This window comes from Macrotis lagotis, chromosome 4 (assembly GCF_037893015.1).
Source record: "Macrotis lagotis isolate mMagLag1 chromosome 4, bilby.v1.9.chrom.fasta, whole genome shotgun sequence".
Classification (NCBI taxonomy): Eukaryota; Metazoa; Chordata; class Mammalia; order Peramelemorphia; family Peramelidae; genus Macrotis; species Macrotis lagotis.
In genome coordinates, this window is record NC_133661.1 from 45,513,714 (window position 1) to 45,802,071 (window position 288,358).

Consider the following 288,358-nt stretch of genomic DNA (forward strand, 5'->3'; position numbering starts at 1 on the left):
CAAGAATGCGGGGTGGGGGGAGGTTAGGTGGAGTAATGTCCAATAAGGCTAAAAAGGTAGATTAAGGTCAGGTTGTGTCAAACTTTAAAAGATAAATAGAGACATTTATATTTTATTCTGGAGGCAATTGGAAGCTATTGGAGTTGGTTGAGTATTATTATGTGGTCAGATCTGTGCTTAAGCAAAATGACTTTGGCAGTATGAGAGCTTTGAGGCAAGAAGATCATTTAGGAAGCTACTTTAATAGCCTAGGAAGGACTGGCATTATATCTGCCAGGAGAATGAGTGCATGTGCCTGAGAGCATTAGACTCCAGCCTAGGATAGGAAGAGTGATATCTCATTTATAAATCTCCCACTTGCAAAGAGATAGGTTAGCAATACCATGTTATTGCAATATTGTCACCATGCTGGTGGTCTGTCCACCATGTTGAAGTGCTGTGGCGCCTTACTGACAAGAGAAGGAACCATAACCAAAAGACCAAGGACTCACAAACCATCTAGACCAGGGATGGGAAAATTTTTTTCTGCCAAGGACCATATGGGAATTTATAACATGCATTATTCTAGGGCTACATTTGGTCAAACATTTAATTAATCTATCCTAAAAAACAACTGTATTTGTTGAATTTCTAGTCCCATCTGCAGTTGCCTTGGCAACACCAGATCATTTCAGCCCGAAGGTCAAAGGGTCCCTACCCCTGATCTAGACCATCACTAGAAGTCCTGTTTCCTATCAGATCAGGTCATGAGGCAGTAAGAAGAATGTATTTGCACACGCCATTCCCCTCACTCTCTTCTAAAAGTGATGTCATCATTTATTTGATGTCATAGTCCGCTAAAATCAGTGGAGGAAAGGGAAGGTGGCCAGTTGTGTTGTATTATTAATGGATCCAATTAGTACAACTTGATGAAATTTAACTCTTTAGTGCCTGAGAGAGCTATTCTTTGCTTCAACTATATTTTCAAGTCTGAAGAGTTTAAGAGAAGATATATTTTGAGAGGAGAAAATCTGAGATTGAATCTTAGCTCTGCAACAAGAGAAGACAGTTAATTGGCTCAGCTTTAATTTTCCTATCTATAAAATGGGGGTGGGGGGAAGGGGAGGAAACTACACTAGCTTCTTCATGAAAAATCAAGTTAAAAAAAAGGAAATAAATGCTGTTAGCAAGAAGTACCATCTCTAGTCCTGGATTTCATAACTTAAAATTGTCATTCTGGAGGACTTCTAGAAGAGAGTGACTAGGAACAAGAAAAGACTCAAAAAGCATGTTGCATAAGTCATACTTCAACCTCTCTCCTGGAAGCTGGGGAAGGGAAGCCTTGGGCATCCAAGATGGGCATCTTCAAAGTTCATCTGTAGCTTACTTTTTGGATGTATTTGTTTGCCTGTTGTCTCCCCCATTAAACTATGAGCTCCCAAGAACAGAGACTATCTTTTGCCTTTTTTTATATTTCCAGAACTTATCACAGGCCTCAAAGAGACACTTAATAAATGATACTTAGTTAATTGATAAAATAAAGGGGTTGGATTAGATATAAATATATAAATACATGCTCATATGTATACACACACACAAAATATGTACAAAATGAATAAAAAGTGTTTAAGGAGGGACAGCACCAGCACCTGGGTAGACCAGGAAAGGTATCCTGGAGAAGGCAACTTTAAAGCTAAGCCTTAAAGAAATCAGAGATTATCAATTATTAGAGATAGGGAAGGAGAATATTCCAAGTATGTGAACAGCCAGAGATGATCAATGAATATGTGCAACATTGACTAGTATGGTAGATAGTAGAGAATAAGATGTAAGAAACCTGGGAATATAGGAAAGAGTCATGTTATGTAAACATTTAAAGGTCAGACAGAGTTTATATTTGATTCTAGAGGGAATAGGGAATCCACTGGAATTTACTGAGGTGACAGGATCAGACTAACTCTTCAACAAAATCACTTTGTTAGCAGTATGGTAGATTGTTTAAAATGAAAAGAAAGAGATAAAAATAAAATAGAAGGTCACAAAAAGTCAGGCATGACTGAAACAATTGAATAATAGCAACAAAGAGATGATGGATGAGAACTTTTTAAAAATAGTGAGCCCATCTTGCCTCTCCCCTCTTTGTTGACTCACTCCTCCAACTTGCACTCACTCTATTGAGTTGAGTTCTCAGGGGAGAAATTGATGCAACTATTACTCACAATGTTATAGAGAAGGTAATAAACATTTATATAATTCCTACTATGTTCCAGACATTGTATAAAGCACTTTCTACAAATAGGACTTCATTTAATCCTCAAGACAACCCCTCAAGGTAGGTACTTTTATTTTATAGCTCAGTGAACTTAAACAAAAAGTGGTTAAATGAATTGCCCAAGGTCACACAGTTAATAAGTGTCAGAGGCCAGATGTGAATTCCATTCTTTTTGATCGTAGACCCAATACTCTAGTTGCCTCTAAGCTTCTAGAGATCACTCTTTTTTTTTTAGATTTTTCAAGGCAATGGGGCTAAGTGGTTTGCCCAAGGCCACATGTCTAGGTAATTATTAAGTGTCTGAGGTCAGATTTGAACCCAAGTACTCCTGACTCCAAGGGGGGTGCTCTATTCACTGTGCCACCTAGCTGCCCTAGAGATCACTCTTAAAGATAGTTATTTAATCAATCAGCAAACATTTATTAATCCCCTGCTATATGCTAGGCACCTTGATAAGCTTTGGAAAAATGAAGAGAAGCAAAAGATAGTGCCTGCCCTAAAGGAGCTTATATTCTAATAGTTATTTTTACTATCACTATATCCCCATGGTTCTCACTGGTGGTCTTCCTACTTACATCTCAACCAAGATAACTCTTAACCAAAATCATTTACTGAAAAGGTAAAGCAAAAAATAATTATATAACATTCTACCCATAAACCTAAAGCATAATCTCCCATAAGTTCCCAGAGTGAATGTTAGGAAGAGTGGATACAAGCTTAAAATGAGGCAGAAGTGGAGAGAACATACATGGCCCAGACAGCTCACTACTCCGGAATTTCAGATCTCAAAGTTCTTTCTCTTTGTTAGAGCTTGACCTAACAGGGCTCCCTGAATGTCTAAGCACCTGGGATATATCCACGATGCTACTGCTGAGCTTGGCTAGCTTCCCGTAGAGCACAACATCAGAGCTGGTCACATCCACCTTATGGGCTGCTGTACCATTACTTGGCTCAGCTGAGTATGCTACTCATTGGTAGCTTCTTGCTTTGGGCTCACTTCATAAGTGTATCAGAGGCGAACACATTGCATTAAGCATTTTTAATAAAAGAACAAAAGACCTTTTGTTTAAGATTAGTGAAATCTTTTCCAGATCTGATTTTTTGGATAGATTCTGAATTCCAGAGATCTATCATAATTCTTTGCAGATATGTTTCCTTGGATAAGTTCTGAATTTCGTCACCTGTGTCATCTCCTCCCCCCCACCTTAGAATGTAAGCTCCTTGAGAACAGAGACTATCTTTCTGCTAGTTGTACTGCATATGTATTCCCAGCCCTTAACATAGTTCCTGAAACATAGTTAGGATTTGATAAATAGTTGCTGACTTTACTTGACTACAGTCCAGAGAGCAGTCAGCCATGCAGAAGCGCAACCTCTCATTTTCTTTTTCCATCTCCCAGCAGCAGGTAGAGGAATAGAAACTAATTATTTAACTAGCCAACTGTTCCGGGGAGCAGGTATTTTTTTAACACAGGCCTGAGATTCTTTCTTTTACTAATACTTTCTGGCTGAAAAAAAATGGATCCATATAAATAATAATAATAATAATAATAATGAAAACTTTCCCTTTAGCTATGGTAAATAACTAAATCTCCATCTTTGCTAGCTAAACCATGACCAGATAATGGACATTTTTACAATAGTCATAAAACATTTCTGGGTTTCAGAGATTCCCCAATTATTAACTCCAAAGCTTCCCAATCAGTCCTGTGTAAATGATAACTGTATCCATGAATATGGGAGCCAACTTAGCCCTAGGCAAATTCACTTTTTCTACAGCTGCTCTTTCAGTGCTTTTCATACCCAAGTTTCACAATATTGTTGTTGCTGGGGATGTTGTTAATGGTGATGGTGGTGAAAGTGGGAGTGATATTTGCCCTTTCCAAACATCATAATTGTAAAAAATCTGAAAGGGCCATATCTTACATAAAAATACTGGGAAAGGGGCAGCTAGGTGGCGCAGTGGATAAAGCACTGGCCCTGGAGTCAGGAGTACCTGAGTTCAAATCCGATCTCAGACACTTAATTACCTAGCTGCGTGGCCTTGGACAAACCACTTAACCCCATTGTCTTGCAAAAAAAAAAAAAAATACTGGGAAAGAGCCAGTAGGTAGAAAAAGACTGAAGATTAGTGACTTGCCATCAAGAGCAAGCTTCTAAAAAAGATGAGAGGGAATTGGAACAAAAGTATATAGAGAAATGCGACTAATCATCAGAGACTGGCATAAAGAAATGCATAGTGAAGGATGATTTTAAAGGGCTATAAAATGAAGAAAAGAAATTATGAGATGATAGGAAGAAAAGGAAATTCTCAGGCAACTTATCTATTTTTTTGGTCAAGTATGAGTCAAAGTTGAGGTAGTAAAGGATAAATTTGGAAAGAATGAAACTCAGAAAGATTATTGAGTGATCACAATCTGTAAAACAGGGAGAAAGTGCAACTAGTATTAACAAAGAAGACTTGGGACACAGTGCTATCTAAAGGGAACCAGGTCACAGTAAAAACAGGGAAATGGAAGAAATGTGAGGGGAAGAGGTCTAAAACTGAAGAAGTTTGTTAATTATAGAGCAGAATTTCAGAGACCATAGTATTAGTAGGCAGATATAGTGTAGGGGCATTGAGACCTAGGGTTGAGATACATGTGGATTAGAAATGAGGGTTTTAGGAGATAGAAAGGGGAATTTCTTCTTCATTAGTCTAGACTCTAATATCGCAGGGAGGGAAAAAATAAAAGGTGATAGGAGTTTGCAAACACTGGGAAATAAAGTTAAGACAAGTGTATCAGTTGTTGTTTGGAATTCCCTTGATAAAGGAAGGTGAAGTCTCAACTCAGAGTGCTCCAATTTTGATCCTGCTATAGTGGATCTAGCAGTCTGGGCTCCAGGCAGGTCCAGGAGATGCCCTAAACCCTCTTAGCAAAAAAGTGGTAGTAGATGGTCAGGGGAGTCTATAACCTTCTAGCAGGAACAGCAGAAAAGAAAGGAAAGATTTCAATCTGTTTCCCATGGAACAGGTGTGTAGTTCTGGATCTTTCCTGGGGGTACATGATTTAGTCCACCAACTTCCATCACTAAAACATCCTTAATTCTGTCTGATGGTTTCAATATTGCTCAAATACTTTGCATTTTTTGCTTTAAAAAAAAAAACTTGGTCACTTCATTGTTCATCTCAGATACTGTCCAATTCCTTTTGAAATCAAACAGAGTGATCACAGACACCCACACAAGATGTACAGCCTAACTTATCCCTCCTACACCTATCAGGTGCCAAAATTCTCTACTGCTCTCTACCCCACCCACAAAGTCTTAGCTCATCTCATTCTCATCTTCTTTGCTGTATCTCATTTCTCCTGTGACATCAAAACTCTGTTAATCAAAACCTCTGGTGACTCCAAGGTTACAATTTTCCCTTGTGGAATGTAAAATAATTTTAAGAGAATAAACATCCCCACATTCCAGTTAGTTTTAACATTAATGAAATCACATCCCAGAACATTACAACACTCACCCTCACATTCAAATCATTTACTAGTAAACACAGTTGAGAGGTGCCAGAGTGGCCATAAAAATGGCCCCACATTTCTTTGGTCATTGGAATAGAGTTTGACCTATCCCTCTAGATGATTTTTATCATTTAATACTACTCTTTTAATAAAAATTTTTATTGCTATCATTTCGGGGGGGGGGATTATATTACTGTTATTTCTCAATATCTTTTTCCCTCTCACTTCCAGAGAGAGAGAGAGAGAGAGAGAGAGAGAGAGAGAGAGAGATAACTAAAATCCAAAAAAGAGAAAAGTTCATCAAATCAGGTCTAAGATTATATTTAATGCTCCACACCCCTAATCCCCACCTCTGCAAAGGGAGGTTGGGTGGTATATCTTGATAAATCTTCTTAGATGTCACTCTTAGTCATTTGATTTCACAATATTCAGTTTCAGTGTGTGAAGTTTTGTCTCACACTTCCCATAAAGGCAAAGAATTCCCCAAAATAATTCTGAAATATGTAGAGTAGTAAGTAGCTCAGGTTTCCTTTTTCATTCCAAATTAACCTCAAAGCAGGAAAAAAATCATTAATTTACTCTAACATCCTTGACTCCCCGTTGTCCACAGCCATTGAAATAACATAAGAAAGGAAAGACAATCCAAAACAGATCACATAATTAAAATACCAATTGTATTTCAGTTATATTTTATTTATTTTGTAATATTTGGTTGAGCAGCTAAATAACACAGAAAATAGAGCACCATCCCTGGAGCCAAAAAGACATGAGTTTAAATCTGCTTTCAGACATTTAACTGTGTGACCCTGGGTAATTCACTTAACCCTGTTTGCAACCACAAAATGAGCTGGAGAAGAAAATGGCAAACCCTTCCTGTATTTTTGCCAAGAAAACCTCAAATGGGATCACAAAGAATCAGATATGATTGAAATGACTCAACAATAGAAGCAAAATATATTTGGATGCCTACATATATAATGGTATCTGGTGCATGCCCACATCTCATCTCTGATTCAACTAATGCAGCCTCTTCATTTGGAGGATGCTGAGATACTTGCTTTCAAAAGAATTGTGATAATAAATCAGAAAAGTGCCTTGGAGGTGGAGCAGGTGAAGACATTCTGGAACTCATTCTGTAACTATTGCTCTGGCACCTCTCAATTCTCTTTGATTTGAGGTATGAGGATGAGAGTGTTGTAATTGCCAGGTAGTAATTTGACAATGAGGATGAGAGCATAATGTATAATGTGTAATGTGACGATGAGGATGAGAGTGTAATATGCTGGGATGTGATGTCTGAGACCTATCTAGATGGTAAGGAGGAAGTGCCCAAATTGGCCTTGGAGGCATCAGTAATGACCTCTTTTTCTTATTCACTCATTTGTCTCCATTTGAAGACTCCTTCACTCTTGGTATTTAGTAAGAGATGTGAAAAATTGGATCTTTTCATTTATTTTTCTTTCTGGATAAAATGAGTACAGGCTCCAACCTTGAGAGGTTCAAAAGGTAAGAGGAAGGAGCCATAGGAATCCAACAACAGGAATACAGACCAAGTTGTTCAGTCAACACAGTGCGCATTCCCCAAGGAGTGATTTTTGGCATGGCACTCAAGGACCGGTAGGATTCATCTGTCAGTCAAGCCACATATTGTTAAATAAGAACTGAGTTAAGATTTGAGCTTGCTTACTCTAGAGACTGAGATGGTCTGTGGGAGTATATGTCTCCCAAGGTCTTTGGGGTTGAGTGGAGAGGAAGGAATGTTCACCTGTTTGTTCTTTCTATACCTTTGAAGTAACCATCTCTTTGAAAAAAGTATTTGAGTGACTAGGTGGCACAGTGGATAGAGCACTGGCCTTGGAGTCAGGAGTACCTGAGTTCAAATCTGACTTCAGACACTAATTACCCAGCCGTGTGGCCTTGGGCAAGCCACTTAACCCCATTGCCTTGAAAAATCTAAAAAAAAAAAAGTATTTGATGCAATGTGGCCAAATGGAAGAGGGGTGCTCTGTGCCAGCATCTCCCATGATCCACAATCAATTCTAAACTTCTTCAGAGAGAAATTGAGAATGTCCTTGTATCACTTCTAACTTCCCTGTGATTACTTGTCTTGTGTGAGTTTTCTATGAAATTTTAAGCAAATGCATGTTTGGCATTTGAATCAACATAGTCATTCATCAGAGTAACACTCTGAAGGAGAAATGTGAATGTTTAGCAGTTTAGTTTGAGAAAGGACCCCAGTGTCTGATATCTAATCCTGCCAGATGATCTTCAGAATCTTCGGAAGACAATTCAAATGGAAGTATTCCATTTCCTAGCAAGCTGCTGTCCAGGCATACAACAATGAGGTCAGCAAAAAGGGTCTGTAGACCATTAGTTTGGTAGGAAACCCAATGCTTTTAGGATAAAATACAAATTCCTCTGGCTGATTTTGTTACAATCTGATTATAGCCTCAACTTATCCTTCCTGAATGATTTGCATCATTCCCTTTAATACCTCTACATTTCTTTAAATGGAATTTCTCTTTCTATCTCTTGTTTTTGGGCTTTTGTTGTTCATATATAGAAATGCTAATGATTTATGTAGGTTTATTTTACATCCTGCTACTTGGAAGGATTTCTTCATTGCTTCAAGTTTTTTAGCTGATTTTCTTGAGTTCTCTAAGTATACCATCATATCACTTGCAAAGAATGAAAGCTTTGCTTCCTCACTGCCAATTCTGATTCCTTCAGTTTCTTTTTCTAATACTTCTACATTTCAATCTCTACATTTCAAAAATTCAGTATTCTATCTCCCACCAACAATCTCTCTGAGTCTTCCTGGAATGCTTCAGCTCTGCCTATCAGAATCTTTATGCTTTAAGAATTGGTTTCCAGCATGAATCCTTCTCTGATTCCCCCTGGTTCTCAGTGTTTTCTCTCTCTCTCTCTCTCTCTCTCTCTCTCTCTCTCTCTCTCTCTCTCTCTCTCTCTCTCTCTCTCTTTCTCTCTCTCTCTCCTCAAATTATCCTATGTTTCTTTATCCATATACAAGTTGTATCTTCTCCATTAAGGCAAAATTTTTTCAAAAAACAAGACCATTTTGATGTTGTCTTTGTGATACCAAAGCTTAGTTCATAATAGGTTCTTGAAATAAACTTAAGTGAATTTCTTCTTAAGAGAATTCTAGGGTCAGATAGGAGAAATATAGATGCCATACTACAGAAAGTATTCTTTATTCCTTATTACAAGAGACTTTCCCTATAGATGTACCTAGAGAAACTAAGGGCAGCTAAGTAGTGTAGTGGCTAGAGTACCAACCCTGGAGTCAGGAGGACCTGAGTTCAAATCTGTCCTCAGACCCTTGGCACTTCCCACCTGTGTGACCTTGGGCAAGTCACTTAACTCCAGTTATTCTGATTCATATCTGGCCACTGGAGCCAGTTGGCTCTGGAGGAGAAAGGGAGACTAGAAATAGCACAGCCCCACCTCATTCAAATCCAGTTCACATGCTTGTCATGGTATCACCTCCCTGATGTTGTGGTCTTCTTTGAGAACAAAGGACAAACAATATCCTTGGAAATTGTTCATATAAGTTAACCATTTATCCCCATCCCTTTCTGCCAATAGACCCCATCCATCCTTCAAGACACAGTCAAAGGGAACACACAGATTTAGAGCTGAAAGACACCTTAGAGCAGGGGAACTGAGAAGTGAATGACTTGCCCCAGGTCACACAACAAAAATCAGCATTTGGAATGCAGTAATTTTGTAATAAATATCAAATGCATAAATAAAGGAAGCAGAAGAACCCAGGTAGCAGAAGAGAGGCAAAAGTCAGAAAAATAAAAAAGAGGAAAAGTCTTGAAGAAAGCTGAGTGATCTCCTTAAGGGCAAAAACTGTTTTTTCATTTAGTAGCCAACATTTATACAGCTTGGTTATGTGCCAATGTGGTTAGTGCTTTATAATTATTATCTCATTTGGTCTTCCCAACAACCCTGGAAGTTCAATGCTGTTATTATTATCTTCATTGTACAGCCAAGGAAACTGAGGCAAACAGAAGTGAAGTGACTTATCCAGGGACACACAGATGTTCAGTCAGATCTTCCTGACTCTGGGCTATCCACTGCACTACCCAGCATAGGGCCTCCTATATTTTTGACTGATCAGAGTTTGATTGATTGTATCAGTAATGGAACTCTCAGAACATCATCTTGTATAGATCAGAACCTTCCTGTAACTTGTAGTATTAGAGAATGGCCCAAGACAATGGACAATGAGAGATCAGGTACCTTGTGCCGGGTCCCACAACCTTTCTGTAACAGGAGCAAAACTGGAACCCAGGTCTTCCGAACTAGGAAGTTAGCTTTCTCCTCACTGCCCCATGTTCCCTTGTGTGTAGTAGGAATTTAATCAATATTTATTGTATTGTATGAGATTAGATGTTATTTGAAGAATGTGTCTGGACGCTATTTTTCTTAATGTAAAAAGGCAGTACGGACAATTCAGGTCCCTGAGTAGATTTTTGCAGTCCTAGTTATTCAAATTGGCAGTTACTGTTGCTGTAATTGGCCACAGTATTGATCCAAATATAGACCACACTCTTCCCCGACATCTGGATTATATACTATAAAACTTGCCTTCAATCTATAATTGGTCTTATTTTTCAGTGTATATTTATATACATAGAAGAGGGCTGTAGCCTATAAAACAAGTGTGGGAATGGCTCAAAGGGGCCATTCCATAAAGCAAGTACCAAGTACCTTGGAAATTTCCAAGGACCCCTGGACATTTTGATAGTTATGTGGAAGGGCTTAGTACTTTGAGAGGACAAAGTAAGTCTCAGGAGGAATTGTTGCTCATTCAATATTTCTCTACAAGAAAGTGACCTTCTCTTCCTTTTCTTCCCATCTCCTGATTGTGTTGGGACCAATCAAACCTTTGCCCAGTTGCCACAAGGCAACTCCTAGCTAATGGCATCTAAAGGAACATGTCCTACCTGGACAAGTCTGAGATTGGATCTCAGAGTCCCAGCTACTTCTTCTGCTGTGATTCTGGTAACTAATCAACAATCATAAGCTTGACATTTCCAGTTGGGGCCACCTCCTAAGAGATGCAAAGATGCAGGGATTCTGGATCCTCAGTTGTACTAGCTGTACCTGTAGATGCCCTCTCTATATCCAATTTGGCAGTTTGGGGAAGGGACTACAACCACAATCAGGAGAATGAATCTAAGCCTTGGCTTGGCTTTTTAGAAGACATGGACCTGAAGGGAGCCAATTGGACAATGCAGAACCAAGAAGAAATATATAACACTCATTTAGCACTCCTGCAAACCCATCATATTTTGATATTTTAAATATCAACAACCTAGGAGAACATAATAATCATAAGCTGTAGCTTATCAAAGTTTTCTGCCAATTTGCCCTTGTAGCATTTCTTTATGTAGAGGAATTAAAAAACTGTCCTGTGCATGATCTACATTGTATTGGAAGTTACAATTTTCCACTTTAGAGACACCCTAGACTAAGGATTCTCAGGCTTAATCAATGAACTTGTTATATACATACATACATACATACATACATACATATATTTATATATGTATACATATAGATAGATTTAATTATATACATATATATATATATTATTCTGAGAAGGATCTCTTGGCTGTACCACATTGTCATTGGGTACACACACACACACACACACACACACACACACACACACACACGCAAAATTAAGCAGCCTAGACATAAGCCCAAACTTAAACTTTGAGTAATTTACCTGGTCTTCCAAGACAGAGATGTAAATAGTCAAAGAAATAAAATAATATAACTTGACCTTTCTTTTAAGTTGTCATTCTATAGAAGCCAGTCTTTCATCATGAGCTCAAGAGCTGAGGGGACCTTCTAGGAGCACCCCAGCCTCCATAGTTCAGCAGTGGTTTCTAGTATTACAATTATTTATATATAATTTCCCTTTCCAAATAGAGCTCATTTGAGAGATGTTGATGTTCCCCAAATTTGAGGATGGTCTCGTTAAAACACTTAGTCTTTAGATAGCACCTTTAGACATTTTAGTGTCTTTAGATACAAAATCTTAAAGACTTTAGATATCATCTTGTCCTCATTTTAAAAATGATTAACTCTAAGGCCAGAGGGAGGAAATAGTCTTGCCAAGGTCAAACAGCTGATATATAGCAGAGCCAGAACCAGAGTCCAACTCTCTTGACTCCCAGACCAGTGATTCATCTTAAGAAAAAATAATGTTATTAATCTCTTTCACCCATCTCATTACTATCAATCAATAAATATTTATTAAATACCTGCTTTGTGCTAGGCACTGAGGAGACAAAGATAAAAATTACTACTGTCATTACTACTACTACTACTACTACTACTACTACTACTACTACTACTACTACTACTACTACACCACCATCACCACCACCTCTACTATACTACAACTTTCACTGCACAGTCTTTTTTTTCAGATGTATAACAACTCTTCATGAACCCATTTGGGATTTTCCTGGCAAAGATACTGGAGTGGTTTTCCATGCCCATCTCTAGCTCATTTGATAGATGTGGAAACTGAGACAAACAGAGTTAAGTAATTTGTCCAAAGTCACACAACTAATAAGTGTCTGAAACCAGATTTGGACTCAGCACTAGGCCTATCACTGTATCCACTGAGCTGCCTAGTTTCCCCCTGCACTACTACTACTACTACTACTACTACTACTACTACTACTACTACTACTACTCACTACTCCTACTTCTCCTACTACTACTACTACTACTCACTACTACTACTACTACTGCTCACTACTACTGCTACTACTACTACTACTGCTACTGCTGCTGCTGCTGCTGCTTCATTGGTCCCTACACAGTCTGGAGATGGGAAGAAAAGGAAGAGAGGGCCACTTTCCCCCTCAGAGACTGCTAAGGGATTTACTTTGTCCTCTCAAAGTACAAAGCCTTTCCGCAAAGTCCCCCTACTATTACTACTACAATTCAAATTGCTTTATAATTTATGATAATAATTCCCACTTCTAAAATACATTAAGAACTTTCCTCATAACATAGATATGCTAGATAGTTCATGAATGATTATTCTAAAAGGGAAAATAATTTCAAAAAAATGCAAAGACATTAATGTCAGAGTCACAAATACATGATGACCAATATGGTAGTGGAATTCCAAACACAGCATTTACTGTATTCTGGAGAGTGTTAGCCAGGGAACAATGCTGGACAGTTGGTGACTTGCTGCTTCTTAAGAAAATAAAGGATTTGGAGGAGGATAGATTTCTTAGACTAGCTGGTTGAAAGGAGATGCAAATCACTTAATTGTACATAAATGGCAGAAGAACAATGAAGTCAAGGTTTCCAGAGAAAATCATTTCCATGCACATCATACTATGAAGTGTGCTCCCAACTATAGAAAAATAGAGAATTTTTTCCCTCCTTAATATGGGATCCTAAACACCTGGCAGGCTTCCTGACCAGAGAACCTTGCTCCTAATGTTCTTGGACTAAACCTCATATCCCAATCATTAGAGTACTCTGCTCCAGATGTTCATCTGGCTATACTCCTCCCCTCCAGCAGTGACTACATTCAATAAATGAAGCCATTTCCTTTGAAACCATCAATCCCAATTCTTTTTTTGGGCACCAAAGAAAGTAAGTTGCTCTAAATTCCAATTTTCCTATCCAGAACTAGAAATGAATCTGTCTTGAAGGGGATTCACAGACCTGAAAACTGGTAGCCTAAATGTATTGCAGGCTCTGACCTTCCCTTGATCCTTTCTGAGATCAGAAAATAACTTAGTGGATCCTTAGGGAATATAACTCTACCTCAAGAAGACACAGGGATAGGCATGTTTGCCTACCCATCCCCCCCTAAACATGTGGAAAGTCACTCGGCACCTACTTCGACTATTTTCCTGCACAGGTAAACGAACTCATATAAATCTATTCTCCACTGATTTATGATATATTTATGACATATTTACTTGTAGTATTTCCAGGTAGTTCAACAATTCAAGGATTTATTGAGCTCATTCCCTTTCCATCCAACCAATTCTAAAATTCTTTTCTATTGAGGACTTATCCATCTTTCCAGTCACCCAATTTCACAATCTCGGAGCCACCTACTTTTCCACCTCTCCATTGCAAATCAGTTGTGAAGTTTAACCAATTTTTTCCCATAATGTCTCATATTCATCGCCTTCTGTCCATTCGTAACTATCCAAGCTCAAGTCCTAACTGCCCTCTCATCTGATTAATGGAATAATCGCCTAAATGGTCTTCTTGCTTTCCATTTCTTCCCTTTCTTTTGTCAATCACCACACAGCTGTTAAGATAATTTTCCCAAAGTATTGATCTGACCATATCTTTTCCCAGTTCAAGAAACTCCAAGGGCTTGCTATTGCCTAAAACTTTTTGAATTTGGCATCTGAACTTTTTCCATTTCTTTTCACTCCCCTTCACCAACTCTATAGTTTAGCCAAAGTGATCTATTTGCTGTTCCCCAGACTTGACTTTCCTTCTAGATGCTTCATATTGACTGTTCCTTATGTTTAGAACATCCTCCCTCCTCAGCTCCACCTTATTGAATCCCTATCTTCCTTTAAGATTCACCTCGGGTGCCACATCCTAACTGCACCCTTTCTTGAGGTGTTTCCTAACTCCTCTAGTCATTAATGGTTATTCTCTTCTCCAATATGAGTATCTCTTTGCACATTGGTCCATATCACCCAATAAAATGAAAGTTTCTTGAGGATGGAAACCATTTTTGTCTTTGGATATCCAGAACTTGGTGTAGCATCTCAATTAAAGTACAAATACTGGTTAAACTGAATTGAATCTGATACCAACTATACTAGTCTTTCAATATGATCATTTAGTACATTTGCCATGCAAAGCCACCCTTATGATGTATTTCTCCTTAATCACTTTTCTACAGTGTGATAGTTAAGCTGTATACCACTAGACTAGTAGCTCGTTGAGGGCCAGGTCTACCTTTCACCTTTCTTTGTACCCCCAGAACTTTAGTACACAGTAAGCAGGAGCTTGTACATACCTCACCAATGTTTGTTCATCTGATGCTGAGTGAAGTGGGCAGAACCAAGAGAACATTATACACATTAAAAGCAGCATTGTGATATGATTAACTATGATGGATGCAGCTCCTCCCAGGAGTTCAGTGATGAAGGCTAATTCTGAGAAACCTATTATTGAAAATGTCATCCATATCGGGGTGGGGGGACCTATGGTGTCTTAATGCAAAGCAAAGCATACTGTGATCACTTTTTTAAATTTTCATTTGTGTTTTTTCTTTTTTCTCATGATTTTTCCCTTAGTTCTAATTCCTCTTTCACACCATGACTAATGGAAATATTAAATATGATTGTACATGTACAACCTATGTAAGATTGCTCATTGTCATGGGGAAGGAGGAAGGAAGGGAGAATGGTAGAAAAATGTGGAACTCAAAACCTTGCAAATGGATGAAGGTAGAAAACTACCTTTGCATGTAATTGGAAAAAAAAGATTTTAAATATTTGCCCATCAATCAGTAATGCTAGTTACTGGGGATGTAGGGCAAATGAATTCTCCTTAACTGTGTATCACAGAGAAATGAAAATGGGTAATCAACCAGCACTTATGTTTTGTTTAATATTATAACTATTTTTAAAAAATTAAAAATCCTTGGCAACTTCTAATAATTATCCTTTTTTAAGGAAAGAATAAATAATAAGAACTTATGACATTAACTGATGATGATGATGATGATGATGTTTTTGTCCTTCATTCTCAAAGAAGATCATAATATCAGAGAGGTGATGCCAAGACAAGGACATGAATTGAATTTGAGTGAGAGGCTATGCTAAGTCACTGACCTCACTTTCTCCTCCAGAGCCATCTGGATCCAGTGGCCAGATTTGAATCAGGATGACTGGAGATGGCCCTTGCATGCAAGACAATCAAAGTTAAGTGGCTTGCCCAAGGTCACACAGCTAATGAGTCTCAAGAGTTTGAGGCTGGATTCAAACCCCCATCCTCCTGACTCCAAGATCAATGCTCTATCCACTGCATCATCTAGCTGCCCTACAACATTAATTTTACATATATATGTATATATAATATATATACATTATTATATTAATTGACATGATGATTATTATATGTTTATTATTTTATATTTAATATATCATATAATTATATAATATGTGGTAATTGTTATATTTTTATAATTATATAATTAATTAGCTAGACTATTTATATCATTAGAATAGAAACTCCAGATAAGAAAACTCCTTCCAACAATGTACTTTTAGCTCTTCCCTGACTTGTAGGGTTAGAGAACTTGCTTAGGGTCCCCCTGCCAGTGTGGATCAGAAGAAAAACTTGAATCAAAGTCTTCCTGCCTACAAGGCTGCGCTATACCCTACAACCTCTCAAAATAGGAGCACACATAAATGTTTGCGAAATAAAAAAGCTCTAGACACTACAGAATTTGGAACACTGCATTATTTCATCATTCAGGACATCATATTTCTTTTAAAAATCAGAACTGTGTCTTCTCTGAATATTTGAAACCTATCTTAATAGAACAAAATCATTTTAAAATAAGTTGGACATAAGTAGGTGAGAGAATTTTCTGAGCTGAAGAGAATTTGAATGAGAGCAATAGAGGTTAAGAAGCATAAGATGACCATGAGAGTGCTAGACTTCAAACCAAGAAAGATGAGATCGGGGTGGCTAAGTGCTACAGTGGATAAAGCACCGGCCCTGGAGTCAGGGGTACCTGAGTTCAAATCTGACCTCCAACACTTAATAATTACCTAGCCATGTGGCCTTGGGCAAATCACTTTAACTCCATTGCCTTGCCAAAAAAACCTAGAAAAAGAAAAAGATGAGATCAAGAAAGTAGGCATGAGAAGAGAGTATGTGAAAGTTCCAGGAGAGATGGGAAGGTATTCTGCAGTGGAGAATAGAATGGGAAAAATACTCTAAAAGTAATAATTCAACTTTGTGAAGGACCAATGAGGAGACCAGGATGATTAGCTGGGTAAGTTATGTTAGGAAGTAGTGGAAGAAGAGCGAGCAGAAACAAGGTTGACCAAGGAATCAGACTGGGGCTGATTGTTTCTGATTATGGGGGCATTCTCATCATGACACAACTCCATTAGGGAACAGTTACTGTCTCCCTGGTTATATTTCGGTCTCATCCACACTCTGGTTCTGAATAAGTCTCCTTAAATGTCAGAATATTGAGTCCAAGAGTGATAAACAAGGTACTCTGAGCCTATCCTAGAACTCGGATATCCCAAAGATCACAATGAACCAGGGTGGCACAGCATCATCAGCAAAAATGATCATGTATTACCACATAAAAATCTCACCCAAAAATGCAGAAAAGCTTAAATATTAAACATATCCTTTACTGATCACAATACAATAAAAATTGTATTCAATAAAGGGTCATTGAATTAAGGACTACAAATTAATCAGAGATTAAACAACCTTAAAGAATTGGAAGGTTAAAGCACAAAACATGGAAACAATAATTTCATTAAAGATAATGACAATGAGACAACATACCAACATTTTGGGGATGTAGCCAAAGCAGTCCTTGGGAGAAAATGTATGTCTCTAAATACTTTAATCAAGAAAAGAGAAAAAGAACAGCTCAATGAAATTGGCATGAAATAAACATACAAAAAGCTGAAAATCCTACAAATTAAGTCCCCCTCCCATTAAATTCCAAAGAACCTATGTGGAAAACAGTGATGTAAAGGATCCAACTCAAAAATCATTCATTGTTGACTGCATCCCATAGATTCCATAAAGCCAGCAAAGGATGGCCTTTGAATGCACAAAAGAACAAAAAACTATCTTTTAACTGTGAGTAAAAAATGATGAATTAGACGCCTCCCCCTAAGTTTTAGAACAGCTTCTAGAGTGAGGTCTGGTTGTCCATTTGAATCATAAAGCTACTAACAATGACTCAAATGTTGAAAATTTAAAACTATCTTTGTGTAACACATACACACCCACATACACATATATACACAAATTTCATCTCAGAGAGAAAAATCATGTCACCTCTGGTACTGAGAGAAGAGTAAATTTCCCAGAGTGCTATTGTATAGAAGCAAGTCATCTGTCTAAATACTTGACAAAAGTGACCCTCGTGAGTATTATTCCTACTAACAGATACTCAGCAAGTATTTTGTAAGCCTCTAGTATGTGTTAAATATTATGCTAAGCACTGAGGATACAAATAGAAAGGAAATTATTCCTACTGTGACATCTCTCCAAGTATAGAAATTTTTTTTATTTTTATTTCTTATTTATTTAAGGCAATGGGGTTAAGTGACTTGCCCAAGGTCACATAGATAGGCCATTATTAAATGTCTGAAGATGGATTTGAACCTGACTTCAGGACCAGTGCTCTATCCACTGTGCCACCTAGCTTGACCCCAAGTACAGAAACTTTTGAGAGAATCATGGTGATGTGACTGATGCACATATTAGGGTTTATACTCAAGTTTTAGTGTTATTTCTCCACAAGAGAAGAATATCAACCTTAATCACGTTCACCCAGGTTATCTTGAAAACTGTGAATTTTTAGTTTGTTAAACACTTAAATATGGGTACTTTCTCAATTACTACATCTTTATTGACATTGAATCTAGGAGCAGCTAGGTGGCACAGTGGATAGAATACTGGCCCTGGAATCAAGAGGGCCCTGAGTTCAGATCCAACCTCAAACAGGTGAGAACTACTTAACTGCATGACTTTGGCCAAGTCACTTAACCCCCTTGCTTTGCAAAAAAAAAAAAAAGACTTGATATTGAATCTAATATGGAAAATATGTACAATAGTTTGTATCACCGATACTGATGACTAGGTGAGAAATGTTCACATTTTGCTTTTTTTTCATTTAAATATATTGCTTGCCTTATTATGAAATCCTAACACTTTGCAAATTCAGAGGGAAATGTTTGTTTTGTGAAGGTAGAAACCCCAGGCAAGTAATACATAGCAGTCAGTTATTTTTCTTAGGAGCTATTGACTCTTAACTTTATTTTTACCTTATTTTGACTATCTTTCTTACTGAATCCACTTATTTTATTTAAGCTTATTTAATCTGGGAATTCCATCTGAATTGTCCCTGAAGTGACAGGGATCCATTGGGGTCACTTAAACATATCAAATGTACTTTGTAATATAAACTCAAAGGAACTTAGCCCATACTTCTAAATGGATCCTCTGTGACATGGGGACAGACTATATTAAAAAGAATATTTAAAAATGTTTGTCCAGATCTCATTTGGATGACCTGATACATTGAGAGAATTATGGAAAAGTTTTCACAAAAGACAATTATTTTCTCACCAGACTGTGAAGGGCTGATTTCCAATCCACCTCAGGTCTCTTGTCCTTATAAAAGGAGTTCCACATGGTCTGGAAAGCTCAGTAGGGGCCAGGTTTCCTTTAGAAAAGGGCAACTAATTTTCTTTGTCTTCCTTTTTTTGTTTTTGAGTTGAGGAAGGCCATGAGAGAGGCAAGATGGATATTTGATGAATATTAAACAAACAATAATCTTCGTTAAACTTTGTGAAATATTCTTTGTGAAATCTGCATGACTTTGCAATTTGAGGACAATTGTGACTTTCTCCCATTTGTCCTCCATACATATTTGTGCAACATCAGCTATTTTGAGGGAAGCAAGTGAAAGGACAATGCTTATGCTTAACCAGAGACCCCAGAGAACTTTTCTTGGAAGGCCACTTCCAGGAGAATCAGGATAATATCTGAAGGAAATGAACCAGAGAGATTGTGATTCTCTGGTTTTGCTCTTATTTTTTTTTCTTCTTTTGGCATCAGCCAGTGACTCCTTAGCTCACAGTGTCTGGTGAGAGACCAAACCAATCTTGGAATTTTGAAAAGTCAAGAGAATGAGCCACAGGAATTTAGAGGTCATCTAAGCCATATTTCTTTTCCTTTTTTAATAAAATGGCCATTTATTTATTTGTTTGTTTGTTTGTTTGTTTGTTTGTTTATACTAGGGAATAAACATTGTCAGTGTTGATCATAGTCAGCACTCCAATTTATGACCATCAATTGGTCTAGAAAAAGAGAAAGCCATTTGCTAATCTGGAATAAGAGCAAAAGAAATTGAAGGATATCATCCAAAGAAGCAGACTGGGAAACTCCACCTTGTTCACTGTAGACCAAGGATTCTTAACCATCTTTATGAGCTAGACCCCTTTGGAGGTCCAGTGAAACCTGTAGACTTCTCAGAATCTTACTTCTAAGTGCATAAAAGACAGAGAATAAGAAAGAATCCCTGTTGTAAAGGAATAGTGTTTAAGCATTTATTACAAATTCATCATGCTGGGGGTGGATGATATAGCCAGTGGTAGTCTGGACTAGCCAAAAAAGCAAAAGTTCATCCCCACCGTGGCTGAAGGAGTAGGGTAAATTTTTCAGGGACATCTGCTCTCAAATTAAGCCATGAAGAGGCTATGAATTGGACTAAGGGAGGGAATGTCTACATCAAACAACCTCCAAGGTCTCAAGATAGTGAGATATAAGTGCTCTTGTTAGATGGGGAGGCAGGGAGGCAAGAATCAAAGACAGAATCGAGGATATCTAGCTAAGAAAACTGAGGTTGTGGTGGCCCCTTAACAGAATGAGGAAGTAGGGAAAGGTAGAGGAAAAGACAAGTTGAGTTTCAGGTGATTGTCAATTGATCCTGTATAAGCTACATTGTAGGGTTCTGATTCAAGTGTACATGATTTTTTTTTTCCATTGGGAGATGGGACACCTGGTAGAGCGGACCTAGAAATATCTCCATTAACCAGAAAGGATCTGAAAGTGTCCTCTCTCCTCTTGAGTGAAGGATTAAATTTCTTCCAAAAGTGCAACAAAAGCCTCAGGGTGGAAGGGTGGCTTTGGCTTTTTAGCTACTTTTGCTTCCTCTAAAGCTGGAACATATTGAAAATTCACATAGTGGTTGTGGGTTGGTCCTCCTCCAGGTTTTCTAATTGCTGCTCCTTAAGTTACAGGTACAATTTGCCCAGTTTCTGCCAGTCTTGCCCCTCCTAAATTGGCTAACTTCATCAACTTCTTTTCACTTACTACTGGCTCACCTAATACTATACAGGTGACTTTTCTGGTAGGGAAGTCGATGTTGTTCTCCTGTCCCTGAGTACCATATTCAATTCTCAACTTTCCAAGTTCTTCCAGTAAGTACAGAGCATGGACCTGGTCCAGATAGAGTCCTGGCTACATAGTCCAGACCCTGGGGCCACAAGATTTCACCCCCTGGAAGGTATTATCTTTCCAGAAGGCAATTGGAAGAGAACAAGCTGATGCTTCCACCTCTCCCTCAGATAGGACTTCCTTGATGCTCTGGAACTCTGCATCTTTCAAGTCCTGAAGCACCCCAAAGATCTGAACTTTCTGGGTCATGGGGCCAAGATATTTTCTTGATCTTATACTTTGGGCTGTTTAAGATGAGTAGATCTAAGCTAGCTGACTTTTTAGGTCATGTTTCAAAACTCTGAGGAACAAGGAACAGTTCTTGGCAGTGATCCTCAAGAATCCAATGTTCCAAAAGCTGAGATTCATGCCCATCTGGCCGTCATGCCACATCTGGACCTGAGTTTGGTGGGACCAATGCTGTGGAGGAACTAAGCCATGTTTTAAATCTACTACTTCAGAGACCAAAGTGGCATAGGAGAAGGTAGGACCCAGAGGTACTGGGAGGAAGGGGGTGGAAATGTTTGAATGTCTATTCTAGCTATATCTTTTTGTAAAAGCTAATTGGTGCTAAATGATTAAATAGCACCAGTTCTAGTCACATGTCCCTAGTAGTGGGGGGTGCAGGAACTCAGTTAGTGGGGGATTAAAGCAATGGCAATAGAAGAGAGAGAGACCCCTCTGGAACCCTGAGGGATAATATAGCAGCCAGGCTGAGAGAGGAAGCCAGAACATATGGAATATATATATATATATATATATATATATATATATATATATATATATATATATAAACATACACAGTCTAAAGTTTAGAAATACAAATATACACAAAATATTTTAGCACAAGGTATTTGGATAGGAAGACAACTAGTGGTTGGAGGGTGGAGTGGAGTCAGAAAAGACTTTATATAGAATATGATGCTTTAGTTTCATCTCAAATTAATCAAGAAACTCTAGGAGATGGAGGCAAGGAGGAAGTACAATACAGGCATTTGGCAAAAGGAACTGACTGGAATTGGTTGAACTGAGTGGGTCCTTTGCTCCTAAACTCCATGTCTGGGATACTCTTAGCTGTGGTTTGAATCTCTCCAAACCCTACCCATCTTTCAAAGTCTGGTCTAATTCTCTGAATCATCCTGGACCACATCAATTCAAATGAATATTCCACTCCCTGACTATCTTATAACCAATATCATGGAATTCTTCTCTGGTCAGACCATGGGCAAAATATTATATCCCATTCCAAGCTCTGCAATTTAGGAACGATTTTTGATAAATTGTAGAGGATTTAGAGGATGGTGAAGGGCCTTAGATGCAGATTAAAGGAACTGGGGATATTTAGACTGAAGAATTGAATACTCATAATAGCTAGTTTTTATATATCACTTTCAGTTTGCAGTCTTGCAAATATCTCCTTTTATCTTCACAACAACCCTGGGAGGGAGATGTTATTGTTATATTTATTTTACAGAAGATGAAATTTTAGCAGATAGAGATTGTGACTTGCCCAGGGTCACACAGCTAGTAAATATCCTAGCTTAAATTTGAGCTCCGGTCTTCCTAACTCAAGGTCCTGTGAGGTAATCTCTTTACCACCTAGATGTCTGAGGGAAAACTCAAAGGGGACATGATAAATGTCTTCAAGCATAGGAATGACTAACATACATAAATAGGGATCAAAATTGTTCTGTTCAGCCCCTAAAAGAGCAGAACCAGAATAATGTGAATATGATATGACAAGGCAAATTTAATCTTGGTATCATGAAAAAAAGAACCATTAGGGATAATAGTAGTTATTTATAAGTGAAATGGTCTATTTCAAGAGATATTTGGTTCTACCTAGTTGGAAGCCTTCAACCAAAAGTTGAAGGATCACTTATTAAGGATATGAAAGTAAGGATTCTTCTTCATCTATGAAATCATTGGACTTGGTGACCACAGAGGTCTCTTTCAATGCTAAAATTTTCTGTTATTCACAAAATTAAACATTTAACTACTTTTCATTTCAGTGTTAATCTTGTCTTACTTACAACTGTATGTGTCTGGTCATTTCAATTGAGTCCCACTCATTATGAACCCATTTAAGGTTTTCTTGACATCTTTCTTAAACATCCTTTATCTATCACATATAGTGCTAGGTGTGAACATACAAAGACAAAAAATTCTCCATTCCCAAGGAATTTACATATGAGGAGAGAGAGGAAGAAACACCACTGACACTGAGAAGTAAACAGAAGAAACAAAAAATAATGACAAAGACCAGAAAATAATTCTTGGAGTTAGGAAGCCCTGGGTTCAGATTCCACTTTGGAGGCATCCTGGCTTTGTATCCTTGGGAAAGTCCCAACCTCTTGTTACTCTCAAATTTTAAATTGCAGAGCGGGTGTCACACTGAACTAGTAGAGAAAGTTCTTCCCAGGACCTGCCTTAATCTTTGAAATCCTAGGTTCAGTCCCATAAGCAAGCAGAAAAAAACCTGAGAATGGGGAAAAAAGCTAACAAAGAAAACAAGGATTCTAAGAAGTAGAAGTACTAGGTGCTTAGTAGATGCTCAATAAATAAATTTCTTATTTCAAATAGTTGTTGGTTGGTTGATCTGATACTTTCCAAATTTAATGAAACTTATGGGAAGGCTGAGGCATACTCTCTTAGTTTGCTTTCTACCATCTTTCCCAGAAGCAAGGTTGGCACTATCACATCATTTGAATCATGATTCAGGGGATTTTTTTTTAAGTAACAAGTAGAAACATGGGTATTACTTTAGGTTTGGTCAATAATCCAGATCTGAGATGATAACGCTATGAATCATCCTGGACGCCTCTTCTTTTACCTTTTATCTATCTAAAAATATAACTCATTGAACTTATAATGTGTACTCCCACCTTCTTAGCTATGCCCCTTCCTTTACCTTGTCTTCTTGTCACATCATTTATCTACCTTTAATCAACATTTTTAGATATAATTTAATTAAATTATTAAAAGCATAACAAAGAAAGGTACATTAAATGCATGTAACACAAAATAGACATTCTCATCCATCCATCCCAAGTCCAATATCCTCTATACTCCAAGACAGGGAAAATCTTAGCCCAATTGGTGTCCATCCCTTCTCAACCACAGCCTCCCCAGACTAAGTTTGGAATACAGGACCATAGGAACTATGCTTCTGGTCATACTTGCTAGAGCAGTAAGAAGACCCGTTTTGTTCTAGTTAAGCTCTATCTGCTTGGTGGGCTTCCTTGCCCACTAGCTTCTTGAATTAGCTTTCCACTCATGTTGAAGAAAATTTGAGTTACTCACTTTTCCACGGCTCAAACACCCGACTCTCCTTGAAGTCCCATCCTCAGCCAGAAAAAGCCAATGTTTAAAATTTCTTTATTCTGATGTTATCTGCAATTCAGCAACTGGGAAACTAACAGGTCTATGGCACAGCAGCCACCACTTTCCCCCGTCCATCCCCTTTCTGAAGTCAGCTTCATTTATCTACCAGCCAAATGAATCCCCACCTATTGGTATGCATCTCAGGAACCAATCAGTCAATGAATATTTATTCCACATCTACTATGTGCTAAGTCAACACATATGAAGGGGATAATCTTGACAGGAGTCTAGATTACATCTAAAAAAGAATGATCCTTGTAAATCATATCCTTCATTTGGCAGATCAATTGCTAAAGATCACAATTTTTTTAACCTCCTGGCCTCCATCCAAGCAGGGTACCTTGACCTTCAGGATAAACTTTAGTTTGTTTTAGTCAGTTCATATTCACCAAATGGAGGGGTTCAGAAAGACCAAGGAAATTAGAGCTAATCTTAGTCCTAGAACATTGTAACGGCAAGAAAACCAGATCCCTGGTGTTTCTGGCAACCTTCTGATGCAGTACAGATCCATTCAGTATTTTATATGGGCCTCCTGTGAGCCAAATGATTCATACTTTAGAGGAACAGTTTAGAGGCAACAGTGTTTATACTGAAGGGTCAGCTGTCAGTTTTGCTAGAAACACTGGTTTCCAGTCAGAGCAAGAACAAGAACACTTGATAATGGATGCATTAATCTATGCATTGGACATCCAACAACTCACTTCCTTTTCCTCCTCTAAATTCCTTTATGAAATTTCTGGAAAACTCTTACTTGACTTTGAATGGATTGTTGAAAATTACTTTTAAAAAATCATTCTTCTTATTTAGGTGATTAGTAGGGAATGCACTGGGAATTGTTTTCCAATAGTGATGATGGACTGGCATTAATCTGTCCACACTCCTTTGCCTGTTCCCCCCCTCCCCTGCAAATAGAAGCTGTCATTCATAAGTTGTCCTATCAGAATGAGGAGTATTAGAAAGTTGTAGTTTGAGTCAGAGCATCATAGTACAATAGATAAAAAAAGCTGAAAGGGATCTCAGAGGGGAGGGAGAAGGGAGTAGCAGGGGAATGATCATTTCTATAGACCTACAATGGGCTGAGTATTTTTTCAAATATCTCATCTGATCCTCACAACAATCTTGGAAATTTAGTTCTATTGTGATCCCCATTTTACAGATGAGGAAACTGAGGCAGAGGTTAAGTGACCTCACCAGTAGTGTCACACAACTGGTAAATATCTGAGGCAGATGTGAATTCAGGTCTTCCCAAGCACTCTATTTGTACCACCATTCACCTCCAATCAGAAGTCACCTAATCTGATCACCTCACATTACAAATAAGTAAATTAAGTGACTTACCCAGGGTCACAGAAGTAGGGTCAGAGGTAGAATGGGTCTAAATTTAAGGTTGGTAAGATCATGCACAGTTCAGTGAGTTATTCAGATCCTACTTTCCTAATATTGAGCCAATATGACCCTGTGGAAGAGCATAAGATTGTGTCTAAAGAATCCTTTATTCTAGTCCCAGCTATGCCACAAACCATGTGTATGATCTTGAAAACACTTTTTAATCTTTAAGAACCACAGTTCTTAAAGTCTAAATCTGGTGATCCAACTTTCATCTTCTTTTCTCCTGCCAGCAAAGCCTAGTATTTGATTGCCAGCCATCCCTCCTGGTTTCCAGGTGCCACCAGCTCTTTCCTAAACTTGGGTCCCCTCGGCACCAAGTTACAACTTCAGGAGACCCAGAAGTCTTTCCCTCCCTACTTTCTTGTACTCCTATCGCTTACAAATACTTGTCATAGTGTCTGGCCTATAATAGGCACATAATACATGATTGTCAAATAATTGAATTTGAGAAGTTTTTTCAATGTAGAGTTATTGGAAACATGAAGAGGATTTCTAAAAAAATTAAGGAAACGGAAAGGAGAACTGACATTTACAATTAATTCTTGGTTCCTTTTTCCTCATATTAGCTGGCATGTTTTGCACTATATCTATTAAATCTCACCATCAACATCGACGAATCCATCACCAGCTTGGTTTTGGTTGTCTTTCTATAGCCTAGGAAGTTGGTTGGGTAAGGTTCTCCCTCTTCCATTTTTCTGGAATCCATTGGACCAACCTATCTAGATTCCATCAACAGAGGGCAACTCTTAGCCCCAGCAAATAACCTCTTTTTTGTTTTCTTCCCCTTACCTGCCCCTCATTCCAAGTAAACCTTTGTCCATTCTCTGATCATGGATGTATACAAAGGTTATATCTCCATCTCCAACTCCATGGGCAAAAAGTAGACTCTTCCCTTAGCCTCCTGGTTGGTTTGAAGTTATTCTATGTCTGTGCTGCCCTTTTCAGTTCAAGAATTACTCCCAACTGAAAAAATAGGAGCACAAAATATAAATATTAGTTTTGCCTGCTCCTCATCTTGCTTTATAACCAAACCCAAAGTCATAGCTCCAGGAGTTAGAAAGACTTGAGTTCAAATCCAGCTTCAGACACTTACTAGCTATGTGTCCCTGGTCAAGTGTCTTTTTTAAAAAGTTTATTTATTTAAGACAATGGGGTTAAGTGACTTGCTCAAGGTCACACACCTAGGTCATTATTAAATGTCTGAGGCTGGATTATGACTTTAGGTCCTTCTGATTCTAGGACTGGTGTTCTATCCACTGCACCACCTCGCTACCCCCTGGGCAAGTGTCTTAACACAGATTTACTTCAGTTTCCTCATCTGCAGAATGAACAGGAGAAGGAAATGACACTCTAGCATCTTTGCCAAGAAAACACCAAAAGAGGGCATGAGGAGTCAGACATCCCTGAAACAACTAAACAATGACAACAACTGAATACCTGTCAGACATGACTCTGGTGGAAGTTTGGAAATAGCAGGAATTTTTATTTGAAGACCTGGAATGTAAGTCACCTACTGCTCAGTAGATCCTCAGCAAAATTGTTTCATTTCTTTGATTATTAATTTCCTCATCCATTAAACGGACAGTTGTCCTCCTCTCCTGACAGTGTCATTATGAACATCAAGTAAATAAATGTCTGACAAGTATTTAATAGATCTTTTAGCACTCTGTATATATCATCTGCAATTATTATTTTTATTATAGGGTCTTCCACAAAACTACCTCTCTATCCCTTACCATAGGGAGATAGAGTAATATACTGGAAAGACCACTGTCTCTAGAGCCAGAGAACCTGACTCTGTGGACAGCTATCTAACTGATCTTGGAAAATTCACTTATATTTCCTGGGCCTCAGTTTCCTCATCTGTAACAGTGAGGAAGCTGAACTTCCTCAAAAGTCCCTACTAGCTCTACATCTATGATCTTAACCACCTATGCTAACTTTATCATTTGCTGTTCAGTTGTGTCCAACTCTTTGTGACCTTCTCCAGAGTATTCTCATTTTATAGGTAAGGAAATTGAGGAAAACAGAGATAAGTGACTTACCCAGAGTCACGTAGTTAGTGTCTGAGGCCACTGAGCCACCTAGCTCCTCTTTGTTCTCTGAAATAAAAAAAAAGACAATTGTAGATAAAACATAGATAAGAATCATAAACTTCATTATACTACAAAGCATAAGATGAAATCTCCAGGAACCTGACAGTCAACATTTCTACCTCCTGCATGTCCTGGTATTTTTTTTTAGGTCTTTTGGCAAGGCAATGGGGTTAAGTGGCTTACCCAAGGCCACACAGCTAAGTAATTATTAAGTGTCTGAGGCCAGATTTGAACTCAGGTACTCCTGACTCCAGGGCCGGTGCTCTATCCACTGCGCCACCTGGCTGCCCCGCTGGTAGTTTATAACTGCTAGGACCAGAACAAACAATGCATTTATTTAACCCCCTCCACAATGAGTAGCTCCAGTCTTACTAATAGATAATGTGATATTTTGGCAATGAGTGGGGCCTTAGATATTATTGTGCTTTTCTGTGGAGAGTTCATGTATTACCTTTATATTTCATTCTAATCTATAGGATAAAGTTTTCTAAAACCAAGTAAAATATTGAACTGTGGGTCAGATTTCCTTTGGAGGAAAAACTGACTCACAGAGGCCCTGTAATTAGGCAATATCAGATCTCATTAAATAAACCAGCAAGCTATAAGAAAAGTGAATCACCAAGTTGGGATTGTTTCCTTTTTTATTACAAGAAATTTAGAAGAGCTATAGGAAATTCAGTAAGTCATTTCAGATCCAGTTGATCCAAGATGGAGTCCTGTTAGTAAAAGGAAAAGTAAAGAGGGCAAATTTATGGAATATACAAAAATGGTCCATGGAGACTCTTCATCCTCCTTTCTTCATATCCTTCTCCATTTCAGGATCTCCCTAGTGCTCCCTCACTGCTTTTTGTGGCTGCTTCATCTCCCCCTCTGAAATAAATTCTTGGATCACACTCTCTGTTATGGTTGTTTAGTTGCTTCAATCATACCCAACTCTCTGTGACCCCATTTGGAGATTTTTTGGCAAAGATACTGGAACCATTTTTTTCTCCAGATCATGCCCTCTACTCCTGGAATATTTCTTTTCTTCCCCAATCCTTCCAACTCTATGCTCACTCACTCAGATCCCTACCAGGTGGCTGGTTAGTTAATTCTACAGCCAAGGGTATAATGCATTTACCCCTCCCTGGTAATATTTACATTATAATATAGTTCTCCAAAATCTTAACCAAAATGGTCGAATAATTGGTGGGAGCAATTGAGGCCAGTAGTTACCCTTGGGGCCAGGGTTAACCCTTTCACTCATATTACATTAGGTAACTGCCTAAGACTAGTCTTGTTGAGAAACATAGTTTTTTTATCATATATACTTCTCTATTCCACATGGCCACTTTGTTTAAGATTTCAATGACCATAATACTGAAATCAAATAAAAGCCAATACATGGGAAACCAATTAATATCCAATAATGTGACTTTTTAATCAATTAGATTAAGTTGAATCATCTATCTACAAGGCACAGTAGTTGCCTCAAGGAATACAAAAGAGCAAATTACAAGATTTTGTCTTCATGGAATGTGCTATGCCCACAATTTCCTTGCTATTTGGGAAGCTATTGCATAAACACATGAAAAGGTAGCTCATCTTTATATGGTACCTTACAATTTACACAGCATTCTCTTCACAAACACTGGATAAATAGCAGAAATACTAGTATCTCCATTTTGCAAATAATAGAACCAAGGCCTAAAGAGCTCAGTTTTCCCAGAGTCACATGGCCAATTGATGTCAAAGTCAGAATCCAAACCTAGATGTTCTGACTCCCTGTTCCGTGGTTTGTGTGTTCTTCCATTGTTCCATCTTAATAAATACGGAACTTCAGCTAAATTCAATAAATAATTCAAATAATAAATACAGAACTCCATTTAAATTCAATTACAAAAACACTTAGCAAAAATCTCCTGTGAGCAGAATAATGTTCTAGATGCAAAAAATCAGAGGAAATACTATTCCAGTCTTCATGAAGCTTATAATCTAACGGTATCTGAATCACAGAATCCCAGAACTAGAAGGAAGTGGAAAATCACTAGTCTAACAGTTCCTGAAAAGGAATCTCCCTCTATAATATCATTAACAAGGCTTCTCCAGTCTTTATTAGAAGACTTCTGGGGGGAAGAAAACCCACTATATACATCCATATATATGAGATATATATATATATATATATATATAATATATATATATTATATATATATATATAACTCTGAAAGTTTTATCTTTCCTTTCTTCTCTTTTTTCTTTTCTTTTTTCAGCAATTTTCTTCTCTCAAGGATTCAACTATTAGTTCCATCCAAATAAATTATTAAATCAGGATTATAGAAGAGACTCCAGAAGCCATTTAGTCTTTGCCCTCATTTTTATTGAAAAATAGAACTTAAGGAAGGTTGTGCTAATAGGTCACACAAGTTATATCAGAGATAGAATTTGAACCCAGATCTTCTGATTCAAGGTCCAGTAAACTTTCTGTTGTGCCAGGTTGTCTCCTTCCTCCAAATCACTATCTCCAATCCAGATTCAGTCTTTTTATCTTGAACCTTCTGTAATGTAAACTCACTTGGATGGTCCATCAGCACCTTGAACTCCACCTATGCAAAGCTGAGTTCATCTACTTTCTCCCAGACTTTCTTTACCTGATAACTACATTATTTCTATCCTCACTATTTCCAGCCCCGCCCTCAGTCTCATGTTCAAAGCCTTGAGATTACCTTTGACTCTTTCCTCTGTTTCACCTCTCACATGCAATGCCATACTAGGTTCTGTTGACTCCACTTCTGCAACATCTCTTATCTATGTTTGAAATATCCTGGTGCCAAAATACCCTTCTAAGTTTACTGCACATTCCTTTCCTCCACATGCCCTCCATTCCAGGTGAAGTAAAAGGAGGGGATTCTAAGATGGATAGAAGAATGAACACAGGAGTGATTTATCCTTAAGATAAATAGTGAAATAAATAGTGCAAATATCATTATTTTTAATTTCCAGGTGAGAAAACTGAGGAAAAAAGAAATTAAGTCCATTACCTGTGTCACAATCATAAGATTTAAAGCTGGAAGGAACCTTAAAATCCCCTTTATTTCATATGTGATGACCCTGAGATTCAAAGAAATAAAGAGATTTGTCCAAGGTCAGGTCTTCTGATTTCGGTGTACTACTGTATACTGACAGGACTCCCTCCTCATCCTCCTTTCCCACTGCCTCATCTGATCATTATGAACAAAATGCTAGATTAATAAGGAGAGGGAGGATGTGATTATAAAAAACCTAAAATACCAGTTAGAACAGTTTAAACTTGATTTTAAAAAACAGAAGAAAGAAAAAAAATTTTAAGACCCTAACGAGGGACAGGACAGTATAGTGGATAAGGTGTTGCACTTGGAGTTATGAAGACCCGAGTTCACACCTATTAGTAAGAGAAATCACTTACCCTCTCCCAGTCTCAGTTTACTCATCTGGAAAGTTAATGCTATCCTTCCTACCTATCCCGCAGGGCTATGGTGAGGAGCAAATTTCAAAATGAATATGGTGTTCTATAAACTTTAGAGCAGTTAGGTGGGATCTGAACTCAGGAAGATTCATCTTCCGGAGTTCAAATTCAGCCTCTGACAAGACGGGCAAGGTGCTTAGCTTCTGTTTGTTTAATCCACTGGAAAAGGAAAAGAAAAACACTCTAGTATCTTATCCAAGAAAACCCCAAAAGGGGTCAGGGAGAGTCAAAAAAGAACCGAACAATTCAACACAGAATTTTAGAACTATTTCTGCTGGGTTTTGTATCATTATGCAAATGACACTGATGGGATTGATGTGGTGGAAAGGACCATCAAGAAAAGCCTTCTAGAAACTCTGGCTTCATATATATGTTATGATAGCAAAGGGTTTCAGGAATAAGCCTTTGTGAATATGTGTCTTTTTAAAACTAGTTAGTCTTGCCAGGTTAAAGACTATTTTCCAGTCTAGGATATTAAAAGATTCATTAATGATATATGAAGCATATGGGATGAATCGCCTCAGTATCTGACAGTGAGTTATTTATGAACTCCAGCCAACCTTCCTAGTCATGATTGAACTGGCAAAATGTCTCCAACTCTATTAGCCTCATTTTCTGTAATCAGTGAAGGTCTAAAGCAATCTGGAAAGGCAGCATCTAAAGAAGGCTATGGACTAAAGATAACTCTGCTAGCAATGGACAAGGGTAGGAAAATCAGCCCCAAGATTTCTGTCCCCAAGACAAAGAAGCAGCTGATGGGAAAGAGGCTAAGAAAGATATCAAGGGTTTCCTCCTTCCTAACTGGGGATTTTGTTGTTTCTGTCAAAACAGTCTCAGAAATTTGAGATTGTTCCAGATTCTTTGGCAGAAACATTTTATCCCTTTCTCATTGGTGCCAGTCTGATTAGAATTATCATTGATTTATTGACTGTCCTTGAAAATCAATAGATTTAGGGGGAAAGAGATGGGGAGAGGGAGATAGAAAGACAGACATAGACTGAGAAACAGAGAAAGAGAGAGAGAGAGAGAGAGAGAGAGAGAGAAAGAAATACAGAGATAGAGACAGAAAAGGGTGGGGCAAGAAAGGAAAAAGAAGCAAAGGGAGACAAGGACAAAGACAGAAAGAGAAGATAAGAAGAGGAAGACATAGAGAGATGGAGGGAGGAAGGGAAAGAGGGAGGAAGAAGAAAGAGAGGGGGAGGGAGGGAAGGGGAGAGGAGAATAGAGACAAACACACAAAGAAACACACCCAGGGAGACATAGAGAGAATTGATTTTATCAGCAAGGACCCTCTCTTCATTTATGCAGACTGCAACCCATCTATAATTTTGCTAAGTTAGCATGAGGACTGTAGACATTAACTGACTTGTTCAAGATCACATATGTCTTAAGTGACAGGAAGATTTGAACCTAGATTTTCCTTACTTCAAGCTTAGAACTCTATCACTATACCACTATGCCTCTAAAAATATATTTGGATGTGCATTCTGTTGATGTTTAGTTGTTTCAGTCATGTCCAATTCTTTTTGACCCCACTTGGGGTTTTCTAGGTAAATATACTGAAGTAATTTGTTATTTCCTTTTCCAGATGAGAAAACTGAGGCAAACAGGGTGAAGTGACTTGCCCAGGATAATACAACTAGTAAGTGGCTGAAGCTGTGTTACCTTGGGCAAGTCACTTAACCCCATTGCCTTACAAGAACAACAAAGTTTTTTAAATATATAAGAAAAATAAAATTTTGACTGAGGTAAGCAGGGATACGCTTAAACTGTGACAAACACATTGAGTACAAACACAAGTTAGTCAAGTACCTATTAAGCACTTACTGTATGCTAGACAAGGAGTGCTGGGGTTACAAAGAAAGAAAAAAATGCATCCACTTACTTCAAGGAATTTCTACTGTAGTAGGAGGAAGCAATATGCAAATAATAATAATAATAATAATTATAAATGGGATAGCCAAGACACATGAAGTATAGGTAAATGTTTATCTCCTAAGGAAGCTGGCAGCTCATCCCTTTCTAGATGTTTAGAATGTCGATTAGAATGTCAAACAGAACTGCTTGCTGCTCCCCACTTTTATCTAGACAAAATAGTTTTTAAAGGGAAAGTCAGACAAAGTGAGCTAGTGATAAGACCAAGGAAGCAACTTTCTATTGTTAAAAAGGTTGGACCTCCTTTGTTCTAGATTTGTCTTTTAAGAAGAAAATATCTTCCCTCCAGCACTCAGATCTTGAGTAAAGACTGGAATGTAAACTGAACAATGCTTCCTCCAATACTCCAATACTTTGGACATTTGAGGAGCCAGCTATAGAGGTTCTATAGAGGAGAAAGATAATATATGTAACTTGAGGTATAGGAGTAGTAGGCAAAGATTTATGATGCAAAAAGTTTCTAAGGGTATCTCTCTTTTCTCATTGATTACAGGTAAAGGTTTGCTCTGCTCTCCTATAATTTTTTTTTTTGTGTGACCGACAAAGGAGCCCTTTTCTTCACACAAACTCTCCCTTAGAAGAAGCCTTAGCCCTTGTTTAAGGGTTGGGACTTGGCAGGGTGTTAAAATAGGGGAGAGGGGAACCCAATATCCATTAACTATTCAGTATGGAGTTGGTAAGTATGTGTGATCTCATGCCAAGAAGGTCCACCTGGACTAAGGAATCAAATTCCACTCTATTTAAAAGAATGCTGTTGTCTCTTTGGAGTTAAGAATTCTATCCTCAGTTCATAGAAGTAATATATTTTATATATTTGTCTGTTTCTATTGAGCTTTCATTTTACATTACCTTGTCGATCCTTTTATTTCTCTCTTCTTCTCTCTTAAGCAAAATTGTCTTTATTTCTTCAGTGGGTTTCCTATTGATGACTATTCCAGTGTCCACTGTGTGAAGCCATGAAGCATCCCGGAAGGATGTGGGGATTAGTTGTACCTCAAAATATTTCCTAGGAGGAGATTGTCTCCATACATGAATTTTTGCAAGATAATTGGATTTACCATATGTAGAAGAATTTTGTTTGTTTTTCTTGACCTCACAAAGCAAAACTTGGAACAATGGATAGAAGTTACAATGAGACATATTTTGGCCAATCCATAGCAGGAAAAACACTCTAACAAATTTAGTTATCCCAAAGTGGAATGGGCTGCTTTCATAATGAATAAATTCCCTGTCTTCAAATGGAGGCCATCTGTCAGGAATAATGTCAAGGAGGTTTATGTTTTAGGGATGTCCTGTGCTGGGTGATCAATTTTCAACTTTGACAATTTATGATTGGCTAAGTCTGTGAAAGAAAACAATCATATTACTGAATGAGGACACTCCCCTTATGTGTTATAATCAGTTAAAATGCAATAACACAATAGCAATAATCCTGCTCTGAGTTTTTGGTGTTGCTTAAGAGGGATAAGAGGATGAAAGATCAATTCTACTTTCTGTGCCTCTACAAGACTCTTACTGATTCTTTGGTTATTTTTGGAATGGTTGGAAATGTAAAAAAAAGTGTCAGTTCACTTAATTGGTGATTTTACCTGGAGGAAAAAAATATCTACAGATACTTCCTACAGAATGTTCGTTTTTACCGATAAATCTATAGATTTTTTTTTATGTACATTTTTTTTTCTACTGAAAGCTCCTTGGTGAAGAAAGTATGGTATAGTGGAAAGTATACTGATTCTGGCATCCGAGGACATAGGTTCAAACCTCACCTCTGTTAATTACCGCTTGGAATTTCTTTCCAAACATTCCCACAGGAAATGGGAAGAGATGTCACATAAACCTAGGATCATATATTTTAGAGTTGAAAGGGTCCCCAGAGGTCATCCAGTCCCAACCCCTCATTTCACAGATGAGGAAAGTGAAGCTCAGGGAAGTTAATTGATTCAGCCAATCACACAAGTAGTAGATTTAAGATTTCAATCTAGGACCATTGACTATTCTTTCCACTGTACCATGATGTCTCTGGAAGGAGGAAAACTATAAGAATAATTATGATTTCAGGGGCAGCTAGGTAGCGCAATAGATAGAGCACCGACCCTGGAGTCAGGAGTACCTGAATTCAAACCTGGCCTCAGACACTTAATGATTACCTAGCTGTGTGGCCTTGGGCAAGCTACTTAACCCCATTGCCTTGCAAAAAAAACCTAAAAAAAAATAATTATGATTTCAGTATAGATGTTGAAGTTAATAAGGATAATGATGAAAGCTACAGAAGAAGAGAAAACGTGTCATGTATTAAAATGGACTATTAAAAGAGAAATAAATTCTGAAATGGGGTAGGTAATAGCAGTAATGCTTTAACTAAGGGTGTAGGGAACTCTAGGAATTTCAAGTGAGATTTGGATCTCTTTTAGGGTGAGAAATTAGAGTGAAAAGGTTAAAAAAAATTGGCATAAAAGACCATTCATTTATAATAAAAAGGAATTTCCACAAGACACAACAGAAGAGAAGAGGGGCTATGGGGACAAGATGGGGATGATATGTATTTAATAGGTAGGAAATCTGGGATGGAGGCAACAGAAGAAGGAGCTTACCACAAGGCCTTGAGTATCTCAGAATTAGAAGTTCTCAGAGTCTGAAGGGTCTTCAGAAGCATCTATGTTAACTGATATCTGAAAAAGGATCATTTTTACAATATCCCAAATGAGGAGTCATGCAGCCTTCCTTTGAAAAATCTGTAATAAGGGAAAATCCACCCCCTCAAATCTAATCCCTCTTCTGCCTAAGAGTTCTTTAGATATAATAGTGCAGCTACTGTCTTCTGTCCCATCGCTTCATATGACCTGATTGCTCCATCATCTCATCATCCCAGACCACCTTCCTCTGACCATGGTCCAGGTAGCCAAAGTAACAGCCTTCCTAAAATCTGGCACCAAGAACTGAAGACAATACTCCAGTTGTGGTCTAGCTAGAGTAATCACTCAGTAAATGTTTGGTGATTGATTAGAATTCAAATACACTGCCTTCTGGTCCTGAAGTCTGACTACAACAAATGAAATACTCAAATTTCTCTAGATTGCAGGTTTGGGAGAAAGAGAATACTTTGGTATAAACATGACTGACGTCCTCATTTATTTTCTTGGTTTACCCTGTTTAGGCTCTTTGATGGAAGAAATGCCTGGTGATGCTCATTTGACTCCTCACGCCAATGGTCTCTCAGCTTTCATGTCTTGGGCTGATGACCATTGGATAAAACCAGACTAAAGGACAGGTCACCATGCATGCCACATCTATTTCCCCAAGCTTCTGTTTCAATTTAATATCATGAGCTGACTTACTTGCACACTTTTTGTAGAGATTTGAATTTCAGTTTCTAAGTCCAAAACATTTTGTTTCAATCCTTTGAAGAATGATTGAGATACTCCCCTCCTCTTTGGGGTTGGGGGGGGGGGTCTCCTGTGTTATTGATTGGGAGCAGTCCAAAGTATAAAGATTCTATCTACCTAAATGCCATTTCCCTTGCTTCAGTAATTGTTCACACAGGCACAGGGGCACTATCTGACCTTATTCTGAAATGGGTCATGGTATTCACTTGAAAAGTGATCCTGGTGTCATGATCAAATAGCCCAACCTTTGCTTATGGACTGGTAAAGCACATCATTAATCAGAACTTGCAAAACTGTCAGACTACCCATAGAAGTCAGAGGAAAGCTCATTAAATGACAATAACTTCTCAGAATAAGAGAATAACAGAATTTTCAAGCTGGAAGGAACTGAGAGATCATTGACTCCCTCAGTTTAGTGAGGTCCTTGGGAGGGGAAATGACACCCAATTATATAAGAATTTGGTGGCAGAATTGGGACCATGGGAGGCAGATGATAGTCTGACCACTATTTGACTGTTGAAGAAATTAAGGTAGACAGAAATTAAATGACTTGTCTAGGATCCCACAGTTGCTATGTCACAGATAGATTTAAAAGCGGGTCTTCCTTACTTCTAGCAGTCTATTCAGTGCACCACTTAACTGCCTCAAATATCCCATTTGATCCTCACAACAATTCTTGGAGGTAGACAATATTATTATTCCCTAGACAGTATTTTTATTATTATTATTATTATTCCCTTTTAACATATAAATAAATTGAGGAAGGAAGACTTGCCTAAGATCACACAGCTAAGTAACTTTCATGAGATTTGAACTTAGATCGTCTTGCTTCTGGGTTCGGCACTCCAGGCTACCTCTATGTAGGGGAAGGAATAAACAACTGAATCTTGTATTCTTTCTACTTCAAGAATACTTCTTGTATTCTTTCTACAGTCTTAATCACACCTAGGTCTTTTTGTTCTCTGGAGTAAAAAGAAAAATAATTGATTTGGAATTAAAATATTAGTCCTTTTCTTTCCACTCCTCTGGGAAGATCCTTCTCTAGGATTTGGATAAGGAAAGGAAATGTTACCTGCCTTCAATTGAGTATGCTCTCCCACCTAAAGGTGGTCCAGAGAAACAGTATGAATGTCCTCCACTGAGTTCCTTCCTTTAGCTCTTTAAGGGTGAGAAATAATGTGCTGAAAGTCCTCAAGCAATTGGAACCCTGGGGTCGGTGAATTGGGGTAGAGGTAATGAGTGATTTAACCCAAATTAGCAGAAGAGACAAGAGATTTTCATATATTCTAAAAAGAATTTAGACAATTATTCATAACAATTAGTTGTTTGCATCTTAATCAATCAACAAGCATTCATTATGTGACAATACCAAACACTCAATATGTGGACACAAATGTGTCACAATAGTTAAAGCGATGGGCCTTGAGTCAGAGTCAGACATGACTGAATTTTTTAGGCATTAACCTATTTAAGAACTAGAAACAAAGATACAAAGAAAAGCAAAAACATAGTATCTGGTCTCAAAGTTGAATTCTAATGAGAGAAGCATATAGATAAAAAGGGAAATGCAGAACAAAAGGAAGGTAACTTCAGGGGGGGAGGCTCTAATATTTGGAAAGAGAATTGGGGGGGGGAAAGAGAACAAATTCCTGCAAGTAATAACAGAGTCTTGAAGGAAATTAGATAGTCTAAGCAGAGCAGCTCTAGTATGAATATCAACCAGTACAAAAACATAAAGAAAGAAGAAGTAATATTGTATACATGGAGAAGCAGGTAGGCCAGTCTACCCAGATTATAGAAGAAGCCTGCAGAATCCTGATGGATTGTTCACACCTGAGTAACTAGACTCCAGCATTAGGGAAAGGAAAGCAAAAAAGGAAAGGAGAGTTTGCAATAGGTGATTTTAAACTAAGTACAAAAGACTGGGGGGGGTCCTGTTGGAGAACTTTAATCTTTGCCCTGAACATTTCATATTAGAGGTCTAGAAACTGAGGGACCATTCATGTGACTTCTGAGATGGTGGCATGGTTATCTCCCAGAGGAAAATAACAACTCTGTGTCTGCTCAAGCAGCTAAAGGAGGAGGCCAAAGAAATTCAGAAATGATTTCAGGATGAAGAGTTTCTAGGCAGAACGGGAAAAAGAAACCAGGAAGAAAATATTCTGGAGTGGCAAATAGCTACCAGAGCTGGTAACAAGAGTTTGATGAAAGAAAAGGTAAAACACAACATAAAGGATAAAGAAAACATGGTTGGGGGTAGGGAGTGCTCTTAGAATTAAATCATAGGTATGACAATCTTTTCCCAGAAGATGAGTTTGAAGCTTCTAAAGAAGAGGTAGCAGTCCATTTAACTTGGAACAACAAGCAAGATTCAGAAATCTCATAAGATGTGGAAAAAATAAATTATGGGTGTCATCCTTATGACACATTCATTGTAGTCAGTGCCTTTTTTACTGAGGGATGTAGAGATAGCACTGTGCAGAAAATATTTGAACATTTGAATCCAGAAATATGAGGACAGTGTATCAAGGATATTATAAAGGGTATGCCCAACTGGGCAAGTTTGGAAAAAGTTTAGGATTCGAGATTTTAGATCTCAGATTTTAAAGCTAGAAGACCAGTAGTGGAAGAGTGAGATAACTCACTGGTGAAAATCATAGGGATGAAGAGTGTGAACAATACTTATGTCTGGAAACTAAAGAGCTACCGAATCAGCATCTAGGTATCTAGATGGTGAAAGGTAGAATAATGGATTTGAAGTCAAGAAAATCTATGTTTGAATCTTCCCTCACATCTTAGGCAAGTCCTTTCACAGTATCAATTTTCTCATCTGTAAAGTGAGTATAAGAATCTCAACTGCTGATACAAGTAGGTAGCATAGTGAATAGAGTATTGGTCTGGAAGACAGGAGGTTCTGAATTCAAATGTAATCTCAGACACTTGAGACTAACAGTAGTGTAACCCAGGCAAGTCACTTAACCCTGATAGTTTCCTCAAAAAAAATTTTTTAAAAAGAATTTTACCTGCCCTCTAGGATTGTTGCGAAGATCAAATGACGTAGTATATGTAAAGCACTTTGCACACCTTAAAATATCTATATAAAAGTTAACTAGCAATGAAGATGATGATGACGAAAAACAACAGACACTTTCAGTCATCTTGTCCACCCATCCATTAGAATACAAAACATTAACTATACAAGAATATCTGCAGATTAGACAGCACTACAGCACCTCCAATTTGGATACAAATATAGCAAGTGTGTTGAAAAAATGTTACAAACATTTCTTTTTCTATTTCTAAGAACAGAATGAATGAGATAACAAAAAAAGGAGTCCAATATATCAAAAGTCTGGAATGTCAAACCAAAACCAACAAAATCAAAAATAATTGGAATAACTCTAAAAAGGTTCAAAATATTGACTATCAAACACAGGTTGTCAAGTCAAAGCTACATATTAGTTTATAGGAAGAAAAATTTCCCAAACAGATGAAGCTAGAGACTACTTTGGATTATGAAATGGATGGATGAAACCCAAAAATATAGGTTTGAGGGACCTCAAGTTTGTGAAACTCCCAGGGAAAATGGGGGAGGGGTGATGGTAGAAGAGGCAGATGCTATTAAAGCCGGGTAGTTATTGGCCTATCTACTTCTGATTCCTTTGATGTCACTGAGGGGCTTCCCCTTGGGGAGGGCTGCTAACACAAGATCTGAATGAAGTCTTATCTCTTTTTTTCATGTTCTGGATGTTCTTTGGTGTTCTTTAAAGGAAAGGTAGATGAAAAGGTACACTAGTGAATCCATTCAGGATGTTGTTATTAATTACGTCAGCTGTGAAGGTTTGATAGGAGAAAAGGTGAAAACTAATGGATGCTCTGTGACCCTGCCTTCCCCGTGGCCATTACTAACCCCCTCTGTCCTTGACTTGCGTGATCACAGAGTTAAAAGGAGAAATTTCAGGAGTCTATCATCTATCAGGGTTCGCAGAGGGATGTCAATATTTAGGGGGCCTTCTCCTTTTGAAGAAAGGCCAAATAAAGACCTGCTTATTTTCCTTCCTAGGATGTGAAGTCAAGCCGCAAGGAGAGCAGGGTGCCAAGCCAGCAAGCGCTGGAGAGCAATGATCAAGGACCAGTCAGCATGTGGAAGCCACAGGACACAGAGGCTCTCAGCCCAGGGCTGCCAGAGCCATCTGAACAAAGGAAACTTGCTTAACCCTAATGAAGGAGTTTTGCTTTTATTGGGCTTCCTTTTATCCTTGGACGAGAAGATGTCTTGGATTTGGTTCAAAACCCTAGAGGGGATGCTGAAAAAAAAAAGTCTAAACACCTGATAACACCACCACCTCCAAAAAAAAATTGTTCTAAAACCCAGCTGATGCAAATTTTTATAGCTGAACATTTCTGTGTGCAAAGGGTCTTTCTTAATTGATTCTCAAGCCCAGTCCTTTAGCAGCTTTTACAGATGTGAAATTTGAGTCAAGGCCTGTATCCTCAAAGGAACAATTCAGAAAACTCTGGACCTGGAGTCAGGAAGACCTAAGTTCAAATCTGCTCTCAGACACTTAGTAGTTGTGAGACCTTGGACAAGTCACATAGCCTCTAAGTTTCCTCATCTCTGAAATGGGAATAATCATTCCTCCTCTATTGTTGTTATGAGGACTAACTAAGATAATATTTGTATATATTTTAACATACTATATAAATTGCTAGCTATTATTACTGTTTCAGATTAGAGTAGGAACTGATTATAATAAGGACTGAGACAGAACCTAGAATTTCCTTGGTGTAGGAAATTCTCTTCTGAAGCCTGCTGGCAACTTCATTGCAATTCAGTAGTCTAAGAGAATTATTTAGAGAGCTGAGAGGTTAGTTGTGTGACTTTCTTAAGGTCCCACAGTCAAAGGCAAAAATTCAATCCAGGCCTTCATGTCTATGAGGCTCTCTCTTTCTACTGTCATAATGCCTTGTCACCCATCACCATCACCACTTCTCCCAATTCAACACTATTTTACAATGTATTTTCCCCCACACTATTCCTATGTTGGATGCAGTGCAAGTATTCTTAACTCCATTTTAAAGATGAGAAAACTGAGGTTCAGAGAGGTTTCCATATCCTGAACAAGATCACGCAAAACCAAAAGAACTCTTACCATTACAACATAATCCTCCCTATTTCCACAGATCTGTGAACTCAATAATGAGAGTGATCCCAAAATAGATCCCAGGGAAAAGAAGACTGGCTGTAAAATCAGGATTGGAATCTTGCCTCAGATGCTTATTGTCTGAGTGATCTTAGACAAGTCATTTCATCTTTCTAATTAGAAGACCTCTGAGGTCTACTTCAGTTCTATATCTGGGACTCTTCCACTATTAATTATCATAACCCCTCAATAACATCTCCTGTGTAACTGTTCTCCCTGGCTTCCCAAAGTGCCAGAGGTCTTGCTCTAAGTATAATACAATTACATGGGTCATCAAGGAAGCATATAGGCTATCTGGCCACCTGTTATAAGAATAATAATTAACATTAATCCTTTGCTAACTATGTGCCAGATACTTTACAACTGTTATCTCATTTTTCCTACCAATAATCCTGGGAGGTAGGTGCTACTATTATTCCCATTTTATAGATGAATAAACTGAGGCAAGCTGAGATCAAGCAATTCACCCATGGGTCCAACAGCTAGAAAACATCTGAGATCATATTTGAACTCAGGTCTTCCTAACTCCAGGCCAGACTCTATCCATTTCATCACCTAGAAAACTGTTATCCTTATTTTTATTGAAGAAGAGGAAGCAGCAGGAAAGTCAAACCACTTCCACCCCAACCTCAGAACCCAAACTACCTTCCTTTAGGGAAGGAGGAAATGGTATGAGAAGAGCTCACCTACCGACAACCAGAATACAAGTAACTAGTTTCCTATTTTAACTCATTATTCTTGCATACTGGGGCGCTAAGTTCGGTTGTTTTCTATATTACCAAATATTTCTTCCTTGTTCTTTCTACATCTAATGCTGTGAAAGTTCTCTAAATCTGGATGCTCTGGGCCAAAGCCCTATTTGCCTCCGCCCTAGTTGCAGTTTGAACTGAGGCTGAAATTCTTCCTATCACTGCTGCTAGAGAAGGGATTCCTGCATTAGAGAAAAAAGATAGAATGGCTGACTTCTGAATTCCCATGCAACTCTGGGATTCTGTGATCCTATGAGAGACATGTCTCCTCCAAGATAGAGTTTCAGGCAATAGTTATAGGCCATTGGGGAAGATACAGAAGTATACTTTGGGTATGGGAAGGAAAAGAAAGGAGCTCCCAACAAACCTTAAATCACATCAGTTTGGTGACTGTACTCCACCCGTATTTAAAGCTAATCCTGCCCTATCAACCAGCCACATTCCCTTATAATTCTATAGTCAGGAGCAAAGGCTTCTAGAATCATTCTCCAATAATTTCCAGTTGGCAAGTTAATCTTGAAGCAACAGAACAAGCCATTTTCTTCTCCCCTGACTATGAAGAACCATTTCAATCAAAGGGTTTCCCCTGGAGTTGGCTGTTAGTCTATTTAAGGTCCACGGGAAGATCAGAATAAACAAGTATTAATCCTGGGAACTTTCTGCAGAATTATGAAAACAGACTGTTATAAAGCACATCCAGATGTTAGCCAGGCAGAGGAAAAAATTGAAATAATAGCCTTGAAGTAAAATCAACAAAGCTCCCACCAAGTCCTACTGAGCAGCTTACCAGAGAACCCAATTCCATGAGGCCGGGGAGAATTATCCAGGGCCCCAAACTTTGATCGGGCTGGGCTAAGTCCAATTGTTTAGACATCTCTCTTACTTGAATTATAAGAATCATAAAGGATCAACATTGATCTGCAAAGATCAAATTGGTTTTTATGAGCTCAGTGGCAGGTTTTAAGAGAGTTTAAAAAAACAGCTATTTTGCAGTGAGCAAGAACATGAACTCCAGACAAATTAGGACATTTCTAAAACAGAGGTATTTTAAAATTCCACAGAGCCTGGAGAAAGAAGGATTACATCTTTTTGAAGATTTGCAGAGGGGATCACAGAAGAAAATAGAGGATTTGTCAAAATGAAAACTGTGGGTAACTCAAAGGCAATAACTTAGAAAACACCACATCCTGCTGATTATCTTCAGTTTTTCCTCTATATACTTTCTTTGTACAAATATGTTTACATATTGTCTCCCCTATTGGGCTGTGAGTGCCTTGAAGGAAAGAACTGTCTTTCTTTGAATTCTCAGGGTTCAACCTAGTAACCACCATAATAGGTGGTTACAAATGCTATTTGACTGATTAGGAAACTAACTATAAATGCTCCAAATTTAAATGGATAGTCCCCAAAGGGAAATCACCCGTTGTGTTTAAAGCTAGTCCAATAAATGGATCACTCCATTCAAGGCAATATTTTGTTCTTAGCATTTAGTGATTATGAAGATTTGGATGGTTTCTCTTATAAGAAACTGTGGTTGGGGCTGGGGGTGGGGGGAGACTCAGACTAAATATACTTTCCTACACAGCTGCTTTATTCTACAGGATCAATCCAAACATCAAAAAGAATTAAGTCCATTCAAGAGCTCATAGATTAGAGAATTTCACATCTAAAACTGGTACCTCAGAGGGCATCTAAGTCTTCATGTTACAAATGCGTTGAGACCTGGTTAAGTGGCTTACCCAACATCATACAGATAGTAAGTGCCCAAGATTGGATTTGAACTTATGTCCTCTGGCTCCAGAAACAGAACTCTTTCCACTCTCCTCTTAACTCATTGTGATTCATCTTGTTTTACTAATCTAATATTTGAATATGGCAGGAGTTCATACTCTAGGATCTACAGATCCTTGATAGATTGGGGGGGAGAGGTTAGTATATGAACTTAGGGAAAAATTATATTTTATTTCAATACAATTGGTTTCCTTTGCAGTCCTGCATATTTTATTTTATATATTTAAAAACATTTTTCTGAGAAGGGGTCCATAGACTTCCCCCACAACGCAAATGAGGTCAAGAACCCCTACATTGGAATGTTCTGTTTCTATTGCACAATTGCTAAAATAGTCTGAATGAATTACATAGGTATGAATAACTGATAGGATTGTTTGGAATCAGTCAAGACAATGTTCCTATCTCACTGAAATTCTAAACCAAATACACTCCACGTTTTATTCATTCCCTTTTCAGAACCAGTTATATCAAGGAATACATTCCATTTGGGAAACTAGTACCAGGAAGGGTAGATAGTGAGAAGGTCTGGAGGAGCTGCAGACAATTAACAAGAGATTTGCTTCATTGACAGGAAGTGAAGAAAAACTCAAAGATGTAGGGATCAGCTAAGCAACAGAAAAACAGGTTCACAGCAATTTAGAAACTTGAGGAAAGTATAAAGAACTGGCTGAAACTGAAGTTACTCTGAATGATACAAGGGGAGGAACCTATCGGATTGATATTGGTACAAATTTTTCAAACTGGACTTTAAGGTCCACCATCTTCCTTTCTGATCTTATTTCATTTTCCCCCACTTCACACATTCTCCATTCTAATCAAAATGTCCTGCTAGCACACAACATTCTATCCCCTACCCCTGTACCTTGGCCGAAGTAGTTGCCATGCCTTGAATGTACAACTTCTTCACCTCTTCCTTAAATAATCTTTAGCTTTCCTCCACATACCTTCTATAGTAGGCTTTTCCTTTTTCACACACATACACACATCAGTTTATGGCACACTTTATCACTAGTAATTACTTGATTATTTTTTGTTTTTGTGTTATTCTAGGAGTGTCCAACTCTTCATGACCCCATTTGGGTTTTCTTGGCAAAGATACTGGAGCGATTTGTCATTTCCTTCTCTGGTTCATTTTACAGATGAGGGACTAAGGCAGAGTTAAGTGACTTGCCTAGGGTCACAGAGCTAGTGTCTGAGGCTGGACCTAAATTCAGCTCTTCCTCAATTCAGGTTCAACCCGCTATTCATTGAACCATTTAGCTGGGCAAAATGACTTGGTCTAAGTTTGAACATACTTGGCCTGGCATTTAAAGTTCTTCACAACTTGAGTCCTCCTCAAACACGTCTCCTATTTCCCCTCCCAACCATGCTACAAATCAAACATAGTGACTCATTTTATTTTCATGTTATATATATTCTATATATGTTTATATCTATGTTGTCTTCCTCCTCAGAATGAAAGCTCCTCAAGGACAAAGACTCACTTATTTTCTTTACTCAGTACAATGTCTATCATAGAATAGATCTTTACTATTTTTCATTGCTATATTGCTATATTGACTTTTATTTGCTTACATCCCCTCCCCCAATAAAAAAGAAATTTCAAGAGGGCAGAAATTATTTGCCTTTTTTAGATGTTCCCCCATCACCTAGCACAGCCTCTTACTCAATGTGGGAGCTTAATGAATATTTTTTAATTGAATTGAATTAAATCAAGAGGCATCATGGCACCAGAGTTGAGTCAAAGGACCTGATTTCTATGACTTCCTACCTGGGTACCCTTGGAAAATTCACAGACTCTTCAGGCCTCAGTTTCTTTATCTGTGAAGATAATGACTTTGATGATACCTCCAATTTTATATCTATGATTTCTTTTGGCCTCAGTTTACTTGCATAATGAAGGGTTGAACTTTTCAGTCCTAAATCTATGATGTTTTTTATTTTTTGCATTGAATTGTGAAAAGTAAGAGACAGAACCATCAACAGAAATGTCTTTCAAACTGAAGCAAGAGGTTCTGCTATATCTCTCCAAAGCACATGCTTTGAAGCACTAGAAGTAGGAGGACATCAAAGCTCTCCTGATAGACACATTCTAGAGGGTTATTGAAGCTAAAAAATAAAAAGTTAAAAAGATGAAAAAAAAAACTTTAGAAATCATCTGGTCCCTTCCTCCCTGGATAGATACAAGTTTAAAGGAATTGCTCAGTTGTTATTTGGATGAGGACTCAGTCTGTCTTCTTTCCTTTGTGTAGTATCAGGAAAGGGTAGATAGTAAAAGGGTTTGGAGGAGCTCCAGACAATGAGCAATAGGCTTCTTTCTTTGACACAGAGTGATGAAAGAGTCAAAGACATAGAAATTGGTTAAGCAACAATGAAATTAGGTATAGCAATTTAAAACTTGAAGAAAGTATGACTTAAACTGCCTTCATTCTTAACTCCACTACTTCTGGAGGAAATTTAGAGTTTTCAGAAGGTTAGTCAGAAATATTTTTCAAGTGCCCATCAGATACATGGCATTCTCCCAGATATCTGAGGAAGGATGGAAGGGAAGACAATGAAGACAATGAAATTGGAAAAAAGAAAAAAATAAGTAAATATTAAATTCCCTCTATCTGCCAGATACCATACTGAGTGGTTAACAAATAATGATCCCATTTGATCCTCAAAATAATGTTTTTGGCATTTCCAAAGCTAAATCATTTTAATTTTATAAATAATTATAATATGTTTTTAATATTTTACATTTTTAATTATATAAATAAAATATAATACACAATAAATTTAATTTTAAAAGCATTTGTCAAAAACTGCATTTCAATATATACACTTTCCCACAAGTTTTGGGAGTAGAATTTCTGTTCCTCTAGGATCTGTCAGTCTTCAGAGTTCTTTGTCACTCTTCATGAGAATCTTAACACAGAGACTTGGGGAGAGGACATTATTAACACCAGTATACAAATGTATCCCTGTTCCCTTAAGCTTTTCTTAAAACATCAAGGCTCTTTTCCTTGAAAGAAGCTAAGTTTTTGAATTGAACCAAATATTTCCATTCCTTAAGATTTTTTCTCTGACCCATCAAGCAGTCAATTTGTGGTGGAGAGGTTTTTCTCTACACTCCATAGAGCAAACTCTGGGCAGGCATACCAAGCTGGAAGAACTATGAAGATGGGTCCTATGTTGGGCTTAATCTATGAAGGTTATCCAAACACTAGGCTAGCTAAATTTGGAAACATTCATTACTATATTTACTTCATGGTGATGACCTTTTTTTAAAACTCCAATAGCTTTAAAAGACTATTTATAACTTATTGAAAAGGAAGGAGTGAGCTACATCTGCAGAGGGAATCATCACAACAATTAAAATAAAAGTCCTTGAGATATCTAAATACTAGATTAGCCGAGTAGGGGAAAGTTGTAGACTGTATATCTGAACTTCATCAAAATATTGATGAAATTTTTCATATTATTTGTAACATAATAATAATAATAATAATAATAATAATAATAATAATGAACCCTTATATAGTACATCAAGATTTATAAAATACTTTATCATTACCTCATTTTATCTTCATAACTCTGGGATGGTTTCATTATCTCCATTTTACAAATGAGGAAAGTGAGGCAAGCAAAGGTTAAATGACTTGCTCAGGGTTAGACAAATAATAATTGTTTAAAGATAGAATTGTACTCATATCTTCCTTACTCGAGGTCCAATACTCTATCCATTTTGCCATCTAGCTGCCTTCAAAGTGATATGGACTAAATGTTAGATGGTTTGCAATTGATTAAGTGATCAAACAAAATAGAGTTGATAATAGGCCAAGGTCAACTTGAAGGTCTCCTAAAAGAGTATCAAAGAACCCCATTCTTGGATATATTCCATTAGACATTTTTATTGATGACTCAAAGGAAAACATAAGCATTGTCTTTATTAAATTTTTGGAGACAGGAATCTGGAAGATGTATCTAATATATTGGATGACAAAAAACAGAAACTAGATCCCAAAAGATCTCCATAGACTAGGCTGATGAGCTGAAGCTAACAGAATGAAATGTAATAGAGATAAATATAAGCTCCTTCCCATGTGTCAAAAGATGAATGGTATCTGTTAAAGGACATGGCTAGAAAGCAATTCATGAGAACAAGACCTAGAAGATATGGTAAACTATGATCTGCATTTGAATCAACAGTGTGACACAGAAGTCAAAAAAAATAAAAAGTTAATTGGATATTAGAGTATTATAATAACAGAAACATAGATTCTAAGGTGAAGGAGAATGGAACCATATTGTTTAGGTCTCTTCCACTATGGACTCCATACTACAGAAGGGACCTTGATATATTAAAGCAGTGGTATCAAATGCAAATAGAAATGATCCCTGGGGTCCATATATTGACTAAGAAAATCACAAATTAACATTATATTTGCTTCATACTTGCCCCAGGAATTTTGTAGAGACAGCAATGAGTTTGATACTCCCAAACTAGAGTATGTCAGATAGAAAATCGGGTAAGATGATGAAGGGGGCCTGAAACCATGCTGTTCCAAAGATCCTTTGAAAGAATTAAGGATAATCATTCCCAGTTTGAAGATGAAAACTATTCAGATCACTGTATTCAAAGGCACTATCAAGTGGAAGGAAGATAATTGCTCTGCTTATCTCCAGAGATCAGAATGAAACCCAGTGGACTGAAATTACTAGGAGGCATATTTTACTCAATATAAGGAAGAACTTCCTGACAGTTTTATTGCCCACAAGTGGAATAGGTTGCTTTAGAAGACTATGAGTTCCTGGCTATTGCAAAACTTTGAGCCGAGATTAGATCACCACTCATCAGTGGTTCATGTTTTAAGAGGAAAGATGCTGAACTAGATCACCTTTTCAATCCCTTTCAACCCTCGAATTATAAAATTCTGTGAGGTTGATTTTTATTTCTTTCACTTTCACTAATTTCTGACCATAAAGATGAAGGTTTGAGGTAGAATGTTTATATTGATGGTAAAGAAGAGCATTGGTAAAAATATGAATGAAATATGAAGTATTCCATATGAATGGACCAAAATATCACCATGGACTTAGGTACTCCATGAATTAAGTCCTGTTTCTTCTGAAGTTTTACTATTCTTTTCTTTCCTTTTATTAAACACTTAATAAGTCCAGGTACTTGTTAAGAGCTGAGAAAGTGGATACAACATTTTCTTCATTCGAGGAGTTTATATTCAGGGGAGAGGGGAGAGATGACAAATAAAAGGAAGCTGAAAATTTTGTGAGGGCAGTTTGGGGGAAGAGAGGTGGATGATATTGCTTGCTCTACCAACTTCATATTTTTGAGGATGAAATGATAGAAAATTTTTAGAAAACCATGGACATGGTAGAGAAAGATAATCAAGATCATGATTGCTTTGGGAATCTTCCTCAAAATGGATGTTCTGGGAGGAAGGAACAAATAAAAAGGAGAGGCCCAGGAGTGGAGAGACCACTCCATTTACAGAATGAGCTTCCAGTGTGAAGACTTTTTTATACTATATCATGGTAGAGAAAGGCCAGTGGAAAGTCATGAGTGCAACCTAGATGAGTTATCCATTTCAGCCTCTATTTGTCCAAAAATACTCTCTACAACATCTTCATCCACTACCTAAAAACTTCAAGTGAGAGAGAGCCTGGAATCTCCCAAAGCAGTCTGGGCTTCTTGTGAGCAGCAGCAATTATTAGGAAGTCTTTACTTATAGTTCTGCTAATGGGCAGATTACTCTCCAAAATGATCTACAAATCTATCAATACCTCAGAAAATAGTCATCCATCAATAAACATTTACAAGGGGCCCCTTCATTGTATGGCCCCATGCTAGGTGCTGCCTAAGTCTCTGATTACTGTTATTTGATAGCTTGTTATAGCCGACATACTAGACTGAAAGCAAACAGTCCTATAGAAACATCCTTTCCTCCACTCAACTGGTCTGCTTTTAATTCCTAGACATGAAATATTTGATGTCTTTTTCACACCCATCCCTAGCATGGAAACTTAAGTTTTGTTTTGTTTTTCAGGAACAAGTAACTTTAGAACCTAGATTCCTAGATAATTTAGTAGGGGGAAAATTGAAATTGAATAAATGAAGACTTCCATTTTCTTCCTTTAATTCTGTTCTCCCATGCATAGAATTCATTTTTAATATCAGCCTGTTTACTTAAGTGACAACATAAACATTAAAACTATTTTAAAAGAACAATAATTTTCATTCTATGATGTTATGAAATCTACAAAGTATTCGGCATGCATTATCTCAATTAAATTTCATAGCAATCCTGTTAGATATCACAGTAGATACCATTATCCCCATTTTACAAATGGGAAGATTGACTTGGAGAGGCAAATGTCCACCATCCCATTATTAACAACATAAGAGGCAGATTTAAAATCTTTAAATCTCCTAATTTTAAAACTACTGTACACTCTTTGCACTCAACCACCCTCTCTACTATTTGATTCTTATGGCAGGATATCTGCCAAAACTTTTTTCCCCTGTATTAAGAACAACTCCAAATTGCTTTTTTACTTCAGATTAGAATACCAGATCATGGTGCCCTTTTTATCAGATTTTTTTTTGCAAGGCAAATAGGGTTAAGTGGTTTTCCCAAGACCACACAGCTAGGTAATTATTAAGTGTCTGAGGCTGGATTTGAACTCAGGTACTCCTGACTCCAGGGCCAGTGCCCCATCTACTGTGTCACCTAGCCATCCCCATGATGCCCTTTTTTTTAAAGCAAGGACTCAGAGTCATTGAGCCATAAAATTTCATAGTTGGAATGAATATCAGAGGTCATCTAATCCAGCCTGTAGCTGATCAAGCATATCCTCCACAACATCCCCAATAAGTGATCATCTGACTTTGGCCTATGGACCTCTAGTGAGAAATTGTCCATCATCTCTTGGGACATCCCATTCCACTTGAGAACAGCCTTGGGTTTTGTTTTTCCTCTACACATCTATAGCTTGATAACTTACCCTCCTTCCTTCTTCTGCTAATTCATTTTTCAAATGATAGTCATTATCAGTATTTTAGAGAATCATCAGTGTGGGGGGATTCCTCTACTGGGGAGAAGAAATCTTCCATACCTTCTCACCCAGGGTAGTTGACTAAGGTGTTAGAAGTTTTGGTTTTCAGTGCTTATTATGATTGTGAATAGAGCACCTCTCTTGGACTGGGAAAATCTGAGTTCAAATCAGATATTTCACTCTTACTAGCTGAACCTAGCTGAATCAGCCCTGATTGCCTCATAGTGAGGTCCATCTCCAGTCATTCTAATTCATATCTGGCTCCTGGATTCAGAGGAGAAAGTAAGGCTGGTGACTTTTCCCTTCACTCAGACCCAATTTACATACATGTCATGACATCACCTCCCTGATGTCATGGTCTCCTTAGAGAATGAAGGACAAACATCATCATGACTCTAAATAGCCCTGTGCTTAGGGGAAAGGGAAGAACACAATTTTCTTCTCTCTAAAATGTAGATGATATTGTTTGCTCTACCAACTTCATATTTTTTTTATTTTTTTTAGGTTTTTACAAGGCAAATGGGGTTAAGTGGCTTGCCCAAGGCCACACAGCTAGGTAATTATTAAGTGTCTGAGACTGGATTTGAACCCAGGTACTCCTGACTCCAAGGCCAGTGCTTTATCCACTACACCACCTAGCCACCCCTCAACTTCATATTTTTGAGGAATGAAATGATAGAAAATTTTTGGAAAACAAAATGATTCTCCCCTCCTTTCCCCTCCTTTACCAATACCTTAGAGTTATAACTAACAATTCTCTTATCTCATATAAATTTGCTACCTATTAGATTTTAATTTGGACTATTCTTACTAACTCGGCTAGTTTCATTTGTTTCCATATTCCAAAGACACACAAATACTAGAACCTCCCTCTGAATGTTGGCAGCTTGAGGCAAATTTCCTATCACCACACCCTAGTTATTACTTTATACTCTTACCCCACCCCTATCCCCCCACCTCTACATTTCTTCCCTAATTTTTCAGTAATGACAAAGACTTAGGGCAGAAATTCTAAATTAATCCAAAATTCTTTCACTCCAACCATTCCATTTAGACCCTTCTTCCCCTTACACAATTAACATGCGACCAACTCATTCAGTTGTGGTTTCTTTTAATTTAATTCTTTTTTATCATAAATTTCCTTTTCTTTTCAGAGGATAAAAAGCTGTTTATAATTCTTCAGCAACCAGCTCTTCATTATACTCTGATCTAAATTTCCTGCTGGGAGAAAGAGGAAAGACTAAGTTGGGAATGGGGTGGGGTGGAACATCAGAGTTGCTAGAGAAGATCCTTTCTTTGGTCCCCTATGTGCTAATAGGAGAGCAAGGCCACTTAGCATCTCTCCCTTATAGCCTGGAAAACCAGGTCCAGAGGCCCAAAGTTGAAAAAAAAAAAAGGCAGTTTAAATTCAGTTGAGGAATTTCCTGAAGTAAATTTTGGCACAGCCAGAATAAGTGAGATGCAGTAAAAATGTTTTTGTATTATTTGCCCTTTGAAAGGATGTTTCTTGCTACTGGTCCCTTTTATCAGTTTCCTCTGAAATAAGAGTACAATACAACTCTATCATGCTATTCATTTTTTAAAAAAAAAATTATTCCTTCTCTAGTTATATAAATAATAGGTAAAAATTTTAAAGCTCAACATGGGGAGTCATTCATGATTCCATCATTGCTCCTACCCCAGAACCAGTATAAACAGCCTAGAAGTCCACTCTTCCACAGGGTGGAAGACTATTAGCCCTGGGAACAGGACTTTTAACCTGGCCTTCCTAAGTTAACTAAACCTCTTATGCCATTAAGAGCAACCTTGAACAGTGAAGATGAAGCCACAATTTGTAAACAAGGATTAGAACTCCAAAACAAAAGAGGGTTATCTACAGATGAGACTTTTCCTAAAGAAATAATCAGCAAAATCAAACCTGCAGATAATAAGACTTTAGCTACAGAAAAGGTCAGGGCTATAGAATTTTTATAGGGGCAATTTCAAAAACTAGAAATTATTTATGACAACATTAAGAACCATCCCTCACATTTATATAGCACTTTAAGGTTGGCAAAGTGTTTTATATTTGTACTGCAAGTGTTTGACTAGATTTAGTCTTTTGAATCTCTGGTATCCTTGAAGAACCAAGTTTTCTTTGTCTTTATAATCTAACATTCATCTCCTATATTTCTCATAAGCTTTGGCACAGAACAGACCACCCTGAGCCAGACTGTAGTACAGGTTAAACATGAGGAATGTAATGGGAAGTGACAATTCCCACAGACCTGTGTTCTTTGGCAGTAAACCCTGTAAATGGAGCATGCCAGCCTCGCCTTGGCTACCCCCAGGCTTTCTTGGGCAGGGAAGCTGCCAGAGATTAGGGACCAGCTAGAGATTCAACTATGACAAAGAACAGAGCATGATAGAAGGTGATTCCCCCTGGAAAATCGAACTAGGGCTCTGATCCTGTTCAATTCATGTGCAGAGTTATCCTAGAGAATCAACAGATATGTGAAGGACAGCAGATATGGTGAGTGTCTGACAAAGGCTGCAAGGCAGGTTTCTCTCTGATTCTTCAAAATGCTTCAATCTACTTCCAGTGTTTTCAAAAGTCTTTCTGCCCACCCTAATTGAGTACCATCCTAAGTTTGCATTGGTCCTAAGAATCCAGTTTTTTCTATAATTGTCCCAGGTAACTGAGCTCAGAAAAAAGTAAATAGAAGCCAAAGATAAAGAAAAAAGGAACCACCAGGAGATTTTCCCTTTTAGGGTGATATAGTCAAGCAAAGACATTCAGGCAATGTCTCTACAGGGCAGGAAGACGTCACAGTCCATTTCTCTTACGGGCATACGCAGAGCCCACAAACCCTATGTCCCTCTATTATCCCTCTCTGCCTATAAAGCTGGCCATTTCTAGTGTATATTTGTTCCCATCCCTTTTCTAAGTTCCCCCTTAGTATAATAGCAATTTGAAGGCAGTGACTGCCTTATTTAGGGGTATTTATATCTAGCACCCCACTGCTTGATCCAGTCTCTAAAATGTAATAAATTCTTATTATTCTTCATCCATAGACATTCATTCAAGACTCATTTAAATTGTGCAGAGATGCCTCCTTATCTAGACCCACCACCAGGTAACTGAATATCTAGAGCATGGGTCCTCTGTTTGGCATTCAAAGTCCTTCATGTCTGGCTCCAGCCTATCTTTCCAAATTGATTACACATTCTCTCCCCCCCCCCCCAACCCGCCCTCACCTCTTACAATGTATGCATTGGCCAAATTGGCTGAATTTCTGTTATCCATATACAACATTCCACCTCTGGCCTGAAACATTCTCTTCTTTCATCTCTATCTCAACTCCCTTCAAGGTTCAGCTCAAGCATTGCCTCTTTCAAGAGGCTTCCCCAAATCCTCTGTTATTTGCTCCCCCTTCCCAAATTTATTATCATTTTTATTTGTTTTGTATGTTATATATATTTATGTATTTACATGAATATATATCATACATATATATGAAACAGGCTCCATCTCCCAATAGAAAGTAAATTCCTTGAGTATGAGGTCAATCTCTTCATTGACTATAGCTCTAATAGATTCCTAGCAAATTCCCTGACAACATCCTAAACATTTATTGACTGATTCAAGTGATTAAAAAAATTGGAAGAACTGAAGACACAGGTGTCATTTACATGGCTTCTTCCTTTTAAAGATGAGAAAATGGAGGCAAAGTAACTTATAAGCACACAACTAATAAATACCTGAAGCTGGAATTGAATTCTGGTCTTCTTGTCTCCATGCTCAGCACCCTATTCACTGAGACACCTAAGTTACCCTTTGGAGAAGAACCAAAAAGGGACTTGCTCTCCAGCCAGGACCAATGAGAATGTGTCCAAAGATGTCAGAAAAATCTTCTCAACTTCACTTCCATTAAGAGGGGGTATAATATTTCAGTGAATACTAAATTTGGACTCAGAAGATCCCATAGGACAGCAAGCCCAGGGGACTCCGCTTCCTTAGTTTGCAGTATCAAAAATCCACATTTGTTAACCTCCTGGGAGATGCCCCAATTGACAGAACATCCCAAATTAAGTATATAAGTTCACTTGATCATTCCAAAGTGAACAAACAAATGTTCCTGTCAGGATAACAAGGGATCCTTCTTTTAGAGATGAGAAGTCAAAGGGCATCATAAACAAAATGTCAGGTAACATAACAATGGGGAAGAGACACCCTGGACTCAACTAGGAGATGCCAATCTGCTTTAGAAGAATGTGTGACAGTATGTGTGTGTGTGATGTTCAATGAACTTATATTTTCTCTAGAATTATTATTTTAGAATTAGAAAGCAACTGAACAGAATCTAGGACTGGTATGCAAAATTTCCTTGTGAAATTGTTTACGATTTTTCCTTTAAAAGATAAACATTTATTAAATACTTATTGTATTCAAATTTTTGAGTGGGGGGCACTGCAGGAAACTCAAAGATGAGAACGATATGAGCCCCAATTTGAAGGAGCTTTTGCTATCAGTGGGTAGAGTGGAAGGACCCCTTACCTATGAGTGAAGAAATTTGAATTCTGAACCTGGCTCTGCCACTAATTTATTTCAATGACTTTATTTCCATCCTTTGGGTTTTAGTTTCCTAGTCAGTCAAATGAGAACTGGACATTTTTAAGTTTCTTCTAACTCTGACATTTTATAAAATAGCCATAGAGTAGATCTCAAGGATTGGGTGGGCTATCTAAGAATTGTGGGAAGTTTGCAGGTATTCAAATGGGTCACTGTGGGGAAAGCCATTAGAATGAGATGATACAGGATCATCTTATACAGGATATAAGATCTCCTCAAGGAACAGTCCAGAGGATTAAGACTAAGGCTTTTCCTTTGATTCTAAGAAGGATCTTTAATACCAGATCCATGGAGTTGCAACCTTATCTGGTAAATGCTCAAGGGGGTGACATGATGAATAAAGTCTCAGTTGTTAGCTATCATCACCATCATTATTGCTATTAATTATTTTTAGTATTATTTTGTAAAGATCAGTCTAATGATGGTATGCAAAAAAAAACTAGAAGAAAGAAAACAAGCCTTTTAGGATCCTGTTATGTTCCAAGCACTCGGCTTTGGTGTTTTGTAAAATATGGTCCTCACGAGAACTCTGAGAAATAGGTGCTATTACTGTTATTCCCTTTTTACATTTGGGGAAATTGAGGCAAATAGAAAATAAGTGGTTTGCCCAGGGTCACACAGCTAGTGAGTGTCTTCCACTGGATTTGAACTCAAATCTAACCTGATTTCAGACTCAGTGCTATATCCTCTGGCCTGCCAGGTTAGGTAAAACAGGTTAAAAGTGAGGAGATGGTGGGTTCCTCCTCATTGGAGGGAGTCTTCAAACAGAGGGGATTCTTTTTATGTATGAATTGGACTAGAAGTGAACTCTCAGATTCTGTGAGTCTGCTATTATTCTGTTACCAGCCCTGCCCTTGAAGTCTTTCCAACATGGCAGAACCTATTTGACCAAGTGCCCCACTGGCATAGCTTTTCAGAATCACAAGAATCACAGAAAAGGATATTTTTTTAAAGAACTACCTATTAATACAATTCTCCTTTTGCTTGATGGAGTGGAGTACTGGACTTGGAGTCAGGAGAGCAAGGTTCCAGTTCTGACACCTCCTTAACTAAATATAGGAAAATTCCTTTATGTCTATAAACCTCTTTGCTTGGTTTGAAACAGATCTGATCTCTAACATCCCTTCCCTTTCAACCAGAGCAAGCAGAGTGGTACAACAGAAAGTAAGAGAACATGGTATCAAATCCCACCACTGGCACTTACTACTTGTGTGACCCTGGGCAAGTCACTTTACCTCTCTGAACCTCAGTTTCCTCAACTGTAAAATGAGAAGGTTGGAGATGATGGCTTCTAGCCTTTGATATTTGATCTTCTGATCCTAGTCATTAAAGTCCATTAACTTGGGACTATGAGTCACGATAACATCTTGAAAATGCATAGAGTTTGGGACTCAGGCAATTTGTAGTTATAAATATTCTACCTCTTCATTTCCAAAAATCTAAATTGTTATCCCCATGAACTTTAATAAATTCTTCCTTCCTCCCAGCCTTGTTTAGGACTCTAACGTTTTATAGTAGCTATAATTTTGGCCTGAAAGCCCTGGACTATTTTTAACTTGAGCCCTCTGTTGAAAAATGCTCTATTCTCAGCATGCATGTTGGGTTTGTAGACCACAGACATCCCTCAGTAGGGACGTTGAGGCTGATTCTTGAGGAAAGTTGATGAATTAATGCATAACACAGTGGGGGGGGGGGGAAGATCTTCAGGAGAGCACACAGGACTAAGGTTTGCTTTGCACTTTTGGAAGCAGCATGCTCCCCTGTGGCTCACTACCACAAAAGCTCATCTTTTAATACCAATATTCTCAAATTAATATTAGATGACCGCTAAATATGGACTTAGAATAAAAATGGCATTTCACTCAAAGGAGTAAAGCAATGTATAGTATGAGGAGGGCAAAATAAGGGGTGATTCTGTGGTGACCCACAGTGATTTATGCTCAAGAAAAATAGAAAGCTAATATCTGCATAGCATTTCAAGGTTTTCAAATCACTTCCAGTGAATATCAAACAATTAAACCTTTCTTAAACACCCACTTTGTGCTATGCATTTTACATCAATTATCTCATTTGATACTGTTATTATCCCCATTTTATAAATGAGGAAACTTAAAGAAATTGGGCATTTTGTCCAGGGTCCCATACTTCTAAGTGTCTGAGGCAGGATTCAAACTCAGATCTCCCTGGCTCCAAATCCTCTGTATTTAGCCATTGAACTACATAGAAGAGGACTAGACTGGAAAAAGAGGTAAAGCAACCCTCTATTAAAAAGGAAATCAGGGGGGACAATTCAGGGGTGCTCTAGAAGGAATAGAGGAGGCCTCATCCATATTAAAGAGGTTCTCTTTAGACAATTTATCAAAATAGACAAAAATGTCACAGGATTTAGCTCCCTCTTACAGACAAACCAGCTGTATGACCCCAGGTAAGTCACTTAATCTCTTGGCCTTAGTTGCCTTATCTGGAAAATGGAAATGATAAAACCTACCTCACACAAAAAGGCAATTCCAGTGATTGCACTGGAAGGGAGAGTTTCCTCTCCTCACTCAGAAAATCAAGATTAAATAATCCTGGATTCTAATATATAATTATATAATAATACTACTAAAATGGTACAACACAAAAGGGTCATTTTCTTTATTGGGCACCAGACTGTTTAATCAGTTCAATTTTGGTCTCAAAGCCTGAATTCTATGACCTTTCAAATTAAGAATAAGTAAAAGTGTTTAATAAATACTCATCTTTCTGTCCATCTGACTGAGCAGACTATCACAAATTAACCTATTTGGTTAGAACTTTTAATAAAAGCCAAGATTATAGATTAAATCCCACTGATAATGGAAAGAATATTAAATTTAAAAGTCAGAGGACCTGATTTTGAAGACCCTCTATGTTTGCTTACCTGTATGACCTTGCACAAGTCATTTCCACTTAGTTTTCTCATCAGTAAAATTAGGAGCTTGGATTCACTGATCTCTGAGATGCCTTTTGAGGTAGCTAGGCACTGTAGTAAATAGAACTCTGGGCCTGGAACCAAGAAGACCTGAGTTCAAATCCAGCCTCAGACACTTTCTAGCTTTGTCTCCCTGAGACTTGACCCATTTGACTCAGTGTCCTTGATTATAAAATGGAAATAATAATGACATATGCTCCAGGGCCATTAGTGACCATCAAATGAGATATTAATAAGGGTCTCAGTATTTAATAAATGCTTATCCCTTTCTCCCTCCCTCCCTCCTTTCCAGATCTACATCTTAGGTAAGCCATCCATCTGGCTCTCCTTCTCTATGATAACTGGTTATTTCCTGTATATATCCTACCAAAGGGTTACTTAGTCAGTTTTGGCAATTACTTTGGCAGTTAGTTCTCCCACATCTTGTCCTTCTGCATAGCAAACAGCTTATTCATCTTCTTATCAGGTTCCAGTAGTTTTCATTTATCACTTGGACTTCACTGCTTGGCTCCTTCCAGAGCCATAAGCCTCTTTCACCCTCAACCTCTAGGATTTATCTCAGCTTTTGCTGTCCTCACAATCCACATTTTACATTGCAGCCCATCTCCACTGTCACACTTCTCGATAAGGCCTCGTGGGAGGGAAAATTCTCTCCCCAAGAATATTTCCATCTGCACAAAGGATGAGAGGGTTTATTAAGTCTTTGGCAAGATTTAGTAGTCTCTTTAAAATAAATGAACTATCCCCTACCTAAAAAAATAATAATAATAAAAGTTAATTGCTCAGTAATGATATGATAATGGCATTGTCTGTCCAAAGATCAGATCATCCCTTTCCCTTATTCATTTTTCTGCCCCACATTTACAGGCCTGGACTCTGGACCTGTGCCTTACACCATAGGTTATATTTGCTATTTTAATGACTGGTGAACAACTTTTTTAAAAAGACTAAAAAAGAAGCTAGAATGTATTTTTCAGAAGCTCTCAGATGTAGATGTGAGAGAGGCCATATTATTTAGGAGACAACTTCTATTGGGAAAATGGGACGCTGATGGGATGCTGGGCATATATTCCAAGGACTGCAAAAATGGAAAGAAAAACACACACACACACACACACACACACACACACACACACACACATATATATATATATATATATATATATCATTATAATCATGGTAGAATAAACAAAATTCTGAAAACAAAGTAGGTACAATTAATTAGGAAATGGATGAAAAACATATGAATGTGGCAGAATATATACAAAACACCACAAAAAATAATGGATATGAGGGCCAAAAATTTCAAGCTGGAAGAGGCTTTAAAATTTCCTCATTTTACAGATAAAGTAAATGAGACCCAGAGAGCTTAAGGGACTCCCAAATTCATCAGTACAGTGATAGAGCAAGGATTTAGACCTTGGTCTTCTGTCTCAAAATCTAGTTCTTTTCATTGTAGAAGGAACAAAAAGAGACTTGTATTGGTAAAGCAGACTCAGGAAAACAACAGACTCAACATTTTCAGCATCCCTCAAACTGAATACACCTTTTCTACCAGCATAAGGTCAATTTTGCCCCAAATTAGTTGACAAGTTCTCATAAATGCCAGATGGAGGGAAGACAAAAGAGTCTCAGATTTTTAATATGCTCAATTAGAAATATCCAAAAGTGGAATCAGCTGTCTCCGAGCAAAGACTGAATGGTCTGGGGATGTCTTAGAGATTTAGGCTTCAGGAAAAGACTGGACTTGACAAGCCCTGAGGTATCTTCTTACTCTGGTATTCTATGATTCTAAGATTTCACAACCTCAGAGATGGACGGTTACAATTGATATTTGATCTGGTCATGGGTCAGGAAGATGCATAAATAACAAGAGATTAGTTCCTTCACAAAAAGTCACTGCTAAAAGATTGAATCGTTAGTATAAGGATTGAGCATTCCAGACTAGGAAGAGTAATTGTTCACCTCAGTAAAATGTAGCATGTATTCACATGCTTGGTGTATAATTCATTGTTTCTATATTAGAAATCAATTGGGAAGCACTGCCAAGATCCCCTGACCTTGGTTTCAAAGAGACGCTCCTAGGTCCTTCTCTGACAGGTTGTAGTAGCATAAATTTTTAAATGGGGGGGGGGGGGACAGCTAGGTGGCACAGAAGATAGAGCACCAGCCCTGGAATCAGGAGGACCTGAGTTCAAATCCAGCCTCAGAGTATCTGAGGCTGGATTTGAACTCAGGTCCTCCGATACTTAATAATTACCTATGTAACCTTGGGCAAGTCACTTAACCCCACTGCTTTGCAAAAACTAAAATAAATAAATAAATAAATGGAAGGGACTTCAAAGTTCATTTCATCCAACCATTTCATTTTATAAATGAAAAACTGAGGCCCAAAGGGATGAAGAGAGTGGCCCATAGTCACATGAGTAGTAAGTGGAAGAGCTAAGATTCCAATGCAAGTTTTTTGCCTTCATTGGTTCTTTACTCTTTTTACCTACCTTCCCATTTCTAAGGCAATAGGGGGTTAAGTGACTTGCCCAGGGTCATACATCTAGTAAACATCTGAGGCTGAATTTGAATTCAGGTCCTCCTGACTCTAAAGCTGTGCTTTAGACATTGCTCCACCGGCACAAGATGACACAGGATTGTCTTTGTTCCACTTGGTCCCAAAAAACGGAACCAGAAGCAATGGGTGTATATAGCAGAAAGGCTAATTCCCACTCCACATAAGGAAAACCTTCTTAGCAAATAGAACTACCCTCAGATGGAAAGGGTTGTCCTAGAAAATAATGAATGCCTCTTCCTCATCTATGTGCAAGACAGTGTGCTAGGTACTTGAGAAGCAAATACAAAAGAGATGCCATCCCTACCCTCAAGAAGTGTACGTTGTTCCACACAAATACTGGTTTATATGATGTCTGAAGTCATCTTATAGGACAGAATCATGATTCCAGTCCAGGGTCTCTGATTGCAAACCCAAGTCCTTTTTTTTTCATTTTTCCACAAAACTCTCTTTGTCGAGTTGTAAAGGCTTCAAAGACAAGTTCCATGATGGAATGGGTTTTTTTTTCTTATGGTGGAGTGGGGCAGCAGTGCACTCTATCATCCAAGAACAAGACTAAGCATATCAAGACTCATCACCACATTGGCGCCAGGATGGTGAATTTTTCAACCGAAGTAACTCACGAAGACATACTACAACAAAAAAGAATTATTCCCTGAATTAGTGAAAGGAAGACCTGCATATGTAAAATTATAGATTCCTAGAGTAATAATGCATTTTTATGCATCAACATTATATGATCCTATAAAAAAGTGAACACACTCTCCTGTCTCATAATTGCTTACTGTCAGATATGAGCAGAGCACCAAGGATATGATGAGTGGGGATTAGAATTTAGTGTTCGCTTCACTTAGAGACTCATATTTTCATGTCTTTTTTCCATATCACTTCTTGAACAAATCTGCTCACATGGAGCATCTGGTTTGGAGAAAGGTCTTGCTCTCTTTCAAAAGGAACAGCTGGTTTGACTAGAGAACACAACAGTTCAGTGACTAGTTCAAGATCACTTTAGAGTCAATTAATCAGGAAGGCCAAGGAACCGGAATTCTCCTGCTTGTCATTTTTTTTCCTCAGAGAAGTCACCCTCTAAAAGATTTGGCCCATTGCTAGACCCAAAGCCTCCATAAATGTTATGGAAAAGTACAAACCATGAAGTTCCTTTTACTGGGATCATTTCCTATTTTGTCTATTTTTTTCCAGCATCTTTCTCACAATGAAGGGACCAGTGTGAAGAAAGGGATTCTCAAAATGGCATTCAGCTTTTCTGTCCTAACTTGAAGAATTCATCTTTTTCAGCCAAAAAAAGATACTTTTTTTTTACTTTAAGATATAGTTCTCTTGGGGCAGCTAGGTGGTGCAGTGGATAGAGCACTGGCCCTGGAGTCAGGAGTACCTAAGTTCAAATCCAGCTCCAGACACTTAATAATTACCTAGCTGTGTGGCCTTGGGCAAGCCACTTAACCCCATTTTCCTTGAGAAAATCTAACCCCCCCCCAAAAAAAAGATATAGTTCTCTTATTTTAATTAAAAGGTGAAAGGGAGATACAAAGCTCATTGGGTTTTAAATATGCTTAGCCTGAAGAAGAGAACAGTCAGGGTGGAAACTAAATGTCTTCAATTACTTGAAGGGTTGTTAGGTGAAAAGGGAATTGCCCTTCAAGGCCCAAGAGAATAAAAGATGGAGCTATGGGTACAAGTAGCAGAAAAGTCAGTTCTTATTCCATGTAAAACGTTTCTTAACAAATGGAACAGAATGCCCCAGGAAGTAACGAACGCCCCTTCCTCACAAGAGTTCTCCAAGCAAAAGCTGCGTGACCGTGTATTGTGATTGTGGTCAAAAGGATTCCTACACAGGTATAAGTTGGACCAGATGGCTTTTGGCTTTGGGTACCTTCCAATTCTGAAAGTTTTTGATTCTGTTTTTCTTTCCTCTTTATCATATTCACAATCCCCAAGCAAGATCAACTTTAAATGAACAAGACAAGTAGTTCTAAAATTTCAGAGCCAGGAGAATCTGAAAGTTCTTCTTGAGATGATACCCCACAATCCATGTGTCTCATGAGGAATACAAATTCTTATATTTCTGATTCTTTAGGGGAGGAGAAGAGTGGTTAATTGTTGGGTTTAAGAGATGAAATGGTTCATGGATGTGAAGGAAAAGAACTTTGGAAAGCCCAAGGTGGGGTTAAATAATGATCAATCACATTTATGTATTGTTTTCAGTTTACATAACACTTTGCTCAACAGCTTTATAAGAAAGTGCAATACTAGTATCCCCTTTTAACCTTTGGGGAAACTGGAGAACAGTGAGTTATTCATCCAAGGTCACAGCCTCATAAGCAGCAGGGCTAAGACTGAAACCCAGATTCTTTCACTCCAAGGTCAATACTTTTTTATAGTCAATCAAAAAGCATTTGTTGAATAACTACTATGCACAAGATAGCATGTTGAGGTGCTTGAATTGCAAAGTAAGACAGCTCTTGCCTTCAAAAAGATACACCCAACCAAATCATTGATTTTGGCCTTCATTCTTGAAGAGGTTCGTGAGATCAGGGAGGTGATTCCATGAAAAGTACATAAATTGAATTTTTGAGTAAAGGGGGCTGTGCTAAGTCACCAGCCTCACTTTCTCTTCCAGAGCCATCTGGATCCAGTGACCAGATACAGATCAGGATGGCTGGAGATGGCTCTGGATGCTAGACAATCAGAGTTAAGTGACTTGCCCAAAGTCACACAGCTAGCAAATGTCAACTCTTCTGAGGTCAAATTTAAACTCAGGTCCTCCTGACTCCAAGGCCAGTGCTCTATCCACTGTGCCCACCTAGCTGCCCCAATATGGAGGGGCATTAGATGATCTCCAAATTTTGACCTTGACCAAAAACTTGGAAGTCATTCATCCAACTCATTTTACAGATGACTCAATCCATAGGAAATGAATATTAAAAGAGGACAAAATTACTTATCCAAAATGACATAAATAGCAATTAGTAGTTATGAACTTCTGATTTAAAATTCAGAATTCTGGATCATCATAGCAGTCTTCTCCTCTCTGACATTCATATTGTCTTTAAAGCATCACATATATAAACTAAGTTCCTATTAGTCCAAACAACAAATTCCCCCTGAAGTGGTCCCATTATTGGAATCTGCACTGCACATTTCCTCTGAGCTGGAATAAATCATTCTATTTTAAATAATTATTACATTGAATAGGAAAAATTCAAATACATACAACCATTTCAGGGGATTCATTCTTCATATTACTTGGGACCTAACTTTATATATTTACAAATATCAGCTATTGTTATTATTAAAGAAGCTAGAGGATTGTTCAAGAAAATGTTCCTGGTGTCTTACTATATTTTAATGGATTTAGCATTGGGGAGAGAATTTATACTTTAAAATACTTTAATACCATGGATTGTCAATTAAGACAAAATTCCTCTGAAAGGGAAGTAGGCACAGTCAGGATTAAGGGGAAGTAAGAAGGGAACAGATGAGAAAAGAGACTGAATGGAATGGAATCCTTCAGGAAATAGTGAGCTTCCCCTTATTAAAGCTATCCAAATGCTCTAGAGAGTATTCCTATTTAGGTAAGGATTAGTCTAGATGGTTGATGAGATTCCTTCTAGTTCTGAAATTCTGTCTGATTCTAATTTGAAAAAAAAAAACTAGAAGCCAAATTGAGTTAGATTCAAATTGGAGATACATTTCCAGGAATCTCCTCACTTTTCTCATTAAGTCTCATGTTCTCTATATTCCTATTGCTCTTTTCAGGTTGAATCCACATGCCAAATTCCTCTGCCTCCCTATTTTCTTTTCCTTCCCTTCTGCAAAGGAATAAAACTCTACAGGGGAGCTAATGGTATGCCAATAGTATTACTGACTGGGTATGCCAATAACCAAGGTAGCTTTTCATTTCAAATAGGAAATTCTGAATGTGATCAATCATAAGGTCCCATAGAATAACCATATTAGAATGTAACCAAAATATCTTACCCAACAAAACTAGTATAGCACTTTCTAGATTCATTGACCTGAAGCTCCTAGATATCATAGTGATAGGCTTTTTTTTTGCAAGGCAATGGGGTAAAGTTTCTTGAAGGGCACACAGCTAGGTAATAAGTGTCTGAGGTCAGAAAGAACTCAGGCCCTCCTGACTTCAGAGCAGGTGCTCTATTCACTGTACCACCTAGCTCCCCCATGGTGATATCTTTGGACTCTTACTTTTGTATCAATCTAAATCCTTTCTTCAGTAATTTGAGTGTCATTGAATCTGAGCATGAGCAGGGAGGATTCCATTAGAGCCCCCATTCTCATCCTATCACATCAAGCATAGCTGTGTTTTCATGGTTTGTAAACAAGGTATTCTGCCAATGAGAGGCTGGGGTTAGGCTTAGAAAGATAGATGAGAACAGAGGGAGAGCTAGATTGTTATTAAACTAGCCCAATGAACCCAATACTTGGGACTCAAATGTCATTCCTAGAGAAGCTTAATGGATTTCACAGGCTTTTGTTACAAGGCAAATTCTTTCCAACTTCTCTCTGACCCTGCAGATAAGACTATCTTTGGGAAGCCTACTGCCTTTGATTCCCGATTAACAGTCTCATTCTTTCTGATCCTTCTGCCACTTAATTAACTGATGGTAGAAGAATCTACAGAGAATAGGAATCACTTTCATCTGCCAAACAGTTAGAATGTCTGGTAATTTCCAGGACACCTGAGCCTCAGTGGGTGGCACTTATGGATGCCCACCACAGCATACAAGATAGTTTCTTTATTATTTCTAAATCAGAAAAATTCCATTTCCTACAAGATTCAAGCTAATGAGAAAGTCTTAGGAAACTTATGGCTTAAATAAGCACAGTTGGCTCACCACCAACCCAGTGGGCAACAACAGCTTCCCAGTGATATCATTTCATCTGCAAATGGAAGGAAGGTTCCCTTTGAGAAAGGGGCTGAACAAAAAAAAATAAAGAATGTGGCTCTCTGAACTTGAACTAAACCAGCAGAAAACTGGGCCATGGCCATTTCTTATAATCAGCAAAGTTTTTCCTTTATAGGGTATTCCAAGAGCCATAAATCATTTATAGTCATGTCCAGAGCATCCCTTTGAAAGAGGCAAGCCATTTTTTTGAAGACAACACTACCGCCTTCACTGTATTTAAGACATAGAACAGCTAAATAAAATCCTAATAATATGAGAATTAATATTTATTATAGATTATTCATATGTCTATATAATTAGGAGGAAAATAAAAATTCAATACTCTTTTTACCAGATTTACTATCTCTTCTACAGAGTCCCCTACATTCCTGAAGTAGTGATTCTGGTTTCAAAAGCTTGTGTTTATACTGACCTGTATGAACTCCATTTGCAATAGTAAAGAAAGATGGAAAATTAAAGAACATTCCGTCCACTCACTATGTCATGCCTTCCACAGAACAGACTGAATGAAGTCTCCCCAGAAAGACATTTTCTCTGAGGTGGAGAGAAAGGAAGGATATTTCAGAGCAAGATGGTAGACCTAGGAGGCAGGAGCAACTTAACAAAATTATATATCAGCATGGGATCAGTGGAAATTAAGAAGCATGAGAAGTGACAGGAGGTGAGAAAAGGATACTAAAAGGGAAGTAGGGGAGGCTGCAGAAAATTCTTTGCCTTACAATTTTACCTAAAGAATTTATGAAAGATCTTAGTGAAAGCTTAGGATCTCAGGTTACCCTAATTTAGCTTTCTTTCACTGGAAGAGGGAAAGAAAGGCAACCAGCAAGGTGGCAATAATGTTTGTCCTTCATTTTCGAAGATCATAATATCAGGGAGGTGATACCATGACAAGCATATGATTTAGATTTGACTACGGATGTGCTGTGTTAAGTCACCAGCTTCACTTTTTCTTTTGGAGTCATCTGGATCCAGTGATCAGATATGAATCAGAATGACTAAAAGAGGAGGAGGAGGAGGAGAAAGACTTACAGATCATCTGACCTGACCTTCCACCTAATGAAGAAGTCTCCAAAACAACATCCCTGATAAATAATTATCTGATCAATTATTCTATAATCTAATTTAATAATCTATTTAAATACACCTAGAAATAGAAAACTCTCTATATCAAAAAGTCAAAACATCTTGTCCAAATTTCTTGTCAAAAAATCAGGACAACTTCATTTTTTCAATGTACTTCTTTCTATTGAGTCAAAATTTTACTAAAATTAACTTCTAACATAGGTCCTAGTTTTATTCTCTAGAATTACACAGAACAAACATAATCCTTTCCAGATGGTAGCCCTTCAAATAGTTTTTTAAAAGTCTTCTCTGCTCTTTTGGAGGCTGACTATTTCTAGCCCCTTCAATAATTCTTCAGATAAAGTGGTTTGCAGATCATTCACTATCCCTCTCTTAAACACATTCCCTGGTCTCCTGAATTACTAAACTGTATTGTTCCCAGTTGTCTAGAATTGGATCCTAGAACTCCAGGTATCTTCTAACTTGTCCTAAAAACAAGATGAATGTTGCCATCTTTTACTTGGGCACTGAACTTCTACTAATCCTACCTAAAAAAGCACCAGCTTTGGGGATGCTCCTCACACAGATCATATTGAACATATAGAAACTCTAAGTCCTAGGGGAACTGCTATGGTCATATGTACTTCTACAGCCAATTTTTTTTTTTACTAAATGAAGTATTTTGCATTTATCTTGAGAAACTTTTTAAGATCCATCTGATGAACCAAGCAGTTAAATTTTCTTTAAATAATCTAACATGGTAGTCATCCCTCCAAGCTCCTTATTATCAATTTTGAAAAGCATCTTGGAATCATATTAAAGCATATTCATACTATTACTATATAATAATGTATTTACAGAGGGTTCTAAGTTTCTATGTTGTACCATCCAAGAAAGTTAATGTTATCCTCCTTCAGTAATTCTATAGATCCATGATTTTATTAACACAGACATTACTTTCACTGGAAGTGATTTCAGGTCCTTTCATACTGACCAATCCTTGGTCCAACTCTATCCTTTAAAAAGCTTAATTTTTGCTCTACTCAGTTTTTTGAATACTTTCCTCTATTTCTTATGCAATGTTGTAAATATCAGTACAATATTTGGACTGTCCATCTACTAACCTTCCTTCTTACCCATGACCTACTCACCTCTTCTTCCAGTTATGACTGTCATAAATATCATAAATGTATTCCACCTCTGTGCAAGTCATTTATTAATACTATAGCATATATCAGTCCCACCCAATGTAGGTCTTTGTCTTCTCCCATGGATGCCTCTCAGATACTGAAAAAAATGCTAACATGGGGGTGGCTAGGTGATGCAGTGGATAGAGCACTGGCCCTGGAGTCAGGAGTACCTGGGTTCAAATCCGGCCTCAGACACTTCATAATTACCTAGCTGTGTGGCCTTGGGCAAGCCACTGAACCCCATTGCCTTGTGAAAACCTAAAAAAAATGCTAACGTTCCCCTCACCCCTTATCTTTCTTATCATATGCTCCTCTAGTGTTCCTATATTTCTTCAACAGCACCCAGCTAGTCAGTGACAGGACCAGGACACTAAAGTGCCCTGGGCAAGAATTGGAGAAGAGAGGAAGATGGGAAAGATGAGTCAGATTTGAACTACATGAGAAAGGAGGGAGAATCATAGACATCATAGTTTGGCTGAGGCAGGTCCAGTCTAGCTGCCTCTTCAACACCCCCTTGAAGACTGTGAACTTCACTATCTATCTGCCACCTACTATAAATTTCATTATACATAATACATTATACATAATTATACATAATACATTATACATATACATTAGAAATTATTATATTCATGATATCATTATAAATTACCTTTAAGGTTTCTTCTCTTTCTCTCCCTATCCCTTCATGATCTAGAAAACTCTTTCTACCCACACCATCCTTCCATTCTCTAATCCCCATCCCCTTTACCCCTACTCCACCTGAGTCCCACTTAAACTCTACCCATTCCTTCCACAGTGCCCGCTAGAATTCCCTACGTAGTGAACAAACTGTTTCATCCTGCATTCCTTTCTCTCTCATTCCTGATATCTTTTAACTCTCATCGAATCCTAATTCTCTTCTGACAACACTGCATCCCCAGGTATCTTCTTCAACACTGACTTTCCTCCTGTTATACATCCCAGTCTCAGAGAGGAAGTTGCTATCAGACTTTTAGACTCTTTTCTTATCTCCATTCCAGAACTTTTCTTCCTTTCATGTCCACCCAATGCAAATTATGATATCTGTGATTTATCAAGTCTCCCTCCTTTCTCATGTAGTTCAGATCTGGCTGATCTTCCTCTCTTTTCCAATTCTTGCCCTTATACCAGGGGACTTCCTGGTCCTGTCACTAACTAGCTGGGTGACCTTTGGCAAAACATGAATGAGCATCAGTTTCTTCTCTCATAAAACAAGAGCCTTCACCTGGATGATCTCCAGTGTCCCTGTACTTCAGTATCTCAAGGAAATAGACTCATAAATGATTCAGTGACTTCCCATGGTTACTGACTGAGAAACAATGGGAGACAGGATTTGAACCCAATTTTCCTATTTCCAGGTCCATCCCTTTAGCTGTGAGACTACATTACCTTTCCAACTTTTACTTCAAATACTTTTGAAAACATCTAAAGATTATTACAATCTGTTTATGATTTTGTCTTCCATTATCACCACATTGTAATTATCTGCCACATATCAGAAATAAGATTATTCAACATCAGTGCAATAAAGGAGACTCCTGATTAGATACAGTTTAAACTCAATGCTTTCTGAGATCTTTCTCAACTCTGAGATACTATGATATCCAAGTGGTCCCAAGTTTGAACCTTTTTAGTCATCAGATCCGCTTATCAACATAAAGAGTTTTTCTCTATTCAGTTACATCTATAAAATGCAGAAGGTTTTCTCTTCCCTAAAAAGTCATTTCTCATGAGGACTTGGCACCCTTTTAAGGCTTCATTCCTTAAATGCCCTCTCCTATCTCCAATTATCAGCTAGAAAAGATCTCTAAGTACTCCCAGACTGCTTTACCTGTCAGAGCAATGTCGGAAAGCTTTCTCAGCTAAAGGGGAATGAACTCTTCTCCTCCATGCCTGATTATTCCACTCCAAAACACAGCATGATCTGGATAATAATGTAGATGGAGGTTTGCCAGGTCATATAATACAGTAAACACATTAACCAAGAGATACTGATAAATTACATAGACAGGACTATCTTTTAAAACTCTCAATTTTGGTCTGTGGCCAATTGAATGGACTTTATTAACCATAGGAGAAGGAAGAAAAGGAAAATTCACTCAATAATATAACTTAATGGAGGAGAATATAGATAGTAATGGAAAATCGTTGAACCCAGTAATCCTGGTCCTGTCAGTATCCCAAGGAGACAGGATGGCAGAAGTCATATGTTGGACAATTTTCCGCAGATGATTTTTACCAAGTTGTCACCCCAATGCACTTAAAATAATGTGTGGTTAATTCTTTTTTTTAACTTTATATAAGATTTTAGCTTCTCAGAGATTAGTCCTCCAAGGTGATAAACAGACACCAGATCAGGACTGGATTTTGTTAGCTATTTCAAGCTAAAGAGTACCCTTGAAAACGGCTCAGAATCTACTTATACCCAGACCTAAAGTTGGCAGTGTAACTTAGACAGAAGAAATATCTCAAATGATGGACACAGAGATAAAGATAGAGATGTTGTAGAAATCCAGCTCTCCACCCCAGTACTGCTTATATCTCACCACCTACTAATGGTGAAATGAAAGAAGGTATGTCCATGTGGCAATGTCATTGATCTACTATCCCTGAGTCTCTGATTAATGACTCTTGTAACACCCATTGATAAACCCTCCTCTCCTGGCTTTTTTCCTCTCCAGCCTGTCCCTGACCTCAGAAAGAAACCTATGACTATTGAAGTAGATGACAAGCAATCATCTCCATTAAATAGAATTAGAAATTCTCATGGGTTTTTATTTTTCTTTGTTATAAGGCTAGGAGAAAGTAGAACAGAAAATGACTGATTTTAAAAAGCAAAGGTATTAATAAAACTTTTTAAATTATTTTCAATGTCAAGGAAAGGGTTTTATCATTTACTGGTGCTCAATGCAATTAATGAAATTCTTATATTCAAAATTCAAATGAATTTGTGATCTCATTGATTTGAAAGTTCTCTCCAGTAATGCAGATTGTGAGTCATCTATGCCTGTTAAAATTCTTGTCCATGATTTCCCTAAAGCTGATAACAAAGGGGTCTGCTGGAAGCTTCTGAAAGCTTTCCTCTCTTTTGACACCAAGAAGGTTCCAGTGTAGTGTTTTGTCAGTCCACCTGTAATCCCTCATTATTGTTACATGACAATGCATCATTACTTTCTGTCACAAAATTATGTGACAATTTCATTTACTCTTGTTCTTTATTGGAATTCCTCATTGATCATATACTGCAGCTTGTTTCTACCCATCATGCACATCTCATTATTCTGTGTTTGATACTGATATTTAGAATTTCAGAGTTAATGGAGTTTTTCATCTAGCTGCCATATAAAAGGTTAATATTAAAAAGATTTTCTTTTGTTTTCATGGAATTATGACAATGGTAAAAAGATTTTGCAATTCCTTTAAAGCAGTCCAATCTACTCTATTAAGCTCCATCACCTCTGGGCCCATCTAAACCAGCTGTACTGTCTGTCCCAGATGTATAAAATGTTGGACAAACTCTGCAAGGTATGCAACCAAATATAGATCAAAATTTAAAAGTGGACATTTTTCATCCAGTTGGTTTTTTTTCCCTGTCTAGATGGACAGATCAAATTCCTTTGAATGATCACAGATCTCTCCCAGAAAATCCTACCTTGCTTTGGGGCTTGATCCACTATACACAATGTCCTCCACAAGTACTGGTATCTAGATCTTACTATCCACAAGGAACCCCTCCTTGATCATGGCTCTTTTTTGTATATACTTGCTCTAAATTGGTTGCTTTTCCTGACTTCATTCTTTTAAGACCATTTCACTCTCCTCTATAAGTACTTTAGGAACTGTGATATTAGAATCTAAGAATGGTAGTTTCACACTTCTTGATTTTTTAAAATAGGTTTTTGAAATGGCTTTTTACAAATATTTTTCATTTTTCCTCTCATTTTAGTCCTGGCATTTGTATTTTTTATTTCCTTGGGGTGACTTTGATTAGTTGTATATCTTAACAAATGTTTAAAATTTTTTCCTCTACTGCTTCTCTCCACTTTATGAGGTAATATTGCAAATCATCCATCATCCTTCTTCATAAGATTTTATTCATAGTTGATATTTTAACCCAGTACTGTCTTTGGCTTCCATTTCTCTCCATTTGACAAGTAGGTAAAATGTTTGCTAAGGCATTTTCTGTATAGTGTCAAGGGTTTAGCTTCTGAAAAAAAATTATTATAGTCAGTATCAATGTCATTTCTTTTCTCCATTTCCTATTTTTTGTTTTTGATGATTTATTTAAATAATTCAGAGTTCAGTCTTTCACTATATGTCATGTCTTTTTTCTCATTATTATTGTCTCTTCTTGTTTATTATAAATTCTTATCTGCCATGCATAGAGTGCTTTAAAGCTTGCAAAGCAAAAATGTTTTATATAAGTGACCCTATGTGAGCCTCACAAAAACCCTGGAAAATGGCACTATAGCAAATATTGCCTTCATTTAAAGATAAGAAAACTGAGTCTCAGAAAAGCTAATTCAATTGCCTAGGGTGGATTTCAAAAAGTCAGACTTAAATCCAGTCCTTACTGGCTCTAGGCCTAGGTAATACTTATATATTATCATTTGTGATTAAAAACGACTGAAGCATCTCAGCATCAAAAGGCAATTGGAATCCTATTTTGATTTTGGCCATGTTGTCTTCTGAGATACTAATGAATGAATCACAGAGATGGCAGTGGATATCTATATTTACATATATAAATATATTTATATTAATATGTATATACATGTGTCTACACCAATGCATGTTGTATACAATGGATATATGTATCAATGGATATATATGCATATATACATATTATCTCCTTGATATATCTCCCAGGGCTGAGAACAGTGACAGTCACTTCATTAGCAAATAATTAGCACTTTAAAATGGTTGTTGAGTCATGTAATAAATTAACAGATGAATGGGATACTTCAGTGGCAGAGAAGCTGATATAACAGTTTGTTCCTTCAGATTCCTAAGAATTGAGTACACAGAGGAAGTAGAATCATAGTTCTTCAATGAAAAGACAGCTCAGAGACTATTTATTTCAATTCCCTCATCTTAGGCTCAGGGAAACTAAGTGCACACAGGATTTTAACCTAGGTCCTCCAACTACAGAAAACTACAGAAACTGCACATTTTCCATAGTTCCACCTCTCTCTCTAGAGTAGAAGCCCAAGTCAGTCTTAGTGAATAGTAAAGAGTCAACAATAAACTATATTCAAGGATGTGTCTGGGTTCAGATAAGTCCCTCAGTATTGTTGTGGTTTGGGGGTATTTTTCCCCCATATGGACCTCCTATTGCACTGGTGCAGCATACTTTCAGTGAGAAAACTCCCTCAAACCAATGAGGATCAATGATGATCTGTAAACTAAAATCTTAGAGGCATGAGACTTCACCAGAGTCACTGAACTAGGAAGTGTCAGGGTCTAGACTTGAACAAGGATCCTCCTGACCTGGAATCCAGGTCTCTATTTACTATATACTGTACTACCCCACACTCCAGGCACCTCTGGGACAGCAACAAATCACCTCACAACTTAAAGTGATACTGATATATGAATTGCTTGGATCCATTTATTACTTATTTCCACAACAAAACTACCAGTTCAACCTTGATTTTCAGCTATCCCTTCTTTATCCCTTTCATTAAATACAGTGTATTATCACTCTGCTGGAATGTTGATTTAACATCTTTCTTTTAACAAAACCAAAATTATTTGTAACCTCTAAAATGACATTTTAAAATCTCAACTGGTTTCTTTTAATCTTTCATGAATTTTTCAAAGAGCCTTATTGGGCTTTGCCCCTCCTCCTCCTCCTCCAAGATCATGGTAACTTTTTCCAAGGACACCTTCAGAATCATTATTGGCACCTGTACTGGGTGGGTCTCCCATCCTAAGATAACCTCCCAAGAATGTCTTAGTTTAATTACGAGAAACTACCTTTTGAATGGGCTCCCATACAGATAACAGCCATCAGTGTCTAAGCTTCCTGAGGTATGAATGTGTGCCAAGCCAGCCTTGGCAAAGGGTCAATCATGAGTGAAGAAAAGGCTACCAGTTCAGCCACATATAGTCTGGCCAATCAGTGGTCCCCAGAATTTCAATCAGATCAAAAAGTGAAAGTTTATTAATAAGTGATTATATAAATGCATTTTTTCTACAGATATTCTACAAATTTTCTTCTGCTAAAGAGGCCCCATTCCTGAAAATCACTGCCACTAAGGGAGTCTGTGCTGACTTCTAAAGATGAAGGAGGGAATGAGATGGTTTGGGAAGATCACTGGCTTGGGAAGAATATTAGAGGCAATTACATTCCAATACTCTTCTCCGTATTTTGGGGACCTGGCTGGTCATGTCATGGTTTTCAATAAACCCTACTTCAAGTGAAGGCAGCTAGGTAGTGCAATGGATAGAGCAGTGGCCTTGGAGTCAAGACAGGAGTTCGAATTCAGTCTCAAATACTTGGTACTTGCCACCTGTGTGACCTTAGACAAATCAATTAACCCTGATTGCCTCCATCACAGCCAGGGCCATTTCCAGTCACCCTTATCCATCTCTATCACTAGACCCAGATGGCTCTGGAGGAGAAAATGAGGCTGGTGACTTAGTAAAACACCCCCTTCACTCAAATCCAATTCATGTGCTTTTCTTGGTATCACCTCCCTGATGTCATGGTCCTTTTTCAGAATGAAGGACAAACTTCAAGTGAAAAGGCATAAATTACACTCTGTTTTAATGAGATGGAGGTAACACTTATCATATAACTGAACATATCTGCTAAATGTTAAATGCTAAATGCTAAAACCAACTCCTCCAGCCTCTGAAATTATTTCCTCTTCTCCAAGAAACCCACCTCATTGGTTTCCTTGAGAGCAACTATTGTTTGTTCTTTTGTTTTGTTTTGTTTTGGTTTTTTGCAAGGCAATGGGATTAAGTGACTTTCCCAAGGTCATACAACTAGGAGATTTTTAAGTGTCTGAGGCTGGATTTGAATTCAGTACTCCTGACTCCAGGGCTGGTGCTCTATCTACTGTGCCACCTAGCTGCCCCAAGAGCAACTATTCCTTGTAATAGTTGATATGTGTATTCAGTCATTTCAGTGGTGTTTGATACTCCAAGACACAATTTAGGGTTTTCTTGGCAGAAACACAAGACTGGTTCGCCATTTCCTTCTCCAGTCCATTTTATAGATAAGGAAACTGAGGCAAACATATTTAAGTGTTTTACCTAGGGTCACATAACTAGTATGGGTCTGAGGTCAGATTTTTAACTCAGGTCTTCCTGACTCCAAATCTTTACTCTCTACCCCATGGCACCACAAAGCTGAACCCTATTGTATTATTTAACATCTTTGTAACCTGAACATCATAGGATCACCCTGAACATCATAGGTACTTAATCATTGAAATGAACTTAAGTGAACTGTTTAAAATGCTATATCTTACAAATGTAAAAACTATACACTTAGTTTTCCTTGACAATAATTAAAGGAGACAAGCATCCTTCCAACCTTCTTCACCTTTTCTAGGAAGGAGAGCAACTTATGCATACATTACTGTTATTTGTTACTCACAGGAATACAAAGATAATACTCTCTGAATATTAAAGCAAAGTCTTCTTGCCTTCATACTTGCTGGAAGCATCATTCTCTTCCCTAGGTCATTTTTGTTGGTAACTTTATTGGCTATTTCTAATTATGAATTGATTTGGGCAGATCAGCCTGCTTACTATGCCTGTTCAAAATATTGGGGATTCCATCCCCAAAGTCTCTATATCTACTTCTATCTACCTGGAAAGACTGTTCCAACTCAGAGGTAGGGGAGAAAACTACAAAAGGGGGACAGCCCAGATCCCAGGAGAAAAATAAAGCAAAGGATTAGTATCCTAAATCTTCTCTATTGCCTAACATTCAAGTAAGCAGTTGGATTAAGTTGGTCTTGCCTGCAGGCAGTTACATCCTAGACATTGAGAGAGGGACCTGGGCATCAGGATGTTGACCTGCAAGGTGTAATTTAGGGGAAACAATTCCACCTCTCTTCTTTCCTACCCACCTGTTGAATGAGAACTCTGGGATTATTACAAGGGTTTACTAATTATGTCTGCAGTGTAGTTGGAAAGGTGCTAAAGAAACACCTGGTACTCTAATTATAACCCACATGTTTGAGTCCCTCAGTTCCTCTTTTCAAAAAATCCTCAGTATAACTAAGTGGGCAATTGGATTAATTTTTATTTTTTATAATCCCCTATGTATGTTCTGGCACCATTTGTGTTTGGGAAAGTTCTGACTTCTCCTGCTAACAATAACTTTGCTTCCAATTAAATAATTACTGTTCCCTAAAGATGGTCCAAGTTCCACATTCTTTGTGAACATAGAGCTGTCTCCAGCTAATGTAACCCCATTCATAGTGACTTACACACACACACACACACACACACAAAGTCTGCCATATGCCATTCATAGACAGTGACTTACACATACAAACACACACACACATACACACACACACACACACACACACACACACAATCAAAGTCTGCCATATGATTCCCTTTGCTGATTTCTCTAATTTTATAACCATTTGACTTCAGCATTTCAGAAACAGTGAGTTTACCATAATCTTCTCTTTTTTAATCTTCACATCTTGGAGACTCTTCCAATGACTTTCCTTGTCTCTCTATTCAATTCCACACTGTAACATTTGAAGATAATTCATTGCACAAGTTTTTGAGTTTTAAAAATTATTCTTTAAATTAACATTTGTGCTCTCCCTCTCTTACAATCCCCCTCAATAAAAAAAAAAGAAAAAACTTTTATACAAAACATACATTTTCAAACAAAACAAATTTCCATATTGACCCTGTCCAAATTACATACCACTGAAGTGTTGCACAAACAAAAGCATTGCTACTAAAACTAAAAGGGAAACAGTTAACAGGAAGAAATCTTTTAACGGGGTGGCTAGGTGGCATAGTGGATAAAGCACTGGCCTTGGAGTCAGGAGTACCTGGGTTCAAATCTGGTCTCAGACACTTAATAATTACCTAGCTGTGTGGCCTTGGCCAAGCCACTTAACCCCATTTGCCTTGCAAAAAAAAAAAGAAATCTTTTAGAGAAATCATAACACTATATAAGAAATCAATGTAACATTGTAAGGAAATGCCATTTTTTAATTGATAGGATGTCAAAGGATATGAAAAGGTGATTCTCAAAGGAAGACATCTGAATGAACTATCACCAGCAAAATCCTTGATTTTGATTGACAATTATCATTCTACATACTGCTTCTTTCCACTTCTGTAGGATATATTATCTTGAGTATCTACTTTGAACATTATTGCATATAAACCATGAGCAATTAAACAGATTAGAATAAACATCAAATCTGGTTAAGCCCTTCAGAGATTATAGCATTTAAAGCTAGAAGAGAACTGAGATATCTAGTTCAAACCTCTGATTTTGTAGGAAAAAGAGCTGGAAAAATGACACCAAAATTCACAAAGATTTTAAGACACAGAGACAGGTTTATATTATTGCTATCATTTGAAAAGATAAGACTCTAGGAGGAAAAGGTAGATTTAGGATGTTAAGAACATGATGTTTGAAAATGGGTTTTGAATTTCTGGTTTATAGTTAAAATAGAGGAATAATGAAATCCTGGCCAGTGATGGAGTATCAATATCAATACTCTTTTTCTGGAGTCTTGTCAGTCTGAACAATAGGACTTGAAACTACAAGAGGGAAGAGGGAGAAGAGGGAAAAGCTTTCTCACATCTATTTTGGTAAGCCTCATGTCAAATGAGAGTAACAGGCACAAGCTGGGATAAAGAATTTAGTAGAGAAAAAATAGAGATGTACTGGAGATAATATCCAAGAAGAGAACTAAAAGGAAAATGAATGAACTCAGATGTCAATATGCAAAGACACAATTTGTAATTTTTTTAAAAAAAAAATATGAATTGAAGGTCCGAATACAAACTGTTTTGACATCTTAGTAGGATGGGATTCAAGATTTGAACATGGTTATGAAAAGGTATAGCATCCAAATGAATTCTATTCAACAAGCATTATTTAACACCTTTTATACCATTATAGATATTAATACAAAATGAAAAGACTCTCTGCATTCAAGGAGATAAGGAAATACAAAGTAATTTAAGTGTAGAGGTACCCATTTTAATAGAGATGAAAAAAGTCTCCTCTAGGACATGATAGCTTTCGACAGTAATAGGGATTCCAATAGATAAAGAAGGGGAAAGAGAGTATTTCAGGCATATGAGATATGTGAGCTAGTTTGGTGAGAAAAAAAAGAGAATAAGCAGGGGATGATAAGTCTAGAAAAGCAGGTTGGAGTCAGTACATGAAGGCCTTTAAATCAAACAGAAAAAAAATGTGTATTTTATAATAGAGGCAATAGGGAGCCACTGAAAGTTTTGAACATGATAGTGCTCAAAAGTAAGATCAGGTTTTATGAATATCAATTTGGCAACTGTATGAAGGATAGCAGACAGGGAGACCAATTAGAAAGCTTTGTAATAGTCCCAAAAAGAAGGCAATGAGGATTTCAACTGGGGTGGTGGCCATGTCAGTGAAGAAAAGAGACTGGATACAAGAGATGCTGTAGAGATGAACCTAATAGATGAAGAATAATTGATTTGAGCTGTGAATAAACAACATTTTCTATTTAAAGGTTATAAACATTTAAGACCCAAAGTGGAAAAGATTAGGATGGAAATCAGTAGATGGAGAAAGAGAAGCAAAGATGCCATGGGACTATACTATAGATATAGAAGAAGAGATAGGTTGTTGAGGAAATAGACAAGAACTGTTAAAAATGAGGCATAATGCAGAGAAGTCATAGGGAATTTGCCCCAGTCCTTGATCCAGCCTAGTACCAGTAAGGAATTCCTGGACCACTGATTCTATTAGAAAGTACAAGGGAGAAACCTGGGTCTGCCACGTCCTCTCAGAAGTTTTATAGCTCATCCTGACTTGGAGAACTCATGGGTACACTGGGACCACACAGAATTGCATAGAGGGAATATCCTTTCCCCCTCCCTTTACTTCTCCCAACTCCTGGATAGAATTATATACTGACTATGACACTACCCAGTCGTGCAGGACTAATTCTTCACCACCTGACCCACCACCCAGCTCCCAGCTGGGGCCTCTTGTATCAGGAAGGCAAGGAGGTAAGGAAACAAATCATTTGCTTTCCTTGGATATCTATTTCTCTGCATCTTGCCAAATATTACACTGCTGCAAAAATGTTCTACATTTCTACTTTCACCATCAGGATATTTCCATTTCTCAGTCCCTTAATTATAATTTAAGAAAAAAAAATAAGAGACCCAAACTAGCTCCAGTGAGTTCAAATATAGCCATCATTTACATCCAGGAAAATCAGATCAAATCAATTTAATTCCACAATCAGTAAGTCCCTAAGGCACGCATGATATTGTGCTTGGTCCAGGATACAAAGACAAAAATGAAAAACAGCCCCTCCTCTCAAAGAAGTTATAGTCAGAAAGGAATTACAACAAACAGAGAAGTAAATACAAGATACAGTAGTTTGGAGAGGGATCATGGGTCTAATGTTCCAAAGGACCGCAGAGACCAACTAATCCAACTCTGCAAAAATTTTACAGGTGAGACAAAGAACAACATGCCTAAAGTCACATAATTTGATCACATTTGGACCCACGTCCCTTGATACCAGAACCAAAGATCTTTCTACTATACCACAATAGAAAATACTAAGAATTAGGGGCATCCAAGAAGGCTTCCTCTGGGAACTGAGTCTTGAATAAGCTAGGACTTCTAAGAGACAGAGGTGATCATGCAGAGAAAGGTAATGAAACAAATCCAAGGAATAAAGAATTTCTGAAAGGGAAAACATATTTGACAAGCCACCCTCCCAGGTGGTATACTGGTATTAGACAAAGGGTAGCACAGATGGACCAGTATCCTCATGCAGCTATCATCCCACTGCCTATAATAGGATGGCAGAGAACTCAATGACCCTTACATATCGGATATGTTAACACATGCTTTCTGACTCCAAAATCATTCTGTGATCACTACGTTATACTCTGATACCTCCCATGGTCAGTCCCATAAACGCTCACTTTGCAGTTGAGATAAAGCCTTAACTTGCTCCATTGTTCTCTGTAATCTGTTTTTTCTTCATCTTGCCTACCTGTCAGAGTAACCACTAATAGCTAAAATACCATCATCCTCCCTGGGAGAAAAGTCTATAGGTAATTTAAAAAAAAGATGGACTATATTTTCTTCAGGTTCAATTCTGATTTCTGGAAGTCTTCCCTGGGTGGTAGGAGTTTTTAGTTGGAAACATTAGCTTCATTTGATTGAAGGCACTCTTGGATATGTGTCTAAAATCCTTTCCTGGTAGGTAGTGAAAAATAGAGATCTAGAAATCCCTCTTCTCAAGTTTAATAAAGGATTTCAGATGAGCACTACTGAGAAAATAAATACTGCAGCAGTCGTGCTTCCTATTCAGCCAAAAATAAAATCTTTTTAAATTGGATTCATACAAATGTTTAAATGGAAACACCTTTTGTTCAACATTGCAATGGCGAAGTTTAGCAAACAATTAAATACTTGAGCTGAATCAACATGAACATGGCAGAATCAGATTGATGGAGTGGTTGAGTATAATCTATCCCAAAACAGGAAAGGGGCAAGGAATAGGCAAAATCTAGCTACTCAAGGCACTGTGTCACAAACAGGGCTATATTGGTGAGTCACAGAACATCTATCAGAACGTCTAAAAATGGCATAACTGGAGATTGTTCACAATCCCTTCAACTTTGAGATTCTATAATTCTTTGTTTTTTACCATCATCAGTTTGGGAACAACTCCAGGTTCTGACAAATCAAGATGTAGCCTACATGAAATCTCAGACTACCTACATGGTCACAACTGCTAATAGGCCCTCATAGAGGGCCTCTATTTATACGAGAAAACTAAACAGAAGAATAACTGCCCACTTTGTTATTTAATCTACTCCAATAACACCATGTGACTAATTCAACAAGACTGAGATGACCTTGGAGATGGAGGTCTGGAGTCAGAAAACCAAGTCAACCTAAGAAGGATTGACTAAGGAATCATCTTCACAGAGGTAGTTACTGGTACTATATAGAAATGAATGAGATTATTAGGGGAGAAAAGATAGCAAGAGAGGAATACCATCAGTGGACCCTTGGGAACACCCACATTAAGAGGTTATGAGGCAGATAGGAAATGAACAAAAGATGTAGAGAAGGAACAGCTAGATGGTGCAATAGATAGCATACTGGACATGGAGTCAGAAAGATCTGGAATAAAAAGACCAGAGTTCAAATCTGGTCTCACATACCTACTAGCTATGTCAACCTAGGCATGTCATTTAACCCTGGTTGCTTCAGTTTCCTCATCTATAAAATGAGTCAAAGAAGGAAATGACAACTGTTTCAGTATCTCTGCCAAGCAAACCCCAAATAAGGTCATGAAGAGTCAAATTGATTGAAAAGACTGAACAACAACAGAGAAGGAATCATTAAGAGGTAGAAAAGAACCTGCTCTTTCTGAAACTGAGAAAGGAGAAAGTATAAAAAATGAAAGTCAACAGTGTCCAAGAGTGTAAAGAGGTTAAGGAGGATGAGGAATAGAAAAAAGTCACAGGAGGTTCCTGGTCACCTGAAAATAGTTTCAGCAGAGGAATAAGGATGGAAGTCACATCTCAAGAAGTTAAGGAAAGAGCAGAGAGTCTGAGAGTCAAGGCCCCTATGATTTTGTCTGGGAGAGGAGAGCCTGTGGACAAATCACTCTTCCTTCATTCCATTGCCAAGTCCACTTTTCTAGGCATTAGCAAACAATCCCCTAACCCAGGAAAATGAAACTCGTCTACACTGTATTTCACAATACAAATAGTTCTTGACCTGAAGCAGACGTGAAATCAGGGAATTATACATACATCCTTGATTTGTGTCAGTCACGTTTCCTTCCTTATTTGGAGGAAGAGAAATTCCGTGTGATAGAACTTCAGATCAAAGAGAATTGACCTCTATAGGGATAAGCATGAAGATAACAATAACAATAATACTAATGAATTAACACATATTCCTTCCTGAGGCTTGCAAAGCACCTATGTTATATCATTCAATCCTCATATCGACACTGTGAGGGTAATGTTAGCATTGTCCTTGTTTTAGAAACAGAAGCAACTATGTCAGGATTTTCAGATCTTTCTGCACTCTTAAAGTGTTCCCTTGGAGGTCCATGGGACCCCTTGCCTGCTCTTTTTTGAATGTTAGTCTCCTTGATATGCCAGCCTTAGCACCCCCCAAATCAATTTTGATAGCTGTTAAAGAATGCCTCTGAGCCTTGGAAATAGCAGTCTCTTATTCTCTCCCAGACCACCAATCCTTTCATCTAGCTCAGGTTCTTGCAGCTCTCACCAAGGGAAGCAACTTTCATAAAAGAAGGATCCACCACCCCAGTTACTACCAACACCACTTTGGCAGGCAATCCTAAGATCCCCAGATAAAAAAAGCACCCCTCCTCCAGACCACCAGTTCTGCTTCTAGCTTGGCACTGAGGTCATTATCCAGGGGAGCATCCCTGTGATCATATAGTCCCCTCTTCTGCCTTTCTATTTGTATTCCTATGACTTTAGCACCATTGTTTGTACATTTTAGGTAATTAATAGACATTTTTGCATGTATTCATTCATTCATTGTAAGGGACTGTTGTTTGTGGAAGTACTGTAAACCTTTATTACCTGGTGTCCTCCAGCACAAGAAAGTTGTTTCACTAAGTGCCACGGGAGTGGGAGTGGGCCAGGGACTGGGAAGGATATTTAAGCACTTGCTTTTGGTTTAATAAATGGGAATCTTGGAGATCTTGGAGAATGTGTCTCCCTTGTCTCCCACCCCTTCAACATTCGCCTGGGTAAGGACAGGCTAGCCTGCAGGAACCTAACATTTCCTGAGCAGCTAATCTGAAAGGAACTTAACAAACAGTGCCCGTACAGGGACACAAAGGCAGAGCTATCTGAGTGGAGTCCGATATAAGGACCAGTAGATGCAAGCAATATCCAGGCAACATCCTGGAGCAGAGGACTTCGGAGAGGTAATAGGCTGATTGTTACCAGGGGCTGATTTTAAGTGGCAACGAGGAGGTGTGAAGGAAAGAGAAAGTAAGAAGAAACAAATAAGTATTCAGAATTGAGGAGCCAGTGGGAAGTACAGTCTCTCCGTCATAGGGGATCCCCCATAGGAGATGGAGCTTCTTCCTCAGCAGCACTCTGTACTAGTACCATGAACAGGATGCAGTGTTCTGCTTGTGTTCTTTTTGGCCACTGCTGCTTGCCTGGCTGCACTAAGGGGGACCCAAACCCCTAAACCTACAGCCAATTTCAGAGACTTCTTGATGGTGCCACAGATCCTAAGGCCAATCCTGATGCTGATCCTGATGCCTATGACGAATTCCACTCCAGAAGCCACAACAAATTTCACTCTCCAGCCTACAACTAAGCATGCCATGATTCTTGCTCCGGAGCCAGAAAACTATGAAATACACACTAAGTGCACTTCCTTTGTTGAGAGCAAAAATGTCACATGCTCTTGGACAGTTTGTAATGGTGTTGAGTACTGTTCAGAAAATGCAACAACTCCAAATTGTACTGTTGTTAACAACTCAAGTAATTTCAAATGCTCTCTATCATTCTCTGCCACCCCCACCTTCTACAGAGGGAGGGGAGAGGGAGGAAGGGAAATCTTCCTTTTTAGAACTTTGAAATTCTGGGGTGGTTAGGTGGTGCAGTGGATAAAGCACCGGCCTTGGAGTCAGGAGTACTTGGGTTCAAATCCAATGGTCTCAGACATTTAATAATTACCTAGCTGTGTGGCCTTGGGCAAGCCACTTAATCCCATTTGCCTTGCAAAAAAAAATTTTTTTTTAAGTAAATAAAAAAGAACTTTGAAATTCAAACCTTTGTCTCAAAAAGCTTATTTTGGAAATCAAGGGACCCCATGCCTTCTTCCTGGTTTGGGGAGGAGGGGGGTTGGGCAATAACTGTTTTTCTTAGGCTATCCATTGGGAAGCTTCATGGTTAATTAGTTAAGAAAAAAGGGGAAGAAGACTTTTCTGAGATTGGGAAATTTAGATTTTGTCATTCAAATGAAGCCTGTGCCTATGGCTTATATTTCTGTTGACCAGTCTTAATTGGTGCATTATGTGTGTGTGTATGTGTATTTAATCATCAATAGGATGTTTCCACATTTCTCTACTGGCCTAGAGAAACAGTGAAATGTTTCTATATTCTGAGATTTGGTACTGGCCAGGGTATCAATCTCAGTTTGGTAAATATGTGTCAAGAGAGTTGTTTCTATTGTTCATGTCTGTGTGTGTGTGTGTGTGTAATTCAGAAGGAAATTATATTAGGATAAATTGTATTTCTAGAAATATGGGATTATTGAATCATATAATTTAATGATTTCTTTTGGGAAAGAAATATTTGTTCTATCTGATCTGTTTTGATATTAAATGGATGTAATTGTCAAACAGTTCCTTATGTTATATATTCTTTGTCTCATCTATCATCACATTTTATGGTAAGGGAAATATCACAAATCATGACCCCCTTTTGGGATAAATCTGTGGATTCATGTATAATATAAAGATGGAAATTTTATCTTGTAAAATGTAAAAACTCATGTTAATTGACTTGGATGCTTAGTTGTTTTTACTACTGTTTAATTGACATTTGTTTATACTATTTTTGAACTTTTGTTTGCAACTTATGTGGCATTCATATGCAATTGAAGTAAGGAATTTTGCTTCAAAAAAAAAAAAACCAAAAAGGGGGCTATGTAAGGGATTGTTGTGTGGGAGTACTATAAACCTTTATCACCTGGTATCCTTCCAGCACCAGAGAGTTGTTTTTAAGTGCCACAGGAGTGGGAGTGGACCAGGGACTAGGCTGTATATTTAAATACTTGCATTTGGTTTAATAAATGGAGATCTAGGAGATCTTGGAGAACGTGTCTCCCTTGTCTCCCACCCCTTCAACATTTGCCTAGGTAAGGATAGGCGAGCCTGCAGGAACCTAACACTTCCTGAGCAGATAGTCTAACAGGAACATAACAATTCATGTCACTCCTTTGCCTCTCTCTCTCTCTCTCTCTCTCTCTCTCTCTCTCTCTCTCTCTCTCTCTCTCCATATATATATATATATATATATATATATATATATATATATATATCCTTCTTTGATTCTATTTATTACTTCCATGCATTCTCATGAACTGCCCTACCCTTTCCTGACCCCAACCTAGCATGTGGTCCATCTTCATTTCAGACTCTCAGAAAAATTATCTTCCTTCAGTATAGTTTAGGCATTATTTCCTCCTTGAAGTACTCTCAGAGACTCACAATTACTAATGTTCATTCACTTCTCAATTCTTTTTTACTTCTTTGTGTATCCCAGTAGAATGTAAGTTTTGGCAGACGAGAAATGTTTAACTTTTAACTATTTATTTCCAGAGTCTAGTGTAGTGTTTAATAAATTATTGCTAATTTTATTTTAATTGAATTGATTTGCAGAATGGCTTGCCCATGCCTAGAAATCCTGCCATGCACCTTGACATCTTTCTCTATAACCCACATGGAGAAGATAGTCCATACAGATGGGTGCTCCATTTACTCTGATATTCCTCTACATTAACAGATTAGTAAACTTCCAAAAACATATCACTGCCAACACAAAACTTCATCCTCATGTTCATCAGTCCCTGTACTACCCTGATTCTCAAAGGGCTTGACCCAGACTGACACATAAAATGTTGATGATTAGCCTATTTCCCTTGATTGGCTGTTGAAGATTGCAGGCACATGTCCTTGAGTACAATGGGTCAACTCTTTGCCCTGGTCATATCCTAGATCTATCTATCACTGCCTCATCAAACTCATAAAAGTTGGGAAGTATATCCTCTCTTCAGGAAACATCAGATCCAATGGTCATTCGAGAGAATAAGATGGAGATTGAAAGGTAGAGACCTTCCTGGTACAAGGGCATTTTCACTCAACAGGATGCTTTCAAGCCAGACTGATCATTGATTTATGCAACAAAAATATAATTAGAAGCAGAGAAATAGCAAAGCAAATTGGCCTATCTATGAGATTCTCCCCAGAATGAGGATAATAGAAGGTGTTTATAGTAAAATTGGGAGGGTTTCTGGATGCAAGGAAGAATGAATAAAAAGTTTCATTTTCATTTGACAGTATCACAAAGAGAGGTCTCCTTCCAAAAAGAATCCTCTTGAGTCCTTTTCCATTTAACATTAAGAGAGAATTTTTCAGGACTAAGAAAAATTTGTTGGTATCCAAGGATAAAACTCTGGATTAACTTGTTAATTGCTTTTAGGCAAAGGGAAAGGAGTAGAGAAAGATTGCATCAGATTCCTCCAATGTCCCAGTGCCTCTCTGACATTAATCCTCTGGGTTACCAGAGAAATCATTAGCAAATCACCTTCCTAAATTTGCTAATCCGTAAAAGGTCAGTCTGGTGACCTTAAGATACATTACAGTACAGTGGAAAGAGGGGAAAAGATGCTATTACCCTCATTTTACATATGAGGAAACTGAGACATTCAGAATAGTATTTAGCACATAGTAAAGGCTTAACAATAAAGCTTCTCATTCATGCATTGAAATTTGGGGAAATTGTCATGATAAACCTACAGAGTGTTTCTCATTGTTGAAATTTTATTAAAATTTTATTTAATATTTATATTATTAAAATATTTATTCTAGCTCTAATTATAACTAGAAATATATGTTAACATTTCTGCAAACCTTGCTCTAAATTATATCTTTTTTTATTGTCATGAGCTTAGCTAGTTTAATACAATTTTAATTGACTTTTATAAATTATAATTAAATGGAAAAGTGTCCTATTCTTTCTGACTCAGTTACAAAGGAAAGAGTCTAGCTGTTTGGATTACTGTCTCTACTCATGCCAGCTCATATGAACAATCACCTGATGCCTAAAAGAAAATAAGGATTTCCCCTGCAGAGCTAGGAACTTGATAACTAGGGCAATTATTCCAAACTCCAAGGAAAGCAGCATTTAATGAATATTCATTGGAGGTTGAGACAGGCCAGAAAACACCAGGATGAGGCCACCATAGAAGGGGCAATTTAAGAGAAAACCTCAACAAAACTGTTTCCTATTTCAACTAAATCATTCCAACTACCTAGGAGACAACGTCTGCTGTTTTCATGCTGAGAGTTAAAGACTGAAAGTGTTGTCAATTCTCTCCAGATTCAGTAGCCTCTAAATGGGGCACCCTAAGGCAAAGTCCCCATTGCTCTGCCTTAGTTACAATTCTGCTCTAGAAGATTATATTACTGATGTATTTAAAAAACATCATGCTTTCAGGGGCAGCTAGGTGGGAAGTGGATAGAGCATCCCCCCCACCCCAGAAAAAAGGAGTACCTGAGTTCAAATACAGCCTGACACTTAATAATTACCTATGCGGCCTTGCAAAAACTAAAAAAAAAAAAAAAAAAAAAAAAGCAAAAAACCATCATGCTTTCATTTGTTAAGGAACTTGAATGGAAATGCTAAGTTTATGGTTAGTGGAAATTAGGAATGATGTTTTCTTAAGGAAGGTTAGTACCACCCAGAGAAAATACTGTCTAGTATCATGGCACCCAAGAATCATCAATGTTTCCATTGATTTTCCAATTTTCCATTGAATGCTTCTAGGAAGGTAATGTGGAATCTTCTATCACACCCCCTAACTTCAACTCAACTTTTGAACTAGGATCCCCATGGACAGTGACCAACTCTCCTTGTTTTCATATGAAACCATCACATCTTTCTTATACCAATGTATGTATAGTGGACACTCAGAAGTGATAGGGACCTACCTCAAAAATATTTCAGTTGATTGCCTTGATCCTAAGGGTTTCAATTTAAGAAAAATTCCTTTTTTTCCTGGCCTGCTCCATGGATTAACCTATAAAACTTTACGAAACTCAAAGGGGAAATTGAGAAAGGGAGCTTTAAGAAGGAAAACAAAATACTGATTACCACAGATGGGTACTTTGATCTTGCCAAACATCCTGGCTATAGAACTGTCCACTCTAAGAAACAGTTGCCCTCTCAAGATCCCATATTCCAAAGTTTACCATTTTCGACTTCATAAGACACCGATCAGTAAATTTCTGTTGCTATATTCAAAATGTGTTTCTTATTAGCTAGTTCTTCTGACCCGATGAGGGCCCTCAGTGTATTTTTGCTACAAATACACACACACACACACACACACACACACACAGACATGCGCAGATAACTGTTGGTTCATCTTGAAACCTGGCAGATCTGAGTGTATCAACAATTCTGGACATTTACAGAGTTTCAAGTTTATTCATCTCTAAATATTGGCAGACCCCCTCTGAGCTTTCAGGATAACACAGCTTGGTCCCCTGGAAAAGGAAGAAAAATGTTATACATGTAGCCAAGATTATATAACAGCAATCCAGACCTCATCAATGCAAGCAAACTAACAACGTGCAGATTTTATTAAATGTTTGGGGAAAAGTAAGACTAGGAAAGGATTTTCTCCCCACAATTGAAGGGTTTTAAGCCAAAAAGAAAACAACAGTCTGAACTTTCCCTCTGGCTATGGCTATAACCTATTTTTCCCATGATGCACTCTAGAGGATTATCTTTTTTCATTCAGCTTTTCTCTGAAGTCCCTGAAACATATCAGTTAAGAACATATTGAGCTGACCAAAGAAAACATTTTATTAAACAAGGATCAATTTTGCCAACTATTTTTTTTCCTCAACTAATTAAAAATCCTACCTCCTAATAACACACCACAGTGATGATCTTTCATGAAAGTTGAAGGCAAAAGGAGATGAATAGTGGGAATTCTGAACCAGATGCCTGTCTCCCTACTTAAGAAACATAATGAGAGAAGGTTGGTGACCCAGTGGATAAAGCACCTGGTTCTGGAATCAGTAGAACCTGAGTTCAAATCCAGTCTCAGATTCTTACTAATTTATGACCCTGGGCAAGGGAAGAAAGAGATAAAGAGAGAAAGAAAGAGAGAGAGAGAGAGAGAGAGAGAAGAAGGAAGGGAGGGGAGGAAGGAAGGAATGAAAGAAAGAAAGAAAAAAGAGAAAGAAAAGTTCCTGAGTTAGATCACATTATTTAAAACATGTTGTGCAGAGAAATTGTAAGATGAATTCAAACCAGACTTGACTTGGAGACCCAACTTTGCCACTTCCTGCCTCTGGGCAGGACAAATTGGTTAAAAATTCTGAGCCTCAGAGTCTGTTCCTCATCTGTAAAATGAGGATACTATTGTCCTCATCATCATCTTTTTAACAGCAACAGCCTTCCAGTCATGAAGATGACTGTTGAAGTTCATCCAAATAGCAAAGAACAAGAAGGGGCACTGTACTAAGAATAAATAATTTTTCATTTGATTCTCACAGCAACTCTGTGAGGTAGATGCTATTATTCCCATTTTACAATTGAGGAAACTGAGGCAAAAAGAGGTTAAGTGACTTACCTAGGGTCACATAGCTAGTAAGTGTCTGAGACCAAATTTGAACTCAGGTCCTCTTTATTCCAGACCCAACTCTCTATTCACCCTTTCATCTAAAAGCTGTCTCTATGAATGAAAAAGCACATGATGGCCCTGAGTAGGTAATTGCATTTTTAAAGAAGGAATCATTGTTGATGGAGCTGCAAACTCATCCAACCTTTCTGGAGAGAAATCTTGAATTATGCCCAAAAGGCAATAAAAATGTGCATACCCTTTGATCCAGCAATACCACTACTGGGTCTATACCCTGAAGAGATCATGCAAAAGGGTAAAAACATCACTTGTACAAAAATATTCATAGCAGCTCTATTTGTGGTAGCAAAAAATTGGAAATCAAGTGAATTTCCATCAATTGGGGAATGACTGAACAAATTGTGGTATATGTATCTTATGGAACACTATTGTGTTATGTTATGGAACACTATTACTCTATTAGAAACCAAGAGGGATAGGAATTCAGAAAAGCCTGGAAAGACTTGCATGAACTGATGATGAGGGAGATGAGTAGAACCAGAAGGACACTGTACACCCTAATGGCAACATGGGGGTGATGATCAACCTTGATGGACTTGCTCATTCCATCAATGCAATCAGGGACAATTTTAGAGCACCTGCAATGGAGAATACCATCTGTACCCAGAGAAAGAACTGTGGAGTTTAAATAAAAACCAAACCCTATTACCTTCAATTTTTTGTTATAAAAAAGTATCTTATGTACTACATAATTCTGCCATCTCTAATATATTATTTTCTCCTCAAGTATATGATTTCTCTCCCAACACATTCAATTTCTGTCCATGTATAGCATGGAAACAATGTAAAGATTACCAGACTGACTTCTGTGGGGGGTTGAGGGAGTGAAAGGAGGGTGGAGGAAAGATTGTAAAATTCAAAACCTTACAGAAAATGATGGGTGGAAACTATTATTGCATATAATTGGAAAATAAATAAAATATTAATTAAAAAAAAAGAAAGAATCATATGACAGGAGTGGTGTGAAGGCTATCATTGGAGACAAAATGCATGACCAGAAATAATGATAGTCCAAAGAATGAGAAACAACTGATGCACCATCCACATGTTCCATTGGTGTTCTTGCAATGTCAAAAGAACATGATAGAAGGACTATCTATGGATGATTTGTGTGACAAAACATCATAGGATGGGCAGGTATAAATAGGTTGGGATCTTCATTTTGGAAAGGAGAACCCACATTGGTGAGATTACCATTGGAGACCTGGAATATTTTTGTCCTTTTTGTTTTTATTTAATTTTCTGATCTATAGTCTTTCCTCTCCTTCCCCTCTTCCCCATACACAAATGAGAAGGGAATAAAAGCAAAATTCCTGTCACAAATTCATATAGTCAAACAAAAGAAAAAATCCCATATGGGTCATAGTCAAATAAATATATGTGTATTTTTATGTGTATATATGCATATCCGTGTGTATAGATGCATATGTATGTATATTTTACATATGTTTCAGTCTGTTCATTGAGTCCATCAGCTCTCCAACAGAAGGTGAGTAAACTGTTTCATCATAAGTCCTCCAGAATTATTATTTGTTCATTTGTATGCATGGATCAGCATTCCTAAGTCTTTCAAAGTGGCTTGTCTTTGCAACATTATTGTTACTATAATAAATTGTTCCCCTGGTTCTGCATCATTTCCTACAAGTCTTAACAACTTTCTCTGAAACCACTGGAGCATTATCGTTATTGTTGCTCCGAGGTTAGAAGTCTCGGTTTCTAACCTCTGGGATTAAGTCAAAATGATAAAGGATCCTTGGATCTGAGTGGTGCTGTTGAACATCAGAGAGGCAGCATGATGTACTCAGAGGGAGGAAGACACTGACAAGTCCCTTAAGCTCTCTGTGCCTCAGTATACTCATCTATAAAAATGGGGGTGATGGTTTTCTAAGTTGCTCCCAGTTCTAAATCTATCATCCTAGGTCCTCATAGAGATCTTCTACTTTTATCAAGGAGACAAAAAAAATCATGGTTTCCAAAGTCCAATCTTTATAAGTTCTTATTTGATGAAAAATTTATGATTTTAGGGAAAATTAAGGAAAGATTCTTTTAAATTATGAGAAATCTGTAGATGATCTTAGAATTGTGAGTTGATAAAATAGGGAGACAGACATTTTATTCTCTTTAGAAATTTACACCTTTGATCATCTGAGGCAGAAGAAGCTTAGGGGAAGACAGCTAAGTGATGTAATGAATGGGGGTTGGTCATGTAATTTGTAGGAACTGAGTTCAAATCCTACTTCAGGCTATTACTAGCTGTGTGACCCTGAACAAATTTTTACCTTCCCTCAATCTCAGTTATCACCTCTCTAAAATGGAAGGTGACACCTATTCACAGAGCTATTTTGAGGATCAAATGAAATAATGTATAATACTTTACAAACTGAAAACGCTATATAAATATTAACTATTATCATCAATGTGCAAGAAAGCACCCTTTTCATACTCTGATATGCAATTTGCTTTCAGCTATTCTAAGAAATCAGAATCAGTTATATCAAAGCTAATTTTTTTTTCCCTTCTCCCCTTCAGACACTTCAACATTTCAACAGACCCTAAGAATTTCCAACCAGATAATTAGCAGGTTTTTGATGCCAGTAAATGTCACTTTCTCTGGCTTGTAACCGTACCAAGCAATACCAAAGAATGTTAATGAAAAACCCTCGAGTACTATATCCGTCTACCCCTTTTTACTCAGGGAAGTAGTGGTCAGAAAGGTATGTCCCCAACACAGAGGCTAGGAGAAAAGGTTTGCATTGGCCAGTATCCCAGGGTATTTTTAATGAAGGCTGGATTTTTTTCTCTTTTTCAATATGCAATCATCTGTTGGTGGCCATTAAAAAGAGAAGCCTGGAAATGTCCCCCCACTTGGCATAAAAGAAGCAAAACAGGATAGTTGTGGGGAACTGGCACCTCTATGAATGCCAGCTACCCTCCTGGTCTTGACTCCTTTATATTATAACCACAAGTTTAGACTGCTAAGGAGAAGGGTGAAGGTGGGGAATCAAAATAAATATACTTAACATAATCAGAGTCGTTCTTCCTAGGTTCAAAGGTCTTCTATCATTCTCTGGAAGGTGTTGAGGAAATCTCAAGTTTTCATTACTGTGTCCAAACTTATTATAATAAAATAATAAAAATAATAAAAATGAAACATGGTTTTGGTATCTTATCAACCAGACAAATTCACAACTACCATTTCAACCCAAATTTACAAACATTATTAAATGGTTTCTGTGTATATGGAACAAAGACAGGGACTGAATATATGAAAATGGTTTATAAAATAAACCTTGTCCTCAGGGCATTTACAATATAAAAAAGATTATGTGTATATATATATATATATATATACACATACATGTGTGTGTGCATGTATGTATATGCATATATACACACCAATATCTGTAGGACAAGGACAAGTGAGATGATATCAAAGAAAAGAGTAAAAGTGAGGAGCTACACAGTCTTTGGTCAAGATGGGTGATAACTGAAGCCTTTAGGATAGATAATAACTAATAACTTTTTGTTTCCTCCCAGGTAGAGAACAAGCTCCTTGAGAGCAGGGACTGATTCATTTTCTGCTTTGTCTAACCAGGACTGGTCCATGCACAACTCTGCCACATGGAAACACTTGCTTTCCAGAGAAGTCAAGATAACATGTAATGAAAATTCATTGGATTATTTGGGTTTTTGGTTGATACTGGATTATTGCTCTTGGTTCTCTGGTGGTATCAAGGGAGTGATAATGCTGTAATGGAAAGCTAGGTGGATAGAGTACTGGCCTTGAATCCAGTCTCAGATATTTGACCCTAACTAGCTGTGTGACCTTGGGCAAGTCATTTAATCCTGATTGCCTCCATCATATCCAGGGGCATCTCCAGTCATCCTGATTCCTATCTGGCCATTGGATCCAGATGATTCTGGATTTAGCCTCCCTTCCCTCAAATCCAATTCATGTGCTTGTCATGACATGATGTCCCCTGATGCTATGGCCTTCTTTGAGAACAAAGGACAAACATCTTCATCATCATCATCATCATTGAGCCCTTCCCACTGAGATCAACATTTGGGCCCTTAAAATTTCTTTGTATTGTGTATTGGGCTCTTCTTTTGTTCTTTTTTATTCTAAGTGAAGGGATTAGAGACTGTGCAAGATTCAGAAGGTCAGGAAAGCAAACTTCCAGGAGGCCCAACTGGGCTTTTTTTCCCCCTTAAATCAAACCTCGAACTGCCTCCCTACAATTCCCACCCATTACTCCCAGTGTATGAGTTTTGTAGCCAACTCAGCATCAATGTGCCAGAAACAAGGAGTAACCTTCAGAAACAAGGAGTTACCAGTGGTAACTCAGACAAGAACCAGTGCTATATAGAGACTGAGCTAAATTTGTAGGTTATAATGTAGCTGCTGGCTACTTGGGTTCGATTCTGCCTATGAGGAATCATTATACAGACTGGGAAAGCATGGGTGGAAATAAAACAAAAATTTACTAAAAAGATTACAAGGGCGAGAGAGAGAGAGAGAGAGAGAGAGAGAGAGAGAGAGAGAGAGAGAGAGATAAAAGAACAGTCAAGCAGCAGCCTTGGCTGGGCCATGGTCAGAGAAGACTGAGCTGGCCCTGAACTGGAGTCCAGCTCAGGTTTTTATGTCTTGCCTCTCATCCAGAGGGCAAGAAGTGAATTCCCTTCCCCTATTCTCAACCAGGAATTAGGTAGAGGGTAAAGCCTTGGAGATCAGGATACAAATTTTACTTCAAACATTAGTACTTTAAGAATGGGGGCCCCACCCAAGATTACAATTATTTTTCTACTTCAAGTCAATTTACATCTCAAGAGTCAATTCCCATCTCCACCCAAATTCTTTGTTACATTCAAATTCTCTCCCTCTTCCCCGGCATCTGTAAGATCAAGCAAAAAGAGAAATTAAAAGGAAACAGCCTTGAGACAATGGCTGGGCTGAGATCAATAAAGATCCATCCACATGGAGCTGGGACCATATGGATCCAGCATGGAGAAGGGGTTGGCCAAACCTGTATAGGGAGCCTAGCTCACCTCCTGTGCAGGGAGCAGTTAGGGGAAAAGGGTCAAGAAGTTACCCACCTAAGCTGTGAAGGGAGTCAAGCACTCACCTTGGAAGTCTAGGAGCCAGGCAGGTGGAAGAGGGATAGGCGGAAGGGGCTGAGGTTTCTCTCTATTATCTTAGCTATTTTACATTTGAGTAGAGGGTTAAACTGAACAATGTAGAGGGAATGTTAGGCCCATAGAAAATGTCAGACAAGTATCCCTAATATTACAGGAAAGGCTAGACAAATATTTCTCCAATAGTTCTACTTCAAATTGGAGAAGGGAAGATGAATTTCAGTGGAAGGAGTAAGGAAAGTCTTCAAAGAATACCTGAGTTAGGCCTTTTTGACCTCAAGTCTCTCTTCATTTAGCTTCAAGCTATCAGTGGACTTTTTACATTGATTGTGGTAAATAAATGAGAAAACAAATCCATAGGCTCTCTTGCTTAGCTAATCACTCTGGACTCCAGATCTCCAAAGTGAGGATTAATAAAGATTTAAAGTCCCCCCATCTTTTCCCCTTGAATTCAACAAATCTTCCCTTTTCCCAACTGCTAACAGAGGGGTTATGGGTCAATAAGAATAATATATGAATGGAAAAGAAAAGAGACAAATATAGAAATCACAGAATCTCAGAGTGGGAAGGGACCTCAGAAGCTTTGTAATCCAGCCTTTACATGAAAAGGAATACCACTCAACAAATTGTCATCTTGTCTCCACATAAAGGTCCTAAGATTACCAACAGAGGTATTACTCCACTGTTGGACAGCTCTAATTGTAGAAAACTTTTTTTTTTCCTTAAATCAAATCTCAAACTGCCTCCCTACAGTTTCCACCCATTACTCCCAGTTCTACCATCTGGGGTCACCAGTCTGATCTCTCTTCCACATGATAGTTCTTCAAAAACTCCAAGTCAGTGGCCTTGTCTCTCCTAAATCTTCTCTTTTCCAAGTTAAACATAAAAGCTTCCAAGGCTGGAATTTAAAAGTCACAGGAGGATAGACCACACAGTTTATACATAAATCAGGAAGCAGTACACTTATGTCTTTCCTAAACATTTAATCAGTATATGACTTCAGGGATACTAATATGGTTTTCCAACTATTGGGGGTTGAGGGGGAGAAGGAGGAAGAAAAAGAATTACCTCCTTCCTTCCAGGTGAGCCAAAATTCTACCATTCGAGTTTGTTTTCATTAGTTTAAAACTGAATTAAAATTGCCAGCACTCCTGGGAGTGAAAAATGCATGAAGATTTATCATTCATTTTCACCTCAGTGCAAATTAGTTTATGAAATCCTTTCCAGACCTGGATTTGGGGGAAAGAAAAGAGAAAAAAAAAAAAAAAGAAGAGAGAAATAGTCTGAAACAGAAGAAGGAAGACTGCAACTGAAAAAGAGGAGACACTCTGCTGAGTTCATAATTTTGCCTGGGACTGTGGCATTTTTTTGGATATTGTTCTCAGGAAAATTAGAGTGTGAATCATTTGTCTAGAAGTCATAAAATGTCCTGTTTGGGAGTCAGTTGAGATTATGTCTCTGGGGTCACATGCAGGAAGCCCCTCCTCACCTCTATCTGAAGTTCCTTCTTTCCTTCAAGGCCTAACTCAGGTGGCTCCCTCTTCCAGGAAGACTTCCCTGTTATCTCCCCTCATCCCTCCCACTGAAAGTGATCTCCTCTAATTCAAATTTAGCATCTTTCTTTTCTATTTATCTGAGAAACATAGGTTGCAAAAATTGAAAGAGACCTATAAGATCATCAATCAGTGGGGTACAGTGGAAAGAATACCAGTCAGAAGTGAGCTAGAGTCAGTTGGAACCTTCCTCAAGAGCAGATTGTCAAATTTTCAATGTGAGTATTCACACCTCAGAAATTGGCAAATGCTACAAATCAGGGCCTAATTTGGTTGATTAGTTGGCTCGTGTTCTTGTCTTCAAAGATCAAAATGATATCACCACATTAGAAATGTTATAGTATATTCGACTCTGGGTGATCACCAATATGAGTTCAGGCACAAATTTTCCACGTGAACACCTAGGTGGGTACTTCAAATTTGGGTATCTCATGTTTCCTTTGAGTTGCTCCCATTCTGCCTTCCTCATAGAGTGCAGCACCCTCTCTGATGAGGGCAGCTATGCTGGTCAGTCCTGTGCCAGTGTCCCCCACGCTGTACAATCAATTCCAAAGTTTTTGAGAGATTTTCAGTGTCCCTGTATCGATTTTTCTGACCTCCTTGTGAGTGCTTTCCCTGTGTGAGTTCTCCATAAAATAGTCTTTTTGGCAAGTGTGTGGCTGGCATTTGAACAATGTAGTCAGCTCACTGCAGTATGTTCTCTGTTATAATGGTTGAATACCAGGCAGTTAAGCTAAAAAAGGACCTCAGTGTCTGGTATCTTCTCCTGCCAGATGATCTTCAAAATTTTCCTAGGACAATTTAAACAGAAGCAATTCAGTTTTCTGGCATGGTCCTTTTGTCCAGTTTTCACAGGCATAGAACAATGAGGTCACACAGCAGCTCTGTGGACCTTCAGTTTGGTAGTCAGTCTTCGCTCCCATATTTTCTTTCAGAACCTCTCAAAATACTGAGTTAGCTCTGGCAATGCATGTGTCAATCTTATTATCAATGTGCATCTCCCTGGAAACTACACTGCCAAGGTAAATTAACTTATCTAAAGTACAAAACTTCTCCATTTGCTGTAACAGGTAGTTCCATATAGGGATGGTGTGGTGCTTGCTGATGGAGCACCTGGGTTTTCTTAGTGTTAATTGTAAGGCCAAAATAAGCACAAGCAGCAGAGAATGAATCCATGTTTTGTTGTATCGAAGCTTCAGAGGCTGCATTGTGGGCACAATCATCTGTAAACAGAAGATCATTCATCAACATTCCCTCCACTTTGGTCTTGGCTTGTGGCCTTTTCAAGTTGAAGACTTTACCATTAGTGCTGTAGCTGACTTTGATACCGAGTTCATCCTCAGTGAAGGAATTTGATGGCATGCCTGAAAACATCAAACAAAAGCAGGGGAGCAAGGACACAGTGTTGTTTTACTCCTTCAGTGTCTGGGAAATCTCGAGAACATCATCCATTATCCAGAACCCCGGCAAGCACACCATCATGATCTGTCATACAATACTGATGAACTTCTCTGGGCAACCAAAATTTGACATAATTTTCCATAAACCTCAGTCAGATCTATAAATATATATGGACTCTGTTCTGGTTCCTGGCATTTTTCCTGGAGTTGTTGAGTAGCTGATACCATATTGACTGTTTCTCTACCCTTTCTGAAACCACACTGGCTCTCAGGGAGGTGACCATCTTCCAGGTGAAGGATCAACTTATTGAAGATTCTGGCAAGAATCTTACTAGCAATGACTAAAAGAAAAAACCCTGTGATGGACACAGGACAATCTATTCCTTTTACCTTTATAGAAGTGGATAATGAAGGTATCCTTGAATTTGGGGGGGATGACCTCCTCATGTCATATAACCTAGAAAATTTCAGTCAGCTTTTGGATGAGCAATGGACCTCGCCCCTTATAAATCTCAAATGGGATAGAATCAGCACCAGGTGATTGATGATAGTCTATTAAGAACACTATGGAAGTATTCAGTTCATCTCTCCAGGATCTTGTCCATATCACTAATCAATGTGGCTCCACAGCACTGAATATTTGAGATGTACCATATGTCTTTAACCCATAAATGGCTTTCAGGGCATCATAAATTGGATTATTGCTATCTGCATAAAATGAATTTAATTCACTTTCTTACTGAGCCAACAATTCTAACTCTCTAAGCCTCACTTGTACTTTAAGGACCTGACATTGTTTTATGACTTGTCTAGATTTAAGAAAGTGATGAAGAAGATGTTAATTCTGCAGGTTAAGCTTAAAAGTATGGGTTGGGGGTAACACGTAGGGAGCCAGCTGTTAAATATTTGCTAGCACCCTGGCCCTCAGTCCAAATATCACCTCTGCCATTTTTGACTGGCTATCTTAGGCAAGTCACAATTTATTTGAAACTTATTTGCCAAGATAATCTCTAAAGCCTCTTTCAGTCCTAAAGAAATGATCCTGTAACAGAGAGAAAGTGCCAGTCACTCACATTTGAAGTGAAGGCTGGTCTTCTTCAATGTAAGCTACCCTTGCTATCTACCCTGGGCTATTCTTCCTCAGGTAGGCTGAATGACTGATCTGTCTCACCTTTCATTGTCCCTGCTTATTTATTTCTTTGTTTGATATAGAGATAGACCTGGATATGGAGAATGACTATCCCCGTGCTTGTTTTTTTTCCTCTGCCCTCCACCTTGAAAATTCCTTCCATGTCCAGAAATCTCTCCCACTTTGCATAGTCGCTCAGCTGCAAAGTCTTTTAGAAGAGGCTGTCTAATGGATGAAAGTATTAAATGTTGAGTCATTTGGATTCAAATTCAAATTTGGGTTCAAATTAATTGAGAATTTGGGATCAAATTCCATCTCTATTGGAGCAACTGGAATTTTTTTCTGCTGGGAGAATTAGAGCAAGTGTTGAATTAAAATCTCAGAATATGTCCCCTATAACTATTGTACTGATATAAACATACTAAAGATGATAGTACCACTTAGAGCAAATAATTCTATAAAGTGTGACCTTGATAGAGTTGATTCAGTAAAGCACATCTGAAAGGAATAAATGAGTGGGGTTAAATAGTTAAGGAGTAATTAAACTAAGTAATTAAACTAAGCAATTCAATTACAATTCAATCACAAACTCAGTCCTAGGTAACAGAATCTGATATTCAGCAAGAGTCCCTGTGTGATTTTATTATTATTATTATTATTATTATTATTATTATTATCATTATTAAATTTTACAATTTCCCCCTAATCTCACTTCCCTCATCCCCACCCCCATAGAAGGTAGTCTGTTATAGTCTTTACATTGTTTCTATGCTATACATTGATCCCAATTGAATGTGTTGAAAGAGAAATAATATCCTTAAGGAAAAAATAAAGTATAAGAGATAGCAAAATTATATAAGATAATGTTTTTTTTTAATTAGAGGTAATAGTCTTTGGTCTTTGCTCAAAACTCCACAATTCTTTCTCTGGATACAGATGATATTCTCCATCACAGATACCCCAAAATTCTGCCTGCTTGTTGCACTGGTGAAATGAGCAAGTCCATTAAGATTGATCATCAACCCCAAGCAAGTGCCCCAAAATGTCTGCTACACAGATGAGAAAGTGGAGCCCTGAGCCTCAAAGATTTGTCAAAAGTGGTTGAGGCAGAATTCAAATCAATTCTCTTCAAATCACAATAAAGTGCTGTTTTGAAATTCCCAATCCCCCCTCCACCCCCAGTATCATAGTTAATTGTGTATATTTACCTTAGTCTGTGTCAAATCTCTCTTTGTATATCCTGTAGCACTGCATTTAGAAGGAGATTAATAAGTATTTTGAACTGAACTGAGCTGAACTGAATTGGAGAGAAAGGCAGAAATTACTATATATATATATATATATATATATATATAGAGAGAGAGAGAGAGAGAGAGAGAGAGAGAGAGAGAGAGAGAGAGAGAGATAGCATCCTTGTAGAATCTAGCTGATTAACCATAATCCAAAGTACCTAGAAGCAAATTGTTAACTGGGAAACACTGTGAATTCTCTAAGTAGAGGAATTTATTGTTATTATTATTATTATTATTATTAATTTCCATGACTTATCTATGTGATGAGAAAAGAATTTTTAAAATGCACAACTTTGACGGTCTATTTCTGATCTCCTTGTTATATTAGCACTGGGATTAGGGAAAACATATCGAACCAATTTGGAATACCAAGCACATTTTTTAAAAGAAATTGTAATTTCAAAGAGAATTTTGATACTCATGCAGAGTAAAAACAATGTTTCTCCATTTGTTACCTCATCAGTCATGGAAACTCTATACACCATTCAATAGAAATTGCTTTTTGGCGGTCAGCTTCTTGGACTCTCCTTACATACTGGACAGCAGTCAACATGACATCTAACAAAACTTTCTCATTCTTCATCTCTCCATGGGTGCACTCCCCCCTGCTTCTTTGGCTTCCCCTCCTGTCTCTTCCCTTCCTTTCCTCCTTTGCTTTTCTGTTTTTGGCTAGAGTTCTGCACAGGTGCTATTCCTAAGAAGAAAATAGACCAAAATGATGACTCACATGAAAAGGCAAAGGACCCAGAAACATTAAGAAATAATTCAAGAAATATTTACAGAGCACCTTGTCAATGGAAAGCATTGCTGGGCTGGGAATCCACATAATACTTGAGGTGATGACGGCCTGAACTATAGTGATACCAACAAGAGTGGGAGAGATGGATGATCTTAGTTTTTACAGTCAGTTTTACTGTGTGGAAGGGGATCACAAAGGGAGATTTTAGTCAGTTCTTGGCCCTTGGCCTTTGGAGGAATTATGGCATGTTTAGAGTTAAAAGGACAAATAATCTAATACAATTTGCTCAGTTTTACAGAGGAGGAAACTGAGGTCCACAGAGATTAGACTTAATTAAAATAACATAGCTAGTTTGTGCCATTGGAGTGTCAAGCCTGGTTTTTCTGATGCTCAAATCCATCTGAGTTTGAATCCTTCCTTAAACACTTATTAGTTTTGTGAACCAAAGCAAAATGGGACTAATAATTGTACCTGCCTACAGGGTTATTATGAGGATCAATGAGATAAAATATGTCATGTGCATGGAAAAACTTAAAGTACTATATAAATATGTTATCATTATTATTCCACATTTTATATTATCTAGTATTAACAAAATAAATAATTGAGTTACAAGACAGAATGCTTAAAAAAGAAAGAAAGAAAAGAAAAAATACCAACCAACTGCTCCAGAGATTTGGAGGAAGGAGAAAAAAATGTGTAGAAGAAACCAGGAAAGCCTTCATGAAAGGGAAGAGCACATTTCAAGTGGAAATAACCTTAAGCAAAAGCATGGAGGTAAGAAAATATAAGAACATATTCAGGAAACGGCTAATTGTTCACTTTGGCTAGATCATAGAGTATATTATAGAAGAGTTGAGAGAAAAGTGTTTTTGGTTTGGTTGGTTGGTGTTTTATTGTTGTTTAATTGTTAACTGGGAATTGGAAGAGTGGGGTGTTGCAGTGTAAAAAACATTGACTTTGGAATCAGAGGATCTGGTTCAAATTCTGCCTTTAGGTCTTGCTGCCTGTGAGACCTTTGGAAAATCACCTGGTCTCTCTGGGTCTTGGTGTCTCCATATGCTAAAAGAGGGTATTAGGCCAAACAATCCCTTGTGAAGTTTTTGTTATATTGATATTTCTTTTGCATGTGGGAATACCTGTCTCATATCTGATTTTCATGGCACATTTGAGTACATTCCTATTCTTAGGGGAATTAACTAATCAAGAGTCCAAACCTAAGATTTAAATAATTTCTCCCTAGTGGGCTAAGATGGGGGTTTAGTGAGCCAATATGAAAAAAGGGAATCTAGTCCTCTTGTCTCATTGGAGACCAGATTCCCTAAGGACTGTACACTAGGTACCGAGTAGAGGGCTCATTTAGGAGAAGGACTGCTGATTGGGCATTTCATATATCACTGGTTTTGCACTGTTTAAACAACTAGTTCCTAGTAGGTGCCTTTTGGTAAAATGAGTTAGGATTCAAATCTTATCCATTCTTTCTTTTTTTTTAGATTTTTCAAGGCAATGGGGTTAAGTGGCTTGCCCAAGGCCACACAGCTAAGTAATTATTAAGTGACTGGGGCCGGATTTGAACTCAGGTACTCCTGACTCCAAGGCTGGTGATGCTCTATCCACTGCACCACATTCTTAAAGAACAAGTATCCTTACTGTAAATCAGCTCTGACCCTTGGGATTCAGGACTTCTAAATCACTTGAATTCCTGAGATCATTTCTAGATTTAAAATTATGATTCTACAAGTTCAATTATTTTTCAGTCAGGTCTGATTCTTCATGATTTCATTTGTGATTTTCTTGGTAAAGATCCTGAGACAGTTTGCTATTTTCCTTTCCAGTTCATTTTTACAAATGGGAAAACTGAGGCAAGCAGGGTTAAGTGACTTAGTAAGTGTCCAAGATTGGATTTGAACTTGGTAGGATGAGTCTTCCTGATTCCAGGCTCAGTGCTCTATTATGTGTCTGCTAAAAAAATGTCAAGGCAAGAAACTAAGAAATAACTCTCTTAAATCCCACTTAAATTTTCCCTAAACTGAAAAAAAAAGTTTTCCTAGAAAATTTGATCTATATACTCCTTTCTACCCATGCACATTTAATTCATTCAAATCTATGTCTTAAGAGCAGATGTGAATTCCAAGTGAATTCCATTTATCTTACATGATCTGATTAGCCCTTGTGAGAATCAAATCAATGAAAATAACAAGCCCTAAGTTTTCCACCTACTCCCTCTCCCAAATATCTAGTCCATTCCATCCTGATTTAAGTGAAGTGAGGGCTCAACAATTGCTTCACTGACTGGTTTCTTGCTGAGTCCTACCTCCAAGACAGAAATAAGGAATTATTTGGTCTGGATCATCAAAAGTCAGCTAGCCTATCCTCTTCATTTTACAAATAAACTAAAGTCCAGGAAAGTTCAATGACTTGCCCAAGATCACATAACCAATAAGTAGCAGAGATAGGATTGAATCAAAGGTTCTTAACTCGAGTCACTGTACCATGCTGTCTCTCAGCATGTCACATTTATGTTCCACTTAGAAAATTTCCAAAACACTTTCCTCCCCACCCACTTTCCTGTAAAGTAAGGAAAGTGACCATCATTTAACCAGTTTTTTTCCATGTTCCATTTCCAACTGTTGTCCTTGTTTACTTATTTCCATCATGTCTGGTTCCCAGTGACCCCATTTGGCTTTTTTTGGACAAAGATTCTGGGGTGATTTGCTATTTCCTTCTCCAGCTCATTTCACAAATGAGGAAACTAAGGCAGAGTAAAGTGACTTGTCCAGGGTCACATGGCTAGTAAATGTCTGAGGCTGGATTTGAACTCATGAAGATGAGTCTTCCTAAATTCAAGCCCAGATGCACCCCTAACTGTCCCCACACTTTCAAGTATAAAAGAATAATGGTGCTACAGAATATTATAGCTCAATCTGTGACACAATAAGGGAATGCCTGCCTCTTGATTGCAGATACCAAGGCAAAGAACCTTCCAAAGATCCTGTAAAGAAGGTTGAGATTCTAGCCCTGAAGCTGACCCATTGTTCATCTAAGGTAAAAAGCTCAGCCCAAGAAACCAAGTCTTTAGTTGCAGCTCCTGGAGCTATTTTCGTTGCATTCCTGACCCTAAGAAAGATTTCCTGTTGGTGCTGTTTGTTTTAAATTGTTTAGGCCTGTCCAGCAGGAGACTGAATCCAGATCAAACATACAGGATCCTCCCACTGAAAAAAGAAGGGCTTCGAAGTCGACCCTTCTACTATTATTGGGGTGGGAAAATTAACTGGTGCGTTTTCTCTACTGTTACAGAAAACCAAGGAAACCCACAAGGAGAAGTCAGCCAGGCAGGAATCATCAAATAATGGTATATTCTGAAAGCATTTTTGAGGTACCATTGTCTTCTCCGCACCTTTGGAGCTATAGCCTGGTCATTCCCTTTCTTTCAGGAATACCTTACATGATACTAAAACTCTGGTAGAACCATATCCAAGACAAGTACAACAAAAATGGGCCATCAGATGAGATGGAGATGAAGGGGGGGCTGAAAATAACTCGTCTAAGGTGGTCCTGATGGAAGCACTATCTGGTAGGTTCCCATTTCAATAATTATTCTTATTAACTAGGAGACAAACTCAATTATTTCTAGCTCCAGAAGGAATCCAAGTATTTTCGGAGCCCCCAAGTCCTACTTGCATTATTTTATTCAGGGTCCTGACCTCTAAACTTGTACTTAAAAAATGGAAAGACTGAGAAATTGTCTCAAATCATACAAAAAGTAAGAGGCATTGGAAGGATTTAAGCTCATATTTTCTGACTTCCAATGCACTATGCCATTCTAACATTAGACCTCTCCCAAAGTTCATGACAGGCTGATCTCTTTATTTGGCCTATAAATTGGAGAGAAGTTTTGTTTTGTTTTGTTTTTTTGAACTTTCCACAAGGATCTCCAGTTCTATTTACAAAAAGACACAGATGCACCAGTCTATGGTTTAAAATCATCTAATATTGAAGTGTCTCCTAAAATATTTGGTTTCTGAAAGCCTCATGTATATTTTGCCAAGCATTTCCCCCTAAATATAATATAAAAATGCAACTTTGCTGAAAAATAAAATACTCTTTTCTAATATACATTTAAGTCATCAAAATCAAGGTTGGAAGAGCAGATGTGAAAGTCCCACTTCCTGCATTATAAACCTTTTAAAACCCATTGTCTCCAGCCTCAAAGTTGCTTGTTGCCAGCTATAAACAAACAGCCTCCCAAAGACTTAACACTCTGTTGTTTATTCTGAGCCCTGGAGGCCCAAGAATATTCTAAACTTGGCAAAAACTACCTTCTCTCATCCTACAGGACACACTTGGTATAAAGAGCTAACACTAAAGCAGAAGTTTCTTTTCACTGAAGTAAAATCCCTTTGTACCACCTCATTTGTTAAGCTAATGGAAAGCTATTTGTTAAAAAGTAAACTTTCCCTAACAAAGTAAGACCCTCTCACTTCTATTGTTGGTGTGAATGAAATTCCCACTGAGTCAGAAAGCAATGAAGCTAAAGAATATGGAGAGAAAGAAAAAAAAATAGCCAAAGATCCCATTACTACTGAGAAAATTTCTCTCCATGTGGCACACTGCCTGAATCATCAGGTTGCTAAATTACAATTACTTTCACGTGAAACTCTTGTGTAATTGGGGACTGTGAGTGATGGACTTGGGGGCAGACTTATCCAAATGATACTCTACTTGGCTTATGAAGACACAGTTTTAGGAGCAATATGGTGCCTCATAAATTGAATAATCAGGTCCCTAGTGGGGTACATAGGATCATAGATCTAGAAAGTGCCCTAGAGGCCCTGTAGACCAAATACCTCATTTTATAGACGAGGAAATTAAGGTGTAAGAAGTGAAATAGCTTGCTAAATTAATTGGGTCATGCAGATTTTAAATGTCAGAGGTAGGATTTCAACCTAAACGCTCTGACTCTAAAGAATGTGGTTTTCCACTGCATTAAGGTCCCCTTAGACAAAGGCTAAGACTATCTTAGGCTACAAAACTGACTGTGCTCAGACTTGTTCTTCAGTTGTTTCAATCAGCTCCAGCTCTCCATGTCCCCATCTGGGATTTTCCTTGCAAAGATAGTGGAGTGGTTTGCCATTTCCTTCTCTAATTCATTTTACAGATGAGGAAACTGAGGCAAACAGGGTTAAGTGACTTGCACAGGTTCAGAGTTGAGTCTGATGCTGGAATATTAGGTTCCACCTAGCTGCCACCTGGGCAGTTAACATGTGGAATATTAGGTTCCATTCTGTATGTAGCATTTTGGACTTCGGTTCTAGGCTGGGGATTCATTCTGAATGTTATAGTTTAGGCTTCTGTTATCTATTTTTAGACTTTCTGTTTTATTAGATAATATTACTCATAGTCTTCCACTATTCTCTGCTACAAAATTTTACAGATGAATTTTTATTTTAAATTGATGTTATCCTCTTCTTGGCAAAGGGGTCAAGATTTTCAGACAGAAGCAGTTTCTGAACTCATCTGATTTCTTTATTATGGTGATTGATTTATGTCAATTAAACTTCTTCAGGGACATAGTGCTAATCTGTGTTGATATCTGTTCTTTCATCAGCTTGCCATTTTTCACCATCTCTAGTTTGTTTGAATAGCTTAATCTGGAGTTGCCTCAATTGCATACCACTTCTCACTTTTATTTTTATAATTTGGTATTGATTTTAATCTTTCTTTAAAACAAAAATGGGCAGACAACTTCTTTGGAAATGATTCCTACATTCATAATCAACCATTTCCTTTCACTGAAATATAAGCAATCTCATTTTCATAAGTTATTTGGTACCCACAATATTCAGTTCATCTTGATTTCTCTTTTTGGAAAAAAAATATTCCTAATGTAAGGAAAAGTCAACAAAATTTAAGCCTATTTTATTTATTACTTCTCAACCAAGTTTTCTGACTTTTTTCATCCTTCTCAATACCTTCCTTTGAATTGAAATCATAAAATATTAAAGGATCCATTAATTTAATTTGGAAAGTCACATCAAGTTCATTGTAGAATTTTAAATCTTCTCATCATCTTCACCCAGTGTAGCAACAATTATCTTCAGGTAGTCTTTTTGGATATGCTTATTATATTTCAATATTGGATATATCTACTGAAAAGACACATTGGATTTAAACACTGAAGAGATATTGTGTATCTTTAGATACACAATAAAACCAATTCCATCAAGTCCTTTACCTCTCCAATGAAAATCTGTTGGCTTTCCATTTAGCTTCAATTTCTGTTTTGTTTATTGACTTCATCTATATGTAGTCTGCCAATGATATGATTCAATTCTTCCAATGATATTTCTACATAATGGTCAATGTTCGAGGATTCCACAGTTAATGTAGAATCAGATAAATTAATGATTTCAGGATAATTAAATCAACAAGCATTTATTAATGGTCTACCATGTGCCAGGTTCATGTTCTAGGAATACAAAGAAAAACAAAAATAGTCCCAGTTCTCGAAAAGGCCTGAGAAAGGTTGATTTGACAGCTAAGAGGAAAAAACACTGGAGTCGAAGAAACTTTAAGCAAGGAGATAAATCAGGAGCCTATTGCATCTATCCAAGAATGAGGTGATGGGGCCTGTGAGATTCCTAGTACTCTCTGAAGCAAAAGGCAACATCATAATTCTTGGAGCCATTTTGTATTTTTGTTTTATAGGTCATCTGGCCAAGGGATTTATTACCAAATGACTAAAGTACTCTTCTCTGCACTTAGCAAGGCGAAGTCTCACGCCATTGTTGGGACCATGTTCAAAGACTTTCCAAACTGGAACATTCTTCCAGCATCCAGATTCTTCTGCTAACACATGTTCTTCAAGAACCCAGAATTATCTCCATGCCATGGTGAAGAACTGGAGTAAGATTTCAAAGAAAAGTGTATTCATAGCAGGCTCAAAAACTCTCCCATAGAATCATTCAAAGTTACCATATAGTGTACTAACTTTTGAGAAGGCAATTTTCTTCTCTAATTCATTTTACAGATGAGGAAACTGAGGCCAACAGGGTTAAGGGAATTGCTGGGGTTACACCTGCTAACTCCCCATTAACAGGGGACCAACTTTCTCATATTAGGAACATACTACAGGAGTGAAACATTATGGGGAACATAGCAAGGGAAGTCTAGAATCTGGGGAGTAATACAGCCTAAGGAACTACTTCAATGGGTAGGGTTTTGGAGAAGAAGGGGCATTGAATACTGGTAACTTTGGGGTGGGAATGACCAAAGATTACTTTTGCCTACTTTATACTTTTTTCTAGTTTAGACAGTGATAATAATACTTTACATTTCTATGTCCCTTTGTGATTCACAAAACTATTTTAGCTGGTGTTCTTAAAAATATCCTGAGGTTGTATGGGGATGAGTTTCAAACATTTGCTAACCACAGGGATAATCTAGGATATCTCAGAATATCATGATAGCTCATCATCATCATTGCCATCATCATAGTATTTATATAGCTTATTAACACTTGAAAAGAACCTTAAAAACATTATTTTTTTTATCCTCACAACCACCCAGGGAGGTAGGTGCTATGATTATCCCCATTTTACAGATGAGGAAACTAAAGCAAATAGAGATTAAGTGACTTGTCCAGGTCACACCAATTCTCTAGTATCTAAAGCAGGATTTAAACTCAGGTCTTCCTGATTCAATGTGCCACACACTGTCCCATCTAACTAAATCTTGATGTTCACTTGGATATTGTTGTCTGCTTGGTGACAGTGGTTGGGAAGGGAAAATACTTACTGGTGACTTAGTTCATCATTACCACTCTCATAGAATATAATACTTTAACCCAGTTGAAATGTACAAGTCACTTAAAAAATCCTAAATATTGGCCTAATGGAAAGAATGGAGGAATGGATACATAGTTGGGGAATTTAGTCTTTTGAGGACCCATAATTAGAGTCAGTCTCAGCCATTAAACATTTAATATATGCTTATTAAGTTCCAATACCTATGCTAAGCTTTGGGGATTCAAAGAAAGGCAACAAGTATACGTTCTGATGAAGAAGACAACATGTTTTTAAAAAAAATTGGTGCAAATAAATTATATAAAAAATAAATTAGGAGAATTTAAATGGGGAAGGAATTAGCAGCTCAGGGATTGATCACACCCCTTAGGCAGCCTCCTATACCCTTTGCCAGTAAGTCTACATATGCCATTGTTCATCCCTTCATTTATTCCTTTATCAATTCATTTAATCAACTGTTCACATTGTATAAGGCACTGCATACAGTATTTTGAATGGAAGAAAAATAAATATACATTCAAGAAAACTTCTATCTAATTTATATCAGTAACAATAATAAGAAAAATGAGACTGTCAATTATTCACGACTCACCTCACTATCAAACCACTTGCCCAACTTTGTATGACTTTTTGAACCCATCTACAATATCATCACCACTATAAAGGAAAGTAATGTTAATAGTTACTGAAGATGATAGCCTTGAGTGAACCTTTGCACCCAACCCATGCCATGCCATCCCCAAGGAACAAGACAGGCATGATGAGCCTCCATTTTCCCAACGGATGCCTCTAAATATCTTGTCTGTTCACTTGCAGATGCAAGACAAAGCTCCATGCCAAAGCAGACCAAAGACTGTGAAGGCTGCCACTTCCCATGTTAACAAATGCCAAACCACTTCACACTTTTAGGGAAGACTGATGTTTTGCTGCCTTCCGGTAGCAACCACTCTTTTCTTGAATGCTCCAAGGGATATGGTGAGCAGCACTTCCTTCACTGACAAACTTACAGTACACCATGTCTTATAATCCAATCCTATACACTTCCATTAATCTGCTATATGAAAACAACCCATACTCACTGGAAGTCATCATCTTATTCTTTTAATAGGTCAAGATTATTGATTTACCTCCCCAAAAAATATCTTAGTAAATATCGGAGACATTCAGTACATCTGTATTTGTCATTGAGAGAATTACATCTCTCTTAGGGCAACATCCCCTATAGAAATTATGGTCATGGAATTCTACCTGTCTTTTCTCCATATTATCTGAAATCTCTCCCAGAGTCTATGGTAAATGTCAGACATTTTCTGACTTCTTTCTGCTTCTTCATCACATATAAAATGGAAAGGCAGTTCATTCTAAGGTTCTCATGAATCCACTTAAGCAGTTTTTCCTGTTTGGACGGAGACTTTGAATTTCAATTTCTCCATGAGTGAAATGGGGTGAGGGAGGGAGCAAACATCAACTCTGTAAAGTCTTCTATGTCTATAATCCAACTATGACAGGTTCTGCCTTTTGTATATGCACTAGATATTTTAACTATTCTATGATTTATTGCTAGGGTGACTCCCTCTATTTTGTTACTCAGTTTTTTTATAAAATGTTCATGACAAAGGATACCAGAGTAAGCAGAAAAGGCAATCTCTGGCTCAAAATCCTTTTGAATTCTGCATTTTGGGCAGCAAGAAATGAATTTATTCAGGGGTGGAAAAGGAGATACTTCTTTATCTTGGCATAATGTCTCTATGTGGAGCAGAAGGACCTAGCTCAACAGCAGTCCCAACTGCCTTTACCTCTGTTCTTTAGAAGGAAACTTGTGATCTGAAAGGTCCTCAGAAGTTGCTAACTGTTGGTAGAAGTAGCAACAGCTTTAGGAAAGTTTTCCAGGAAAGCATCAGTGATGGCTGACTGAAGGCCCATCAGATAGATAGAGAAACCTTTGGAAAGAAGGTTAGGCTAAGGGGGTTTGGTGTTGATCAGACTATGCTCATTGAAAATAAAATAATAGAAGTCAATCAACAGTCTTCCAAAGAAACTATTTCTGTCCCATAAGGTTTTGATATTAGTAACCACACATGCCCACTATTGTACAAGTAGTGATGTTACTGATTCTGTTTGAATCATTCCATGATTCTGTATTGCTTTATTCCTCTCTTCTGTAGGAAAATAAACTATCTATTCTATATCTCAATCTTGTTGGTACACCGATGTCTTTTACTGACTGCCTTCCTGAGTGAAACTCTAGACTTTATATCCTTAACTCCTTCTATAATTAACAACTCTCCAAGTAGGGATTTTACCCAGGAATCTAAGTAAAAGTTGGAATGAAGCATGGAGGAGTCTAATGATCTTTCTAGGAAGACTGACCACCCCAGATCAATGAACCCAGGGCAAATCACTAAAGCAAAGATAGGGATTAACCTCAGTCCTCACACCTATCTCAACACTCTGTTACATTATGATTCTCATTTGTTAAAGAGGAGAGGTGGAAGGTTAGAATACATGATCTTAGGGTGGCTAGGTGGTGGATAAAGCACCGGCCTTGGAGTCAGGAGTACCTGGGTTCAAATCTGGCCTCAGACACTTAATAATTCCCTAGCTGTGTGGCCTTGGGCAAGCCACTTAACCCCATTTGCCTTGCAAAAACCTAAAAAAAAAATACATGATCTTACTATTTTAAATCTATTGTCCTTTGCAGCAGAACATAGGGGAAAGAGAGTTAACTAGTGAAGAGTTGAATTCAAGTCCTGCTTTTGATACATCCTCATTGGGTGACTCTTAGAAAATCATTTAGTTCCTCAAAGCCTTGAAGCAAAGGTCCAAAATGGTAGCTGACAGCTATGATATGGATTTTCATTTTCTCATCAGGAGAGATCTTGAATTATGCTGATTCTCTGCCTTTTTCAAATGATATTTGTCCTTCGTTATGGAAGAAGAACATGACATCAGAGAGGTGATGCCATGCCAGGAATATGAATTAGATTTGAATGAGGATGTGCTGTGTTAAGTCACCAGCCTCACTTTCTCTTCTAGAACCATCTGGGTCTAGTGGTCAGATATGAATCAGGACGACTGGAAATGGCCCTATATGAAAGGCAATCAAGGTTAAGTGACTTGCCCAGTAAGCATCAAATGTTTGGGGCTTGATTTGAACTCCCATCCTCTTGATTTCAAGGTCAGTGCTCTATCCACAATGGACATAACCATAACACTGATTCTGTCACCACAACCTTCTAAATCAAGCTAAGCAATTTTCAGATGTGGGGCATCACCTCTACAACTTCCACTTCTCCATTCATCCCCTAGCTTCTATCTGGTATGGAATTCAACCCTCATTACTTGAGCAAGAACTTTTTGACATTTTCTAGTAGTCATTCTCTATATAACTAAAGATGTCATTCCCATGTTAATACACACCATTTCTAGGGTCACATACAAGCTCCCTTGCTTAGCCCTTCAAAACCAAATACATCAGGGGCAGCTAGGTGGCACAGTGGATAGAGCACCCGCCCTGGAATCAGGAGTACCAGCCTCAGACACAATAATTACCTAGCTGTGTGGCCTTGGGCAAGCCACTTAACTCCACTTGCCTTGCAAAAACCTTAAAAAAAAAAGAAAAGAAAAAAGTAAAAAAACCAAATACATCTTAAATTTCCAATTTCATTATATGGGGCCTCTCCCCCACCCAGGGTGCAATAGATAGAGCATTGGCCCTGGAGTCAAGAGGATCCAAGTTTGTATTCAACCTCAGACACATACTAGCTATGGGACCTTGGACAAGTCACTAAACCCTGATTGTCTCACATCCAGGGCCATCTCAAGTCTTCCTGATTCATATCTGACCACTGGACCCAGATGACTCCAGAGAAGAAAGTGACACTGGTGACTTTGCACAGCACCTCCTCACTCACATCCAATTCACAAGCATGCCATGGTCCCTCTGATGTTATGGTCTTCTTCAAGAATGAAGGGGCTGGGGCAAGCAACTAGATGGTGTAGTGGATAGAGCCCTGGCCCTGAGGTTGGGAGGACCTGAGTTCAAATTCGGCCTCAAACATTTAATGATTACTTAGCTTATGACATTGGACAAGTCATTTAACCACATTACTTTGTAAACCACCTCCCCCCAAAAAAGAATGAAGGACAAACAACATGTTATTCTGCTCCCCCATATTCTTCTATCCAGTCAAAATCACCTTCTTTTTGTTTCTCATACACACTGTATCATATTGCCATGCCCATGCTTGAAATACACTCCCTCCTCTCTTCTCCTTTGTAGAGTCCCTCTTTGCTTTTAAGTAAAGTACAATTCAAAAATTATCTTCTACATGAAGTTTTCTCTGATCTCTACTCCTCAAGTACTGGTGCCTTCCCTCTCAAGATCCCTTGTTTAATTTCTACAGACTTGCACCATTCAAAAGAGATTGCTTCATATCTTTGTATTATAAGAGGAGTAGAGAGCAAGAACAGTGAGGAAGGACAGAAATGGGTGAATCATAATTACCTGGCTATGTGGCCTTGGGCAAGCCACTTAAACCCCATTTACCATTTGCAAAAACCTAAAGAAAAAAAAAAGGAATGGGTGAATCATTTGTGCTTATTTAGACCATCTTCCAAGCGGAAAGAGTTGTTGGAGTTTTTCTGCCTCTCACTATCATGACAAGAACTCTATTAATTTATATCATAATTAGTGAAATTACATTTCCATTATTATTTCACCCAATTAAAGATTCCTAGGGTACATCCAAGAACAAATTTCTCTTCTCAAACAATTACACACTCAATTTCTTGCCATTAATAGTCTTCCAGATTCTGGTGGATGCCAACAGAACTTCTTTCATGTCCAGGATAACTAATTTAATAAGAGAATAAGTCTTTTATTTGGGGTCAAATCTCCCAAAGATTTGGTCAGTTTTCTTAGCTTTCTCTAGGCTGCTGTTGAGGTCACAAATGTTAATTTAATGCTCTATTTCATAAGTTAATTGCTGTTTTTAATCAACCCCCTCCCCTGTCATGACCTAATGATAGTCTCTGGCATTTCAGCAGGGAGTTAGTACTTATTGAAAACAGAAAAAAAAGAAAAAAAAACAAAGAGAGGAGGGATCTGGTTATATTAGTTTCGCATTCTTAAGGAATTTTTTTTGTAGGATTATAAATCTAAAGAAGGAAAGGAGTTTCATTTAGCATCATGGACCTAGAGCTGGATGAGACCACAGAGGTGGTAGTCTCATTCCATTTTTTTTTACAAATGAAAATATTGAGACCTAGAATGGATCAATGAACTTCCTGCGGTCATATAGGCATTGACTTACTAAGCCAAGATTCAAACTTAGGTCTTCTGACCCCAAATCCAGTACACATCACAAAACTATTCTATTGCTTAAGACTTGGTTAGCTACATAAATTTACCCAAATATACTATGATCAAGCACATACTTCAGTATCTCATTCAAACATACCAGAGACTCTGTCTAGTATCTTGTTGAAATCCATATGCCCAATGTCCTTGCATTTCCAAAAGATGAAATGAGATTGAATTGGCATGATTTTTTCTTAGTGAACCTATATTGCTTTCCAGTCATCACTGTACTTCCTTTTCTATATGTTCACAAACATCTACTTCATAATCCTTTCAGGAATTTTTCTAGGTTCAACTTCAAAAATCATTGCTCTTTATATGTTGTAGATAATCATTTTCCTTTTTTTGAAAATTGCCACATTTAGGGGCAGCTAGATGACTCAGTAGATAGAGCAGGAAGTCAGGAGTCAGGAAGACCTGTGTTCAAATCTGGCCTCAGACACTTAATAATTGCCTATCTGTGTGAACTTGAACAAGTCACTTAATCCCATTGCCTTGCAAAACCAAAAAAAAAAAATTGTCACAATTGATTGGAACCAGGTTCCTGTAACCTCCATGATCCCCAAGGATCATTAAATATGATAATGGCAGCTGCAAATTCTTTCCATGTCCTGGGTAATTTCATTCATTTCAAAAATATTAATTAAGCACAGGATGTGTGTTTCACTGTGGATGTGAAAAAAGTTCAAGGTAGTACCTGCCCTCTTAGAGTTTACATTTTACTTAATGGATCTGGGTTTCACAACTTAAAATTCATTTAAATTAACTATATATTAACTTCTCATCAAGCTTAGACTTGAACTATCTCTTAACTACATTTGTTCTGCTCTTTGTAGTTTGAAGATTACTCCCTCTGATTCCAATAGAGAAGGAAAGAAATAAGAGTTGAATAGCTTTGTTTCTCTCTGTCACTTGATAACTTTTTATCAATTCTCATTCCACTAAGCAATCAATCTATCCCTTCCTTATTCTATTTACAATTCTAAATATACATTTGAAAGTTCAGAGATTTTTGTAATTTCAATATGGTCACATAAGTTAAAGGGCTAGGATTAGAATCCAGTTTATGGAGTGCTTTTCATTCTACCCTATTGCCTCTATATTATGATTGAAGGTGGATGGAATGGAGAGAAAGGACAAATTGTGAATCAGAACCATAGAATCTCAAGAATGGAAGAGATCTCAATTAATTATCCAACCCAAACCTGATAAGGGATTCTCTCTACAACTGGCCTTCCCTTGAAGACTTTCTCAAGATCCCAAATCTACTGACATATTTTGCTTTTTAAACACCTCTCACTAGTCAAAAAAAATACATTTTTTTCCTTACAAGTCTTTATGACAAGGATTGCTGTCTAGTCACCTTTAAATTTGAGAAACTGATTTTTTGAACCCAAGAGCATGGTTTTATATTTGTCCCATTCAACTTCATCTTAGTGGCGTCCATCTTTTTAACCAGCTGCATATGGGTATTTCCAACCAGTCCACATTTCTCTGCATCAAGCATGTGTATAACATAAGAATTTCTGTCAAACATGATATTAAAATCCAAGTGTTGTTACAGTAAGTTTATAGCATTCCTCAGATGTGTATCTCTTAGCACAACTGTAAGAATAAAAAATTATTTTCCAGTACCTACTTACAATCAGTTCAGCCTACTGAAACTACCAAATCCTAACTGAATTTCTGGATTTCTCAGAAACCAATAGATTTGAGTTCAAATCATTCATTTTAAAGAAGGAAATTCTTCTGATAAATTGGGAAAGAAGAAAGAATGTGTAATAGTACTGTTTTCAGGTCTCTCAATCTCATCAATATCCAAATTATTTAGATTGTAATTAAAATACAAATGACTCCTTAGCAATGCAGTCAGGTTTACTCAATATAAATCATTTCTGTATTTCCAAGCCCAGGAAACCTACCTCATTAAGCTAATCTAGGTACTATTATTAGAAAAACCTGCAGGTGTGAACTTCTGTAAACTAGGAGATGGAAAAGGAATAAACATCCCAAAAGGAATTAGTATCAAAAATTTATCTAGGGGGTGGCTAGGTGGTACAGTGGATAAAGCACCGGCCCTGGAGTCAGGAGTCCCTGGGTTCAAATCCGGTCTCAGACACTTAATAATGACCTAGCTGTATGGCCTTGGGCAAGCCACCTAACCCTACTGCCTAAGCAAAAACTTAAAACAAAAAACAAAAAAAAAATGTATCTAAAATCCCAGAGATCAACACCCACAGAGTACCAATCAGAGAGTACACTCAGATACTATGGTCTCAAATTCTGTTATGAGACTTTCATCTTTCTAGAAATAAGGAGATGGACTATGATAATTTCTTAAAACTTCTGGTTCTAACATTCTGTAAGTCTAATAGATATTCAGGTCATGTCCTTTGGGAAAGGAAGCAGTTTGGGTATTAAAGAGGGATAGCAGATATAGCTCAAATATAGCCTTGGACTTTTAGTAACTCCCTTTGGGGCAGGAGAAGTCTTGGCAAATAACATGAAGAACATCACCCATGCTCAATGAGAATTGTCTTAGCCACTCCATGGGGAGCGCCCCTGTGGCACACACATCGGAGAATACCTGGAGTCAGGTGCTAAACCATTCCTCAAGTACCACTCACCTTGTCGCACTCACCTGAAAGGTGTTTGAGCAGACTTCTGCCTGATCCCTCACTGGCTCTTTCTCTGTGGGGTAGCTGCTAATTTCCTCTCCCTAACATAGACCCACATGGTCTGATCATGCTGCTGGAATACCATGACCCCAGCTCTATGCTGATCTAAGCTTCTTTTCTCTTCTCTTCTTCTCTCTTCTCCTGGGCTCTCCACTATCTCTTTCTCTCTTCTCTAGCTTTCTTCTCTTTTACCTTTCCTTTTTAAGTTGATTACTCCTTTCTCAGCTTGTAATTACCAGTATGGCCCCCAGGTCCATATGGCTAGATCTATGTGGATCTAAGCTTCCTTTCTTTCCTTTTTTTCTTTCTCAAGCACTTTAGGTTTTTTAACCTCAATTTCTGCTAATCAGCCTGTCCTTTAAGGAATTCACTATCTTGCTGCTTCTCTAAAGAACTTGTTTTCCTATAAAAGGATAATCTATCTTCTTTGGTTTTATGGACTTTTAGTTGTTTGTAGTCACCTATGAACTTTCTATAGTAACCTATGAATTTTCTGTAATAACCTGTGAACTTTGCAGTGACCTATGAATTAAAGTCTATGCCTTTTCTTACTCTCCTGAGTCTGAGATTGATGAGTTTTTCACCCCAAATGAACCCAATCTGTAAGCCCCTTTTCTGAACTCCATTTCTTTCTGTCTACAGTAGTTCTTATGCCTTGTGGAGAGGCATGGTCAAGAACTGTGAAGATATTCATTTAAAGGGGTAAAAGGGGGTGGGGCAGCTAGGTGACACTGGAAATGGAAAAGGAATCAAGAGGACCTTAGTTCAAATCCAACCTCAGACACTTAATAATTGTCTAGCTGTGTGACCTTGGGCAAGCCACTTAACCCCAATGCCTTAAATAAATAAAAGTTTTTTAAAAAGAATGGTGAAGGGGCAGATAGGTGGAACAGTGGATAGAGCACTGGCCTTGGAGTCAGGAGTACCTGAGTTCAAATCCAACCGATATCAGGGACATGGATTTTTAATCTCTTTCTCTTTAATTTTTTTCACTTTTTTTTTTGGTGATGCAATCAGGGTTAAGTGACTTGCCCAGGGTTACACAGCTAGTAAGTGCCAAGTATCTGAGGTTAGAATTCTAATCTTAATTTTGGTTACAAACTAGCTACATGATCTCAATCAACCTCAGTTGTATAAAATGGAGATATCTCACCTGCCTTAAGGCAAGTAACTGTTCTTTTTTTGGAAGAGTGGATGGGAGCATTTGGGCTTAAGTGACTGATTCAAGGTCACAAAGCTATTAAGTATCTGAAGCCCTATTTAAACTCAGGTCCTCCTGACTCCAAAGTCAGTTTTCTTTTCACTGTACCACCTAGCTGCCCCATGAGAGGCTGTTCTTGATGGTAACTTGATATTCTTTCAAGATTTAAAGTCAATAGTCTTTTCCTCATACTTTGTAAAAATTATATTTTCATCATAAGTAATAAATTCACAAGAACCACACCTCATTAGTCTCTCCCACTAATAAAGTCTTTTATTTTGAACTCAGGAAGGAAATAATCTGGGATATTTAGAAGTGAACTTGTCACAGTACCTAGAGAGAGCTAAGTTAGACTTGGAGTCAAGGTGACTTCTTTTTGAATACTTCCTCAAACAATCTGTGTCACCTGGGAAAATTGACCCCTCTCAGCCTCAGTTTCCCCATGTATAAAATAGGAATAATAATAGGAGTGCAGTGAGGATCAACTGAAATATAACATATGTCTGTATATGTGTTTTAAAGCCTTAAAGAACTATGTATTACTACCTCTTATTCTTAGAAGTTGATCTCACATAATTGGTATGCCCTGTTATAGAGTGGGGAAAAGAGGGTTTGGTTTTTTTTTTCATGTTGTGTTTGGTTTTTGCTTACAAAAAGATAATCTATCTTCCTTGGTTGCATGGAGTTTTAGAAATTCATTTGGCATAAGAGTAGACTTTTTGGATGGTTGATTGTTTGAATTGCTTATCTAGAGGTAGGAGTCTAGATAAGATGATCTTTTGACATGCATGAACTGATTTCCCAGCAACTTTGAGACTGTAATGAATTTCCATGAATTTTTTTTAGTCAAGATCTACATAGTGGCAAGGAAATTAGTAAAAGATAAAGAAGCCATCTATCCAATCCCATGCACTAAGGTCCATGATTTAATTAATGCTTTGTATCTGTTTAGAGTAGTAGGCATACTTCTCTGAATGGAAGCAGCGGAGGGCTTCTATGATCAATCTGTTTTAGATATTTTGTCAGGTATCCTCACTAGATTTAGATGAACTATTACATGAATTACAGAATTTCTGAGTCAGAAGAGGCCTCAATAATCTAATCCAGACAATGGACACCCTCCAAAAATACCTCACTTCTTAACTAAACAATCATTCAGCTTTTTCTTGAGAACCTCCAATGAAAGAGTCTGTACAATATCCTAAGGCATCCCCCAGATATATCAAAGGAGAGGAGAGAGACGGGAGTATGAAGGGAGGGAGATATGAAGAAAATTGGGAATTGGAAACATTTTTAAATGAATTAAAATTTGTCTTTACATGTAGGAAAAAATTAAAATATTTTTAAAAGTATTTGCTTCCAATTAGTTTCAGTTTGCCTCTCCATAACTTATACTCATCACTCCTAGTTCTTCTCTTCAAAGTCTTATTCCATTCTTACATGAAAGTCCTTCAAATATTTTGTCAGTTTGGGGATCTGTCCCTCTGCACACTATGAACTAATTCATTCTATTGATAAGTTTGAGGCATAAATAGGTTAAGTTCCCCAGGTTTGGGGTTCCAGGCTGAGCATCCTTGTCAGCTAGAGAGGAAAAATCTAAGTTGTGAAGTTGACTTTTCATTTCTCCAATTTCCCAACTTGGGGTCCTACATCATCCTGGTCCCCCTCCCCTCCTCCAAACACTCTCCAGTTTATTATCCATTGTCCTTTGTAAAATGGGGCACCTGGAACTGAATACAAGATTCTATTTATGTTCTAACAAGGGTAGAGCACCCCCAAATCACTACCTCCTTAAATCCAGAAGCTATGCCTCTCTTAAAGAAGTCAAAGATGGCATTACCTTTCTTGGCTGACACATGCTACTGCCAATCAATGCGCTCCAGGTTTCAAATGTAATAATTATAATAATTGCACTTATATATCACTTTAAAGTTTGCACAGTACTTTAAATGTTATCTCTTTTAATCTCCATAATAACCCTGTGATTCAAGCAATCGACCAACCAATATACATTTATTAAGTACCCACTACATACCAAATACATTTCTAAGACACCACAGTATTGAGATGATGCAATAGGAAGGCAACTAGTCTGGGAACCAGGACAACTGAGTCCCAGCCCTGACTCTTTAAGTCACTGACTGACCTTGGGGAAATTATATCCACTCTCTAGAACTCAGTTTCTTCAAAAAGAAAAGCTAGAGTTAGAATGGATCATCACAGAATCATAGAATTTAAGAGATGGTCAGCACTTCAGTAGCCTGTATCTATATCCATTTCTAAAAGAAGATTCCATGCTAAAAAAAAAGAAAAGAAAAGAAAAGAAAAGAAGAGAAGAGAAGAGAAGAGAAGAGAAGAGAAGAGAAGAGAAGAGAAGAGAAGAGAAGAGAAGAGAAGAGAAGAGAAGAGAAAAGAAAAGAAAAGAAAAAGAAAGATTCCATGCTAAAAATAAAAGAAAAAGAAAGATTCCATGCTGTAATGCATCAAACAAGTGGTCATCCAGTTTTTACTTGAGGACCATTAATGAGGAGCCTTCTTTGTTCCAAGGTAGCCTATTACTTTTGGATTACTTGAAAGGTTGAAAAGATTTTCCTTGACATCAAGCACAAAATTGCCCCTCTATAGCTCCCAAACTTTGCCCCTAGTTATTCATCTGGGACCAAATTAAGACAAGTAGAAACCATCTTCTAAGATGGTCACCATCTTTCACATTTTTGAAGAAGACTCTCTTACCCTCCCTGAGCCTTCTCTTCTCCAGGCTAAACATTCCCAGTTCTTTGATATGGATGACCTCTCCCAACTTCAACCCTCTTGGACTCTGATTCTCTGAGTGATGTGGTTCGTTGAAATGATTAGTTTTACTAAGCAAACAAATAGGGAGAAAGTAGGAAGAAAAATGAAGGAGCAGTGAAATCTCTCAAGAGGGCAATTCAACCTTTCCTATGCCAGGTCCATAATTGTTGCTTATTGCTATAGTCCTTGCCTTCCCACAAACTTACTCCATGCCTCCTATGCACTGGCTTATTCAAAGAACAAGGATCAAAAGAGATTTCTCCAATTATGTTTGTGTTTTCAAAAGTAGAAAAGAATTTCACACCTTTTTTAAGAGCTGGGACTGCAGAGAAAGAATGTGTTGAGGAGGCTGGGGGGGGGGGAAAGGGGGCCAGATGAAGGGGCTGGAACCTTCTGGCAAGAACACTGGCCTGGAGGCAGGTGCCAGATTGGGGCAGGGGGAAGATCTGGGGTCTCCTACTGCCACCCCTTCCCACAAGCAGGGAGTGATAAGAGGAACAGGGCAGTGAGCCCCAGATGTTTGCTTTTCCACATTCCCCCCCCCAACAATTGTATATATTTTACCATATAGAGACTCACAGAATCTCAGAATTGGAATAATCCACAGAAAGCATCTGGTTCAAATGATTATATGACCATTTAAGGTTTGCAAACATGTAAGTATGACAGGCACTTTCAGTTCCTTTTTATACATAAGAAAATTGACACTAGGAAGGGTAAGTGATTTATACAAAGTCCCACAGACAGTGTCAAAAGCAAAATTCCAACTTAGGATGTTCCAATCACAAGTTCTTTACATTTTCAACAGGGCCTAGAAACTTCTGTAGGACATCCCCAATAATGGCCATCCAGCCTTCTTTGGAAAACCTCCAGTGATGAGCAGCTCACTCCCTTCTAAGAGAGCTTATCTAATTTTGAAATGTTTTCATTCTTTGGAAGGTTCTTCTGCATTTTGAACTGAAATGTGATTCTCTGATATCCAGAGTTCCTAGTTCTTCTGGGATCAAAAAGAGTATAGACAATTTTTCCTCTTTATTGAAATGTTTTAAATTTCTTTTTTTATTTAATTTTTTTGCTATATTTTTGGTTCTGAACTGGCTCCTTCCCTCCCTCCCTTCCCACTCTGCATTAGAGAAGAGCACCATTTGACATAGATTTAGAAGTATATGTAAAACCATATTATGATTCCTTCTATTTATCAATTCTTTCTCTGGAAGTGGGGAACATCTTCCTTCATAGATTGTTTGAGCATCTATAATACTCAGAATAACTAGGTTGTTCACAATTATACTTCAAACAATATTGCTGTTACTGTCTACAGAGTGCTTCTAGTTCTGTTCATTTCATTTTTCATTATTTCATGTGTTTCTCCATGTTTTTTTTTCCCTAAAGTCAACCTGATCATCATTTTTACAGCATAATAGTATATCATCACAATCATATACTACAACGTGTTTAGTCATTACCCAAATGATAGGTATCTCCCCTCAGTTTCCAGTTTTTTGCCACTAGAAAGGCTTCAAATTTCTCAGATAGCTATCATGTCCCCTGTACCCTTCTAACTCTCTTTTAGCCAAACAGTTCCTGTTCCTTTAATTATTCCTCATAGGGAATGGTCTCAAAATTCCTCACTATTTTAATTTCCCTCATTTAGACATGTCTTTTCAGTGTCCCTTCTAAAATATAGTACTTAGAATTGAACCTACTTTGCCAACTGTTACCTAAGCAACAATGAATACTCAGAATTAACATGATATGTTGGAAAGGACATTGGTCTTAAGAGTCAAGTTTTGCATCCTGCCTCTGACACTTTACTAACCATGGTGACCGTTGGCAAGTCAAGCAAGCTTTCATAACCTCAGCCACTTCCGTTGTAAATTGAGGATATTCATTCATATAATATGTAGAATTGTTGTAGGGATCAAATGAGAAGATGCTTTGTGAACTTGAATGTTAGTTCTTATTACCCTTATTCTAGATATTACGTTCCTATTAATGCAACCTGACATCATATTAACTTCCTTTTTTATTCTGGTTTCTTCCACTCTCTGCCTAGATAGAGATAAAGATAGAGATAGAGATAGAGATAGAGATAGAGATAGAGATAGAGATAGAGATAGAGATAGAGATAGAGATAGAGATAGAGATAGAGATAGAGATAGAGATAGAGACAGAGACAGAGACAGAGATAGAGAGAGATAGAAAGATTATATATAGATACAGGTATAGATATAGATAGATTTAGATTATATTAGATATCTACCAATCCAGGTACCATATAATATAGGAAAATAGCAGTAGAGAGACCCAGAAATTTATAGAAGACAAGACTTTTGAAAGGAACCAGTAAATAAAACCTCAATGTATGCGATGAATACAAAAATGCACCAAGTATGGGTAAACTGAAGAACCAAATACAAGGAGGCAAAAATTAGTGTCACTGAGATTTGGTGGAATGGAATGTATTATTGGAATATGGTTCTGAGTGGGCTAAGGAAGAATAGGTTAAAAAGACATACTTATGTGAGGAAATTCAGAAAGTGAATCTGGGAAACATGATGGAGAGCATTTGGGCAAAAATCAGTGGAAGCAGAAACAGAAACATTATTGTCATTGGAGCAAACACTGCAGACCATCTGTACAGAAAAAAGAAATAGAAGGGGGTTCTGGAAACAGTTCACAAACCAGACATGGAGCCATTATGAGTAGAGAGAAAGGATTTCAAATCTCCAGATATTTGCTGAGGCTTGTGTTTACCTCCAAACTTTTGTATCTGCTCTCAAATGCTTCCTTGTATCTATGTAGTTAATAATTTGGGGGTTTAGTTTTATGATCATTTCATTATTTAAAAAAAACATAGGAAGCAATAAGAGGAACTAACATTCTGCCCTTGCCCAATCATCTTTTAATTGATCTGCTCAATAACCCTTTGAGACAAGGATTACAATGATTATTATCATCATTTTACGGATGAGTTCATCAGAATCACATGATTAATAGAGTAGTTATTTGAGCTATATTCTTTCTGGCTCTAGGACTTTCCATGATACCTCAAAGGATAGAATTGCTGCTCAAGGATGGGAAGTCAAGAGAGCCCTGGATTAAAATCCCACTTGAGGGCCTTAATGACTATATCATCATGGGTGAGTCATTTACCCTCTTTCTTTGATCTTCAGTTTCCCTATCAAGGAACATTAACACCTATACTTTATAGGGCTATCTTGTGATAATCAAAGAAAAAATGCATAGGTCATGGGAGAATTTTCTACCTCATACAAACTAGACTATTTTTTTTTAAATAAAGGGTAATAAAACTTTTCTCAAGACTTTTGGTCTCGGGGCAGCTAGGTGGCACAGTGGATAGAGCACCAGCCCTGGAGTCAGGAGTACCTGAGTTCAAATCTGGTCTCAGAAATTTAATAATTACCTAGCTGTGTGGCCTTGGGCAAGACACTTAACCCCATTGCCTTGCAAAAACCTGAAAAAAGAAAAAAAGAAAGACTTTTGGTCTCAGGAGCTAAAGCTTGAAGCAAGAATGGAACAATTCAATGGTCTTATTAAAAATTATTATACTATTTTTATGATGCTTTGAGGTTTACAAAGCACTTCACAAATATCTCATCTTATCCTTACAACCCTGGAAAGTAGGTGTTACAGATGAGGAAACTGAGGCTGAGGCTCTATCCAGTGCCCCACCTGTCTGCCATAGAACAAAAGCCAGAATGAAAGGAGTCAGGAGCTGTTCCCTCCAGCTTGATGCTCTGCCAGCTGCTCAGTCAAGATTATGTCCTTTCTGGGCTATAGCTAATTAAACTTCCTGTTGCTAATTGTTAGATGTTTTACAAGGGTTTTGCCTCATTCCAGTCCTGAACCTCAACCAGCAGACTGGCCTCAATCAGCCCCGGCCCACAGTGCAATGTAAAGGACTTCATGAACTACAAATACAAATGATATTATTATTATCCCAAATGAGGAGAGGACTATGAGCAAAGCATCTCAGAAACTCATTCACAGATGAACTCTAAGTATCTGTGCCTGCCTGGGGTATATGATGAAGGAGAAGGACCACTGAATGGTCCAGGTCCTGCCTCATTCCACAACTGGCTAGAGCCAGGCCAGAAGAATAAGTCTACAGACTGGTCCAGCTGCTTCCTCTCCTCCTGGAACATACAGAATTCTTTTCCATCAGTATTCAGAGCCCCTTTAGCCTCTCTTCCCCAAACAAAGCAGGTCAGGTTCCTTGGCTTTTTTTGCAGCTTATCTGGTCCAGGCTCCAAGATGTCTGACAACTATGTGAACTGTTTCCTACTTTTAGAAATTTTTGTTTACGTCTCATTCATTTTTCTGCCATAAGCCGCCTCCATCTCCTTGCCCTGATAATAGCAGATAGGAATCTGATAGAAGCCTCAGGAAGCTGGCTTTGAACTGGTCACAGGGTGATAGAAGCCTTCTGTTTTGGAGTGAAGGGCTTCATTAAGCTCTTTTGGCCAGCTCTGCCTCTGATGGATTCTGTAGCTAAACCGCTGACTCTATGGCCATGAAAGTCTATGACAAGGCATCTTCCTACCCTTTAGTACAATTCAAAGAGATGTTTTATCACAAAAATCACAAAATTAGAAGATACCAGAGAAGTCTTCTAATCTACCCTTACCCCAATCCCAAATCTCCCCAACAAGAGTTAGGCTTCCAAGTCAGCAGGATGCTAAATCGAGCTCTAGATTGGTTAAATCCAGTTTCACTCAGCTGCTTGGTCTCTCCATCCTTCTAGGAGCTCTTTTCCATTTCTGTAGGAGCAGAGACCCATCTTTACTTGCCATGCCTCCTTCCTGGACTCTAGACCCCTATATTGATCTTCTTTCTCCATCTCCAGTTTGGAGATATCAGTGGTATTCCTGATGGTTCTCTTTCTCTTTTGCTTGCCTTACTGGATTTTTCTAGAAGCAAACCCCAAAACAGGTGATTAAAAAGCTTTTTTTAGAGCCTATTGGGACCTCAGAAGTTATTCTGCTCCTCTTTGGCAAATGAGGCTAAGTGATATGCTGAAAGTAAAACAGGAGAGAAACTTTTAAAGATGAATGTAGCAAAATGCACAATCAAACTGGGGTCCTCTAAGTGTAGATTTAACACTTCCTCTTTCCATCATACTCCTTAACTTCCAGGGCAGCCTTCTGCATAAAACTTGGCCCTTCCACTGATTTCCCCAGACTGGCATGTGCTCCATTGCCAAAGACCCCTCTAAAAGCCTGTTTCCAGCCAGGGTCCTCACTGGTTAATTTCTTTTCCTGTTCAAAACCCTGTCCCCTGTCAGACCTCCCACCAAGTTTAAGGTCCCAGGAGCCTGGGGCTCCCAGTTCATTGGCAGAAACTGGATAATGGACATAGCCTGGGGCCAATGAACACTTCACACCTTTCCCTGGCCTAGGTGCTTAGCCACCCACTTTATGTTTTAGCAGAATGACTTCATCCTTCTGATGACCTTACCCCAATTCTCACCCACATTTCCACACAAGAGAGCTGTTTATTAAAAAATCAGGTTCATAATGTAGATCATAAGGTTTTTGCACATGCTGTAATGAATAACCAACAATTTCCCCCCATGAAAAGAGGCAGGGATAAGGTACCACAGCCGAAAGGTGGGAGCATTCCTCTCTATCTTGCTATGAAACAGGGAAGTATTCTGCTCATTTCTCCTTTATACAAAATGTTCCCTGCCAATTGGATATCTTTACCAGCATGAGGACAAATATCTAAGGTTCCAAAGAAGATAGGCTAGATGTTTTTAGATTCTGAAAACAATTATAAAACCGTACTTTCATGGAAAGAGGGCTGACTTTTTTTTTATCAGAGTACCAGAGATGGAATCTCATTTCTTACTTATTCCCCATGCCTTAAATAAATAATTTCTCTTGCTCTCTCTGAGTCTCAGTTTCTTCAGATTGTAAGATAAGGAACAGATGACTTAAGATTTCTCTTCAAGAGGGCAGCTGGGTGGTGCAGTGGATAGAGCACTGGTCCTAGAGTCAGAAGGACCTGAGTTCAAATCTTGGTCCCACACACTTAATAATTACCTAGCTGTGTGGCCTTAGGCAAGTCACAACACACTGCCTTGCAAAAAAAATCCCTTCTACCTGCAAATCTGTGTTTATATTACTATATAATTTATATGTGGCACCAATTAATTATATGTATATATACATATATGTATATATGAAATAGATCAATATATAGATAAATAAATAAATTCTAGATCAATATAAAATTTATATATGTGTATACATACAAGTGATATTTGTCTTTTGTTTTTGAAGAAGACCAAGGGATATAATGCCATGACAACATAAGAATTGGATTTAAGTGAGGGGATGCTGTGTTAAGTCACCAGCTTACTTTACACTCTGGAGCCATCTGGGTCCAGTGGGCAGATATGAATCAGGATGAATGGAGATGGTCCTGGATGTGAGGCAGTCAGGGTTAAGTGACTTGCTCAAGGTCACACAGCTAGAAATATGAGAGATTTGAACTCAGATCCTCCTGACTTCAGGGCTAGTGCTCTATCCACTCTACCACCTAGCCATACTAAGTGAATGTATATGTCTATATACACAAGGATCTATGTCTATGTACGTGCATAAGAAAATATATACATTTCTATGTGTTTACATACATAAATTCCATATTGATATGTATATATTGATTTGTAATAATGATCTATATAAAAGTGAATTTTATGTACATCTATACATATAAGTACATATATGAAATAATTTGTTTATATATATATGTGTGTGTGTGTGCGTGCATCCATATACATGTCCAGTACACATATAACATGAATTAATGGTAGCTAGGAGGATATATGTCTGGGTGACTTGGATGGGGGGAAAATGAATGAAATAAATTTGCCTATATCTATCTATATCTATATTTATATTTATATTTATATTTATATCTGTATCTGTATCTATATCTATATCTAATCTATATCTATATGAAGATATGTGTATGTATATATGTATAAATATATGTGCATATTTTTTTATTTCATGCATTTAAAAACCATATTCTGAGAAGAGGTCCATACAGGCTTTACTGGACCAAGGGGTCTGACACAAATATGGTTAAGGCAGGCACAATGTGAATGTCATAGCTCCCCCTGCTGGACATGTCCTTCTACAATGCACCCCTTGAAATACCTTGAAGGCATCTCTACCAAAGGGAAATTTGAAAATCCAGGGTCTCCAAGGCCCCCAATCTCTTCCTGTTGAAAGATATTTGTTCCCTTAGCACAGCAAATGCATTCCTGACTCATATTTAATCAGACTCGTCTTTAATTTGTGAAATACTTCATAAACAGAACTATCTTGTTGAGAGATCTGTATCTGACATCTGGTACTTTCATGGAGAAAGTTCATGAGCTCTCCATTTCATTCCATTTTAAATTAATTTGAAGGCTCTGGAGATTCTTCACATCATTCTTGGCCAAGGTTTCCATCACAAGAAGAATGAAGTTTTTTCAAAAATAGGAACAGAATTTTTTTTTCTTTTTTATACAAGAGTGATGTTGGAAGTCAAAGTGGGGTGAGGGGTGTTGATTTGCACCTCCATGAGCCTTCACCCCATTCAGTCATGACCTAATGTATCTGTAATCCCATACTCAATGAGCACATAAGAGCTAGCAATAAACAAGACAATATACCTATGACCATTTACTTAGTATTAAGACTGGACAACTTGAGGAAAATAGAATTCTCTTTTTCACCTTCCCACCAATTCTCTAGGTACAGGGGAGCTTAACACAAGTTAAATTCAGTAGAATTCACAAAGGACTTCCACTTTACCATTCTATATTATATTATACTATATTTTCTTATAGATAATTTATCCAATTCCATAAAAACATTCAAGAGCCCTGCTTATAAGGTTATGGTTTTTAGCTGCTTGAGAACTCATGATTTCTTTCTTCTAGGTGTAGTTGGCTCTGATTTAAAAACCAAACTGAGGGCAAGAAACATTTTCATACAAATAGCAAAATGAGAAATAAAACTGATAAAAAATGATCCCTATTTAGGGTAAGGAAAGCAGAAAAGGATGGACAGAAGAGCCTAGGTTAAATCAACAGTTTTCTTTCCTTTCGAAAATGTAGTTCTCATCAATGATCTCACCTTTCAAAAATAACTTAGAGTCAGATGGCACAGTGGATAGAATCCTGGACTTGGAGTCAGGATAGGTTTGAGCTCAAATCTTACCTTGGACTTTACAAGCTGTATGACCATGAACAAGTGGCCAATCCTCTCTTATCCTCAGGTTCCTCATCTTTAAAATGGGGATAATAGCATCTACCTCACAAGATTATTATGAAGCTCAAATGTGACATATGTATAGCTCTTTGTAAACATTAAAGTGTTCTGTTATAAAATGTTATCTTATTATTATCATCATTATCATCATGATCATCATTATTATTATCATATGACATGCTTAGTCCCAGACAAGAGTTAAGAAAATGTACCACTCTCCTTTCTTTACAGTGGTGGGGGAGTATGGGTGTGAAATCTTGCATACACTGTCAGATATGGTTGCTGTGTAGATTGTTGGAATAATATTTCTGTTTCATTTAAAATCACTATTACTAGAGATGGCTGTCTGAATAGGAGCAGAGGAATATTCAAAATGGGATGCATGAGTTCTATTTTTCTTCCTTTTTCAAGAGGAAAAGGGAGAGAATTTAGAAATGAAAATAAAATTGAAATTTTAAAATAAAGTTTATATATTGCAAAAAGAGAGAATGCATTATGATAAAGACACCAATAAAATTAAAAATAAATGAAATACAATTATATTGAGAAATCAAAAAACTAAATCCATTAAAGCAGATTACCACCATTCTGTTGAATGGGTAGTTAAGTCTTAGGGGATTTGAACTCAGGTTTTCCTGACTCCAGGTCCAACATGCAGGTCTTGTCACACCATACTCCCTCTCAGAAACATCTCACACTTAGGAGTTTCTGTCTGAGTCTCAACATTATGCTCTATAAGGCCACTTCGCTCTTGAGAAATGGGATGGGGAAGGACAACTGGAAGGCTTGTTCTGGTCCCACTGTAAAATATCATCAATCCTTATCTTTGGGCATCAGACCTCCCTGGACATCTGGTATTGTTGTGAAATGTATAGCATTTCTTGACTCCAATTGACTAAAAGAAATCTCTAGAACTGTATCTGATTTCTAAATTGTAATTTTAAAATGGTGGATTCAGATGTAGAGGAGAGATGTAACAATGGAGTAATCAACTATTGAAGAAACTCAACCATTTCATTGGAGTGGAAGCCTAGGTGGGGAACATTCATTTCCCTCTAGACCCATTCCAGCTCTCCTCTGGAGGATAATTCAGTTTCCCTTGGAGTTTATTCCTTTATCTCCTCACAAATATATCTTTGCTTTTTTTGGCAATACACACTTGTTTCTACATTGTCCTTGCCTCCCATTTTCTGATCAATAATAATTCACATTTCTATAATGTTTTAAAACCTACAATGTCTTCTATATACAATATCTCATCTGAGTCTCATAAATGGCTCTGCAAGGTAGGGATTAAATCATATTTTACAAATAAGAAAACTGAGGTACAGAGAGATTAGGTGATCTGTCCCTGATTCTATGGCTACTAAATTTCAGAAGTAAAATTGGAACTCAATTTTTCCTGATTTCTTGAGAGGCAATGTGTTATAATAGAAAAGGAGTTTGCCTCAAAGACAGGGAGAACTGGATTCAAGTCCATTTTCTGACCCACATGGAGAAGTAATTTCACCTCTTGGTCATTTAGACAGCTCTCTAGGACTAGAAGTTTCAGAGGTGGTGCCAATATGCATTGATAAATCAACTTTCCTCACCTAGGAATTTCCCTGTATCAATCAAAGTATAGGTCCATTCTCTTTTTCCTATCTTTCAAACTCCAAAATTCAGTAAGTCTAATCTTGATACACTGCTGACTCTCTAGAAAATCTGGAATGCATCCCTCATGCCTTTCTATCACTGGTGTCTTGAACCATCATCTCAAATCTGCATCCTCTGGTTTTCTTTCTTCTACCTGGGTTTTGACAGGGGAGCCAGATTTTCTCACTGATTATCCTTTGTTTCATCCATTTATAATCTCCATGTTAATAGTTTGCAGCTGCTCATGGAACCAATTCAATTGGAGGAGGGGTGTAGAAGAGGGAGAAGAGGACCACTAAGTCACAGGTTCAGTCACAAAACAGTTACCTAGAGAGTCTGACCTCACCTCCATAGGGATTGGTTGAGGTTAGTCCCTGGGAGGAGAACTTCACAGTGATTTGACCCTTAGTATATCACATGGAACAAAGAACCTATCAGAAATCATATGATTATATCAATAAATGCTGAAAAAGCTTTTGACAAAAAACAACACCCATTCCCACTAAAAATACTAGAGAGTGTAGGAATAAATGGATTGTTCCTTAAAATAATAAGCAGTATCTATCTGAAACCAAAAACAAGCATTATATGCAACAGGAATAGGCTAGAGGCATTCCCAATAAGATCAGGGGTGAAACAAGGATGTCCATTATCACCAGCACTATTCAATATTGTATTAGAAATGTTAGCTTCAGCAATAAGAGAAGAGAAAGGAATTGAAGGAATTGAAATTGGGAAGGAAAAGACAAAACTCTCTTTGCAGATGACATAATGGTATACCTAGAGAATCTCAAAAAATCATCTAAAAATTATTAGGAATAATTAGCAACTTTAGCAAAGTTGCAGGATATAAAATAAACCCTCATAAATCCTCAACATTTCTATACATGACTAGCAAGATGCAGCAGATAGAGCTAGAAAGAGAAATCCCACTCAAAGTAACCTCAGACGATATAAAATACCTGGGATTCTACCTGCCAAGGCAGACTCAAAAACTATTTGATAACAATTACAAAACACTTCTCACACAAATAAAATCAGATTTAAATAACTGGGCAAACATCAACTGCTCATGGATAGGCCAAGCTAATATAATAAAAATGACAATTCTCTACCAAACTAAACTACTTGTTTAGTGCCCTACCAATCAAAATTCCAAAAATATTGCTTTAATGAGTTAGAAAAAATTGGAAGTAAATTCATATGGAGAAATAAAAAGTCAAGAATTTCCAGGGATTCAATGAAAGAAAAGTACAAAAGAAGGAGTCTTAGCCTTACCAGATCTAAAATTATATTATAAAGCATCACTCATCAAAACTGTCTGGTATTGGCTAAGAAATAGAGAGGTGGATCAGTGGAACAGAATAGGTGCAATAGCAGGAAATGATTATAGTAATCTGATGTTTGATAAACCCAAAGAGTCCAGCTATTGGGATAAAAAAAAAATCTCTCCAATAAAAACTGTTGGGAAAATTGGAAGTTAGTATGGAAGAAACTTGGATTAGACCAACACCTCACACCCTTCACCAAGATAAGATCAAAATGGATACAGGATTTAGACATAAAAAACAATATTATTAGCAAACTAGAAGATCAAGGAGTAGTACACCTGTCATATCTATGGAAAGGGGAGCAGTTTATGGCCAAGGAAGAGATAGAGAACATCATTAAAAGCAAACTAGATAATTTTGATTACATTAAATTAAAAGGCTTTTGCACAGACAAAACCACTGTAACCAAGATCAAAAGAAATGTAGTAAATAGGGAAAAAATTTTTACAACTAGTATTTCTGACAAAGGACTCATTTCTAAAATATACAGAGTCAAATTTTCAAAAAAACAAGCCATTCCCCAATTGACAGTCAAAGGATATGCAATTTACCGATGAGGAAACCAAAGTGATTCAAGGTCTATGAAAAATTGCTCTAAATTACTACTTATTAGAGAAATGCAAATTAAAGCATCTCTGAGGTACTACCTTACACCTCTCAGACTGGCCAATATGACCAGAAAGGACAGTTAACAATGTTGGGAGGGATGTGGGAAATCTGGGACATTAATGCATTGTTGGTGGAGCTGTTCTGGAGAATTATGCCCAATGGGCAACACAAATGTGCATCCCCTTTGATCTACTATTGGTTCTATACCCTGAAGAGATTATGAAAAAGGGTAAAAACATTACTTGTACAAAAATATTCATAGCAGCCCTGTTTGTGGTAACAAATAATTGGAAATTAAGTGAATGTCTTTCAATTGGGGAATGGCTTAATAAACTGTAGTATATATATATATGTACATATATATATATATATATAATATATATATATATATATATGTCATGGAACACTATTGTTCTATTAGAAACCAGGAAGGATGGGAATTCAAGGAAGCCTGGAGGGATTTGCATGAACTGATGCTGAGTGAGATGAGCAGAACCAGAAGAACATTGTACACCCTAACAGCAACATTGGGGTGATGATCAACCTTAATGGACTTGCTCATTCCATCAGTGCAACAATCAGGGACAATTTTGGGCTGTCTGCAATGGAGAATACCATCTGTATCCAGAGAAAGAATTGTGGAGTTTGAACAAAGACCAAAGACTATTACCTTTAATTTAGAAAAAATTTATCTTATTGTGTAATTTTACTATCTCTTATATTTTATTTTTTTCCTTGGGGATATGATTTCTCTCTCATCACATTCAGCTTAAATCAATGCATACCATGGAAACAATGTAAAGACTAACAGACTGTCTTCTGTGGGGGGGTGGGAGGAGGGAAGCAAGAATAGGGGAAAAATTGTAAAACTCAAAATAAAATCTTTCCTTAAAAATAAAAAAGGAAAATGATCTAGAAAGTGTTAATAATAATAATAATAATCCATAAGAGTATGCCATGAATAAAAAATTTTTTCAGTCAGCTGTTAAATATTTACCAGTATCCACCTGAAACTACCTGCCTCCCCTCCATAAGTCTTCCTCCTATGAGCTTAAGATAAGACTACACACTGACTAGGGATCTAAGAGGTAGGCTGATTATTTTCCAGCTTTCAACATTTAGTGTTTTTACACTATATAGCCACCATTAGTTCTTCCACTGGTTGATGCAGCTCTACTATAACCTTCAGGCTTATTAGGGAATAGACTAGTCACATGGCAAAAGGGAAACAGCTTAGAGAAAATTAATTTAGTAATTTAACCTAAGGATTCTGAGGGCTTTATTCCTATCATTTCCAAGAATACTTTTGACTATGAAATTTGGGGATCTAAATTCATAAAAAGTGACAAGATGATTCAATTCAACAAGCATTCATTGGCACCAATTATTTACAAAGTACTGGTGGTGGGTGTTGGAAGACGAAACAAAAATGATAAATCAATCAGCAAGTTTATATTATGCAAAGTTAAAAATGAAAACATCCCTCATGTCAATAGTTCTGCTAAGGTGATATTGCAATATATACATATATAATATACATACTCATACAAATATATACATATATAGGTGTGTATGTGTTTACATATGTGTTTATACATATGTGTATGTACATTAAATGTATGCTTGTATATTTCTATTTTATGTATTTCTATACACACAAATATGGATATAGGCATAAAATATGCATAGATATATAATATATAGCATTTTCAAGAGAGAAGTGCTAATTGCACCCTCTAGAAGGTGCCTCTTGCCTGATCTGTGTTTTGGAGAAAGTGAAAGATTCTCAGGCAGAGAAAACTGATCAAGAAAGGCATCCCCTCTAGACATCAAAGCCCTCATGTGAGCAGGTACAGGTTGGGATATGGAACATCATGGAAGAAAAACAGCTAAAAGGAAACTATCTAGCAAAGCATTAATTGGTCCCAAGAGAAGACCAAGGATTCATAGGTTGTGAATTTGATTTCTCTATTCTTTGGCTAACTCGCTTCCTGACCCTGAACTGGTTATTTCATGTCTTTGCTTCTCAGTGTCCCAGTTAGCAAAGCAAAGATAGTAACCCTGACCTCCTGTTCCCAGGGTAATTCAAGGAGAAGTTTGGAAGCATGCCCAGAATGCTTAACAGATATTAAATGCTATGTAAACAAGGGTGGAAAACAAAATTCTGGCAAAAACATTTCCCTTCCCAAAAAGTCTTTTGCTGGTATGAATCTCACTACCAGTCACTACTACCCAACAGGTCAAAGAAGGTAGAGCAAGGAACAAATGGGTATCTCAAGCTCATACTATAAAGACCCTCAAGCAGGTTTCTCTGTCTCTGAAGAAATCAACAGATAAGACATCTTTTCATATGCCATTGACTGGCTCATTTCAGTATCTGTTCCCCTCAGACTCACAGATATCTTGAGATGCCTACACCCTCCTCTGCTTCAACGTCCTTTTGGCTAGCTGCTTTAGAGGCTCAAGCTTTGCGGTTTCCTAGTAGTGTTGACTTGATTTATGAACCACTCTGTTTTTGCTAAGGCTTTAAAGACTGAGGGGGGCTGGAATACAAAGAAATGAGACAAGGCTCTAGACTCTCTAAGTCTGTTCAAGGTGGGATTATTTGCAAATCCTAATATTATTTCTCTAGGTCTGAAAACAATTCAAAGTTAAAGGGGAAATGGACTGATGAGTACCGCAAGTGGCCCATTGTCTGGTCAAAGAAGTTTCTGTTGACAACCCAATATGCATTGTGCAGCCAATATGACAAGGGCCTTGGAAACCACATCATATAAGGAAATGAAGGTGTTGAACCTTGAGAAGAGAAGATTTAGGTGAAATATAACTGTCTATGAGGATTTGAAGGGCTACCATATGGAAAAAGTAATAAGCATTCTATCTAGCTCAGAAGGCAAAACAAAGACCAAAAGATAAAAACTTTGAGGAGGCAATTATCAAATCAAAATAAGGAAAAGTTTTCTAAAATCAATCTAACAATTGGTAGCATTACATAGTATATAACTCACTGAACCTGGAGCCAGGAAGACCTGTGTTCAAGTTTTATCTCTGAACTCATTAGCTTCTCTAAGCCTCGTCTGAAAAGTACCTACTGACAGAAATGCAGTTTGGTGGAATTAGTAGGAATCTGACATATTGTCTGGGTGACCCTGAGAACACCTTATCTCCCAGAATACCAGGCAGTTCTCCAAAACTACAAGTCATAGAATGGTTGTTAATTCTTGCATGAAGAAGTTTTGTCTCAGTGAGTTCCAACATACATACAAATCAAAATGCAAATTTGAACCAAAAACATTATTTACCTCATAGGGTTATTATAAAACTCAAAGAAATAAAATGTATATAAAGGACTTGATAAAGTTTAAAGCACAATATAGCTATCAAATGTTTTGTTATTAATGTATTGTTCATCCTTCATTTTTGAAGAGGTCCAATGACATTATGGGTGATGTCTTGAATTGGATTTAAGTGAGCCTGATTTGTACAAAGCCATCAGTCTCATTTCTCTTCCTGAGTCATTGAAGCTCACTGCCAGGACAAAAGAATCAAGAATGGCTACCAGTGGCTTAGGATGCAGGGGAGGACCTTGGCTTCTTTGATGTGGAGCTCTAAATGCTCCACAACACTCCTCCATGGCAATTGGAACAAATTATTCTCCTCTGTGCATGCTACCAGAAAAAAATCTTCATGTGCTTGGGCTAGACATCCCTCTAACTCATTAATGGTTTTGAGGGCTATTGGTTACCTGCAATTTAGGGTAGCCCATCTGACAAGATGGTGTTATCAGGTTGGGACAATTGTGCATGCTACAAGTTCTTGACATAGGTGAGAGAGTTGAGTAAGGGTGAACACCAAAGGTGAATGAGCAGCTCTGAAAAAGGTTTGGCAAGTCCTCACACAAGAGGTACTAATCCTCCTGAACACTTCATACAACCTTTCCAGTGAGCTTCTCATTGCTGCAAACATTTGGAGAAGAGAAGATGGTCATTTATTGGTAATGATTTGGAGGAGATTTCTGCCTTGGATAAGAAGTAAGATTCTATGACCTTTGAAGGTCCTTTTCAATGATAACATTCTATATGTGTCTATCAATTTCACATTACTGGAGCTGACCACTTTCACTCAAACTACCCAGTATCAAAAAAGCAGAGAGCTGGGAAATTGCATTGTCAGAACTCCCACCAGAGATACCTAGAATCTAGCCAACTTCTTGATGATTCAAACCTGCACTGTCTTACATTGTCAGCTCTGAAGAACCTAAATAATTTTCTAGGTTCTATCTATCTAAGCTTCTACTTTTCTGCATCAACATTGGAAAGAATGTTTACTCTAGAGAAGAGAACCTAGATTCATATCCTACCTCTGACACTACTTCCATGATCTTGGGTAAATCATTTAACCTCCCTGGACCTCAATTTCCTCATCTATAAAATGAGTAGATCAGATTAGATGGCCTTTGAAGTCCCTTCCAGCTATAAATCTCACTGTGACATTCAATCATAAAGGTTCTTCCTCTTTTGTGAAGGTACTGAAGCTATGGATGATAATGCTACCTTAGGCTTGCCAAGACACGGCTCAAGCCCCAACTGAGCTAGGAATCATAAACAATGCAGAGATACCTAAGAGTGAATTCTCAGTTGTGAAATTAATGATGTGAGCAGTAAAGGAATGACCACCATCCAAGAACCCTACAAATTACCTGTTTCCTTGGATGTTGAGTCTGCTAATTACCTATGACCTCCTAGAATCAGATGTTTGTTTTTTCCTAACTAAGCGATACTAAAGTGTCCTTTAAGCAGCTGGATTGCAGTCCCAGGGTTCCATTATGTATTCCATTACCTCTACATTGGAACAAGTAGCACACTCCAGAATGACCCCTAAAATACCAGAGAGTCTTGTGATTGTGTGGCCCTGAACAAAGTACTCCACCAGTCCTCTCTCACAAGGGTCACTCTGTCAGTGAATACTACACATTCATTTATATTTGAGAACTACATCATGGATCATTGAAGGGACTCTCAACATGGGAGAGGCTGATGAATGTCTTGAAATGCAATAAAGATTGTGCTGTTGCTAGAAAGGCAACAACCCTCAAGCCACTACCCCTTTCTCTGCAACTTTCAGAAGGGAATGATTTGGCCTTTAGAGTCATAGGAATTTTCACATCATTCATGGAAAGATCCCCTTGAGTGCATTTGACTTATCAGACAAAGCTTCAGGAGGACACCCTCATAAATCATCTTCCTGCCTAACTTGAACACAAACATTTGCTAATACCTGATGAATTATTTGGTGATACCAGTGTTTCCTTCCTCTAGACTCTGAGTTTGGTCTAGAAATTTTTAGGGTCTTTCCTAGGGAGATTGAAAACACATGGTGCATTAGTACTGGGGAAATGCATCATCATCTAATAAGTTTTTAGGTTGAAGTATGACACTCATCCTAAAATCACAGAGATATGAAGATTTGGGTTTTTATGGAATCCTTAAATTTCCAAATTAGGAGAATTGGGAGTAAGAGTTCAAATATATCCAACTTCCAGTTAATGAACAGTCCTGCCAAATAATCATCCAGGCTCTCATTGATGAGGAATTCACTACTTCATGTCATTGACTATATTAATCAACTCTTCTCTGACACCAAGCCCAAGTCTGTCTCTGTACAATTTCCTCTCCTAGGCCCTGATTCTACTCTCTGAAACCACAAAATATCTATATGCAAAAGTATTTTGTTTTGCTAGAAGATAATTGTAGATGTCAGATCTACTAAAGACCATATTTATAAGAAAGATAAAAATCGATTACATATTTATACAACTGAATATGATTCTTCCCGGCTGGAAAGGTAGAAGTTGGAAAGTTTAGGGTTTAAATACTTTGAGTCAGAAACTGGAGTGTTCAATAGTGACTTTCACCAGTTAGACCAGCAATTGGAAAATTGAACTTACTCAGGGCTGTGTTAATGTTTGTTAGATAATTCACTTGCCCTTTCTGGATCTAATGTTCAACATCTTAAAAAATAAGTGTATCAGACTGATTCATCTCCAAGGTCCCCTTCAGCTCTGTTAGTCCATAATTCAGATACATCAGGCCTCAGATGATTGGTGCTTTAAAACATGAAAGAATGAAGAAACAAGACAAGAACTTTAAGTGGATCTTTCCCTCCATGACTCTGACACATCCCAACTTTGATAGCCCTTTTCCCCAAATTTGATGCATAGTGCCTTCCTGTTCTCCAAGATACTGTCTACCTTTGCATCTGCTCTTCCTGAACTTCCCAAACCTTTCTTTTCACTTTCCTTTCCTGCCCTGCTATCACCACCCCTAGCAGCACCAGCAACTCTACAAATAACAGTCATAGAGTAGTCTGATAGGCAACCTAGATTTTGGGAGAATAGATTTCAATGATTGTTCCCAATCCCACAAGCTCCTAAAAGAGCCAGTCTCTTTTATGGAGGCAGCTAGGTGGTATAGCAGATAAAGGATATGAAGTCAGGAAGACTCATCTTCTTGGGTTCAAATCCAGTCTAAGCCATTTACAGGCTTTGTGAGCCTGTTTGCCTCAGTTTCCTCATCTGTAAAATGATCTGAAGATGGAAATGGCAAATCACTCCACTATCTCTGCCAAGAAAAATCCCCCAAATGGGGGGGGGGGTCACAAAGAATCAGACTGATTAAAACAACTAAACAGTTTCTATGACTTTGAAGACTACGACTTCCTGGGATTCCCAATGAAGGTACAGATGCTTAAACCCACCATGAGAAGAGAGCTCAGTCTAGCCTATTTGACTACATCATTTCGTTTGAGATTTACAAAATCCATCCAAGATAAATGAGGTTGGAATTTTCCCCATTTTATAGATAAGGAAACTAATTTTCAAAGATATTAAATTACTTATCCATGAAACAATATAAAGACTAACAGATTGCCTTCTGTAGGGGTGGGGGGAGGGAAGCAAGATTAGGGGGGAAATTGTAAAATTCAAAATAGATAAAATCTTTTTTTAAAAAAATTACTTATCCATGGTCACATAGACTACCAAAGGTAAGATTTGATCCTAGCTCTTCCTGACTGTGTTTTATCAATCTACCCACCATGCTGCCACTGCATATAGCTAGTCTCTATTCTATCTTGCTTTCTTTCTTCCTTTTTGTTCATCCCATTTTGTTCAGAACTTAATTTAAACCAGTTTTATGTTCTAGGTTCATTCAGTCCATCATCCAGGGATCTTTCTTGCCTATTTTGCTTACTTTCTAACTAAAGAAACTTATAAAGTTCATTTCTCTTGCACAAAAATGACCCTGGTTAAGTGAATGACTGATACTGTAATTTGACGGCATTGTTGTCCTATTACCAGATAAGAATGATCTGCCTACTCTCCTATTCATCTGATGAACATTAGTATTCCTGGGTCCTGCTTCTATTCCCATTTTCTCCCAGGACATCTTATGCTCTGATTTTCCTGATGCCTTGGAGAGCCCTGGATAATTTAGCCTCTCTCCCATGAAGGACCAGAATTTAGTAGTAGAAGAAGGTTGGCATTCTCCTGGTCCTGAATTGAAACAACTAAAGGGGATGTTGACTGCCCAGGGTCAACGTGTGCTAAGTACTGGGATTAGAAATGCAAACAAAAAGAATGTCTGTGCCCTCAAGGAATTTACTTTCTAATGAGGGAAGACAACATACAAAAGGGAGCTAAAGAGGAAGGTGTGGGGAGATGGAGATATGGAGCTAAAGTATAGAAAGGCAAGAGGGTCCAATGAGGGTTGGCTACGTTGAATCCCTCTTCAAAATAGAGGTCCAAGGAAGAACTCATGCAAGGAAAAAGCATGGTAGAGAAAAGCAAAAAGGTCATAGGGACAGAAGGATGGATGTTGCATGAAGAGAAGGTTTCCATCACAAAGGGAAGCTCTAAGGGTGAGAGGCAACAGTTGAACTATGGTGGCAAAGTCTGGAAAATCAGGAACAGAGCTAGAAGGGGGAGAACAATTTAATTTGATCTTGCTTCATTTTTTTGATCTAGGCTTTCTACTCCTACATACAAGAATCAAAATATTGTTGGAAAATCAAATTTATTTTTAATGGGGATCAGAAAACAGCATGTGGTGACAGAAGGAAAATACAGAGAAATAGAAAAGGAAGGCAAGAGAGAACAACATATTGGAATTAGATAACATAGGTTTGAATCTCATCTATGAAACTCATTTCATGTGACCTTGGGCAAATTATTTAATCCTTCTAGGCCTTAGTTTCCTTGTCTGAATAACCCTGCTTCTGCCCAAGTCTGGGATTGTTTTGTGGAACAACAGCCCTATTTTGTATGCACAGAGGAAGATAGAGGGAGATGTGACTTCTGGTTAGCTGAGAAAATGTGATGCAATAAATCTGCATGAGGAAATTAGACATGAGAGGATCGGACTATCTAGCCTCCCAAGTCTTTTCCATTTCTAGATCTATGATCTTAAGAAAGCTATAAAAAGACACCTTCGATGAGGAACCAGTAAAGGAAAAACAGACCCCAGGGGTCCCTAGAAGAAAACTGTCTAATAACCAGAATTGTCCCTACATCTGAAGTCACAGGAAGGTTTAGGCATTCGACAAAATAGTGTGAAGGGTCCTTCTGATGCTCTTCTGGACTGTGGTCTGCCTCTGTTGTGATTTGGTGGGGTACTTAATTTTACAGTTTCCACATTCACCCGCCAGCCACAGCATGTGCATATGGCCCCAATAAAAAACTAATCATTTACAAATGTGTGGAGCCTTTCTTTGGCTAGGTCCCCTTTGGCTCTCCCTTTTCCCCTTCTCAGATGCTAACTGAAATGGGAGCACCTCCACCCCTGCACCCTTCCCCCATATAGTCAGCCATGGTCCTGAGCTTCCTGGCTTCCTTTGGCTCCTTTCCACCTTGACTACACCTTCTGCTCAGCCCTACAGGTTAGGAGGAGGGGGGATGAGGAAGGGTCCTCATCCCAAATTGAGTTTAGAGGCATACAGGGAGAGAAATGAAACATAAGGATCCACAGAAATGGACTAATACAGTAAGAAACTGGATATATATGTGTGTTCAGAATTGGGGGGGGCAGAGAAAGGAAGGACAGAGATTCCCTAGACCTTCCAGAAAGAAGATACCTTACAGTTAAAGAGAAAGTGGGAAGTGGGGATTGGGACAGACTAAGTCAAAGGGAGACACTAGAGATGAAATCTGTCCCCTCTCCATTGCCCATCTAGAAATGGGACAGTAATTAGCCATTGTTTGTGACATGTTAGTGAGGAAGACCCTCTATAGCTCTGACTTGGAAACTTATCACATCCTCCCTGTACCTTGAATATTGTTACAGAGAATATATAGTATGATGACCAGCTGGCCTCGGAGACAAGGATACCTGGGTTCATGTCTGTCTTCGAAATGTATTATCTGGGTGACCATGAACAAGTCTCTTCTAACTTCTCATTTGGAGAAGAGTTACCTATCTGTACTAGTTGAATTAATGTGTTCACTGAGTGTTTCCTATGTAGACTTAATCAAAAGTTCACTCCTTTCCCTGCCCTATAGAGGAGAAGGAGAAGGTGGAGAAGAGAGAAGAGAAGAGTGGAGGGGAGAGGAGGGGTGAAAGTACATTGGACTTTTGTTGAATGAATGAGCAAGTAAAGCTCTTCCTCTTCTTCATCCAGTAGTGGGGCTACAGAGTCCCAAGTCCTGAGCAGGCTACTGTCCAAGGTCTATATGAAGAATTAGGCTGGGACAAAAAAAGGCTCATGCTGCAGTCGTACACTGGCGCTTGTTTCAGATTCCCCTTGGTTGCAGATTGAGTCAGAAGGTCACTACATGGTGACAGAAGCAAGGGCAGCATAGTATAGTGGTTTTGGAATCCAGAATATCTAGATTCAAATTCTGCCTCAAACATTTCCCAAACAATATAAATATAACACGTTAGGTTTGCAAAGGTCTTCTCCTATTGTTGGTTTCTCACAATAGCTCTTTGAGGGAGAAAGGATGTTATTTTCCCCATTCTACAGATGAGGAAATTGAGAAATAGGTAAAATGACTGCCCAGGACCACAAAGCTAGTAAGTGTCTGAGACAGGATTTCAACTCAGGTGTGCCTGACTTTTAAGTGGAATGCTCTATTCACTAGCTGCCTTCACTTAACTTTACTATGCCTCAATTTCTCTGTACTTTCCTTTCCTGGCCCTTTCCTTTCTAATGGGGTGAATTCACCCTTTCACTCCCACATTTCATATGGGCAAGAGAAAGATAGAATCTCTTCTGGTTGTTTTCTTCTCTCTGGTTAAATGGAAGCCCTTGTTCCAGAGAATTCTATGCTAATCATTTCCAGGTCTCCATTGCTGAGAGATAAAAAGGCCTGTGATCTTTGAATCATCTTTATATTTCCGTGGGAGGACAATCCCTTTAGATACCACACATCCAGTTGGCCACAGCCACGTGCTATACAAGTGTCTGCATGTGTTTAAATTGATTCTGAGTGTTTGATGGAAAGCGTATCACAGAGTCTCTGCCATTTCTTAAAGTTTAACTTTCATTTAAGCCTCATTCTTTGCTCTGTTAAGCATGACTCTTCCCAAAATTCAATGCATCTCTCTTTTATGCTCCATCCTATTAGTTTCTTTCCCTTTCCCTATTCTTAGCAATCACTCTGGGCTTCCCTTTATTGACTTTGGATGCTGTTCTCTTCATATCTCTTGTAGATTTAAAAGCTGTGGTCCACCCCCTTCCCCAATGACAATATCTCAATATCATCTGGATATCTCATAAGTGAGCTCAAGCTACATATTTCCTTCCCCTTATCAAGATACTTTCCTGGCTTCAGGTCTGCTGTATATTTATTCTTCAGGAGTCCATTGCCAATGTATACCAAAATGGGCTACATGAATGCTCTTTCCTCTTACAATCTTTATTCCCTTTCCAAACCAGTCATCCATTATTAGACTGCATTGGTGCATAGTATTTTCATCGGCCATTTCTCTTCTCTTCTTCCCCTTTCACTGCCCATTTGATTCCTTTCTAACTTTTCTCCTTCCATCCTTCTTTCTTTTCTATCACTTACTTCTTTGTCCCCTACTTCCCTCTATCCTCTTCCTCTATTTATGCCAACAATTCCCACAACATTGCACCATTAAAACTCTGCTAGTATGTAATTAAATTTTTGAATTTATTATATATGTGTTTCAAAAATCTATATAGGAGAGAGATTTACAGTTTCATATACAGTCACTTTAATGTTTGACTTTATATATGATAATGCTCACTTTTTGTCCAAGATCAAATTTTAAAAATTAAAATTAAAAAAATTTAACTGTATATAAGTCACCTTCTTTGGAAAACTGTGTCTAATTCTCCTCCCCCAAGGTTGGTTTTTCCTACCCCAGTGCTCAGCAGAGTTCCCAGTACACCATTAGACACAATAAATGTTTTCTGAGTGAATAAATAAATGGCTAAATTTGAAAACACTCCTTTGTCAGGGATTATCCTTTTAATCCCAAATTTAAGTAATTCAGCTATCTCTTACCATGTTCCTTAAATTTCTGATAGGCAGTGTGTCGTGGTGGAAAGAAAACTGTGTCTGGGGTCTAATAAACTGGATTCAAATCCTAGTTTTGCCACGTGCTACCTGTGAAACTTTGAGTAAGTTCCTTCAGTTCTCTGGGCCTCAGTCTCTCCCTCTGTCAAATGAGATGGTTGGACTTAATAGCATCTAAAGCCTCTTTTAGGGGTGGCTAGGTGGCGTAGTGGATGAAGCACCGGCCTTGGAGTCAGGAGTACCTGGGTTCAAATCTGGTTTCAGACACTTAATTACCTATCTGTGTGGCCTTGGGCAAGCCACTTAACCCCATTTGCCTTGCAAAAAAAAAAAATAAAGTCCCTTTTGACTCTAAGCTATGATTGATCCTGTGCTAAAAAGAAAAGATGTAGGGAATATATGATAGAAATTTTTTAATATCTGAAATGTGGATAAAGAAGAGGACTTTCCAAAGAAATTTCAGAAGACAAAACTACAATCAATATGCAGAAGTTGCAAAGAAATGAATTTGGACTCAAAATAATGATGAATTTTCTTAGAGTTAGGAGAGTATACAAAGGATTGAACTGCCCTGATAGGGAGTATACTGTCGATCTCTAGAAAAGTTCAAGCAAAGACTGGTAGACCACCTGTCAGAGATGCTATGAAAGGTATTGCTGCCCAATATAAGACTTTGTTTTGTTTTTGTTTTTACAAGGCAATGGGGTTAAGTGACTTGCCCAAGGCCACACAGCTAGGTAATTTTAAGTGTCTGAGGTGAGATTTGAATTCAGGTCTTCCTGATTCCTGATTCCAGGGTTGGTGCTCCATCCACTGCGCCACCTAGCCCCTAAATTTCCTTCCCTCAATGAGATTCAATAATAATTTTAGTGTGTTCTCCTTTTCAACAATACACTGCCCTTGGACAAGGACTCTACATCTTCTTTTTCTATCTCTTACAGCACAAATTCTAGGACCCTGAAATAATAGGTACTCAGTAAACATTTGTTGAAATATAAATTAAAAGAACAGCAGACAACAAAAACTGAATTGTACAATTATGTTGACCATGATAGATCTAGAAGAAGGGTCAAGAAGATACACTTCCTTCCAATCTTTGGATATGAGGTGAAGGAGTAAAACATATACATACATACACATATATATATATATATATATATATATATATATATATATACTTGGTCTATATTATTTTTTAGAGTTGAGGTTTAAAATGTGATATATTATTGACCTACAATCACTTCTAGCCACTTCAAGTTCAATAAAGTTTTATTAAGTATCTACTATGTTCAAAGCCCTGAGTCAGTCATAGGAGACATATAACTTTTAAATAGTACTTTCTGCCATAAAATTCCTACATATCATTAGTGTTTGACTACAGTTTTCTGTAGCTCCAATTCCTGATCATCCAGCCTTTCCAAAAGACAAGGTAGTCAGCAGCCCTCCTTGAAGATCCTGACTAAAAGTTTGGTAATGACTTTGGTACATCCACCATTAATAATTCCATTTGTTCCTAAAATATCTCCTTTCCTTAAAAAATGCTTAATTCATTTTCTTTCCTTTTGGAAAGTTATTTTTCCTTCTAAATCACTTATCTTCCTACTAAATAATGGCATCAAAGAACCTTAAAGCTAGAAAGAACCTTGCAGATCATCTAGTCCAATCCATAAGGAATCGTGAATCTCGCATACAATATCCTGAAAAAAATGGTCTTCTCACCTCCACTTGAAGACCTGAAGGAACAGAGAACACTCCACCAGCTGAGCTATTCCATTTCATTTGGGGATAGCACTAAGTGTCAGAAAGTGTTTTATTTTCCTTGTACTGAGAAAAAAATCTTTCTCTATTTTATTGGTTCCTAATTCTAATCTCTGTGATGAGTCCAAGTAAAACAAATCTCCTTCCTCTTTCACAAGACAGGCTATCATTCAGGGTGACCCTAAAGCCATTAAAGAAAGATTTTGGGGGCATCCTGTATTGCAAGATAAATATCTTGCTTCGCCTACATCTTTTCTTCTCCAGGCTAGATATATAAATTTATTCTAAAATTTAACTAGTTTTCTTTCTTTTTTATTTTTGTTGATATTTTTAATTTTACCTTGACTTATTTTCAAATATATTCCTTACCAGCTCCCTACTAAGAGAGGTATTTGTTATAATAAAGAAGAAAAAAAAAACAAAAGAAAAATGTTTAGCATACATCAACTAAGTCTGACAATGTATAAGTTAATTTCACCTACTTTGTCCCTCATCCCTAAAAAGAAATGAAAAGGGGGCAGCTAGGTGGTGCATTGGATAGAGCATCAGTCCTGGAGTCAGGAGGATCTAGTTCAAATTCTGCCTCAGACATTTATTAATTACCTAGCAGGGGGCAGCTAGGTGTCGCAGTGGATAGAGCACCAGCCCTGGAGTCAGGAGTACCTGAGTTCAAATCCAGCCTCAGACAATAATTACCTAGCTATGTGGCCTTGGGCAAGCCACTTAACCCCACTGCCTTGAAAAAAAACTAAAAATAAAAATTTTTTTTTAATTACCTAGCTGTATGACCTTGGGCAAGTCACTTAATCCCATTGCCTTAAATTTTTAAAAAGGGAAGTGCCTTTTCTCATCTTTTTCTTCTGGGATAACCTTAGTTCTTAAAATTACAAAGCATTAAATTTAATTTTTGACAATATAGTAGTGTATTAGACCCTGGATTCAGAAACACCTGAGTTCAAATTCAGCCTCATAAACTTGCTAACTTGTATGACATTGGTCAAATCATTTAACTTTGCTTACCTTAATTTCCTCAACTGTAAAATGGGAATCACAATAGCACCTACCTCCTCCTAGGGTTATTATGAGGATCAAATGAAAAAATATTTGTAACAAGCTTAGCACACTTCCTGGGACATATTTAAATCATTATAGTGATTGGATATTTTGTTTTCCAGGTTCTTCTTGCTTTACTTATTGTTCAGTTTGTGTGACCTTGGGTAAATCATAATCTTTCTGTGTTTCAATTTATTCAACTGTAAAATGAGATGATTGGACTAAAACATCTCCAGTGTTCCTTCCAGTTCTAAATTCATGATCTTACTATTGACACATCCAGCGACTCGAACCCACTAAAACTCTAAGCCCTTTTTCCTAGGAGCTGCTTCCTTGCTAAATCTTCCTTCATCCTGTCTTTGGGAATTTGGTTTTTGGAACCAAAGGAAAGATTTTTTCTATTCATACCTATTAATTGTATCATATCCTGTTTGCCTTTCCTTCCAGAATGTTTCAATTCTGATTCTGTCTTCTATTCAGTGTATTATCCAATTCTCTCTCTCTCTCTCTCTCTCTCTCTCTCTCTCTCTCTCACACACACACACACACACACACAAACATGACTAACATACCACTTTAGAAGCCTGACTCTTTTTTATTTTTCCCCAATAAATCTACTTAAGCACCCACTGCTAGCTCCTCCTTTGAACCATACTTGCCCTTGTTTAACCTTCAGACTAAAATCACTTTCTATTTCTTTTGTCATGCTATTCTGTCTACAGATAAAATCTGCCTGCCCTTTCCTTTCCATTCCTTTCCTTTCACATGACCTTTGAAAACTTCTTTGTATCTGCCTTTTCTTTCATTTATTCTTTAATCTCTGGTATATGTAATGTTTCCCTTCCTCCCCTTGTTCCTTCTGTCAAGATTTTTCTACTAACCATCTCCTCTTCTAGTTGCCTGGCTTTGCTTGCTTGGCTCTTTCCTGTCTCGAGTTTGGAATCCTAGATCCATAGCATGTCAAACCTAGAAGATACTTAAGCAAACATCTCTTCCAAATCACTCTTTTTCACAGAGAAGGAAATACTGACTTAAGACATACTAGCCCTTTTGGGGGGATTGGGAAAGAAGGGTTAGATTTGTCTCCTTGGGCTGAGAGGGCAGAAGTGGGACTCTGAGTAGAAGTTGTAATATGGTCACTAGAACAAGTTTCCAGAGATGGAAGAACACTGATCTCCTCTTCCAGCTCTCTCTCTCTCTCTCTCTCTCTCTCTCTCTCTCTCTCTCTCTCTCTCTCTCTCTCTCTCTCCCTCCTTCCCTCTCCTACAAAATATTCCAACATAATAAATAACCCACTGTACTAAAACTTCCCCAGGAAAACATTATACAGGAGAACACAGAGATAATAATGTTACTAATAAAAGCCATAATAGGAAATATTTGTATGGTCCTCTTTACAAACATAGAAAAAGAAAGCCATCCTTTGAAATGTCACTTGGCCTGCCAGTTCTTCCTCCTTCAATGTTAAATCATTCTGGGCCATTCCTCCTCTGATCAGCCTAGAAATACTAACCCAAAGATTCTTCTTTCTACTCTTATCTATTGCCAACAAGCAGAACAGACTAGGAGAGAAACGATTTTCCAGAGCTAGTGTTTACCAGCCCTCCAATTCAGCTACACCTTAGAACAGAGAAAGTGTTTAACAAATCTTTGTAGACTGACTGGATATTTTTCATGAGATGATAAAAAGGACCTCAGAGGCCCTCAAGTCTGACTCTTGGCCAAACTGTATCTAGAATATCCCTGACAAAGGCTCTTCTGCACATGTATATTTAAAACTCATTCTTCCGCAGAATAGCCCAACCCATCTTTGGATGGTTTGGACTTTCTTTTAGAAAATCTTTGTTAACATTAAGTGGAAAGGCATCTGTAACTTCTCCCCATTGCTCTGAATTCTGTCTAACCAGGACCAGTTTTCTCTTTCACATTATTCCCTTTATATATTTCAAATGATCTTTGATTGTTTCATCAGCATGGGTCCTTCTTCCCCTGATGCACTATACACAGAACTAGTTCTGTGACACAGAAAAAAGGGAGGGAGTAAAGGAGGAAAGAAGGAAGGAAGGAAGGAAGGAAGGAAGGAAGGAAGGAAGGAAGGAAGGAAGGAAGGAAGATTGGTTTTGAGTCCACTTGCCACTCTAGGAAGCCTTCTATAGAAGACCAGTTTATCCATATCTATTTAAAAATATAGCATTTAGGGACAGCTAGGTGGCACAGTGGATAGAATACTGGCCCTAGAGTCTCAGACTTTATACTTACTAACTGTATGATCTTGGGAAAGTCACTCATCCCCCCAAAAAAACAAACATACAAATAAAGGGCTAAATAACTAAATAGATGAAAAAAATAAATAAATGAACAATAAAAATTAAAATATAGCACTCAAAAAGAGAAATGGTATAGGAAGGTTAAAGAATTAGCCTCAGCATCAGGAAATCTTGAATTTAAGTTGTAGTTCTACATGTACTGGCTGTATGACCCTAGACAAGTCATCTCACCCCTCAGTACTCCCAGAAAGCCCTTTATAAAGTTCCCACTTATAGAGCAGGTGCTATTCTGCATTGGTAGAGACCATTTCCTCACTTAGAAGCTCTCTACATCAATCAAATCATGCTCTTATCTCAAACAAAACAAATAAAGAGACAAAGCAAATATGGTACCCAAGTAGTTGCCAAGGTTGCATTCCATCAGTGGAAAACACAGGATGATAGAAAATCTATCTCCTAAGCCAAGATTTTTCCATGTATCACGCTATATTTTGGAACCAGGGTTTCCAAACTCCTAAGCCCCAGATTGGGGGGGGGGGGGGGCGGGGAGAAGAAGTTATCTGATTCTTCAGGGTCAATGATGAGAGTTGGGGGATAGGAGAGGGAGATAGTACAGGTACAGAGCTGTTCTCCCTGTGCCAAGGGTGCATTGGGTCACTACTGGTGGGCCACCTTACCAGTTCCTCTTTTCTGGATGAGGCCTCTTGGGGTAGAGTCTGACTGAGCAGCATCATTAAGCTGTCTAAGGAACAAAACCAGAAACACTTTGCTAGAGACCCACAGGGAAAAGTTGGAAATGTCCAAGAAGTGTGAAGTGAATGAAATTAATGAACTAACTAGGACATGGTTTGTCATGTTTCAGCTTCAACAAGAGCAATAAGGAATATTCCAAGCACTGAACAAAGTGGTCACTGTAGACTTTTCAGCTGCCCACACAAGGGGAATAAGAGCCGCTAACACATCTTGATAACATGTGAAGGTTTACAAGTGCTTTCTTCAAAACAACCCTAGAAGGTCAACAGAGTATTATTATCCTCATTTTAGAGATGGGAAAACTGAAGTTTAGCAAGGTTAAGTGAGTGATCCACAATCAGACAGCCATGAAGTAACTGATCCAAGACTTGAAATCAAGTCTTTTGACTCTGGGGCCATGATTGTTTCTATTAGATCCTCCTCCAGAGGAGGTCCATCCTTGGGTTAGCTTGGCCAGGAGCCTAGGAGTCATCTATAAATGGGTCTTAGTGTGTTAACAGCTAGAATAGGGGCCTCATCAGTAGGATTGTTATGTAGGATTATGCGTACAATTTTCCAATCTACTGTCTACAGATATATATTCATTTTTCCCTAATAAAAAAAGAAGAAACATGGGAAAGTTGAAAGAATCCTTGATCTTAAATAAAAGGACTTATATTTGGTTCTGAGTGCTGTTGCTTACTATTTATGTGACCTGAGGAAAGTCACTGTAAGCAAGGATGACCTTGAAAGTCCTCTCCATCTCCAAAGTTCTGTATTAGTGACTTAGTCAAACCAATTAACTTCTCTGTGCTTCAGTTTCCTCATCTGTGAAATGAAAGGATTGGAATAAATGACATTAAATTTTCATCCCAGTGGATGTAATCAGTAGGGCTTATACATGTCACTTAACTTCTCTAGGGCTGAATTTCTTCATTGTTAAGCTGGAGATTACTTCATACAAGAAGTATTTATTGAGTTCTCAATATGTTTGAGATATCAGAAGAGCCACAAAAAGAATAACATGCAAGTCTAACATCCAAAGAGCTTATACTTAACAGGAGATAAGATAAGGCATGTCCTGAAATAACTACAATATAAGAAAATATTTAATAAGTGCCAGAGAGAGAGATAAAACAGTATAGTCAAAAACTCTAACCCAACTTAAGGGGGTCATAGTATACAGGAGAGAGAGAGTCTCAGTACAGTGCCACCACCATTTTATGCCTGGTCAGGCCTTACTTGTAGATCTGTGCTCAATTTGAGATATCACGATTTAAGAGGTCCATTAAAAGCAGGAAAGGGACAAGAAGAGGGCAATTAAAATAGTGAAAGACTCGGGATCCTTCCAAATAAAGATCAATTTAAAGAAAAAAATAGAGATAGTTAGCCTGAAGAAATGACTCAGGGAGGACATAGAGCAGTCAGTCAGACGCCAATAAACACTGTTTATTGACCAACGTTAAGCACTGGGGATTCAAAATAAAAAGTCAAAAAACAGTGCTTGTTCTTAAGGAGTTCCCAGTCTAACAGGGGAGGCAACATGCAAGCAACAATGTTCAAACAAGCTATATACAAATAAATAGGAACTAATTAGCACAGGTAGGCATCTTTCTATAGAAGGTGGAATTTTAGTTGGATCTCAAAGGAAGCTAGGAAAGCCAAGAGCAGAGATGGAGGGAGAGAGAGTATTCCAGGAATGGGAGACAACCCAGTAAAAACTCCACAAACTGAGTATATATTCAAGTATTTTTAACTGTAATATTTTTAATTTATTTTTCTCCCCCATATCTTCTCCTTTCCCATTAAAAAGAAAAACAAAACCTTTGAGAGAAATATGTATGGTACAGCAAAACGAACTTCCACATTGGCCATGATCAATATGTGACATTTGTTTTTCTCATTCACAATCTGAGTCTATCACCTTTCTGTCAGAAGGTGGGTAGCATGAATTATCAGTTCTAGGGAATCATAATTATTCATTACATTAAAAGAGTTATTTAGTGCTCCAAAAATGTTTCTTTTTATTATTTTCTGTTAATGTATTAATTGTTCTCCTAGCTTTATTCATTTGATTCTATATAATTGGCTATCATGTAAAAAAAATGTATTCTTCTAGGCCCCAGGGGTCAGAATCATAAGCAAAGGATGGAAGAAAATGTTGTCCAGATGGAAGGTAAAACTGCCCAACAATTAGTACTACGCAAAAAAGGATTGGGTTGACTGAGGAGAAATTAGATTCCCCCACACACACATTGGAAACCTTCAAGCAAAACTGAAAGAGTGCTTGGTGAATGTGATATAAGGACAATTCTCATTCAAATACAAGTTGGATTGCATGGTACCTAGAGATCCCATCTGAATCAGATTTGATGATGTGGTTATAGTTGTTCCAAGGTAGGAGTTCAGGTTAGAATACCAAGGAAGTCTCATGAAGAAAGGTGCATTTCATCTGGGCCTTGGGAGATGAATAGGAATTTTACAGGAAGTGTACAAGAAAGGACACCCTACAAAGGAGAATAAGCAAAAATAAATACCCCAAGGCAGAAAAATGTATGAAATATATAGGATTACCATAAGGTAATTTGTCACTGTCATCATTGTCATCATCATCATAGTCATCGTTTTCCAATCATTTCATTGTATCTGATTCTTCATAATTCCATTAGGATAGATAGATAGAATTTATTAAGTTTTTATTATGTCCTAACATTGCAATAAATGCTGTAAAATCAAAAACATGCAAGAGAAAGCTCCTACCCTCAAGGAACTTACTTTCTAATGGTGAAATATAATAGATAAAAGAGAGTTTAAAATGGAAGAAAAGGAGCTAGTACCCACTGAGGATCAAGAAAATGGAAAAGTCTGGAGATTCAAGAATGGAGTCAAGAAAGAAATAAACATGACTAACCAAGGCACTTCTGTAAATGGCAATTCCAATGAAGATCTCTCCAGTTGACAGAGGGGGCCACAGGGGCAGAAGCATCTCCAGGATAATAAATAAAAGCCTGGAGCAGAGGTAGAAAAATTCAGATACTTAGAAACAGAGACAAATGAGTACAGCTGGTCTGGGCACTTCCTCAAATGGAGGTTCCAAAGAATTCACCAATTACAGGAGGGAGGTCCTAAGGACCAATATATCAGCAGGTTGAGAATTCAATTTTTCAAGTACCTGGTTCTACAAAGCATTGTACAAGATGCTAAAGACATGAAACTTAATAACAACTTCCTGCCCTATTGAAGCTTACTATTTAATACACAAATAATTATAATGTGATAAGGACATAGATTAAATTTTTGTATTTGGAAGTGATTTGTAAACTCTCAAATGCACTGCAAATGTATGGTATTATTATTATTGGTAACTCAGGATGTTTGTGTCGAACAAGATCTTGGAGGTCTTGGCTTTGGAGTCACTTTGTTGAAGGATAAATATTTGTCTAGTTTTTTTTAACATTAAGAAAATATTAATTGTGCCTGTCTATGTTTTCTGAGGACTTCCAAAAGCCCAGTCAGATGTAAATTGCCTCCTGTTGTTCCATGTAACTTCATTGTTAAATGTAAATTTGTCAAGATAAGAGCAACTTAGCTCATCCCTCCATACCTCCTCCAGCTTCCTGTCTCTCCATCTTCCAAAGTGGGTACCTGATTCCTGTCACATAGAGGAAGTGGGGTTCCCCTTTTACATGTTTTTTTCCTGACTCTTCCCTGCACAGGCTGGACTCACTTACTTGAGTATGAGCCTAGACACTTCTTATGACTTTTTCTTTCCTTCTTTCCCTTAGGTATTCTCTCCTGGACCTTTGTTTTTTTAGCCTGTCCTCAAGTAACTTGTCTCTCCAGGAAAAAGTTTAATCTATGAATCTTTTTTTTGTTTTTATTTTTTAGGTTTTTGCAAGGCAACCGGGGGTTTAAGTGGCTTAAGTGGGCAAGCCAAGGCCACACAGCTAGGTAATTAATTATTAAGTGTCAGAGACCGGATTTGAACCCAGGTACTCCTGACTCCAAGGTTGGTGCTTTATCCACTATGCCACCTAGCTGCCCTAATCTATGAATCTTGCAAGTTTGTGAAATAAAAAATCCTGAACTTTCATACTTCCAAGGCTATTCATGAGTTTTTCACTTCCAAGAACCCTGTTCTTTGTGGTGACATCATCTATTTCCCTATCATTAAGTTGATAAAGTAAGGTTGATAGAGGTGGAGTTACATAACAAATCACCAGAGGACCAGAATGACAAGTCAAGTCTTCCTGACTCTGAAATGAATACTCTTTTGACAATATTGGTATTAAAATGTACCAAATACTCATTAGCAACTTGGATAGGAATCTAAAGGTGTCACTAATGTCTCACAATACTAACTAAACACTTCTGAATACATAAGCATAAAGTGCTCAAATTCATCATATCAAGAACACAGTGACTGGAGGACGACAGGAAAGGGAAAAGCAAATTGCAGTCATGTCAGTCATTGCTATTTGCAAATGCAAATTTATTTTTTAAGAAAAGGAAAGTTCTATGCTTGTTTTATTTCTAGACAAGAATCTCTTTCATACAAGAGTAGGATCTTTATTAGGTCATGGATAGATCTAAGAAGGCATATCAAACTTTTATGATGGAATGGAATGAAAAAGCATTTGTTAAATGTTTCCTTGGCTACAAGTCAAGAGCAAAGTGGAGTGAGTGTTGGTGCAAGATCTTCTGTTTGCAGATGATTGTGCCCTCAGTGCAGCCTCTGAAGTGAGATTCAACAAAGTATGGATCAATTCTCTGTTGCTTGTGCTAATTTTGATCCAATAATTAACACCAAGAAAACCCAGGTGCTCCATCAGCCAACACCACACTATCTATATGTGGAACCATGAATTACAGCAAATGGAAAAGTTTTGAATACTGTGGACAAGTTCACTCCCCTTGGCAGTGTCCTTTCCAAGGAGGTGCACATTAACAATGAGGTTGGACATCCATTGCCAGAGCTAGCTCAGTATTTAGGAGGCTCTGAAAGAAAGTGTGGGAGAAAAGAGGTATTAGATGAACTATCAAATCAAAGGTCTACATACCCATTGTGCTGAGCTCATTGCTATATGAAACCCAGATGGTCTACCAACACCATGTCAGGAAACTGAATCACTTCTATTTAAATTGACTTAGGAAGATTCTGAAGATCGCCTGGCAGGAGAAGATACCAGTCACTGAGGTCCTTTCTCAAGTTAAACTGCCTAGAATTCAAACATTACTACAGAGAGAGCAACTATGATAGGCTGGACACATGTTAGAATTCTAGACATATGCTTGCCCAAAAAATTATTTTATGGAGAACCCACACAGGGTGAGTACTCACAAGGAGAGTCAGAAGAAGCAATACTGAGACACCCTGAAGGTCTCATTGAAGAACCTTAGAATTGAGTGCACAGCATGGGAAACACTGGCACAGGATTGCCCAGCATGGCATGCCCTCATCAATGAGAGGGTTGTAGTCTATGGGGAAGGCAGAATGGAAGCAGCTCAAAGGCAACATAAGATACTGTAAGTTTAGAGTACCCACCCCAGGTGTTCACAAGGATTATTTGTACTTGATCTGTAGTAGATAGAACTCCTATTGGTTTGATCAGTCACAGTAGGACACACTGTAATTTGTCTCAAACATAGTGATATCATTTTGATCTTCAATAATGAAGGACAAGAACCAACCAGTCAACCAACTTGATAACCATTGGTGTACTTTAGGAACCAATGGCAGGACACAGGATAAGGCCAAGAGGTCCACCATCTTACCAGAAAAATTATAGCAGGTATTGTGAATGACTACCATGGGAAGAGGGAGCCAAGGATAAATGATGAGACAAGAAACTGCAGAGGTGTTCTTCATTTCAGTAACTGATATTCAAAGAAGAGCAAACAATTCCTAAAATTCTACCAAAAACAATATTCTTAACTCAAAATTCATAATTCTCTCATATGTGTCTCCCAATTCAGGCAGCATTTACCTACATTCTATTAAGATTAAAAAAAATCATTCAACAAAACATTTATGTACTTTCTAGGTCAAGGAATTGTCTTAGGTTTTGAAGGACTAAAAATTAAAAACTATACTATTTGTATTCTCAATAAGCTTGCATTCTGGGGAGGGTAAAAGACAATCAGTGATAATATGACTTGTAAACAAATATGTATTATGCAAGGTAGAATGTAAGAGGGGCAAAGTGCTCTGGGAAAACTTAAGGAGAGAGAAAACACTTTCATATGGGGGAACCATGAAATAAGTCCTTAGAGGAAAAAAAAACTTCAAAAGAGGCAATGTAGTGAAATGGAAATAATGTGGGCTATGGAGTTAGTACCTGACTTCAAATCCCAGTTCTGTCACTTACTCAGGTGTGACCATGGGGAAGTCATGTAACCTTTCTGGACCTTGATTTCCTCACCTGTAAAATTAGGCAGTTGAACTAGATGATATCTAAGGTCCTTTCTAGCTCTAAATCTATGGTCCTATGACTAGCAACTGAGGGAGTCTTGAAAGACACATCTTGGACCTTCACTTCTTCACTCTCTCACCTGGTAACCTTAATAGTAACCATAGGTTCAACTACATCTCTTTTCAGATGACTGAAAATTACATGCCATAATTACATCCCAAGTCACTCTCTTGAACTTCATTGCCACATCACAAAATGCCCATTAGATGTTTTCAACATTCAACATATCCAAAAGAAACATATGATCTATTTTTGAAATATTTTTGCAGAATTTTATTTTTTCAGTTGTCAAGCTTCTACTGTCAGTCTTACCTCACCTGGAATGCCCTCCATTCCCATACCCTTTACTTGGATTCCTTTATTTCCTTCAAAACTCAGATCAAATATCACCTTCTAAAGACCTTTCCTGCCCTACCCCCTTCCCATACTTGCTATTGCTTTTCCCTTGGCAATGCTTACCCCACATCTATGAATCAAGAGTTGGGGACATATCACAGAGATTGTAGTGTAGAATCAATACAATTTGTTCGTCGATAGAATACAAAAGAGAGGGAGAAAGGACTGGGAAGACTGTTGTGTCACCAACTGAAATAGGCGAGAGGAATAAGTGTAGGGTATAAAGATTGAGTTCCATTTTTTTAATGTTGATTTTAAGATACCAACAGGACAAGTAGGAGGGAATGCCTAGAGGCAACTTGGAAAGTAGGTCTGGAACTAAACCTAAGGGGAATGGCTCAAGCTAGACATCTTAATTTGAAAGTCATCAACCCAGAAGTGATCTCTGAATCCATGGGAGTAGATGAGGTCACCAAGGTAGAGAGTTTAAAAGGAGAAGAAAACAATTACCTTATGTTTTTAGAGGAAATTTTCCTTCCGGAGGCTGGGCACTTGCTAGGGGAAAATTCTTTTCTTAACTGTTCTTATATAAATATAATGCCTTTTTTTTAAAATAAGTATAGCTGAAGTCATGGATAAGCACAATGGTTATTGTATATAAAAGAATCAGGGCTGCATTTTACTACTAGGTAAATGCTATTTTTAAGGTGCTTCATCAATCACCAGGCAAGGACAACCACGGCAGAAATTCCAGATCCCCCATGGGAAAGCCTCAAAGGCGTGTCCTCACCCTCACTGGTTGGAACTAGCTGGAGTCTGCTACAGGTCTCCTCGAAATTCTGTTAACACAATGCTCCAGGACTTTGAAAAAACCTAGGGCATTGTTATGGATGCTTCCTGTCATTGAGAACCAAGTAACTTGCATTATGGTACCAACCTTCAGAGTGAGCCTGAAGCTTGGAGGCATCCCTTGTTGGACATGAACTTCTGGCAGGGGGGCATGCTTCAGTTGAGTAATTGGGGTGTGGTACAGGGTGGGAGAAGTAAAAAAAGAGAGGGAAATGAGGGGAATGGAGAAAATTAAATGCTGAACTGTTCATAGGCTTATTTTCCTGAGAGGAGTGGGATAAACAGAAAGCAATAGATAAAAGGAAGAATTTACCTCTGGGGTTCCTTTGCAAGTCTTTAGGGTTTTCAAAACACATCAGATTCATAAAATCATAGATTCATAAAATAAGACCCTGGGAGGTAAAATAACACGTGGTCACATAGTCAATGTGGCAGAGTTGAAGGGTTGAACTTGTGCAATCAAGGTAGTTGTTCCAGACCACACTGTCATAACTTCACTGCAAACACACACACACACACACACACACACACACACACACACACACACACACACACGGGACCATTCAGACAAGAACCCCCATTTTCCCATTTTCCTCTGGTAAGATTCCCACTTGCTTCTTTTAACTGATCCAACTTTTAAGGGGAGAGAAATATAGACAGTTGGTTCTTGTCTTTCATCATCAAAGAAGACCAAAATAACATCACTATGTTTGAGACAAATGACAATGCATCCAGTTGTGGCTGATCAGACCAATATGAACACAAATACTCTACCACAGGTTGGGCACAAATAGTCCATGTGAACACCTGGGGTGGGCACTCCAAACTTATGTATCTCATGTTTCCTTTGAGATGCTTCCATTCTGCCCTTCTCATACAGTGCAACACCTCACTGATGAGGGCACAGTATGCTGGGTGATCTGTGCCAGTGTTTCCCATGCTGTACAATCAATCCTCAAGTTTTTAAGGATGTTCTGATATCACTTCTGACCCCTTGTGAGCACTTGCTCTTTGTGAGTTCTCCATAAAATAATCTTTTTGGCAAGCATACATCTGGTATTCCAACGTGTCCAGTCCATCGTAGTTGTACTCTCTATAATAATATTGGAATACTTGGCAGTTTAGACTAAGAAAAGACTACAATGACTAGTATCTTCTCCTGTCAGGTGATCTTTCTAAGGCAAATCCTAAGAATCTTCCTAAGACAATTTAGATGGAAGTGATTACATTTCCTGACATGACCCTGGTAGACTGTCCAGGTTTCACAGGCATACAGCAATGATGTCAACACAATGACTCTATGGACCTTCAGTTTGGTAGTCAGTCTAATACCTCTTCTCTCCTATACTTTTTTCGGAGCCTCCCAAATACTGAACTAGCTCTGACAATGCTTGTGTCAACCTCATGTCAATGTGTACCTGCCATGGTAAGTGAACTTGTCCACAGCACTCAGAACTTCTCCATTTGCTGTAATTGATGGTTTCACATATGGATATGTGGTGCTGGTTGATGGTGCCTCTGGTTTTCTTAATCTTAATTGCTGGGTCAAAATTAGCACAAGCCGCAGAGAAGTGATCCATCCTTTGTTGCATCTCAGCCTCAGAGACTGTATTGAGGGCACAATCATCAGCAAACAGAAGATCAAGCACCAACATTTCCTCCACTTTGGTCTTGACTTGCAACCTTTTCAAGCTGAAGAATTTACAGGCAATGTAGCTAATCTTGATGCCATGTTCATCCTCAGTGAAGGCATTTGGCAACATGATTTGAAACCATCATGCTAAAAAGCAAGGGAGCAAGGATACAAGGACAATAAATGAGCAGTGAAAAAGGTTCATATTTCCTTTATTTGGATCTCTTTGGACTTATCTCTATTTCTTAGAAGAGACAAGCAAGATGGGATCAAAAAGATGCTGGGTGGTCAAAATTGCACATCTTGCTGTTTAAGCCAACAAGTCAATTCAGTTCAGTGCACATTTATTAAATACCTATCATGTGCAAAGTGCTGTCCCTGGTGCTGGGGGAAGCCATACAGATACATAAAACTTTCATCTCCACCCTCCTAGGAAGCAGAACAGTATATCAAGAAAGAGCCCAAGTATTGAGTCGCAGGAGCCCTGAGTTCCAGGTGTGGCCTAGTGAAACCAAGGCTGTGCCACCTATAACCAAAGTGGTGTTGGGCAAGTTATATCATATTTGGATGAGACACTTCCCTGGTCTCACACTTGATGAGTATGAAAGCACCCCTAAAGAGTTTCTGGTCCATAGGAACTTCAATTTAGAGCTGGAAGAATGTAGAGATCATCTAACCTAATGTCTATATTTTATATATGAAGAAACAAAGACAGTCACACATACACACACACACACTCACACACACAAAACACACACACACACACACACACACACTGCTGTGAAGATATAAAATCAATAAAACTTGGCAACTGATAGGATATGAAAATTACATAAGTTTGAAGATTCAGGAAGATTCCAAGATGAAGAACCTGGGTGAATGGAATAATAGTGGTACAGTCACAGAAATGGATAAGCTTGGAAGAGGAACAAATGCAAGGGGAAATAAAACAAGTGTTGTTTTGGACAAATTCACTTTTGTTGCTAAGGGACAATCAAGTGGAAATGTGCTGTAATCAATCAGTTATAGAGAATGGCAGCTCTAGATCTAGACACAGACCAGATAACAACCTGGAGGTCTTCTATTTGGAGATTGTACTTGAATGTATATGTTTATCTCCCACATTAGAAAATAAACTCTCTTATGGCAAGGACTATTTCACTTTTGCCTTTTATACCTACCTATAACTTAGCACAATACTTAGCATATAGAAGATATTTAATGCATTTCTGTTACATGGTTGATTGAGCTGGCAAGATCACCAAAGAAGATTCTGAACAGAGAAGTGAAGATGACGCAAGAATGAGTGGTAGGGATTGCCCATAGAGAAGTCAGGAAGTAGAAATAAATCCAATAAAAAAATGGATTTTTCCTATCCGTAAACATATGTTTATTTCAAAGTCTCATACTAGAATGCTTCCCATACTTCCTCAGATATTATTTTTTTTATTTTGGAGGGTTGAGTTTTTTCTCTATGGAATAAAACAAGCATTTCCATAACGTAGAATTTTAAAAAAGAGATGATTATACGTCAAACTGGAAAACTATTATGTGTAACTTGCTATTCCTTTTAAATATATAATAACATTATTATGTAAATTTATTTTTTCTTTGGTTCTTCCATCCCCACTACCCATTAGACACAAATATATGTAAAATTATTCTATGCATATTTCTATATATCACTTCTTTCTCTGGATACATATAATAGCCTCCTTCATATATGCTGGATTGAGTACTGGCCTTGGAATCAGAAGTATAAGACTTTAAGTCAGCCTCAGATTCTTGACACATCCTAGCTGTGTGACCTTAGGCAAGTCACTTCACACTGATTGCCTCACATCCAAAGCCATGTCCAGTCCTGATTCTTAGCATAACACCCCTCCCTCATTCAAATCCAATTCATGGATTTGTCATGGCAACACCTCCCTGATGTCAATGGTCTTATTTGAGAATGAAGGACAAAGATCATCATGCTGTGACTTATTCACTCAATGTCATTCTTTTTTTTTTTAGGTTTTTGCAAGGCAAATGGAGTTAAGTGGCTTGCCCAAGGCCACACAGCTAGGTAATTATTAAGTGTCTGAGATCAGATTTGAACCCAGGTACTCCTGACTCCAGGGCTGGTGCTTTATCCACTATGCCACCTAGCTGCCCCTCAATGTCATTCTTAAAACAATATTAAATGGTGATAGAAAAAGGATAGCCAGATATTAGAGCCACTTCAAAAGGGCATCCTTTCCTAGGTGATATGTGGGAAAACCTTCCTATCCCAACTGTGTCTATGCATGGAGTACTTCTCTCCCACTCTCCTAGAGCCATAAGGTATTGACAACAGTGTCATTCCTTCATAACAGGTGCCATTCCCTTATGATAGTAGTGAGGAGGAGGAGATGGAGTGAGTTCTGTGGTTTCAGAAGAAGAAATACGATATTGTGCTTTTCAAAAATGAACTTCATTTGGAAGTTAAGTGAATGTTCTTCAGTTGGGGAATGGCTTAACAAACTGTGGTATATGTATGTCATGGAACACTATTGTTCTATTAGAAACCAGGAGGAATGGGAATTCAGGGAAGCCTGGAGGGATTTGCATGAACTGATGCTGAGTGAGATGAGCAGAACTGTTATCTTATTTTGTAATTGTGCTATCTCTTATACTTTATTTTTCTTCCTTAAGGATATAATTTTTCTCTCATCACATTCAACTGAGATCAATGTATACCAAGGAAACAAAGTAAAGACTAACAGATTGCCTTCTGTGGAGGGTGGGGGGGGAGGGAAGCAAGAATAGGGGAAAAAAATGTAAAACTCAAAATAAATAAAATCTTTCTGTAACAAAAATAAAAATAAAAAAGGTAAAAAAATGAACTTCATACAAGTCCATACCCCATCACACCACATATAAGTGTGACAGAGATATCAGATGATTTGCTTAAAAGTCACACAGTAAGGGGCAGCTAGGTGGTATAGTGGTTAGAGCACCATCCCTGGAGTCAGGAGGACCTGAGTTCAAATTTGATCTCAGACAATAATTACCTGTGTGACTTTGGGCAAGTCACTTAACCCCATTGCCTTAAATAAAAAAAAAAAATTAAAAAAAATAAAGTCACACAGTAAGACTGAAATTGAAAATTCTCATTCTGAGAGTACCAGTTCACCATCAAAGGGAGTGACATTATATTACAGCCAACTTAAATATTTTTGAGGGAAAAAAAATCCTCTAGCTTTGTAAAAAAAAAAAAAGAAGTTTCCCTCTCGCTTGTCTCCTGTTCACTATCATGTATGTTAGCAACAGATTCCTTTGTTAGTTGAAAAACTTTCAAAAATACCAATCGTCTTCAGTTGAAACATGAAAAGTTTCACAAATCTCTTGGCAATGGAGTTCAATCACCAAAAAATGTATTTGGAAGGTTAATGGATATGAAATTTCAGTAGCAAGTCTGTCTTAAATAATTCTGTTATAATTAAAACAATTTTTACTAAATATAAACAATTAGTAAGAATAAAAAATTTTCACTGGACCCATTCTTGATAAATAACCTCCAGCTTTGAGCCTTCCCTTGTTACAAAAAAGAAAATTGGGTAAGGCTGACTGCTTCAGAGGTTGCATCTGATAGCAGGGTGATATTTTTCAACAGTGGTTCCCTACCTCTCTGTGAGATGATCTTATCTGATCTCCAGAGCAAATAAATCAATATAAATTTCTTGGTCAGGTCCTTTGTGCTAGGCTACATCTTGGAGACACAAAGATACCTACCCCCAGGGAACTTTCATTCTATATGGGAAATTATATGTATATGTCTAAGTACATATAAAATAATGCAAGAAGTAGTAGGGATGAAGGGAAGGAAAATAGCTGATACTTATATATTTTAACATTTGCAAAGCACATCACATGTATTATCTCCTTTGATCCTCTCAACTCTGAGAAATACATACTTTTATTATCTTCATTATAAAGTAAATTGAGATAGATAGAAATTAAATGATAAAGCTAATAAGAATATGAGGCAGGATTTAACCATAGGTATTGCTGAGACAAAAACCACCATTCTATCTAGTGACTGTCTCAGGAAAGGTTGGAGCTGAGCTTTGAAGGAAACTAAGGATTCTGAAGATCAAAATTGTTTAGCACCTAGCATTATGTCTTGTACATCATGGACACTTAATAATTGCTTACTGAACCAAAAACTAAGCAAAAATGCAATTGTTGAGGGGTGGCTAGGTGGCGCAATGGATAGAGCACCAGCCCTGGAGTCAGAAGGACCTGAGCTCAAATCCAGCCTCAGACACTTAATAATTACCTAGATGTGTGGCCTTGGGCAAGCCACTTAACCCCGTTTGCCTTGCAAAAAAAACAAAAAAACAAAAAAAAATACAATTGTTTCACATCTGCATTGGGGGAAGAGATATTGGGATGGGATATGTAAACAAGGAAGTTACATTTTTGTCAGAGTATGCCCAAAAGCTAGGAAGTACTTGGCTTACAGTAGGACTTTAATAAATGTTTGTTGAATAAATGGTGAACCAAGTTATGCATAGTTCCGGTGGAAGAAATTTCTAAGTGAATTAGACTAAGAGACACCATTGGGATTAAAAAGTCATTCTTAGATTGTAAAGTTTTGGAGAGCAGGAGTTGGATCTGTGCATTTCTTTCCACTTCTAACTGGTGTTTTATTAGTTTTAAAAAATAATGAGAAATAGGAAATAGGTTACATTGCATAATGGGTAAAGACTGGACTCAGAATCAAAAAAATAGGCTTAAATCTGTCACCTGACATATATATATATATATATATATATATATATATATATATATATATGTATATATATATGAGCTGTGGATCTATGGACAAGTCTCATAATTTCTCAGTGATTTGGGCAACTAACTTCTTTTGACTATAAATTGATCATCGACTTAAGGAAAAGAGAGTTAACATTCAGGAACTCCCTGTATTCACAAAACCACGGGTATATCACAAACCCTCCCACCCCAAAAAAGGGGGAAGGGAAAAGATCATAGAAAGTAATTTTCCATTCCCTTGTTTGAAAATTCTTCCTCTTACTGAAAGATTTGCCAAGTATCATTGTCAATAACCCATGTCCATCAACAATCCATGTCAAAAATCTTTCAAATATCAGTATGTGGACAATAGGAAAGGTGCAGAAAGAATGAAGAAGAACAAATGCTGTCCAAATTTTTTCAAAAGGAAAGAAAATGTAGTTAAATCTTAGGCCAATTAGGTTAATTTTGATTCCTGGCAAAAGTCAGGAATGAGTTGTGAAAGAGGTCAATGACCATCTAAAAGAGGATGGGATTATCACAAGGAACCAGCCTGGCTTTAACAAGAATGGGTTAGGTCAGATTGTGAAATCCATTCTGGATCATGGGTTTTTAGAGCTGAGAGGGAATTTGGAGGTCACCTAAGGTAAATGAGACCCAAAGAGATGAAATAAAACCCAGTGTCCCCCAGGTAGCAAAAGACAGAGCCAGTATACTAGAAGGTCCAACTCAACAAACTTTGTACTCAATTGCATTTCCTTGCTAACCTCATTTCCTTTGCTAAATTGAGAAGGTTATTCAGCTAATAGGTCAGAGAATGCTATAGACATAATTTGCTTGGGTTTTTACAAATATTTGGCAATTTGTTGACATGATATTGTTGTGATAAATATGGAGAGATGTGGGCTAGACAATAATATATTTAGGTGGCTTCAAAATTGGACAAAGGGCTAGATCCATTAAGATGCTATTAATTATCTTTATAAATAGGCATAGTAGGCATTTGTAATAGGAGCAGCTAAATGATTCAATGGATAGATTGCCAGGCTTGAAAACAGGAAGACCTGAGTACAAATTTGACCTCAAATGGATGTGGGACCCTGGGCAAGTCTCTTAACCTTGTCTGCCTCAGTTTCTTCATCTATAAAATGAGCTGGAGATGGAAATAGTAAACCACTCTAATTATGTTTGCCAAGAAAACCCCAAGGGGGCAGCTAGCTGGCACAGTGAATAGAGCATCAGCCCTGGAGTCAGGAGGGTCTGAGTTCAAATTTGGCCTCAGACAATAATTACCTAGCTGTGTGGTCTTGGGCAAGTCACTTAACCCCATTGCCTTTCAGAAAGCTAAAAAAAGCCCCAAATAGAGTCACAAACAACTGACCAAATAACAACAGATATCTCTAGCATATTTACAGATGTTGCAAAATTATAAAGATCACTAGGTGACACAACAAGAATTTTTTAAAAGGTCTTGACAATCTTGAGCTTCATGTAAACTTTTATCAAATGAAATTTAATAAAAGCAATTAAAAAATTTTATCCTTGAGTTCAAAAAAACTTCAAAAATGTAGGAGAGGGTAAGTTATTAAATAGCAATTAATTTGACAAAGACCTGAGGAATCTCAGTACCCTGCAATTTCAATATGAAATGAAAACATTCATCTGATTTTCAATCAAATGAAGAGAGGCATATTTTCTAGGACCAGGAAAATGACAGTCTTGCCATACTCTGTTCTCATCAAACTCAATCTGATATATTATATTTCTGAATAACTATCTTAGGAAGACATTACTAAGTTTTCCCTATCTCAAGTGATAAACTACAGAGCATCCCCAAAATGACTACCTAGCTAATGAAGGACCCTATTATCATACAATGTAATGGCCAGTTAAAGGAACAGTGACGATTTCATCTTAAAAACTTGGGAAACAGGGGAGTGCAACCAAATGTGATAGATGCCTTCAAGCATTTAAGATCTTGTCATATGAAAGAGAGGCTCAACTTCTGTTTGGGTCCAGAGAGCAAATGTAGGAATATTGAATGAAAGTTGCAAAGAAGCAAATTTTGACTTGACTTTTGGATAATAAATAAGATTTTAAATAATATAATAACAATCTAATAATTAAATAATGTCTAATAATTAAACTATCCAAGAGTGGAATAGACTACCTCCGGAGGTACTAGGTTCTTCCTCAACGAAGGTCCTGAAAGTGAGATTAAAATGATCACTTGTAAACAAACAATCAGTAAACATTTATAAGCACCTGCTTATAAGGGAGTAATGAAGATTCCTGTTCAAGTATGCTTTGGAAAAATCATATTCTGTAATATGATATTCTGTAATCCTTAACAACACTGTCTTCAAAGAATGCATGTGAGAAACTACAAAAAAAGGATGGAAGAGGAAGAAGCTTAAAAAGATAGAGGACACGGGGGCAAGTCTGTTAAGAAAAATCTGTTTATGTTAAGATGGAACACAGCTTTCCAACAAAGCATAACTTTCCACATTTCCCTCCAGAGTTGAGTTATTAAAAATAATCTACTCTGAACTCTCAGCACCTCTCTCAGAAGGCCCCCAACAGATTTAAGGAGGGAAAAAAGAATGAGGATATTGGGATTTCCAGTAAGTTAGCCAGTAAGACCCGCCTTCCTCAGGCAACTTAGGAAGAACCCCTATACACCCCCAGCCCCGGAAAACCAGCATGTTTATACACACACAGCACATTTATAATGGATTAAACACATGGAGTCACAAAGGATGCAAGTGAAAGGAAAGAAAAGATTTTTCTCAGGCTACACACATATACACATACACACACATGCGCACACACACACACACACATATAAACAAACACACACTCTCAGTCTTAATCTTTCCCAGCCAACCTATTATTTGCTGCAATGGTAGTCAATTGGTCATTACAACCTGTTTGAAGACATTCCAACATAAGTCAGGTGCCCTATAAAGCTATGTAGAAAATCCTTTTTTTGAGTTGATGGGACTCTGCCATCTCTATTTTAAATCTTCACCCCAAAGGACCCATTGGTTCATTCCTAAAGGGAATAAAATCTTTTCTACAACACTTTGGCAGGAAATAACAAGCTAATAATACATGTTTTTTCTGGTGTGTTTTTTGGTGGCTTGTTTTTTCTGGACAAAGGATTCTGGAACATATCAGTATACCGTCTCTTCCCTTCCATTTCCTAATTCAACAAATAACTAAGTGTAGAAAATGTCACTACTCTATGCATGTGTTTTCTTTGGTGCTAAGTGGGAAAGCCTCAGTTTTCTATACATAAGATGAAAGGTTAGACTAGATGCTCTCTAAGGTTACTGAGGCAGTGCAGTACAGTGGCTTTGGCATCAGAGAATCTGTGTTCAAATCTCACCTCCAAGGCTACTACCTAGGTGATCCTGGACAAGTCATCTGTTAAAATGGAGTAGAATAGATAGTATCTAAAGTCCCCTTCAGCCCTAGAGCTATGAGATCATAGCTGATGATAAATAATGAATCATTCCTATGATTTTTGCCCTTCTAAATAATGGATAGTTAATATCCACTGTGAAAATAGTGGATAGTTAATATTCACAAACTACACTCTGGGTCAATTCTAATACTCTTAAAAGGTTGGAAAGTGAGACATGATTTAATAACTATGCAAGACCTCATCTGAAAGGAATGCATCTAATGAATGCCTCAGATTCAACATGCCTTCTCCAATCTCTGTGCATCTGCAAAGGCCAAGAATATATTCCTGACTCAACCTGACCACTTACTACTTTTCCCTCAAGTTTCACCTCAGATGTTGTTTCTTCCCTGAAGCCTTCTCTGAATGCCCTAGATGACAGAGAGCTCTTCCCCCTCTTCAAGATTCTTAGCACCCTTGCCTAAGTTTGTCCTTAGCCACTCTTAAATCAAGTTTTGCATTACATTTTTCTGCCTGTGTAGCACTTGCATACCCATCATATTGTTGCATATGTCTGAAGCCCTAGCACTTGGCACATGTGATATCTGGCACCCAAGAAGCAATGACTAAAGACTTGTTGACTGGCTGAGTTTCCCTCTTCCAAGTAGAAAGGGAGCTCCTTCAAACTAGAGATTTTTATTTTGTATCTCCTGAGTCTCCTAAATTCTTGTGGAATGCAATTTGAACATAGGCAGCTCATAAACTAGATTATTTCTGTACAACCTGAAACCACACTGAACTTAAATAATTCTAAAACTTCAGGCAACGTGGTGTCAGACAAGGGATCCTAATGAAAGAATATTGGAATCGGAAGGCACTTGGAATGTCATCTAGTCCAGTCCATATCTTGGGCATTCTGACCAAGGGGCACCTGATCAACCACAAGGACTGGAGAAAAGGGATAATAATGCAGATCACATGTATACATATACTTGCTATATTTCTTCCTGGTGAGCCAGTTGTTAGACCTTTACCAATATCCCCCTGCCTAGCTACCTCACTCAGTCACAACGTAATGATTTTCAACAATAAGGAGTTCACTATTACAGAAGATAGCCCATTTGGGGACAGTTCTAGTTCTTAGAAAGGTCTTCTACTGCAGGTCAATTCTATTAACTAATTCAATGCGATTCAATTTAACAAGCACTTATTAAGAGCCTACTGTATATCAAGCACTGTTAAGGATGTAGAAATGGTCCCTGCCCTCAAGCAGCTCACATTCCAGTATGGAAAAACAAGACGCATCCAGAGAAATCAGCATAAATGAACAAAAAAATAGATACAAAGTTATATGATGAGAAAGTGTTCCATCTCTGAAGCTACAAACACAAACATCAAGACTATCCTCAAAGAATTTATATTCTAATACAAGGGGGCAAATGACTTAACTGGGGATAATTGGACAAGGTTCCTCCTAATTGTGGGTACTTGAGCTAAGTAGGGATTCCAAGAGGCTGAAGGGAAGAGGGAAAGCATCCTAGGCATGAGGTTCAGGTGGTGCAAAGACAAGGGGGGAAGATGAGTAATACTTCATCTAGGGAAGAGGAAGTAGAGCAGTTTGATTTGAGCAGTATGAGGGGATGTCATGTACAGTAAGCCTGGGAAGACTGATGAAAGCCAACTGATAAAAGACAAAGAACTACTCCAACTTAGGAATGTGAAATTAAATGTTCTGGCATAGGAAGAATATTTCTAGTTTGAGATGAATTGTGAAGAGGAAGTAAGGACAGAGGGGAAGTCCATAAGTTGGCAACACTGTCACATCCTGATAGTCCTGCCAAAGAGCGATACCACACAAAGAATGCATCAGGGTGGACCGCTGACCTTTTTTTTTTTTAACTTTTAAAGCTTGAAGATCCAGATACTTTTTCCTATGAGAATGTCCCTCCCATTTTATCAATGTTTATCAACAGAAGTTGTTTTTCATTCATTGTTAGAATGTGTGCTTCTCTCCAGCTATGCCTTCTGGCATTCCAGTTTGCACCCTGGCTCCTTAGGTTCCTGATTGATGATCAGGACCTCATTGGTGATAGTCCTTCATATCCAGCCCAATCTAGACCAACCATGATGCTCTCAGTCAGGCTTTCTCCTTTCCATTCCATCCCTGGATCCAGGTAAAGAATTCATCAAACAATTTTTCCATTCTTGGAAAGGACATGTCAATACATTGCTTTTGGGCTCTATTCTCTACCCCATATGACTTCCCAAATAAAGATACCATTCTCTGGTGACTCATCCTTTCCCCGTATTGTCTTCTTTTAGAGTATAACTTTCTTGAGAGCAAAGATTTCTTGGTGGTTGGATTTGTAGCTCCAGAAATTGGCACATTTCCTGGAATATGAAAAATAATCAACAAATGCTTCAATTCTTGACAAAAATCTGTCAATGATTAAGTATATATATACTTCCCATATTCTGAGAGGTGACAAATATATGCAGAATGAGGTACATTTTTAGACCCAGCCAATATTGGAATTCAATTTGCTTCATCCTATTTATTTGATACAAATTTTATTTTGTTTTGTCTTTCCCACAGTGGAAGGAAAGAAGGGAGGGAGAAAAATAAATGTTTAATAACTGAAAAGAATCATTTAAAAATAAATATTTTCATTCTTTCATTCATTTACCTGTTCCATAAAGTATATTCAAAATATTAAGTCCCTAAGATGTGATTAAAGCTGTCTGAGGTTCCATTTAACTTTCCTATTCCTATGATTCATAAAATATTAAAATTGGACAAGAGTTAATCCAATTTGTTCATTTGACAAATAAGTAAATTGAGATCTAAAGAGGGGAATGAAGCTATTCAGATTAACAAACCCAGTTTCTCAATTGCAGATCTGATAACAGGACTCATCTCTTTTATTTGCCAGTTCTGGTGTCTTTTTTCTATTCCCTCAAAAAGAATTACATTTTTGAGTTACATTTTGAGAGTTACATTTCATTGGAACAAAATAATGACCTTATGGATAAAGTCATGGTGGCTCCTACCTAGCTACCTAAAAATTTTCTAAGTGCACTGATTCTCTTAAGAATTTCCTTTTTTAGGGGCAGCTTGATGACATAGTAGATAGAGAGCTGGCCCTGGAGTCAGGAGAACCGGGGTTCAAATGCAGTCTCAGACAATTAACAATTACTTAGCTGTGTGACCTTGGGCAAGTCACTTAAACCTACTGCCTTGCCAAAAAAAAAGTTTTCTTTCTTGTCATTATATCCCCAACTGCCAGCACATGTGGAGAAATGGACCCTCAATTACTCAGGGGCTCCAAGAAGCAGAAGAGAGGGGGAAAACATCCCAGGCATGAGAGACAGTAAGTGTAAAGACAAAAAGGTATGATTTGAAATGTCAGATCTAAGGAAGAGTGAATATTTGAATAGTGAGTGTCCAAAGAGGGATTATATGTAATAAATAGCATAGTGCCAAGCATAAAATGGGTATTTCATAAAAACTAATCAATTAATTGAATATTGTCCAAAAGAAATAACTTTGAAATAATAACCAATGGGAATTTTTTGATAATTTTAAACTATTGGGGCTTAAAACTGCATTGAAATCTTCTAAACACCTTAAAGTTTGCATATTCTTTATGTCATTTAACCCTGACAACAACACCAAAAAAGTAAATACTACAGATATATTTACACCCACTTCACAGATGAACAAACTAAAACTCAGTATTAACCTGAGTCTTACCCATAATCACACTGCTAGGAAGTGTCAAAGGAAAAATCTCATATCAAATTTTTCTGATTTTCAAGGTAAGTCTTCTATTCCTCTTCTACTCCCATTAAAATCTCAAAGTCTTTTTTATATGTTTAGCCATATCTTATGCTTGTGAAGTTGATTTTTGACCCAAAAAGTAAGAATATGTATTTAATTCCATTAAGTTTCATCTTATTCAATTCTGGCATGTTAATCCAGCTTGTCAAAATCTTTTGGAGTTGGATACGGCATTCCATTGTGTTAGCTGAACTTCCAAATTATATGTTATCTGAAAGTTTGACAAGTATGCCCTCTATTTATAAAAAAAAAGATGACAAAAAAATCACTAAAATATATAGAATACATTGTAGAAAAAGTCATAGAAGAAAAGAAAAATAAGTTTGGAAGACAAAGCCTAGCAATTTTCAGCTACCTTGGTAAATTAACATTACATTTCAATTCTGCCAATCCTGTCCAAGTTCAGTCCCTTTTGTCCTATCCCCAAACCATAAGAATAGTAAAAGAGATTGGAAAACTCTGCTGATATCTAAATATTGTACACCTAGAGAATTCCCTGGTTTGGTCCCATCAAATAAAGGAAATCTTCTTAGTAAAGTTAGGTTGGTTCTTAGTGGCTATTACTTCTGTTTCTAAATGCTTCTAAACTGTCCCTTTAATAGTAAATTCTAGAATGTTACAAGAATGTTACTCATTTATAGTTCTTGGATCACTTAACTTTTATAAAAATCAAAACAATCTTTGCCTTTCTTCATTTTCATGACTTTTTAAACTCTGATCTGGTCTATTAATCCTTTGTGAATATATTTTAGCCTCTTTAGGCATCTCCCACCTTTTTTACCTCATTGATAATATGCTGTTTGCGAGTTTGCCATTTCATTTTTGAGAGCTTCCTATCACTATCCTGAGTTAGCTTCCTAGGGAAGGAGGGAAAAAAAAAGAAGGAAAGAGGGAGGGAAGAAAGGTTTCTTAAACATCTATCTGCAAGGCAATGTGCTAAGCATTATAAAACCACCATCTCATCTGATTTTTAAAACAACTCTGTAAAGGAGGTGCTATTATCCCCATTTTATAGTTGAAGAAACTGAGGCAGGTAATTTAAGTAATTTGCCCAAAGTCATCAAGCTAGTAAGTGTTTGAGTCTGAATTTGGTATTTGTGACTCTAAGTCCAATGTTCTAACCACTGCCCCCCCCCCAGATATCCAGCTAGGGCAGAAGTCGGAGTTGTTCAGATAAAAGGAACAGTATAAATACAGTCACAGAAGTAGAAATTCTAGAGCATATTTGGAAATCAGCTTATTTGGGAAATAGACAGTTTGGCTACAGCATGGACTACCAATGAGAAATTAAACTGGAAAGGCAAGTTAGCACCCAGATATCTGATAGTCTTGGGTTTCAGAGTAAGGAATTCATACTGGTGGAGTAGACAATGTGAAGGCACTGAATTTTCTTAGCAGGGGAGCATATTATCAGAAGCCCTATGCTAGGGGTTCTTAACCTGAGACCTATTAACATCTTGTTGAATGAATTTCACTACACTTGGTTTCTTCTGTAAACTTGTATTTTATTTTGTACATTTATATACATGATACTGGGCTTCACCATGGGCATCACCATGGGCTTCACCAGATCCCTGGAGAGAGAGAGAGAGAGAGAGAGAGAGAGAGAGAGAGAGAGAGAGAGAGAGAGAAACAAAGAAAGAAGGAAGAAGGAAAAAGAAAGAAAGGAAGGAAGTAGGAAAGAAGCAAGGAAGGGAGGAAGAAAGAAAGGAAGGAGGGAGGGAAAGAAGGAGTTTGAAAAAGGAAGGAGGGAGAGAACAAGGGGAGGGAGGGAGGAAAGAAAAAGAGAGAGAGAAAGAGAAAGGAAAAAGAGAGAAAAAGGGAGACAAAGTCCTCTTCTTTACAAATTCTTATTATTCAGTGTCTTGTTTCTGTAGCTAATGTTGGAGTTGGAGTGAAGAAGGCATAGGAAGAAATTGAAATAGAAAGACTGGTTCAAAGGTATTTCAGCTCTCTGGATGTTAAGAAGTGGATAGAAACAAAACACATTGAGAGGTAAAATCCACAGTACTTAAAAACAGTTCAGATGAGGAAGGGATTCAAAGATGCCAGGTTACTGGAAGAATGATGGTGCTATTCACAGGAAATCAGGAAGAAGAACAGATACTGAGAATAAATGAGAAAGGAGTTAAGTTTTAAACAAGAATTTGATAGCTAATTACAAATGTCCAGCAGGATGCTGAAAATATGAGAATGAAAGTCTCCCATTTTTGTTTCCTGAATTTTCCAAGCTCCAATCACTAGGAATTTCAAAATCAAGAAAAAAGATCGTCAGGAGATTTGTTGCAAGGCTGCAGGAAGTCATGCATGTTTTATTGCATTCATGTATGTTTGGGGAGAATATAATCAGTCCTAGGTGTATCCCCTATTGAGAAATAGCAAACTGGGTGGTTCTACTTTTGGCAGGGCTGCACATTTCAGTTAATAACAAATCCTTTGTTAATCTTTCCCATATTTCCTGCCATAATATTAATCACTGGGAATTATTCATACATACTAGATGCCGTACTAATTTCAATGGAATTCCATTGTCATTTGGCAATAACAAATGCCCCCATATTGTAATTCAACAATATGTCTTTGGAACAGGTTATTTCAGAAAGGTCGTGATCAAGTTATGTATTTAATAATGTCTTTAAAATATTCTATTCCTCTTCTTCATGGTGTGGCAGTGACCCTCAATTCTTCAGAGTTATTCCAGTGCAACACAAACCATGGAATGTCTTCTCAAAATGGAAAGGCTTCAAGTATAGACCCAGAGAGATTAATGTCTATAATTCAAGAACTAACCTATTTTTAGTCTAGTTCATAAGCCTTATGAACTGAAAGTTGCCTCCAGGAGATGATTTCAAAGAAGCAGAGAGGTTTTGCAATATGCATCATTGAAGGGAATACCTTCACTGATGAAATCATGGATCTTTGAAGACCAGTATCTATGATACAACAACCAACCTAGTTAGTTCAAATAATTTTATCTAAAAGTTGTCTCTAGATAAAAACATCAAAGGAGCAAAAGTTTTGCAATCTGCATAAATATAGGGAATACTTTTCATGTTGAAATCATGGATCTATTGAAAGATTGAAATGGACTTTGACTAGTGATTGTTTTTAGTTTGCTTTCTTGTTTTTATATTTATTTTTTTTTAATTTTGCATTCTATTACTTTTATAGATAAATACTAAAAAACAGGAAACCAATAAAGAAATAGACACTAATAAAGGCTATCATTTCTAACAAAGTTTAACTGATAAAAATAAAGCCACAGCAAAAATCAAGTAGTCAAATGAGCCTAGAAATCCTAGAAATACCTTAGCATCTCCTTGCCAAACCAAGAGCTATGGAGAGCCAAGGGTAACACCCTTGCATTGTGATATAAATTCATTTGTGACATCTTCCAAAAGAGGATGGTAGTTTATGCAACTTTGCCTTAGAAAACAAACAATGATGAATGAGGGTGATGATCAACCTTAATGGACTTGCTCATTCCATCCAATAATCAGGGACACTTTTAGAGTACCTGTGACAGAGTATACCACCTGTATCTAAAGAAAGAACTGTGGAGTTTAAACAAAGATCAGAGTCTATTACCTTCAATTTTTTTAAGGAAAAAAGTCTTATATACTACATAATTTTGCTACCTATATAATATTTTATTTTCTCCTCAAAGATATGATTTCTCTCTCAACACATTCAATTTCAATCAATGTATAGCATGGAAACAATGGAAAGATTATCAAACTACCTTCTGTAGGGAGTGAAGGGCAGGGAAGGGAGGGTGGGGGGAAAAATTGTAAAATTCAAAACCGTACAAAAAATGATAGGTAGAAACTATTATTGTATATAATTGGAAAGTAAATAAAATATTGATAAAAAATTAAAAGAACCACTACTGAAAAGGAAAAAAAAAAGAAAACAAAAATGGAAAGAAAATGGAGTTGGGGGCAGCTAGGTGGTGTAGTAGAGCATTGGTCTTGGAGTCAGGAATACCTGGGTTCAAATTCGACCTCAGACACTTAATAATTACCTAGCCATGTGGCCTTGGGCAAGCCACTTCACCCCATTGCCTTGAAAAAAATCTAAAAAAAAATGGACTTTGCAGGAAGTTTAACAAGAAGCCAATTAAACTAATGATCAAAAAAAATTTAGGGATGAAACTAAAATGGAATCAGCCACAAAAATGTTAAATGGAAAATATTCATTTTATATGATTACATTATAGATATGAAAATATAAAGTACTATTTGCCAATATTTATATAACAAATGACTGTGGAAACAACGTATTTAGACGCCAACATCAAAGTCCCCATTAGACAATATTATGAAAAAAAGGCAGTAAAGAAAATTAATCAATCAAGAAGAATGCATTAATTATCTACTTATGTACTAGATACTCTACTAGGATTTGAGAATATGACAAAATGACTTTAATAGTCTCTGCTCTCAAGAAACATTATTCTAGTTGGTACCAGTCCTGGAGTCAAGAGCACCTGAGTTCAAATCCGACCTCAGATACCTGATACTTACTAGCTCTGTCACCTTAAGCAAGTCGTTTAACCCCATTGTCCCCCCCCAAAATAAACATATTATATAGAGGAAGACAACATAGTCAACACAATATTTACATAAATATGTATATGCAAAATAATACAGATTAATTTTGGAGAATGGGTACTAGCAGTTCATGGGATCAGAAAAAGCTGTCTTCCTTCCCTCTTCTCCCTCCCATCTCCATAGTAGGGATTATTTGAACTGAGCTATTGAGGAAATTAAATGCTTTAGAAAGTGGAAGTAAGAAAAGAGCTTGTTCCAATCATGTGAACCAGCTTATGAAAAAGTATAGAGAGAAAAGATAGAGAATCTCGTGAAAAAAATACAACTAGGTCATTTTGTCCAAATCACAGATTTTGTCAATGAAGATAATATATAAGAAGACTTGAAAGGAGGACAGAGACAAGTTACAAAGAGCTTTGAAAACAAAACAAAGTCATTTATTTTAGTTTTAGAAGTAAGAGGGAACTAGTGGAGTTTGAGGAAAGGAATGGAATGGTTAGGCTAAGCCTTAGAACAGCCACTTTGGCAGTTATACAAAGGACTAAGAAGAGACATGAGGTGAGGAGACTTACTAAGACACTATTGCAATTGTCCACATGAGAAGTCACAAAGGTCTGCATGGTGGCTCTGTGGGAGGGATATAAGAAATGTTATGAAAGAAGAGACAAAAACTGGAAAATCTGGACAGAAATGTGAGGATGACTGAGAGTGAGGAAAACTGAAAGATTGTGCTATCCTCAATGTTACAGAGATATATATGCAAGAGAAGGTGAGGGAAGATAATGAGTTCTGATTTAGCTATATTGAATTTGAGATGTTAATACATCAAGTTTGCAAACTCCAATGGGTAGTTTGTTTTCAGGCTGAACCTCTGGGTCCAGTATCTGGTAGTTATCTTAGTATAAATGAAGTTGATGAGGTCACTGAGTAGGAAAAGGGTAGAGAGAAAGGGGAAAAAGAAATTAAAGAACAGAGCCTGGAAGGATACTCTCAATAAGGGGGCATGATGTAGGTGAAAATTCAACAAAAGAGGCTAAGAATGAATAGTTAGACAAGAAAAGAATCAAAAGAGGACAATCCAGGAGGAGATAGTAGTTAATAGGATTAAATACTTCACAAAGGTAGAGTATTAGTATTAAGTAAAGATCACCTATTATTTGTCAATAAGAAAGCAGTACCGTTTGAATGATAAAGTCACAAGTCAGTTTGCAAAAGATTGAGAAATGAGAGAATAGGAAGAGACCACAAGCATAGATAGTTTTTTCTAAGTTTATAGAGTAGAGGAATGCTAAGGACTAGTGAAGATTTTTTGAGGAAAATGGGGAGAATTGGATATGTTTGCAGGCAGCAAGAACCAGTAGATATAGAGAGATTAAAAAGGAGATGGGAAGGGGTAGGGTGATTGTGGAACAATCTACTGAAAAAGATAACGAGGGAGAGTTTCATGGATACAAAGAGAATAATTGACACTAGGAAAGAGAAGAGCTGCTTCTTCATCAAAGACTGAGTTAAAAAGGGATGAGAAGAGAAGAGGGAGCTCAAGGCAAATGACTTCTATTTTCTCAGTATAATAAGAGACAAAGTCCTCAGTTAAGAGTTAAGAGAGGAGATAGATTAGGGGATTTGAGAAGAGAGAACATTTAGAGTAGCCACTACAGGAAATGAATTAGAGAATCAATTATTAGGGAAGAAAAGGATTACTTTCCTTCATCGAGGTTCCAAAGAGATCAGATAATAAAAATGTGGATCCAGTTCACTATACATTTGTAATTTATATTCTCACAGATACAACTTTAAAAACAAAAGTACAAATTTTCATATATAAATAAAATTTAGCTCAACAATGAATATACAAATCATTTTTCAGCAAAATAAAAATTAGCTGAATCAGTTAGCTATCCAAATGTCAGGCTTAATCTAAACAACATCTATTAACACATAATATTCTCCAAGACAGCAATAAAATACCTCCTCCACTCTGAGGAAATACAATTAAAACGTAAGTATAGTTCTATCACAGAAATGGAGACTGTAGAGTACAAAAAGTTCTATCAATGTCTATCCTTTTTTTATGCCTTTACAGTGAAATCCTGGAAACTTGACAAATATAGTTGGGTTAGCATTTAGTTACACTGATTATTGTTTCAAATAAGTGGTATATTGACTGGAATGAAAATATCTTGTTATATAGGGATGTTTCATATACTGTCAGAGGCAACATGGTGAAGTAGGAAGTGAAGCCCTAAAGTAAAAATACTCTGTGGGGAAGTCATTTAAATTCCCAATGTCCCAGGCAACCCTTGGATAAGCATCTAAGATTCAATTTAATCATTTCTCATATGGCACAGAGTTTCCAGGCTCTCATTATATAGCTTTCCTCTAGATGTGATTTTCTTGTCAGTGCCCTTGAAGATCTTAGAATTGTAGAAAACACAGAATATGCTAGGAACTCTGATAGGAATCAAGCCTCCTAACTTCAAGCAGAAAAGAACATCCCTAGAAATAAAGTGGGAACCCATGGCTAAATAACCTGTGAAACAGAAATATATTTAAATATCATTGTTACAGCAGAATAGGAGTTTAGAAAAACACAAGAAGATTTTTTTGAATTGATGCAGAATGATGAAAGCAATATGCATTGTAATTATAATAATGCAAATTAAAAGAATAACCAAACAATGTTGTATGATTATAGTGAGTAGCTTTGACTTTGGAAAAGTGATGAGGAAATGCACTTCATTATCATCATCCTCAATAAGCATTAAGTCCTTACCTGTGATCAGGCACAAGGGATAGAAAGAAAAAGGTAGAGACTCATGATCTCTGCCCTTAGGAGGTTCACATTTTTATGGAAGAGACATCATATAAACAAAAAATATATGGTGTAAATTGGAGGCAATCTTACAGGGAAGGCACGAGGGGAAGGTTGGACCAGGAAATGACTCTTGCATAAGGTGGGATTTGAGTTCTTCCTTGGGAAGATGGAGGAAGGGGGACTATGGATTCAGAATGCTGACAGCTTCTGTGTTGGCTGGTTTTGTTTAGCTATTTTTCATTATAAGGGAATGTACACTGGGGGATAGTTAGTGGAAAGGATATCATTTTAATTATTGTGATAGGACACAAAAGACATCAAAAAAGGCAATCTTTTAAAAGGAAAAAGTCTAGAAAAGAATATTAAGAAAGAAAATAATAATTGAATATTATTTCTTTGTCCTTATAATCTATAATTCTAATAAATAAATAATTTTTAAAGAACTAAACAGTCTCAATCTAAAACCCCCTTCTACCAATTCATTCAATACATGTATATTTAGTATATTTATCATATGTAGTATCACATCACTTTCCTGCCCCCCCCAAAAAATTACCAATGATACCTCTACTTTAACAAAATGGCAGACTGCCTCAATTCATTTCCCAAGACCTAGTTTCCTAGTGTCCCTCATCTAGGGCTAGTTTCAATTTTTCTCTTGCCTGTAGGACCCTTTGGTTGCATTTTAAAGGTCAGGATTAGAGAAGAGAATAAAAGAGGAAGAATTTATGTTTTAAACACAATTATGTATTATTCAGTTGTTATAGTCATATTCATCTCTTCATGGCCCCATTTGGGACTTTCTTAACAAGAGTACTGTATGGGTTTGCCATTTTCTTCTCCAACCCATTTTACAGATAAGAAACTAAGGCAAATTGGGTTAAGTGACTTGCCCAGGGTCACACAACTAGAAAGTGTCAAAAGCCAAATTTGAATTTATGAAGATTAATCTTCCTGATTCCAAGCCCAGTGTTCCATCCACTGGGCCACTTAGCTGCCCAGTGTATATCATATATACATATTAATATAGTACACATTAATACAGTGTATATAATATATATTAATAAAGAACATATATCCAATATACATACAACTGTATGTATATGTATATAGATAGATAGATTTTTTTTAAAGTTTTTTAAAAACATTTTTTAAAAAGTTTCTTGTGATTAAAATGGCAAAGCAAGGCTATGAATTTCATCTACAAAATGGAGTTGGGTCAAATCACTTCTGAAGTCTCTTCTTGTTCTAAAAATGATTAATCCCATGACCTTATGATAAAACATCTTAATCCATTCCTGAAGAATTCATCATGTCACCCTGTTCTTTTTTTTATTCCTTCCAAAGGGAATATTATGTAAGAATTCTTTTTGCACAGTTCCAAAGGGTCTCATCATAACCCCAAGAAGCTCTCAACCAGAGCTTCCAATGAAGGGTCAGAGTAGTGACTTCTGAGAAAAGAAAAACTCAGTAAGTAAATACTATGGAAGGGAGGGAAGGGAGGAGTGTTATTCGGCAATTACATGGTTTGTGACTCTTGGGTCCCATCACTGTTCCCAACATTAGCTCAATATGTGACCTTCTTCAAGTCTCCTCAACCCTGGGAAAAAATAAAGAAGCAAGGTATGGACAAAATTATTATATAAGGGAAGTACAGTGGGAACTAGGAACATGAGCAGAGAGTTGGTGAGGGTTTTTGGAAACTATAGACCAGGGGAGGTTAATGCTAGACAAATGGTACATCAGTCACCCAAGGAAGAAGAAGAATGAAACTTTTGGGGCAAACATCAGAGGCATGCTCCAATGTGCTCTGATTTAGGAGCCATCAATGACCATCAAGTGATCATCCTAACACAGCCTATTCAATACTGCCCTCTTTTGGCAAGATGGAGAAATGTGGCTCTCCAGGACATGGCAGAAATGCCCCAGGTTGATTTGTACTATCCGTGTAAATAGGTTAGGGCACACATGGAATTGCATTATAAAACTGGATTGGGCGTCTCATGATTTATCACTGACAGCAGCTTTCACAAATTAGAGTTATCAGATGAGAGAACTAGCTGGTGTGGCCCAACACTTTGAAGTAAATCTATTTATTCCTACTGTCACTTTCTTCACAAGATTTTGATTTATTCCAAACTGTCCACCTTTACATGTGGAGGATTCTTTCAGTTATTCCCTGGGTCCTGGTTTATGTCTGAGACACTCCTGAGAGATTGAAGATCTCCTATATAGTCTGCCCTGGACAGCAGCCCAGCCTTCTTTCAAAGTACCTAGAAAAAAAACCTAGAAAAAGAACCTAGAAAAAATTGATGCTCATTGGAAGGAGCATTCAGAGATTACAATATGGAAAGAAACCATCCTGGCTTGGGAGGCAAGACAGCTAGATTCTCATTCCATCTCCATAATTGGTCTTGATCAAGTCATTTAATAGCTCAACCTCAGTTTTCTCATCTAAAAGAAAAAAGTTATAGATATGGAAATGATTTGAAAACTACAAAACATTGTACAAATATGCAGGTAGACTACTCTATTAGTGTCCTCCCATGATGCTTCATTTTGCTATTGGGGATGACCTTAAGTTAGTGAAAACAGTACTAGGAAAATACAAGCTCTAACAGGTTCAACAAGCTATAAAGACTATAAGCATGGGATTGCTACTAAACTCTCTGCAATCCTGTTACCAGTCTAGTCAAGTTTGGAGACACTCAGCACCACAGAAGGGAATGGAAGTTTTGACCAAAACCTCTGGAAGGTTATCTATTTAAGTAAAAGAAGAAGGTATGTTGTGCAGGTGAAGAAATGGCCCACCTCTACTAATAGCAACCAGAAGAGTAGATTACAGGAAAAGGAGTAGAAATGAGACAAGTGTCGGTCAGAAGAAGCAAGTTCCTAATATTAACAAGGAAGAAAACCCTGGAATCCAAAATTAACTTGTCCTTGAAAAGGGGAGAGTTCAATGGGATTCAGTTACCTAAATGTCCTGCTGCCCATTCCTTTAAAAAAATCCCCAAATAAAGAAAGCATAGGACTTGAAAAGATATAGTGTAGAATTGTGGTCAAAAAGGTTTCATTTTTTTTTACTCTTTTTGGTATACCATCATAGTCATCTATACCTCCCTTTTCGCATCAGAGTTCCTTTTTTTGAAGAAAAAGTTAAGAAAAACTAACTATAAAAGTGACTGTATCTGACAGTGAACATAGTATTCCCTACCCATAGTTCCCCACTTCTCTAACCCTGGAAGTCTTAGAGAACTCTGTAAGACTATGAGGTAAGATGTTACCTCTGACCATCAGAAGGCTGAGAAGCCAGGTTGTTGGTGGAACACTGAAAAAACAATTACCGATTCATTTCTGGTGGGGTTGAAGTAGAACTCTGTACTCAGAATCCATCCAAGTCCTCAATGTTCCATGCTTACCTATGTATACAAGAGGAAAAATTGCCCAAATCCAGTCTTCCAGATGAACACTATGCAGCTGTCTACAGAGTAATAGAACAGTAAGTGTACTATCTCTATCAGAATCTTTGGTATCATACAGGGACTTTGCTATGACCTTCTTCTTTTTAGACTAAACACTCCTCTTGTTCAAGCACTGCCCCATCTTTCTCTAGCAGAAATGACAGGCACTCCTCTCCTTAAAACCCTGTGGTTTTTGTAGGAAATGGCAATTAAGAAAAAGTATGAGAAACACAGATTTTTGGGAAATGATGCTGAGGTGAATCAACAGAGCTAAGAAAACAATATGCATACTGATTTCAATAATGTAAATGAAAGTGCTAAAAGAAGTCTGAATCTTATATTATTCCAAAAATCAAGGCCCTAGAGAAGAGAAAATGAAAGTAATCTACCTCTTTTTCTCAGAGAAGTGGGGAACTATGGGTTTGGAATGCTATGTACACTTGGACACAGGTTCACTGTACCTATTGGTTTTGCTTAGCTTTTTCTTTAAAAAAAAAAGAACACTGATGGGGGAAAGGGATATATATATATATATATATATATATATATATATATATATATATATGACTATAATGTAAAATCAAAAGGCATCAATAAAAAATTTAACATTTTTGATCATTATTCTATTTTATCTTTTCAAGTCCAATGATCTCTTTATGTGGAGATTTTTTTTAAGGAATAAGCAATAGGATACTAAGTGGCTGAATCCTCTGAATTAACAAGTAATTTTAGAGAGGGAAGGGAAGAAGGAATAAGGGAGGAAGGAAGGAAGGAAGGAAGGAAGGAAGGAAGGAAGGAAGGAAGGAAGGGAGGGAAGGAGGGAGGGAGGGAGGGAGGGAGGGAGGGAAGGAGAGAAAGAGAGAGAAAGAGAGAGAGAGAAGAGAGAGAGGAGAGAAGAAATGAGTCTATCAGTAATAATCTTAGCATCTATATATGATGAGGATTGAACTAGATGGCACTCTAAAATCTTTCCTCTAAAGCTCTAAAGTGATTACCCTGCCATCTTTGGTCCTGGCAGCTATATTGGGCTACCTTATGAAATGAAAGCTTGTTACTAATACAAAAGCAACAAGATGAGATCACCTAAACATAGAAATCTATGCATCTGAAATGCTGAATTTCCTTTGGTCCTCTGATCTGAAAGTCACACACACACACACACACACATACACAAACATGGCAGAACACTTACCAAAGTTCGAGCCTCATGTGGCAAGTCCAAATTCACAAAAACCAAACTGAGCATAGGAAGTTAGGGCAGTAAGAAACAACATTATCTAAAATTTTTTATCAAAGAAATTCTTGGGTTGATAAGAACAACTTCAGACATAAAGTCAGCCTTTGCTTACATGTGATTTAAGAGATTCCAGATAGAGTGTTTAAAAACAATGGGTAGTGTTCTACCCACTAATACAGTCCCTGAAATTTTGTCACTAGAGATTTATTCTTCTGAGTTAATAAGTGATTACTTTTCCCCTAAATTCCCCTGGAAGGAGAAATTAAACTACTATTATTAAGCCACATTTTTGAGTGAATGTTAATCAAGTTTCTTAATCACTTTCTTCCTTGCTAGCTAACTTAAAAGGTATAGTCACAACGATCTTTCTATTGAACATTAAATAAGAGGAAATAATCAGTTAGGCTAGATTAGATGACCTTTGGGGTTCTTTTCACATTCTTGAATCTATAATTCTGAAAGTGAGCATGAGTGTTCCATAAGTGTGATAGAAAAGTTCTGAGGAGAGAGGAATCAGTCTGGACTGGATGAATAAAATGAGTCATGGAAACTGAGTCTTAAAGGAAAAATCAGAAGCTTAAAATCTCAACACAGTATGAAAGACTGGAATTCCAATTGAGACAGAAGAGCATTAGCAGCTAGGTGACCCAGTGTATATAGTCATAGTCAAGTGAATAGTGACCCAACCTAAAGTCAAGAAGACTCCATGAGTTCAAATCTGGTCCAGGCATTGACTAGCTGTGTGACCATAGGCAAGTCATTTAATCCTATTTGCCTCAATTCCCCATAAAATGAGATAGAGAAGAAAAGGTGAACCACTGCAGTATCTTTGCCCAAAAAACTCCAAAACTGGGGTCATCAAGAGTCAGATATAACTGAACAGCAGAAAGGATCAGGAAATGTATTGAAGTGGACACAAGAAGACAATACCATAAGGAAAATAATAACAAGTGAGATCAGGCCTTCAATTCCTAGTCTGATAAAGGCCTGTATTTGAATCTTGACTGACAATTACTATCTGTTAATATTGGGAAAGTAAATAAAGAGATTTGATTAAATAGCCTTGATTTACTCTCCGAACTTTTCCTCCTCAACACCAGTCTTCTCACCTTAAAGATGTCTGCCCTGAAACGGCTATCAATATTGGTGCATTGATAGTCCAAAACCGCTACTTCTTTTTTAAAAATTAATTTTTATTAAAGTTATGATTTGAGTTTTACAATTCTCCCCCCAATCTTACTTCCCTCCCCCCACCCACCCCCACAGAAAGCAATCTGTCAGCCTTTACTTTGTTTCCATGTTGTACAGTTATCCCAATTGAGTGTGATGAGAGAGAAATCATATCCTTAAGGAAGAGACAAAAAGTATAAGAGATAGCAAGATCAGACAATAAGATATCTGGTTTGTTTTTTTTCTAAATTAAAGGGAACAGTCCTTGAACTTTGTTCAAACTCTACGGCTCTTTCTCTGGATACAGATGGCACTCTCCTTTGCAGACAGCTCCAAATTGTCCCTGGATTGTTGCACTGATGGAATGAGCGAGTGCTTCAAGGTTGAACATCACCCTCATGTTGCTGTTAGGGTGTACAGTGTTTTTCTGGTTCTGCTCATCTCACTCAGCATCAACTCATGCAAATCCCGCTAGACTTGTCTGAAATTCTGTCCCTCCTGGTTTCTAATAGAACAATAGTGTTCCATGACATACATATACCACAGTTTGCTAAGCCATTTCCCAATTGAAGGACATTTACTTGATTTCCAATTCTTTGCCACCACGAACAGGGCTGCTATAAATATTTTTGTACAAGTGATGTTTTTACCCTTTTTCATCATCTCTTCAGGGTATAGACCCAGTAGTGGTATTGCTGGGTCAAAGGGTATGCTCATTTTTGTTGCCCTTTGGGCGTAGTTCCAAATTTCTCTCCAGAAAGGTTGGATGAGTTCACAGCTCCACTAACAGTGTAATAATGTTCCAGATTTCCCACAATCCTTCCAACAATGATCGTTATCCTTTCTGGTCATATTGGCCAATCTGAGAGGTGTGAGATGGTACCTCAGAGAAGCTTTAATTCGCATTTCTCTAATAATTAATGATGTAGAGCAATTTTTCATATGGCTATGGATTGCTTTGATCTCATCTGTAAATTGCCTTTGCATATCCTTTTGACCATTTGTCAATTGGGGAATGGCTTTTTGTTTTAAAAAATATGACTCAGTTCTCTGTATATTTTAGAAAGGAGTCCTTTTTTTCAGAATCATTATTTGTAAAGATTTTTTCCCAATTTACTACATTTCTTTTGATCTTGGTTACAGTAATTTTATCTGTGCAAAAGCTTTTTAATTTAATGTAATTGAAATCATCTAGTTGGTTTTTGGTGATGTTCTCCAACTCTTCCTTAGTCATAAACTGCTCCCTTTTCCATAGATCTGACAGGTAAACTAGTCTTTGATCTTCTAATTTGCTTATAGTATTGTTTTTTATGTCTAAATCCCGTAACCATTTGGATCTCATCTTGGCAAAGGGTGTTAAGTGTTAGTCTAATTTAAGTTTCTTCCATACTAACTTCCAATTTTCCCAACAGTTTTTATCAAAGAGAGTTTTTATCCCAATAGTTGGACTCTTTGGGTTTATCAAACAGCAGATTACTATAATTGTCTCCTGCTTTTGCACCTAGTCTCTTCCACTGGTCCATCACTCTATTTTTTAGCCAGTACCAAACAGTTTTGATGACTGATGCTTTATAATATAATTTTAGATCAGGTAGGGCTAAACCCCCTTCTTTTGCACTTTTTTTTTCATTAAGTTCCTGGAAATTCTTAACTTTTTTATTTCTCCATATGAATTTACTTACAATTTTTTCTAACTCATTAAAATAAATTTTTGGAATTTTGATTGTAGGGCACTAAACAGGTAGTTTAGTTTTGGTAGAATTGTCATTTTTATTATATTAGCTCTACCTATCCATGAGCAGTTGATATTTGCCCAGTTATTTAAATGTGATTTAATTTGTGTGAGAAGTGTTTTTATAATTTTTTCAAAAAGTTTCTGAGTCTGTCTTGGCAAATAGACTCCCATGTATTTTATATTGTCTGAGGTTACTTTGAATGGGATTTCTCTTTCTACCTCTTCCTGCTGTATCTTGCTAGACATATATTAAAAAGTTGAGGATTTATGAGGGCAAAACTGCCACTTCTTGAAGGGCACCAACCATGATAACTGTTCTCCAAGCTCATTCTGGATTTCTCTACTTCCTCCCCACCAGCCTTGTCCTGGAGTCAATATTCTTTCTTCTCACCTTCACTCTTCCTGCCTTTTCCAGATCTCTTCTTGTAATTTTCCCCTAATTATAATAAAAGTTCACTGAGATTAGAGACCACATGGCTTTCTTAAATTTGTGTCCAGCATTTAACATAGTGTCCAGACATAGTAAAAATTTAATAAATGCTTTGTCTATCTGTATATCATGACCCTTTACTGTTCAATCCAGTTTGAAATGATGACCTCAGAGGTTGGGCATTTTCCTTGTATCCTAGCCTATATGTTTTTTCTTAGAAAGTGAAATTAGAGGGGAAAGGGAACCAGCCTATACTCAGAATTTCCCAAATTTGCTTCATGAAAAACATCAACAAACTAGAGAAGGTCAGAGGACACAACTAGATGATAATGGCCCTGAAGACCTTTGTGGCAATCAGAACTATAGTGGATAAGAGTTCTGAAATTGAAATCATGAAGACTCAAGTTCAAAAGACTCTCCTTTTTTCACTTACTAGCTATGTGACTCTGGTCTAGGCACTTAAAATCTCTCATTCTCAGTCTCTTCATCTTTAAAATGAGAATGATCAAGATTTGTGCATTGATAGTCCAGAACCACCACTTCATGAAATATCTACCTCACAGTTTTATGAATCAGATAAGATGAACGTGCAGTCATTTGCAAACTTTGAAGCTCTCTAGAAATGTCATCTACAATTATCTACTGAAGAAACTAAAGATAACTACTAAAGAAACAAAAGCCTGCCACAAGGAAAACTGAGGAACATGATCACTAATTTGAAATATTTGACAGAATAGCACACTGCTATGGTCCATGGATTTTCTTGGCAAAACTACTGGCATGATCTGCCATTTCCTTCTCTGGTTTATTTTACAAATGAGGAAACTGAGGCAAACAAGCTTAACTGACTTGCCCAGTATCACATACCTAGTAATTATCTGAGAGTGCATTTGAACTCAGGCTTTTCTGACTCCAGACCTAGTATTTTATCCACTGAGTCACCTAGTTGCTTTATCCCCTTCATTAGAGATATTCAATCAGCAGCAAAAATAACATAATCCATGTGTTGTAAAAGGGGATCCTTAGAGGTTGCATTGGATTTGGGAGGCTATAGAACTTCCTCACTACTATATAAAACAGCTAGTGGCTGTGTTTTTGACCCAGTGGAAGATGGATGGCTTTGAAAAGAAATATCACTAGTAACACTTAAAAGTTGAGACAAATGGTCCTCTACAACTCAAGTTCAAATTATGAGACAGCATTCCTGTGAAACCACAGTCTCTCAATCATCCTGAAACCTTGGTTAGAACTCAGGACTGTAGAACCCTAAGGAATAATAAAAAATACCAAATGTTCTCTAAACCTCAGGAGGTAGAATAGAAAAATCCAAACACTGAGGCAATAGCCTTGGAAATCATACAAACCCAGGAGTGGCAGAGAATCAATAAAAACACCAGACTGCCCTCCAATGATCATATCTTGAGGTGTAAAGAGAAATAGCTCATTGTAGCCTCGTAAATTAACTGACAACTCAAGTCACTATCTCTATGTCCATAGAGCTCAAGTCACAGACCTGTGTGGCCATGTTGAGGGATTATCCCTCATGTCTATAAATCTGAGGGAGATGTTCTGATTAGGATCACTTCAATATTAAACTCAGATTTCTCAATGGTTTCTAAGTATTGTTTTATTAAGGGATTTCAGAAACTTAGCAAAACATCTAAGCATGAGAATAGGGGAGGAATGAAATAATCCATTCTGTAAAACCTTTGACCCATTGAGAAGAAAAGGCTATAATAAACAATGAGCAAAACCAAAGGGACACAGAAGAGACCTTGAATGGAAGATCATCTAGCCCTTTTTTTTTGCTTAAAAGAGCAAAGCAACTTTCTCACAATCATACAGAGTCAACATTCAAGTCCTCCAGAATACTGACCTTCCCATTTTACCACATTTTGAAAGTGGTCATGATCTTAAGAGTCAAGCAAAATACAGGGGAGAAAAGAAGAAAAACATCCCAAATTAATCAGCATTGATAGTCTACACATGCTATCTTATATCAAGGATGGACATTCATTGAATTTAATCAAACAGCAAACTATTCATAAAATTCTATACTTGTATCTGAAAGTTCAATTCAATTAAATATACATCTACTTAGGATATAGTAGGTGTTGGGCATTGTATAAGGCTCTGAGAATACAAAGCTAGCAACTTGCTTCTGGAGCAGACATCATGTATTGCTAGGCAAAGTGAGTAGGAACAACCTCTTTTGATTGACTGCCAATCTTTAAACCTGCCTGAGGAAGGCATTGTCATTCTCTTACAGGGATGAAGGACTCAATGAGTGGCAGGAAGCAATAATAAAAGAAGAGTTCAAGGGCACCTTCTCCTTCCCATTGGACTCTGTAATCATGAGAAATTAGCTTATGGTTTTCATCTTTTTAGTGTGCCCTTTGCAGAGCTGGGCAGCTAGATGGCTCAGTGTGGATAGAACACTGGTCTTAGAATCAGGAGGATAGGAGTTTGAATCCAGCCTCTGACACTTATTAGCTGTATGACCTCGAATAACTTACTGAACCCCAATTGCCCCGCATCCAGGGCCATCTCCAGTCATCTTGATTTGTATCTGGCCACTGGACCTAGATAGCTCTGGAGAAGAAAGTGAGGCTTGTGACCTAGCATAGCAGCCCCTCACTCAAATCCAAATCATGTGCTTGTTGTGGCATCACCTCCCTGATGTCATGATTTCTTTGGGAATGAAAAACAAACATTATTATTGTCCTTTGAAATTCTAAGTGTAGAAAAATTGGAATCCCTGACCCAGGAATTCAAGTCATAGATTCCATGCTAAATGTTACAACCAGTGCATTGGGGAAGCCCTAAGAAGCCAGGGTTCCAAGACACAAGCCCAAGGATCTTTGTACTTGTCTAACATTATATAAGAACTAAAATAAATTGTGAACCTAATGCCTCCCCCTCCCAGGTATCTAGGTGATGCAGGGGAGATTATGTCTCTAAGAAAGAACTGGGGAAAATGTTTGCATGTTATGCCTTTGAAGTCAATATTCCCTTGTAAAAGCTACTCTGATTCTTAAATGGTTACGTGGAACTGGGTGCTTGGAGTCCTTAAAATGAGGACATGAGCCCATAGCAAAGACTGGACACCAATCAAAGAACCATGGGGAAGGGGTAGAAATGTAACACACCTGGATAGAGAAGAGTCTGAGAATTGCAATTACAAAAACTGAGACAGTCTCTGTCCTCAACACATTCTATTGGAAGGAAACAACCCACATCTAGAGAAGCAAATACAAAAGTCTTTTGTATACAGATAAGTATAGACTTGAAGAGCACCAACAACAGGGAGGAATCTGGGAAGCCTCAAATCTAGGAGAGGTCTCTTGAGTGAGGCAGGGATTCTAAAAGGAGGAAATGGGAAGGAGAAAAAACAGAAATTATAGAGGACCGTCTGTATAGAGGCAGAGAGTCAAGAGATGGAAAGTCATGTATGATAAAAAGCAAATAACCAGATGAGCAGAAATGTAAAGAACCTGAGAGGAAGTCATATAGGTCAGAGAGGAAAGTATAGGTTGTTAAGGGCTTTAAATGCCAAAAGAGAAGGTTGTATTTTATCCTGAACAAATAGAATAATAATAGAACTCTTTGAGAAAGGAAGTGATGGAGTCACGATTGAGTCTTAATTGGTTGGATATCCAATATGGTGAACCAATAGGGGAAGGGAGAAAAAGGGGGCAGAGAAACCAGTCTGCCCACCAATCCAGGTGGTAACCAGAGTTTCCATATAGTGGGATCGGGACTGTGAGTGGCTGCTGTACTTTAGATTGGGTGAAATAGGAAAATCCAGTCTCACCATAAAAAATAAAGGCTTGGATTGAAATGAGTTCTGAAGGAAATAAAGGATTGTAAGAAACTGAGGTGAGAAGAGGTAGAAAAGTTCCTTTCAGGCAATGGGAATAGTCTATATAGAAACACAGAGAAAGAAGAAAGAGAGTCATATGAGATCAAGAACAAGAAAGTCAATTTGGTTGCCCTGTGGTATATAAGAAGGAAAACCAACCATGTACATGAAGCCTAAAAGGATAAATTGATGTCAGGTTATCAAAGGCTTTAAATGACAGAAGTCCCAGAGTATACTGAAGATGGGTTTGATATGTTCAGACCTAGACTTAAGTAAAACCACTTTGGCAACTCTGTGGAGGATGACTTAGAAAGAGGAGAGAGAGGAGGTAAAGAAGTGAATTTGAAGACTATTATAATAGTCCAAAAAAAGAAGTGATGAGGGCCTGACCTGTGGCAGTGGCTGTGTAAGGGGAGCAAGGGAAGTATATGAGAGAAATGTTGTGGGACTAGAAACAAGATTTGAGAACCGGTTGGATATGTGAGGTAAGAGAGGGTGATGATTAAAGAATAATGACACTTGTAAATCTGTAAGATTAAAAGGGTAGGAGTGCCTTCATGAAAGAGGGAAACTAGGAGAAGATATGTTTTGGGGAAAAGATAGCAAATTCTGTTTTGAATGTGTTGAATGTGGGACATCTATAGGATATCCAGTTTGTGATATAGATTGGGCTGTTGGGTTTGAGGGGCTGTGTCTCAGGAAAGCAACTTAGATTTGGGAGTCATATCTATGATGATGATAATTAAATCCATGGAAGCTGATAAGGTCAGCAAATGAGAGAATATAAGAAGAGAGGAGGGCAACATCTTGGGGTACATTCACACTAAGAGATCATGTCATGGATGATGAAACAAACAAGTCTTTTGTGTGGCACTTGTGTTATACTAAACCTGAATTTGCATCTGTCCCAAAAGTTCAAAGTTTTTTATGAAGGTTTCTGTTTATTAATACAGTAAGTATTCATGATTTTAATTTGCCTTATTAATTAGTTATTAAACACATAAAACCCAAGAATAAAATTAAATAAAATACAAGCCATCTCCCAGTGGCAGGAACTCAGGAAATTGCCTCTGACTTTCTACACACAGCTATTCCTTTTAGTTCCAGTTGCCAGGTTGAGTAAAACACCAGGTGGAGCTGAGCTAAGGAGTATGTTGGAGGACTACCACCAGGAGCCAAAAGATTCTCTTGAACCCACCAAAGTGCCTACCAGTACTGCTGTTAGAGTAAAAATCATGAATGGCATCAGGACCAATGATCTCCAGAACTAAATAATATTTTCCAGAAGAGAATGCAGTGAGATAAGTTGCAAAAAATGAAAGTTCTTAGCTTTGAAATGGACTGTAATTGAAAAATTCAAAGACAATTTCCATGAAGCTAAATTTCAAGTATAGACAAACAACAGTTCACTGGAATAACTTGAATTGTGAAAGATTAGTTGCTACCTGCCAGATTTGGATATCAGCACTAAGCCACTACATAGCATTAGTCTAGGTAGAAAGGTCATTCAGAGCCACTAGGCTTGGAGTCAGGAAGACATAAGTTCAAATCTTACCTCTGTCATTTACTAGCTGTGACCTTGGACAAGTCACTTAGTCTCTGTTTGACTAATCCACTGGAGAAGGAAATGGTAAACCACTCCAATATCTTTGCCAAGAAAACCTTGGAGAGTGGTCCAAGGGGTCTCAAAGAGTCAAACATGACTGGATAACTGAATAACAATCAACCAAGGAAGACTAAAGTAGATACAGCTAATTTGCCCCATAGACCAGGTGACATTGAAGCTACAATGATTCCCTTCACAAAAGGGAAGGCTCTCTTTGATGCTCAAGGAGCTATACCATAATCAAAATATATATCTATATCTATATATATAGATATATATGTATTCTGTTCTTCTATCAAATTTGGAGGAGAATAGGAAAGGACCATCTTAATAAACTTCTCTTCATTCCTTTGTCTCAATTGTCCTTAAATGACTGGCAGAGAGAGCAAATGGTTGATGAATGCATATGAGAAGTGATACAAGAAAAGAACAGAAACTCAAATTTCCTTCCCTCAAGGTCACCTTTATTAGTGGAACAATGGAAGAAGTTGGAGTGTGCAAAGTAAGACTGAACCAATCAAAATGACTTTCTATCCAATACTAGGAAGTAGATGGTGATTCTCAAGGCAATTCTCCAAAGGAGTACTTTGAATATCTGATCCAAGAGAGGACACTTGAGCTTGCAAAAGAGAGATTTTACTGACCCATGTGTCAGTGAATGTGTACAAGAAATAAGAGGCATGTCCAATGAGTCAAAGGAAAGTACTGCCAACTTTTGCTGCAAACTTGGAAAGTTTAAGTGCCCAAAAGTCTTCACAGTTCATGGGTATAGGCTTTTTTGTCCTTGAAAAGAGATGGTAGCAGAGTGAATCAATAAGTGCCTACCATGTGTCAGGTACTTACAAAGTTCTTGGGATACTAATAAAGGTAAAAAATGGTGCCTGCCCTCTAAGGAACTTCCATTTCCTAGGGGTTGCTGACCATTTTACTCATTATATATGGTCACATTTAACAAGAAAGAGAAAACTTGCACAATGTCACAGAAGTCTTTTTTTCTGAATTTAGTTTTTCTGCCAAGATCTACTGTATTCAAGGTAGAAATTTTGAAAGCAAATTAAAGGAAGAATTAGCTTTGGCAAGAATCAGGAATTCTAGAACCACACCCTACTATCCTCAGGAAAAGCCTCAGACTGAGCTTTCAACCACATAATACCCAGTATGCTAGGGACCAAGTGACCTGCCAAGAAATCTCAGTGACTTAAGCTTGTCCCATTTCTAATACATGCTTATAGTGCTACTGTCTACCAGCTTACTGTCTGGGGGAAATAATGTTTGCCTATTGATGTGCACTTTGTATTCTCAGAAGATGGAGAAGACCTAGAGACTCACAATCAGTGTCTCTCAGCTGAGAGCAGCTGAAAAAGAGACACCATCAAACTAAGATTTCAACTCAGAAAATCTGAAAAAAAAGTGACGGCATGATGTTCTGGTTTGTTGTCAAAGTTTTTTTTTTCTTTTGAGCTGCTAAGGTTCTGTGAAGAAATATTGGGAACAAGTAATATATAAAAGAGTGGACCAATGGAAAGTCATTCCCTATCAAGTAGTCATAAGACTGGGTAACTTTCCAGGTGACAAAAATGGGCCCTCAAAATTTTCCTAGTCCTATAAAGACAATGCATTAAAATTAAAAATAAATGAAAAAAAATAAAACAATGCACTTCAACTAAACATTGTCCTTTGGGGAGTTAGTTGGACTTCCTGTTGAGCAGTTTTAGACAAGCTTGTGAAAAGAAGAGCTTTCTCAATGAGCTACTGCTAGTGTTAAATTAAGGGGGTTTTTTATCCTTTATTTTATCATAAAGTCCTTGGCAGTCTACTGAAGTCTATAAACTCCTTCTCAGAATAATGTTTTTAAATGTATAAATTAAAATACATAGGATAATGAAGGAAAGAAGAAAGAAGAAAGTAAAGGAGGGAGGAAGGAAGGAAGGAAGGAAGGAAGGAAGGAAGGAAGGAAGGAAGGAAGGAAGGAAGGAGGGAGGGAGGGAGGGAAGAAGGAAGGAAGGGAGGAGGAAGGAGGAAAAGAGGGAGAGAGGAAAGATAATAGATGATGGTAGATAGGTGAATGAGAGTATTTATTAAACAAGAACTATGCTAAGTTCTGGGAATTAAAAAGCAAGAAGATACTCTTGAGGTGCCCACATTCTAATCATGTCTTCTGGCTAGAAAATGTAAATAAATATATTAATGGAGGCTTATCAGTTGTGGTTCTGAGTGGTTGCATGGAACTTGTTAAATATGGGGTAGCCCTATCTGAGAAAACCAAGAGTGCAAGATGTGGCTGGTTCCATAGGTGTATACACGTATACTATATTTGAATTGCAGGATTTTGTGATTGAAGCAGAAGTGACTGAACAGTTCATTAGGAAAACTAACTTTTCAAATACAAAGAACTTAGTTGAAGACTCACCCCTGCCACATACTGCCTGTGTCCACCATGGTAAACACAACCTTTCATTTCTCCAGGTAAGTCTCTCAAACTGTGAACTGAAAAGAAAATGCTAGTCTATACTAGCAGAGAGACTTCCTTTAACTAGTAGTTCTCTTAAAAATTTAGGTCTGGTCATCCTCTAACAGAAGAGTTGGAAGAGAGCTGAGAGATCATTCAGTCTGATGCTTTCATTTTACATGAGAGAAAGTTAAGCCCATGCAACTACTTCTTATCTCTCTTTCCAAATATATTTTACTTTTTAAAAGTAAACACCTACATTTAAAATGAATTTTAAAATTTACAAAAGAAAAGAAAAGAAAACACCTCTTCCTCTTCCCCTCGTCCCCCAGTCCTTCCAAATTCTTTTCTATTAGATCATATTCATATATGTGAGGTCTTTCCTGACTCAGGGCTTGGGTCCCAGGACCATTGAACATGCCAGCTAGCTACCAGATTATCTGGGTCTAACACTCTACAGATTTATTCTGAGATTTACAATGGAACTGGGTCTAAGGGCAAGAAACTATTCCCTATCCCAGTCACCCAGTCAGAGAAGAGGCAGAAAAATGAAAGTCCCTCTCTAACTCTTCTTTCACTTTCCCATTCCCATCAGAAAGACCAGGAATACCATATGTGGATAACACAAAGAACAGAGCTTCAATCTCCTTTAAATAATAGGGGATGGAAACTTCTATTTCAGGCTGTTGTGTCAAGGTCAAGACCAGGGCATTGGAAAGGGTTGAATTATTCATATGGATTTACTACTCAGTATGGTTTCAATAGGTTAACTATCAGTCATTCAATGTGTTTTATAGTCTGTAGACTGGTGCTAAAGAAAATTCAGAGTCCAATCAGGTCCCTTTCCTTAGAGAACTTAAAGAAAGATCTTTTTTCCTTGGATCCTTCTTGGTCATTCTGAGATTCTGAGTCTCCTGTAATAAAGTATATGGAGTCTACACTAACTGAGGAAGAAAGGAGGTAGCTGGGCCAAAATAGCAGATACCAGCTAAAAACATTTCTATTTCATGTAGTTAGACTAATGCTAAAATGTTTTGACTTAATTGGAACATGGCCTAATGGAGATTGGAGAGCCATAGTTTCCAGACAAATAGAACCACCAATTGATACTAGCTACATGTTTTGGCTAAGAGAGAAGCAAAGAACCAAGAGTTGCATTTTTGTCCATATTATGTGAATATATGCATGTGTGCATATGTATAGACCTTGGAGTTAGGAGGGGACATTGAATCCCACCTCAGGTACATGAAACTTATTAGCTGTATGACCTTGAACAAGTCAATTAACCCTGATTGCCCCACATCCAAGGTTATCTTCAGTCATCCTAATTCATATTCATATCTAGTCACTGGACCCAGATGACTCTGGAGGAGAAAGTGAGGCTGGTGACTTAGCACTGCACCCCCTCACTCAAATCCAATTCACATGCTCATCAAGACAGCACCTCTCTAATGTCAAGGTCCTTTTTGAGAACAAAGGATAAACATCATCATCATAGATGTATAGATATGTGTATATACAGTATATTGCATTTCACATATGCAGATATGTGTGTAAATGTCTATTTAATGTGCATATATGCATAATTATATGTATTATATACATACATATGCAAATGTATGAATGCATAAACTTCCTTAAACTTCTCTCTAATCATCTTCTTATCCCATTTAAGCCTCCAACCTGGATGAAGAAGAAGATGATAATGATGATGATGACGATGAAGATAATGATAATGACAATAATAACAAAAGCTAACATATAGCACTTTGGGTTCGCAAAACACTTCACAAATATTATCTTATTTTACCCTCACAACATCCCTATTCTCTTTTTTAACCTTGCTTCTCCCCTTTCCCACCCCCTAGCATTACACTCTACCTACCCACTGCCTTGACTCTAAGCAATCTGCTACTGTACCTTCAATCTCTGATGTATAGATTCTCAGAGTTAGAAAGGTTCCCCAAAGGTCATCCAGTACAACCCATATCTAACTAAAGTTACTCCAACGTGCATTAGATTGGCATAAAGAAAGTATCTTATGGACAGTAACTTTTTTTTTGCTTTTGTTTTGTATCCGATTATTTAAGAGTACTTAATAAATCCTTATTAAGTAATTGAATGTTTGGCCAAAGGTGTCTGGGAAAGAAGAACCCACCATCTTATCAGATATAATCATTATCAATATCAGTATTCTAGTAATATATTCATCTCTTATTTCCTTACTTTCCCTATCTCATTTCTTTGTTTTCTTCCCTTATCTTCTGGCTTGCTCTCATCCTAATTCTTCTACAAGTCTCTTTCTTACCCTGACCAGTCCCAGTAGATTAGGTCCCATTTTTAATTCATTCAGGTCTCCTTGTGCTGCCTGCCAGTGGTACCAAAGAGATGCTTTAAAACTATATATATAAACTGAGGCAGGCCTCTTTCCCAGCTCTGCCCCTGCAGTTTGAGCTGCTCTGAGCTTCCTAAATTCTGCTGAAAAATGAAATCCATCAACTCCAAAGCTCTATACTGGTTTCTCTAACATAAAGAAAAGACTTTAAAAGAATTTAGATCAAAGTATCATAAAAATGCCTGGACCTAGTTAATTAAGGAATGAGGTGGGGGAGAGGAAAGGAAAGAAAACCTTCAAGAAAGTTTGGAGTCTGAGAGACTGCTAACCCAGACCTTCCAATGTTAATTGAAAAGGCCATGTTCCTAATGGGGGAGCAGGGAGGAAAATCAATAAAACTCTTGTTTCTTAGCTCCTAAAACCCAATCCATGAACTGACCCAGAACTCTTAGCTCTCATTTCTCAGAGTCCATGGGTTGCTCATTTAATCTGCCTGAAATCATCCAAATGTTTTCAAAGACCGAATGACTGTCAAAGAGCCTAGAGCTCAGGAGCAGGAGGCCCCTTTGGCCAGGAATGATCCCAGACAAACCCCTAGGTTCACATTCAGTTCAAAGCAATGAACCCAGGAATTTTGAGTGGGTTCTACTCTTGTCCTAGGGCCCTTTCTCCTCCTGGTACTTACAGATGCTCCATTCTATGGAGCTCAGGTTCAATGACCAGCACCATCTTCTGAAAGAACAAGAAACAATCCATATAGGTGAGAAATATGCATTTGTATTGGAAGGGATCAGATATGGAGCATACCTTCCAGATCCATGACTGCTATTGTCCATGGTACAAGATATCAAGGTACCAAAGGTGTTCTATTTTCTATCATTCATTGCAGTTATCTGAAAGGAATTTTTCAATATCTCTCTGAAAACTATAAAGGCATACAAAATAGTCTTGGAAAATATCTTAGAGACCATCTAATCCAAACCCCTCATTTTACAATTGAAGAAACCAAGTCCCAGAAAAGTTAAATGACTTTTCCAGGATCACATGGATAGTAAATGGTAAGAGTGGAATGTAAATCCAGGTCATCCAATTGCAGGGCCAGGGATCATTCTCCTCCACTGACAATTTTATAAGACCTCCAAGGAAAAAGATTCTATAAAATGTCCCAATGTTGAAAGCCCCTGTCACAAAGTTCTTCTTTCCATCTCATTTCCTTTCACTCAGTCCTCCAGGGAGGAGAACAGCTGGTTGCCAACAGCCTACCCAAAAAGACAGGGGCTTTTTTGTGGGTTGTGCTAACAACCCATGCTGATAGATTTCCTGTGTTTCTCTTTGTTATATTTCCTGTGTTGTGTCTCTGCTAGGGAACATAAAAGCTAGCATTCTAAAGCAGATATACAGGAACTAAATTCAGTGAAATCTATCCTCCTGTTGAGCCTGAAGGGTTGTGGAAGATTATAGCTCATGCTGTAAAATTCAGGGGCAAAGCACTAACTACTTCCCAGGGGTTTTGTGGGGATCAAATGAGATAATAATTGCAAAGTGCCTCACATAGTGTCAGGCACATTGAAACACTATATAAATATTAGTCATAGTCATTATCATCATCATTATCATCATCATCATTGCTACCACCAAATAAAATAGCAATAGGGACTATGCCCTCATTACGATGGGACACTTTAATTACAGTTCTCACACTTATTGGTGTGTTATAGCTGCTCCCAAATCCATGAGTGCTCTATACAGAGTCTTCCAAAATGTAAAACTCAAGGCAACTTAAAAGTACACAAAGACCTTTTGTGATTGTTGTTCAGTTGTGTCCAACTCTTATGAATCCATTTGGATTCTTGGTAAAGATTCTGAAATGGTTTGCCATGTCCTTCTCCAACTCATTTTGCAGATGAGGAAACTGAGACAAACAGGGTTAAGTGAATTTTCTCAGGGCCACACTGCTAGTTAAGTGTGTGAGACCAGATCTGAATTCACAGAGATGAGTTTTCCTGACTCCAGCTTTGTGCCCTATCCACTATACCACTTAGCTGCTCAGTGAAAACATTTTTAATAGCCTTTTTACAGATGGAGACTCTAAAGTTCAAAAAAATTACACAATTTACCCAAGTTCACACTGAGAATGAGTATCAGATTCAGACTAGAACCAATCTCTTCCCACTATATTGAGAGCTTGAGAAAGTAACCAAGAAAAGTGAATAATCAGATGCATTTAATTAGGAAAGATATTCTGAAAGAGATAATTTTGGGGTTGGGTTTTTGAGAGGAAAGAATATGGATCTATTGAGAAATAAGGGAAAGGTCTTCCTATGAATATTTCAATATCATCTTCATCCCTTTCCCCATCACTCATTTTCACAATATCTTTGTGAAGTAGGGTATTTTTTCCTGGACAAAAATAAATGAGGTACCAGAGGAAATGAGAAGAAAACAAATTCTCTGGGAGAGAAGGTAGCACAGTCCCTAGAGAAGAATACCTATATACCTAAAGAGATTATGCAGAAAAGTAAGTCCACAAAGAAAAGTGTCAAGGCAACAGAAGTGTGGGGCTGATGAGGGAGAAGATCCATGCAAACCAATAGAAGACCACAAGGTACATGATGTAGAGGATACTGGACCACGCTGGAAAGAAAATGCATACATCCCTAAAAATATTGAATGCACCCTAAAGATATTAAGTCTTGGATACAAAGCCCCATTAGCCCTCCCATAGTGGCAGCTCTATAGAAAACTACTCTGAGACAGAACTAATAACAGAAAGCCAGAAGCTCACAACCAATGTACCTTAACTCCTGAGCTACAATGGTGATAGGTGATTAATGATGACAACTACAAAGTCCCACTACATTATCAAAGATTTCTTTAGTTCTGTCTCATGTTTCAACAATTAAATCTTTCTAAAATGCATGTTCATCCTAGCTGCTATGAAATACTACTTAAAACAGACTGGGACTTAATCCTATTCAAAGTTCTTAAAAATAATAACTACTGATGATAATTCAATTACACTGAAGGTTGAAGGGGGGTGGGGGGATCACATTTTTAGACAACAATCAAAATTCTCACATATCCTTAGCCCATTTGTCTGAGTTTGGGGGAGAGTAGGGAATCTAAGCCTCTCAATTATTCAATATCCCCCACAGGCAAATTCTTAGGGGAATGGAGAAATAATTTCTACAGTTCTGCAAAACAACCACCCTGAAGGTATCAGGTCCTTTATTCATTAGCATATAAGCTGGGGGGGTGGGGGAGCAGATACTGTTTTTGCTTTTCTTTGTACACTCAGCACAGTTCCTGCTTTTGTTTTTTGGCAAGGCAATTGAGGTTATGACTTGCCCAAGGTCACATAGCTAGAAAGTGTCAAATGTATGAGGTCACATTTGAATTCAGGTCCTCCTGACTCCAGGTTTGGTGTTCTATTCATTGTACCACTTAGCTGCCCCTTAATAAATGCCTGTTGACATACTGAAGGGAACTGATTGGAACAGAACAGAGCAAGCCCTTCTTGGTAGGTCTTCCTCGAATCATGACAGTGAGAAACTGCCTAAAGGTTGAGATCTTGGTTGTTGCTTTTTTTTCTTTTCTCCTTCTCCCAATAAAAAGTCTTTAAGAAGCCAATGATAACTCACATTTTGGCAGAGGAGACATTGAGTAAATGTAACTGGAAGGATCCCATTATGCATTTATGTCTCTCACACCACTTAGCAGGCAGTCACTAGTTAGTATCACTTTTCAGTCTCTGTTGACCAGGGTTAAGATTAGAGTCAAACATCTGGTGGTAGAAGCACCATGGTCCAGCACTGATCCCATGAGCACTGGTCCTTTCCCTCATTCTTTCTGAATATATATTGAACTTTAAAAGAAAAAAATACATAAACACACACACATAAATGAACAAATTAAAGCTCTTGGGTCACTGGTTTCACTAAAAATAAACCTCATTCTCTTGATATAATTTGGTGTTTATAAGAAGGTCCATAATCAGGATCCTTTGGAGTCTGAAGACAACAGCTTTAATCAATCATAGGATCATAGGTTCAGAGTGGGGAATAGTTTTAGCCATCATCCAGGCCAATTCACTCATTTTCCAGATGACAAAAACTAAATCCCAGAAAGATGTTATATGCAAGGTGGCAAAGAAAATATTCTGAGATTCCAACCCAGAACCACTGAATATAAATCCATCACTATTCATTATACCACACTGCTTCTATCAATATTATTCATTCAGGGCCTAACTAAAGGTGCATGGCTAGAGCATATATCCTGGAGTCAGGAAGATCTGAGTTCAAACCTAGCCTCAGGCCTTACTAGTTGTGAACCCTAGGCAAATTAAATTCCAGTTTGCCTCACTTTCTCATCTTTAAAATGAAAACACACTGGAGAAAGAAATGGTAGCTTTGCCCAGAAAACCCCATGGACAAAGTCCATAGGGTTAAACAGGACTGTGTGACAACAACTCACTATGGGTCCAATACTATTTGGGGAACAATGAGAGATCAAAATTTGTCATATCTTGCCCTCAATGATGAGGCTGAGAGATGAAACTCAATTGAGAACAGCTGAAGAACGATATTTAATGAAAAGTAGAGAGCTTATTGCTCTTCAGAATGTAAAATACACAAAAAAAGGATTATAAGAGTTCAGAAAAGCAGGAATCTGCAAGGGCCCCTAGAGTGCTCACTTATCTCATGAACCTGCAGAAAATAGACAGCTGCACCAATATGAAAAAGAAAAATCGTAACATGTCCCTGAGGAATAGAGTGGGGGTCCTTTAAAACCAACCCTTTTCCCATATCCTCCAAAGTCACTCTCTAGGCGTGAGAGAGTAGCTAGGTCTGAGGTTCTCTCATAAATCTCCAGTCTCCCCCAACTTTCCAAGGGACATATCATCATTGACAGAAAAAATTCATGTCTCATAAAGGCATTCCACCCTAATCACTCAGGACTGGGGGAGGCCTTTCTTAATATTGTTTTAATGTGATGGGGCTTGAAGAAATTTACAATGTCCTTGATTGGGTTAAAATTCCAAACAATCAGGCCAGGGGCCCCTTCTTTGACATTTAGAGCAAGAAATACTTAAGTTCTCCCTCCTTTCTCCCATCTGAGCCTTGTGAAGACTCAGAATTTCAAGTTAAGTCAGTTACTCCTTGGGACCATCCAGATAAGGGCCAAAAAACCATTACAAGAAGCCAACTGAAAGGCAAATTTGTCAGTAGATAACTATGGATGAGATTATCTTTAAGACCCCTTATAACACTGAATTCCTAGTTATTAATTGTAGTTATTAATACGTAGGGGCTCCCTTTTCCCTCTATCCCTTTACCCTAAGATGATAACAAGAGGGGAAGGGAATGAGGTTCTATGTCGTTTCTATTATGAGCCAGGAATTGCTAAATTGCTTTACAAATATTACCTCATGTGATCCTAACGACAAGCCTGGGAAGTAAGTGAAACTATTATCCTCATTTTACAGATAGAAAAACTGGGGCAAATAGAAGTTAAATGATATGCCTATCATCACACTAGTAATATCTTAGGTCACATTTGAAATCAGGCCTTTCTGACTCTGGGTTCAGGGCTCTATTCACTGAGTCACCAGATGCCCTTAGGATAAACCTATAGACCTAGGGAAAGCAATGGCCATGAGTCCATCTGAGCGGAGACTGTTGATTCATCTGGGAAGGTTAAGGAAGATGAATACTGGAAGCCTCAGGGAATCATTCCCAATGATCTACAGACTAAAGAAACAGTGGGTTAGATAGATGTGATTTTCCCTAAGGGAGCACGGTATTTGATATTGGAGAAACAAAGAGAAAAATTTCATAAGCTCAAAACAAGACAAAACTTCTGATCCCAGAAATGACAAAAATTAAGTCATTATGCAATCAAGCATCTTGGTGAATAAGTAGAACCAAAGATATTCCTATGAGGTCTTGTAGACTCCAGAGTAATTCCAGTGAGACAGAATGAAAATAAAATGATTCAAAATGATTCAGGTAGGAAGCACATTTTGGAAGGAGAGGAATAGGGCTCCTCATACTACAGCCATGTCCTTGGGTGTTGATATTGACCTGTCAACACATTCTGGCTTTGCAGGAAACATCATTTAGGCACTTTTCAGGTAGGATAGCAGGAACCATGACCTGTACTCCCAACCTCACTGTAGTCCTTGCCCTTTCTCCCATAGGTTGTGACCCAATAACTTGCCTCCTACCCCCAAGTTCTGGCCCCAACTAAACTTCTCAGATTTTCACAAGAGAAACTAGAGGTCAAAGAAGGTCAGCTGACTAACCTAATATCACTCAGTTGAGTCAATAGTCAAAAGGAGACTAAAGTCCGGTTAAATATACATTCTGTGCAAAGCACTGTGAAGAGATGTAAAAGAAATAAAGACACTCTCTCTCTCTGCCCTTTAGGGGTTTAAAGCTCAGAGGGAGAGATGAGTGATTGACATGGTGTCATTTGTCTATAATTTCTCTAATTGAGGAGGCAGTTAGAAGACAAATTCAAATCCTCCTTCAGATACTTACCAACAATATAACTTTGGGCAACCTAATTAATTGCCTTGATTTTCCTCATCTATAAATGCGGATAAAGGTACTAGGCCTGGAGACAGAAAGACTCTTTGTGAGTTCAAATCTGGCCTCAGATACTTTAGCTGTGTGACCCTAGGCATATTATTTAACCCTACTTTCCTCAGTTTCCTCATTTGCAAAATAAGTCAGTGAAGGAAATGGTCAACTGCTCCAGTCAAGAAAACCCCAAATGGGATCACAAAGAAATGAATATGAGTAAAACTACTGAACAACCAACAACAAAAATGAAAACCATTCTTGATTGAAAAAAAACAAATTTTGTGTCTAGAATGTGTTTGGATATGGATGAAGACACCAACCTGCTAGAGAGGAAGGTTCATGTTGAAGAAAATAATGCCTTAATCCTTGTCCAAATCCTTCAGATTCCATAACTAGAATCACTTGATAACCCCCAAGCTCTTAGAACAATCTAACTTAGTTTCCTGAGCAGGGGAAGATTTAGAACCAGTAGACCTAGTGTATCTACTCTCCATTTTAGAGCCGTGATTTTAGTTCTTAAGTTCTTATCCAGCTCCCCTGTGTTTGCATGTCTGCCATATTAGTAATGCCCAGTTAGGCCTTCAGTTCCTCCAGGTCCAGCTTGAACATTCTCTTATAAACTAAAAGTTAAGAAAACATATCAATCGTTCTGTATCTGGATATCCATTTTTCACAGCCAGAATCCTATGATCCTGATTATCTACCAGGTGTGTCTACTGAATCAGTGCTCCACTTGAACAGACTTGCCACCCCACTCCAATGGCTCCTTAGTGCCACCTTTCATTATCCTCAACTCCACTTACCAGCCTAGACTTCTTTCCAGTTCCCATTCCTGAGACTTTGGTGGATCACTTGTCCTGCCCTCAGTGGTTCTATCTAGTCTGACCTATCCTGCCCCAGAACTGTTTCTTCATCTAGAAAATTAGGGGGTTGACCTAGATGGCAGCTAAAGCCCCTTACTGCTCTACATCTATGGACCTGTGATTGACTAATGGCTTAAACGGGAAGGATAAGGCCAAGTTAGGAAAGGTCTGAGTGAAGGTCTGCCTAACATGTGCCACAATTTCTCTCTGAGATCATTGCAATTTTAACTACTTCTCAAATTTCATCTTCAAGCTTCATCAAGCACTCCAAGTTCTATCATGAGTTTTTAATTTGAAAATTAATTTCTTTGAGGAACAAAGGTGAACAAAAAGAAGTGTGGGAATAGGAAAAAGAAAGGGGGACCAAAAAAGAGGTTAAAGTAACTTCACTTCAACACATTGGATTCATTTGGCAAACATCTCTCTCTCTTGATTGGCCCGAGGGCTTTCAATGTCACTTGAAGCCTTCCATGGCAATCAGAGTTGCCATAGTGATTGTAACCACAAGTCAGAGAAGGACAGATCAATGGAGGATTCCCTAGCTATAAGCCAAAGTCAAAGAAACAGTCCATTGCCCCTCTGGAGAATATTAGAACCACATAAAAATAATGTAGACAAAAGACATCCAGGAATGAATATGAGATCCCTCCCCAAAAAGATTTTAATTTATGTAAACCAGCAGGTCATGGGTTGAACCTCAAAGACTCCAATGGTTCCAAGGCTTCTCTTTGATTTCATTTAGCCTTTTCCTTTCATAAAGCAGTTCCACAATAGACCATGTTCCATTTACCTAGGGTTCATAGTCCAAAAAACTTTTGCATTGGAGGGCTGAGTCTTTCTGCAACATTTCCCCATCTATACTGTATACACATCTTCTGTCCATTATCCTCTTTTCTTTTCATTTCCCCCTTCTCTAAAAATCCCTGCTCAGGAATCTCATAAGCCTAGAAATGTCTAGCTTGCTAGTTCATTCCCTAATCTGTGTCACCAGAAATACAGAAACTAATTGGTCTTAGGTGAGCAGGACACCAATCTATCCCTGGAAAAGCACTTGAACATTTTACCATTTCTCTAAGTTGCCCTGATGCAAAAACAATAACAGCAAGCATGTATTGAAATTATAAAGTGCCAGATACTGTTAAATGCTTGAGAAATCAAGAAAAGCAAAAAAAATGTCCCTCCTGCTCTCAAAGAGCTTACATTCTAATGGAGGAAAGCAACATACAAACAACTATGGACATATAGGATACACAAAATATATCAAAGGATGTATGATGGAACCAGGTGTTCCATATATAAAGCTAGTAAGGTACTAACGAGTAGTTATGCCAAAGTCTCGAGAATAGCTTCTGCCAAGATCATTTAGGGACCCTCCTCTTGCCAGACCATTAAGCCAAAGTCTTTTTGGTGATATCCCTGATGATACATCTAACCTTTCCTACCCCACGTTGGAAGTAATAAGCCTAACCCCAAGCTAGAATATTGATGAGTCACTCTAGTTTAGGTGTGTTGAACCAGTTAGGGGTGGGGTGCTGCCCTTTCCTGGGCTCTTCTCTTGAATGTCTCGAATTATAGCACTTGACCTACCCTTAAATGAGCATTTGTTATTTTCAGCAAGAACTGGTTGATCTGGGTCTTCAGCAAAGCCCCTCTAATTCTAAGCAATAGACTAGGTCTGAAATGAGAATTGTCAACATCGAGGTATTCTGGAAAACTGAGAGTATAAAGAAGGCTTAAAGAGATGCGAAAAGTTGAGGGCAGCAAGGTGCAATCACATTCTGGGTCGTGTAGACCACTGGATCTGGAATCAGGGAGAGTTTTCCTGAGTTCAAATCCTGCCTCAGACACTTTCTAGCTTTGGACAAGTCACTTAACCTTACTTGCCTCAGTTTCCTTAAACATAAAATGACCTGGGGAAGGAAATGACAAACCACTCCAGTAACTTTACCAAGAAAATCCCAAAGGGAGTCATGAAGAGTCAGAAAGAACTAAACAACAAAAGGTTGATACCTTTTACTTATCAGCATGAAATCTGGAAGATAAATTGAGTCTGCTCAGGAAAACTGTATAGTTATTTTTTCCCCCAGTGGACTAGACCTGTAGAGTACCTCTTCCTTTGAGACACAATATTATAAAGGTATATAATTGGAAGGAAACTTGGAGATCATCTGGTCCAAACCTTTCATTTTACAGATTAGGAAACTGAGTTAAGAGGAAATGAAATAACTTCCCCAAGGTCACATACCCAGTAAGTGTCTGAGAATGGATTTATCATAGCTCTTCCTCCAAGTCCCACCATATCTATTACTACACCACCTTGCCATCTTGGATTCTTGTTGACTTGAAGTGAATAGAAATGCAGGGTTGAGGGGGTGACCTCTGAATTTTGAAGTCTCTGATTTCGAACTATCAAGATTAAAAATTCAGACAGTATTAAACAAGATGATGCCTACTAAGAGTTTCACATAGGAACTGAAAATCTAAGACAGAGTTTCCAAAGTTTAAAGTCGAAGCTGGTTACAGGAACTTGGTGATTTGAGCTGTTTCCTTCAGTTCAAGCCCCAGGCTGAAAGCAAATGTTAGTGGGTCACGAACCCCAATATGACCTAAAACAAAAGTCTTAAAGAGAGAATTAACTTAGCTAAGCTTCCTCCAGCGCCAGCGCAGAGCAGGCAGACATTCTTATGCTAAAATGTGAACCAGGTGCAATCACATTCTGGGACAACATCTGGCCCCAAGAGGGTGTGATTCCCACCCATCAGCGGGCCAAAATTCCATTGGGTAATAATAAAAGATGGCAACTCCACAATGGAAGAACCTGAAACAAGACCAGATTTGCAACTGACCACTAGCCTAGCTACTGAGTACATTTTGGACAGAAGGGACTGACTGCAAGGAGATATACATTAACGTAATAATGACTTATGAAGTTGTAATTTGATAGGCAAAGTAGCACAGGCCCCAGCCATTCCTAAGGCAAAGAGAACATTCAGCAGTTACTCATACGCACACACCTCTGTTGGCTACACCATAAATCTGAAAACAGCTTTAAGACAGGTAGGAAACCTGACTTGAAAAATGAAATTCCACAAAATTTTACTTAGGGGAAAAGTAACTTGCAATAGAAACATGGTCCCCAGTGGAAAATGATTATCTCAAGCATGGCCTACAGATGTGTAAAATGATTTCGAATATACAAGCACTCATTTTTAAATTGAGTGGGTTCTATGAAAGCCACTTCCCCTTGAATGAAAAGTAAACTATCCTCCTTAACCTCAAAACAAGTTAATGTTGCTATATGACCAACAAGTATTTCTCCCTCATGGCTCCCATTTAGGGTGGACATGAGAAACCTCAAACTGAAGTTCTGGTTCTTTCCTAATAAGATGGCAATTACCTCATTATATTTTTATTTTCCCCAATGGTCAAATAACTAGTCACACTAAAAGTGTTTGGTCTAAGGGCCCAGAAAGAAAGTTCCCCATAGACTAGCTTCCTAGATTCATTTGGTAAAGAAGATAATGTAGACAGACATACCAACTGTATCAGATAAACCAAGGTTAAAACTGACGCATAATGATGATGATGATGATGATGATGATAACTGAAATTTATATGACAACAAAGTGATTTTTCATACATTTAGCAATTTCAAGTCTAACAACAAGTCTAAAGAGGGAAATCTGGCTAGGCAGGTAGACAATGGAAACAATAACCTGGAAAGGGCAGAAGGTAAGTCAGGATGTGGGACATTTGTCAAATCATTTCAGTGGGCATTTCAATCCAAGCAAACTTCAGAAAAGAGCCAAGTTGAAACTGGTACCAAATGGACCAAGCAGAGAACTAAGAGACTCAGTCTAACAACCAATCAATTAGCATTAATTAAGCACTGGCTGTATTTTAGGTCAGGTGCTGGAAATAGGAGAGAAAAAGTTCTTGCCTTCAAGAAGCTTACATTCTATTTGGTAAAGGCCAATATCTATTGACTTTGAAGACATGAATGGGGCATTTTTATATTCATGAAAGGAGAACAGTCACATCCCTCACCCACTGCCCTAAGAGACAATAGCTGTTTCCTTTGGTTCCAACAAAAAGTTTGCGGCAAACACAATACCTTATCTCCCAACTCCTTGTATTTTCATTGCTTATTCCCCATGCCTGAAACTCTTCACCTCCTCATTTTTGCCTTTCAGTGTCCCTGGCTTCTTCTGGGTCTCAGGGAAATTATACTAAAGAAAGACAACTAGGTGGCACAAAGATAACTGTATGACCATAGGCAAGTCACCCTAACCCTATTTGCCTCAGCTTCCTCATCTGTACTGGAAAAGGAAATGTCAAATTATTCCACTATCTTTGCCAAGAAAACCCTAAATGAGATCATGAAGAGTTGAAGACTGAAATGAGTGACTAACAACAATGACGACGACGAAACCTCACAGAGTATTTTCCACATTATAGTCTTTGAAGGAACCCAAAACATTCTGCATTTATCACAGACAAAAATCAAGTCTTAGAAGACCTCTTCTCAGTATACATAAGATAAAATTAGGTTATAAATGAAACAAATTATATAGAAAATGAATTATCAGAATATTTTAAATAAGTTCATGGACATGATATTAAGACAACTAGAGCTCCTCATGAACTTGCCACATACTGGCAAGGAACTAAAGAAGACTTGCTGGAAGGTAGGGTAGGAAAATGGCTGCTATATTCAAATATTGAAAGGATTTTCTCATGGGATCAAGTTGAAATTTGCTGTTTGTTCCCAGAGGATAGAGTTTGGAAACTTTAGTAAACATTGAGAAGAGACCTAAAATTTTAGGTTGGGAGCAAAGAATGCATCTGATCCTAACTTAATAAGGATGTTGTAGATTGGATTCTTTGTTAGGTATAGGGTGGATACTTGAGATTCTGTGGTGTTAATTCATGTTCACCTTAGGCAAAGAGATACAGATCCAGCTAAAAGGGGTGTGCTGAGATAGAGATAAAGGAATTTAGATAGTTGTACTTTACCAAATCTAGTCAAAAAGCATTTATTAATCACCTACTGTGTTCCAGACAATGTGCTAAGTCCTTGACATACAAAAAAAACAAACAAACAAAAACAAAAGTAGTAGCAATATAATCACTACTCTCAAGGAGCTCACAGTCTAATTGGGGTGGGGAAACAATATTCATCTAACTCTATACATTACCATTTCCTTTTCCAGCACATTTTACAGATAAGGAAACTGAAGCAAACAGGGTTACATGACTTGCTAGCAAATGTCTAAGGAAGATGTTTTCCTGACTCTAGCACTCTATCATCTAGCTACCTTTCTTTGTATAAACTCCCCTAAAATAAACTGGCAACCCAGACTCCCCAATTGGAAATTTAGCATTAAATTAAATGGACTTTCTGACTCTAAGTCAGACCTAGGTCTCTGATAACAAGTACTGATAACAAGAAATAATAAGTGACTAAAAAAAAGCAATAGTGAACTGAGATGATCCTCTATGTCCCTAGGATAAGAATTTCCTTCTAGAGAGGAAATGTCCATTCTAGACAGTTGCGATTCATAGATACAAATGGACTATGATGAGACAGAAAAACACTAAAGGTTTTTTTTCCTAATCTGTTATCAGATTGGGTATAAGTTTTGCCTTCTTCGAGCACTTTGGTAAAAGGTTTCTGAGTTCTAAGTGAAAACAACAGTAGAATTCCCTCCTCTTCCTCTGGTACCTAGTCAAGGGCTCCAACTGGAGTCTATGGTTGGAATTAGAGAATTGCTTCATGGATCCATTCTCAGTGGAGCTAGCTCTGGCAGTATCCTGAGAGCATCAATGTAAAGATGAGTTTACAGGGAAATGAAATACTCAGGAGGACCTACACAGCCCAAAAGTTGTCTGTGGCTCTGCAGCATTGGAGAGGGCCTCAAGTATGTGTCCTGCCCACAATAAATCCCCAATTGTTCCCTAAAAACGTCCTCTTTTCCACTGATGTGAGAAAGATTTCCCTACTTATGTAGAAAATGTTGTTGATATTGTTAGTGTTGGTAGTGGTGGGGTGGTGGCGACAGCAGTAACAACAGCTACTTTTTGCATTCTGATATTTCATGAAATTTCTTTGATTCAGGCTAATTATGCCTGCCAGCTAACTACTAGTACACTAATGGAGGGCTTGTAAGTTGTGATTTGGGATGGATAAGAATCCTGAGAATTTTATCATTGAGGCACCCTTGACTGAGGGATTCACTTTGCCAGTTTGAGGTGGGGGGGAGAGTTTCCCCAGGTGCTTCAGTAAAATGTGCCATACAAAACTGAACCCAATGTGCCAGGTGTGATTGATCTAGCCAGGCTAGAATACACAGTGGGATTATTACTTTCTTCATTTTAGGGGCAGTTGGGTGGCCCAATGGTAGACCTGGCATCAGGAAACCTATCTTCAGACACTTCTTAGCTGCATGGGCAAGTCACTTAACCTCAGTTTCCTCAACTATAATATATGGGTAATAAAAGCACCTACCTCCCAGAGTTGTTGTGAGGAATAAATGAGATAGTATTTGTAAATTACTTACAGAGAAGAATAATGGGTAAGGGTGCCACTAGTTCATCAGGCAAATTTATTTGCAAAACAGTACAAAGGAGAATAGAAGACCATGGGCCTTTTTAGCTCAGAAAACAGCAAATTGATAGAAATAAAACAAAACTATGGAAGGCATGGCATGAACCTCAACTGCCAAGAACATTCATATATGAAACTGACAAGACAAAAAATAGGTGGAACATAGAATAAATTTATCAAATTTACCAAAATTATAAATCTATTTTCATTATCTGTGAAATTATCATACTGGGATCATAATGCCTCATTCTCCAATGTGCTGGCCAAAGAAATAGAAACAGCATCACATTTTGCTTATCTCAAAAACTGCTATAAGAAGCAATCAACCTCAGACAAATAGGTTTTCATTAATTGGTCTTTGAGAAAATCAGATGTGAATTTTAGTCCTGAATTTATCACATACTGGATGATGCAGTGGATAAAATGCTAGGCTTGCAGGTAGGAAGCCCTGTCTGAGTTCAAATGTGACCTTGAACACTGACTAGCTGCATGACTCTAAGCAAGTCACTTAACCTCTATTTGCCTCAGTTTCCTCAACTGTAAAATGGAGATAATAGAAGCCTCTACCTCCCAAGGCTATTGAAGGGATCAAATGAGATAAATCTGTAAAGCATTTAATAACACAGTTCTTAGAATACAATAGAAATACATTCTAGAAAGTATACTATTTTTGTGATTATTAATATGTAACTGTTCAAAAATTACCTTTTTTTGTAATTTTAGCTTCCTCAACAGTAAAATGAGAATTATCTATCTGTGCCTATTTCATATTATTATGAAGTTTGTAACATGAAATAATATATACAGTGGGTGAGAAAATGACTGTCTATAAAATGTTACATACAAAAGAAGTGGAGCACAATTCATTTTCATTCAAGAATCATTTATTAACATTGTGCTAAGATTTTTACAAATATCTCATTGAAACCTCAACAGGCATAGCATTTAGCCCCATTTTACAGTTGAGAAAACTGAGGCAAACAGATATTTAGTGACTTGGCCAGGGTCACAAAGCTAGGAAGTGTATCTTCCTGACTTCATGACCAGCACTCATCCATTGTACCACCTAGTTGCATCTGCACATAATAATAATGATAATAATAATAATAATAACAAACATTTATATAACATTTTCAGGCTTACAAAGCATTTTTCATATGTTATCTCATTCAATCTACACAACAACCATAGGAGATAGATATTATTAATCTCAAATGTGAAAATTGAGGCAGACGAGGTTAAGTGACTTGCCCAGGGTCACACATCTGGTAAATATCTATGGCAGGATTTGAATTCCAGTCTTCCTTACTCCATGCCCAGTGCTCTGCTGTCTCACAATCACAATAACCTAATATATCATATATAGTGCTAATATTTTATGTACATGTTGCCCACTGAGATGTAATTGATAAGAATGGACTAGAACCTATGACAAAAGCCTAAAAATGTTACGTCAGTTAAATTCCTGTTAGTCATGGCAAATTTTCAGAAATTAATCTAACATCATCTCCCATCATCCCACCCTAAACCTTACGTTAACTGATACCGTCAGTTGCCTACAGAATGTAATTTCCTGAGTTTTTAGACTAAAATGAACCTGTAGGCTGCCTTCACAGAGAAGTCCTGGAAAAATAATAAAATCCAGATGGGAAAGGCATCTGATTTTTATTTGCAAATGGAGAAAAACATTATCTTAAGATATCCATCGATTGGCAACTAATTACATTTAATAAACCTCTGTCTTTCTGCTTGCCCTTGCTCCCCCCAAAAAAAAAAATCCCTCTTAATGTGCTAAAATGCAGATAAATAATCCACATCAGCCCCCAAACCAATTTGGTTAGAATGATGGGTAAATGTCAAAATGCTAGTGTATGGATTAGCTGTCATAAAGCCCTGAGGGTTGTGTGGCTGTTCTGAATTTACACTGATGATCAAACCAAGGGAAAATTCTCAAAAATGAATGCTGCCTCTGGGGAGACATTCACTTGGGCTGTTCTGAAAGAAATTACCACCACTCCATCCTAGCCTGCTTCTCTGGCTAGGTGGATTCATCTAGAACTGCTCAATGTAGAAGAGAAGTAAGGAATCCAGATTAATCATGGATGGAATGAAGGAGTAATTCACTTTTTCATTCCTTCAATTTGATTGGTTAGTTTGTCATTGACTGTACTTGGACAAAATCATTATTTTCATTATTATTGGAATTATGGCTAAGGCTGTTCATGCATCAATAGGCCAATAGACCTGATAACTACCCACTGTGACTAGCACTTCCAACAATGCAGATAGTCATCCATCCATATTTGCCTGCCCCTGGATGACTCATTCATATTTTCCCACAAATCTGCTATAGGAGATGTTTCCCAATATGAGGTCATCCTTCACATTCTCCAGAAATTATAGAGATATGAATCAGTCATCACTCATTCTCACTGAGTGTCAATTCAACTTTTCCTCCAATTATATATTTCTCAGATGGCATTCTTCATAATTACTTTTCTTACATAATTTCTCTGTAGCATGACAAATCTACCCAACTCATTCATTTGCCTTAATAATGATCATTATTATCACAACACTTTAAAGGATCAGACCTTATGTTATCTCATCTGAGCCAAACAATGTTTATTATTATGCCCATTTTGTTGTTCATTTGTTTTATCTGTGTCCAGCTCTTCATGGCCCCATTTGAAGTTTTCTTGGATGCTGGAGTGATTTTCTTTTTCCTTTTCCATATCACTTTTCAGATGGAAAAAAACTTAGGCAAACAGGCTTAAGTGACTTGCCCAGGGTCACACAGCTAGGAAGTGAGGCTGTATTTGAACTCATGTCTTCCTGTCTCCAGTCCTAGTGCTCTATACATTGTACCACCTAGCTTCCCCTTTTTCTCAATGAGGACAATGAGGCTGAGGATGATTATGTGACAAAACTGGTAACTGAAGTAGGATCTGAACTCAGATCAATATGCTAACCAATGACCACTGAACCACCCAGATGACACACCTTTTATAGTACTAGAATATCCTTCATGAAAACTATGTGAGAAACTAAGGACATCACTTACTAAGTAGTGCCAAGATCATTTATTTTGGGGTTTTGCAAAGCAATGGGGTTAAGTGACTTGCCCGAGGTCACACAGCTAGGTAATTTTTAAGTATCTGAGGCCCAATTAGACCTCCAGTCTTCCTGACCCCAGAGTCAGTGCTCTATCTACTGCACCATCTAGCTACTACCCCCAGGATCATTTTTATGAATGAGGAAACTGAGGCTCGGGAATGTTAAATGTCTATTAGAATAAAACTGAAATAAGGAGGCCTGCATTTGCAGCTCAGCTGCAGAATAATCAACTATTTATTTTCTTCTTTCAAAGTCTGTTTCCTGTTCTGTAAACTGCTAAAAAAAAGATGCTATCTAAGATGTTTTAAAGCACTAAAGACATGAACATATGATTCTAAACGAGTTTGTTCAAGACTGTACTATTGTTTTTATTTGTCTTTTATTCTCAAAGAATACCATGACAAGAAGATGCCATAATAAACATGAATTGGAATGAGGGATGCTAAGTCACCAGCCTCACTTTCTCCTCTAAAATCATCTGAGTCCAGTGGCCAGATATGTATTGGAAGGACTGGAGATGGCCCTGGATGTGAGGTACTCAGGGTCAAGTGACTTGCCCAGGGTCACACAGCTAGTCACTCAACTGAGTATCTGAGGCCAGATTTTAACTCAAGTAATTCTGACTCCAGGACTGGTGCTCTATTCACTCATCTCTTAGCCCGAGGTTGGTAGGCTCTTGTCTATTATCGAAGAAGACCAAAATGACACTATGTTAGAAAAAAAAAAGACAGTATGTCTGATTGTGACTGATCCAACCAATACAAGCTCGGAATGTTCTACCACAAGCTGGGCACAAAAAGTCCAGGTGAAAACCAGAAGTAGGTACTCTAAACTTAGGTTTGTCACATTTCCTTTGAGCTGCTTCCATTCTGCCCTCCTCATAGAGTGCAGCACCCTCATGGATGAGGGCACACCATGCTGGGCTGTCTTGTGCCAGTGTCTCCCAAGCTGTACAATCCATTCTATAGTTCTTCAATGAGACCTTCAGGATGTCTTGGTACTGCTTCTTCTGACTCCCTTGTGAGCACTTGCCTTGTGGGAGTTCTCCATATAATAGTTTTGTTTTGTTTTTTTGACAAGCATATGTCTGGCATTCTAACAACATGTCTAGTCCATTGTAGCTGTACTCTCTGTGGTACTGTTGGAATGCTAGGCAGTTTAGCTTGAGAAAAAAAAACCTATGTCATCTCATTTGATCCTCATAACAACTCTGGGATCTTCTGAGATCTTCTCCTGCCTGGTGATCTTCAGAATCTTCTTAAGACAATTTAAGTGGAAGAAATTTAGTTTCCTGATATGGCACTGATAGACTGTCCAGGTTTCACAGGCATGAAGCCATGAGGTCGACATAATGGCTCTGTTGACCTTCAGTTTGGTGGTCAGTCCAGATCCCAGCTAAAATAGAATTAGTATCAGGGGGTTTTACCACTTGAAAGGAACCTAATGGCATTCAAAACCTCTTCTTCAGTTGGAACTTCAGCTAGGGACTGATTGGCTTCAACTTGAGGTAAGTGGTCAGTGGTTTCTGCATTGATTGATGATGGTCTCATAAGAACACTATGGAAGTCTTTAGGCTGTCTCTCTAGGATCAAGTCCCTAGTGTTACTCAAGGTTATGTGCACAGTAAATAGCTCAACAAAGTCTTCAATCCATAGACAGGTGACATAATGTTAAATTAGAAGACAGTAATACAGGAATTTGAGTTCTGCCTCAGCCTAGCAGTGTGGCCCTCAACAATGCACTGACTCAGTCTCAGTTTTCTCATATGTAAAATGGAAATAAAATTATCCCCATCTACTTCACAGAGTTGTTAAGAGGATCAAATGAGATGACATAGGTAAAATCCTTTGTAAATTTTAAATTGTTATATCAATAACTATTATCACTATCATCATCATCATCATCATCATCATCATCCTCTTCTAGAGCCAAGTCCCAGGTTCTTCCCACTACATTCTTACCCACCCTAAGCATCAGCAATTGAGACTCAACGAATGCTGAAGTAAGAAGGAATCTCATTGGTCCTCCCACTCCTTTACTGGATGAGCAAACTGTCTTCCAGACATATTGGGGCTTGACAGATGCCACAGATTCTGGCCGGTTTCTGATTCGAGGGAACAGAGTCAATTCTAAGCCTGTCTTTAACTCCTTTGGACAGCAAAGTGGAGATGCTAGAGGCGTTGCAAAAAGGTTCATTTGAATTCACAATGCTTCTGCAATGTCATCATTTCACTGAGAACACCCAAACTTGGGTCAACAGGCTCATGAGCCTGGTGAATTTCCCCTTTCTCAGTTTTTCTTTAATATGTAAAAACTATGGCAGGTCAGTCAACAAGGATTTATCGAGAACTCATCAGACCATGGATTTCCATTCTAAAGCACTGGTTAAAAACTAAATGTCCAGGTCCAGGACCCATATTCAAATACCACCTTTATCTCAAACTTACTAACTAATTTACCTTAGGCAACATGACCTCTCCTGATCTTAGTTTCTTCATAAATAGAAATAAAAATAATCACCTGAGAGAATCTTGGTACACTAAGACCTGCATTCAAATCCTCTCATTTACAAATGCTATCTAAAGGATGAATGGGCAAACCCCTTCATTGCTATGTACCCCAAGCAGGTATTTCTTTTGTCATTTAATTTAGCATCACCTTCTGTCACTATAAAGAAGACATTTATCACTAGGTCAGTTATCCAGCCAAAAGAATCTTAATCAGGGTGGCTAGGTGATGCAGTGGATAGAGCACCAGCCCTGGAGTCAAGAGTACCTGAGTTCAAATCCGGCCTCAGGCACTTAATAATTACCTAGCTGTGTGGCCTTGTGCAAACCACTTAACCCCATTTGCCTTGCAAAAACCTTTTAAAAAAAAGAATCTTAATCAACTCGGGGAGCAATACCAATCAATATTATTCACCAGATGGATTATACTTTATCTATCAGTCATTCTCAATTGCCACTAGAGGTCACTAGAGCCTGCAAGCTTCTGGACTCCTCACTAGCAAGACAGCCCAGCTTCATCAAGACTCATTATTTTTAATCCTGACTTATCTAGGTTCAATACAGTCTAGGAGCTGAGATAGTAATAAATGAAATTTCACAGATTATCTTATGTCTTCTAGTGCAGTTTACTCTTTCAAGGCTCTTTCCTATGTTTGCACAACTCCAATAACAACAATGTTAATAATTGAACTGTATTAATATCTTGAAATTAAATTGATGATGAGGTTGTTGCTGTTATTGATGATGATGATAATGATGATGAACAATTCTCTTCCATGAAGCTGCTGTTTTCAGGTCTTCCATCAAGGGGGAGAAAGCTCCAGTCATACTTAGCACACAATGATGTATGGAGGTGGGGCTGTCATTAAGCCACCAATCCCAGTTTTACAAGTTAAAGAAAAATTGAGAAAAGAGAAATTCTCCAGACTCATGAGCCCGATACCAAACTGGAGTGCCAGTATCTTGCCAGCATTTGTTGGTTCTGCCTAATGCTGGTCATCACATTGATCCTGGATGACCAGATTAGTTCCCCAGCTGTTCCTGAATTCATCCAGGTCGTTTTCACTATTTAAGTCACTGTTACTTCTGTCCCATCCCCCAATGTCTCCATCTTGGAGGAAGAAATCAAGATGATAAAGAGAAGGAAAGGAAGTCAATATGCAGATAGCATCTTTTTATCAAGTCCTTCTAATAGACTTCCTGTCACAAAGGAGAAAATCACTGTAACTGCAGAGTGAGGGAAAATATGCTTTTCCTTCCTGGGCCATGATCCCTGAAAATGTTCTGCAAGTTTTTCCATGATTTTCTTCATTGGGCAAAGAGGAAAATAATATCCAAAGAGATAAGATGACACGGCAGTTCCTCCCAGATCAAAAATATGTCTTGACTGCATTTATCTGTGCCTAAATCATTTCTTCTCTTTTAAACATAAGCTTCTTTTAGGGCAGGGATTGCTTTCATTTTTCTCTTTGTATTCCTGGCACCTGGAAGACAACAGGTATTTAAGAAAGAAATGGTATTCTCCCCAATCAGATCACAACTGGTGAACATGGCAATTTCTCAGCACTAGGTTTGGCGAGATATATGGGAACACTAAAGAGCATTCCCAAGTAAATGATGATTCTTGACGCTTTGTATCTTGAGAAATCAATGTAGGAATTGAGGGTGCATAACCTGAAGGAGAAAAGATTAGGGGTACACAGTAACAACTTCCTTCGAATATTTAGAGATACAGGTGGAAGAGATATTCTATGAAACTCCATAAGGCAGAAATAGAACCAGTGAGAGAGAAGTAGAAATTGGTTCTTACCAATTCAAGGATCTGTAATTTTATCTGTGTGAGTCATCCCTCCATGAATACATATTACAATTCCTCTAAGGTTTGGTGAATGGTCTGTGAGAGTTACTATGATCAAACAATTCAGGCCCCTGTATCTAAACTGGTAGGGAGTCTATCTGAGTTTAGCAAGACAAGTTGTTGGACAAAATACAATCTGCTGTCTTAAAGCTTTCCCAGGTCTGCAGGGTCTACCATACTTCATGCTGAATAGACAGAGCCTTCAAAAATCCATAGTCATTGCTGCAACTTTAGGGGGAAGGGCTTTTTTAAGTATTATGGAATATGAATTTAGTGAAATGCTATCATTCTCTAGGACAGCTAAGCAATGCAATAGATAGAGAATTGGGCTTGGAGTCAGGAAAACTTACCTCCTTCAATTCAAATCTGGCCCCAGACACTCTCCAGTTGAGGCACCCTGGATAAGTCACTTAACCTTGACTCAGTTTTTTCATCTGTAAAATGAGCTGAAGGAAATGCAAACCACTCCAGTATCTTTGCCAATTGGGATCACAAAGAGTTGTATACAACAGAACAGCAACAACAAGAATTATACTGTAAGAAAGTATGATGCAGACAGTTGCAAGAGAAACATGGAAGACTTGGATGAACTAATTCAGAGTAAAATGAGCAGAACCTGGAGGACAAGTTATGTAATAGCAACAATATTGTAAAGACAAAGAACCTCAAAAGGTTTATTTTGAATATATATATTGAATCTATTGAAATATATATTTCATGCAAATTAAAGCTTCTCTGAGGTACCACCTCATACCTCTCAGACTGGCCAATATGACCAAAAAGGATAATGATCATTGTTGGAAGGGTTGTGGGAAATCTGAAACATTATTACATTGTTGGTGGAGCTGTGAACTTATCCAACCTTTCTGGTGAGAAATTTGGAACTATGCCCAAAGGGCAACAAAAATGTGCATACCCTTTGACCTAGCAATACCACTATTGGGTCTATATCCTGAAGAGATGATGAAAAAGGGTAAAAACCTCACTTGTACAAAAATATTCATAGCAGCCCTGTTTGTGGTGGCAAAGAATTGGAAATCAAGTAAATGTCCTTCAATTGGGGAATGGCTTAGCAAACTGTGGTATATGCATATGATGGAACACAATTGTTCTATTGGAAACCAAGGAGGGACGGGATTTCAGGGAAGCCTGGAGGGATTTGCACGAACTGATGCTGAGTGAGATGAGCAGAACCAGAAAAACACTGTACACCCTAACAGCAACATGGGGGGTGATGTTCAACCTTGATGGACTTGCTCATTCCATCAGTGCAACAATCAGGGACAATTTTGGGCTGTCTGCAATGGAGAATACTATCTGTATCCAGAGAAGGAATTGTGGAGTTTGAACAAAGACCAGACTATTACCTTTAACTTAGAAAACAAAACGGTTATCTTTTTATGCAATTTTGCTATCTCTTATACTTTATTTTTCTTCCTTAAGGATATGATTTCTTTCTCATCACACTCAATTTGGATCAATGTACAACATGGAAACAATGTAAAGACTGGCAAATTGCTTTCTGGGGGGGGGGGAGGGAAGTAAGATTGGGGGGAAAAATTGTAAAATTCAAAATAAATAAAATCTTTAATTAAAAGAAAAAGAAATATATATTTCAAACAAAGAAAGTTTGAAAGTTATAAGTAGGGTGGCTAGGTGGGGCAATGGATAGAGTACAGGCCCTGGAGTCAGGAGTACCTGAGTTCAAATCCCGCCTCAGACACTTAAAAAAAACCTAAAAAAAAAGAAAGTTATAAGTCAGATCAATAAAGATTTAAGAAGTATCTACTGTATCCCAGACAGGAATATAATAAACCAGCCATAATTCCAGAGGACCTGTGGCAAATCATGCTACCCACTTCCTGACAAGAAAGGTGATGGATTCAGGATGCAGATTGAGATATATATTTTTGGATGTGTCCAATGCTATTTAGTTTGAATATTTACTACAAAAGTATTGTTTTTCTTTTTTTTTAAGATTTTTTTTTCAAGGCAATGAGGTTAAGGCTTGCCCAAGGCCACACAGCTAGGTAATTATTAAGTGTCTGAGGTCAGATTTGAACCCAGGTCCTCCTGACTCCAAGGCCAGTGCTCAATACACTGTGCCACCTAGCCGCCCCATTTTTTTCTGTTTTTCAAAATGGAAAGTAAGAGGGTAAGAAACAATTTTCTGTTCATTTAAAAAGTTTAATTTAATTTTTAAAAAACCTTATAATCATTTTGACACCATGAGACACTGGAATAGGGCATTAACTCAATGTAAAAGTGTATATTCAAGAGTAACTTTGTGGTAGCTAGGTGTCATAGTAGATAGAGTACCCACCCTGGAGTCAGGAGGACCTGAGTTCAAATCTGACCTCAGACACTTAATAATTACCTAGCTGTGTGACCTTGGGTAAGTCACCTAACCCTATTATCTTGAAAACAACAACAACAAAAGAGTAACCTAGTAAGTACTTTCTGAATTCCTCTTATGTCTCCTTACTGAGGTATTCATTTCTTCTCAAGGTTAACTTCCTTTGAAAGAAGTTAAGCTGGTTGGAGGTTTTGTTCTAGCCCAACAAAATTAATATAAATAAGATATTAATTCACTTTGTTCTGGGTACCCATTGTCCCTTAAACCAAATGAAAGGTGATTGACTGATAAAAGGATAGCTCCTCTACCTGAGCCAGGAAATCAGATAAGGCTTTTAAAAGGATAAGTTTAGAGTCAAAAAGAACCAGAGTTTACCTGACCAGAGAGAAATTAGAGAGATGCTTCTAGACTCTGGTTCCCTGGATGAAAAAACTGTATGACCCCATGGTTTCACTTATACTCTGGAACAGTAGAATTAAACTCAAATAAAAATGAGAACCTTTGTGGGCATATATTGACTTAGGAAACCACATATTAATATGATCTATGTTTTATTGCATTTTTATTTATTTTGTTAAGTATCTTCTAATTACATTTTCATTTCCTTAGTTTGGACATATGGCCCAGAGGCCACTTGTCTGACCCCTCTGCTCTAGAGGACCATGTTCAACAAGAAAATGTATGGTCCCAGGAAAAGGATACCAAATCAAATGATGATATTATTAGTGAGAAGAAACAAAGATTGAACTCATTTCATACAAACTAAGCCTTATGATTGTGGGTCCTGGACTACCTAAATTAAAACTCCTGAACAATTAAATCTATTCAGTAATGGAATAGGATGTTTTATTAAGTAACAAATGTTACTTAATGTTTGAAAACCCCTGTTCCTTTGAGACCAACCACAAGAGCTCTGTTCTATCTGCATGATCACTTAAAGATTCTGTATTCCTCAGGAACAAGATGGAACTAAATAAATTCGAGGTTCTTTCCAAAAGTATGAGACTTCAAAATGAAAAAGAGTGGTAATTATCTTACAGACAGAAGATCATTTGAGATTTTCTTTAACAACAAATTCTTCAGTTGTATTTCAAATGTGATCACACTTAGAAAAATTGTGTTCATATCTATTGCTACAAAAACACATCTATTGACTAAAATAAAAAAAAAGGAATTCATCCTCTTAGCAAGGTTCATAAATCTCAATGTGCCCAGGTCATAATTCACTTCTTGAGGCATAAGTGGGGGGAGTGTTTTTGCTAGTCTTTAAAATCTGAAGTTGATGTTCTGAATTATCAAGTAGGGCACCTGAATGGTTGGGGAAGGATGTCTATTGCTATCATTGTATTCAGTTTGTAAAAGTGTACAGAAGTGTAAAGAGCCCTGTGTTTAAAATCAGAAAACCTTAGTTTGAATGATACCTCTGTTTCTTTCTAGAGGTGTAATTTTTGGTAAATCATCTAAACTAGGGTTCTTAACATTTTTTTGTTTCGTGAACTCCTTTTACAGTTTATTGAAGCCCAGATAATTATGTTTTTACATGCACAAAATCAAATACATAGAATTATGAAGAAAACTAATTAAATTGAAATAAATACTTTTTCCCATCCAAGTTCTCAGATTCCCTGAAATCTATCCAAAGATCCCTTGGGGAAACCTGGGAATTTCAGTATAAGAATCTGTTATATAACCTCTCTTTCTTTTTTTGTCAAAATATTTTCAGATTTTATTTTTATTGAAATCAAACATAAAAAGGTACTCACAATTTTAATGTGTGCCAATTTTGTCATTAATTTCATATAAATTTTATTAATTTATTAATTGGACTTTTAAATTTTGAGTTCCCAATTCTCTCCCTTTCTCCTACACCTTCACTCACTGAGAAGGCAAGAAATATAATATAAATTATATATTTTAAATAATGCAAATCATTTTTCTATATTAGTTATATCACAAAAAAGTGGGAAAATTATACTTCAATTTGCAATAAGAGTTTTTCAGCTCTCTCTCTTTCTCTCTCTCTCTCTCTTTGGAGGAAGAATAACATTTTTTCATCATGAGTCCTATGGAATTGTTTTAGATCATTGTATTGAACTGAGTAGTCAAGTTTTTTAAGGTTGATCATCACTACAACAATGCTGTTACTATGCAGAATAATCTCCAGTTCCTCTCACTTCACTTTGAATCAGTTCATATAGGTCTTGCCATATTTTTTTTTCTGAAATCATTACCCTCCTCATTTCATATGTTACAATATTATTCAATTATAATCATGTCATGACTTATTCAGTCATTTCCCAGTTGATGTGCATCCCTTCAATTTCTAATTCTTTGCTATCACAAAAAAAGTTATTATAAATATTTTTGTACATATAGGTCCTTTTCTTTTTTCTTTGATCTATTTTATATGTAAAACTAATAGCTGTATTATTGGGTCAAAGCATATACACAGGTTTATAAATTTGGAGTATCAATCCAAACTGTTCACCATTATGGTTGGACCAGTTCACAACTCCAAACCAAAGCTTATCAGAGTACATACTTTTGCTTATCCCCTGCAGCACCTTTTATTTCTGATAGATGTAAGGTGATATAACAGTTATTGTAAATTCCTTTTCTCTTATTGATAGTTATTTTGAGCATTTTATCATATAACTATATATATATATATATATATATATATATATCTTTCATTTCTTCTGAAAACTGCTTTCTTTCATCCTTTGACTATCAATTGGGGAATGGCTCCTAATTCTTTAAATTTGAGTTCGTTTTGAGAAATAAGGCCCTTATCAGATAAACTTGCTGTAAAAAAAATGTTTAATATATACTTCATTGGTCATGTTAACTTTTAACAAACTATCATTTCCTTGATTATCTTTTTTAATCTTTTTTTTTCTTTTGCTTTGTCTGAGATCACAATTGTTACTCCTGACTTTCTTACTTCAGTTGAAGCATAATAGATTCTACTCCAGCCCTTTATTTTAGCTGTGTTTCTTTCTTTTTCAGATGTGTCTCTTATAAATAATATGTTTTTAGATTACAGTTTCTAATCCATTCTGCTATCCTCTTTCATTTTATGGTTGAGCTCATCCCTTTCCCATTCACAGTTATGACTATTAACTGTATTTCTCTCCATCTTATATTCTTCTGTTAATCCTTCTCTTTTTTTATTCTCTCCCTCCTCCAAAGTCTATTTTGCTTCTTACCAGTGCCTCCCTTTATCTATCCTCCAGTTTTTTATCCTCCCCCATCAATATTTCTTATCCCCTTCTCCTTCTACTTCCTGTTTGATAAATTCAATTACTATACTCAACACTGTGTGTGTGTTTGTGTTTGTGTTTGATCAATTCTGATCAAATATTAATCAACACCCCTTCCAATTTTTTCCCTCTACTATAAAAATTATTCCTTGTCTTCCTTTTTTATGTAAGATACTTTTCACCATTCTACCTCCCTTCCCCTTTTTCCCAATGCATCTCTCTTTTTCATATGTGCATTATTTTTAGAGATCATTCCATCATAAATGACACACTCATGCCCTCTGTTTATGTAAACTTCCTTTAACTGCCCTAATGATAATAAAATTCTTAGGAGTTAACATTGATCACTAAAACAGTTTAACTTTATTGAGTCTCTTATTCTTTCTTTCTGTTGAGTCCTGTGTTAGAATGTCAAATTTGCTGTTCATTTTTGGTCTTTTCATTAGAAATGCTCGCAAGTCCTTTATTTCATTAAACATCCTTTTTTCACTTGAAAGATTGTATTAATTTTTAGGGTAAGTTATTTTTGATTGTGATACTGGCTCCTTTGCCCTCTGAAATAAGAAATTCTATGCTAATTTTTTAACATGGAACTTGCTAAATCTTGTGTGATCTTGACTGTAGTTCCATGATGTTTGAACTATTTCTCTCTGACATGCAGTATTTTCTTCTTGACCTGAGTTTTTTGGAATTTGGCTATAATGTTTCTAGGAGTTATACTGGGATCTCTTTCAGGTGATCAAAGGATTCTTTCAATTTCCATTTTACTCTCTGGATCTAAGATATCAAAATAATTTTCCTTGATAAGTTTTTAAAATATGAGGTTTCAATTCTTTCTTTGATTATTACTTCCAAGTACAATTCTCAAATTCTCTTTTCCTGGATCTATTTTATAGGTCAGTTGTTTTACAATGAGACACTTCATGGGTTTTTTTCTATATTTTCATTCTTTTACTTTGTTTTGTTGTTTTGTGATGTATCATGGAGTCTTTAGCTTCCATCTGCTCAATTCTAATTTTTAAGAAATTATTTTCTTCAGTGATCTTTAGTATCTCATTTTCTGTTTGGCCAGTTCTTTTTAGGAAGCTCTTTCTTTCAGTGAATTTTTGGTCTCTTTTAGTATTAGGACAATTCTGTTTTCTTAAGGTGTTTCTCCCCACTCTTTTTTTGTATTTCTTTTACTAAGCTATTAATTAATTCTCTTTTCATAATTTTCTTATTTTACTTTCATTTCTTTTTCTCTACCACAATTAGCTCTTTCTTTAACCCTTCCCAGAATTATTGTTGGACTTAGGGTCAATTAGCATTTGTCTTTGAGGCTTTCCTTATAGTTGTTTTTAACTCTATACTCTTTTGAATTTGTTTCTTGGTCTTCCCTGCCTCTTTAGTAGCTTTTTATGGTCATTTTTTGCTCATTTTTCCAGCCTATTTCTTGACTCTGAACTGTATGTTAAAATTGACCTTTTCACACCTGAAGGTGAAAAGACACTATGCTTTTACAAACTTCAAGGTTTTGGGGGAGCTACTCTTTTTAGACCTAGTTCTTGGGGTCTGTAAGGTCTCATTGTTTCCAAGGTAGTTTGATCCAGGGAGAGATGTATTATTCATTTTCACCCTAGTCTGCACTCTGCTCTTTACCCAGATAGGACCCTTGTTCCACATAGCCACAAGCACTAACACTCCTCATGGTCTTGGAACTGTGACCAGGTCCCTTTGCTCTACTGCACAAGTTCTAGTGCTCCTTTCTGCCTTAAAAACTTTGATCATAACCCCTGTTCCTTTGAGACCAACCACAAGAGCTCCGTTCTATCCTGGAAATGCAAACTAAAACCTCTAAAGGGAAATAGAGTTGCCAATCAGTGCCAGTTGCACCTAGTGTCAGTAAAAGGTCCTTTGTAATCTCTTTCTGCCCAAATATTCAACCCCTTTCCTTATCTCTGGACCGAGAGTTCCTAAAACTACTGCTGCTACTATAGTCACAGCCACCCCCAAGTCTATAGCTAATTCTGCTGCCACCCTCCTGGCTGGCAGCCACCCAGGTGTCACAGACCTTACCTGCCAACCTCATAAGTTGTTTTAGGCTGGAAAAATGTCTTACTCTGATCTTTTCTTAACTTTGCTATTCCAAAATTTAATTCAAGACACTGTTTAAAAGTTGTTTGGAGGGGCGGCTAGGTGGTGCAGTGGATAGAGTACCAGCCTTGGAGTCAGGAGTACCTGGGTTCAAATCTGACCTCAGACACTTAATAATTACCTAGCCATGTGGTCTTGGGCAAGCCACTTAACCTCACTGCCTTGAAAAATCTAGAAAAAAAAGTTGTTTGGAGGGAAATATTAAGAGGATTCCTCTGAGTTGCTGCCCATACTTTACTTTACATCTTGGTTCCACTCCAGACCATAGAGCTTTAGTATTTTTTAATCAATCAACAAGCATTTATTGAGGACTTACAATGTGTCATGAACTATTCTAAGTGCTTCTGATACAAATAAAAGCAAAATCAGTCCCTGCCTTCAAGTATCATACATTCTATTGGGAGAGAGAACATATAAATAGGTAGATAGATAAATGGATAGATAGATAGAGAGAGAGAGAGAGAGAGAGAGAGAGATGATAGATATAGATAGATAGATGGATAGATAGACTGACAAACTGTATATAGCATATATGCACATAAATATATGTGGTATATTCATGTGTGAACATATATACATACAAACATTGGTACATACAAGATATATGCTGGTGGGCGTTTGGGATAATTGAGCTCCAACATTTCTTCCAACCCTTTATTCTGTGTTGGCTTGGGTAATTCTGTGTTGGGATCCAAATAAAATTTGTGCTGGCAAGTCTGGGAATCCCTATTGTCTATTCTGGCTAACCAAATAAGTAATCAATAGTATGGACAACTTGGCCTTTATATTTACCCAATGACAGACATCTCCATTGCAGACCACCACATTTATCTAGATTTTTTTAGGATCTCCAGTTTACTTTATTATTTATACCTCTTCTAATCTAAGCCTTTTCATGGAATGTGGCCTCAAAAGACTGTGTCTAACTGAGCCTACACAGTCCTTCTCCCCACTGACATAAACTTTAAGACTGCAAATACCAACTTGTCACAAGGTGAGGGGTTTTAAAGTCCATTTAGCACGCAGCCCCGAAGGCACATCTGTAAGCAGACCCTCTGAAGCTTTATAAAAGGAAGCGAGGTCATCCCAATACTCCCTGTCTAATAAGTTCAAACTAGTCTGAGTGAAGCATTCCAGATGCGTTGAGTTAAGATGTCTTTCCTTTTGACTGAAAAAAAAAGGCTGATAGCTAGTATATAATAAGAATGCAATAATGAATGCTTCTCCCAAGCTCCATACTTTCAAAGGAGTTCTGTTCACCTCAAAGGATTTTTGTCTTTTTTGCATTCCCTTTCAGCTCAACAGTGCCAGATGCCTCACCTGGCATATAAATAAAAGTTCAAGTTCAAGTTCTGATAGTAGAAAAATTTGAGATCAGAAAATCTAGGTCTCTATTGTTCATGTGAAAAAGAGAAAAGTTTTGCATAATGCAGGACCATACACACACACACACACACACACACTCATACATTCACCTGAATATTTAACTCAATTCAATTTAAACAAATATTCATTAGGCATCTACTATGTGCTAGAACTATCCTAGGAACTAAGGATTCAAAGACAAAAACTAAACAGTCCCTGACTTCAAGGAATTTGAAATCTATTGGAGAGAGGAAGTAACATATTCATTGAAAATCACTTACAGGGGCAGCTAGGTGGTACAGTGGATAGAGCACTGGCCCTGGAGTCAGGAGTACCTGAGTTCAAATCCAGCTTCAGATACTTAATAATTACCTAGCTGTGTGGCCTTGGGCAAGCCACTTAACCCCATTTGCCTTGAAAAAACCTAAAAATAATTTTTTAATTAAAAAGAGAAAATCACTTACAAAATATTTAAAAATAAATTCTAGGAGGGAAATAGCAAATAGGGAGAATTAGGGTAGATTTCCTGAAGTAGGTAGCACTAAGGTGGCTCTGTGAACAGTAGCTAAGGAGTCTAGGCAGTAGAGATGGAGAAAAAGACCATTCCAGACATTGGGGGCAATCAGAGCAAAGGCACAAGATGACCTACCAGGTACCAGAAAAAATAAGCAAGCCCATGTAAATAATAAGCAGAGGATATGTTTAATCAAATAAAGGAAAGCCTACTTTGAAGAGCAAAAAATAATCAGAGGAAATAAGGGAATGAGTATTTATTAAATGTCATTGCATGCCAACACTGTGCTGAGTCCTTTAAAATTATCTCATTCAATCCACACAATCCTGGAAAGCAGGTGCTATTATTATCCCCATTTTACAGTTGAGAAAACTGAGACAAACAAATGTTAAATGACTTTTTCAAGGTCAAACAGCAAGTAAATGTCTGGGGCTGGATTTGTACTCCAATTTTTTTGACTCAAAGCCTGGTACTATATCCTCTAGCTGATAAGGGAAACATCACTTAAACCAAGACGAATTAGGAGAAATTTCCTAATATATGTGGGATTTGAGCTGAACTCTTTGGAGGATGTGTAGGAATTTCATAGAAGTAAGGAAAAATTCATGGATCGCAGAATAGGCACCTTTATTCCAGTGATTAACTAATATTACTCTAAGGAGTCAAAGATGGTCCCAGAAATTTGACCCAGTTAGAGAAACAACTCTTTGCTTCTGCCACTCTAACCCTTTTCATGTATCAAACAGGATTCAATACTAATGATGAGTATTCTCTGCTATAGGAAATTACATTATAAAAAATACAACATTATAGCACCTTACAACGCATTCAATTTTATTTGATTTTTTATCCCAATATTAATAACAGTAACCAGTAATAAAATCTCATTTCTATTAAAGGAGGTCTAGTAGCAGCAAAGCCTAGTGAACAGAGTGCTGGGCTTGGAATCAGGAAGAGTAGAATTCAGATCCTTTCTCAGATATTTACTACCTATGTGAGCATGAACATGTCAGGAGAAAAAGGAAAAGAGGAAGGGAAGGAGAGAGAAGAGGCTGAGGAATAAGAAGAGGAGAAAGAAAAAGAGGAAGAGACAGAAGATGAAGAGGATAAGAAGAAGGAGGAAGAGGAGAAGGAGGAAGAAGAGGAGAAACAACTCACATTAGAATTCAAGTTCAAAGTATACTTTCATTTGATCCTCAACAACCTTGTAAGGTGAATATTACAGATATTATCCCCACTTTTCAGGTCAGGAAAAGAAGGTTCAACAAGATTAAGTGACTTGTCCAGTCACTTTAATGACTGGTATAAGTTGATAGCTAATGAAGACAGCTAATAATAATAATCATTGCCATCCATGCATTCCTATCCCCAAGAATATCCCTTGGCTTAACACAGATAACTTTTTTTCCCAGTCCTGATTTGAAACGCCTCTCCTATCTCACCTCCTGTCGTCCACTTCAGCAGACCCCTTCTCCTGCCAATAACAGCACTAACTAGGTCAAAACTCCCATGAACAGCATGGGGCTGGATGTGTTTACATACTTCATAAGGAACAGGTCACTCCTCTGAAGAGACTCCCACCCGCACCCCCAGAAGAACTGTCTGTCTGTTTCCCTCTCGGTCTGAAGGTTACAGATGTTCCATTTGACAAGAGCTCAAAAATAATGAGTCCCTTCCGGCTCCAGCAATTCTTACCTAGAATAAATACCATAAATTAATAATGGAGAGGGCTGCAAAATACACTTCAAAAGTATCCACAAGATACTGTTTCCATAGATTTCAATTTCCTTTTGGAGAGTCCAAAAACATTCAACATGGAAAATTTTCCAGTGGCTTAAGCCATTGTCCAGAATTCTTACATCATGGAAAAGGATATAATGGATGTCTTTCCCATGGCCACTGGAGGAGTAACTCTGGCCATGTGCATACAGTTTCAAAGCAATCAATCAATAAATAAATATTTTCCAAGGCCTATTAAGCATATACAAGGGACCAGAGACTATATTCTCTGAACTAAGAGAGTTTACAGGCCAATCAGAGAATCAGGATATGCATACAAAAATGAATTAACAAGACAAAGCAGAATTTGTCTCAGTAGCAAAGAACTAGAAGCAAAGTAGATGCCCTTTGATTAGGGAAATGGCAAAACAAATTGTGGTAAATGAATATGATATGTTGTTACTTTTTAATAAAAAATGATGAGAAGGAAGAATAAAGAAAAGATGAAAACACTCATATGAACTGATGCAAAGTGAAGGAAACAGAAGCAGGAAACAAAACTTACCAACCACTGAGTTCTATTAAGTTATAATGATCAAGCTTGGCCCTTCCTAAATAAGAGTATTAAGAGACTCTTGCCTTGCTTCTTTGCAGAGATGGAGCACTCTTGGTGTTATGTTCTGCATATAATGTCAGATATATGAACTCACACACACACATATGGAGATACAAAAGAAGTAGATATATCTACCTATTTTGTTTTTCATTAGTTCTAATTCTCTCATGCCTTCTTACAATATAATACAAACACACGTGCCTATATATAATGTATGGGGTATACATATATATGAATACATATATATATATGTGCATAAAATAAGCACATAAATATTTTTATATGTTAGTTTTGCTAAACTAACTGTTTTATTTTCCATTTTCATTCCTTTAAGAGATGATTCTGTGGAATAGAAAAATGAGTAGTGAGTGTATACAGGAAATGAAGAAATGAAATCTGTTGATAAAAATTGATTTTTAAAAACAATATGAAGCAATGTTATCATATTGCCAAACACATAGTTCAGACTAAAGAGTTCAGAGGCAAAAAGAGGTCATGTCACTTCAGTGTAGAATAATCAGAGAAGACTTCATAGAGATTCTGAGACTATATGAAATGTTTCACAAACATTAAAGAGAGATACAAAAGCTAGTTATCTTCATCATCATCATCATTATTTCTCTTTGTTACTTCCAAATTATTTCCTAATTCTACTCTCGGGGTTAAGTAGAACATATATAATCCCTTTTTCTTTAGTTTGGGTTTTTTTTTTGCAAGTCAATGGGGTTAAGTGGTTTGCCCAAGGTCACACAGCTAAATAATTATTAAGTGTCTGAAGTCAGATTTGAACTCAGGTACTCCTGACTCCAGGGCCGGGGCTCTATCCATTGTGCCACCTAGCCACCCCTTCTAATCCCTTTTGCACAAGTTTTTTTAATTGTTGTTTAGTCTTCTCAGTCATGTCCAATTCTTTATGACCCCCATTTGAAATTGTCTTGGCAAATATTCTGGAAGTGGTTCACCATTTCCTTCTCCAGTTGATTTTATAGATGAAGAAACTGAGGCAAAAAGGGTTATGACTTTCCCAGGTCACACAGATAATAAGTGTCTGAGACCAGATTTGAAGTCTGGAAGATGAGTCTTCTTGACACTAAGCTTAGCATTCTATGCATTATGCCATCTAGCTACCCCTTTTGCACATAACACTTCAGATATTTAAAGAGAGTGATTGTACTCCTCCCTTTTCCCAGCCCTAGTCTTTTCTTCTCCTGGCTACATAGTCCTATGGCTCCAACTAATATTCATATGGCTGATCTCCAGGTTTTTTACCATCATGGCCACCCACCTTTGGATATTATACAATTTATCAATATCCTTGCTAGAATATAGAACTTAACAAAATACTCAATGTTGTTGACCAACACTGAGCACCATGCAACTGCATATTCCTCCTTCTGAATACTTAGCATTTCAATGCAACCGAAAGTAGCATTAGTAGGTTGAGTTGCCATAGCCCACTATTTACTCAAATTGAGCTCACAATTGATTAAAATCTCAAGATCTTTTTCACACAAATTTCTAACCAAAATTACTATTTTATCTCTAAATGTAAAACTTTATAGTTTATCCCTGTTAAATGTCTTTTTTTTAATGCAGTCTATTAGAAAAGATCTTTCTGGAAAAGATCTTTCTGGATTATACCATTAACTATCTTACTTTCTGTCATTCAAAAATCTGATAAGCTTTCCATCTCTGGTTTCATCCAAGACAATGTTAAAAATTTTATTTAGGACAGATCCCTGAAGGATTCCACTAAAAACCAATTTCCAAATTGAAATTGAATCATTAATAATGACTCTTTGAATCTACCCAACTGGAGTATAATCCAGCTCATATTTCTCCAACTTTTCCACAAGAACAATATAAGGGTCTTTGTCAAATTTCTAGCAAAAGTAGACCAAGGTGACTGAAAGGAAGGGTTATATAATAAAATATAAGGTTGGAATGAAAAGTGGTGAATATCAGACTAAGAGTTCTGACTGTTTTGCAGACAATGAGGAACCAATGAGATTGACAACTAAAATACCAATATTTTAGGAAAATTGATCTGGTGGTGGCCAAGATGGCCAAACTGGCAGTAGTTATAAAAGGAAATAGTCTAGCTACAGTTGTACTAGCCACAACTAATAGATGATAGAATCAAGCCATTTGCCAGAGCAGGTGAGGATCAGAATCAGCAACAGGGATAGTCAAGGAGTGTGACAAAAGACTATAATTTCACTTGAGAACTCTAACCCTTTATGCCAAAGAATATAGACCACATGATTGCTATTACATTATAAACTCCTTTAGGGTAAAGAATATGTCTTATTTCATCTTTGTATTGCTAGTGCCAAGCCACATATCATTGTCAGCAGGGAAATGGAATGAGGCAATAATACCCCAAGGTCACATAAAAACAGAAAGCAACAGTGCCCCAGACATAGAGTGATGACAACTAACTATAATCAACTGTGAGAAATTCTCCCTCATAAGTGTGATTAATTATAGGCAGGGTATTTAATGCAAGGTCAAGTTGCAGTGAACTGTTGATTTTTTTTTGAGACTGTCCAGTTACATTTGAGCTAGTTTGTGTAATACGCAGTCTTAGACTCAATGTTACTGTAATAGTCCATTGTGGTATTGAAGAAGCCTGGATCCTAACTGTCATGCCTTGGTCTCTCCTCTCTCTACTTTCTCACTTAGTGACCTCATGAGCTATGATGGGATTTAATCATCATGTTTTTGCAAATGACTGAGTTCTATGTACCCATTCCTAGTCTTACAGTTGACATCTAATCCAATATCAACAATTGCTCATTGGACATTTCAAATTGGATTTCCTGAAGGTATCTCAAATATAATATGTCCAAGACAGAACTCATCATCTTCCCTTAAATCTACCCTTCTTTTGAGCTTTCCTATTTCTGTCAAGGGCACCCTTATCCCTTCAGTCAACCAGATTTATAATACTGGTGTCTTCCTACTCCATATAAATAATCAGCTGCCATTTTTTATCTTGCTCCATGATATCTCTCTCACATATCCCCCTTCTTTCTGGTCACACAATCATCACTATAGCTGAGTACTACATTCTCTCTCATCTGAACTACTGCAATAACCTCCTAACTTCCCTGCCTCAATTTTCTCTTTTTTTCCAATCCATCATCACAGATATCAAAATGACTTTTCTAAAATATAATCTGACTTCATCACTTCCCTACTTAATAAATTACCCTCAAGCATCAGAACCAAGCTCTTCTGTTTGTCTTCTAAAGCCCTCCACAACATGTCCCTCATCTGCCTTTTCAGCTTATTTATTCACTATTCTATTTTTCTCAACCAGTCTGCAAACAACTAAGGTGACTCAATGTATATAATGCCAGGCCTGGAGTCACTAAGACTCATCTTCCTGAAGTTCAAATCTGACTCAGATACTTAGGAATTGGGTGACCCTGGTCAAGTTACTTAATTCTGTTTGTTTCAATTTTCTTATCTGTAAAATGAGTTCGAGAGGGAAATGACAAGCCACTCTCGTATTTTTGCCAAGAAAACTCCAAATGAGGTCATAAAAAGTTGGACACGATTGAAGCTACTGAACAGCAACAACCCATAGTCCAGTCAAACTGGTCTCTTTATTATTCCTCATATAAAACATTCCCCATCTCCCGTCTCTGTGACTTTACATTGACTATTCTTCCATATTTGAAATGTACTCCCTCCTCACCTCCACCTCTTAATGAATATCTCATTTGATTCTGGTAAAAAAAAAATCTGGGAGAGAGGTGATAATATTATTCCCATTTTGCAGATGAGGAAACTAAATAATTTGTCTAGAGCCACATAGTAAGTGTCTGAAACCAGAATAGTAAGTACTCAGATCTTCCTCACTCCAGGTTCAGTACTCTACATACTGTGCCACCATGCTGTCTTACCATAAAAAAATCGCAAATATGAAAAATCAGAAAAAAATAGTAAAAGTTATCAGAATTGATTCAGAATAAAATAAGTAGTACAAGGATGAAAATAACTTATTCTATGACTACAACAAGGTAAGCATAAAGAATAAATAAACCTTTCTCTATTCCTTTATTGAAATGTAATAGAGTTGAGAAATATTACAGATACTGTCAGGCTCAGTATATTGACTGGGTTTTTTTGGCTGATTTTTTTCTCTATTTTTTACTGTCTTAGAAAAGTTATAAGAGATGATATTTTTGGATAGGGAAGGGTAGATAGATAGATAGATGACAGATGATGGATGGATGGATATGCATATATATATATATATATGAAAATAATATGATTAAAAAGTATCAGTAAAAATAAGATAAAATTTTAAATTTTCATAAAGTTTCAATTTTCCTATTCATAACAATGGGATAATAATCCTTGCATTATGTCTCTTGTGTGTGTATGAAAAAAGTGGGGTGTTTTTTTTGCAAGGCAGTGGGGTTAAATGGCTTGCCCAAGGCCATGCAGCTAGGTAATTATTAAGTGTCCGGGGCTGGATTTGAACTCAGGTCCTCCTGACTCCAGAGCCAGTGCTCTATCCACTGTGCCACCTAGCAACCCCAAGAAAGTATTGTGCACACCTCAAAATGTTATAAAAATGAACTGGGGACTTTTTTGCACAGAAAAACATGAGGATTAAATAAATAAATAAACAAACAAACAAAGAAATAGCATGAAAATAAATAAAAAATGAAAAAACATGAAAGCCTGTCCAACTTCAGACATTTAGTAATTATCTGGCTGTATGACCTTGAGCAAGTCACTTAACCCCACAGCCTTGCAAAAGACAAAAAAAAAAACCCTATGTAATAAATATTGTATTCAAAATTATCTTTTTTTTAAGTTTTCTTCTGTTCTCTATTGTGCACCATTGACTATATATTTTTCTTCCAACCTTCCCCCAGGACAGATATAAATTAAGCATGGATATATCCATATCTATATTAGACATAAAGATTTATGTTCATACTTGCATATACATATACACCCATGTAGACACACACACACACACACACACACATTCTTAGATATATACTTGGTTTGTATGTATCTTCCATTTTTATTACATTTTCTGAAAGCAACCCTTCCTCATTCCTCTACTTCTGCTCACTACCTTGTTCTACTATTTCATAATCAACTGTCTTTCAAAGAATCTCTCCCTAGGGGCAGTTAGATGGCACAGTGCATAGAGCACTGGCCCTGGAATCAGAAGGACCTGAGTTCAAATCCAGTCTCGGACACATAATAATTACCTAGCTGTGTGACATTGGACAAAGTCACTTAATCCCATTGCTGTGTAAAAGCAAAAACACACAAAAAAAAAACCCAAAACAAAGAACGTCTCCCCTACATATCCTTCTATACTGCTACCCATTCTCTACACACTCTTCTATATACTTTCTTATCTTATTCCCTCTTTATCCCATTTCCAATGAGAATAGATTCCAGAACTACCAGTTTCCCTTCCCCATCTAGTTCCTCTGTATCAATTCTTTTCACACCTCACTTATGTGATAACTCTTTTTTTAATCTTTACCGAGACCATTTTACTTTTCAGAATTCCATCCTATTCTGCTCTACTCTCACATATAGATAGTAAATCATTTGTCCGTATTGAATCCCCTGTAGTTAGTCTTTGATGTTTATCTTATATTTCTTTTGGTTCTTCTGTGTTAAATTTTCTATTAAGTTCAAGTCTTTCTGCAATAAAATTCTGAAAGTCTGCAATTCACTGAACGTCCAGCTTTTTCATTTAGGATTATACTTAATTCTGCTGGATATGATTTTTTTTACCACAACTCTAGTTCTTTTGCTCTTTGATATGCTGTGTTCCAAGAGTTATAGTCTTTTAAAGTAGACACTATTAAGTCTATGTGATTCTAATTATGATTCTACCATATTAAATTGTTCTTTTCTTCTTGCTCTTAATATTTTCTTCTTAACCTGGAGGTTTTGGAACTCCTAGGATCCTTTTCAAGTAAAGATCAGTGATTTTTTTTCTATTTTACTTTCCCCTCTTGTTCTAATACTTTAGAATAATTTTCTTTAATTAAATTTCTTGCTTTATTCTATCAATAAATTCATTTTTGATTATAACTTTCAAGAAGTTTTATTATTCTTATGTTTTCTCTTATTTGTTCTCAAATTCTGTTGTTTTTCTTGTGAGGCATTTCATCTTCTCTTCTAATTTTTTTATTCTTTATATTTTGTTTTATTATTTCTTCAGCTCTTATAACTTCACTGACTTCTCCTTGCTCAATTCTGATTTTTTAAAGAATCATTTTCTTCCTTAAGATCCTGGATCTTCTTTTCTAGACTATCTTTTCATAATTTTCTTGTTTTTCTTGAATTGTTCTTATGTTCATTTTTATTTTTCTTCAATCTCTCTTATTTGACTTTTAAAGTCTTTTTCAAGTGCCTCTATGAATTCTTTTTGAGCAGGCAGGCATTTGACATTACTCTTTGGAGTAGGAGAGTCTTTTTATCTTAAGCATCTTTCTCTGAAAATTAAACCCAATCTTCTTTTTTTTTGTTAAGAAACCAATGTTTATTTTCCATCCACATTTTCCCAACACTATTAGAGCATCTGGGTAAAACTTAGGACCACTCTGTGGTAGTTCCTACCCATTCAGTGGCCTGAGCAGTAGGAGCTATAGACCAGTCCTCAGTAGCTGGCTGAGCACTCCAATCTTCAGTAGGGAACTGCTGAATGGGCACAGATGGCACCTGGACACCCTCAGACCAATCAGCCACCTCTGGCTGAGCAGCAGTGAATTCTGGGGCAGGTGCAGTCCATTCACCCTGAAATTTCTCCTTTGTCACTGCCTTCTCAGCTGCGGCCTGCTCTTCCTTTTCAATCTCCTCTGGATCTCTGTAGAAGTAAAGATCAGGCATGACCTCCCATGGGTGCTCACGGGAGATGGTACCACGCATCCACAGGACTTCTCGGGCCAGCATCCACCACATCAGACCCACTGAGTGAGCTCCCTTGTTGTTACATGGAATGGCAATGTCCACATAGAGAAGTGGGGAGTCTGTGTTGCACAGTGCAATGGTTGGAAGGTTAACATATGATGCTTCAGTCAAAAGCTAATGATCTGCATGAGGATCAGTGACCACCAAGAGGCGAGGCTCCCTGAAAGCTGCCTGGATCTGGTTAGTGAAGGTGCCCGGGGTGAAGCGTCCAGCAATAGGTGTGGCGCCAGTGGCAGCAACAAATTTCAGAACAGCTCTCTGGCCAGTGTTCCTGAATGAGATGACACTAACATCAGCTGGATTTTCAATGGCAACAATGGCACGAGCTGCCAGCAGAAGCTTTTCCCAAGTTCTCTTCAAATTAACAATATAGATGCCATCACTCTTCCTTTTGTAGATATACTGTTCCATCTGGAAGTCCAAATTGGTGCCACCCAAATGGGTGCCTGCAGGGAGGAATTTGAGGACATCCTCCTCCTTCATCTGCAAGACATCCAGGGCTCCAGACATTGTGAAAGTTTCCCTTGAAAGTTACGACGGAAACTGTGAACAACACCATATGGACCCCCTCTTCTGGGCAGCGCGGAAAACAACCCAATCTTCTTTATTCCCATAGTAATGTGTATGGTTGGGTTCTTTTCCCTTAACCTGCTCATTTAAAAAAAAATTAGCAGCTTATTGTTATAGCCACCTCTTCTGCAGAGGACTGGTGAGTCTGGCCTAAGAAATTTTGTCCTGGGTCCAACCCATGCAGACTTTTTCCCCTCTAAGTCACAGATGAGGCCCCTTGGTCAACTGTGAACCTTCCAGTGGCTATAACCTTCAGTTTTTCCCCTCTGGTCTGGAGCCAAGACCAAGAACTCAGTTCTCCTGTAAGTGTTTACGTCAACAGCTGTCCCTCACCACTACTTCTATACTCACCAGGCACGCACTGGCTTCTTCTTGTCTAGGACTGAGTCTCACCTGCATAGCTGGACCTGGTGTCCCTTATCAGCAGAGATTCCCTCTCTTCCCCTGCTCAGACGCCTAACTCCTCACACTTACTTCCTGTGGCTAAAGGGAGACAGTCTCCCAACCTGGTTGCCCCTAGGGCTCACCTCTTGCTGTGTCAGGGAGCTAATCTGGAGATGTTTGTACTTCACTGGAGCTTTGGTCCTGGGATCTTCTTTTCTCTAGTTGACTCAGAAGAAACACTATTCTTTTGCTTGTTTTTGCCTCTACTTTCATTCTGAGATATTTTTGACTTGTCATTTTTAGCCACATGGTCATTTTCAGTGACATATTACAGCTACCTTTGTAGTCATTTTCAGTGACATATTACAGTTGCCTTATACCCACAATGTGTTTTTTATTACCTTCTGGATTATTTATAATTTTGCTTCTTTTGAGTTTGATGTTGAAGATTTACAGTCAAATAGCATCACTGGGAGAATAAGCAGTTGGGAATCACTAAAAACATGATATAGTTTTCCTCTTAGAATTCAATCCAGGGATGGCTAGGTGGTGCAGTGGATAAGAGCACCGGCCCTGGAGTCAGGAGTACCTGAGTTCAAATCTGGCTTCAGACACTTAATAATTACTTAGCTGTGTGGCCTTGGACAAGCCACTTAACCCCACTGCCTTGCAAAAAAACCTAAAAAAAAAAAAGAATTCAGTCCATTTTCTTCCTACTCAAATGTGGGTACAACTTACATCAGGGTCTCACATAGTCAAGTCATAAACTGACATAAAAATATTTATATAAATATATATATATATATATATATATATATATATGATATGGTATGATACTTGCCCAAACCAACTGTACATCATAATCTTATCTATTTAGATGTTCCTGTTTAGGTGATTAGATGATCTTTCTTATTTCTGTTATTTCATTTAAGAGATTGTAATTTATCAAGGCTCACTACAGTTGGTGCAAAATCAGCAAAATTGAAGTTTTTCAACAACCAGGCAGTCAACATAGACATTGCATAGGAAACATTCCATGACACTGACAGATATCTTAGGTCAAGATATCTTTCCATGTTACATGTCACCTGATTTCAATTTAAAGCAGATCACTGAACACAGTTATGTCCACATTTGCAATAGATCTGAATTCAACTTGAAAAAATCTCTAATGGGGCAGCTAGGTGGCGCAGTGGATAGAGTACAGACCCTGGAGTCAGGAGTACCTGAGTTCAAATCTGGCCTCAGACACTTAATAATTACCTAGCTGCGTGGCCTTGGGCAAGCCACTTAACCCCATTGCCTTGCAAAAACCTAAAAAAAGAAAGAAGTAAAGAAAAAAATCTCTAATGGAATTCCCCAGGATCTGTGCTTGTTCCTGGTTGCTTAATATATTTTTTTATCAATTACTTGCATTAAAACATAAGTAGTATGATTATCAACTTTTCAGATGACAAAAAATGGGAAGGATAGCTAATTACCAGGTAATAGTAATAGCAAGTACTTACTTAACATAAAACTAAAAGATTTGCAAAGGATTTTACAAACATTATTTCAAATGATCTTCACTACATCCCTGGAGGATAGGTACTGTTATTATTCCCATTGTACAAATGAGGAAGCTGAAGCAGGAGAAGATCAAATCACTTATTTGGGATCAAACAGGTATTCAGAACATGAGGTATAATTTGAATTGAGTTCTATCACTCAATACCACTTAGTTACCACTAGATCAAATGATAAAGTCAGGATCCAAAAAGATCTTGACAGGTTAGATTGGGCTGATATACTTAGATAAAATCTAATGGTTATGAAAGTAATCTTATAACATATTCAAAAACTCAGCTTCTAAAAAACTCTGGAAAAAGTCTGGGGATTTTAGTTTAATATGAATCAACAATATGAAATGGCTGACACACACACATACACATACACATATCACATACTTACATATAAACTAATGCAATCTTGGACTCCCTTCAAAAGAACACAGACAGGATTCAAACCCAAGTCTCTCCTTATAATAAGTGTGGGATTCCTTCCACCCTATGATGTCATTCAGTTGATTGACTATATGTAACATTATTCTTTGGGGATCCCCTATAATGTCATTTTACCTAATAACTAGTTTTAGTATTAATAACTTTAGATCAAGTTTGTCTGTAATTTGATAATTCACTTTAATTGCTTCATTGTGTGGCAATAGAGACCTTAGTTCTAGATGTCCTGGGCTTAACTCTCATTACAAATATCCAATATCACTAGCTATTTTCATAAAAACCACAATTCACAAAATTCATCCCCCAAATTTGACTAAAACCAGAAAATTTTCCAAGGTTGGTTTATTTCCAAAGGTGAAAAAGGCTGAACTATGAGTTTTTCCAAAATACAAAATTAAGTAAACATAAGATGTGGAAAGAAGGGAGTAAAATCATAGAACTCTCTGAATAGCTCCCAAGTGCATTAATCTATTTTAAATTAATACTCTTTTTTGCTGTTATTTTTTCAAAACCTCATTTGTACAAATACCCTGGGTATACCGCATAATGAGTAAGGTCAGAATATTACTGTTCAGAAATAGTAATCAGCTTGTTTTGGATCTAACAATAGGCCAATAGACCAGATAGTATCTACCAGAGCTTATTCTTTGTAGGTAACACCTTTTAAAACTCAGAACTTCATCTGAGAAATCTGATTGGGGCTTTAGTGGAGAAATTCAAAATAATTTTATAAATTTTCATTCACCTCAAGGCATAGAGAATCAATAAGATATGAACATTACTTTTCATGTTCATTGTATGAGCAAAACAATTCTACTTGTATAAATTCCTTTGTATAAGTTTTAGTTAAGGATTAAGGAAAAGATGAATCATGGGACAGGGATTACAGTCAAAGGAAATAAGTCAAAGAATTGTATGAAAATTAAATGTTTACAAAGTACTGTGCAAAATATGCAAGGAATCACTATTTAACAATAAAACTCCATGTCCACATAGGGTGATGTTAACAACTTGCAGGGTTACATGCACCAAATTTATCATGAACATGATCAGAAGTAGGTAACAATGCAATAGTATTTTTCAACTTAATAAAAAATGATTAATTCTATCAAGCAAGAGTGTGCTGATGTATCTTTCTGGGAAAGGTTGTATTTGATTTTCCCCTTAAGACTTGTCAAAGATATTTATTTCACTTGCCTTAGGAATAGCAGTCCCATTAGAGTTCTGTACCATCAAACGCTGCAAACCCCTCATCTAACCCTGACTCCCCCAACATTCTTGGCATGATAATTCCAAATCAACAGACTCTACATTTGAATTGGGCTGCTCTAATGACTTTCACAATAGTCAAGTCAATCAAGCTGTTCATGTTGATTTTAATACTAAGTCCAGAAAAAAGAAATCTGTTAATACTAATAGAAGAAAAGTGAAATCATAAGAGAGTAAAATCAGTCAAATCAGAAAAATAATTTATACAATATCCAGAATAATTCATAGAAACAATGTTGAACAACTTTCAGAACTCTGATCATTGGAGTAGCAATTGATTTCAGGAGATGATGAAATATGTTTCCCACCCTTTGGCAAAGTGGGGTTGGACCAGAGATACAGGACGAGACAAATTTTTAGACATAGTCAATGTGCAGATTTGTTTTGCTCAATCACATTTGGCAGGATTTCTATTTATGAGATGATGGTGAGTTAGTGGTTAGGGAGAGAGATGCAAAAAAATCAATAAAACAAAGGATACAGAGAAGAAAACTAAAAATAATTTTAGAAGGGAACATAAATAAGACATGATGATAACATTATAGTCAATATACATATTTTAAAAGAAAAAAGGCTACACATTACAAAAGTTGTTTTGTAAGTAGATCCCCTACTTCTCTACTGCATAGTAACCACAGATATCCTCTAACTGCAATCTGTCTAGTAATGCTTTTATCTCCAACATTTTGTTCCTCTCTGCTTGATTCCACTTATTCATTTATCACATTCTAACTTAAAGTTCAGTTATTTATATAGATATACTTACATGGAAAGAAAATTGACTGAGTATCCCATTGAGTTGGTCTATCAATAAACATATTTTAGGCAGAGGGAAACATAAGACATGTCTTAGCAGACAGAAAATAATTTGACCAGCACCTAGGACCCCAGGGCAGAAAGTCAGTAACCTGACCCCTGGCTCCCAGCACAAAAAGCTTAGAACTGTGCCCCCCTCCAGTGCCCCAGAACATAGTTCAACTTTAAAATGAATAAAAAAAAGGAAGAAAAGCCCTAACAGTAGAAAACTACTGTGGTGACAGGGAAGATCAAATGTTATCTCACTTAACCCCATTGCCTTGTAAAAAACCTAAAAAAAATGTAAAAAAAATGTTATTTCAGAAGAGGAAAGCAGTGACAAAATACCTACATCTAAAACCTCAAAGGAGATTGTAAATTGGTCTCAAATACAAAACGTCCTCTTGGAAGAACTCAAAAAAAATTTTAAAACTAAATGATGAAGGTGGAAGAAAAATCAGGAAAAGAAATCAGAGTAGTGCAGAAGAATTATGAAAAATTGGAAAAGGAAGAAAAATAATTGACAGAAGAAAACAACACCTTTAAAAGTAGAATTGACCAGGGGCAGCTAGGTGGCATAGTGGATAGAGCACCAGCCCTGGAGTCAAGAGTACCTGAGTTCAAATCCGACCTCAGACACTTAATAATTGCCTAGCTGTGTGGCCTTGGGCAAACCACTTAACCCCATTTGCCTTGCAAAAACCTAAAAAAAAAAGTAGTATTGACCAAATGGAAAAGGAGATACAAAAGCTAACCAAAAAAAAATGCTTAAAAATTAGAGATCTATAATACATCAAAAAACTGGAAAAATGGAAGAAAATGCCAAGTTACTAATAGGAAAAACATCCAACCTAGAAGATAAATCCAGGAGAGATAATTTACTAAATAGAGGTCTATCTGAAAGTCTTGATCAAAAAAAAAAAAGAGCCTGAACAATATCTTTGAGGAAATTATCAAGGAAAACTGTCCTACTACCCTAGAACAAGAGGGCAAAGTAGTCCTTGTAAGAATCAAACAATCATTGTCAGGAAGTGATTCCAAAAATAAAAGCTCCAAGGAATATTTCAAATTTCAAAATTATTGTATTCAAAATTCAAAATTACCAGAGAAAATAACAAACAAAAAAGAAATGATTGAAATACCAAGGTCCCACAGCCAGGACTGCACAGAACTTAGTAGCTTCAATATTAAAGGACTGGAGGATATAGATATCATATTCCAGAAGGCAAAGGAGATTGAATTGCAACCAAGAATCTACTACCCTGCAAAATTCAGCATATTCTTTCAGGGAAAAGTTGGACATTCAACCAAACTGGAGACTTTCAAACTTTTCTGATAAAAAGACCAAAACTGAACAGAAAACTTGATTTTCAAATACAAGGCTCAATAAATGAATAAAAAGGGAAAGGGAAATGGAAAAAAATGTTAGTCAATAAAACCAAACTGTTTACATTCCTACACAGAAAGATAATACTTGTAACTCTTGAGAATTGTATTTCTACTAGGATAGTTGGAAGGAGTTCACATTGATAGAGGGTGTGGGTATAAGTTGATTATGATGTGATGATACTTAAAAAAAATTAAGATTTGTGAAAAAAAGGATTATATTGAGAGAAGAAGGGGGAAAGAGAAAAGGAGAAATGAAGAGGGACAAAGAACCTATTATAATAGAGCGAAAGAAAGAGGAAGTGGACATTGATTGAATCTTACTCACAACAGATTTGACTCAAAGACAATAATATACATTTCCAATTGGATTTAGAAATTTATTTTAGCCTACAGAAAAGTAGGAGGGAAAGAAGAAAGAAAGGGAAAGGAAGGGCTGATAGAAGGGAGGGCAGATTTAGAGGGGAAATGGGAAAGAAAAAAGGGGGAGATTATTAGAAGGGAGAGCAGATTGAGGGAGGTGGTAGTCAAAAGCAAAATACTGGTGAGAGGAAATAGGGTGAAAGGGGAAGAAAAAGTATAAGTGGGGGAAAATAGAATAGAGGGGAATAGAGAGCTTATAAATATAACTAAAACAGTGCTGAATTCTCTCATAAAATGGTAGTGGATGATTGTATTAAAAATAGAAGCCTATAATATATTGTTTACAAGAAACATATCAAAACAGAAAAATACATACAGAGTAAAAGTAAAGGGCTAGAGCACAATATATTATGTTTTGACTGAAGATAAATAAAAAGCAGGGTAAAAACACTAGATAAATATAGAATAAAAATACAGCAAGAGAGAAGGTGGGGAAAATTGCCACAAAATGAAAAGCCTTCTGAAATAACAGGGAACTAAATGAAGAACTCACCATCATACCAGCTATGGTAGTTTCTCTGGCTCACCTCTTCTCAGCATTGACCCAGTTTGAAACCTCACACACACACCACACCACTAAACAAAATCATTAAATTCATTCATTCTCATAATCAGAAAGATGAATAGCTATGTAGGGTGACGAGGCACAGCAATGCAAAATCAAACTTATGTGCTAAGGGAAGATGTTGTAAATATACACCTGAATAAAGTTACTACCCCCTTCACTCAGCACACATACACACACACACACACACACACACACACACACACACACACACACACACAAACACACACAAACACAAATGAGTTACTACATTGTAAAAAACCAGCCAGACACTGCCATACCTCAAAGAAAATACAGCTTTGAAAATGCCTAACTCTGGTGGTCCAAAGAAGAGAAAAATTCTTGACGTTATCTGGGAGAGAAATTAAATGGTTTGGAACCTAATATAATGCTATTAGATCAAAATAGGTAGCAGGTAATGGCAAAAATTCAACAGAAGAAAGAATGGGATAAACACAATCTCTAAAGAGTAAAACTCATTTTTATAACAAGAATAAAAAAAGGTAAGAAAATTAATAATAGGCACAACATAATGAAGAAGTACTATACAAGAATGAAAGTTACCTAAAACTTTCAATGAAAAAGAAAGCAGAAAAACAAATTTTATGGGACTTCAAGAAATATTGAGACACTGGCAAGAAATTCTAGAATGATTCAAAAGAGAAATCAATACTTCAAGAGAAGAAATAAAAATGGAATCAGGGCTAAAATTATGATACTCAGAGAAGAAACCAATATGACAAATAGTAGAGGATGTATTAGAATATAGGATAGAAAATCTCTTTAAAACAATAGAAGATATGGAAAAAAAAGATTAGGTTTAGCACTCAAAAATACAAATGTGGAACAAAACAGAGTAAAAAGAGAAAGCAGCACTGGAAGAACATGTGTTCTATGTGAGTTCGCAAACAAATGACCTAGAAGATTAGTATTCAAGCATAATTTGACGAACATTGGGTTCCCTGAAAAAAACAATTAGATAAGTCCCTGAACACTATTGTGAATAAAGTAATAAACAAAAATTGGTCAGAAGGATTAAAAAACAGAAGAAAGATGCTTCATCACAGATCCACATCACCAACAAGAGAAAACCTGAGTTTTAAAAACAAGCAATACAAACAATTGCAATCAAATATTGTAGACAACCAAGAGAGTAGACTAGTAGTGTTGATTAACAGTAGAAATTCATTCTATTGGTCAAGGACTAACCTCTTATCTATTAAAAACAAAACAAAATTGGAATATCAAAGTATCTAAGTAAAGATGATATGAACACAGTTAAGAATAAAATATGCTAAAAACTTGAATTATTTGGTGATGGAAAAATTAACTTTCAACAACTAGGAAATATTTAAAAAATATTATATTGAGACCAAAATGAGAGAGACAGAAAGACAAAGACAGAGATCTAAGGAATTTAAATTTTTAAAGGATTATAATAATCAAGCAAAGAGAAGAGAAAATAACTGAATTAACATCTTATGAACTTAAAAAAACACATTTTCCTATAAGTGAATCAATCTTTTCATGTAAAGGGAAGGTAGGGATAACTTAAAGAGAAATAGCTGGGGCATGAACAAAGGATAGAAGGATAGAAGAAAGCCAAAATGCACTCTGGATTTGAGAGGAGAGGGGGCAATATCTTGACTTGTCTGTGGGAGAGGAAGACAAAATCAGTGAATAAAGACATAACCATGCTTTTCAAATTTGCAGATGACACAAAACTGGGAAGGATAACTAATACAGTAGATGACTGAGTCAAGATCACAGAACGATCTTGACAGACTGGAACAGTGGCTGAATCTAATAAAAATTCATCCGAAGTGAAATTTGATGTGGATAAAACTCACTTCTTACATACAGAATTTTTTAAAATCATTTTCACAGAGGAAGCTGTGAAAACAGTTTATCTGGAAAATATCAGGCAGTCTCCGTAGAACATTTGTTCCAAATGAGTCAGCAAATGAGTCGTGCAAACAAGAAAGCACATGCAATGACAGAAGCATAGGGTCCAGAAACAGAGAGACAGTTGTCCTCACTCTTCTGTCCAGTTCAGTCTACATTGCAAGTATTATGTTTATTTCTCAGCATGACATTTTAGGAAGAACATAGATATGCTATGGAGGATCCTTGGGAAGGCAATCAAAATAGTGAAGGATCCTGAATTCATGCTGTATTATGATTCATTGAGAGAATTTAGGATAATTAGCCTAAAAAAGAGAAGACATGAGGTACATGATATCTGGCTTCAAGTATCTGAACAGTTATCATGAGGGAAAAGGATCTGATTTATTCTGCTTGTCCTCAGAGGAAAGAACTAAGAGTAATAGGTAAAATTATAATAATGAGAACTGTGCCAAAGTGGAATGGCTTTCTTAGGGACTCATTCATTGAAACTTAGCAATAAAAATGATTAGTTACCATTTAGTCCAACTCTTCTTTTACAGATGAGGAACTACGAACAAGAGAGATTAGATGACTTCCATGTCACACAGATTTGATCAAGTCCAGGGACCAAATTTGAACCCAGGTCTTCTTAATACCAAGTCTAACAGTCAACAAGGATTAATAAGCACTTATTATGGTTCAGATTTTGTACTAAAAATGGGGTATACAAAGAAACAGAAAGATGATACCTGCCCTCAAGGAGCTTGCATTCTTTTTCTTTCAACCTTTATATTTTTTCCCAATTACATGCAAAGATAGTTTTCAACATTCAACCTTTTGCAAACTTTTGAGTCCCACGTTTTTCTACCACCTTCCCTTCCTTTCCCCCTCCCCATGGCAGTGAACAGTCTGATATAGTTGTCCATGTACAACTGTGTTTAACATATTTCCATATTAGGCATGTTGTGAAAGAAGAATTAGAACTAATGCAGGGGGTAGGAAGGGACAGGGAAGATCATGAGAGAGAAAGAAACAACATAAAAGAAGTTTTAAAAGGTGAACATAGTATGTTTTGGTCTGCATTCAGACTCCATAGTTTTTTCTCTGGATGTGGATGGCATTGTCCATCGCAGGTCCCTCAAGATTATTCATGATCACTAAACTTCTGAGAAGAGCTGTGTCCATCACACTGCTGATCATCTCACAATGTTACTATTAATGAATACAATGTTCTCCTGGTTCTACGATGAGTTTACATTCATGGGGGAAGACAACACATAAAAGGGAACTGAAGAAGTTGAGGGCAATGGGAGAGGAGAAGGAAGGTACCCAGTATGGAAACCTTGTAGAGAAATGAGTCAACAATGCAGTCTGAAGAGTATTGAGGGCATCTTTGGTCTGGACCTCCTCCTTTAATTGGAGGCTCTAAGAAGAAACTAACCGATGGAGTGGAAGTAAAAATTCCAAAGGAACTCAGAGGTTGAGTGAGTTTTCAAAGTGAAGTGGTTTCCATGGCCTGGTAGAGGAAGTCTTGTGGAAACTAGTCAGTCGGGCAACCTTGAAAGTGACCAAATATTTCAGTATGGTTGTCACTGTTGTTGTTCGGTTGTTTATCAGTCATGCTAACTCTTCATGACCCCATTTAGGGTTTTCTTGGCAAAGATACTGGGGTGATTTTCCATTTCCTTCTCCAGTTAATTTTACAGATAAACAAATTGAGGTAAACATAGTTAAGTGACTTGCCCGGGGTCACATAGTAAGTGACAGAAGCCACATTTGAACTCAGAAAGAAAAGTCTTCCCCATTCCAGGTCCAGCATTCTATCTACTATTTCACCAAACTACCCATATATATTCCAGTATTCTGCCTCTCAAAATAGCAGGTTCTGAGAGTGATTTTTATAGTCTCACTGGAAAACAGACTCAGATAAGCAGTTCTCCATGGTCCTAAAGTCTCATGTCTGACAAAATAGTGCAAGAATTGTGCCATATGCTTAAATGTCTTACAAAACTGAAACTATTTAGACTTCCTTTGTTTGCTAATGCTCTACAAAGCCATCACATAAACTGTGTTGTGTTTTGTTTTGTCTTTTTGCTTTTTGTAAGGCAATGGGGTTAAGTGACTTGCCCAAGGTCACATAGATAGGTAATCTGAGGCCCGATTTGAACTTAGGTCCTCCTGACTCCAGAGCTGGTGCTCTATCTACTACACCAGAAACTGTGTTTTAAATATTACTCTTTTCACTCTTGTGCCTGAGCAAATTAAGCTTCATTGGATCAAAAATTTAGAGCTGGTAGGGACATTTCAAGTCATCTAGTCTAATCTCCTTTATTTTATAAATGAGGAAACTGAGCCCCAGAGAAATGAAGTAACTAGTCTACATTAACAATATTGAGATTTGAATCAAAGACTCACACTCTACCTAAATCCCAGGAAGATAGTTTGAAAGCTTATTTGGACTTTTGTATCTTATAAAAGTCATCTCAAGGGAAGCTACAATTGTGGCAGTATTGGTTTCTTATAGATAAGTATTCCCAGGCACAAAAGTCTAGTTTTCTGCCTTTAAGACATGTGAGATCTTCCTCTGTTAGAAAAATAGTCCTTGTCTTTGCTTGTAGTTGTTCTCTAGAGTGAAAGAAAGTTGATGGATGCCACTAAACTGAGTCATCCTTTTAATTAGTTACTAGAACTGCTCACATGGCTTTCAGCAAATTGGACCTAATGAATTTTATGATTGTCCAATTCTTTCATTGTTGTGAATGAAAGTATCCAACAATTAATAGCATCAATTAAGTAGCAGTATAAAAAATAAACCCACAAATATGAGTAGTATTTTTATAGTCCCAAAGAAAACAGAAAGCAGAATAGATAAAGCACTAAGCCTGAAATCAGGAAAACCTCAGTTCAAATCTAGCCAGGGAACTCTGGGCAAGTTACTTAATCTCTGTCTTCCTCCATTTCCCCAACTATAAAATGGGATTAATAAGAGTATCTACTTCCCAGAATTGTAAGGATAAAACAAGTTATTTGTAAAACACTTAACAAAGTGAGTATGAGTATAGTATAAAGTATAATATAAAATATAGAGTAGATGCTTAATAAATGATTATTTTCTTCCTTCTTTCCCCATTGAAATAACTAACTACTTAGAGTGTTTAGAAATCTTTAAAGTGTGGATTTAAAGTTTTGTGCCATGTTAACAGGTTAGTGACCTGAATCTATCTTAAACTAGAAAGAAAATTTTAGGAAAAATATAAAATAAAGGGCCCTACTGCATTCAACTCTGGTATAACCCTTCTCTGGATGAAAGGAGCGTAGTTTCTAACTTTTACAATGTGCAGTTCTAAGGGTCTCACAGTTCCACACTGTTGCCAGGGCATACTTACCACAGGAGTTCTTACCTTTTTTGCATCATAACTCACTTAGGTGGTATGGTAAAGCCTATGGATCCTTTTCCCAATGTTTCAGTCTATGAAATAAAATCGATAGGCATCTGTGGTTTTCTTATCTGTGGACCTAAGGTCACTCTCTCCCTTCTCCCCAGTAAGTTCAGTAACTGATTCAGTCTTCTGATTCACCTCAACCCCTGCCACCTTACAGGGCATCCTAAACCTCCTCAGTTCAGATGACCTACAGTACTAATCTACCTTAACCACATATAGGAACTTAAGATTCCCCCATGCACCTCAAACAAATTATTTCAAGTTCTAGAATTCCTAGTACAGCTCTGAGTGCTGTGATCACTGCAGACAAATAACTATTTGGTCATATCTAAAATCAAAGTGGCAATGAAAAGTGAATTAGCCTGCCAGTGAATGTATGATGCAATGAAGTCTACACAATAAGCCTAGTGATTCCCTTTAACCCAACTCTTGGAAGCTCTGGACACTTGGGACTTATTTCCCTTTTCTATGGCCAGAAGTAAAGGTCCACAATACCAACTAGTTGAATTTGGATTTCCTGCTTAGGCTCAAAGGACAGAGGGGATAAGAGAGCTTGAATAAACACATAACTTTGATGAAGCACCACCCTGCAGTAGGAACACTAGCTCTAAAACTTGTAATTCAATACTAAAAAGACAAGGAAGTAAAAAAGCAGAACCTTCCACTTGGAGAAAATTAACATTAGAGAAGCTTGGTTCACTATCTTTTCCTCAGAAGTCTATTTTACCTTCATCTGTTGCCCACAATATTCTCCTTTGACTCATTTTATATATTGTTGTTCTTCAGTGGTTTTTAGTCATGTCTGATTGTGACCCCATTTGGAGTTTTCTTGGCAAAGATAGTAGAGAGACTTGCCCCTTCTTTCTCCAGATCATTTTACATATGAAGAAACAGAGGCAAATAGTTAAGTGACTTACCTAGGGTCACTTAGCTAGTAAATGTCTGAGGCCAGATTTGAATTCAGGAAGATGAGTCTTCCTGACTACAGACCCAACTTTCTATCCACTACAACATCTAGGTAGCCTTCTGTTAATCAGTCAAAATAAATTGCTCTATGTTCCTTTCAGCATGATACTTAGGAGAAGATTGTATATCAATGGAAACTGCTCATATTGAATAGATAACTCTTTTTGGAGATGAGTCCTGGCACCAGGAATTGCTGCCTCTGCCATGGAAAATTGAAAACATTCAAGTCTGTGGAGCATGAAGGTTGTCCCCCCTCCGAGAATAAAGGCTTAGATCGTGCCTGAGACACACTGCTGCTTGGCTAGGGTCCAAGTGTAGATGTCTGAAGTGGATGCTTATTACTGCACTTTCCAGTATAATGGAACTTCTTCTGTTACTGTTCCAAGACTGTTGCCTTCAGAGGTATTAGCAGCATCTTCAAAGAAAGTACGAGACAAAGGAAATTAGAATTAAGGCAGTTTCCCCCAAAAGGAGTTATGATTGTTAACCTAATAATAATAGACATTTGGAAAAGGAATTCCAACATCAACTGATATTATCTTAATGATATTTTATACTATACTTTTTGCTAATGACTTTCATATGAAGATCTCAAATCAAGGATCCAGGAATGAATCTTCATCAACTACAAATATTTATTGACTGAATCAGCTTCACAAAACTCCCATTCCTCACAGAGTTTTGGCTAAACCGTGACCTGTCAAAATAAAAATATACCTATTGACTGTTATCTGGCCTCTGGAGTATCAGGTTCACCTTTCCTTCTGAAATAGGTCAACAAACTCAGAAGTGGAAAATGAGGGGGATAAAAGAAGGAAAGCATCTATGAGAGAATTATAGAGGATGTCGGAGGCAAAACAAAAACTAGAAGGCAATTTTTCTAATTCCAAAGTTACCATTGGTGGCTTATGCCTCTCTCTCTCTCCTCATCACTCCACTACCCCCAGCCCATCAGTGAGAGACAGAGACAGAGACAAGAGACAGTCAGGTGAAATTAGGTTAAAATTAATGCTATTAAGGAAAGAACTACTAAGAGTAACATGCTGAGCTTTTTTTACAAATATTATCTCATTTGATCCTCACAAACAGTCCTAGGAGGTAGGTGCTATTATTATTATTATTATTATTATTACAGTTGGGGAAACTAAGGGAGACAGAATTTAAGTCGCACAACTACTGTCTAAGGTCATATTTAAATTGAGATTTTCCTGACTCCAGAATCAGTGTACTGTCCATTGCTGAAACCTGGAAAGACTTACATAAACTGGTACAACGTGGAGCAGAACCATAAGAACAGTAATATCTCACAATCAACTGTGATTGACTTATCTAATATCAGCAATGCAATGATTTAAGACCAGCCCAAAGAACTTATGATGAAAAATGTCATCTATAACCAAAGAAAGAACTGATAGAGCATTTGAATGTAAATCAAAGCAAACTATTTTTCACTTCATTTTTTTTCAGTTTTTTTCTTTGTCTTCTTGACTAATATATCTAATAAAGTAAAATTCTTTTGGATTTTTGCAAGGCAATGGGGTTAAGTGACATGCCCAAGGTCACACAGCTAAGTAAGTATTAAGTACCTGAAGCCAAATTTGAACTCAAGTCCTCCTAACTCCAGGCCAATGCTCTATCCACTGCATCACCTAGTCTGATCTCTAGAGCATTTTGGAAATTAAAAGAGAAAAGATAACAGTGGTTTCTTCCACTGGAACCCTAAGAATGATAGATACAATATCTGGTACATAGTAGACAATAGACATTTGTAGATTAATTGATGAAGAGGAGTCTGAGATAATTGCCTTGTCATAGGTTATCTTGGAGGAGTCTTAGAAATAATGATTTCCCCTTCTCTTTCATTCCATACATCTAATCATCAATCCTATCAATCCCACCTTTTCATTATTCTCATATCAATCCTTTTTTTATAATTCTCAATGCTATCACAGTATCACTATCATACAAATGTTGTATCTACCTAGAAATAGATTAATCTTTCTGATGTATGACTCAGATCATTTTAGTCCTCCATTCAAAACCCTTAAACAGTTTCCTATTACTTCCCAAATATAGGACAAGCTCCCTAATCTGGCATTCAAGTCCTCTACAATATGGCTTCAATTTACCTTTTTATCCTCATGTCATACTACTTTCCCCTGGCACATCTCCCATGTTTTTCTATTTCAGCACCTTTGGTAAGGCTATTATATATTCCAAGGAATACCTACCTTGACCATTTTCACCTACTAATATGCTTAATATGATGTGGTGAAAAGTGCAATGGATTTGGCATTGAGAGATGTGAATTTAAATCCCACTTCTAATACTGTCTAATTGTGTGACCATGAGAAATCATTTAATCTCTTTGAGTCTCAGTTTCTTCATATGCAATATGGATATAATATTTGTTGTACCTTCTTAATTAGGTTGCTGTAAGGATGAAGAGAGATAATGTGCATAAACTATAAATGTCAGACATTACCATTATTGCCCAACTCAATAGCCACCAGTCCCATGAAATACTCCTTTACCTCCATTGTTAGAAGTAACTATTCTGATTTAAAAACATTTTTACTCCTCTTATGCACTAATAATTTAATTTGTATATAATTACATATCCATCTTTAATATCTTCTCCCACAGAAACGGCTGATATTTTATCTCCAAAAGGACACAGAATCTTTGAGAGTGACATTTTAACTCTCATTGTATGAGAAGTCTATGGGGAGAAAGAGAATTTTAACTGTTGTTTTGCAGAAATTATTAACTGTGACATCTGTGAAAAGACCATAAAAAAAAAAACCAAGAGAACTTACTTCATGACAGAACAGAGTTTAGTTTTTATTTTGGTAAGAAACAAAGAGAATTCTTAAGAAGAAATTATAATTGGTATTCTGAAAGAAAGATTTGATGGGACTATGTTTTTAGAATTGAGAAGTCAGACATATTAGAGATAATTCAAGGTGACTTTGTGATCTTTCTCACAAATGATTCAATGTAAATAATTATTTACATCTGTTTTGTTTGCCTCACTGTTAGTAAATAGCATAACCAACAATTTTGATGCTTATTTAAAGCCTAGAAAATTTGTAGGCTTGATAATAAACTAAAAAATTAGCATGGAAAAAAGTTTCTCCAGTTAATTAAGTAAACAATATTTTTAAAACTAGGATGAAGGCTGAGAAAATTAATGAGAAAACTATTACAAAATTGTAATTAACACAGAAATGGCAGAATATACCTCTTGATTACCTTAGAATCTGGTATAAGAATAAATGACCAAATATGTAGAGAGAATAATGATCACTGGACCTGGGTTACCTGTAAGAGACTCTACAATGTTTTTAAGTTGATGTCTTAATATATCTAAAATTAATCTCTTTATATGAATATTACAATCTGCAAGTCAGTGCATTCTACATATGAGCCACTTAATAGTATTATGTATAATTGAATGGCAACACAAGGAAGGCATTCTTAAAATTTTAAACTCCTACGCAATGTATCTCCTTATGGTAATGACAGCATTATACTACATTATTATTATTAACACTGAAAGAACACTGGTCCGGAAGTCAGAAGGCCTAGTTTCTAGTCCCAGTTTTTTCCCTATATGCCCTTGGGTAAATTCATTAATTTCTCTAAGTCTTAATTCTCCATCTATTATATAGGGCTAATAGCTTTTATTCCTACTTATCTCACAGGGAGTTGTAAAGAGAAAATGAGAACCCTCTTATGTACACATTGCTTCTACCCAAGCTACTGTTTTGCTTTGTAAGTAATATGGCTAAACCATGCAAACCACAAGGTCAAGCAATATAAGAATAGCAATGGGACAAAATGGGAAGTTTCTAGAAGAACTGTATCTTGGGATGATTGAATACTTGAAAAACCAGAAGAAATTTGTAAGAAGTTAACAATTTGCCTCCAGTGTCTCCTAATGTATCAAGATATGACAAGAACATAGAATTCAAAGTCAAAACAACTTGAATATAAAAGAAAAAGGGTAAGATAGTCAGATCTAGGAGAAACAGAGGTAATACTGAAAATTTTTCCAATCTGGAAAAAGATAAGACCATTTCAAAAAACGTGCTTCAGATTCCAGGTACTTGTAGAAGATAAGGAAAAAGGAAAGATCAGGGAGTATAAAAAATGAAATAAAAGCAATAGTCCTAAACTGATATAATTGCTATTGAGGCAATGGCTTTAATAGAGAAGATTCTGGGAAATAGAATCATATAAGAATCAGAAGCAAGATTAAATTGCAAACATGAGACAGATCTATGGCTGTGGAATTGTTTTGAGGAAGAGTAAAAGGATTACAAGTGTTATGACAGCTGCAGAGTTGAAGGTACGGGGAAAGGAGACAATAGAGCTCTTTATAGGAGATTTATGGGAGATATGCAATGACTTTTAGAGAGAAACATACAAACTATTTTAATTGAGAGAAAAGGAAGGTCTTAGAAACTTGGAGGAAAAGGAGAAGCTTATAGAAAGGTACCAAATGTTTTACCTTTACATAGAAATTTTACATCTAATAATCTCAAAACACTAATCAATTTTGGAACTATATTTTCATTTCATTGGTTGTTATTATGTATTAAGGACAAGGAACATGTCTTAATTATGTTTGTATTTCCCTCAAGGGTTTGTATAACTGGGCTATGCTACATAATCTAAAACAGAAGGGTATTTACTAGAAATGGTAATGATGGTGTTGGGAAGAAGAGAAAGAAGAGGAGTAATTTCTGGTATTTATATAATGCTTTTAGGTGTACAGAATGTTTTGATACCTTATCCTATTTCCATAAGATCTACTGTAAACTAAGTTCTGGCCAAGATTTATATTTTGGAGATAGCAAAACTGAGAAAGAAAGGTATTGACTGAAGTAATCAGCCAGTGTACACATTTTATGATTGTGCTCAAAAAAAAATGTTAGCAGTTTGAGGACAAAGAAAATAAACTTCAGCTTTGGAACCAAAAAGAAAACAATATGGTTTTGGGGGGGAAATGATCTACTAATAAATAACCCTCTAGAAAATATAGCTAACATACCCTAAATAAATTATAGAGAATATAGAAATTAAAGAATTAAAATTAATTTATTGTGTACCTATGCTGCCATCTCCTGTTCACAGTCGGTGTGGGCATCACTTTCATATCTGATTTCAGGCCCTGTTTATTATGATTCATTTTGCAATTTTACCATTCTAATTACATTTTTCATTGTTATATATTACATTATAAGATAAATTGTAAGATGGCTATTTTTTTCATGTTTCAAGGAGCATTAAGTGAATTGTCCCAATGTCAGGCAGAGCTGTATGTTTGAATATGGTGGTGTTGGTCACTTTATACATCAACCCCTACATAGGCATCATCAGACATTCCATGGAATAAGAAAATCATAGAATTTGAGAGCTGAAAGTAATCTTTTCAATTCTCTAGTTCAATCTTCTACTCACTGCATGAATCACAAGTTTTGGTATGTTTTTTTTTTTTGTTTACAAGGCAAATGGGGTTAAGTGGCTTGCCCAAGGCCACACAGCTAGGTAATTATTAAGTGTCTGAGGTCACATTTGAACTCAGGTCCTCCTGACTCCAGGGCCATTGCTCTATCCACTGCACTACCTAGCCACCCCCAGGAATCACTTTTACAACATCTATGATTATACAGCCTCTGCCTGGGCATAAGCTACCATTTAACTGGGAGCTCCTTGTATCCTCAGTGCTTAGCAAAGGGCCTGATCTCTTTATTGACTAATGGATTGATTAATTTGAGAAATTCTTTCTCTTTAAAAAGATCATTATACTGTTGAATGTCTGGAGCTAGTTCCAATTCTACTACTGATTACCTCATTTACCTCTCTGAGTCTCACCTTTCTATCCTGTCAAATGAACATTTTAATAGATCTATTCATGGACATGGATATTCCAACAATTACAGAACACAACCCTTCTATTTTTATCCCATGCTATACAATTTTTGTCCAAATTTTCCTATTTTCCAATGAGAAACTATCAGAAAGATGTATGAAAAATATGACTTGGTCTCATGGGAAGAAGGAAGAGTGACCAAAAAGACAGACCAAAGGTTCCATTATTATCCACTCAATGTCAAAAAATAGAGAAAAGTCCAAGGTTGTTAGGTGGCCCAGATAGAGAATTTATGAAAAGACATGGACTGGCATGACACAGGAGGGTAGGAATGGTTATGACAAGGATCTACATTGTTGATGAAAGCATTCCCAGTAATTAAATCACAGATATATTCATGTACTGATTTAAGTTTCCCCGCTGAGACACAAAAGAAGATCTGCTCTGTAGTGAAAGCCTTCAACTAGGTCTTTTTTACATTTCCTGGGGACAACATTTAAACTGTCCATCAAATATCCCTCAAGAGATAAAAGCAGAAACTTTTTGAAAGAAGACAAATACAAAAGCATGGTAGGGTCCTATAAGTATTGTGTTAAAAGTACTAAAATTCAAAATGAGCTAAAGCTGCCCAAGATAACTAAACACAAAGGGAGTTTAAATTTATGGCCCTATTGAGGGAGAATAAAGATCAGTAAAATTATGGAAACATTTCCCAAGGTCAATGGGATGATTAAGGATGATTAAATATAGAACTGTTTAATTCTTATTCTGGTTTCTTGGGCAAGTAGAAAGGTCTTTGCCCTAGTAAAGACTAGCAAATTGATGTCCAAAGTACCTGGATGCCTTTGATTAGTTCAAATCAGGAGGCCCAAATGAACTCATGTGGGAAAAAAATTCCAAGCTATTATTACTAACCCACTGTTGGCAAACAATGAATGATTGTGAAGAAATAGGACAAATATCACTAAGTCAGAGAAGGACCAATGTCATCCTGAACTTGCAAAATTAGGAAAGGAGTAGAATGGGGTGCTAATTCTAGTAAACTTTAATTAGATATCTGGAAAAATTCTAGAATATATTATTAAAAACATAACTGGTGAATATTTCGAAGGGGTAAAATATTCCCAAACCAACATGTTTTTATTAAAAATAAGTAATGCCAGACCAAACTCTCCTTTTCCTTTTAGACAAGGTTATTAGATTGGGCAATATGGAACAGGTTATCGAGTTACCTAGATTTTAGTTTGCATTTTACAAAATTTCTCATTATTCTTGTCAGGAAAGATGGAAAGACATCAATAGTACAACTAGATGAATTTGGAATTGATTGAATATCTGAACATAATAGGCATTGTGTTGTTAAATTTCTTATCAAAGACTTGGAAAGGGTTTAGATGGCAGGCTTATAAAATTTGAAGATGGCACAAGGTTAGATGGGAAAGCCAACACATGAAAAAACAGAATCAGGATCAAAAAGATCTTGATAGACTAAAATGCTGGGCCACATCTAAAAAGATTAAAATGTAATAAGAATCAATGTCAATACTTATTTTGGGGTCAAAAAATCAACTTCCTACATACAAGATGAGATGAGGGAGGTGAGGTTAAGAAATTGATTTGTCTGAAAAAGGTATGGCAGTCCTAGTGAACAGTATCTCCATATGAATTAAATCTAATAGAACAATCAAAAAAAGAATTTTTTTAAAACTATGTTTAAGAGAAGCATAGTTCCCAGAACATGTATAGATGATGCCAGGAGCAGAACAGAGTTTGGAACATAATATTCACTGACCTGACGAAGGTCTTTAATGCTGTCATTATGATGTCAGTCATTAGGGTCCGTGGAAAATAATCATGAAATTTGTTTGCCCAAGGTAGTTCACCAGTATTATACACAGATTTCATGATAGCCCACCTAAACAAGGTCTGAATGAAGATACTCTCACACTATCCCAGGGAAGCAGGGAGGTATGCTTGCTTCAATGTTTTTAGCATGCTGTTTTCCATGTTATCAAAGTCAGCTACACTGATTATAAACTTATTTAACTTGAAAAGTCTTCAAGACAAGACAAAAGTGGAAGGAGAGTTGGCACATGACTTTTTGTTCACAGATGATTGAACACTCAATGCAACCTCTGAAGTTGAGGCACAACAGCACATGAATTGATTTTCTGTGGCTTGTGCTAATTTGAACTGATAGCAAACACCTGGAAAACAAAGATCCTCCACCAGTCAGTTCTACATCATCCATATATGAAACCATTGGTCACAATAAATGGAGAAATTTTCAATGCTGTGAATAAGTTAGCTTTCCTTGGCTAACTTTCCAGGACTGTCCACATAGAAGATGAGGTTGCACACATTGTCAAAATTATCTCAGTATCAAAAGAAAGTATGGAAGAGGCATTAGGCTGCATACTAAATTGAAGGTCTATGTGGCTGTTGTACTCATCCAGACAGCTCAGCAGCAGCACCACTTTCACTTGAATTGTCTTAAGAAGATCTTGAAGATTACTCGAAACAATAAGGTACCAAAAAGGTTCTCTCTCAAGATGAACTGCCAAGCATTCACAAAGAGTGGAACTCCACTGGACTGGCCACATAGTCAATCACATGGTCATAATGCCAAATGCATTCTTACCCAAAAGACTATTTTATGGTTATAAGCACTCACATGATGGTTGAAGAAATGGTACAAGGACACTCTCAAAATCTCTCTGAATACCTTTAGTATTAACTGTGGGAGATGCTGGCATGGAACCACTTGGCATAGCACACCCATATCAAAGAAAGTACTGTACTCTATGAACAAAATAGAAGCACAGAAGTACAAAGGAAATGTGAGTTGCACAAATTCATAGCCTCCTCCATCCCAAATTCTTCAAAGGATCAGGACTTATGCCTGATCTGTAGAAGATCCCTCCAAACTAATGTTGGACTGATCAACCATAACTGAACACATTGTAACACAAACATACCATACCACAAACCTTTCACTACAAAATTGTGATGTTACCGGTCTTCAAAAATGAAGGATGAAAAACAAGAAGGTAGGGTGAGAATTCATATCGGTATTCCACTTTTCAACTATGTCTAGAGTACTGTATTAAGTTCTAGAAACCATAATTTAGAAAAAATTTTGGTCATTGGGATAACATCCAGAAGAGGGAAACTAAGATTGTGAAGAAAGTTGAGGTTCTGCTATATAAGGATTGCTTAAAGGGACTGGAATGTTTAATCCAAAGAAAGGAAGAGCTGAGATGGTACATGATAGCTATACTCAAGTGTTTTAAATATTGTCACATGGAAAAAAATTAGACTTGAAAAGAGAAAAAAATAGTATTTATGGATAGAATTGACAAAAAAGCAAATTTAGATTTGATATCAGAACACCTTCATTTCTTCTTCATTAGACTGGCTCTTTGGGCAAAGGCAGGATGACTACTTGTCAGGAAAGTTGCTGTAGGGGTTCTTTTTATGTGTGGGTTGTATTAAATGGCTTCTGACATCTTTTCCAATTTTAAAAATCTATGAATCTATGATTTTGTGATTATACTTCTAATGGGTGATTATCATTCACTAGAGTAATTCCTTGAATTTCCATATCTCATACCAAAGTATTAAGTGAAACCATGGCCTTGTATGCTCATCCCACTACTAATTCTTACTGAAATCCCACCCTTATCTCCCCCCAACCCTAGGAACTTCTAAGATAATTTGGAATCTATTTGCCTCTTTTACCCTACTATGGGTCAAGTTTATGTACCCAGTAACCAAGATTATTGAGCGCAATCAGTAAACATGGAGAACATTTGTTAGACAATTCATAAAGTCATCTACTTCTATCCAGCAACTACCACTCTACAATACAAAGCAACTTTTATTTGACTTCCATTTTCTTCACTGGAAAGATAAAAGGAAATATGGTATGAAAAATAATATTGAATTTAACTCAGGTCTTGGTTTTGCCACTAATTATAGTTTCATGACTATGATCAAGTCAATCAACCTTTCTGAACTTCAATGTCTTTATAAAGTGGGAAGAATGGTAATATTTGCACTATTTGCCTCACAGTATTGTGGGGGGGAGCACTTTAAGAACTCCATATATTTCAAGAACCTATGGATTTCTCACATTTTGAAAACTAGGAAATGCCTATGTTTGTATTCCTGAGGTACCAGTAGAGAGTTTCTCCTAGTCAGGAGTATTGCAAGGATGTGAAAAGTGTTCTATTTATGATAAAGACAATAAGTATCTTTATCATTATATTACCAGAATATATAATAAAAACAAAAACAAATTCAATACCACAAAAATCATGGACAATTATATAATGCCACCTTGTGGGAGCAAACTATAAAAGCAGAAGAGTTTCATTGAGAGAAAACATTTTTCTAATAGATAAAAGCTTTGCCAGGAATTTCAAAGCTGATTTCCTTTATAACCTCTTTGCCTATGTTTAATTTTCTTTCTAACAATATCTATAGATGAATTGTTAGAGATTCAAACATCTGAGATTAACTGCAGAAACATTTATACAGTTGATACAATAGGGGATAAATTTAAATTTCAATGAAAGTAAAGTGAATTGAGACTCAGTCATACTGATCATTCTTCATGAAATCTTTTTTCACAGACTACAATAAAAAATATCTAATGTTTCACATTCAAAAGAAGTATTTTCAAGAAATTGAATGCTTGGTGATATTTATCACTTATCTATCTACCTATCTGAAGTGATTTATTTTGCATAAAGGTAAGAAGAGACCTAAAAAGTTACAGTGCAACTCCCAGCAAACACAAGAATTCTTTCAACAACCTTCTTAGATCAGATATTTGCTTGAATAATTCCAATTTCAAGAAACTCATTAATTTGTGAGCCCTCCTATTCCATTTTTTGATTATTGTAGTGAAAAAGAAATACTTTTTTAGCTTTTAATCTTCCCAAAATCTTAGAGTTGGAAGGAACTTCAGAGGTCATCAAAATCTAATCCATAGCTGATCAAAAATCCATTTTTCAATATTTCCAATAAATAGCCATCCAATCTTTGCACAAGAATCTCTAAGAAGAGGAAAACCCCTAGTTCCTAAGAGAGACCATTCCACTTTTCCTTAAATCAAGCCACATTCTGATTCTCTGACATTTCCACCCATTGGTCTGGCCAATTATTTGAAACCAAACAGAACAAAAAGAATCCTCCTTCTAACTGAGATCCCTTCAAATACTTGAAGATAGATGCAATGGTTTCTCTTTCCCTTCTCCTGACTTAATGTCACACTTATTTCAACTGATCTTCATAAAGGCTTTAAACTATTGGATTTGTTGCCTACATGTCATTGACCTGACAGAGTACTTACCAATGTGAAAATTTAAAATAGTGCTAGAAATTCTTACACACACACACACACACACACACACACACACATATATATGAGGAGAAAATCAAATCAAAGGAACAGACCAAAAAATTACTTCTTGCAGCTTAAGATGATTTTCTTAGAGAATCCTAGAAAATCATCTAAAAATTAATTGAATAAATAAATTCAGTAAAGCTATAATACATTAAATAAAACTACATGGATGAAAATCTCCCATCACTATTGAGTAACTATCTCCTAGTTCAATTAATTTTTCTTTATAAATACATTTGCTAAGGTATTTGGACCATATAAGTTTAATATTTATATTGACTTATTATTCATGGTTCCTTTCAGCACAAAATATTTTCTTTGCTTGATCTTTTTTGTTAGGAATCTTTGTCTTTATTTTGTCTAAAATCATGATTGTAACTCCTGCTTCTTTAGGTTTGCCAGATGCATGATAAATCTCCCAATCTCTCATTTTTATTTTGTATTTGTCTTTGAGTGTTTTAAGTGTGTTTCTTATAAGTAACAGGTTTTTTCCCCATTATTCGATCTGTTACTCTTTTTCATTTTATTGGGCTGTTGAATTCATTTACATTTAAATTTATAAAAGAAACTTCATATTTTTCATTTGCCTCTATTAATAGATTTTTTTTTCCAAATTGAGATTGTTTTCTCTCTTCTTCCAAAAACTCAATACTTTCTCTCTTCAGTTATTTGAGATAGTTTACTTAAAGGCAGTGCTCCACTAACTCCCTTTCACTTAATCTCAAGCTCAAACCCCGCTCCTGTTTATTACTTTTTTAGTTTTGAAATTTCTTTAAACTGATAAGTTCCTTTTTCTTTCAAATTTGAGTTATTTAATTCTTCCCTTCTTTTTCCCCCTTAAGAAATGTAAAATCCCCTTCTCTCTCTCTCTCTCTCTCTCTCTCTCTCTCTCTCTCTCTCTCTCTCTCTCTCTCTTTTAGTTTTTGCAAGGCAAACGGGGTCAAGTGGCTTGCCCAAGGCCACACAGCTAGGTAATTATTAAGTGTCTGAGGCCAGATCTGAACTCAGGTACTCCTGACTACAAGGCCAGTGCTCTATCCACTGCGCCACCTAGCTGCCCTCCTCTCCTCTTCTTTATCTTGATTGTTTGGTATTTTTAAATTTTTATTTTCTATAATTTTTTCTTAAAAAAATTTCTTTCGGGGCAGCTAGGTGGCATAGTGGATAAACACTGGCCCTGGAGTCTGGAGTACCTGGGTTCCAAGCGGTCTCAGACACTTAATAATTACCTAGCTGTGTGGCCTTGGGCAAGCCACTTGACCTCGTTTGCCTTGCAAAAAAAAAAAAAAAACCTACAAAAAAAAAAGAATTTCTTTCATTCTCTTCACTTTGTTTTTCCCCTTTCTATTTTACACTTTTTTCTTTGATTATTGACAGAAACTTATTTGGTCTTCTGCTTGTCTTTGTATTCCCCTCTAAGACTTTGAATTTCCTTCCTCACAAGTCTATGAAAAAGGTCTATTTGAATCTGGATGTAGCTACCATCTTCTTCAAGTCTGACATAGATGTTCCCCAGCAAGTCTATTGTTGGACAAAAATGGAGAATTTAGTCGTTTCATGGTTTATTTTTCTAGTACCTTCTCATTCTATGTTCATTTCCTTCCTCTCAGTATCCTCTCATACATTTTCTTCTCTGCCCAGACCTAGCAGTCCCCAAACCCTTGAGGTTTTGGGAGGTTTATGTCCTTATCCCCCAAGGATAAAAGCAGATCCTGTAGAAGGAATCATCAACTTATCATTATTATTATTATTATCCTTATCATTAAATGAATCTCTAAAGGTTCCAGAACTTTAGTCATCCTTGATCAAACAAGTAATGGAGATACAGGGAAATTTTCCCGACAACTCTCAAATCAGAATTTGATCATGTACAGTGTTGGCCTTTATATAATTTTATCATATAGGACTCTGGCCCTTCTTGATCTCCCATGATCTCCTACCCCAGGTGGGTCTTCCCAGTGCCACCAGGGTAGTGTTGCCTTCAAAATAAAGTTCCTGGGTCAAGAGGAATGGTAAGGTCATCCTGCAATCTCTGTCCCTGGTCCCAGGCACCTGTCTCCTCTTCAGTCCTGTTAAGTTAAAAGGTTCACATTAAAAGAAATATTCGGGGCAGCTAAGAGGTGCAGTGGATAAAGCACCAGCCCTGGAGTCAGGAGTACCTGAGTTCAAATCTGACCTCAGGCACTTAATAATTACCTAGCTGTGTGGCCTTGGGCAAGCCACTTAATCCCATTTGCCCTGCAAAAAAAAAAAAAAAAACCCTAAAAAAAAAAAGAAAAAGGGAGAAAGGAAAACCCAAGTCCCAAACAGAGCTAGGAGAGTGCTCCAGCTCCTGTACTTTCCTCTAATACAGATAGTTTTGTTATTTGACACTACTACAAATCACATCTATTCTTATGGTTCTTGATTACTTCATTTGGGTCAGTGCTAAAGTTTTAGAGAAAAGCTAATTTCTAGCTCCTTTTTAATTCTTCTGTCTTGCCAGAAAGGAGAAATTATCATTTAACAACATCTATCCATTCACTGAAAATGTTTTACTATTATTGTCAATAATATCTAATATTTATAGAGCACTTTAGGCTCATAAGGCATTTGATAGATATTACCTCATTGATAATATCATGTACTTCCTGTGGGTGAGGCTCCTGGGAGAGACACATAATTAAATGAAATTATTCCCTATAATTTCCACCTCTGGGTCAGACATCCCCACCTCCTCTCTATGTAGTAAACTCTAACTATTTAAACTCCCAAACCAGTTACTCCAAAAATTCATTCTTACAAATGAACATCAGAGTGAGGAAGATAAAAAGGGTAAGAGTCTTATGGTCATGATGTTTGACATTTTTCCCCTATTAGCAATAAACTCTTGTTACCTTTTAAAAAAATATTTTGTTGATGCATTTTATTTTATTTTTTCTATTCATCAGTAACATCCCAATTACCCCCATATAACCTTTCTTCTAGGAGAAAAAATATCAGTTAAGTAAACACCCATCCCAAATATTGAAGGATATTGATAACAAATACAAAGTTTCACTTCCCAATAGGAAAAGAGAGAAATATATCTCAGCATCAGTCACCTGGAACCACATTGATCATTGCATTTATCTTGACCTCTACTGTTCGTTATCTCTTAGCATTGATTTCACTCACATGCATATTAGTCTCCTGAATCTAGCATGCATGTTTTTGTACCTGTTAATTTACTATGGAGGTAGTAATTTACTTCTGGGTCAGCATGCAAGAAATGTGATTTCTATATTAAAAAATAATAAAAGCCTATGGTCTTATCTATGTAGTTATTCCCGCCAATAATGCAGGCCTTTACCATTCTTGATTGTCCATTCTGTGTAACTCCAAAAATAGTATGATGATGATGACCAAAACAATTATAACTAGCATTTATGCAGCATTTTAGGGTTTGCAAATTGCTTTACAAATAGTATCTCCTTCTTCACAACATCCTGCTATCCATATATACCTGCAAGTTTATCTTCAGAATTTGTCAGAAGTCTTCCACCAAGGGGTGGCTAGGTGGCGCAGTGGATAAAGCACTGGCCCTGGAGTCAGGAGTACCTGGGTTCAAATCTGATCTCAGATACTTAATAATTACCTAGCTGTGTGACCTTGGGCAAGCCACTTAACCCCGTTGACCTTGCAAAAACCTAAAAAAAAAAGTCTTCCACCAAGAAGCACTTCCACACAAGTGCTATCCGTCAGTTATTCCTCAGTCTTGCCACAAGATTAGCTCATTTTTTAACTGAGAGAAATAATTTTTCTATCATATTAATAATTAAATTATTAATTTATTATTATTAAAGATTATTATCATAGGGCTCTTAAAAAACAATGAACTGAATTGAGCTTCAAATCTCAAATAACTTGTTGCTGTCCTCTTGATATTTGAGTATCTTCTAACTAATCCAAGGTTATCTACCCTTGCTTTCCATCAATTATTATTATTATTATTATTATTATTATTATTATTATTATTATTATTATTATTATTGAAGTTTTTCTCATTCTTTATTCAAGGATCAGTCCCTATAGGCCAATTAGTCTCTAAAGGATACTGTTGATATATGATATTACCAAAATCCTCCTCAGTCTTGGGCACAAGACTACACTTCTAAAATGTAAACAGAATCCAATAGAGTTGAGTTTTTGTCCTTGTCCTTGGAACCATTCGTTAGAATTTAGGGTGATCCAGCTTATGAAAGAGAAAACCAACCAGAGTAGTCTAGGAAGAGATGATTTCCTTTGTACAGATTGTTGGAGGCAGTTGAGTCTCATGATCAAGCCAAGTTCTTCAGCAAGAGGAGATGAAGACTTAGCCAATCTCATTATTTGAATGTCCACCTCTCTCATTAATTGTTCATCTTTCAGGGTTACTTTCACCTGGGTTAAAATCTCCTTTTCCAAAGATATTTAGGTATTCAAGGATCTTCGTTGTTTTATCTTTGGTTTGGTTACTGAGAAATACCACTGACCATCAATTAATTATTTGGTAATCTAATTAATAAATTGTCTGTTAATTATCTGAAAATCCTTGGGTTTTTCATTCATTTCATTACCCATTCTTTTTACACATTCATTTCTTTGATAATACAATTCTAAAATGGCATTTGTAGTGTTTTAATATAATTTCACTTTTAAACTAATGAAGAATGTTATTCCATCTTATGAACCTTACTCCAACTTCTCTTTCCCTAGGGCTCACCTCTTTATTCTATTATGGCAACAGAATCTCATTGGAATTCTCCTAACAAAACCAAGAATGGATTCTGTGACATTCATGGGACTAGTCATCCCCATAGCAAAGTCACCATTACCTGTCTCATCCATGGTGCTGAGGTTAATGAGATATTCATCATCATCATCATCATCATCATCAGGGTCAGGTTCAGGGTCAAGTTCGGATTAGTGGTACTAATAAGGGAAGGGTCAACAATATTTGGAAGATCACCAATAAATCCAGGCAAAGGAACTGTCCCAAGGTAAGGTGGGAAGGGGAATGGGAATGGGGGAATCTAGCTCCACTAAACATTGGAAACAAGGGAAAGGAGTCAATGACAAGTGAAGAGGAAAAAGAGAGTTGAGTTAGGAGGCCAATCCTGCCCTTCATAACTGAGGATAGGTTTTAAGTAATAAGTCTATCAGAAGAAATTCTAAATTCATCTTAGAATGATTCTGGTAAACACTTCCCACATTACATTTTTTTTTTTGCATTACTTCAAAAGCAACAATTTTTCAATGACAGAGAAAAGTATGAAAAACTCATTAAAAGAAAAGTTCCCTAAAAGAAGATGTCAGTTTCAAAGCCATGAATAATGAGAGTGGTGAAGGTGAGGAAGTCATTTAGTGAAATGAGGAAAATGAAATTTCTGCAAGAAATTGTTTTCCTGTTGGACGCCTGTGACTATCACCGCTCTTAACTCAGTGTGGCTCTAAGCAAACAGATGAAATTTTCCCATCCTTAGGCTTAGGTGTCTAAACATGAAAATTATATCCTGTCCATCCCCACTTTCATCAATTTAATTCAATAAAATATTACAGGGGACACTGAATTATTTTTAATTCAATAATCAGTTCAAAGTCTGGCTGAGCATAGATGAGAACATGCAGAGAAAAGGGAGTTTTGATGGGAAGCAAGGGTAGATAACCTTAAATGAGTCAGAATATACTCAATTATCAAGAGTATAGCAACAAGTTATTTGAGATTTGAAGCTCAATTCAGTTCGACAATTTTTTAAGAGCCTACAATATGCAAGGAACTGGAGATATAAGGAAAGGAGATACCTTTCCCTACCCCTTAAAAGAAAAAAAAGCATGTAAAATTAATATTACAAGTATTATCACTTCAGGTTGCAAATGAGGAAATTGGGACTTGTCCAAGATCATGCAGTTAGAAGGGTCAAAGCTGGTATCTGAAGCCACTTTTGTGCTTCAGGATTGAAAAGGAATAGTTTATGTTTATTTATAGTGACCAGGCTGAGCCTAAAGAAATATATATGAGAAAATATCCTTTTCTCCCTTCCTTGAAGAGGTGGGAGACCATGGGTGTGAAACATTATTCTGTTAGAACTCAGTGTGTTTACTCAGTTATGTAAAATTGATTTTGTTTCTCCTCTCCATTACATAGTATAGTGTTTTGGAGAGGGAAGGAGACATAGGAAGGTTTGGGAAGAATAGAGTTGTAAAAACAACAAGTATTCATTAAAAGTAAAATTCAACATTTAAAAAGCATCTGAAGGAAACAAATATAAATTTTGCCTATTGTGAACTGTGATATACTGATATACACATATATGCCATTAATAACCATTCATTTGAGTGACTGCAGCTTCAGCTTTCCTCACTTCATTTCAGTTTCTTCACTGTAGACCAAAATTTTCAAGTTTCATTTGTCCTTTGTTTTATTGCGAGAATGGGAGAAGGGGAATTGTATATATATATATATGTGTGTGTTTGTGTGTGTGTGTGTGTGTGTATTTAATATATACCATATTTCCCTATGTATAAGATGCAACCTTTTTTGAAAAATTTGGGGTCTAAAAACTGGGAGTTTTTTATACAGTGGTTGTAGATTTTTTTTACTTGCATTTCCTGCTTTTTTGAGCTTGTCTTTGCACTCATTGTTACTGGTATAGTAGGTGACATTTTGCCCAGAAATGGCTCAGAAAAGATTTTTGTCCAGTGCTGAATTCAAGTTCAAAGTGATCTGGTTGCAAAAGTGAATGGAACTGGTGCTGCTGTACATCAGTCTGGCCTTTCTCCAACTGAAAAAACAATCAGAGACTGGCTATGGGAAGAAGAAACCCTACTGAAAACGCCTGGCAGAAGGTCATGAGAGGCAAGGCAGCCAAATGACCCAAGTTAGAGAGGAGATTGAAGAAGAAAGGGACAGTGGAATTCTTGTGTCCACAAAGATGGTTCAGCAGGGGGCCAGAAGAATTGCTGATGAAAAAGAAGTTACTGACTTCAAAGGAGGATACAATTAGTTCTTTAGGTTAATGAAATGGAATGGAATGTGTCCATGCATCACACTTGCCCAAAAGATGCCTGAAAGCTATGAGCAGAAGGTCCTTGAATTTCTTAATGAATAAAACTTGAGTTCAATAACTTTATATATTTTTTTCAAATTTCGAACCGCATGGGGAAATATGGTAATGTATATCATAAGTATAATGTGAACCCAAAAAAATCTGAATTCAAATTTTGGCTCTACTATTCACCAGTATGACCTTAGACAATTCATTCCAGCTCTGTGGAGCTCTGTGGAGCTTTAGCACTTATGAAATGAGGATAATCTATCTGTAATGTTTTATCTCACAGGATTGTTATAAGAAAAGGGTTTTGCAAATTTTAAAGCACCTCACAAATCTGAGATATATGAGCTATTTTACTGAAGGACACAATTAATAGTATCAAATAGCATTTAACCAATTAACATCAATTAAGTTTTACACAAAGGGATATAGAAAAAACGAATGAAGAGAAATATTTCCTGAATGCAACCTACATTCTCCTGTCATATTCCCTTAGTCCATGGGGAAAGTTGGGTTCCCACTAAAAGAGGTTACTACAAAACACTCATCCCATTGTATTTACTTTCAAATGTGTCATAGCCACTAAAGATATCATTCCTTGCTTCAGGACATCTTGGGTTTCATAACAAGTCAGCAATTTGCTGCTTGGAACTATATTGGCATAGTGGAGTGAGATTGATTCTAGTTCTTGGATCTCATGCAACTTGTTCTTCTGACCACTTCACAACTCACAAGGTTGTAGCCTTGCCCACTCCATCTCCAATAGTCCTCTTACTTAAGACTCGGAAAGAATAGAAACATCAAGGACAAGCATAACCAGGACCATACATGCTCACGGGCCATACTGGTGGCCCTGGTGAGAAGACAAAAGCCTAGACCTCCTTCCCTATCCAGAGACTTATAGCATTTTGTCTTCTTTACTCAAATGAAACCAAAGAGAGAAAAAGGCTTATACAATTAATACTTTTTTGTGGACACATTCAGTTCCATCCCAATAACCAATAGCATACTAAATAGTCTGGAAACAGCTACAGAACACTTGGAAATGTTCTAAATTATAATAAATGAGGTGATACCCTCAATTCCACATCAAAAACTTCCAAGGAAAACTCAGCCTGGGTAAAGCAAATGGTGCCAGACTTAGCTCTCATTGGTCAACTCCCCATTACAGAACTTTTATAATTAACTAAAAGTTTCTCCAAATTAAGCAAATCAAAGATTATCATAAAGAAGGATAGCAAAAATCATGTTGGAAAACTTATTAGGAGTAAGTAATAAGCCAAAGACTTATAGTCATATGAAAACCTCATACTTGTGAATTATAAAAATATCCTTCAAGAAAGAACTGGGAAGATGCTGGCCATGTTGCAGCCTGAATAACATTCCATCCTGCTCCCCACCCCCAACCCCATGAAACTGAGACATTTTAATAGCCAAGTAACTCATTAAATGATATGTGAATCCCCTGCCTGAGGACCATCAAAACACAGACTTGTTTGAGCTAAAATAAAAAATAATACCAAGTTTGAAGAATAAAAATGAGATAAAGATGGGGTTTGCAAGCTGTTATTTTTATAGAAGAGGATGAAAGACATTACAGGTGACCTCTTGACTCATAGGTAAATTGGATTTAAGTGAGGTAAAGTTACACAAAGGATTAGTCTCACTCTCTCTTACAGAGTCATCAGAGTCCAGTGACAAGAAGAACACAAGATGACTGGTAATGACCTTGGCATCTTCGCTGTCCAACCAAGTTCTAAGGGTTCCACAGCACCTGCTTCAGTCACCTTTATAGCAATTGAATGATCCATCAAAGTCTTCACATGCTTGGGGTAGACACCCCCTAACTCACCTATGGATTTGAGCCTGTCAGCTACTCTCATCCTGTTTTAATCTATCTGCTGAGAGTTCACTGAGGTGTGGTTTCATCGGGCAAGTAAAGCAACATCAGAATGACCTATTTAAATAAGTTACTGATGTTGAAAATTGAGAAAAGGATTAACCAATCAATAACTATTTACTAAGCAATTATAAGTATGCCAGACCATCTGCCAGGTGAGGGGGAAACAAAGACAAAAACAAAACATTTCTGACCTTGATAATAATGATAATAATAACAATGGGGAACATTTATGGAACATTTTAATGCGTATCATCACAGTGGATCCTAAAAACTCCCTTGAAATGTAAGGTATTGGCTGGTATCATCCCATTTTTTAAATGAGAAAATTGACTGAGATAACAAGTGACTCACTGGAATTACACAGTTATTAAGTGCCTGAGGAAGGATTCAAAGTGGGAGTCTCCCTCACTCCAAACCTAACACACTCTTCATACTCAACACCCAATTGCCTTATGTTCTACCATCCATCTACATAACTAGATTTTGTGTTTCTGCACAAGGTGGCTCAGTGAGTGCAGGGTCTGAAGTCAAGAAGATGTATATGAGTTTAAATTTGGCCTCTGATACCTCCTAGCTGTGTGACCCTGAGCAAGTCACTTGACCCCGTGCCTCAGTTTCTCCAGTTGTAAAATAAGCTGGAAATGAAAATGGAAAACCACTCCCACGTCTTGCCAAGAAAAACCCAAAATGGGTCAGAAAGACTTAGACACAACTGAAATGACTGAACAAATACATATAAATACGTATGTGCCTATACATGCAAATATATGCATATATGTAATCACGTATGTGTGTGCACTCACACAAGCATAGATGTGCCTATGATTATGCATGTAAATGTATAGATATACCATACATCTAAACATATCTCTAGTATATGCAAAACAAAATATAAAGTAACTTGAAAAAGGCAAGAGATAAAGAAAAGTCTCAAGGAGAAGGTAGCATTTAAGCAGAACTCTCAAGGAAAATAAGAGAGAGATGAGGAAGGGATGCACTGAGAACATTATGTACATATGGATATGGAACATTATGTACATATGGAAGAAAGCATATTGACATTGATTACAATAATTTTGTGTTAAATAATAAATAATATGGAAATATTTTTACATGATTCCACATATATATAACATATTAAATTGCTTACTGTCTTAGAGAGGAAGGAGGGGAGGAAGAGAGAATTTGGAACGCAAAGGAAAAATTTTTAATGAATGTTAAAAATTGTTTTTAGATGTAATTAGTAAAAAATTAAATATCACTTAAAAAGTTTAGAGTAGCTCAGTTGCCACAAATATATAAACATCAAAATAGTGTGAAATAATTATGATTATATATTAAAGAAATAAAAAAGTCAAAAATTACTTTAGTCAATTAATTAAATATTATTTCCTATCTAAGTAAAGCTATATGGCAGCCAAGACTAATGATGGTCTGACAATGATCAAACATTTTTGATCATATACTCCATAAGTAAAATCTTTTAAGCTTATCCACAATATATACATACTGGCATACTATAAGTAAGATATATAAAATACTGTACTAATTATTTTTAAATCTTAGTTTAATACTATGATGCAATACTATCATAAGCAAAAATAGAATAATGTAATAACATCACAAAAATGAAACTGATTATAGTATAACAAATAAGAAATGACTCATATTGATATAGGAATCATTTCTGAATCACCTATCTATTTGCAAATCAGGTTTCTAAGTTCAAATTATTCTAATAGTTGGTTTTAATAACTGTTGATGCAAAAAAATTCACAAAGATATTTATTTTTTCAAAGGGTAAAGATGTTTTTGGTTATAATTATGAAGTTATGAAACTCATTTTAGTCCTATCTACCAATCATGCAAAGGTTTTTTTGCTAAAATTTTTACTAAAATTCAGTTAATCAATTTCTACATTCCTTGATGTCAATAAGTTGTTCTTGGAAATCAGAATGCTGTATTTTTGTATTTTTAACAAATGGATTCAAAGTTCACTCAAACCAAACATATTTGAACATTATTTTCCAAATTTTTTAAGGGTGAAGTTGAATGTTTATAGGTAATCTACAGCTTAGTTTTTAGATGCCATTCTAGTGAGAATGGTTTCATACTCTCATAAGCTTATATCTCAATGCTTTCTATATATTAGGAGAAAGTTTGTCATTAATAAAAGGGATAAAATTGGGGTTAAGTGGCTTGCCCAAGGCCACACAGCTAGGCCCGATTTGAACTTAGGTACTCCTGACTCCAGGGCCAATGCTCTATCCACTGTGCCACCTAGCCACCCCCAAATTTATATGATATTTGATAATACTGAATTGTTTCAGCAGAACTTGTCAGATCTCAGTTGCTAATTTTATCACATAATGTAAATGTCAATGAGCTAGTAGTAAAAGAGAGAGAAGTGTTAGCTCTGCAATTTTCTAGTTTCTCCATTGTGTTCAAAATATAAGTATTGCTATCATCCTCTTATGGTTTCTTTGTAGGATTGCCCACTTTGTTAGAGCTAATATAGTTAAAACTAGATTATATAATTCACAAATAATTTAGGAAGGTACACATAAATTGCAGCATTCTGGACATCTTCTGGCCAAGATGATAACTGAATAGGAAGGAAAGCACCCAGCTCCCATTACTTATTCCAGAAAAATATACTTAAGTATGTACCAGAGCAAAATATACAATGAGAAAGGATTTCTTCTATCCCAGAGATGCACATTATCCAGAAACCCAAGAGCAGTTGGAAACAGGCTCCATTGCACAGTAGAGAGGTCAAAACTGGGAAAGGGACAAAACTAGCCTAGCCTTCAAGGCCTTAAGTGGGGAGGCAGCATGAGCAGAGAGTTCTTCTTGAAAGGATCCAGGGTGGTCTTAAAGCTCTAGGGAGAAGATCTTCCAGGTCAGCATGTGGAAAACTCATTCCAGAAAGATAATTTATTCTTGAATTCCTTGAAAATCATGATAAAATAGAAATCATAAATAAAAGTCACCTGGATCTTTCAGAAGCATAAGTCAAGGTAAAGATAGATCACAACCATATTTTGAAAGGAACAAAAAGGTAAGTCCTAAAACCCAGAGGTCCCACATCAAAGGAAAAAAATACTGAAAGCATCCCATTCACCTACCTCCTAAAAAAAGTGCAGATCATAAGTCAGAATCACGTAAGATCTGGCAGTTTCTACTATAAATGAAAGTAGATCTTGTAATTCAATATTCCAAAAGACAAAAGAGATAATGTACAAGAATAACTCTGTAAGGCTGAGTATCATCCTGCACTGGGGAAATGGACCTTTAATGGATCAGTGGACTTTGAAGAATTAAAGATGAAAAGACCAGAGCAGCATAGAACCCTTGAAATATAAGAAGGAAAAGAAGAAAGGAACAAGCATTAAGCATCTACTATCTGCCAGACACTGTCCTAAACATTATTTTTTGCAAGGCAAATGGGGTTAAGTGGCTTGCCCAAGGCCACACAGCTAGGTAATTATTAAGTGTCTGAAACTGGATTTGAACCCAGGTACTCCTGACTCCAGCCAGGGTCGGTGCTTTATCCACTACGACAACTGGCTGCCCCTGTGCTAAACATTTTACAAATATTTCAATTGATCCTCGCAGTAATTCTGTGAGGTAGGAGATGTTATTAGTATTGTTCTATGAGTTTGAAGTCCTTTCTTCAACAATGGGGGGGGGGGGGGGGGAACATACCAGTGTAGAAATGAAGAAAAAAGGGAGTGGAACTAGCTTTTTCTTAAAACTGGGGTACAAGGGAATAAGCGTACATAAATATGGAAGATGATGAGGAAGGATTGAGCATCAGATGAACATCACTCTTGCCTGAAACAGACAAAGAAGAGTTAAATGCATACATACACAAAAACAGTTTGGTGTAGAAATATATTTACAACTCAACAGGAAAACAAATGGGGATGAAAAGGGAGCAATGAAGAGGGAGGTGGATGCCTTGGAGAGAATAAGCACAAGTAAAACAAATTTCCTGATCTGATATGGATATTAAAAGTGAAAAAAAGAATTAGAATCTAAAGTTATACTTAGGACTGCTTTTTAAGATAGCTGTTTTAGACAACTAAAAAAAAGTGATATAGTAAAGTAATCAAATATTATTATAATTAAGAAATTATAAAATGAACTATTTCAGAGAATCCTGGGTGGTATGAAATGACATAGAGTGCAGTGAGTAGAACCAGGAGAATGATTTATACAAAGTAGGAGAGCTTTAATTAATGCACTGACCAAAAGAATCTCCAGAAGATCTAGGATGACATGTTATCTACTTCCTGACAAAGATGTGAAAGAAATAAGTTGCAAAAAGATGAACAAATTTCTAGACATGCTACTATGTAAGTTCATTTTCTTTGACTGTGCATATTTCTTAGAAAGGTTTTTTTTCTCTCTCTCTTGGTTTTTAGTGGGAGGGGTTAGGTATGAGGAAAGAGTCCCTTAGCAGTACGGATATAAAAAGAAATAAAATGAACATTCAGAAAAAAGTATACAATAGTTTTGAAATTAATATGCAATTTTATTGTTTTCTTTTTAAAATAAGCAATATAAAATGCAATTATAGTTTCATATAGAATCTTCATTTTGTGTTCTGTCATGTACGTGGTATTTAAGTTCAGAATTTTTTAAATGAGAAGAAAAAAATACAACACATTAAAGCAAATAAATGACCTAGCACCTTAGTGTTTTGGAACTCACACTTCTCCCTCTGTATAACAGCTATGTCATACATGATACATAGCTACCTGATGATGTCCTTCATTCTCGAAAAGGATCATGATATCAGGGAGGTGATGCCAAGGCAAGCACATGGATTGGATTAGAGAGTGGGGGTTATTCTAACTCACCAGTTTCACTGTCTCCTCCAGAGCCATCTGGGTCCAGTGGCCAGATATGAATCAGGATGACTGGAGATGGAAAGGGAGATAATCAGGGTTAAGTGACTTGCCCAAGGTCACACAGCTAGTAACTCAAATGTTCTGAGGCTGGATTTGAACTCCTGACTCCAGGGCCAGTGCTCTATCCACTGTGTCACCTAGTGCTGACATAACCACTTGACACATGGATGAAGTAAGTTTCCAGTATGAATTCACATATCAAAGATCAGTAATAATTATTTCTTTTTTTAGATGAAAAGAACTTAATATTTTCTTCACACCCCTTAGTGGATAGTCTTGCATGTACTATAAGCATAGACTTATTGGTAAAAGTTTACAAAGAATAAACCTGAAACATTATGCATACTATGACTTCATAAAATAGTGAGGAGCCATGGAAGAGCCAAAAAAGGCTAAAGAATTCCAACTAAGCAAAATTATTCTGGAAGGAGGGCAATAACAAAAGAAAAACAGAAAAAATCTGCAGATTTTTTAGCACAAATACTTTTTTATCAGGAAGAACAGAGTAATCACAAGATTTAAACAACAGTCTCCAAGATGCTTCCAAAAAATTCCATCAATGAAACCATAGAATACCAAAGTAAAGAAAGCAGCTGGACCAGACTAAGTGTACACAGATGAGGGTCATGCAGGAGCTGACATAATTTTGAGAGCATTGAGGGATCAATTTTTGAAGTATCTGAAGAAAGGGAAGATACCATAAACAAAGAAAAAGGCTCTGATCTCATTATTAGCCAAGAAAGGTAGCCAAGAGAGAACATCAATTATTACTCAACCATATGCCTACTTCCATTAATATAAAAAATGTATGAGAATAATCTACATATGCCCCAAGGGCATCCTTGATGAGAGTATTCAGAAAACAGGAAGGCTTTCACAAACAATATTACACTGCAGACCATATCTTCACCATCATACAAGTGACAGAAAAAAATTTAAAATGTATAATATTCTATTTTGCTTGTTATAAAAAATTGATCATACAAAAAGCATTTTTCCAACAAGTTGTGTCCCATAAGATTGTTAAAATAAAACAATTCCATGAAAAGTGAAATAAGTAATTTTGTTCAAGAAATCTGATTGCTAATATCAAACAAACATAAAACTGTGTGGTTTTTGTTCACCAAAGGTGCTCATCACACTTAGGACAAGTCAAGGGAAAGTTTCCTGGAGATGGTAAGGTCTCCCAGATATGATTGCTTGTGGAGGCTATTAAGCTAATTGCAGCAGTACCCAAAACATGGCAGAGATTCCTACAAAGATAATAATTATTCTAAAGAATATGGTCTAACTTCACAAAGGAAAATAAAAGTCAATGTACAATGTACAATAACAATAACAAAATTTACATAAGTCTTTTAAAGTTTACAAAGCAATTCACAAAAAGTATCTGATTTTATCCTCAAAACAATCTTGAGAATTAAATTCTAATATCTCTATTTAACAGATGAGGAAACTGATTCAGTCAGAGGTTGAGGGTCTTATCCACAGTTATACAGTATCAAAGGTAATGTTTGATCACAGTTCTTATTGACTCCAAGTCCATCCCTCTATCAGAGTACCATCCAGCTACCTATCGTACTCATCAATCAGAACATGCATCTTGGATAGTCACTTGCAAATTCACAATGAGCTAAGACCAAATATGAGAGACTAGACTGACTGGGAAATTTCCTTGTTCTTTTACTGACCCTCCACTTCTCTCTGAAACAAAGGCCCATCTTTTTGTGTTTATCGAGATTCTTCAACGATATCTGTGTCTGTAACTGAAAATTAAATACTCCACAGTTTCTAATAGATTGAAAGTGAGGATCTCTCAAAGAGCAGTGGAGAGGACCATGAGAGGGTTCCATGGCAATGTAAATCATTAGCATATGGCAGTCTAGATCCAAGGGAAGGACTACAGGTAGTTACAAGATAATTGGAAGCACCTGGTAAAGGACGCTTAGAAGTCCTCTATGGAGATGAAACACTCTACCTGAATAATGTCCATCCTCCTGGAACTAAGCCTTAGTTATGGCTGTGATCAGTGCTGTTCCTCTGTCCCAATAAAATCAAGGCTTAATGGAGCAGCTGGGCTCCTAATTATCTTTTGTGGAACAATTGGACCATATCCAGATCTGTCATTCAGGGATCCTGAGGTCCAGTCAATCCCAGAACCAGAAAAAATGGCTGGTAACAATAATCTGACACCCAAGTACTTGTCTTCAATCTGACTGGTTTATAGGTGAATCTCTGTTGTATAATTGCTCTCCCCATACAGCAAAATCTTTGTCTTCTATGGGCTTATACTTCAAGGTATGAAGCCAAAAGTATAATAAAGGCCATCAATATGAAGACCTTCAAGAATATCTGGATCTTGGCCTCTGGACATTGACTTTTGTTAAATTTTGCAACTTTCTGTGTTTTATGAAGGACAGGATGTGCTGTTCTACTTATGATATCATCAGAAGTCAAAGATACTTGGCGACAAATCTATCATGTTGTTACTCAAACTTATCCTCCTGTATTCCCCTCCCCACATGGTTCCCCCCCCCCATCTCCAGGCTTTCCCCCCTGATATCTGCCAGATAAAGTATTCTAATCCTTTGCTGATCTCTTCTCAAGATCATTAGTGACTCCTACTACCTACAGGATAAAGTCAAATTTTTATACTGCTTTCATGGCATTTGATATCTACTTAAATAACCTGGTCCCAACTTATCTTCTACCACTTTCACACAGTCCTACACAAACTGGTCTACTTGCTGTAACCCTCCTCCAACATACCTTGTACTTTTGTCTCCAAAAATAATTAACATCTAACATTTAAACACTTTTCCTTCTCCTTTATCCACTTCTCAAAATTCTAATAATCCTTTAGTGCCCATCTGAAATCATCTTCCCTAATTACCCAAGCTAACACAACCTTCTTGAATTCCTATGAAATTTATCATCTGAACTTTTCATCTATCACTTGTCCCCTTTGTATTATGTCTCCCCAACTAAATTCAATTATATTAACATTCACTGGTTATCTCATTGTTCAAGACCTTTAGTTATAAGGTTCCGGATGAGAAGATAGTAGCTTACACTTCTTTGCATTCCACAACAATGAAGATAGTAATTTGTACAGAGTAGTACTCCACAAATATTTGTCAACAAATTGATAGCAAACATTTATGAAGCACTTGTTATAGGTTAGACATTGTACCAAGCAGTGGCATATAGAAAGAAAACAAAAATCAGATCTCAAGGTGCTCACATTCTGAAGGAGACAGATTAACCAAACAAAGATAAAAAGACAAGATACATATAGGGAAAATTGGAGAAATCATTAGAAAGAAAGTACCAGCATTGAGGGAAACTGGGAAAGACTCTAGAAGAAGGCAAGACTTGAGACCAAGAGGCAGAGATGAGGAGAGAGAGAGGAATGAAATTGGTCAAGCCTCAGAGCCAGCAGGAAAAAAAAAAAGACTGATAATCCTTCCACCAAAAGAATTTAAAGATTGGGTGGCTAGAGTTCCATTCCTAACCAAGACCAGTGAGAAGGAATTGCAAATATTGGTTTGCTGAGTTACCAAGTTTCCATTTGATGTTAAGTTTCATTATATATAGTACAGGACACCTTAATGGTTTTGGTGTCATGGACCCTTTTGGCAGTATCAGGTAAAAGTCAATGGGCCCTTCTCAGATTGTTTCCAAATCCATACACAAAACACATATAATGAAAAAGTAAGATATATAATATGGCAAAAAATTATATTGGAGTAATCAAAATATTTTTAAAAACAAGTATTTGAGGGGTAGCTAAGTGGCTCAGTGGATAGAGCACCAGCCCTGAAGTCAGGAGGACCTGAGTTCAAATTCAACCTCAGACACTTAATAATTGCTTAGCTGTGTGACCTTCCACAAGTCACTTAACCCCACAGTCTTGCAAAAAAAACCCCAAAAAACAAAAAAACAAGTACTTGGACCCCATATTGATAATTCTTTTAGATGCTAAAGATCTTTTTAGCCTGAACATGAAATCAAAGGAATTCTTTTTTAAGTTTAATCAGTCTTGTGATTCTAGTGGGTATGAGGAAAAATTAGCAAGAAAACTAAATCCAAGTGGTTTAGCAACTTAAAAGTCTCAGAGAATTGCTTAGGACACTGCCAAAGTAGATGACTTGCTCAGAATAAACACAACCAATAGGAGTCCCAGGTTTTCCAGATTTCTGAGTCTGGCTTTCTGTCCACTCTAGCATATGATCATTCCTAAAGAACACAAATCAGATGGCTGCTGAAAAAAGTGTCAGTCATCTTTCTAAATGTCCCATTTCTGGGTCTGGGTTTTTGTTATTATTGGGGGTTTTTTTTTACTGTCCTATATATAAGATCATTTCTAATGAATATGTGCCCAATCCAGTTCTACCTGACCCTGCCCAAGGGTGGGGCTCAAGGTGTGGAGCAACAGAGAGCCTTCTATGGAATTACTGAAGGGTCTGGCAAAGCATGAGAGTCCACATCTGAAAGGATAGAATTCCTCAAATAATAACCTACATTTTAATAGTATTTTAATGTTTTTAAAAAATGCTTGGCTTAATCATCTCATTGGATTTTTCACAACCCTGTGAAAGGGGCACCACTATTATCCACAATTTGATGAGGAAACTGAGAGTTTGAGAAGCTGAGTTGCTAGTACCCAGGGTCACAGAACTAAGAAATGTCTGATCAGGATTTGAACTCAGATCTTCCATGTTCCCAAGTCCAGTGATCTATCTACCATATCAGGCTGCCTCAAAATTCTAATTTCATGGAACAAAATAATTCTATTGAATGAGGAATGCTTGGTTAATGAATGGTTAATGAACTTCGTGTAAAATGGATATAAGGTAAAAATAGTCTCGTCTTTGGAATGTTGTCTCTCGGACCCAGAAATTCTACTACTAAAATAAGCCCTTCAAGATCATTACCAAAAAGAAAGACTCCAAATAAACCAAAACCATTTTAGAAGTATTTTTTTGTAGTAGCAAAAACTGGTGGGAGAAGAGAAGTATATGTTGGTTGATTTGGTATCAGCTAAACAACTTGTGGTACACAAATTTGATATTACTGTGTTTATTAAAAGCATCAAAAATATTTTTGACATGACAAGTATGGGAATTTGTTTTTACTATGAATATTTGTTACAAATTTGTTTCTTTCCTCCTTCAGGGAAGGGAGTTAGGAGGGGACAAAATGCTTCATAATTGAAAACTAAATAAAATTTAATTTAAAAAAGAACAAGAATATAATAGAAAAATGTGGGGTGATTTACACGAACTGATACAGAATGGAGTAAGCAAAACCAGGAAAATAATATGCATAATGCTAAAATGGAAAAATTAAGAACAAAATAAACTTGAATATCACAAAATTATGACCAAGCTTGGTCTTAAAGAAGACATATGAAGAGATATATCCTTTCCACATCTTTGCAGAGGTTTGGACCTACTGAGGTATAGTATATTGCATATATTGTCAGGCCTTTTTCAAAATATTGATTAGATTTATTGAGTTTTCTTTTTGTTTTTTATTTTGTTAAAAGGGGTTGTTCTCAGGGAGAAAAAAAGGATAATTAGGACATGTGGGTGATATCAAGACAAAAGATATCAATATAAACTTGAAAAAAGGAAGTTTCTCATATTAATAAGACATCTAGAAATGTCTAAAGTAGGGTTTGAAATCATATTTTCTTGACTATGAACTACACCTTCTAGAAAGATGCCTTGTTTTCTTATATGTGTATAAGCATGGATAGATATAGAAATATACATACATGTATATAAAACAGCTATGTCCTAATATAAATGAGTCCCTTGAAATGGTCACATATATTTAGATTCACACTATTTAAAGTTATAATTATGTAAAAAAATGATAACTGCTTCCAGCCCAATAGAATAATGTCATGTGAATTAGAGTAATGTAACTGCTTCAGAAGATTCTGTTTCACTAACAGGGACCTAGTTTTACACATTCATTCTTTTTACATTATTGACCTTGTTATCTATCTCTACATCTAACAGAAAAGATGCAAAAAAAAAATCATTGATTTCTCCTTTCTGTGCTGAATGCCTGTAAATATTACCTTGGTTTGTAGGTTCCAGTCTCCTTTTACAAGGTCTAGAGGTACCTGTGACTATTCTTTTGCTTCCTATTTTTTTCATAAAGAGATTTGCAAATTTTTCTGATATTATATAGTCTAGGTTTTTCTGTTACATGCTGTTGTTTTTTAGGGCCGCTAGCTCAAACGCATCATTTGTGGTTTTCATGAAAGACCTTACAGCCTTTCTTCTAACCCTCTTAGTAAATAGCAGGTGCTTGGGTTTCCTACTGTAATCCATTATTTATACTTGACCAGTCAGTAAGATTTATGTTGCAATACATATCACTTATGTGGAAGCCTGGCTGTGGTCCAGCTCCAGTCACTCCTTGTCATTTAACATTGTCTGCAAGCTAGAGTAACATGATGGTACTACATGTATTCACTCTGGAAATAATCCTGGATGGGTGAGGTGACATAGGTAACAATTCTAGGAAGTATGGATAGGCACACCCCAAAACTAATATTATTTTTGTGACAATACTCAATATGCTCTGAAGAAGTGGGATAAAGTATTTGACCTTCCTTTGTCCTCTACCCCCACACTTCCAACGCAGCTTGGTTCAACGGATGCCCTCACCAATTATTTAATTTGGTAGTTTAGCAATGTCTCTCACCCCTCATTTCCTACTGGGACTATCCTAGATCTCTAAAGAATCACTGATGATGATGTTGATGAAACTAATGTACCAGGAAACTGGCCAATGAGAATCAAGGCCGGAAGTTTGCCCAAGGGAGTGGACTTGCTTCTAGAACAGCATGATAAAGAGGAAGCGGGGGCAGCCAGGTGGTGCAGTGAATAGAACACCAGCCCTGGAGTCAGGAGGACCAGAGTTCAAATCCAGCCTCAGAGCCTTAATAATTAACCTAGCTGTGTGACTTTGGGCAAGTCACTTAACCCCATTGCCTTGCCAAAAAAAAAAAGAGTGAGTGGAGGGTCCTGTCCTGATTTAGGGACTGGGGAGGTACCTGTAACTTTTCTGTCTGCTTATAAAGGTTTTTGGGGGTGGGGGAGGAGGGCAGGGGGATGCTAAACTGAAACAGTAGAATTATAAAGTTGTTCAGTCATTTTCTAGTCATGTCCAACTCTTCATGACCCCATTTGGAGATTTCTTTGCAAAGATGCTGGAGCGGTTTTCCCTTTTCTTCCCCAGCTTATTTTACTGATGACTAAACTAAGGCAGAGAAGGTTAAGTGACCTTCCCAGGGTCACAATCAATGTATCTGAGCCCAGATGAAAGATGAGTCTTCCTGGCTCCAGATCCTGCACTCTGCTGCACTATAATCACAAAAGGCATCATGAATACTATTCTTCCAGAAGAAACCTTGAATGGTCAGACTCTAGAGAAGCACGGGAATAATTACAGGAACTGATGCTGAGTGAAAGGAGCAGAACCAGGAGAACATTGTACACATTAACAACAACATTGTGAGATGACCAACTTTGAAGGATGTAGCATCTCTCAGCAGTTCAGAGACTAATGTGTAAACATGTTAAAAACAAATGTTTTTATACAACATTCACTAGAATGTTCTCTACTGAGGGGAGAAGGGGAAGGGAGGATGAAGAAAAGTATATAACATATTCAAGTGAATGAATATTGAAAAACTTTCATATCATGTAATTGGAAAAATAAAATAAAATATTTTTTTAAAAAAGGCACTATGGGGGAAAAAACACCAAAATAAAAACTTTTCCTTTTTCCTCATGGTAAATGGGACAGGGACCCTGCAGTGCTAAATTTAGGATCCACCTATTAGCAAAATATACAATAATAATTGATTTATGTGATTAGGCTAGACAAAGCACTTTAATGCATTATTTCTTTTGACCCTCACAGCCTCCCCATTTTTCATTTCAAGAAAATGAAGCCTCAAGAGAAGTGACTTGCCCAGGATCACAGGACCAAGTTAGTGTCTGAGGCAGGATTTGAAAGTTGGTCTTCCCAGCTCCAAATCTAACAAGGCAGGACTCCTCTCACTGTTGTTGCAGGAAAAAATGACTTTCAAGAGATATAGAGAGGACAGATACTAGGGTTTGGGCAGTGGGTCTGATAGGGAATGAGTTAGAGAATTTAGGAAAAGTTGTTCTAAGTTTGGCCCAAAAGAAGTAAGAAAGAGAAAATACTTCTCCCTTTTGAAGTGAAGAGGTGTGAAACTTTACAAATGATGTTTTTTATTAATCAATTTTGCCAAATTTTCTCCTAATCTGCTTATCTTTGTTCCTTTAAAAATGTTATAAGAACTGGCTTTCTGGAAGGGGAGAACAGGAAGGACACAGTAGGAACTCAAGGTTATTAAAAAAAGATATTAATAAAATTTTTTTTACTAAAGAAAAAGCAATTCTTAGCAGCAGTTTTCCTCCTATTGTGGCCTTGGCTCCCTCCTCTAGTCCTAATGGTGGGAATGATCCAAGGCTGAGACAAAGGCCAGTGCCAACAGGTGTGGGAGGAGAAGCCGAGATGCCAAAGAGGAAGATCAACATGAAGAAAGAGGAAGTGAGAAAGCAGCCTTGGAGGCAGGCAGCAAAACTGGCAATTAACCCAGACCCTGCCAAAGTTGAACTTGAGCCCCAGAAGATGTCAGAGAGGGATAAACCTAAGGATAAAAACACTGAAACAAAAGGGAAGCAAGGACTGATTCACACAGAAAAGATTAAAGATGATTTAAATCCCTGCAGAAAACTGCAGAAAATGGGAAGCCAAACATAAGGAGGTCCTAGCCTATGATTCAGCAGGAGAAAGAGGGAAAAAAAAGAATCTGAATAACTTAATACTGAGTATTTTTAACATTTGTACCTGTTACCTCCATTCTTATATTCATTTCTTTTATAAATCCAAACATTTTAGTAACTCCAGAAACATGGTTAGGAAGGAGGACATTTCATATAATACCTTTAAAAATATTTAGACAAGTGGAAATGCCTTTTGTAGAAGTAAAATCAAGTACTGGGTTTTTTTTACATAAACAGAAATTAATGGAATGTTTGTTAAGGGCTGTTTTGTAGACAGTTTTTAATATTACAATAAATGAAACTCCAATTTAGAGTCAAGATCATGAATTTTAAAGATCTTACTATCTTAATTACTTGTCATTTGTATACCTATTATTTTCTATACATTGTTTCATAACTAAAACTACATTGGATTTTCCTTTAATAATAGTTTACTATTTATAAAATTTTGGTACTAATGATATAACATTTTTCTAGTAGCTTTGTAAATGTGCTGTAAAGATTGGAAAATGTCTTGTGTGCATGATTTTTACTAAATAATTAGTAGTACTTTTCTTTGGGAAAAAAACTGAAAGCAAAAATCAAAAAGGGGGGACAGCTAGGTAGCACAGTGGAGAAAACACTGACCCTGGAGTCAGGAGGACCTGCGTTCAAATTTGATCTCAGGCACTTAATAATGACCTAGCTGCATGACCTTGGGCAAGTCATTTAAACCCAGTGCCTTGCATAAAATACCAAAAAAAAAACCCCCAAAAATCTGACTGCTGTCCAAATTCAGGATATTGGTAATGGATGCCCTCTTTTTAGAGACAGTTGTGCCCAAACTCCAAGATGGAAAGACACTAAAATAGTGTGAGGGGTTTTTTTTAAAGATTAAAATTACATGGCTTTTGGTTTATTTACACTAGGACTTTTAAAATGTACACTATGTAATGATTGGTGACCAAATAAGAACTAATAAAATCTTAGCTACAGAAGAAAAAAGGAACAGTGAGGGATCAGAAGAGTCGTATGTCAGAGGTGGCATCTGAAGTATACTTTGAAAGGATATGAAAAGGATAATCCATACTTGGTCAAAAGCACAGACATGGGGATGGAATGATGTCATTTGCCAAGAATAGCTATCAGGCTAGCTTAGATAGAAGAGAGAGAGAGAGAGAGAGAGAGAGAGAGAGAGAGAGAGAGAGAGAGAGAGAGAGAGAGAGAGAGAGAATAAGATAAAGTAATATGTATTTTAAGTGATAAGGTAATAATGTGAAAGAAATCTGAAAAGAGAGATAGATGGGAGCCATATTACAGTATTAAATGCCAGTGGAGGAATGTTTGTTTTCTTCTAGAGACTAAAGGGAGCCACTGAAGATATCTGAATAAAGGGACAAAATGCTGAGCTCTGTTTTAAGAATATTGCCTTGACAGCTGAGTAAAGGGTGGATTAAAGAAAGGAGAGAGTGGACATGGGGAGAGTGTCCAATTTTGGAACAGTCTAGGAAAGACGTGATGACAGCCAGAGTCCTGGGAGGACAAACTTGAAAGAGGCGACAGAGGTCAAATCGACAAGATTTAACAATTGATAGGCTATGGGGATATTAAGTATATATATATATAATTAATATTAATATTATATATAATATTATATATAGGTCTGGGTCTGCCATTTTAACAAGGTCTTTCCCCTTTCTCCCTTCCTCCCTTCCCCATTAACTTTCTGACATTACTGCATTTCTAACCTCCAACTCTGTGTACCTTCCCCTTGGGCTCCTACTTAATCACAAAGCCATGCCAACTAGGTTAACTTACAGATGCATACTCTCTAACCTCAGCTGTGGTCTTCCTGCTGCGCAGCAATCCTTTTATTTATCTCTCGCTGACTCTAACACATTCCTCACAGCTGTTGTTCCAAACATTAAGTTCCAAATTCTAACCTCCTCACCTCTGAACAGATGATATTATTCCTACATTATTAATCAATCAACAAATATCTATAATGTGCCTACTCTGGGCTGAGAAAAAGACAAAAAATAAAAGCCCCAGCTCTCAAGGTACTTTACGTTGGTGAGGAGGCCTTGACTAAGGGTTCTTTTTAACCTTGTGTCACAGACCTCTTTGCCCTCTGATGAGATCTAGAGACTCCATAATGATGTTTATTTTAATTTCAGTAAAAGATTGATGAAATTATTTTTTCTCCATCCATATTCACAGATTCCTGTGAAATCTATCTATGGGCTCTTCGGGAATCTATGGACCCCAGATTAAGAATTTCTGCCATAAAGGGAAGGTTGGAATGATGAAAGACATTCAAGCATTTTGAGATGAGGAAAACAAAGGTTGGAGTTCCTAATAACTCTTTGAT

The 288,358-nt window shown here is 37.2% G+C and overlaps 1 long non-coding RNA gene and 1 pseudogene across 1 annotated transcript; both read right to left on the bottom strand.

The window, feature by feature from the left end:
* Nucleotides 1-26,453: 26,453 nt before the first annotated feature.
* Nucleotides 26,454-146,819, bottom strand: LOC141523087 (uncharacterized). The gene is made up of 3 exons (XR_012478319.1): nucleotides 146,766-146,819; nucleotides 27,839-27,895; nucleotides 26,454-26,756 (listed from the first exon to the last, which is right to left on the bottom strand). It is a non-coding gene; the product is annotated as an uncharacterized LOC141523087 (long non-coding RNA).
* A 91,035-nt stretch (nucleotides 146,820-237,854) lies between these two features.
* On the bottom strand, nucleotides 237,855-238,876 carry LOC141523088 (small ribosomal subunit protein uS2 pseudogene; annotated as a pseudogene).
* Nucleotides 238,877-288,358: the final 49,482 nt, after the last annotated feature.